The sequence below is a fragment of the Oryza sativa genome, chromosome 4 (assembly GCF_034140825.1).
Source record: "Oryza sativa Japonica Group chromosome 4, ASM3414082v1".
NCBI classification, from domain to species: domain Eukaryota; kingdom Viridiplantae; phylum Streptophyta; class Magnoliopsida; order Poales; family Poaceae; genus Oryza; species Oryza sativa.
In genome coordinates this window covers 11400449-11688806 of record NC_089038.1, presented here as the reverse complement: position 1 = coordinate 11688806, position 288358 = coordinate 11400449, and the positions used below count along the sequence as shown (strand labels likewise).

At 43.9% G+C, this 288358-nt stretch overlaps 13 protein-coding genes, 6 long non-coding RNA genes and 2 pseudogenes across 38 annotated transcripts in view; 8 read left to right on the top strand and 13 right to left on the bottom strand.

Moving 5' to 3' along the window:
• LOC4335348 (UDP-glycosyltransferase 92A1) overlaps positions 1-3627 on the bottom strand; it is a 5211-nt gene extending 1584 nt beyond the window's left edge. Inside the window, exons 1-4 of one of the 2 annotated variants that reach the window (XM_015781687.3) lie at positions 3158-3627; positions 2930-3060; positions 2597-2692; positions 1-2032 (exon numbers count right to left, since the gene is read on the bottom strand). The exon at positions 1-2032 is cut by the window's left edge and continues 1584 nt beyond it. In XM_015781687.3, coding sequence (XP_015637173.1) covers positions 1-21 — 21 coding nt within the window. In that variant the 5' untranslated portion in view covers positions 22-2032; positions 2597-2692; positions 2930-3060; positions 3158-3627. The remainder of the gene's footprint in view (positions 2033-2596; positions 2693-2929; positions 3061-3157) is intronic. The other variant, XR_010740858.1, reaches the window with a different exon arrangement.
• A 27548-nt stretch (positions 3628-31175) lies between these two features.
• On the top strand, positions 31176-32956 carry LOC4335346 (glycosyltransferase BC10-like). Its single transcript, XM_015778383.3, has one exon. It carries the CDS (start codon positions 31491-31493, stop codon positions 32727-32729), a length of 1239 nt encoding a protein of 412 aa, XP_015633869.1. The 5' UTR covers positions 31176-31490; the 3' UTR covers positions 32730-32956.
• Positions 32957-43888: 10932 nt separating this feature from the next.
• Positions 43889-45918, top strand: LOC9270382 (UDP-glycosyltransferase 92A1-like; annotated as a pseudogene).
• Positions 45919-76776: 30858 nt separating this feature from the next.
• LOC4335345 (UDP-glycosyltransferase 92A1) lies at positions 76777-78814 on the top strand. Of its 2 annotated transcripts, XM_015779537.3 has the most exons (2): positions 76777-78051; positions 78142-78814. In XM_015779537.3, the coding sequence occupies exons 1-2, from the start codon at positions 77204-77206 to the stop codon at positions 78680-78682; spliced, it is 1389 nt and encodes a 462-aa protein (XP_015635023.1). In that variant the 5' UTR covers positions 76777-77203; the 3' UTR covers positions 78683-78814. The 2 variants fall into 2 exon arrangements, with proteins under 2 accessions (XP_015635023.1, XP_015635022.1); XM_015779536.3 differs by having other exon boundaries at positions 77012-78814.
• A 24305-nt stretch (positions 78815-103119) lies between these two features.
• Positions 103120-105930, bottom strand: LOC9271938 (uncharacterized). 2 transcript variants are annotated; one of them, XR_010740551.1, is made up of 3 exons: positions 105486-105930; positions 104285-104373; positions 103120-103350 (listed from the first exon to the last, which is right to left on the bottom strand). It is a non-coding gene; the product is annotated as an uncharacterized lncRNA (long non-coding RNA). The 2 variants fall into 2 exon arrangements; XR_010740550.1 differs by having other exon boundaries at positions 104285-104376; positions 105486-105928.
• Positions 105931-115580: 9650 nt separating this feature from the next.
• Positions 115581-119009, bottom strand: LOC4335343 (very-long-chain (3R)-3-hydroxyacyl-CoA dehydratase PASTICCINO 2A-like). Of its 2 annotated transcripts, NM_001419177.1 has the most exons (10): positions 118939-119009; positions 118221-118342; positions 118024-118135; positions 117461-117479; positions 117114-117202; positions 116641-116694; positions 116420-116490; positions 116235-116316; positions 116039-116135; positions 115581-115918 (listed from the first exon to the last, which is right to left on the bottom strand). In NM_001419177.1, the coding sequence occupies exons 2-10, from the start codon at positions 118289-118291 to the stop codon at positions 115848-115850; spliced, it is 666 nt and encodes a 221-aa protein (NP_001406106.1). In that variant the 5' UTR covers positions 118292-118342; positions 118939-119009; the 3' UTR covers positions 115581-115847. The 2 variants fall into 2 exon arrangements, with proteins under 2 accessions (NP_001406106.1, NP_001406105.1); NM_001419176.1 differs by lacking the exon at positions 118939-119009 and having other exon boundaries at positions 118221-118599.
• Positions 119010-125811: 6802 nt separating this feature from the next.
• On the top strand, positions 125812-138172 carry LOC4335342 (NAD-dependent protein deacetylase SRT1-like). Of its 4 annotated transcripts, none has more exons than XM_066309702.1 (15): positions 125812-125883; positions 126147-126285; positions 127234-127263; positions 127596-127688; positions 128357-128469; positions 129963-130063; positions 130184-130292; positions 130743-130822; positions 132625-132703; positions 134483-134536; positions 134610-134703; positions 135095-135174; positions 136342-136409; positions 136493-136595; positions 137522-138172. In XM_066309702.1, exons 5-15 carry the CDS (start codon positions 128416-128418, stop codon positions 137861-137863), a joined length of 1164 nt encoding a protein of 387 aa, XP_066165799.1. In that variant the 5' UTR covers positions 125812-125883; positions 126147-126285; positions 127234-127263; positions 127596-127688; positions 128357-128415; the 3' UTR covers positions 137864-138172. The 4 variants fall into 4 exon arrangements, with proteins under 4 accessions (XP_066165799.1, XP_066165798.1, XP_015636505.1 ...); XM_066309701.1 differs by having other exon boundaries at positions 128350-128469; XM_015781019.3 differs by having other exon boundaries at positions 126110-126285.
• Positions 138173-143421: 5249 nt separating this feature from the next.
• LOC9272209 (UDP-glycosyltransferase 92A1) lies at positions 143422-145047 on the top strand. Its single transcript, XM_015779272.2, has one exon. The coding sequence runs from the start codon at positions 143451-143453 to the stop codon at positions 145005-145007; it is 1557 nt and encodes a 518-aa protein (XP_015634758.1). The 5' UTR covers positions 143422-143450; the 3' UTR covers positions 145008-145047.
• Positions 145048-160357: 15310 nt separating this feature from the next.
• Positions 160358-164570, top strand: LOC4335339 (ER membrane protein complex subunit 8/9 homolog). Its single transcript, XM_015778042.3, has 4 exons — positions 160358-160867; positions 160976-161035; positions 163033-163199; positions 164332-164570. Exons 1-4 carry the CDS (start codon positions 160496-160498, stop codon positions 164360-164362), a joined length of 630 nt encoding a protein of 209 aa, XP_015633528.1. The 5' UTR covers positions 160358-160495; the 3' UTR covers positions 164363-164570.
• A 3537-nt stretch (positions 164571-168107) lies between these two features.
• On the bottom strand, positions 168108-181966 carry LOC4335338 (uncharacterized). Its single transcript, XM_015781151.1, has 17 exons — positions 181584-181966; positions 180323-180373; positions 179890-179976; positions 177790-177901; positions 177053-177098; positions 176705-176776; positions 174018-174080; positions 173768-173922; positions 173593-173657; positions 172165-172315; positions 171625-171730; positions 171385-171520; positions 170586-170650; positions 169772-169957; positions 169590-169662; positions 168538-168624; positions 168108-168465 (listed from the first exon to the last, which is right to left on the bottom strand). Exons 1-16 carry the CDS (start codon positions 181789-181791, stop codon positions 168557-168559), a joined length of 1644 nt encoding a protein of 547 aa, XP_015636637.1. The 5' UTR covers positions 181792-181966; the 3' UTR covers positions 168108-168465; positions 168538-168556.
• A 993-nt stretch (positions 181967-182959) lies between these two features.
• Positions 182960-184274, top strand: LOC4335337 (uncharacterized). The gene is made up of 3 exons (XR_010741030.1): positions 182960-183397; positions 183568-183820; positions 183998-184274. It is a non-coding gene; the product is annotated as an uncharacterized lncRNA (long non-coding RNA).
• Positions 184275-185836: 1562 nt separating this feature from the next.
• Positions 185837-186572, bottom strand: LOC136356174 (transcription factor MYB51-like). The gene is made up of 2 exons (XM_066309756.1): positions 186336-186572; positions 185837-186232 (listed from the first exon to the last, which is right to left on the bottom strand). The coding sequence occupies exons 1-2, from the start codon at positions 186570-186572 to the stop codon at positions 185837-185839; spliced, it is 633 nt and encodes a 210-aa protein (XP_066165853.1).
• A 2369-nt stretch (positions 186573-188941) lies between these two features.
• On the top strand, positions 188942-190029 carry LOC136356314 (uncharacterized). The gene is made up of 2 exons (XR_010741029.1): positions 188942-189089; positions 189499-190029. It is a non-coding gene; the product is annotated as an uncharacterized lncRNA (long non-coding RNA).
• Positions 190030-195659: 5630 nt separating this feature from the next.
• Positions 195660-198797, bottom strand: LOC9269924 (uncharacterized). 2 transcript variants are annotated; one of them, XR_010741027.1, is made up of 6 exons: positions 198337-198797; positions 198041-198219; positions 197728-197828; positions 197034-197215; positions 196744-196939; positions 195660-196033 (listed from the first exon to the last, which is right to left on the bottom strand). It is a non-coding gene; the product is annotated as an uncharacterized lncRNA (long non-coding RNA). The 2 variants fall into 2 exon arrangements; XR_010741028.1 differs by lacking the exon at positions 198337-198797 and having other exon boundaries at positions 197969-198247.
• A 930-nt stretch (positions 198798-199727) lies between these two features.
• Positions 199728-204464, bottom strand: LOC9267669 (GDSL esterase/lipase At5g45920). 11 transcript variants are annotated; one of them, XM_066310048.1, is made up of 5 exons: positions 204006-204464; positions 203190-203937; positions 202497-202641; positions 201461-201666; positions 199728-200006 (listed from the first exon to the last, which is right to left on the bottom strand). In XM_066310048.1, the coding sequence occupies exons 1-2, from the start codon at positions 204258-204260 to the stop codon at positions 203866-203868; spliced, it is 327 nt and encodes a 108-aa protein (XP_066166145.1). In that variant the 5' UTR covers positions 204261-204464; the 3' UTR covers positions 199728-200006; positions 201461-201666; positions 202497-202641; positions 203190-203865. The 11 variants fall into 11 exon arrangements, with proteins under 11 accessions (XP_066166145.1, XP_066166148.1, XP_066166147.1 ...); XM_066310051.1 differs by having other exon boundaries at positions 202497-202748; positions 203190-203357; XM_066310050.1 differs by having other exon boundaries at positions 203190-203357.
• A 295-nt stretch (positions 204465-204759) lies between these two features.
• LOC136356313 (uncharacterized) lies at positions 204760-205781 on the bottom strand. Its single transcript, XR_010741026.1, has 2 exons — positions 205221-205781; positions 204760-205136 (listed from the first exon to the last, which is right to left on the bottom strand). It is a non-coding gene; the product is annotated as an uncharacterized lncRNA (long non-coding RNA).
• A 3561-nt stretch (positions 205782-209342) lies between these two features.
• Positions 209343-210010, bottom strand: LOC136355986 (uncharacterized). Its single transcript, XR_010740601.1, has 2 exons — positions 209798-210010; positions 209343-209601 (listed from the first exon to the last, which is right to left on the bottom strand). It is a non-coding gene; the product is annotated as an uncharacterized lncRNA (long non-coding RNA).
• Positions 210011-210463: 453 nt separating this feature from the next.
• Positions 210464-218136, bottom strand: LOC4335335 (amine oxidase [copper-containing] gamma 2-like). The gene is made up of 5 exons (XM_015780356.3): positions 216574-218136; positions 214852-214965; positions 211491-211940; positions 211017-211114; positions 210464-210904 (listed from the first exon to the last, which is right to left on the bottom strand). The coding sequence occupies exons 1-5, from the start codon at positions 217948-217950 to the stop codon at positions 210691-210693; spliced, it is 2253 nt and encodes a 750-aa protein (XP_015635842.2). The 5' UTR covers positions 217951-218136; the 3' UTR covers positions 210464-210690.
• A 37126-nt stretch (positions 218137-255262) lies between these two features.
• On the bottom strand, positions 255263-259208 carry LOC136356391 (uncharacterized). 2 transcript variants are annotated; one of them, XM_066310176.1, is made up of 6 exons: positions 256469-259208; positions 256186-256359; positions 255980-256089; positions 255823-255895; positions 255630-255728; positions 255263-255550 (listed from the first exon to the last, which is right to left on the bottom strand). In XM_066310176.1, exon 1 carries the CDS (start codon positions 259062-259064, stop codon positions 257586-257588), a length of 1479 nt encoding a protein of 492 aa, XP_066166273.1. In that variant the 5' UTR covers positions 259065-259208; the 3' UTR covers positions 255263-255550; positions 255630-255728; positions 255823-255895; positions 255980-256089; positions 256186-256359; positions 256469-257585. The 2 variants fall into 2 exon arrangements, with proteins under 2 accessions (XP_066166273.1, XP_066166274.1); XM_066310177.1 differs by having other exon boundaries at positions 256469-259105.
• A 6576-nt stretch (positions 259209-265784) lies between these two features.
• Positions 265785-269794, bottom strand: LOC112939037 (uncharacterized; annotated as a pseudogene).
• A 1091-nt stretch (positions 269795-270885) lies between these two features.
• Positions 270886-274572, bottom strand: LOC9269269 (tropinone reductase homolog At2g29360). Its single transcript, XM_015778651.3, has 4 exons — positions 274408-274572; positions 273673-273880; positions 273168-273390; positions 270886-271175 (listed from the first exon to the last, which is right to left on the bottom strand). The coding sequence occupies exons 1-4, from the start codon at positions 274497-274499 to the stop codon at positions 271141-271143; spliced, it is 558 nt and encodes a 185-aa protein (XP_015634137.1). The 5' UTR covers positions 274500-274572; the 3' UTR covers positions 270886-271140.
• Positions 274573-288358: the final 13786 nt, after the last annotated feature.

Genomic DNA, 288358 nt, shown 5'->3' with positions numbered 1-288358 from the left:
CTTGCTAGTTGCTGCCGTCATTACTGCTACTACTCACTCCAACAAGTCTCCATGTGACAACACGTACGTCTCAGGGTTGCTGGTGGCAGACATCACTCCGTGTTTCTTACTCCCTCGTTTAAAAAAAAAAAAAAAAGCAAATCCTAGGGTTGCGTGTCCAACTTTGACTGTCCGTCTTATATAAAAATTTTTTATAATTCGTATTTTCATTACTGTTAGATGATAAAACATGATTAATATTTTATGCGTAACTTGTCTTTTTAATTTTTTTCATAATTTTTTCAAATAAGACGAACGGCCAAACATTGAACACGAAAATTAGGGTTTATCTTTTTTTTTAGGACGAATGGAGTATATTTCTATTTTGTTAAATAATAGCGTCATTTCTCAGCGGTAGTTGGCGACTTAAATGTTACTAGGCACAGGACCTAACGCGTGTGGTTCACCCTTCTGAATTATTTCTGATCGCCATCGGATAATTACACACTAGTACAAGGTTTGTTGGGAGGGTGTTTGATTTTTCAACTTAAAAATTTGACATCTATTATCTTCTATTATATCATAAATAATACTAAAGTTCATAAAACTTCCTACAAATACTCATAAACAACCATGTGGAAGTCCTACAAATACTCCTAAACCACCGTGTGTCACCTTAACAAATAGTTAGACCCACCATTTTAATTACCATTAGAATTGTTTTTTTTCACCTCCCTCTCCTATCACCCATCAGCCCACGTCAGGGCATCCCCACCAGCCCATATGCACGCACGTGCAAACTTACGTAAGGAAAAACTACGCACTATTTGTGCTAAAGAAAAACAAAAAAAGACTATTTGTTTGAAAAAAATAAAAAAAGAACATATATGTATGCACGTTTTCACCTACGGTAAAGAAAGCAACCAATCCTACACCTTTATTTTATTTTCTCTAGTTGTTCCATGTTAAAATTTTATAAAGCATATGATGTATTTTATCTATAAAAATGTCACATCCATATCAACTATATTTTAATTAATTAAAAGAAGTTGTCACGTGAAACTATTGTCTTAATGATTACTTCGTTTGTGTTTCAATAACCGGGAACTAAATGAGCTCCTTAGCCGTCAATTAACACACTAATAAATTAGAGAAAATAACAGAAATTACGAAGAAAAAACAAAAAAAACATTGATTTCAACTTAAATATGGTAGACCAATTATTTTCTACCATTAATTTATCTTAGCAATATAAAAAAAAGAAAATACCCACCTCCCACCCCTTCACGTCATGTATGTATGAATGTGCACGTACGTACTTATGTATCTCTCTCTCTCCCCCCTTACTTTCTCTCCTTTATTAACAACATCTTAACTAATATAAATATTCGGATTTTTCCTTTAGTCACCAATTTTTTCGTCCGTGCGTAATTTTTTTCGCCCGTACATGCTTTTTTCACGGATCCGATTTTGTTCGGTTTTTCACTTTTCTCTAGCGCCAGCCCAGTAGGCCAGGCCAGAAGTCCAAGCCACAAGCCCATAAAGCTACAAGTCCAGGTGCGCCCACAAGTCCAGGTGTTCCACAAACCCACAAGTCCAGGTCCAAGCCACAAGCCCATAGAGCCACAAGTCCAGGTGCACCTCCACAAGTCCAGGTGTTCCACAAACCCACAAGTCCAGGTCCAAGCCACAAGCCCATAGAGCCACAAGTCCAGGTGTTCCACAAACCCACAAGTCCAGGTCCAAGCCACAAGCCCATAGAGCCACAAGTCCAGGTGCACCACAAGCCCACAAGCCCAGGTGCACCCCCACTCCTACTCCGGTTTGCCCCAACTGCGACCAGGAGTCCTGCTCTTGCTATTCCGTTTTCCTTTTCTTCTTTCTTCCACTATTTTTAGCGCTCACCCGATCACGATTTTACAGATTTCTCAGGCAAGACATACATATAGAAATAATAGAAGCACACAAAAAAAATACAAATCACAAGGTTTTTCCTCTAGGGTGCCAAGCCACCTCCAATCAATGTCGATTCCAGGTTATCATTGTACTCAACCTGAATGCAATTACAATTTCATTAGATTTATATAACTCAAAAAATTCTACTCCATGCATGCTTGCCTACTTTTTTAATGTTATCACTAAGTCATAACATGCATTGGCTCATAATAACTTGCTGATGCACTCACTGTTCATGGTACGTTATACTGTCTTTAATTATGCATGTGATGTATCTACCAAAATAGTACATTCGCTCATGCAAAAGCAAGCCGAGTTTAAACCAACAAAGAAAATATTTCTTTACCAATGTAAGAATGCAAGATCAATTTCATCTGAGAAGGCCAAAAAACTAGACAATTAATGCACTATGGTGATGGGAAAAAAAATCAAGAAATTTGTTTGTAACAGCTCTAATTTCCTAAGTCATATAAATCATTTAGATACCCCATTTAAACTATCTGAATATTCAGAACATTTATTTTGAAGGCAGACACAAACGATAGTAAAATAAGGCAAAAGAGAATGTTATCTCTAAAGAGGTACCTTAGAATTGTCTATTCTATCTATATATAAACATCTGGAGGTAAAAATCACTAAGAAGGATGGAAGAACAACAGACCTGTATGTGCGACAGCAATATTTGCTCACTTCAATTCAATAGCACACATAAAAAAACGCAACTCACTTAGCAAATATGAAGCCTTCCCTCAGGATACTGTGTGGTATAAAATTAATTAGATGAACAGGTACTATCATCAAAAGGAATAAGTTCATATTATCACTGCATGTACCAATAAAAGAATCAATTCAAAATTAAATATGTTTTTGTAAGCCGCATAACAAAATAAACCTTATCTAAATCATGTTTGCTCTACCTTCTCAGATTGCCTATCCTGATTGCAGAACTTATGATTGCATTGTGCATGATAAACCGATCGAACAGTGAGCATACCAGATTTAGTATGTTGCCATGCTACAACATCCTGAGTTCCTCGCTACCAGGAGTAAGTGCTATTTGTATGATTCGATTAGCATCAACGGACCAAAAAATGCTACAGACCAGCTCTTCAGCCGACTGACCAACTAAAGGATTAAACAAATCACTTACTTTTGACAAGAGAGTACTTTCAGGTTGTGACTAGAGGGAATTCTCAGATGTTGTCTTAAAAAAAAAGAATACCTGGGCGGCAGTGGCTGGGGTTGACGGCGAATCAAGGATGTCCGTCGCTGGCAGATGGAGCGATGGAGGTAGCGTCCACCCATCGTCGTCGTCACCGTAGGGGAGGCTACCGGATCCACCCCTCCCGTCGTCGCCGGCGCGACGGGATCCGTGCGAGAGGGGAAGAGGTCGCCGGATCAGCCCCTCCTATTGCCGCCGACGGCGGATCTGCGCGAGAGAAGGGTGGAGAGACGGTGGAATCCAGGCGCCGACGGCGGATCCGCGCGAGGGGGGCGGAGAGACGAAGGGATCCGTGCGGACTCGAGCTCCAAGGGGCCAGCGGAGCAGCAGAGGGGCGGCGCTGCCCCAATACGCTCATCACCGAACTGCAGCAGTAAGGGAAAGAGCCTGGAGCAGTGGTGGATATGGCCGGCGATAGAGAGAGACGGAGAAAGACGAGGAGAGAGCGAGAGAAATGATGGAAGCACTCCGACCGGCTACAGATATTTGCTCTCGGTAATGAACTACGAGCTTTCGTTTTTTTTAAAAAAAAAAAGAAAAGAAAACTACAACGGTCAAGTTCCTAGATAGTGCTAATCCACGGAATTGATTTCCACTAAAAAATGTTTAGATATACGTACAAACTTAAACTTCAGTATCACAGACGAGTGGTATTTTCTTTTATTATTGATTTTTATCATTGACATAAAACACACAGGAAACTTCCACTTTAATATTTGTTTGACGTAAAAAAATGTCGATTGTAAAAAAATAAAAAAAAATTCGTGAGACACGACATATTAAGATTATGCGCGCTATCGATCATCCAAATGTCACACGGTCGATCTCCACCCGAGTCCACATATGATTTTGGGAACTGGATCACACGCAAGAGCAAGTTTAATAGTATAGCCAACTACTAACTCTAATTCATCTATAGCCAATCTAATAGCTTATTCATACAATAGTTACATACTACACTATTAATACCTGAATACCTGATCCTACCTGTTATACTCACACTGTTTCCCGTGCTACAGCTGTCTATAAATCTGTAGCCCGCTGCTATTCTTTCTCTATTTAACTTCTTAAAATATGTTTGCAACCGACTTATAGCCTACTATTGTACATGCTCTAATAACATAATAATTGACAGTAAGAAAGCATAATTGACAGAGTAAGAAAGCACGCATGACCATTATAAAAGTATTATTTTATCCGTCCTGATTATTATTGGTCTAAAACTTACCTATTTAATCAAACAAACTTCCGTCCTCTTTTTGCGTGAAAGTGATCGGAACATTCACTGTTTATTCCTCCCGTGGTACAATCATTATGTTAACGCATTACATTCTTCGAACCATACACGTGTACAGTGCAATAATTATTCAAAATAAAAATACCTCTGCGATTATTATACAAGTCACCCATGCTTATCGCCACATTGGAGTGCTCCAAACAATAGTTGAGTTAAACTTTATCCAACATACCACGACCCGGTGCAACGCACGGACATATTACTAGTATATAAAAAAAATCAATAATTAGATACCTTGAAGATCGTAATTTCCACTAAACTTCCAACAAACATTTATAATCCATTACGTGGCACCCTATAAACACTCTCGAGTCGTCACGTGACACCCTATAAACAGAAAAATTTGGTCATCGATTTTCATTTAAATTAGTGAGCCTTTTATTTTAGATCATTAGATCTATCTTAAAAAAAATATCGCTCTGTCCACACCTCTGTACGGCGTTCTCACGCATGTACCTAACATACCCTCCCTCCGTTCCTTTCTTTTCTTATTTCCATAATAATTAAAATTATTTTTTTAGCCTAAAAAATCCATAGATAGACATCAACCTACTAGATGTAGCAAGCTCTATCTCTATCCTCTATTTTTAGTACGTTAAACATCGTACAAATATTTCTAAATAACTGCATGGCCCTCTTAAATTAGAGAAAATAAAACATTCGACCATCGGTTTCTATTTAAATCGATTTTATATTGTTAGATCTATCTTTTTTAAAAAGAAAAATCATCCGAACCTCACTCCACGCCCCTATGTGACGTCTTGACAAAGAATGATCAAATGTACCAAGATCGCACCAACATATGACAAATTATTTTGTTAATTACAGAAAAAAATTAAATGTGACAACGTTATATCTACAGTATGTACATTGTACATTATTATTGTAAATTCAATAGAGGGGAGGCAATATAGTTACACAAACACGCAACTTTATATAAAAGTCCATTAAACTTTCTACAAACACTTATAATCCATCACATGGCATCCTACATACACTCATAAGCCATCATATGATGCTATAATAAATTACAAAAATCATGTAAATTATGATAAAGATTTTCACTTAAATTGATGATCCGTTATTTGAGGCTATTGGATTTATATTTCATCAAAAGAGAACAACCTGGGCTTCAACCGTTAGATTAGTTTGATCTAATTAACCATAGCCTCATGCAGTCAAGCCCACGTCACCTCCCCCATGAATGCGATGCACGGTGGAAAAAAAATTCTACAACACCTCTCGCGGTTGTAGGAGATTGTCATCACCATGGCAAGTTTCTCTGATGAGCTACAACTTTATATTGTAAATAACACAACTCAAGTTTATGAAGATGGATCTGTCCCCATTTATATTGTACTGTGCTAAATTGTTCGTCGCTTAGAACAAAGCAACAATTGATATATACTAGAGCATACTCATAAAACATGCCACATAAGCAACAAAAGTCATATTAAGCATACCAAGAGGCAAAGGTCAACGATAAATCAACGAATTCAGTAAATTCCTACCCTTTAAAGTAGCTGCATGGGTTTCTCCACAACCTCCATGGGAATACAAAATCAGTAACCTTTTTTACAGTAATATGATTAAAAGTCATATTTTTCCTAATAAATTATTATTTTAAGATAGGGTCTCACATATTACAAAGAAATTCTATATAAGATATGTATATTTGATCAATTAAAAAGAGAGCTAGCATGATGTAAAAAAATAAATTTACGATCAATTCAAATTTTTGGAGACTTTTTAAATAAAAAGTAAACAATGAAAATTCAATTAAAACGAAAGAGACCTTACTTTAATTTAACCTTATTTTGTTAGAACTATTTATGAAACAAAATAATATACATACCCGCGCTAATGCGCGGGCTACCTTCCTAGTTTTTTAAATAATGCGAACAAGAAAATTGAAATTGATGGAAGCTCTTTTCCCAAAATTTCTTATATATTGGTCCATTATTGTACTATCGTCCCATGTGGGATAAAAGCAGGCTTAATAATGTAGCTCGTCACGGACGGTAAAAATAATCACGTTAGAGCAAGGTCAATGGTATAGCTAGTAGTAGCTAGTAATACCCATTGCCATGTCATTTTGCAGTTAATTGTAAGGCCAGCTAGCCCAATATGCTAGCTATTTGCTCGCTGCACCTTATTAATAAAATAATTAATTTTGCATGGACATTTTAACAACTACAATCAAAAGTGCACTCAGTTGTGGTTTCATCAATCAATAATGAAAAAAAAACTTATTATCGATTTCCCGATCATATTGGTTTGGAAAAAAAATAAATATATACATAGGTGGACCACATTGCTTAAGGCCCGCCACAGGCGAAGATCATTTTCGCTGGCAGCATTCATCAAAGGAGCTTCTAGTGAAGAGATATTTCATTGGCGTTTGCCTTATGAAATCCGCTAGCGGAAATGGAGTAAAGCTGGTGGTTGGCAACCACGTGGAAAATACTTCATCTTCACTAGCCTTTGGTCTCCAGCTGTTAGCCCCTGCGAAAACCCATTTTGGTCGTGATGAGCACCTGGCAGCAAAGTACCCTGAATTTTCCCTCTCAATCACGGTACCAACGATAATCGATAAATTAATTAGCTGATCTCAGAACTGAGTAACTCAATAGATATCTACCAGACTGACTTAATTATTGTATTCCAAACCCTAGATAAATGATACTTCTACCGGTGCTTAAGCAAACACGATCAGAAAGGAGAGAAACTTATAGAACCGAGTAGCACCACCAACAGAAAACCTCCCACAGCAGTTGCTCTTCTACCAACCAAACCGGTGACAAGATCTTTCAATGAAAGAAAGATGGGCGCCATCTTTTGTTCGCTCGGGGAGAAACCCTCGGCGAAACCAAACAAACCAATCTAATCCCTCTGCTAATTAATCGTGATCGACCAATTAAAAGATACGTAGGCTTTCAGGTCAGGCTCTGAGGCTCGCAGACCTACCACAGATGGACACCGACGACGCTAGCTAGTCCAAATTGGACCCAAGACTCAGGAACTATCAGAATACATGCATAAAAAAAACTGACTCAACCTGACCGCTACATGCAAGAGAAATAATATAATAATCCGGCTGCAGTGCTAATGACCTTGGTAATTAGGCTAATCAAACCCGCAATTGATATCTCGGGCAGACGCGCCACAAGCCAACTGCACATGCATGCATGCACCTTGGTCTTCATCTGTGCAGATGCATTACACACACATGCATACACTGGTGGAGAAACCCTCTGTAGTCCCGGTTCGTAACCCCCCTTTAATCCCGGTTTCCAAACCGGGAGTACTAATCCGGGACTAAAGATCGCTATCATTAGTCCCGGGTGAAATAACCGGGAGTAAAGATCGATCTTTAGTCCCGGTTGGTGTTACCAACCGGGACTAAAGATCGAGCTGACCTTTTTTTTTTGCATGGCCCTGTTGCTGCATGGTTTATATATATATATATATAAACCATGCATATATATGTTTCAATACATATATATGCATACATATATATATGTATATATATATATATTATATTATATTATATTATATGTATATACATGCATAATATATATGTATTTATACATATATATGTTATGCAAATGCATATGTATATAGATATATATATGACCAAAATATATTTACATTATAGAAAATGTGTACACATGCATATAGAAACATATGTAGTCATGTATTAATTACAATCCATTATATATCCTAGCTAGCTACGATTTCGACGTAGTAGTACTCGCTGCTAGCTCAGAAGCTAAGGACCGGTGAATTGTGTTTCCGTCGTAGTAGAATTCACCCTTGGGATCAAGGATTTCTTCGTTGATGAATCCCATGAGTTGTTCTTGAACCGCCGCGATAAATTCCTTGTGTGTGGTCAGGTTATCCCTCATGCGAATAAACTATATGAATGTATGAAATTGATTAGTAATTAAACAAGAAATCGCTACGTAATGAAAATTTGAATTTATTTGTACGTACATCGAGCTCTCTTGTGGTGATGATTTGGTCTGCAAGGCAGTGGCAATACTCGCACACGTAATAGCCGCACAAGTTAGTTCCCTGCTTTTGCTTTGCGCACTACAAATAAATGACAAACAACGAGAGATCTAATTAATATACACTTGTATGTATTTGAATCGGAGAAATATAAATGTAGAGCATGTGTACTCAAAGGAAATTTGAACTTCCGCCTAAGTCTTTCTCTCCATTTGCCGCGGACCAAATGACGGAACCGATACCAAGCCCTACATGGAGTTTAAAGCTATGATTCGTAGTAGCAATTAACATAACAAGATTTTCTTAATTAACAAAGGAACTTATGACGGTACCTGTCTATAAGTTCGAAAACCTTGTCAAACGTAGACTCTTTTTTATCCATTGAGTCATATACGTTGACGGTGCAGGCCTCCAGGTCGAAGAGTAAAAGCACCCAGTGGAATCTGCAATGTGCGTGGGATGCATTACATATGAGACACTTAGCAAGTTCGTACGGGAATGAAATTTGGTATGTAGGAAGACAGTAAAATTAAACTAACTCTGTGTTGTATGGCAACAGTATGAACGTCTTGTAATGCTGCGCCTTCAGGAGATGGACGAGATTGTCCTCTGTTTCTTGTGGATATTGGTCGAGCATTGCGACGTTTACTTTCCGAGGGTCGATGAATCCAGTATCGAAAACCCTCCGCCGTCGGGCCCTTTGAATCTCCATTCTACAACGATAAAAGGGAGTATATTATTTTCTATAGTCTACTTATATACAAGGACCTAATTAATTAAAGGAGACGTATAGTAAGAAATCTAACTGAACGATATACTTACAAAATCCAGCAACTCATAATAGAGACGTCGAGGGCGTCCAGCTGGTATAGTTCGTAGATTCCCCTGAAATTGATCCAGAGAATGTCATCTCCTTGCAAGAAGTTCGTGTCCCTGATCCTCGCTCCGATCATCTCTCTACCGGTGGCGCTCATCTCCATGTACAGCTGATGGAACTTGTACATTTGTGTGGGTAGGGACTGCAGCAGCTCAGGCTTGACAAGCGGTTTACCGAGTTCGTACATGTATTTCACTTCCGCCTTTTCGATTGGTGCGACTCCTAGCAATTGATCCGTAGTTAGACCGGTGTCAGTAATAAATTGTTCTATCGTCATTTCTTTACCGGTCACCAATGGCTCGATCTCCTGGTTTGGTTGCTCTCCAAGCTGAGGGACTGGTTTGGACTTTCCAGAAGATGCTCCTCTTGACAGATGCAGACATACCCCTAAAGAAGTTCCTGACACTGGGGTCTATAGGAATCTTCTTTTCTGGACTTCGAGGCTTGAATTGTCTCTTGACTTCTGATGCAACGTAAGCGTCAAGCTCCTCTTGCGTGCAATCGTACCCCGGGTCCTTGTTCTTGGCGGCGTCAACTTTCACCTTCTTCGTTGCCCTTGTGTGGGCAGGCAGTGGAGCTGGGGGGGGCCTTGACTTTGAAGGTGCCGGAAGAGGAGCTTGCGGGGGAGTAGGTGTAGGAGCACGACGAGGAGTCGGTGCAGGATCCTGAGGAGGAGTCGATGCTGGAGCCTGAGGTGGAGACGGTGCTGGCGGAGCATGAGGAGGAGACGGTGCAGGATCCTGAGGAGGAGATGGCGGAGCCGGAGGAGATGGTGCACGAGACGCCGCTTGTCGCCCAGGGAGGATGATGTACCACCTGCGCCATAGAATAATGGCATGGCATGTGTCTCGTAGATGCGTCTCACCGTCTCCTCCAGGGTAATCCAGCTCGAGGTCCTCGTACGCGCCTTCGACCAACTCAACTTCGACCTTCGAGTATCCTGCTGGAATCGGCCTGCAGTGGTAAGTACCTGAAGGGTCCGTTGGGATGGCCATGCCCGACGCCACCTTCATGTTGTGAGAGATTATTTATTAGTAATCAACATATATAAGCAGCAACTAGCGGAATGGCTAAATCTTACCTTTATTGATAAGTTCTTGAAAGGAATATGCAGCTCACATGGTGTCCGCTGAGTGATGTCATCAACGGGACAGGTCGATTCGTCCTGTGTTTGCATGGCGTCCATGCTCTGTGATCCTACCTGCCCCGTTGAGGCGCAGCTGCTACGGTTTCCTGACGGGCTCACCATTGCAGGAGGAATGGTCGGCTGGGGATCATGGGACCGATGTGTGGCCATGCGTTCATCAACCTTCCTTGCCACCTCCTCTTGCATGTTGAGTTCGTAGCTCGATACCCGGAACTCTAGGTCTGCAATCTTCGCCTCGATATCTCTCTTGCTTCTCATCCGACTCCTGTACGTGTGGATGTCCTCCTTGAAACCAATCTTCCAAGGAATCACCCCTTTCCCTCGTGTTCATCCTGGATGCTCTGGAGTCTGCAGGGCGAGTGTCAGCTCGTCCCTATCTCTGTCTGGTCGGAACGTGCCCTGAGAGGAGGCTTCCACTGCATCTGTTAGTCGTCGCGCAGCCTCTCGTATCTGATCACCGAAGACCAGTGAGCCATCAGCTGGGTTGAGCGTTCCACCGTGAGCATAGTACCAGAACTTCGATCGTTCCGGCCAATTGGCTGTTGCCGGTTCGATACCCCTCTCAATCAAGCTAGCCTCCATCTGCTCCCACTTCGGCATCGCGACGCTATAGCCTTCTGACCCCAAGTGGTGATGGTACTTCTTCTTGGCGGCATTTTCTTTGTTTCTTTCCATCATCGCCTGCCCTTGTTCACCTGTCTTATATGCAACGAACTCGTCCCAGTGATCCCTTAGCTTTGGGAATGTGTCGAAGTTCGGTGTCTGCCCCTTCAGTATATACTTCTGGTACAGATCTCCCTTGAAGCTCTGAAACTGTTCTGCCATTTTCTTCAGAGTCCACCTTTTCACTTTGTCCTCTGTACCCGCAGGAAGGGTGAATGTCTCGAGCATTGTGGTCCACAGCATCTCTTTCTCCGAATCTGGGACAAAGCTCTCATGATCTCCGCGTGCCCTTGTTCTTCGCCAGTACACCGTACTGACAGGCACGTTATCCCGCACAACCCAACTGCTGTGACGTACATAGTTCTTGGCGGCTTCGGCCGGGGCACTAGGACGTCCATCTTCTTCCACTTCCGTTATGATGTGCCGACCCTCAAGCTTCTTCGCTGCACCTCGTTGCCCGCGTGCCCTCTTCCGTCCAACGGAGGGTTGACTACCACTAGCCTCCTCCTCCTGGTTCCCCTCCACATCCCTTTCCACGTGCCCCTGCTGGTTCCCCTCCGCATCCCTCTCCACGTTCCCTTCCTCGTTCAAGTACTGGTTTGGATCCTCGTTCCCCTCTTCTTCATTCCAGTACTGGCTGCTTCCCTCCGCGATTGTATCGTACAATATCTGTTCCTCATCGCGGTCAGCCATCTGTTGATACAAGAAACATCTGCTAAGTCACGAGACATTTATGTTTTAACAATCTAAGTCATGTATGCTAAGTGTAAATGTCGTACATTAGAACCCTACACAACCTTACGTGCTAAGTCTAATTACAAATCGTGATATAAGCTAAGTCTAGGTGACGTATATTATACAACCCTAGCTAGTAAATAATTATATACTAAGTCTAATTACAAATAAAATAATCTTATATTAAAACTCAAATAATATTACATGCTAAGACTAAAATAGTCATGTATATGCTAAGTGTTTCGTGCGTATATGCTAAGTCTAATTAAGACTACAATAGTCAATTGCTACTTGTCGCACCAATTCCGTAGTCAATAATTACATACTAAGTCTAATTACAAATAAAGTAATCTTATATTAAAACTCAAATAATATTACATGCTAAGACTAAAATAGTCATGTATGCTAAGTGTTTCGTGCGTATATGCTAAGTCTAATTAAGACTACAATAGTCAATTGCTAGGAGTCGCACCAATTCCGTAGTCAATAATGTCATACTAAGTCTAATTTGCAATAAAATAATCTTATATTAAAACTCAAATAATATTAGAACACTACACAATCTTATATGATAAGTCTAATTACAGGTCTAATAATCTTAATTAATTGCATTACAAATATAACAATCATTTATATTATTACGTCACTTGCCTGCTCCAATTCCTTCTAGGGCTAGCTCTTCCACTCAGGCTTGACGGACGACTCCGACAACACGTCTTTTCTGCAAGATACAAAAAGATGTATTAGGATAAATGCGAAGTAATATATATATATATATATATATATATATATATATATATATATATATATATATATATATATATATTGCATTTCACGTTAACGTTCGTCCTCGTTCGTTCGCTCGTTCTCATTCACGTTCGTTCGCTTGTTCTCATTCACGTTCGTTCCCTCGTTCTCGCTTGTCTTCGTTCGATCATTCTCGTTCTCGCTCTCGTTCGTTCGATCGTTCTCGTTCTCGTTCTCGTTCACGTTCTCGCGGCAACGTACGTTGACGTGTTCGTTCTCGCTCTCGTTCGTTCGATCGTTCTCGTTCTCGTTCACGTTCTCGCGGCAACGTACATTGACGTGTTCGTTCTCGCTCTCGTTCGTTCGATCGTTCTCGTTCTCGTTCGTTAACGGCGGTGTGGCGGCATCGGGGCGGCGGTTGGCGCGGCGGCGTGGCGGCGGCGTGGCGACGGCGGCGGCGGCGTGGCGTTGCGGGGCCGTGGCGGCGGCGGCGTGGCGTGGCGGCGGCGGCATTGCGCGCGCGGCGGCGAAGGCGGCGGCGGCGTGGCGACGGCGGCGGCGGCGTGGCGTTGGCATGCGGCGGCGGCGTTGCGCGGCGGCGAAGGCGGCGGCGTGGCGCGTCGTCGTCGTGGCGCGTCGTTGTCGTGGCGTGGCGTCTCGTGGCGGGCGGCGCGACGGAGAGAGATCGAGATCGGAGAGATCGAGATGCATGAAGGGAGATCTGGCGGCGGCGGCTCTCACCCCAGAGATGCGGCGGCAGCGGAGGAGGCGGAGGCGGCGGCGAGGACGACGAGCTCGAGACGACGGCGAGATACGGCGGCGTCGGCGCGGGGATTTGCCCTAGGCAGTGGCGGCGAAGGAGAGAGGCCGAGAGAGATCGATCGGCCGAAAATGTCTAAGTGTTGGTGAAGAAGACGAGGGCGCACCGGGAATATATATACCCCCGGATCTTTACTCCAGGTTGTTCTCAACAACCGGGACTAAAGATATCTTTAGTCTCGGTTGTTGAGAACAACCAGGAGTAAAGAAAATATCTTTACTCCCGGTTGTTGAGAACAACCGGGACTAAAGATATCTTTAGTCCCGGTTGTTCTCAACAACCGGGAGTAAATATCTTTTCCCGCTATTTCAAAATTCTTTTTAAACCCGGTTAGGGTTAAGAACCGGGACTAAAGATTATAGCACTGCATATGATTTTCGCTTACATATGTGTTTATAAAATAGAAGTTAATGCATTAACATTATTTAAAGTACAAAGATTAATGACAATTACTTCGAAAAATTATTTTTGTCTGTAATAAATTAAGTGGATAAATCGTAATAAGCAAATATAATTAATAAAAATTCCAATAATCATATATACTTAGCATATATATGAATGATATTATTATATTGGTAAAAACTCTAATTAAGATATGTATGTACATACTGCATGATTTAAAATTAATAAAAATTGTAATCATCATATGTACTTAGCGTAGGAATTATATTAAATTAAATGCTAAAAACTCTAATTAACATATGTAAATGCCACATGCATGATTTAAACCTTTTAAAAATTCGAATAGTCATATATAAGTAGCATATAAAAGATAGTAAATTAAATTGTGAAAAACTCTAATATATGAATGATAGTTTTAAAAATATATTAAATTTAATACTTTTAAAAATTCTCCAGTCAATTATAATTAGCATATGAATGATAGTAAATTAAATGTTAAAAACTCTAATTAACATATGAAATTGCCACTTGCGTGATTTAAAACTTTTAAAAATCCTCTAGTCAATTATAATTAGCATATGAATGCTAGTAAATTAAATGTTAAAAACTCTAATTAACATACATATGAAATTGCCACCTGTGTGATTTAAAACTTTTAAAAATTGTAAGTATCACATATAACTACCATATACATGATTTAAACTTGTTGAAACCTCTAATAATCGTGCGTAATTAACATATGCCATACATCAATTGATTTATATGGATAATCAATACATCCAAAATAGTTTACATCGTGTACACAATAATTACGGCACGTACTTTCTCCTCACTATTGTTCCCTCCTTGTGATCGCTGCGTGAGTAAGGGGTGTCTTCATTTGATAGGAGGATGCTAGGGTCAATCGTCACCGTGAAAGGGGGTTGCCCATCCAACTGATCGTAATCCTCGTCAGTCTTGTCCTCAACTCCGACGATTTTTCTTTTGCCTGGGAGAACCACTTGACGCTTAGGCTCATCAGGCCCTCTGCCCTTCTTTCCTTTGCTAGACATGTCCTTCACGAAAAAGACTTGCGTTACATCATTGGCAAGGACAAAAGGTTCGTCCGAGTATCCAACCTTGTTAAGGTCAACAGTTGTCATCCCACTGTCATCAATCATTACGCCTCCACCAGTCAACCTAACCCATTGGCACCGGAACAGAGGAACCTTGAGAGGACCATAGTCAAGTTCCCATATGTCCTCGATGGCACCGTAATACGTGGCAGTTGTTCCATCGTGTCCCATGGCATCGACACGAACAGCGCTGTTTTGGTTCGTGCTCTTCATGTCTTGGGCCCTCGTGTAGAATGTGTACCCATTGATCTCATATCCCTGGAATGTCGCGATCGACCCAGACGGTCCCCTCGCCAGGAAGGCAAGTTGTTGGTTGATCGACTCGTTACCCATGAGATGTTGTCGTAGCCACGCGGGGAAAGTATCAATGTGATGCCGTGTAATCCATGCATCGGACTTACCGATGTTCCTGGCGCGAACTAGAGCCAAGTGCTCCTCGATGTAAGGAGCTACCAATGAAGAGTGTTGCAGAACAGTGAAATGGGCTTTACGGAATAAATTGTTGTCTACCGTCGTTATTGCTTTCCTTCCGAGAGTTCCCTTTCCCCGTAGTCTCCCTTCATGGCGTGATTCAGGTACCCCGATTGGGCGAAGGTCTTCGATAAATTCTACGCAAAATTCGATGACCTCCTCTATTCCATAACCCTTGGCGATGCTTGCCTCTAGACGAGCACGGTTACGAACATACTTCTTCAGAACGCCCATGTACCTCTCGAAAGGAAACATGTTGTGTAGGTACATAGGCCCGAGAATACGGATCTCTTTCACAAGGTGACAAAGCAGATGCGTCATTATATTGAAAAATGAAGGTGGAAATATCAACTTAAAACTGACGAGACATTGCACCACTTCATTCTGAAGGGCTTCTAATCTATCCGGATCGATGACCTTCTGCGAAATTGCGTTCATGAATGCACATAGCTTTGTTATTGTTGCCCGGACATTGTCTGGAAGGATACCCCTTATTACAACTGGTAGCAGTTGTGTCATCAACACGTGACAGTCATGAGACTTTAGGTTTGTGAACTTCTTCTCCTTCGTGCTTATTATTCGCTTGATATTCGTGGAGTATCCAGACGGTACCTTTATGCTCTCCAAGCATTCAAACATACTTTCCTTCTCTGCCTTGCTAAGAGTGTAGCTGGCTGGACTCAAGTAATGGCTTCCTTTCTCCTTTGGTTCCGGGTGAAGGTCGCCGCGTTGTTCCATATGCTTCAGATCATTACGTGCTTCCAGTGTATCTTTCGACTTTCCGTATACACCTAGGAAGCCAAGAAGGTTTACGCAAAGGTTCTTAGTGAGGTGCATCACGTCGATTGCGTGGCGTACGTCCAAGAATTCCCAATATGGTAACTCCCAAAATATAGAGTTCTTTTTCCACATCGCCGCGTGACCATCTTCGCTCTCTATATGCTGGCTTCTAGGCCCCTTTTCGAACACTACTTTAAGATCTTTAACCATAGCAAACACTGTTTTCCCGCTGCGATGTTTAGGCTTCGTACGGTGGTCGGCCTTATGTTCGAAGTGCTTGCCTTTCTTCCGTACCGGGTGGTTTGCTGCAAGGAATCGACGATGACCCATGTATACAACCTTCCTACAGTGCTTAAGATACGTACTTTCTGTTTCATCCATACAGTGAGTGCAAGCCTTGTATCCCTTGTTGGACTGTCCGGATAGGTTGCTAAGTGCAGGCCAATCGTTGATGGTTACGAACAGCAGCGCTCGTAGGTTAAACTCCTCCTGTTTGTCCTCGTCCCACACGGGGACACCTTCCTTCTTCCACAACTGTTTAAGATCTTCGACCAGTGGTCTTAGGTACACGTCGATGTCGTTACCAGGTTGCTTGGGGCCTTGAATAATAATCGGCATCATTATGTACTTCCTCTTCATGCATAGCCAGGGGGGGAGGTTGTAGATACACATCGTAACGGGCCAAGTGCTATGGCCGCTGCTCATCTCTCCAAAAGGATTCATGCCATCCGTACTCAAACCAAACCGTATGTTTCGTGCGTCCTTTCCAAATTCTTTAAATTTTCTATCGATGTTTCGCCACTGCGAACCATCGGCGGGGTGTCTCAGCATCCCGTCCTGTTGACGCTCTTCAGCGTGCCATCGCAACATTCTAGCATTCCCCTTGTTCCTGAACAAACGCCTTAGCCGTGGTATTATAGGGAAATACCACATCACCTTAGCAGGAATTCTCTTCTTTGTTAGCTGCCCGTCAACTTCTCCTGGATCGTCCCGTCTAATCTTGTATCGTAGTGCTTTGCAAACAGGGCATGCTTCTAGGTTCTCATACTCCTCACCGCGATATAGGATACAATCGTTCGGACATGCGTGAATCTTATGAACTTCCAGTCCTAACGGGCAGACTATCTTCTTAGCCTCGTACGTTGTCTCGGGCAATTTGTTTCCCCCCGGAAGAATGTTCTTGACGAGTTTCAATAAATCGCCAAATGCCTTGTCACTAACCCCATTTTTTGCCTTCCATTGCAACAACTCCAGAGTGGTATCCAACTTTTTGTGCCCCTACTCGCAACCTGGGTACAACGAAGTTCTGTGGTCCTCCAACATCTTGTCCAATTTATGGGCCTCCTTTTCACTTTCGCAGTCCTCCCTGGCGTCCTGCAACATCTGACCAAGATCATCCGCAACGTCGTTACCATCAGCAGCTATTTCCTCCTCGCCCGTTTGATTTCCTTCAAATCCAACATATTGAGCAAAGTCCGGAATATTGTCGTCTTCCACTTCATCTTCTTCCATTTCAACACCTTGCTCTCCGTGGGATGTCCAACAATTATAGCTTGGCATGAACCCCGACTCAAACAAGTGGAAATGAATAGTCCTGGATGCAGAATACTCCTTCTGATTCTTACACTTATTGCATGGACAATAAATAAAACCCCTTTGCCTGTTAGCTTCGGCCACTCTCAAAAAATAGTGCACGCCGTCAATAAACTCTTTGGACCGCCGGTCAGCGTACATCCATTGCCGATCCATCTACATGAGTCAAAAAAACCGTACACAAATAATTATTCTTACAATAATGACAGTCATACAATAATTATAAGATATCTTTATTCATACAAAAATCATAAAATATTACACCAAATAATTCTTAAAAACTATTTGTAAAGTTTTAAACTAATTTTAATGTGTTTTACTTCTTTTAATTTTCATTTTAGTTTGTTTTCTATTATTTAAGATTAACTTTCACTAGAGTTTTCCTTCTCAACTATTTTATAAAACCTTGTTTAGCAAATGAACTAAATTTCTATATATTCTTTCTTCCCCACACACATTTTCTCTCTCATCAACTTACAACTAAATTTTGGAGACAAAAAAAGTGTGCAAAACATAGGTGAAAATGTAGTATGACAAAAAAAAACATTGGAGGATGAAGTTGCAAACCTTTTAGGCACCTCCGATTTGTATGTAATCACCAAAATAAATTCAATAGAAATTTTGGCATGACCTCCCCTCTTTTTTGAAGAAATTTTGAAGCTTGCTCGGGCAGCTGGAGGAGGAAGAAGACATATATATATAGGGGTGGGACTTTAGTCCCGGTTGGTAGCACCAACCGGGGCTAAAGATCACCGGGATCTTTAGTCCCGGTTGGTAAGTTACGATCTTTAGCCCCGGTTGGTGCTACCAACCGGGATTAAAGATCCCGGGGGGGCCTGACAGGCCCTGACAGCATTCGAACCGGGACTAAAGATCCCGGTTGGTAACACAAACCGGGACTAAAGATCAAATATGCCCGTTACCCTTTTGAACCGGGACTAAAGATCATCTTTAGCCCCGGTTTTTATTGCATCCGGGACTATTGTGGAAATCGGCCGACCGGCGAAAGATGGTTTCTCCACCAGTGCGCACCTTGGTCCCACACATGCATGCATGTATCTATACGATCTTTCTTTTTTTATGTTTTTATCTTGATTAATTTAGGATGCAGTGAAAGTTATCAATTTTTTTATTATAAGATATTTTTAATAAAAAAATATTTTTTATAATTCAAATTTAAAAACTCGAGTTGAAAGTTTTCAAATCCGAGTTGAAATTGAAAGTTTTCAAATTTTATCTTGCAAATTTAAATTTCGAGTTAAAAATTTTTAAAATTATTGAGTTGAAAGATTTCAAAATTTGACTTCAAAGTTTAAATCATAAGTTGAAAGTTTTTAAATCTAACTTGAAAGTTTTCAATTTATTAGAAAAAAAAAGTTATTGTAGGTACTTAATTATGATTAGCACTAATCACTAATCACGTTATCATTAGTGCTAATCACATGGTTAGTGACTGGACAGCGTACGCGCGGGTTAGGAATCCCAAATCAAACCACCACACGTATTAACCCAACATATATGTACTCCTTTAGTTTTTTTCTGCATCAAACCAGTAGCAGGGTTAATTGATTTTCTCTCTTCAATTTGGTTGACACAAATTTGCAAAGAATCACCGGCAAAAGAGATAGGTGCCTTGGTCACATCAGCTCGCCTGAGAAAATTATTTTTTAGTAGTGTAATGAGGTGTTTGTACATCAACTCAACTATATTTGAGATCTGGTGTGCACATATACCTTCAAGTAGGTAAGGAAAAAAGTCATTTGACCATATAGATTATATTATCATTTTATATATTTGTAGCTAAATAAAATATAAAATTTCTTGAAAGAAATAATAACATTTACAATATTTATTATTACCTCCGTCCCAAAATATAACAATTTTTAGCTATGAAACTAGAAAATAGTCTGTCCAGATTCATAGCTAGAAATACTTATACTTTGGAATAGGGGAAGTATGTAAATATATGTAGATATAACTTTTGGACATACGTTGCTAGGGGCTAAATCTGATTGTGAGTAATCCTATATACTTATATAGTTCATCCCCACTAAGTTAACGCTATTTCTCTTTTCTCATTAAGCCACGTCACCCTAATTATTTCTAGCCTTTATACGATAGATCTATAGTTTAAATTGTCTCTTCTTTATTCTCTCATAACACCATGCAATTTCAATTATTTTTAGGCTCAAAATTCATAAGTATCAATTTGTTTTAGTTTTAATAATTATATTACATCTTATTTATACATATTATGTAACTTGATTTCCCGCATCAACGCGGCTGGATACTCATCTATTATTTACAACATTTACTCCCAATGCTTTTAAATAGTGAAGCCTCAAAATGATATTATCTGATCTATCTTGAGAGGCATGCCGCCTCCCAAGAAATTAGAGGAAACACATTAAAAGTCCATCAAACATCCTATAGTATTTTATATATGACAAATTTTGCTACAGGACACTTCGCCTGTCGGAACTCACTTTTAGAGGAAAACGCTCCATAAACGTGGTAATTTGCTAATAGACACCACACCGATTAAAATAATAATTTTCGGTTGAAGAAGAGAGAGAAATCGCGGGAAATGTCAAAAATATCCTTGGGCCCACATGACAGCACTGCTATCTCTCCTCTCTCACATGTCACGCCTTGGGAGATGAAGGAGAGGGTGCCCCTGTTCATGCCGCCGTGGCCCTGTTCGTCCTCGTTCCCGATGGCCACCTGAAGCTCCTCGTGCAGAAGAAGTAACCGCACCGCTCCTCCTCCTACTCCTCAGCTCCGTCCGCCGCCACACCTGCACACATCAACAACGACGGCACATCGATCAAAGCCAACGCACGCACGCAAGCAATGTCGTCGCAATCGATCTCAGGCCAGAGCATGCAAGATAATGGACTAACGCGGCGGCAGCGACGGCAGCAGGAGGTCCCAGGGCTCAGCGCGGTACAAGTCGACGTCGCGGATGAAGGCGGAGGTGAAGCCGGCGACGAGCACCATGGATACATTCCGCCGCGGGAGTGGCCGCAGTTGGCGACGACGACGCGACTCTCCTCCTCGCCTCCTCTGCCGCTCCCGCCATCCTCGCCATCTCCTCTGCCGCGACAAGCTCGAGCCCCGGTGACCGACGTCGCCCCGTGCCACTTCGCCACGTCCTCGCCGTCCTCCGCCGCTCCCACCGCGAGTGCCGCCGCAGTCGCTCCCGCTATCCTCGCCATCTCCTCCGCCACGATGAGCGAGACAGTGAGGTTGGCATGCGCCGCAACGCGGGGAAGCAGAGTAAGGAAGGGCGCACGTCGCCCACGGCGGAGCAGGTCTGAGAAGGTCGGGCGTGGGAAGAGAACGACAAGGGCGGCATTGCCGAAGCTGTGCCGATTAGATTTGGATCGGTGCTGCCACCGCCGTTCCCTGTCGTCGTCGTCCGCGTTGCCTGGGGATTGGGGCGTGGAGGAGAAGGAGGAGTTCCGAGGCCACGGCGAGCTCCGACGTGGGGCTCCAACACGGTGGCATGCGTTGCGGCGCTGGAAGGAGAGGATTGTGAGAGAAGAGATATAACTGACATGTGGGTCCAAGGACATTTTTGACATTTCACGCGATTTCTCTCCCCCCTTCGACCGAAAATTATTATTCTAATCGATACGGTGTCCATTGACAAATTACCACGTTTACGGAGTGTTTTCCCCCAAAAGTATGTTTGGGCGGTGTCCTACGGCCAAAACCACGAAACCAAAGTGTACTATAGCAAAATTTACCTTTATATATTGGACGAGGCCCAATAGTAATTTCAATAAAAAACATTCTTTAAAGTCCTCTATGACTTCTCTTCTCTTGATTATTCTAATAAATTATAAAATCCTATAAATTTTGAAAAGAATTAAAATATCTGGTTATTGGTTTTCACTTAAATTAGTAGATTCATTATTGTAGATGGTTTAGAAATACACCGACTATGGACTTCAATTATAGATGGTCATATGGGTCGAGGCCCGATGGCCCACCCAAACCCGGTAATTTTGGCCCAGCACAGCCCGACTTCGGTCATGCCCGTGTCGGCCGGGGCCCAATAGCCGTGCCGTGCCTGGGCTGCTACCTCGGCACGCTGGGCCGGCACGTCCCGGCCCGAAGTTTAGGGATACGAAACATACTTATTCTCAACCATATGTAAGGCACATAACAAAGAATAGGGAGGCAAAATAGATATATTATATGGCACGGCCCAAAGAGTCGGGACGTAAAATAGACTTATTTAGCTATATATATGTCACATCCCAAAGAGGATGGAAGGAAAATAGACTTATTTTAAAAAAGTCACGATGGGCTGCCTATGCCTTCGGGCCGGCACGGCACGACCCGACTACTGGTGGGATGTGTCTGGGCCTAAGGTGCAGCCCGTGGGCCGGCACGGCATGGCCCGAAGTGCCGACCGTGTCGTGCCGGCCAGATCGCCTTGGGCCGTGCCTCGCCCGTGCCTGGGCCAGGCCGTGCCGGGCAGGTCTTATGATGGCCATCTATAACTTCAATGGCCCAATGCCACATGCACCATGCGTACATGTAGGGTCCATTGGTTTTGGTATTTTTATAAATAAGCGAACTTTAGTTGATCATAGTGTATGTTACATTGGCTTTACAAGCGGTTTAAATGTTGTAGCATTTTAATTAAGTCAAAATAATGTTTGTTTTGTTTCAATACTAAATAAATTATGACATGTTACGCCACAGCGCACCATCTTAAATCAGAGAAAATCAGGCTATGATTTTTAGACTTGCATTATTAGTGGATCCTTGGTACGCATTATCTACTTAGAATTATAAGTATAAAATAAACTTAAAGAATATTTTATGTTAAAATTATCCAAAATCAAATATTCAGCAATCGTGGAATTTGTCGCCATAGTTTGCTGTACTAGAAAAATCATTACCACGAAAAAAATCGTGGCATCAATACTAAAATTGTGACAATAGATACATGTTGTCATAATTTTAAAATCGTTGCTAACCGTGGTAATAAATAGCGTAGTAATAGGTTATTGCAACGATTTTTATTTAGTGGTAATAAATTTCGATGTTGTCACGGAATGGATGTGGCAAAAAAATCATATTGCAACACTTCACATCGTTGTAATAAAAATGATTGCCACCACTCTATAATGTGGCATTAGTTCTATATACCAAATTAAAAGTTCAAATATTAGTCTATCATCCTATCTATTTTTTTTTTGATATTGTGTCTTGGCAAGGATTCGAGCCCAAGACCTATTCTTCACACATACTCTCATTTACCAACTCACCTACACATCAATTCTATTGGAAAAATACATATCGTTCCATTTGAGCGTGCCTAACTGAGATTTGAATCATAGTTTTGAATATCTAAAAGATTTCAAATGAAAATGTTATCACCTATAAAATTATAGATCTCGTCGAGAGCTATAATTTCCATATAAAATTTGTCTCAATCCGTGTCCATATGAAAAATTTAAGTTAAATTATGAGACGACAATTTTTTTATTGCAATGAATTTGCTGATCGTGGCAATGAAAAATAGTGAAAAGTACCATGTACTATGTAAATTACCAAAAAATTAAAATTGTGGCGATAGAACATGTTTTTTTTAGCAATAAGATTTTTTGTGGCGATATCTCATTTTCTATTGCAACAAAAGTACTAAATAAAACAACGATCGTAGATCGTTGCAATAAAATATAATTATTTGCCACAGAAAAATTATCATTGTAACATTACAATATATTGCTACGAATTATTTTTTATTGTAATAATTTAATGGCAATAGCTCAATTATAGAGTTTATGGTGTAGGAGGAATCATTTAATTCTACCCATATACTTCAACAAATTCTTTTAATCATTCATCATTCGTCGAATCACATATCCAATGGTCCAAAATCACCCTCTCAAATCCAATGAACCAGATCCCTCTCCTCCCTCCCGCACCCACCCGCGCCTCCTCTCCCCGCAACTCCCGTCCCCCACGGTCGCCCCAAATCTCGCGATTATCCCGGAAAAAAAAAACTCGCCATTCTCGCTCCTCCCGTCGCCAGGTCGCCACCGCCGCCGAAGCCGCGCCGCCCATTCTCGCTCCTCCCGTCGTCAGATCACCGCCAGGCCGCACCTCCACTCTTCCTCGCTTCGCCCCTCGTCTCCTCCGCCGCACCCTCCCCTCCTCTCCGGCTCCCTCCCCCTCGCCTCCTCCGTCACCGCCCTCCCCTCCTCCTCCCCCTCCGGCTCCCCTCCCCTTCCGGCCTCCTCCCCTCGCGCTCGTCGCCGGCGAGGCGGCCCAAATCCCTTCTCCCTTCGCGGGCGAGGTGTTCGACGGACTCCTCCTCCTCCTCCCTTCTGCGCGGCCTCCTCGCGTCACGCGCGCCCACGCACGGCCAGCGACGAGCAGGCTTGGAGGGCGCGACGCGGTGCCCGGCCTCCGCCCCTCCCGCCTCTGCCCTCCGTCTCAGTTCGAGTCGAATCGAAGGTACTCCTATTTCCCTCGTAGCAATCCCTCCTCTGCCGCATCTCTTGACTCGTGAGATTCGCTCAGGGCGAGGCTGATCGATTGATGCATGGGCGAGGCGGATCGGTGGAGGTGTGCTTCCAGGGACGAAGGTGCGTGCGCCCTTATGATCAAGGGATTTCTTCTTTTTTTTTCTAATTTGGTTTTTGTTTGTTCATGGTTTGTGCCGCTAGCGGCGGAGGTGCGGATTCATTTTTCTCTGATTTGGTTTCTGTTCATTCAGGGTGCGTGCCGCTAGCGACAGACGTCTGGACGCCCTGCCGATCGATCTGGAGGTGGGGTTCCCTGGTAGGCGAGGAGGGCTTCGTCTCGTAAGCGCGGGATGTTCATGAGGAGCAGCAGCTCATCAGATTGATGATTAGTGGTAAGTTTCTACTTCGTATGTATGGTGGGTTCGAGATTGTTGTGAGATGGTACAAGTTTCTGCTTCCTTGGAGTAAGTTTTTGCTTCTGATTGTGGTGAGATCACCGGGATGCTTCAGTTCCTATATTCCTTGAAGACGTTTTTTTTTTTAAAAAAAAATCCCTAACCCATAGATGCCGGTTGGGGGTAATAACCGGCATCTATAATCTCTGTAGCTGCCGATTCTAAAACCAGCATAGGTGCCCACCAATTGGTGCCGGCGGGGAAACCGTCATCTATAGCCGGTTCCTAACCGGCGCCTATACTGATTTCCGTAGTAGTGGTTCCTTGTCATGGAGTGCGAGGCGGCCCTCGAGCGGGCGACCGTCTGCTGTGGGTTGTGCCATGGCAGTGTCACTTCTGAACTTTATTCATTTATTTATCCCATATTTGCTATTTAAAGAAAATATAATGATCTCTCTCTTTTGTGTCACAATGTGAGATCCCAGCAGTCAAGGTAAGATGGTTTAGACAATTGTTAAGATCAGGAGTTAGGACATGACGTTGTTGAAATGCAGGGCCCCACTAGGAAGTGAGAACCACGGAGCCATTATGATCCTTGTATTGCATCAGTGGCTACTATTCAGCGAAAAAGAAAGCATTTTAAGACAGAAAATGCAGATGCAACACTTTGGTGTCTAGATTAGAGTAAAATCTACATGCATGCATGCACCTTTTGTAGTTATTTGTGAGTTATAAGTTGATGTAAAACCTAAAGTGTTGTCCTTGGTCTTGACTTTTGCTTTATGTATGCATTGCTTTGTGGATTCCTGTTTTCCTCATGAGGTAAATGTTAAAAATAGGTCAGCGTCACTGGGATTTAGGCTTTGAAGAAAGATCTCCTAAGGCATATCAAGGTGACTATATAAACTGCATCTGTTGATCCGCGATCTGTAACTGCATTTGCCGTCAAGACTCTGAAACTGCATCTGTTGCCAAGATACTCTGTGCCTTGCCCTGGCACGGGATAATCCTTCACGTGGCACAGACTACACCACCGGCAACCTCGTCCATGGCGCACTCACCTCCCTAAGACTATTTACTAAACAGGTAAAACACTGCCTACTCTATCTCCTGCTCTCTATTCCTCCTATTGATGTCAACAGCATGTGAGCACTACCATGTCAAGGTTTCCATTTTGCACGCAAGATAGCATGTGAATTGTGCTTGCGTCGGGGTCAGATTTTACCTACGATTTGAGTAAATGAATGTCAGTTCATCTTTAAGAAACATTAAACTGTACCTACAAAATCCTACAATTCCTGACTTTGTGTTTATGCAACTTGGACTGAAAGAACACTTTTTTTTAACTGAAATGTGACATGTATATTTTCATTTATGCAGCACCGTCAACCTCTTCTCAAGGTGATAGATGTTTCCTTGAGTTATGACGTTTCTAGATAATGTAGTTGTGCCATATGAAGCCGTGCACTGTGACCGTTTTGTTGGTTGATAGAAAAGTAAAATGATTGGATTTGGGGTGAAATGGATCTGGATGATTGAATAAAGTGTTTCCGTGTGATGCCAATTGTCAAATTCACTTCTATTTTCCAGTGCAAATTTTAGATTTTTCAACCATTAGTCCTCTTCTTTTCATGCCGTATCAGAGAAAGCATATGCTGTCCCGGGGAAAGATGAAATGGAAATATTGTGGTCTACTGTTCAGTTAGGATAAAAATATGGTGGTCTACTGTTTAGTTTGAAAAAAAATGTTATTCTCATAATTTATTATTGAAACCTAATGATATTATGTATTGTACAAAAAGTTGATTCTGAGATCTACTGTTTGAATTATTATTGGTCATTCTGAATATTGGAGTAGATCTTCTGAATTCCAAGAGGGATCTTTGTTCCTCTGATTTTCTTTGTACTTGTACTTTGCAAGAGCTAACCTATGATCTATTACTGGGTTCATACTGAATTTATATTTTCGTTTGTATCTTCAAAAATGTTCAGAAGTGTTGCTATACAGATTCTTCCTTTGTATCTATTGTGGGGTTCATACTGAATTTACATTTCCTGTTGCACACGCATGGCCATTTTCAATTGTTCAAATCCTATTAAGAGCCCTGCCAGAAAATAAAAACACTATCAGGAAGGTACAACCATGCATTTTTGGAACTAAGAGTTCGCATGATTTGGTTTTTCTCTTTCCAGGTGCTTTCTCACTTCCAATCTTTCATAGAATGACAGCCAAATTGTAGATTAGTATTATTGAGAAATGTCATAGGAAATAGACCATTTCACCCATCATATCATTTTATTCTTGGTTTCAATAGTAAGGCTGGCCCAATCATATCATTTTATTGTTGATTTCATGTTAACAAGCTAACCCAATTAACCACTGATCAATACTCCCTCCATACTCATAAAGGAAGTCATTTAGGACAATGTTTAAGTCAAACCTTGGGAATATAAATCATGAATAACTCTCAAGTTGTTGAGTTTGAAAATGTAAAAATTATATGTATAGATTTGTCTTGAAAAATACTTTCATAAAAGTATACATATATCACTTTTCAATAAATATTTTTATAGATTTAAGAAGTCAAAGTTGTGTTTTGGTGACCGTGTCGCTGTCCTAAACGACTTCCTTTACGAGTATGGAGGGAGTATTTTTTTTTTGGAAGATAAACTTCATTTAGTAATGCCATGAATTGGAGAAGGATGAGAAAACAAATTACTAGACAAGATTCAGTGGTGTATTTTGGGATGAAATGTTTTAGGCTCATATAGTTTTCTATTTGCATTGCTCTTCTCTACCCTCAAGTAAATAACTGAAAATAGATGTCTTAGCTTCTTTTCAATTCTCAGAAATTTCGCTAATTTGAACAAGTTTAGCAGATTGCCATGCGTAACCCTGCCAATCAGAGCTCTCCTGTGCCCATATCCTGTTGTTTCCAGTCGACATCCTTGGTTCATGCCTCAATTGAAGGTAAAAGCAGTTTCTTCTCTCTTTTTTTTCCTATTTTCCTTGATTGATTGATATTAGAAGATATTATTTTTCCTTTTTTTTGCATGTGCTGGAATTTAGAATAAAAACAATTGCTCTCGTTCATCACATATGTTTATCTGTTAAGATATCACAGTTCATAATTCATCATGGTTTGGTTGTTAGAGTAGTTTCAGACTGTTAATCCGTAAAATCATGTCCATGATTAGTTTAATTAGTCAGCTCTAACTACTTTCCATATCTTCAGTCTTTCATGATCAGATAATACTGTGTCCAGTAAATTTGATATTAGGTTTGGTATCCAAATATTGCATGGTTGTAGAACCCTTCATAAATTGGCAGAATTTAGATCCATACATATTCTCCATTGACATGAGTGATGTTTCAGCTTGGATCTATACCAGACGTTCAGTTGTGTCAATTTTGCTCTGATTGTGACATCGTCAGATGCTATCAAATTAGAAAAACTTAATGCTTTACTAAATTGTGGTGTATGTAGTGTTAGCACGCCATATTACATTTAAGCTCTTCTTGCTTTCCATATGTCGAATCTGACCTTTTTACAACCAATGATATAATTAAATAGTTTGTTCATGTGGTTCCTGATTTTCATGGGAAATAGACTAAAGATATGAACCTTGGAAGAAATGAATGAATTGAAAATTGCTGTGTCATTTTTTACAATCATGGTTTCTTTTATTGCAGGTTATGGAGACAGAAACGGGTGACTTTTGTTAACTAAATTTGCACGATCTCTTAACAATTTGTAGTACGGGGAAGAAAAATTTCTGAAGTGTGTCACAAGTGCTAAACACTAGGATGGTTATTTACCTACAGGGTAGTATATTATATATATGTATTAAATGCTCTATTTTGTGTCCGCAACAAATAATGGAACAACTCTATACTTTTTTAACATATTTTTTAAGCGTATATTGCCCTCGTATATTGTATACTGAAGTATATTGTATACTGAAATTATTATATATAACTAATTATTGTAAAGATTTATTCTGTCCACGTAATATGATCATAAAAATATTTGTTTTGCTAACATGAAATATTAAAAATTATTAAAGACAATTTGAATTGCACCGTAGCGTTTAGCACGGGCATATTACTAGTTTTAGAAAAGTTAATCCAACTTTCATTTCTTGGAAGTTTCATTTTAAGGAGGAATTTGCTCAACATGTGCATAGTCTCTCCTGCGGTTTTTGTCAATAAATAAATAAATAAATATTCACATCTTTAGAGTAACTACTGTTATATAGCATTTAGTAATATGTCCATGCATGTGTGTGGGCTTTCGTCCTAGTTATAGTAATAGTCGACAACCCCACGCGTTGCCATAAGAATAAAGTATAAGAACTTATATCAAAAATATATATTTAAAAAATATAATAGCCTTTTCAGCTTTAAAATATGACTTTTACAAAGTTATTCTCCACACCAAACCAATGTGGAGGCACAACTTCAAGAAAGCAACGACGGGGTCGCCGCCATGGACCTCGGTAGATACCTCTTTCGACGGTAAACACCGCCCAAAAAAAAAAAACTAACCTGATACAAAAGAAAAGGCCAATATATATGTATGTGGCACGTAGGCCAGCCCATGTATATGCGTCTAACGTACACAACGAGAACTCTGACTAAACTCATCTATATAAGCTATATGCAGAAATATTAAAAAATTGCAGCTAAGTTACCTTTTTAGATAATAGAAACTTTATTTAGACTCAGTTAATTACATAAAGATGATGCAATCAAATTGAATCACTGTGTACCCTGGCCTTTGCATAAAATGCATATAGCAAAAAAAAAAAATGAAAGAAAGAAACAACCAGAACACCTCTCAAGTACAAAATTTTAACATAAACATATCACGTAGCGGCTAAGTTACTAATGGTAGATGCTTAATTAAGTTATTAAGCATGGCCAAACTCTTGGCATGGAACAATCTCCACACATAATGAGCCCACCTAAATAATTTGATTTGGCCTTATCATTTCCCCGTGTTTTGCACCCAAATTAAAAGCAACAAATTTCGCATCATTATTTGAGCCAGACTGTTCAACAACGGCTGATGCATTAGCTAGAGCATCAGGCTCCTTAGACATATCACAAACAAACATGAAGTTTGTTGCGGGAGACTAATAATGAAGTAATCAATCATCCGTTTTAAAATACATCATATGTATTTTTTACGGAAATGCTATTACCGGTGTCCCGTCCAGACGGGACTAGCTATTTTTATGGTTCTAGTTGCGCAATCACTCGCGTCTATCTCATTTACGCTGGGACAAGTTGTCGGGATTTTTCTTTTTGGTTCAAACAAAACTCAAGACTGGCGTGGGGGAAGGAACTGGCATATCCAGCGCTGCGCCGGCATCGACGGCGATGGTCATCTTCCCACGGCGCACTCCAGGTTCTTCTTCTCGCTCTCATTCCCCATTACGCCCACTTTATTCCCTCTAGTCCAAATCCTAAATGCTCCCCATCTGTTCTAGGCTTCGTGTGAATGTTGGTGATTATTCAAGGGGGGTGCTAGCCCGAGCAGTGATAACCAACATTGGCTAGAATTGGCTTTGATTTATAGGGTTCAGAGTTAGTGGAGAAGGAACAGAGTTAACTCCTTGCCAACATGGGCTATATAGAGAGGAAGGTAGTAATTGTTTTACTTGTAGACTACGACGCCTAAACAATATTTATAACACTGGTAATATTTTTTTATAGCGATCTAGGAACAGTGCCAAACGATGTGGGGGCATTCATGCAAGTAAATTTGTTACTTTTAAATGATGCATTCATAGGAGTAAATTGTTACTTTTGAAGGTGCAGAGCTAGGAGGTTGGGAGCAAATGGAAAACTCCGTATAGTATTTTTTTTTTTACTTTTGAAATGTGGGGAGACAGTAGAAAAATAGAAAACTCGAAAAGAAAAACTAGATGGTAAATATTTTACGAGAAAACACAAAAATCTGAAGAGATGGAACGAGAAAATATAAAAATCTGGATGGTTAATATTTTATCGGACCCTTTGATGAAGCACGGATGAGATGGAAAGAAGAAAAAAAATACACAAGGTAAGGTGGTGAAAATTGAAAAAAACAGACAGGGAAAGATGGTGTACGGAGGAAAAGTGGGCTGGTAAAAAACGAAAAAAACCGGATGGAGGGAACGTTGTGCGGCGCTCGAACTACTGTTTCGAGCATTGCGCGCGTATTAGTGCCGCCATACTTTTTTAAGAAATTATAAATATTTTGAAAATACAATTTAATATTTTAACGTTTCTGAAATGTTTTGAAATTATTTGAAAAAGACGATTTGTCACTTATTCATAAATGGTGTATCTTATAACTTTGTTATGACCATTTGGATGCTAGTATGTAAGAGATGACATAGAGGTAAATTAAATGGCCTTTCCCAAGATAAAAATAAATAGAGGTGCAAATTAAATTAGAGGGAAGGGAAGGCAAGGCAGAGAGAGGGCCAATGAGCCGAGGAACGCGCGCAGACACATGCACGCACGCAGGGCCGTTCCCTCCCATCGCATTCGCATTCGCAATCGCTAGCAGCTGCCCGCCCAGAGTGTTCGTCCGCGCGTGCATGTCGTTGCATTGCCACCACCGGACGGAGCAACGACGACCGGGCACCATCTCCGGCCGGCCGGGCACGGGCAGACATCGCCAGCTATCATCTGGCCATCGCCTACGGTGAGCAGTCATCGTCGTCCATCCGATCGAATCGCCCCTACTCCACGCGGGTGTCGCCGGCCGCCGCGGTTCGTGGTCCGCCATGAAGCCGGGATTGCTGAAGTCTCGGCGGAGCAGCGCCGGGGACGAGGAGGAGGGATCTGGCGGCAGCGGCGGCCTCCCCACGGCGACACGGAAGGAGTGGTGCTGGTCGTTGGGGATTCTCCTCAAGGCCGTGGCGGCGCTGCTGATCCTGATGGCCGGCGTGCTGATCGGCCTGGCCACCAGCGCGAGCCTGTCCTGCTACTACGTCGAGGGCAGCGGCAAGCAGGCGGAGGCGCGGCGCGGAGATGGAGGCGGCGGGGAAGGGGGGTCACGGTGTCGCGACGACGGGTGTGGCGCGGCGCTGAGCTTCCAGCGGTTCGTGCAACCGCACCCGCCATGGGGGCACTCGATGAAGGACGAGGAGCTGTTCTGGCGCGCGTCCATGGCGCCGCGCGTGGAGGAGTACCCGTACCAGCGCGTGCCCAAGGTGGCGTTCCTGTTCCTGACGCGCGGGCCGCTGCCGTTCGCGCCGCTGTGGGAGCGGTTTTTCCACGGGCACGAGGGGCTCTACTCCGTGTACGTGCACGCCCTGCCAGAGTACAGGCTGAACGTGTCGTCGTCGTCGCCGTTCCACGGCCGGCAGATCCCGAGCGGCGACGTGTCGTGGGGCTCCATCACGCTGGTGGACGCCGAGAAGCGGCTGCTGGCGAACGCGCTGCTGGACTTCTCCAACGAGCGGTTCGTGCTCGCCTCCGAGAGCTGCGTGCCGGTGTTCAACTTCCCGACGGTGTACGAGTACCTGGTGAACTCGGCGCAGAGCTACGTGGAGTCGTACAACATCGACGTGCCGCAGTGCGCGGGGCGGTACAACCCGCGCATGGCGCCCGACGTGCTGGAGGAGCAGTGGCGGAAGGGGTCCGAGTGGTTCGAGATGAGCCGAGACCTCGCCGCCGACATCGTCGCCGACCGGAAGTACCATGCCATCTTCCGCAAGCACTGCACGCCGTCGTGCTACCCGGACGAGCACTACATCCCGACGTACCTGCACCTCCGCCACGGCGCGCGCAACGCCAACCGCACAGTCACCTGGGTGGACTGGTCGCGCGGCGGGCCGCACCCCGCGCGGTTCGGCAAGGCCACCGTCACGCCGGCGTTCGTGCAGGCCATCCGCAACAACGGGACGCGCTGCGCGTACAACGGCAAGCCCACCACCGTGTGCTACCTGTTCGCCCGCAAGTTCGCGCCCAGCGCGCTCGGGCCGCTGCTCAACATGTCCACCACGCTCCTCGAATTCTGACATTTTTTTTTTGTACTTCTCCGGTACTACTAGTAGTTTGTTAGCTGATCGATGGATGATTCCTTCCATGTAAATTTCTGTCTGTCATCCCGACTATCCTTAATTCTCCCAAATTTGCCTCAAAATGAATATACCTCAAAATGAATATATAGATAGATTTCTCCAAATCGAGTATATATACTAGGATACTTCCAACAACTATGGAGTGGAAATAATTGCTCCGATTCTAGCCAGTGTCACGCATAGTATAACTGTCTACACTGCAGCAATGCCATTTAAGACATTTTTTTTCCTTGTGGAGCGAATGGGAAGATGGGGCCGGCTCCAAAAGCCGAAAGATATATTCCCTCAGTTTTTTAATAAATGACATTGTTAATTATCGAACACATGTTTGACCATTCATTTTATTCAAAAATTTTACACAATATATAAAAAATAAATTATGCTTAAAGTACCTCGTGTGATAAAACAACTCACAAAAAAATAAATTATAATTATGTAATTTTTTAAATAAGATAAATAGTCAAACGTGTGATAAAAATCAACGGCGTCATCTATTAAAAAACAGAGGTAGTATAAAACAAATACAATAGCAATCAGCCCGAACCAACCCAGAATTGATAGTGTGATACTCCTAAGTATTTTTGATTGGATGGCTGACATGTGGGCCAAGTATTTATCTCACTACTATAGAAATGGTCTCTACAGACAGCCAAAATCTATTTTTCGCAAGAGGCTGAGCGACCCCGCCTCCTCCTAGGTGTTTGTGAAAATAGAGATTATCATAGGTGGGATGTCCAGTCGAGTGGAAAAATCGTTTTTTCACAAGTAGGTGGCTTAAGGCGGCCGTATGAGAAAAACGATTTTCACAAGTGGACGACATAAGAGGATTGTTTTTGAAAGTGAATTTTCACATTTTTGAATTTTTTTAGGCACCAAAACAAAATAAAAAAATATTTTTTTAATTTTAGTAACCATCCATAAACATTTGCACACCCGAATCACAATACACATCATTTTCTTTTACTAAATACAAGTATATAGGACTCAAACTCAAGACCTCACGGCATGTTTGGTTGGAGGGAGTTAGTGATAGGGAATGGGAGTTTATGATATTTGGGAGTTTAAGTCTATAGTTTGATTGGAAGACTTGGGAATTCAAGAGGGTTCGGGATGGGGAATTAAGGGGTCCAACTCCCACCAATCTCTTACCTGGGGGAGGCCTGTTAATTCGTGAGACTTGAAGGGAATTCAACGTGAAACCAAACAAGCGATGAGGACTAAAAATGTAACTCCCATGACCAATCCCACCCTCAACTCCCTCCTTCAAACTCCCATTCCTCTTCCCTTCTCTCGCCAAACAGGCCGTCATAGTCCACACGCATCCCTCCTAACCACCACACTATCTAGTTCTTACCGTTTGGAGTTGATGCTATTCTTTTGAACTTCACATCAGTGAAACTTAAAACGTTTATTTAGTACTCTAAATAATCTTAAATGAAAAAGTCTTCCATTACAAAGTTGTAAATCTGGTCAACCCTATAACTTTGATGTAGCGCATGTTTTCATCAGAGATCGTTCGAAGCATAGATATTAAATTTTGTAAAAATACATGTGAGATTTTTGTAACAAATGTTTCAGCCTCTAAAATAATCTCAAATAAAAAATTGTCAACTACAAAACTGTAGATATCATCAAGATAAAAAATTTTGATATAAACTTTATCTTCATCCAACTTTGTATGAAAAAGTTAGGTGTAGATACATGTTTTTTCTTAAAAAAATGATTTTTCAAAAGTGAGTGGCTTAAGCCGCATGTCTGCGAAAATCGATTTTCACATGTGCACACTCAAACCGCCCGTTTGCGGAAATGAGGTTGCAAGTGGCTTAAGTTTCCATACGTGAAAATAAATTTTTAAAGGTGCATGCTTAAGACGCTCGCCTATAAAAAATTTGTAGGTGAGCAATTTAAGCGTGTGCGTGTAAAATCGATTTTTATTTACGAGCCTTGACAAGGGACTCTCCTAATTTTCACAGATGGGTCTTCTTTTGACCCCACCTAAAAAATAAAGCGGATGTTTGCGAAAATAGTTTTTCTAGTAATGTATGTGTGGCCTATATATATATATGGTATAGTCACTCAAATTTAGAAGATAATATGTTAAAGAATCTTGTTCGAAATTGTGAAGGAGGGGAAGGGTCATAGTAAGACCCACTACCGTGATATAGCTATTTGTGCACAAATTTGGAGATGTCACTCACTGAGCTGAATGCCCAAACAACCGAAGTGTATAAGCTGAAGATGTCACCTTCATAGTCTCGTAGATTATAGATGGATTTAAAATCATACATTTATGAAGGGGTGAAAACGGATCAGATAAAATCGCTCCGAATCCATCCGAAACGAGGATATGGTATATGTTTCCAAATAGTATGGTGCGCTTTCGGATGTGGATGTGGTATCTCTAAAATCCGGCATATGCGGATTATTTAATATTTCTATTGGATTTTCTGATAGACCGTTTACACGGATAATCTGAAATTATCAACCCTGATGTACCACTCTGTCTGAATTATCAATCTAGACATACCAATGACCTAATTCATAAATTAATTAATCTAGACTCCTTATTCTGAGGCTCTCACCACCTCATCTCATACTTGCGTAATTATTTTTTATATAGCACTTAATTAAGCATACAGTTGTGATTATAGTTTTGGTGAACACGGCATGAACTCGTGCACGGATCCTGATTGCAGGCCCTGCCGTTCTTCATCTTCTGCCCCCTTGCAAAGGCGTTTGTCCTCACGTTCCCACTGCTCCCTTAATCGGCGAGCTTCCTCATCCTCAGCTCTTGAGGCCATAAAAATTTCTTGGATCGGCGTGTAGTCCTTATCTTGGGCCTCCCCAGCAAGTTCGGATCCGAGTCGGAGAGGGAAACTGTAACACCCTAAAAATCGTATATTAATAAAAACGTGTAAACTTGTTAACTTTTTTAAAACATGGTGCTTTTTTGAGTGCTTTGCTTGAATCGACCCAAGTAAGGAAGCAACTTACAATCACAAATTGAATTACAAGATAATTCGATAATCTCAAATAAATAAAAGACAACACAAAAAAGGGAAATTTTTAATTTCCGATACTTATAAATACAAACAATGAATCAATCATACATTCTCCGAATTAAAGATTATACAAGTAAAATAAGAATTAAGTACAACCCCCAATTCCGAATTCTCCTAATTGAAGTATAAAACTAAAGTAAAGATTATACAAGTAAAATAAGAATTAAGTACAACCCCCAATTCCGAATTCTCCTAATTGAAGTATAAAACTAAAGTAGGGCCACCTTAGTTTCTGGGTTCGACTCCCCATGGGAGCGAATTTTTCAGGATTTAATGACACTGTGCTTTCAATGGTAGGCGACGTACTCGTCGACAGCGAGACGCCTATGGTGACTTCGTCAATTTTAAGGATGATTTATCGGCCCAGTCTTCGAAGATGCTCATAGGGGTAGGGTTTGTGTGCGTGCATTCATAGGGGTGAGTGTGCGTGCGTTGTGAGTGTCTGCGTTATACTATGTAATTTTTTTTAAAAAAGAATGTCAATTATCACTTAATTCTATAAAACTACTACAGATGGAACCCACATATATTATGGGGAATATTAATATGTGACCTTTCCAGTAAATAACAAGCAATAAATCTAGGACTTACAATTAATAAAACTAATTAAAAGCCTAATTTCAAAAAGTCTAACTCCTTTTGGGCCAGAACCTCAGCTGGCCCAACACCCTTAGTTCCAAAGCGGAATAAGTTCACGTTAGGTCCCTCAATTTGTCACAAAGTTCGAAATTCATCCCTGGATGATAAAACCGGCTACAACGCATCCCCAACTTAAAAAACCGTGTAAACGAGGTCCCTTGTCAATATTGTCCCTGGTTTTGGCTAATGTGATGCCTACGTGGCTCTTGTGATTAGATCTTTGTTCTGCATGGCATTGACGTGACAAATATGTGGCAATCGATCTAGAAAAATAATAAAACCCGTGGGACCCACATGTAAGTATCACACATAAAACGATAAAAAAGGGTAGGGCCCATGTGACCCTATGTGCCATCCTCACTACCCCCTCTCCTCTCTATCCTCTCTCCTCTTCTTTCTATCCTTCTGTAGAGTCTCACTACGGAGCGGCAGCGGTTGGAGCATGCTAGCGGAGTGGGACGGGTGCAACGCGGTGACCGGTGCATGCCAGCGGAGCGGTGGCGGCGGTAGACCGTGGACGGAGCAGCGGCGAAGGCAGGCCACGGGCGGTGAAGGGGGCAACAACGGTGGAGATGGCCGGAGGAGGAGCTCGAGCAGTCGTCGGCGAGCGCGGCAACTATGGCAGGTGCTATAGCAGTTGATGACGACGGTCCGCTCCATTCCATCGGCCTGATCCAGCTACCGTGCTTCGCTCGCCCTGCCGCTCCGCCCACCCCACTTCATCCCTTTGCTCCGCTCCGCCTGAGGCTTGCCGCCGCTTCAGAGTGGGACTCTATAGATGATAGAGAGAAGAGGATAGAGAAGATAGATACAAGACGGGAGTAATGAGGATAAAATGTGGGGCCACATAGGCCCTGTCAGGGTTATGGATACCACATACCCAATAGTAATCGATTCAGCTCGGCGGGGCCCACCATATACCATGTCTTATACGGAATCAAACTTCGTATATAGAAGGAAATCCGGATAAGGAAGGACAAATAGAGTTCTATATGGAAATGACAAAGACTACCCAGATTGTATCCATATTGGTCTCCCTAGTTTTACTTGGACAATGGGTTATCCATGGGTATAAATACAAGCCCCCTAGGAGGAGAGGGGGCACAGCCAACATACACGGAAGCCACAAGACCAACACAACATACACACAAGCCAACACACGTCACCAGATATCAACATTAGAGATCAGATTAGCCTTGGCAAACCCCATCAGTGCCCACGGGGGCCGACAAGAGGGATCTAGCGGCATCTCTCATCTCGACGAGTTCATACTCGAGGAGGAAGACTACCCGTCGTCAACTACGAGTTGGTGTTCATGCCGCCAAGTCAACGATGACCAGATAGGTTATCCCAAATATTGTATTTGTGTGATCCAGATGAATAAAGAGCTACACCGGCTTCGGCCAATAGGATGTAGGGCTATTACCTGTCAGATAAGGGGCCCGAACCTGTATAAAAATCTCCGTCTCCATCTCTTTTACCTCAATCTCGCATATACCCTGGTACCAACGATCCCCATACCATCCAAATACCGTAGTCGTGATCTCAAACATCGATAGGCCCCCACCATTTTTATTATTTTGTGCGTGAAACTAACATGTGAGTCCCACGTGGTTTATTAATTTTTTCGGATCGAATTGCCACATAAGAGCCACGTCAATGCCACTTGGGATAAAGACCTAGCCAAAGGAGCCACGAAGGTGCCACGTTAGCCAAAACCCGGGAGAATACCGCCGAGGGGTGACTAGGTAGTGCACGGTAGTGGGTTAATCCTAACCAGAGATCACTCCATTCCATATATAAATCCCCCTTTAAAGATTTATATCTTATAAATCATATATTATTTTTAAGATCTATTTACATCATTGTACTCTACTCAAAATATGTGCTAAAATGAGATCCATGTGGAATATATTCAAACATTTTATCAATTTAAAAGCAATTTATTTAAATTGTAGAAATAACTTAGATATGCAATAGAAGTAATTCTCTACTATAAGATTAGAAGTAATTACACTATAACTGGATTGTAGTAAGAAACTATGTGGAGTAAATTCACAACCAAAGTGTAGAGAAGATTTTCAAGTAAATACATTTATGAAAGTAAGTTTAATAAAGTCTGAAAGCAATTTACATAAATCATAAAAAAAATAACTTAGTACGAAATGGAAGTAAGTTGTTACAACATTAGAAGTAAATCCGTTATAGGGATGAAAAACATGAGTTTATCAAAAAATTAAATTTAATCGGCACCAAATTGTGGAATTGACTAAAAACAATAATAAATGTAATCTACTCAGAGCACTATGAATGAAGTAACTTAATCAAATCTAAAAGTAATTTTTATATATGATAAAAGTAACTTACATATATAATAAAAGTAATTTACCAGTATAAATATTTTTTATCATAATATAATCATGTAAGATATTGTTATAATGATTTAATTACAACGAACACAATGGTGTAATCGAAATATAGATCGAATAAGTAATCTATCTATCTTCTATCTATCTATCTATTATATACTAAAAGTCCATTAAACTTCCTAGAAACCCTCCTAAGCCGCCACATAGGACCCCTGGAAATGCTCCTACGCCGCCATGTGGCGATCTAATAAATTATAGAAATTCTAAAAAAATATTAGCCATCGATTTTCATTTAATATATGGTGGGCCCATTATTTTCAACCATTAGATCTATTGTAAAAATACCAATTAAAGTTATCTCCAAAACTCAATATTGCCGATCTATATGTGCACATAAGTACGGACGTTTAGTAGGTATTCCCAAAAAAAAAAAGGTACGTACATATATTCCAAGGTAAAAAAGTACGTACATATGTACATAAGCAGGCCGGGCTAACGACATCTTTTTATTTTCTTTTTTTTTTCACTCGGATAAAAAACCAAACTGCCCATATTAACTATGCTCTACTTACGTTGTAAAAATGTAGGCAGATGTCATCGAAACACCAATGAGAAGCATAAATTAATTAAAGTATATATTATGTAATAGTTAAATTAGACTTGCATATTTTAAAATAAAAACAATTCTAATTGTGACTAGCAATTCTCAAAAGTTACCTACTCCTTATAAAAATAATGATATGTCAAAATGATATCACTAAATTTATCATGAATGTGTTTTCTCTATTCGTATAATATTTAAATATCAAAGATTGTATATATTCTTTTCACACCGTACTGATCTCCTTTATCTTCTACTTATGCTTCATTTGATCTAGCTGGATGGCTGAGCTTATTCAGGATACATGAAACGACACGTATCATTAGTGCAAGATTAATTAAATATTGAATATAATAAAGCCAAAATATATTTATTTAATTTTTAAACTTTTATATAAAATATATTTTAATTATACACAAGTTGCTTTTAAATATATACGATGTAGGTTATGGTTGTCAATTTAATTATAGTGCATAAAATGGTTCAGATGGATTTAGATATTATTATCAAAAGATATGTCTTTTGTAATAATTCCTATATCAATGGGTAGATAACTGGGAAAAGGAGCAACCAATCCGATAATTACTCTAGAACTTATTGCTTATTTACTAAAACGTTTAATGTGTAGTATATAATATACTTTATGAATAAAAAAATATCCTAATATATCAATCATATGCCACCACTGATCCATAAGTATATAAGTTCTATCCACTAATCGTCAAGTCATATTGCTTACGAGGTATTCATGCATAGTGCATCTAATAATTAGCTACCATCCAACGAGCACTTATGTCATGAAGCACCATATATAACGGACTATACTAAGTGGAGAACTATCAACAAATGATAGGTAAAGTAAAGCATGCCACCAAGCCACAATAAATAATAATCGACTACAAGTATATTATCAGTATAGGCAATAGAATTTCTACACTTCTACAAGAACTCTTAATATATCACGTAATAGATCTCATAAATTAGAAAAAAATTATAAGAAAAAATATAAAAAAGAAAATATATGGTCATCAATTTACACTTCAACTGGTAGATCCATTATTTTCAACCATTATATTGGATATATTCCAGCTAAAAACCAACTAATCTCTCCCTACATACGTACGTACCTACACAAGAGATGTCAAAACGGAAAAAAAAAGAATGTATATATGATCTGCTTAGTTTGGTTGTTTTTTGTTTCTTTCTTTGCAACACTAAACTTTTCCTCAAATTATGCATATATATATATATATATAATGAAACTCTTTAAGATGTTATCGAAAAAGTCATGCCACCGTGGCATCTCTTCATGCCATCCCACCAAACTTTTTTAAAATATGTTTTTAACTAATGATCTAAAACGAAATCGTAGACACTCATATAAATATGTGCACAACCATCCTACGAATATGTGCAGTACTATTCACAAAAAAAAACATACGTACAATAAAAAATGTCGCATGGAAACCTATTATATCCTTATATAAGTATGTCATTCTCATCTAAATAGTGTTGACAAAATTAGCACAAATAATTTTGACAATATGAATTATTCCTTCGAATATTACCCATGAATATACGTAGGTGACTTAGATGTATAGTAAAAGAAAAAAATCTAAACCCATATTAACCTGTATGTTTACGAAAGATGGTGATATGCGACTTTACGTATAGCCATAACAAAGTGAAATTTGTTTGAATATAATAGATATTATCAATTAGTATATCAAACTTTATAATTTATTTCGCATAATAAATATTTCTTCTTTTAGATTATAAGGTAATCTATGGTTCTTAAAATGAATACGGTAACATATGGTTTATTTTAGTATTCTTTCTATAAACAAAAAAAATAAATTGCCCGTGCATTTACGCGGGCTTACTTTCTAGTTTAAGAGAAAATTTTATAAGAAGGAAGAAATACATTTATGACATAATAATAAACAAGACATGCATGTGTAGATATGTAGCAGTACTCTCTTTTCTTGCTCATTGTGGCTCCGGCTACGTGCATGTGCCAAGCCTATGGTCGGATGGCTCTGAGACGCATCGCGCGATATGACTAAGCCCTTTTTTTCAGCTTAGGATTATTATAATTCAGATTATTAGGAGTAAGCTGAAAGAAACAGATAACTTATTAAAGTAGCTTATTATAATCTGGAGCCCAGCTTATTATAATCTAATAAGCTCATTTTGGTGAGCTTTTTCTAGATTATTGGGTGAAAAATTACCCACCATGCCACCCACTCCCTCTTTAGACTTGCAAACCCAATAATTTAGGCTTTAATAATTTAGGAAAGAAACAACTAACCGCTTATTTTACTATAAATTATAACAATCTAGCTTACAGTAATCTGACTCAATAATCTAGATTATAATAATCCCAAGCTGAAAGAAACAAGACCTAAAACGAGAGGCTTCTCGATTTAGATTTTACAAACTCGTTTGCTCGGTTTTGTAAGTTAGAGGATACATTGTATCTGGTTTTTTTGGTATAGGGGTGAATTTCGAGCTCGGTGACAAATGAAGAGACCTAAAGTGAACTTATTCCTTCTAAAGCAAACCAGTCGGGGCAACCACCAAACAGGCCAGGTCGCCACCTTCTGGCCAAGCCCAGCACAGCTAGCAGCCCAGTGCCAAGCCAGGCCGGCTAGGGCAAGCAGCCAGCCAGCCAAGCCGTGCACCCATGCCTGCCTTCGCCATCCGCCTCTGCTCGTAGCCGCACGAGCTGCCGCGGCAACACCGAGTGACGAACCAGCCTCGCTCTCAATCGTGTCGACTGTCGCGCCAGTGCCGTGCGCCGTGTCGACCGTGGTCGCCCGAAGCAGCTAGCCATCACGCTGCGCTGTACGCTCACATGTTCAGCAAAGCCGCGCCGCTTGTCACGCGAGCCCCGTGGCGACAACTTTGGCGTCCAAGCCGTGCCTGCTCTAGTCCAGCGAAGTCGCCTCCAATGTCTCGCGCCGACGCACGCCCGCGACCGCGAGCATATGATGCAGCGCCGCACCAGCTCTAGTCCAGTGTGCCGCTCCTGCGCACTCGCCGCCACAGCACGCCGGGCAAACGACTCCGTCCCGTCACGTCGCTTCCGGTCCCGCTCTTGACCACCGACCGCCCTCCAAGCCGGAGCCTGCCGTGCGCCGCAGCCGCACGCAAAGCACCACGTCGCACCTCATCACTCGCATTCGCATCAGCCCTGTGGCGCAAACAGGGCAAGGGCCCTTTTTCTGCTCGGAATCTCGCTGCGTCGTACCCCGGCCATCAAATCCAACGGCCCCACCGTCCCACCTCACGGCATGGACAAAGCCCACGACACCATTAATCGCAGGACCGGAAGCCTTACCGACTTTCGTCCACGCCCTTGCTTCCCTGCTCGGAAGCCTTACCAACTGCCCCACGCCTCGAGCTCGTCGTTCATCCCAAAGCTAGTCTGCCAAGCGCATCCTTCCCAGCCTCACTCCCCACTAGATATGGCAATGATGAATTCACCGTCGGGAATCACCACCGCGTCCCCGTCACTGCGGTGAAAAATTTTCACCGTCCCCGTCCCCGTCAACCACGACGGGGCTATAATTTCTCCAGCCCCGATCACCATGTGGTGAATTTATCCCCGTGGTTAGCCCGTCCCCGGTTAAACAACATATTCACAATCACATTATATCAATATATATCCAAAATGCTCCACTCAACAAATCAACAAATTATAGATGAAAATCACAGGAAGAATCATTCTCACAACGAGTGACGTCGGAGGGCGCTGGCGGACGTCGATGGCGGCTCCCAGCGGTGCGGCGACGGTGACTCCCGGCGGCTCCCAGTGACGACGGCTGCAGTCACCACGCCCGATGGCACGTTGACGGCGGCTCCCGGCGATGGCGTCTTCCGACGGCGCATCGAAGCAGGCTCCCGGCGACGGCGGCTTCAGTTGATGGGGGCTCCCGGCAGCACGACGACGCGAGAGAAAGACAGCGAGCGGCGGCGTGCCTAGTGGCTGGCGAACTGGCAGTGCACGGCGGCGCGCCTGGCTCCCGGCGGACAGGCGGATGGCGGTGGTGGCTGGCACGGGCGTGCGCGCCGTGCGGCAGTGCGGATTTGGAGGATTTGGGATTTTGGGTGGAGGATTTGGTGTTTGACCGGTTGACTTAGGGTTAGATTTTATATATGCTTGTTAAATGGACTTCAATATTATGGGCCAAAACAACTAAAAAGTCTAAAATTAGTCCTCCTACACAGTAAAGTCGGGTCACCGCAGGGGGCGGGGACGGAGAATGGTTCACCGTCCCCGCCCCCGTCATCCCTGATGGTGAGAGGTTTACAACCATTTTATTCTCCATGGTGAATATATATTAACCATCCCCATCACCTAATAGGTGAATTCACCGCGGGGAAGCGTGAACGGGGGCCATTGCCATCTCTACTCCCCACCCTCTCGTTCATCCTGTCCACCCAGAGCCATTGCCACACACACACACCGACAGGTGCCCTCGTGCTTCCTCTCCTTTCAGACAAAGCAAAAAATTAATTTCCTTCCAGTGGAGAACCTCGAAGTCAAAGAACAACGTGTTCACCATGCCCAGCGATGGCAACCTCCGCATCGTCCTCTTCCCGTTCCCGGCGCAGGGCCACTTCTCCGCCTTCCTCTCCCTCGCTGCCCACCTCCACGACGCCCAGCCCACGGCCGACATCTCCATCGTCTCCACCCCGCGCAACGTGGAAGGCCTCCGCCGCCGGTCCAGCTCCCAGACGCGGTACCTCCGGTTCCACGCCCTGCCGTTCGTGCCTGCTGAGCACGGCCTGCCCGGAGACGCCGAGTCGACCGATGCCGTGCCGCCCCTCCACTTCATCACGCTGTTCGAGGCCACCGAGTCGCGCTCGCTACAGGACAGCTTCGACGGCTTCGTCCGTGACTTGATCGCCGACGCCGGAGCAGACGCTGCCAGGGTCTGCGTCATCGCCGACCCCTTCCTCGCGTGGACGACCGACATCGCCCGCCGGCGTGGCGTCGCGCACGCCATCTTCGTGTCCTGCGGCGCGTTCGGCAGCGTGGTGTACCACTCGCTGTGGAACCACCTGCCGCACCTGCGTGCGCCCGGTGACGATGCGTTCTGCCTCCCGGACCACCCGGAGGTTACTGTCCACCGGTCGAAGCTTCCGCCGTACCTACTCCACGCCGACGGCACGGACCGGTGGTCGGCCCACCACCGCCGGCAGACATCAGCCGGGTACGACACCGACGCGATTCTCATCAGCATGATGGAGGAGTTGGAGACGACCGGGCTGCGCATGCTCCGGAGAACGATGGGCGTCCCGGTCTATCCCATCGGCCCTCTAGTGCGTCGCCGGACGGAGCACTCCGATCACACCGGTGACCATAACGACGATTACGTCAAGAGGTGGCTCGATACCCAAGAAGAGAGGTCAGTGCTGTACATCTCATTCGGGTCTTATAACTCGCTAAGGCTTGACCAGATGGTTGACCTCGCCGTGGCACTGGAGCTCACCGGCCGGCCGTTCATTTGGGCTATCTGTCCGCCGTTCGGGTTTGACATCGAGCCCACCAACGGTGGCCAGTTCAGCGCCGAGTGGTTGCCGGAAGGGTTCGAGGAGAGGATGCATGCCAAGAACATTGGGCTTCTCATCCACGGGTTGGCTCCGCAGGTGAGCATCCTCGCGCACGCGTCCACCGGCGTTCCTGAGCCACTGCGGCTGGAACTCTGTGCTGGAGAGCATGGCGCACGGCGTGCCAATCATCGCGTGGCCGCTCACGGCGGACCAGTTCTTCAACGCCCAGATGCTGGAGGAGTGGGGCGCGTGCGTGGAGGTGTCCCGCGGGAGCTGGCCGGACTCCCCGGCGCTGGAGCGTGAGAGGGTGGTCGAGGTCGTGGATATGGCGATGGGGATTACGGCGTAGGCGGACAAGATACGGCAGAGTGTGAAGGAGATTCAGGGGATGATTAGTCGAACTCTGGAGGACGGTGGTTCGTCCAAGACAGCATTGGAGGAATTCTTGAAGCTGCATGGTCGCATTATGCTCAAGAAAGGCTGACGCCGAGAGAAATAATTTTCTGTTTTATTTCCTCCGTTTTACTGTGTAAGTCATTCTAATATTTTCCACATTCATATGAATGTTAATGAATATATATATATATATATATATATATATATATATATATATATATATATATATATATATATATATATATATATATATGTAGATTCATTTACATCATTATGAATGTGAGAAATGCTACAATGACTTACATTGTGAAACGGAGGAAGTAGCAATTTGCCCAACCTTGAAACGTGGTGCCTGAAATAACCTATTATGTGTTCTTGAGTACACACGCATTTGGGTTTTGTATTGAAAAAGCTAATTTTTCAAGAAGGTTAATACACAAGAGCTATACCATTGAAAAATGGTATAGACTCGTACGCGTATCAGCCACGCTTCGCAAGGGAAGAAATTTTGGTAGTAGGAAGTCTCTTTGCTTATTGAAGGACGTTGCCACGTATATAGTGATACATGTCTATTTAGAATCCTTCGCTTGCCGTGGCGTGTGGCGGCGACACGGCCTGGAAAGGGAAGCGCGGCATGGCGGGCGGTGACCTCCCGCGCCGAACACGAGCCAAGCGCGGCGCTTTGTTGCTGTCGAAAATGTTCCGCCACCGCCGTCCCACACGGTATCGCCGGCACTCTGCTGTACTCGAACAACAATGTCCTCACGTAATTGCCGCTGGTGCCGCGACTAGCGCCCCGCTGGGAGAAAGTCCATATGCGCTGGAAGAACAAGTCCACGTCGAAGTCACTTTTGTTGCTAATGACATTAGTAATTAATACGATTTTTGAGGGGATGCTTCGAGCCTTTGAGATTATGACTGAGGCACGTGTCCTGCACGAGATTATGACTGAGACGGACTCATCTCTTATGTTTATGATTATTAACTAAAATTTGAATTTTCAATTTTAAATTTAGAGCTGATTTTAAGATTTTTTTCATCGAAGTTTATTTTTCAATCTTTGCTTTTAGATTGCAAAGAACACGTATATACAAATTTTGTTTATAACTTATTTTTCGTTTGTAAATATGCCGTTTCGCTTATTAAGGGTGTGTTTAGTTCACGCCAAAATTGAAAATTTGATTGAAATTGGAACGTTGTGACGAAAAAGTTCGAAGTTTATGTGTGTAGAAAAGTTTTGATGTGATGAAAAAGTTAAAAGTTTAAAGAAAAAGTTTAGAACTAACCTCGGCCTAAGCGAAACCATGGCTCCAATCCTACCGGATGGACTTTCGCCCTACCAGATTTTCTTCCCTTCGATAGAATAAATTGCTGACAGAAAGACACATGGCAAGTAGTACTCCTGCCTGGTAGCTGTAGCTTTATTGTGATGCCTGGTAGCTGTAGCATTATTGATGCTTTAATTACGAGCTTTTGGAAGAAGTCTCATGATGCTTCCTCTGCTTTCAAAGTGCAACGTAGAGCCGGATAGAACCTGATTCAGCCAAAGAAAACAAAAACAGTTTACAGTGGAGAACCTCGTGTAGCTCACGCTCTCATCTGTGACGGCTCATCACATGCCTGCACAACGTGGGCCGTCAGAACAAAATCATCTCAATCGGGTCTAAATTTTTGCCGTTGTAGATGTCCTATAGCCCGTCACCGATGACACTCATCTGTGACGGGCTCGAAGTTAGGCCCGATTGAGATGACCTCCACTATCTCAATCGGGCCCAAATACTGAGCCCGTCACAGATGAGTGTCATCGGTGACGGGCTCCAAAGAAGGCCCGATTGAGATGGCCTTAATGCCCGTTACCGATGACTTTTATAGGTGTCGGGTTTCTATTTGTGCCCGTTAGAGACTAGTGTGCGCCCGTTAGAGATGACATTTTTTTTGGCCCGATTGAGATATACTTTGCACACTATATATACTCCAGCAATCCGTTGTCTGTAGTTTATCCCACTGTTCACTATTTTGGTGGGAGGTTGAAGGGGGCGAGTTTTTGTAATTTTTTTGCAAACAAAAACAGGAAAATCATAAAAGTAAGTAAAAGGGTACTAAACATTTCCTATTAATTTAGTAGTACTTATGTTATGAGATGTTAACTAATATTTTGTTCATTGTTCAGCGATGGATCGGAGTTGGATGTACACGATTGGCTTGAGGCATCAGTACAAGGAGTATGGAGATGGCGTATTAAGTTTTATGAAAGCCGCAGAGGAGGATAGGATAAGAAGAAACGACAAGTACATGTGTTGTCCATCTAGCGATTGCAGGAATGAGATTTTGTGGGAAGATGAAAAGGAAGTACACGCTCACTTGATACGCTGGGGATTCATGGAGAGATACACATGTTGGGTGATGCATGGAGAGCAAGATCTGGGTACTGATGGTGCAGCTGCAGACGGAAGTGGTGCAGACAATCATGAAGAAGGAGATGAAGAAGAGCATGACATGTTTGTCCCATCTCCATTGGGCGATGAAATGGTTGATGTGGACCTTGATATGCTGCAAGACATGTTACGTGACATTGATGACCCAGCTATGAACGAGAGAGATTTCATGAAGTTTAGCAGGTTAGTCAGTGACTCGGAGACTCCTCTATACGCAGGATGCAAGCCAAAGCACACCAAATTATCAGCAACATTAGACCTAATGAAGTTGAAGGCTAGTAGTGGATGGTCAGACAAGAGTTTTACAAAACTTTTGGGAATACTGAAGGACATGCTTCCTCAGGAGAACACATTGCCCGAGACGACATATGAAGCAAAATAGGTTCTGTGTCCCCTAGGGTTAGAGGTCCGGAGAATTCACGCGTGTCCAAACGATTGCATATTGTACCACAAGCAATACGCGGACTTAGATGCTTGTCCTGTCTGCAAGGCTTCTCGATACAAGCGAAAGAAGAGCGCGGGCGAGGGAAAGAAGTCAAAGCGGGGTGGTCCGGCGAAGGTTGTGTGGTATCTACCAATCATTGATCGTTTCAAGAGAATATTTGCCAACCCCAATGAAGCAAAGTTAGTACGTTGGCATGCCACAGAGAGAAGGAATGACGGTTTGCTAAGACACCCTGCGGATTCGATTCAATGGAGGAATATCGATCGAAAGCACAAAGACTTTGCTGTCGACCCCAAAAACATGAGGATATATTTGTGTACGGATGGCATGAATCCTTTCGGAGACATGAGCAGTTCTCACAGCACTTGGCCAGTTCTCATTGCAAACTTTAACCTCCCGCCATGGTTGTGCTTCAAAAGGAAATATATTATATTGTGCTTGTTAATCCAAGGTCCGAGAGAACCCGGCAATGACATCGATGTGTTCTTGGAGCCTGTTATCGATGACCTTGAGATTCTGTGGAAAGAGGGTGTGGAAACTTGGGATGCATATGGTCAGGAGAACTTCACACTACGAGTTCTATTGTTCTGCACCATTAATGATTATCCCGCGCTGGGTTATCTTTCTGGACAAACCGTGAAAGGAAAGAAGGCATGCTTTGACTGTATGGAACCTACATGCAGTAGGTGGCTGAAGAAATCAAGAAAGATGATTTACATGGGTCATAGGAGATGGCTCCCCCTACGGCACGCCTTTAGAAGAAAGAAGAAAATTTTCAATGGTAAGAAAGAACTTGGGTCTGCCCCTGCGGATTTGTCCGGAGATCAAGTACACAACATGGTGAAGGACATTAATAATGAGTTTGGGAAGAAAAGAAAACGTAGCAAGGAGGACAAGAAGAGGATGTGGAAGAAAAAAAATCCATATTTTGGCGGCTACCTTATTGGGAAGATCTTGAGGTCCGTCATTGCATTGATCTGATGCACGTAGAGAAGAATGTGTGCGATAGCTTGCTGGGGCTATTGTTGAATATGCCTGGCAAGACAAAGGACGGGTTGAATGCGCGTCTCGATCTACAGGAGATGAACATTCGCAGTGAACTTCAGCCTGTTACAGATGAGAAGATGGGAAGAGTGTACCTCCCACCAGCTTGCCACACATTGTCGAAGGATGAGAAGATCGCAATGCTATCATGTCTGGCAGATATTAAAGTTCCTTCGGGCTATTGCTCGAGAATAAGTAAGTACGTTAAATTGGAGGATCTTAAGCTGGTTGGAATGAAGTCTCACGATTGCCACGTGCTAATCACACAGATCTTGCCAGTTGCTATAAGAGGCATTCTACTACCACAAGTCCGTCACACGATCCAACGGCTTTGTGCCTTCTTCAATGCAATCGGTCAGAAGATTATAGATCCAGAAGACCTAGATGGGTTGCAGACCGATATTGTCAGTACCCTGTGTCACTTGGAGATGTATTTTCCACTAGCTTTCTTCGATATCATGGTTCATCTCACTGTTCACCTAGTGAAGCAAACAAAAATATGTGGGCCAGCTTTTATGAGAGAAATGTGGCCATTCGAGAGGTACATGGGAATTCTGAAGTCCTACGTTCGGAACAGAGCAAAACCAGAGGGGAGCATCATTGAAGGTGACACGACCGAGGAAGCCATTGAGTTTTGTATCGATTACGTGGCCGAGACTGATCCTATCGGAGTTCCTACGTCTCGCCATGAAGGAAGGTTGGCAGGTGTCAGCACAACTGGCAGAAAAAGAATTGTTCCCGATCAAGCTTCCTACGCGCAAGCTCATTTCGCAGTGCTGCAACATATGGCTGAAGTAACCCCATACTTTGAGGAGCATTTAGCGAAGGTCCGACAGGACAATATTGGTCGATCAGATATTTGGATCAACAGAGAACATGGTGCTCGCTTCAACGAATGGTTCAAGGATCGTGTAGCACGGTCGACCGATGGCCCAAGTGAGATATTACAAAGGTTGGCAAGGGGTCCATCTTGGGATGTTGACACATGGCAAGGGTACGATATCAATGAATACACATTTTACACCGTCACACAAGATGAGAAAAGCACAGTGCAAAACAGTGGAATCCGTATAGATGCATATCAGGATCAGGTTGGATCGAGCACATACTACGGCCGCATAGAACAGCTATGGGAGCTAAACTATCTGAACTTCATAGTCCCTTTGTTTCGTTGCAGTTGGGTGAATATCTGCACAGGTGTCAAGGTTGACAAGGAAGGCTTCACATTAGTGGACCTGGCCAAGGTTGGATACGCAGATGAACCATTCGTACTAGCGAAGCAGGTCGAACAGATTTTCTACATAAAAGACCCTGTAAACAAGAAGATGTACGTTGTTAGGGATGGCAAGCGAAGAATTGTGGGGGTGGACAATGTTGCCGATGAAGAAGAATACAACAAGAATCTTCATGTCAGACCTCAGATTGACCTTGACGATGATCCCGAAGACGAAGTGGCTTACGTTCGTTCAGACCATTCGGAAGGCATATCACTGTGAATGATGTATTTAATTTGTATTGGAGCCTTAATGAATGAATTGCATATGTTTCATGCCATTCGAGTTAAAACTCTTTGAAGAAATGGATTTGTTAATTATGTGGTTTTAAAAAATTATACTTGTTATTTTAAACTATATGTGAGATAGCCAATTGTTAATTATATGAATTTAAAAAAAGTAATATGAATTTTAAACTATATGTGAAAAAGGCATTTGTCAATTAGATGATTTTAAAAAAAAATTAATAGGAATTTTAAACTATATGTGAGAAAGGCAATTGTCAATTATATGAATTTAAAAAATTAATAGGAATTTTAAACTATGTAAATAAGACATTTGTTAATTATATGTGATAGATCAAATGTAATAGCAATTTTAAATCGGGTAGAAGATAATTATAAATGATTTTTATAACTTCAAAATATTTTAATAAGTCATCTGTGACGGGCTTTAGTACTATGCCCGATAGAGATTATTCCATCTCTATCGGGCTTAGTTCTAATGCCCGTCACGGATAGGTATCATCCGTATCGGGCAGAGTACTAACGCCCGTCACGGATGAGTGTCATCTGCATCGGGTATAATAGTCTGCCCGATAGAGATGAGGATTGACTAGGGTTTACTTAGTCAATCCTCATCCACGGGTCCTTATCCACCGCCGACGCCGCCTCTCACTCTCTCACACTCTCACTCTCTCAGATCCACCGCCGTCGTCGCCTCCTCCTCCTCCGCCACCGCTGACGCCGCCTCCTCCTCCTCCAAGCCGTCGCCTCCCGACCGCCGCCGCCTCCTCCTCGACGCCGCCACCGCCTCCCGGTTCAATATCCATCGCTGCCTCCTCCATAGTCGTGGATCCGGCCTTACTGACCGCCGCCGCCGCCTCCAGGTTCAAGATCCGCCCTCCCCGACCGCCAGCGCCTCCTCCACGCCCAAGACCGCCGCCGCCAGCCTCCTCTCCAAGTTCGCCGCCGCCGGCTTCCTCTCCGCCAAGTCGTCAAGACCGACGCCACGGCCGCTTCAGCGATCGACGTCAAGCCCGCCGCCAAGACCGACGTCAAGCCCGACGCCAAGTCCGCCGCCGTCACTGGCCTCCTCTCCGCCGCTTCTTCTCCTCCTAGGTACGCTTCCTCTCCCTCGTTTTTTTTATGCATTGTGGATGCAGTGTATGGATGAATTAGATGTATGGATGCAGTGGATGCAGTGGATGTTTTTTGCATTGTATAGTTGGATGAATTAGATATTGCTATGCAGTGGATGAATTTTGCTTGATTTTTGGGGGAAATGCCATGTTGGGATGCAGTGGGCTGTGATGGAATTAATTTGTGATTTTTGGGGGAAATGCCATGTTGGGATGCAGTGGGCTGTGATGGAATTAATTTGTGATTTTTGGGGGAAATGCCATCTTGGGATGTTGTGGGATGTGATGGATGTATTTATGATGAATGGCCATTGATGATTGCTCAAGAACAGACCCTATAAACTTGTGATTTTTGGGGTTTTTTCAATAAGAATAGACCATCTACACTTGTTCATTTTATTTGGGGGGGAGTGGCAGTATGGGATGTTTTCCAAAATGGATGCATTTTTGGGCCGGCCTCACTCTTGTTCTTGTTTAGGTTTAAATGTGGGTTTTTAATGCATAAGAACAGACCATATACACTTGTGATTTTTGGGTTTTTTCAATAAGAACAGACCATCTACACTTGTTCATTTTATTTCGGGGGGAGTGGCAGTATGGGATGTTTTACAAAATGGATGCATTTTTGGGCCAGCCTCACTCTTGTTCTTGTTTAGGTTCAAATGTGGGTTTTTAATGCATAAGAACAGACCATATACACTTGTGATTTTTGGGTTTTTTAAATAAGAACAGACCATCTACACTTGTTCATTTTATTTGGGGGGAGTGGCAATATGGGATCATTTTATATGGCTGTTTTTTTTCATAAGGACAGACCCTCTAGACTTGTTCTTATATGGTTCTTTGCAAAATTTTTGGGATATTTTTGGTCCAATGGGATGGATGAATTGATGTGGGTTGTGATGGTTGAATTATTATGGCTGTTTTTATATGGCTGTTTCTTTTTTGCATAAGGATAGACCCTCTACACTTGTTCTTAATTTCTTTTGGGGGTGGGGGCAGTTGCAAATGATGATAATTGAAGCATAATTTCTGAGCAAAATTGAGGCCAAACTTATTATATGTCATGACTTGTGTTTTTTTAGGTACAAAAATAATATATATGTGACTTGTGTAGTATGGGCTGTTTTGGGTCATTTTGAGGGAAATGGGATGGATATGCATAGAAATATGTTATTAAATGAAGTTACTGAAATTATGGCATTTAGGAGAATACGAAGTGTCCTGGTTGCCAAATCTGGTTTGGTCGGGTTACTGCCTGCACGGTACCGACCAAGACAAATTGGTAAACAGAACATTTCATTCAAATACATCATTTCTAGAAATCTTTTATCGTTACCAACATCCTAGATTGTTTTCAACGTCATTTCTTTATGGAACCCCATTCCCATAAATTCAGTATCCAAAGATGGTTGCTGTATCTATGGGAATAAGGGTTCCATAACGAAATGATCTTGGATGCAATCTAGGAGTTTGCTGATGATAACGTTAGGGATCTTGGATAGGAAGGGTTTTGATTGCCTGTGTGTTCTATCTGCATCCGCCTCGTCAACAGATATGTAGCATCCATACTCCTTAGAGCCGGAGCAGACGGGATCTCGACCTCGACATCCATATCCCACTAGAACTTGCTACCGTTGCCACTATCTTATGTCAGTGACATTGATAGCAAGTTCGAGTGGTATACTGATGTCGAGGTCGAGTTCCCGGCTGCTCCAGCCCTATTGAGCATGGATGCTATGGTTTCGTCGACGAGGCGAATGTAGGTAGGATATAGAGGTATATCAAACCATAAGAGAATGTGTGTGGATGCAATTTTGTGTTTAAAAAGTACTTTCTCCCCGTACAACAGTGACATAGGACATGTCGCAGCAAGGCGAACCGATGTCAACGACCACTTCTGGGACTACATCGTGCCGGAATCCTAGGACCCAGAATAAGATTCCTAAAGAAGTCTACACCATAACAGAGGTGGACGATGTTGGATATCCGACGGCTCCGACGAAAGCTGTCAAAAAGTTCCCTACGATATGCGGAGTCCTAGGGAGGCGGAACTTCACTATTCTGAAGGACCACATCGATTTGGTCCCTCAAGAAGAAAAAGAAGAGGCCTAGAGGTAGTTCAAGGAAAGCTTCCGATATCCTACAGAGGCCGCGGTAGGACTGAAGCGGCAGGCTATCCGCAAGATGGGGAATTGTTGGAAAAATTTCAAGACAACGCTGGTCACGGAGTACGTCCTCAACCCTGCCCAGCCAGAACCATTTGGGAAATATCCATTCATCACCCAACCCGTGTGGGATGAGTTCCATGCCGCCAAATCATGGAAAGAGTCTCGGAAAAAAAGCCAGACCTACCGTGATCTGCAGGCAAGGAACCTTCACCCGCACTGGCTTGGCACCGGTGGCTACGCGGGGAAACAGGCAGAATGGGACAAGGAGGATGAAGCTGCAGCGGAATCTAACACCCCGCAAGTGCTTGCTAATATCCCGGTCCAGCGGGCAAGGAACTGGGCAAGGGCAAGGGTGAAGAAGAATAGTGACGGAACTCTTTCGTTCCCAAATCCCGAAGATCAAGTGGTGTACCAGAAAATCGTAAGTTGAACACATAGAATAAGTTTCATTATGTTGTATCTTGTTCTTCGTCTAAAGTGTCCTAAGTGTACCCCAGGTCGAACTGAATGCTGAGAGACAGGCCTCCTAAGAGGTATGCTCACAAAAACGCGAGGATGACATCCTCACGAAAGCGTTGGGAAACGAAGAACACCGTGGACGAACAAGGGGCATTGGCTCCAATGTTCCATGGAAGTTTGGGTTTCCCCAATACGTGTGGCAGTACAAGAAGCACAAGCTTTCCAAGGCGCAGAAAGCTGCACGCATTAAGGCCCAACTTCGGGAGGAGCTTAAAGAAGAGCTTAGAGAAGAGCTCACTGCCGAGCTGTTAGGTATGGAGGCTCGGATGGAGGCACGCATCAGGGATAGGTCGACCGATGCCACTCCTGGTCCCATAGTACAAGTGAGCCCCACGCAGAGGCGTAGCAGCTGCGCATCAATTGAGGCTCCGGCAGAACAGCCTGAAGGCCCCGCCACGGTGGACCACATAACGGTAAAAACAACTTAATAACGCATATATTATATTAGCACCACAATACATTGCAACATATACTAAGGACACTAATGAATCTATTGCAGGAACCCACATCGTGTACCCTAGTTGTTAGGGTGACACCAGGATTTGCAATTCCTGCCGCAGAGGGTCAAGCATTCAAGCCTACCCCGGAGACCCGAGTGCACGGGGCGCAGCTGCAAGCCGGCAATGCCAAAGTTCAAGTGGACTTACTGAAGCCCGATTGGGTTGGCTACACTATCCCACACCTACCTTGACGGTGCGTGGGGGCTCCTCACCGGGAGACCGCGCAGGCCCCCCTTTGCCGGTTCGGCCGGGGGCGCTAAGTGAGGTTCTTCGCCCTCGATCTGAGGAATGTCAGCGAGAAGAAACGCACAAGACACGGGCGACGTAGACAGGTTCGGGCCGCTGAGAAGCGTAATACCCTACTCCTGTGTTCTGGTGGATCTGTGTGTGAAGGTAAACAGAGAGCTCCAGAGCCAGAGAGCTCGAGAGCGAGAGAGAGTTCAGGCTCTCCGATCAAGTCGCCAGCGTCCGACCTCCCCTTCCTTCCCTCCTCTCTTCTTAGGCCTGGGCCTCCTTTTTTTATCTGGTTAGGGGTCACCACATGGGCCTCTCTCTGCCTCAGAAAAGAACATGCTTTTTACAATGAGGGCTAATCTACAGCCGGAAATGACCTCTGACAAGCAGTACGCACGCCTCCTGCTCCGCTCGTCAGCTCTCCCGGTGGACGCCCGTTTCAACCTTCATTCAATAGCCAGCGACTGTCTTGCCATGCTTGCACTGAAGCCTGGAATGGATCTGACCGGGACTGACATACCAACTCCAGGAGTCAGCACGCCAGCTCCGGCTAGAGACGAGAACCAGGAAGCTCTCATCATTCCGACGGGACGGGGCGAGGCGTGCGACAGGCCGCCTGTTGCCACCTAACCCGCGATCTGACCGGTCTGTGACCGGTCACATACCGCGACTGGTCACAGACCGGATAAGCATGCGCTGCGCCGCATTGAATGCGGCGTGACGCGCTCGTCTAACCCGCTATAAATGCGGTTAGGTGAGCGCCGCTGTACTCACCTAACCCACACACGTGGCGCCAATCACCACAGGGGGTCGGGGTGCCCCAGCCCTCGGGGCCGAAACGGGAGCGGCCCGACCCCTCGGAGAGACAGAGGGAGAGGTGGCCACGTCACCGTCGGGCCCGACCCCCCCGAGGGGGTCGGGCCACGTGAGTGATCGCGGCTACCCAAGCCTCTAGTCAAGATACCCCCGGCCCCATGTCACCGACACACCTAATGACGAGATTCTGACCCTTGGGGCTGCACGTGGGACCTTTATTCAATGGCCCAAGCACAGCATTGAGATCAATATAACTCCAAGGCCAGCGCCAAGTTCTCGTCCGCCGCCGACGCGTCCCCATCAAACTGTTGTATCTCTCCCTCCTGCCGTTGAACAAAGAGATGAAGATCTCCAATTACAGTATGATACTGATTTTGGGGACGACGGTATGGAGGTTGACAGCAGGCCGCACCTCCCCCCTCCTGCCAAAAGGAGCAAGAGGGCGAAATCTTCTCCACCCAAGCTTGACACACGCAGAAAAGCTGCTGGAACGGGGAGAGGAAAAATAAAGGTGCCATTTGCCCCAAAGAAGCTTGATCTTGGCAAGGCGCCAGTAGCTCCTCCAAAGCTTCCAGCCGAATTCACATTGGGCATGCCATTGGTCGGAGACGATGCCTTATTCAAGATGGGCCCTGCATGCAAGGTGTTGCACGGGTACTACATGGAGAAGTCCAACGCAAGGAGGAAGAATAGAGAGACCTCCATGTTGGGCCAGCACGATGGTCAGCCGTTCCTCGGGCCTACTGCCTTCATCGCCGTAGACTTCAAAGATCTATGGGACCTCTACAGGGTGCGAGCGATCGACACCAACCTCCTTAAGTGCTACTCCTTGTAAGTATTTCTTGGTACGCGATATGGTAGTGACTGTCCATAAATTACACTTACCCTGACTCTTGTCTTGCTCGTAGGTTAACCTGGAAGCATGTCCATCGTAAAGCACCCCATGTTGCCTTACTCGATCCAGCTGTCGTCAACGAGACAATGCTGAAAAACGATCGAGCAAACATGGTGGCCTATATCAAGGACTGCTTATTTGCCCGTCAAGACAAGGACTTCATTATGTGCGCCTACAATCAATAGTAAGCGTGTACCGTACTTATACTCAAATACTCAACGCGTACAACTGTAGTATGTAACTGGCAATTTAATAATTTCGCAGGCGACATTGGATTCTTCTGGTAATAACGCCGAAGTGGAGTTTGGTACACTACCTTAACTCCAATATCAAGCCAGAAATATACGATTGGTCGGCCATCGAATCTGCCTTGAACGAGGCATGGGACCAATACGTGGCAAGAGGCGGGAGGCATAAGGATGGGCATCCCAAACTCGGTCACAAGAAAGACTTCCCAATACGTCAACAAGTTAGCGACCAGTGTGGGTTCCATGTCTGCCATAACATGAGGAGCTTCGCAGACAAGGTGACATTGCTCGACCCTGAGGTGTGTAATTCAATTGTTTATACACACATAGGACGACAAATTTACAAGTATGTAGACTAACTTGGCGCCGAACATGCAGGAATTTATTTCAAGGATTCCGGAAATCAACTTCGAAATCATTAGAGAGGAGATAGCACAATTCATACTAGATGATATCTTGTCATCGAAAGGGATGTTTAGAGTGAAGTCCTAGGTAGCTCGTCTCGGAATGGCAGAACATTTGCAATGCATATGAGACAAACATTTGATTTTTGTAAATATTCTTTGTAATACAATTATATTCTTCAGAGTAAAGTCCTAGGTAGCTCGTCTCTGTATATACTTGCATTTCTAGTTACATATAAAATTGTTCCAATTTATAACTTATTTTTGCAGGTTTTGATGCATGTCGGCGGTTTGGAGAGAAAAATGGATGTGAATGACATATATGTGAATGGGTTGTGGATGTGAATGTATATGTGTTTGATTTTGTGAATTGGCTGTGCTGTGATAGAATATGAATGTGAATTGGCTGATATGATGCTGGGAATGGGTCTATATGAATTGGCTGTGATGGAATATGTGAATTGATGCTAGAAATGGGGTTGCTGGGAATGGGACTATGAATTTACAGAAGCAGCGGGGCTCCTCATCCACTAATGGTGACGATATCAGCGGGGCCACAGACGAGTGGTTCCCGGAAGGGTTCGAGGAAAGGATGCGAGCCAAGAACACGGGGCTCCTCATTCACGGGTTGGCTCCCGCAGGTGGCCATTCTCGCGCACGCGTCCATCGGCACGTTCCTGAGCCACTACGGCTGGAACTCGGTGCTGGAGAGCACGGCACACGGCGTGCCCGTCGTCGCGTGGCCACTCAACGCCCAAGTGCTGGAGGAGTGGGGCTCGTGTGTCGAGCTGTGCCGCGGGAACGCGCCGGACTCACCGGCGCTGGAGCGTGAAAGGGTGGCCGAGGTCGTGGAGATGGTGATAGGGAGCATGGAGATGGCGGCCAAGACACGACAGTGCGTGAAGAAGATTCAGGAAATGATTGCTCCAGCACTGGAGGACGGTGGTTCGTCCATGAACACATTGAAGGAATTCTTCGCCTTGCTGACGCTGCGGGATCGTACTATGCCCATGAAATTATGAAACCAAGAGGAATAATTTACTATTTTTAGCATTTTGTCCAACTTTGGACTACAGTGTCTATTTTATGGTTGTATATGGATGGACGGTCGATGCAAAGGTATTTAAGGCCTCTACACTTACTCTTAATTTTTAGTTTTAACCCTTCTGAGTTTTGATGTTAAATTATACTATTGTTGAAAATATTGTATCTTTTTTTCGGAAACATTCATGAAAGAAGAATGCTTCTGAGTTGCCTTCGTCCTCGTTTGTTGTATAGCAATCTCCTTCAAACTTCTCTAGGTATATAAGCTTCTCTAACTCAAAATTTTACTTAACTGTTAATTTTAAAATGTTTTTAAGATGTCTTATTAATATATCATGGTGTACTTGTAGTCTACTTCGTATATATTAGCATTATTATATTTACGGTGTTTATCTATTTTTTTTAGTCGGACCACCCATACCGTAAATCCTAGATACGCTGGTGGATCGTCCTCCTTCCACTTTTGCCCACCACACACAGCATGTTTGCTCCATTTGTGTAACCACCGGATCCAATATTCCTCAATTACGCTCCTAGTCCATCCCTAATTAGGCCTAATCTATTACAACTGACATGTCTTTAATATTGGAACAAGAATTAAGGGTCTGTTTGGTAGAGCTCTTGAAGCTAAAGCCCAACCAAACAGTTTCAACTCCATTCAAAATGGGAGTGAAATTGGCTACATTGCTCTCACAAAATAAACTAGAAAAATAGACCTAGTTTTTGGCTGCTCCACAACTATATTTTAGACCCAATTCATAAAGTTAATTTTATGAGTTGGAGCCCTGCCAAATAGATCCTAAATGTAATTATACACCAGATGACATACAATTATACAAATGATTGCATCTAAGATTATCTGTAAGTAAATAGGCATTTACTACCTTCATTCCAAATATAAGAAGTTCTAGGTTTGAACATGAGAACTATAAAAAGTATGTGAAATCGAATAGTGGTGGATTATGATTGGTTAACAAGAAGACGTAGGTAGAAAAATTAAATAGGAGAGAGTTGTGATCTCGGTTGAGAAAATAATGTAGGTGGTATTATATTTATGATAAATTTTAAATACTTAGATGTTACACTAGTACAGAAAGGCTTTTTGCATACGGGCAAAAGGCATCATGCGGTTGAGGCAACCTCATGGGAGAGAAGGTCTGCAAAAATCACCCTTTTCTCATGCGGCCGGCCCAACCGCATGCGAAAATCCTATTTTTGCATGCGGTTGCTTATACCAGCCACATGCGAAAATAAATTCAGCAAACAAAAAAAATAAAATCCAAAAATCCCAAACCCTAGCATGCCGCCGCACGGTGCCAGATTCGTCGCCACCGCCGCTCGCCGGCGTCGCCGGCACCAGATCCGTCGCCCACGCCGCCCGCTGTCGTTGCCGGCACCGGATCCATCGCTCACGCCGCCCGCCGTCGTCGCCGGCACCGGATCCGTCTCCCCCGCCGCCCGCCGTCATCACCGGCTCCGGATCCGTCGCCCCCGCCGCTCGCCGTCGTCATCGGCACCGGATCGGCCGCCACCGCCGCCCTTGGCGCCGGATCCGCGCAGGGCGGCGCCACTCGAGGTCGTCGTCGCCGCGGCAGTGAGGAGGGGATGGCGGTGGCGTCGCTGCCCGAGGTCGTCGTCGCCGCGGGGGTGGGCGCCGCCGTTGGAGGGCGGGGGAGTCGCCGGCGACGACGGAGGGAGGTAGAGTCGGCAGATCCACGCAGGCGGCCGCTCCCGCCCCCTGCCGCCGCGTGCCGCCCTCGGCCGCTGCCGCCGTGTGCCAGTGCGTGCCGCCCTCGGCCGCCGCCCCTGCGTACCTCCTCGGTGTCGCCGACGCCCGCCGCGACCTTGCTGTGTGTGAGGGGGAGAGAGAGATAGAGGGAGTTGAGGAGAAATAATGGTGGAGAGAAGATAAGGTTGGAGATAAGGTTGCTGGAATTCTGAAGCGGTGGAGAGGGAGAGGAGACAAATTAGACTTCTAGATAAAAATGAACATTAAATCTAATTTTGTGGTATTAAATGAACTCATGTGAAAAAGTTGTCAAAAACAAAGTTGTAGAGATCATTGAGATCTACCAATTTTCTTTTGGTCATTTCTCCATCCAAGTTTGATTGAGATATATAAAATTTGAATTTTAAAATATAAGAAATTCAAATAATATTTTGAAGCAATAAATGATTTCAAATGGAAAAGTTGTGAATAACAAAGTTGTATAACTTATCAAGATCTATAATTTTTGTTTTGGTCATTTTTCTATATGACTTTGTTTGAATAGTTTGAATTTGAATTTCAAATTATAACAACTTCAAATAGCATTTTCAAATACTAATTGATTTCAACTGAAAAAGTCATCAATAACAAAGTTGTATAAATCATCAAGATCTATAACTTTTATTTTGATCATTTTTTCATCCGACAAAGTGATTTATAAGATTATTCATAAAATGTACATATCTCTTATATTGTTTATAAAACTATAAGAGACATGTACATTTTGTAAACAATCTTACAAATATTTTTGTCGGATGAATAAATGACCAAAATAGAATTTATATATCTTGATGAGTTATACAACTTTGTTGTTGATGACTTTTTCAGCTGAAATCAATTACCGCTTCAAAATATTATTTGAAATTTTGAAATTCAAAATTTTAATTGATAAAATAAAGTCACAAGAAAAAAAGGCCAAAATAATAGCAGTAAGAACACAATAACATGATAGAGCATGATTTTAGAAACATTTAGAAAAAAGAATCATTTAATTTAGAATTTATATGAGTGAGATACACTAGTTTCAAATTTTTCAAATTTTATTTTTACATACGCCTCCTTAAGTGGCATACGGGCGCTTAATTGAGCCGCAAGCAAAAATGAGCTCATTTTTGCATGCGGCTGTCTTAAGAGGTCCGTATGGGAAAATCGATTTTTCCATACGGCCCACTTAAGGGGGCCGCATGCAAAAATGACCCTCAATTTTTGCAGACGCCACTAGTTATGGTCCGTTTGCAAAAATAAGGGTCCTCGTACAAAAAAATTACTTTTGTAGTAGTGTTACTATATATTTTATATATATATATATATCTATACAGATATATATATATATATATACATATATATATATATATAGAAATATATATATATATATAAATATATATATATATATATATTCATTAACATTCATATGAATGTGGAAAATATTAGAATGACTTACACAGTAAAACGGAGGAAATAAAACAGAAAATTGAGGGTCCGGGGGTATCTTGACTAGAGGTTTGGGGCAGCCGCGGTCACCCACGTGGCCTGACCCCCTCGGGGGGGTCGGGCCCGAGGGTGATGTGGCCGCCCCTCCCTCTGTCTCCCCGAGGTGTCGGGCCGCTCCCGTTTCGACCCCGAGGGCTGGGGCGTCCCGACCCCCTGTGGGTTTGGCGCCACGTGTGTGGGTTAGGTGAGCACAGCGGCGCTCACCTAACCGCGTTTATTGCGGGTTGGACGAGCGTCCCACACCGCATTTAATGCAGCGCAGCACACTCGTTCGGTCCGTGACAGGTCACAGTGTGTGACCGGTCACAGACCGGTCAGATCGCGGGTTAGGTGGCAACAGGCGGCCTTTCGCACGCCTCGCCCCGTCCCGTCGGAATGATGAGAGCCCCTAGACACTCGTCCCTAGCCAGAGCCGGCGTGGGAACTCCTGGAGTTAGCACGTCAGTCCCGGCTAGATTCATACCAGGCTTCATCGCAACCATTACAAGGAAGTCATTTTACGAAGAAGGGCTGACGGGTGGCATGCTAAACTGACGCGTGGTAGACAAGAATGACCGGTTTGTGACTGGTCTGACGCCGGTCACGTCATCAGCAAACAACCGTGCTCCCACGTTGCACCTGCTTCCGGCGGAGTGGAGGTTGGTATGACCCATCCCATCGGAGGGTCATTCGGAGAGCAGCCATTGCAAATCTCCGCCCATTAATGAAGGAAGGACAGGGTTATCCCGGTGTCAGGCGAAGGTACGAGCCAAGTTTTGGTCAAAGTAGGATGGGTCCCCACCCAAAAGAAGGGTAGGTAGAAATGGTATATGTGGTATCCCCTTGAGATATAAAAGGAGGACCATGCCTACCAAGAGAGGGGACTGACGGACTAACAGACTGGAGGGAGCTGAAAAAGAAGAAAGAGGAGAGCAGAGGTCGTAGAGAGAAAGAGTGAGAGGGTCTCTAGAGTTTGAACTCTTTTGATCTCCAGCTCCTTGTAGCTCCTTCGTACACAGATCCACCAGAACACAGGAGTAGGGTATTACGCTTCTCAGCGGCCCGAACCTGTCTACATCGCCCGTGTCTTGCGCATTTGCTCTCTCGCGAAACATTCCACAGATCGAGGGCTTAGAACCTCACCTAGCGCCCCCGGCCGAACCGGCAAAGGGGGGCCCGCGCGGTCTCCCGGTGAGGAGCCCCAACGGTCCGTCATCTGGCGCGCCAGGTAGGGGGCGCGTGTGTTTTTCTAAGCTCTCGTCCTCTTTCGTGTGCGCCAAGCTTCTCCCGTTCAGCCCAATGGCCGAACGGGCAGTGGCGCACAACCTCTCTCCGAGCGCTAGCGGTGACGACGGGGAGCAGAACCCGCGCCGTCGAGCTCGTACTCCACCGCCCCCCTCTCGCCGAAGTCTTAGGCGGGAGGAGGCGCTCGAGGGGGTTGAAAGATCCGCGACTTCGCCGCCCACGAGCGATGGAGAAGGACGGCGAGACGGGGAGCATCGCCTCCTCGTCTACGGCGATGGTAGCACGCCCCAGGGCGCGCTCCAAGCTGCGGGCGCGCTCTTGCGTCACCCGCCCGTCGTCCCCGATCCAGAGACTCCAGCCCGACGTTGGCTGGATGACGTGGCCGACTTGGTCATGACGGCGCAGCAGCGCCTAGGCGCCGGTGGGCGGTCCTCCGCCACCAAGGCCTCCGGCGCTGCTACCGCCGGCTCCGTGTCGTCGAGGCGGAGGGCGCGGCGAGCGGCGGCCGTTACCCGCCGTTCGTCAGCCATTCCCTCGTCAACGCCTCCGACCCAAGAAGATGTGCGTAGGGGGCCGGATGCCCGCCTCAGTATCGAGCGCCGGCGCAATGGTCGTCGTGCTGCCCACGCAACGGAAGGCGCTTCCTCGTCCGGAGCGCCACTTCGGTTCGGGCGCGGGGGCCAGCCCCACGTGCCCCCGGTTGGTGGTGTCGACTGTCGAGCCTTTGTGGCGAGCCTTCGGAACGTCCGTTGGCCCTCAAGGTTCCGGCCCACCATCACCGAAAAATATGACGGAAGCGTCAACCCCGCCGAGTTTCTCCAGGTCTACACGACCGGGATCGAGGCCGCCGGGGGTGACGACAGGGTCATGGCGAACTTCTTCCCCATGGCCCTGAAGGGACAGGCGCGGGGTTGGCTAATGAACTTGCCGCCCGCGTCGGTCCACTCTTGGGAGGATTTGTGCCAGCAGTTCACCATGAACTTCCAAGGCACATATCCGCGCCCAGGTGAAGAAGCGGACTTGCATGCGGTACAGTGAAGGGACGATGAGTCTCTTCGCTCGTACATTCAGCGGTTCTGTCAAGTCCGCAACACCATACCATGCATCCCCGCACACGCGGTAATCTACGCGTTCAGGGGGGGCGTGCGGCACAACCGCATGCTTGAAAAGATCGCCTCCAAGGAGCCCCAGACCACCGCGGAGCTTTTTCAGCTCGCGGACCGTGTGGCTCGTAAGGAGGAGGCCTGGACCTGGAACTCCACCGGTTCCGGTGTGGCAGCTTCGGCCGCCCCCGGATCCACCGCTCGGTCAGGGCGGCGGGACAGGAGGAGGAAGAAGAGGTCGGCCCATTCCGACGACGAGGGACACGTCCTCGCCGTCGAGGGCGCTTCGCGGGCCACCCGAAAGGGGAGGCCTGCGAGCGACAAAAAGAAGGAGGCCGGTGCTCCCAGCAGGGAGCGCCCGACCAGCAAGTGGTGCACCGTGCACAACACCTCCCTCCATGACCTCGCGGACTGCCGCGTGGTCAAAAGTTTGACTGAGCGGACGAGGAGGTGGGAGGAGGAGAGGAGGCAGGAGCGCCGTGAGGGCAAGGCCCCGGCGGCTCCCTTTGGCAACCGGCGAAATGAGGCCAAGCAGAAGGCCCCCGCCGAGGACATCGACGATGGCGACGATGACCTAGGGTTCCAGGAGCCTGGGGCCACCATCGCCACCGTCGATGGGGGAGCGTGCGCTCACGCTTCTCGTCGGAGCCTCAAGGCCATGAAGCGAGAGCTTCTGGCCGCGGCCCCTACCCATGAGGCGACTCGGCGGGCGCGGTGGTCGGAGGTTGCCCTCACCTTCGACCAGACCGACCACCCGCCGTGCGTTGCCCGGGGAGGACAGATCACAATGGTGGTTTCCCCCACCGTTTGCAACGTGAAGTTGGGGCGTGTCCTCATAGACGGGGGTGCAGCCCTCAACATCCTTTCCCCCGCAGCCTTTGACGCCATCAAGGCCCCGGGGATGGTGCTTCGGCCGTCCCAACCGATTATCGGTGTGACGCCGGGGTACACTTGGCCGCTAGGTCATATCGACCTCCCGGTCACCTTCGGTGGATCCGCCAACTTCCGCACGGAGCGGGTGAACTTTGATGTGGCGGACCTCAGTCTGCCCTACAACGCGGTCCTGGGGAGGCCCGCGTTGGTGAAGTTCATGGCGGCGGTCCACTACGCCTACCTCCAGATGAAGATGCCGGGCCCCGGTGGCCCCATCTCTGTCCATGGCGACCTCAAAGTCGCGCTTGCTTGTATGGAGCAGCGCGCGGACCACCTCGCCGCCGCGTCCAAGCCCGAGGGTGGCAACGAGAGGCTCAGCACCTCCGTTCCAGCCGCCCCGAGGCAGCGGATGATCACGTGCGACGAGGTCCCGGTCAAGGAGGTTGCCTTGGGCGACGGCCCGTCGAAGACCACACGAATCAGTGGTCTTCTGGACGGCAAATAGGAAGACGCGCTCGTCTCCTTCCTGCGGGCAAACGCCGACGTCTTCGCCTGGAGACCGGCGGACATGCCCGGGGTCCCCAGAGAGGTGATTGAGCACCATCTCACCGTGCGGCCGGGCGCAAGGCCGGTCCGGCAGAAAGTGCGGCGGCAGGCCCCGGAACGTCAAGCCTTCATCCGCGAGGAGGTGGCGCGACTTCTGGAGGCCGGATTCATCCGAGAGGTTATCCATCCGGAGTGGCTGGCGAACCCGGTCGTCGTTCCCAAGGCGAACGGTAAGCTTCGGATGTGCATCGACTACACCGACCTTAACAAGGCATGTCCTAAGGACCCTTACCCCCTGCCACGCATAGATCAGATTGTCGACTCCACCGCGGGGTGCGACCTTTTGTGTTTTCTAGATGCATACTCTGGTTATCATCAGATTCGCATGGCTAGGGAGGATGAGGAAAAAACTGCATTCATTACCCCCATAGGAACTTATTGTTATACGACAACGCCTTTCGGGTTAAAGAATGCAGGTCCTACTTTTCAGCGTACTACTCGAATTTCTTTGGGTAGTCAAATAGGACGTAATGTTGAGGCCTATGTTGATGACTTGGTTGTGAAGACGCGCAACCAAGAGACCTTACTCTCGGATCTAGCGGAAACTTTCGAAAGTCTCCACTCCGCCCGCATAAAACTGAACCCTGACAAGTGCGTGTTCGGTGTGCCTGCGGGCAAGCTTCTCGGGTTCTTGGTCTCTGCCCGAGGCATCGAGGCCAACCCCGAGAAGATACGAGCTATAGAGCGGATGCGCCCCCCCAGCAAGCTTAGGGATGTGCAATGCGTCACCGGCTGCATGGCTGCCCTAAGTCGGTTCATATCGAGGTTGGGAGAGAAGGCGCTACCCCTATTTAAGCTCCTCAAACGCTCCGGGCCGTTTATCTGGACGGAGGAGGCTGAGCGGGCCTTCACTCATTTGAAGGCGTACCTCAGTTCTCCCCCAGTCCTGGTCGCCCCGGAGCCAGATGAGCCGCTGCTACTTTACCTGGCGGCAACCCCGCAGGTGGTCAGCGCGGCGTTGGTTGTGGAGCGCGATGAGGACAACCCTCACCTCGCGCATCCCCACCCTGTGTCGACTCGACCCGGGAGAGAGCAGGGAGGAGAGGCCCCCGAGCCGAACGGCGGCCCGAGGCCCCCGACGGCCGGAGCTGGCCCTCCGCCTGCTTGTCCAACGGTGCCAAGTGCCCCCGACCCCCAGGATGGCCCCGGGGCCACTGCGGGAAGGCCGCGCCAGTCGCCCTCCGACCCCGAGGTCGTCGGCACAGAAGCCGAGTGCGCCCCGTGCGGCCTCTCGGACGAAGAGCGCCCTGGAGATGCGGCCCCTAGCGAAGAGGATCGGCCCCGCCGAAAGGTGCAGCGGCCCGTCTACTTCGTTAGCGAGGCCCTCCGGGACGCTAAGACCCGATACCCTCAGGCCCAGAAGATGCTTTACGCTATTCTGATGGCTTCGAGGAAATTGCGCCATTATTTTCAGGCGCATCGGGTCACGGTGGTTACGTCTTACCCCCTCGGCCAAATCTTGCATAACCGAGAGGGTACTGGACGGGTGGTGAAATGGGAAATCGAACTCTCTGAGTTCGATTTGCAATTTGAACCACGCCACGCGATCAAGAGCTAGGCCCTCGCCGACTTTGTGGCGAAGTGGACCCCAGCTCCCGAGCCCGTCTCCGCCCCCGAGGCCAGCTCGGGCCCCTCGCAGCTGCCTCACACCGCCTACTGGGTGATGCAGTTCGACGGCTCCTTGTCTCTTCAAGGCGCCGGTGCGGGGGTCACGTTGACCTCGTCGAGCTGTGACGTCCTCAGATACCTGGTCCGCCTCGATTTTCGGGCAACCAACAATATGGCAGAGTACGAGGGACTCCTTGCGGGACTCAGAGTGGCAGCTGGACTGGGGATCCGCCACCTCCTGGTGTTAGGCGACTCCCAGTTGGTCGTCAACCAGGTCTCCAAGGAGTACCAGTGCTCTGACCCGCAGATGGATGCTTATGTGCGCCAGGTGCGGCGTATGGAGCGCCATTTCGACGGGATAGAGCTTCGGCACGTGCCCAGACGGGATAACGCGGTCGCCGACGAACTCTCAAGGCTCGCTTCCTCGCGAGCCCAGACCCCACCGGGCGCCTTTGAAGAAAGGCTTGCTCAGCCGTCGGCGCGACCCGACCCCCTAGGGGAGACGGACGCGCCTGAACGGCCCCCGAGGCCCGTCGGAGTCCAGGCCTCGGGACCCGAGGGGAGCGTTCCCGGCTCTCCTAGATTGATTGCTTGGATCGCTGAGATCCAGGCATACCTCGTAGATAAGACTCTACCCGAGGACCGCGAAGGGAGTGAACGCGTCCAGCGCATCTCCAAGCGCTACGTGCTGATGGAAGAGACCCTCTATCGGCGCGCGGCTAACGGAGTCCTCCTGAAGTGCATTCCTCGGGAACAAGGCGTCGAGCTTCTTGCCGATATCCATGAAGGCGAGTGCGGAGCCCACTCCGCCTCACGCACCTTGGTTGGCAAGGCCTTTCGCCAGGGTTTCTATTGGCCAACGGCTCTCAACGATGCGGTTGACCTGGTCCGGCGGTGCAGGGCGTGCCAGTTCCACGCCAAGCAAACCCATCAGCCGGCCCAGGCCATGCAGACCATACCTCTTTCATGGCCGTTTGCTGTTTGGGGGCTCGATATCCTGGGTCCGTTTAGGTGGGCCCCGGGCGGTTTCGAGTATCTGTATGTCGCTGTCGACAAGTTCACTAAGTGGCCCGAGGCTTACCCGGTCATCAAGATCGATAAGCACTCCACGCTTAAATTCATCAAGGGCATCACTGCTCGGTTTGGGGTGCCTAACCGTATCATTACGGATAACGGCACCCAGTTCACTAGTGAGCTCTTCGGCGACTACTGCGAAGATATGGGCATCAAGCTCTGCTTCGCCTCTCCCGCCCACCCCAGAAGCAATGGCCAAGTGGAGCGCGCCAACGCAGAAATCCTCTAGGGCCTCAAAACCAAAACCTTCAACATCCTCAAGAAGCACGGCGACTCGTGGATCGAGGAGTTGCCAGCGGTGCTCTGGGCGAACCGAACCACGCCAAGCCGAGCAACCGGGGAAACGCCTTTCTTCCTCGTCTACGGCACGGAGGCGGTTCTCCCATCCGAGCTCACCCTGAGGTCCCCTCAGGCCGTCGCAGAGATGACCTCGACTACTTGGAAGAGCGAAGGCGGCGCGCGGCCCTCCGAGCCGCGCGCTTCCAGCAGAGCCTGCGGCGCTACCATCAGCGCCACGTCCGGGCCCGATCACTCTGCGTCGACGACCTCGTCCTACGCCGCGTCCAAACGCGTGCTGGACTGAGCAAGCTCTCACCAATGTGGGAGGGTCCGTATCGAGTGATCGGCGTCCCCCGGCCAGGCTCCGTTCGGCTGGCCACGGGCGACGGCACAGAGCTGCCTAACCCGTGGAACATCGAACACCTTCGTCGCTTCTACCCCTAGTGGGGGTCGGGTGTCAGGTCTCGGGCTCGGGCCAACCCCGCGCCCCCCCAAGGCGTGCAGGGTTGGCCGGGGGCTACCACATGCATATCCTTATCTTTTTTCTCTTCCGTATTTCAATAAAAGCATTTTCGATTTCCTGAGGACTGTGTCTGTGCCATCGTTTCCTTTTGAAGAATCTTGGCTTGAATTAGCACGCTCGTGCTCGACCCTACCCTCGGTGGCCCGGGCCGGCTAAAATCGCCAAACGGGGCCCAGAACCGAGCCGTGCCCTGGGGCGTGGTGAACTCCGGGGGGGAATCGGCAAAGGCCCACAATCGGGTCATCCATAACCCTCGGTCACCATGTTCCCGGCCTGGCCAGTCTCGACACGTGGATCTCCCCAGGCACTAGCCCCGACCCGCGCCATTTGAGGTTGGGACCTGGGCACGAGCCCTCGTTCAAGCCAAGACACAGAAGGACCGCGGCACAGACCACCCTCGTCTCATACACACAACAAACAGAGTTGACACAAAAATTTCCTCTTTATTTGATTGCAGATTGAATTAGTTTATACAAGAAGGGGGCCCGAAGGCCTCAGAAGAAGAAAGAAAAAGCTATTTAAGATTGGCGGGGGCCTGGGGGCTCACGCCGACGCGCCCGGGTCGCCGGCCTCGTCGTCGCTGTCGTCCGCACCACCGTCACCGCCCTCCTCGTCAGAGTCGAGGGCGAACGCGAGCCGAGGGGCCGTACCCTCGAAGCTGTGGACGATGTGGTCGGCGGCGTCCCGGACCTGCGCGCGCGCGCCATCCTCGGTTCCAGGAGGGAACTCGTCCAGCGCTGCCCATGGGGAGAAGTCAGGGTCCCTGGCCTGGTAGCTTGCCAGTACGAGCTCCATCGCCCCCCGGGCGAGGTCCCTCGAGGATGACTTGATCGTCTCCTCGAGCTCCTCGGGGAGCCGCTGGAGGGTCCCGGCCATCTCTGAGAGGCGCTGGGCGAGGCCCCCCTGGTTGGCAGCGTATTTCGCGGTCCGCCCGCCCCAGAGGCCCGCCTGCCGGCTGGCACGGTCTAGACGGGAGACGGCGTCCCGAAGCATGCCGGGCCCTACCTCGCCTGCCAAGCGGAGGGCTTCGACCTCCCCGGCGGACGAGTCCAGTGCACCCTGCAGCTCGGCGATGGTGTGTTCGGCGGCTGCGAGGCGGGCGGCTAGGTCGCCGTCGCCCGCGGCCGCCCCGCCGCTGCGCGCTCTCGCGTCCAGCTCCTTCGCCCGCGCCTCGAATTCAGCGGCCCGCTGGTCCAGTGCGGCCCTCTCGGCGCGGGCGCCTTCCAGATTCAGGCGCGCCTGCTCCTCCCGCCGCTGCGTCGCGGCCTCGGCCTCCTCGAGAGCTCGCTTCCGCTCAGTGAGCTCGTCCTCGCGGAGGCGGAGTGCGGACTCCTCTTCGGCGCAGGCGGCCTCGTGCGCCGCCAGCGTTGCCTCCTGGATGGCGACGGCGGCCTCGCGACCCGCCAGTTCCCTCTCCTTCGTGTCCAGGGCGCGGGCGCGCTCCTCCAGCACCGTGGCGCGAGCCTCAAGGGCCTCTTCGCGCTGCCGGGACGCGTCGAGCTTCTTCTCTAGCTCCGCCGCCCGGCTCCCGTATTGGAGGTAGAAGTCGTCTCGCGCCGCGTTGAACACGGCGGTGGCGATGAGGGCAGTCTCCCGCTCCTCCTCCACCTCCCTGGCGATCTCCGCCAGCTCCCTCCGATGGGCCTCGAGCTCTGAGGTGTGCCGGCGGTGTGCCTTGCGGCCCGTCTCCACCATGGCCTCCACCGAGCGTCGCCCCTCTTCGACACGCGCCCACGCCGCGTCGAGCTCCGCCCGCTCTGCCTGCAGGACCTCCATCTGGGCACTTAACCCGTCCAACACCGTGGTGTTCGTGGCGGCCAAGGCCTGCAGAAGGGGCTCCGCGCTCAGTGGGGCAGCGGAAGGCATGGGGGAGAGTCGCCTCGGTAAGGATGCCGCACGGCTCGGCCTGCCGATCGACGTGCCGGACTCGGGGACGTCCCCCGAAGTTGGCTCATCCTGAGCGTCGCCCGAGGGGTCGGGCCCGAGCGGTGCGCCCGCGGCCTCGTCGTGGGAGGACTCGGAAGTCGTCGTCGCCTCGGGCGGAGTCGGGTCGGGGGCTTGGCAGGCCGCCTGGCGTGCGCGCGCCGCCTCCGTCTCCCGGACGGACTCCTCGGCCCGGCGGAGTCTAGCCTCCTCCCGAACGGCTTCCTCAGCCTGGCGAGCCCGGACGGCCTCCTGGGCAGCTTCCTCGGCTTCCCGGAGGCGGTCTGCGGCTTCTCGCCGGTCAGCTTCCCGCCTCCGGGCCTCCGCGGTCGCCGTCTCCTCGGCCTCAGACCGGCCGGACTTGGAATGGCGGGAAGGGCGCGACGGGATCTCGCTGAGGCAGAAGAAAAACCAGAAGATGAAAAACGGGTGAGTAAAAACTTGCCTTGGGAGATGGGAGAATGAATACAGCCGCAGTTGGCGCGGGGACGAACCTGCGAGGAGGTCGGCTAAACGACCACCTTGGGGGGGAGATGAGGTTTCCCCGGCATGGTTCGGTCCCCCCTATCTTGCGGAGCCGCTTCTTTTTTCGCTCCCCCTCGGGCTGCGACGTCGGCACAGCACCCTCCGGGCGCCTGCTGCTGGCACGCACCGCCCCGCCCCCTCGGGGAGGAGATGGGGAGGGGGTATCCTCCTGTTTCCTCTTCCCCCGGGCGTCGGCAGGGCGGCTGCCCCCCGGGCCCCCGTCACGGGGCCCAGAAGCACGACCCCCTCCCGGGGTAGATTGCTCCCCCCTTCGGCTCCCGCCCGCGCCATCGTGGCCTCGAGGAGCCCGCTCCCCTGACGCCCCGACCGCCTGCATGATGGTCAGGATGTTGGCGCGCTCTGGATCGCTGCAGAGGGGGAGGACACCTTGGGGGATGAAGGATGCCTCCACGGAGCTGAGATTCAGCACCCGTTGGATCACCACCTTGAAGTCTTCAGGGACCCAGTCCCATTTGACCCCCTGGTGGGTCCTCATGTAGTCCTCGGACCCGGTGTACTCCCAGGCGCCCCGGGCGCGCCGCTGGAGCGGCGCGATCCGGCGACGAAGGTAATCGCCGTACACCATGGCCCTCGTGAGCCCCTGGGATCGCAGACTAGCCAGGCGGTCAAGAACGGCGTCGTAGCCGTCTCCCAGATCTACCGGCGCCCGCCAGCTGGAGGCCTGCGCCGGGGGCTGGCTCAGAAGTCGGAGGCGCGCTTCGTCGGCGAGAGGGGTGTAGAACTAGTCGCTCTTCCAGTCGTCCCACTTCTTGCGAAGGACGCAGGGAATGTAGCGGTTCAGCACCGGCCCCCGCGGCGGGAAGTAGCAGCCACCGACTACCGACGGTGGCGACACCGGCTGTACGGTGAAGAACCACCGGAATAGCCGGAGAGATGGGTGCACCCCGATGAACATCTCGCACAGGTGCGCGAAGATGGCCAACGTCATTACCGCGTTGGGGGTGAGGTGCGCCATCTGGAGATCATAAAGCTCCAGAACATCCATGAAGAAAGAAGAGAATGGCGGGACCAGCCCTGCCATTGCGAAGGAAAGGAAGAATACGGACCGCCCCGGGTAGTGTGGCGCCGGGCGTCCCTCACCCAGCGCAACCACCTCCCGGCCGGTGGCAGATTCCGGCATGAATCGGCGCGGCAGCCCGGCCTGCCTCTCGCTCACGATGCGAGAAGGCGGCAGCACGCTACCGTCGAGCGGTGCGGAGCCCCGTGCCATGACGCCGGCAGAGGAGGGGATTGAGAGCGAGTGAGTGCGGCGAGGGTAGGGCACAGGAAACGAGAAGTTAGAGCGCAAGCGGCGAAGGCAAGGGGAATAATGGCGAAGAGGAAGGAAACGAATCTCTTCCTTGGCGTCTTTATACCCTTGCCAACGCTATGCCCGGCTCCTCGCTTCCCGCGCCCACTATCTCGCCCCCTCGTTTCTCGCGCCCACTACTCCACTAATCCCGTTCGCCCGTTTGCGGCGCACGAGGCGGATGTGCGGCCGTGACAGTCGAGATGGGACATATCGTGCGCGCGTTAACTACGCTCGCCAACCGATGCACCATCATCACATCTCTAGGCGAAACGAACCGGCTCGTCCCGATTTGCGTGCTACTCAAGTAATGTAGCGGTCTTGAAGAAAGCCGCTCATTATTGTCGGTCGGTTTTCCCTTGCCGATGCGCGCGATTTGCGACCACTGGATTCCTGCTCGCCTGTAGAGACCGGCCCCACCTGTCACCGGGCCTAAGGAGTGGCGTCACGCCCGAGCGTTTTCCTCGTGGAGGGCGATCGCCCTGGCATAACGCCGGGGGCTACTGTCGGTGACATGGGACCGGGGTTATCTTGACTAGAGGTTTGGGGCAGCCGCGGTCACCCACGTGGCCTGACCCCCTCGGGGGGGTCGGGCCCGAGGGTGATGTGGCCGCCCCTCCCTCTGTCTCCCCGAGGGGTCGGGCCGCTCCCGTTTCGACCCCGAGGGCTGGGGCGCCCCGACCCCCTGTGGGTTTGGCGCCACGTGTGTGGGTTAGGTGAGCACAGCGGCGCTCACCTAACCGCGTTTATCGCGGGTTGGACGAGCGTCCCACACCGCATTTAATGCAGCGCAGCACACTCGTTCGGTCCGTGACAGGTCACAGTGTGTGACCGGTTACAGACCGGTCAGATCGCGGGTTAGGTGGCAACAGGCGGCCTTTCGCACGCCTCGCCCCGTCCCGTCGGAATGATGAGAGCCCCTAGGCACTCGTCCCTAGCCGGAGCCGGCGTGGGAACTCCTAGAGTTAGCACGTCAGTCCCGGCTAGATTCATACCAGGCTTCATCGCAACCATTACAAGGAAGTCATTTTACGAAGAAGGGCTGATGGGTGGCATGCTAAACTGACGCGTGGTAGACAAGAATGACCGGTTTGTGACTAGTCTGACGCCGGTCACGTCATTAGCAAACAACCGTGCTCCCACGTTGCACCTGCTTCCGGCGGAGTGGAGGTTGGTATGACCCATCCCATCGGAGGGTCATTCGGAGAGCAGCCATTGCAAATCTCCGCCCATTAATGAAGGAAGGACAGGGTTATCCCGGTGTCAGGCGAAGGTACGAGCCAAGTTTTGGTTAAAGTAGGATGAGTCCCCACCCAAAAGAAGGGTAGGTAGAAATGGTATATGTGGTATCCCCTTGAGATATAAAAGAAGGACCATGCCTACCAAGAGAGGGGACTGACGGACTAACGGACTGGAGGGAGCTGAAAAAGAAGAAAGAGGAGAGCAGAGCTCGTAGAGAGAAAGAGTGAGAGGGTCTCTAGAGTTTGAACTCTTTTGATCTCCAGCTCCTTGTAACTCCTTCGTACATAGATCCACCAGAACACAGGAGTAGGGTATTACGCTTCTCAGCGGCCCGAACCTGTCTACATCGCCCGTGTCTTGCGCATTTGCTCTCTCGCGAAACATTCCACAGATCGAGGGCTTAAAACCTCACCTAGCGCCCTCGGCCGAACCGGCAAAGGGGGGCCCGCGCGGTCTCCCGGTGAGGAGCCCCAACGCTCCGTCAATATATATATATATATATATATATATATATATATATATATATATATATATATATATATTATGGGACGTATGAGTATATTTTATACCAACTGGAATAAAACCACAGAGAAAAACTCACAACACTTCTTGAATTTCATCTGAGCGCTTGGTCCTAATAAGGATCGGTTAGCTCGAGCAAGTTCATCAAACACCACATCGATTATAATCACAGCCTTGCCACCAGATTTTATTCAATATAACACCTGAAAGCTAAGATGTTCAACCTCGGCTCGGCGCCATCAAGTATAGTGCTGAGGCACTGTTTATTTTTAAAATTTAATTTTACCACTATTTCTTCTTAAAATTTAGTTTTACCACTATTCTCTACTGTCAAAAAAAAAACGGGCAAAAAGAATCTGTCCGATCCAAAACAAAACGGCCGAAAAAACCGGGCGAAAAAAAAGAAAAGAGAAACCAAATCGCGAAAAAAAGAAAAGAAAAATGAATCCGATTCCGCAGTAAAAAAAAAAGGGCGAAAAGAAATAAAAAGGGAATCTTTCCGATTCTAAAAAACAAGCGCAAAAAAAAACAGGTGAAAAAAAGACCGGAAAAAAAGCGATAAAAGCAAAAGATCAGAAAAAAAAAAGTCCAACTCCTCCGGTGGAAAAAAAGAGAGAGAAAAAACAAAAAACGAAGAGAAAAAAAACTTCCATCGACAAAAAAAATGTCCGACTCTAAAAAAATCCGACTCCTCGGTGGAGAAAAATAAAGGTGAGAAAAAACAAAAAAAGAGAAAAAAAACTTGTACTATGAAAAAGAAAAAAAAACATCCTCCGCTCGCTCCGTCGTTCCGCTCGCTCGTCGCCGGAGAGGAAATGTGATCAAGAGAGAGGGATTTGGGAGCTAGGGTTTTGCCCCTCTCCCCGGTCGGCGCTTCATCCGGTGCGGGGACGATTGGAGCCGTCCATTAAATCGGACGACTCAGATTCGCCCAGCGTCAGGCCGTTGCTGCCGTTGATTACGCTGCGCCCAATGGACCGCGGAAGTGCATCGGACCGTCCCCGCATACGTCGGCCGCGCTCAGCTGCTCAGCTTGCGGGCCGTCGAATTGACTCTAACTCGCTGAAGATGGGCCAGCTCAAGTTTAGGCCGGCTTGGGAAGACCTAGGCCGAAAGCAAAATTGATCAAACAATGTGGCTCACATTTTTCAAATTAAAGTCCGTTGGATAAACTCTTAAGTAGTCTAGAAAAATAAATCTAGAACTAAATCCTAAATCCTATGCTAATTGATCAAATTAGACTCGGTTCTACCTATTTATTAATGTATCAAATTAGACTTGATTTTTACAGATTTAAGGTTTTCAAGGTGCAACACTATCAAACGGTGTTTTTGCCGTTGCAACGCAATGGCACTATTGCTAGTTATTCTTAAAATACCAGTCGGGGCAACCACAAAAAGGCCAGGTCGCCACCTTCTGGCCGAGCCCAGCACAGCTAGCAGCCCACAGCCAAGCCAGGCCGGCTAGGACGCCTGCTGGTCAAGCAGCCAGCCAAGCCAGCCAAGCCGTGCGCCCATGCGGGCCATGCCTGCCTTTGCCTTGCGCCGCTGCTCGTAGCAGCACGAGCTGCCGCCGCTACACCGTGACGAACCAGTCTCGCGCTCAATCGTGTGGACTGTAGCGCCAGTGCCGTGAGCCGTGTCGACCGTGGTCGCCCTCCAAAGTCTCGCGCCGACGCACGCCCACGACCGCGAGCATGATGCAGCGCCGCGCCTGCTATACTCCAGTGTGCTGCTCCTGCGCACTCGTCGCCACACCACGCCGGGCAAACGACTCCGTCCCATCACGTCGCCTCCGGTCCCGCTCTTGACCACCGCCCGCCCTCCAAGCCGGAGCCTGCCGTGCGCCGCTGCCGCACGCAAAGCACCACGTCGCACCCGAGCCGCGAGCGACGCCGACGCCTCCCTCGCATTCGCATCAGCCCTGTGGCGCAAACAGGGCAAGGGCCCTTTTTCTGCCCGGAATCGCGCTGCGTCGTACCCCGACCATCAAATCCAACGGCCCCACCTCACGTCACGATCTCACGGACAGGAAACCAAAGGACAAGTCCACGACACCATTGCTTCCCTGCCCCATCCCGCGTCGGAAGCCTTACCAACTGCCCCACGCCGCGAGATCGTCGTTCATCCCAAAGCCTGTCTGCCAACTGCCAAGCGCATCCTTCCCAGCCTCGCTCCCCACCCTATCGTTCATCCTGTCCACCCAGAGCCATTGCCACACACACACCGACCGGTGCTGTCGTGCTTCCTCTCCTTTCAGACAAAGCAAAAATTTAATTTCCTTCCAGTGGAGAACCTCGAAGTCAAAGAACAACGTGTTCACCATGCCCAGCGATGGCAGCTTCCGCATCGTCCTCTTCCCGTTCCCGGCGCAGGGCCACTTCTCCGCCTTCCTCTCCCTCGCCGCCCACCTCCACGACGCCCAGCCCACGGCCGACATCACCATCGTCTCCACCCCGCGCAACGTGGAAGACCTCCGCCGCCGGTCGAGCTCCCAGACGCGGTACCTCCGGTTCCACGCCCTGCCGTTCGCGCCAGCCGAGCACGGCCTGCCCGGAGACATCGAGTCGACCGACGCCGTGCCGCTCCTCCACTTCATCACGCTGTTCGAGGCCACCGAGTCGCGCTCGCTACAGGACAGCTTCGACAGCTTCGTCCGTGACTTGATCACCGACGCCGGAGCGGACGGTGCCAGGGTCTGCGTCATCGCCGACCCCTTCCTCGCGTGGACGACAGACGTCGCCCGCCGGCGTGGCGCCGCGCACGCCATCTTCGTCTCCTGCGGCGCGTTCGGCAGCGTGGTGTTCCACTCGCTGTGGAACCACTTGCCGCACCTGCGTGCGCCCGGTGACGACGCGTTCTGCCTCCCGGACCACCCGGAGGTTACTGTCCACCGGTCGCAGCTTCCGCCTTACCTACTCCACGCCGACGGCACGGACCGGTGGTCGGCCCACCACCGCCGGCAGACATCGGCCGGGTACGACACCGACGCGATTCTCATCAGCACGATGGAGGAGTTGGAGACGACCGGGCTGCGCATGCTCCGGAAAACGATGGGCGTCCCGGTCTATCCCATCGGCCCTCTAGTGCGTCGCCGGACGGAGCACTCCGATCACATCGGTGACCATAACGACGATGACGTCAAGCGGTGGCTCGACACCCGAGAAGAGAGGTCAGTGCTGTACATCTCATTCGGGTCTAATAACTCGCTAAGGCCTGACCAGATGGTTGACCTCGCCATGGCACTGGAGCTCACCGGCAGGCCGTTCATTTGGGCTATCCGTCCGCCGTTCGGGTTTGACATCGAGACCACCAACGGCCGCGAGTTCAGCGCCGAGTGGTTGCCGGAAGGGTTCGAGGAGAGGATGCGTGCCAAGAACATTGGGCTTCTCATCCACGGGTGGGCTCCGCAGGTGAGCATCCTCGCGCACGCGTCCACCGGCGCGTTCCTGAGCCACTGCGGCTGGAACTCTGTGCTGGAGAGCATGGCGCACGGCGTGCCAATCATCGCGTGGCCGCTCACGGCGGACCAGTTCTTCAACGCCCAGATGCTGGAGGAGTGGGGCGCGTGCGTGGAGGTGTCCCGCGGGAACTGGCCGGACTCCCCGGCGCTGGAGCGTGAGAGGGTGGTCGAGGTCGTGGAGATGGTGATGGGGATTACGGCGAAGGCGGACAAGATACGACAGAGTGTGAAGCAGATTCAGGGGATGATTGGTCGAACTCTGGAGGACGGTGGTTCGTCCAAGACAGCATTGGAGGAATTCTTGAAGCTGCATGGTCACATTATGCTCATGAAATGCTGACGCCGAGAGAAATAATTTTCTGTTTTAGCAATTTGCCCAACCTTGAAACGTGGTGCCTGAAATAACCTATTATGTGTTCTTGAATAACGCACGCATTTGGGTTTTGTATTGGAAAAGCTAATTTCGCAAGAAGGTTAATACACAACAGCTATAGCATTGAAAAATGGTAAAGCCTTGTCCGCGTATCAGCCACGCTTCGCAAGGGAAGAAAATTTGGTAGGAAGTCAGTCTCTCTGCTTATCGAAGGACGTTGCCACGTATACAGGGAAACTGTTTTAACAGCTTGAGTGGACATACACCCGTTTATTGCGCGTCATCTAAATAGTTATAAAAAAAATTAAAAAAATATGAATAAGATAGATCAATATGTAATATATCAATCCACAAAATGCAAGTTAAAATTCAACTTCTACAAGTTTATTATCTATTATCTATCTATTATATACTAAAAGTACATTAAACTTCCTACAAACTTTCCTAAACTGCCACGTGTTATTTCTATAAATACTCCTCAATCGCTACGTGGCATTTTAATAGATGGGTGGACCCATTATTTTTTATTATTAGATTATCTTTAAAAAAAGAAGCCCACAACCCAACTCCCTCCTATCCCCTCTCCCACCGGCCCACAGTACTACAACTACGTACGGACATACACGTAGTATGTACGCTTCCTCCTCTAGTACTACATCTCTCCTTCCTATATAATCCTATTCTATTCTATAGCTAATAATTTCTGAAGGTAGCTACTAATTTTAATGTAGAAAAAATATAAAAGAAATGAAACAACTTACTGTCCATTTCCATTTCCAGAAACCTACTATCTTAAACATTAGATTTGAAGTGTAGATAATTCAAACTAGTGGATCCATTAATTTGAACTCTCTCTCTCTCTCTCTCCCCGAGTCGCCACATGTCACTTTAATAAAATAGAAAAATCTGACCATCAATTTACATATAAATTGGTGGACCCAATAATTATGTTAGATTTTTCTTTCCACTAAAATAAAATCTCCCTTCGTCCACATACGCCTCCACAACGTACGCACTATTCATCTTCACAGCAATGTAGGTACGATCCCTCCGTTTCCTTTCTTTTCCTTTTTTATTTCCATGATAATTAAAATTAAAAAAAATAGAGGCCTAAAATGTGCATTAACCTACTAGATCTATTTAGCTCTTCGTCTAGCCTCTCCTAATAAGTTCATTACACATCATATAAAAAATCTGACCATCGATTTACATTTAAATTGGTGAACCCAATAATTTTAATGTTAGATTTTTCTTTCCATTAAAATAAAATCTCCCTCCGTCCACGTACGCCTAGGGATGAAAGTGGTTCGGATGCTTTCCGTCCGTCCGGACCAATTTTCGGATTCGGAAAAATTCGGTCGGAAATATCCGGAATTTCTCGGATTCAGAAATGAATTCGGATTTTTTTTCTCAGATATGAAAACGAATACAGTAAGGGTGATATCCGACGGAATTGGAAAACGGTCGGAAACTATCTGGCATTTTTCATCGGATATCCGGAGATATTTTTCAGCAAAAAAAAAAACCAGAAATCCTAGCCGGCTAGCCGGCCGTGCCAACTGCCCGCTGCCGCCGCCCGTTGCCGGCCGACGCCGTCGCCGGCCACGGCTCCCACCCGCCACCGTCGCCGCCTTGCGGCGCGTCGCTCGAGCCCTCCCGCCGCGCGAGCACGCCCGCCACAACCCGTCGCCGCCCGCCGACGCCGCCGCCGCACGGCGCGCCGCTCGAGTGTGGGGACACCCGATAAAGTCATGGTGCACCCACGAATACGTAACCGCCCAGGATGTTCAGTTACGCATGAAATGATATAAAAGCATAAACTTCCATCATACAATACTTAAGTCACTTAATTCACAACACAACATAAATACAAACCATTACATATATGGCCTATAAAGCCTTATTTCTACAAACAGATAAACTGCTAGACTCCACCACAGGAACTGTCTGAGCATAGGATGACCTAGAAACCATAGTTGTCCCACTCTAACAGATCAACAGGTTCTCCACATGCATCTTCCTCTTCATGATCTGAACCCATTTATGAGTACAAATGGTACTCAGCAAGACATGCTTATGATAATAAATACAATAATTGCAATATACAACATGCAGTATTGAGAGCTGGAAGGTTTAAACCCTAACCTTAACAGTTATTTCATAGAGCCTATCTTAATAAGCATTTGTTATAAACAACACTATTGAACATTTAATTTAAACAATAATAACGAGCATAAAAGTATGAATGTTACTTATAAATAACATGAATAGAACATTAAATAATAAATAAGTTAACCATATTAATTCATAGCCATTTAGTTTAACTTGTGCCCATAATCAGGAATCACCCATAGACACATCTCCATTAACCGGGAGCATGGCGTATTCGAATACTCAACGACTCTGCAGTGTCTGCCCAGCTTTACCCACACGATACCCACAGCTGGCCGGGCTGAAAAGTAACAAGGTGTAATATTGCTCCATATATCTCTCCCTTCTGCCTAGTAATTATAAGTTAAAGGATGCTCGGGATGTTGCTCGGAGTGATCTGGTCCGAGGTGTGTGCCAACCTACCTCCGCATCCACTTACCATTGTTCGTTACTCGATGGGCAGCCTAGAACTTCATGGACCCATAGGGTAATTCTGAACTCTCGGGGCCCATCGAGCCCACATATATAAATCATATAAACATGAACCATGTCACTTTGCTTCACATACTTGAAAGCTAATGGCCAGTGCACCGAAAGGCCTGCAGAAGTTCAATCAATTGGAGCAATATACGGCCAGGTTCGACAAATCGATCGTGTGGATGGGCGAAACTATGTCATTCTTATTGACACAAGGGGGTTGATTATTATATCAATTTTAAATAAGAAATAACCATAAATATATCCATATATCCATCATGACCATAAGCAGGTCCATAAAACCAAACACATGAACTCTATCATGTGTACCACCCGCTCACATGTGGTGTGATCAATTCTTAGCATATAGCCATAAATAGTTCCATAAGCATGTTTTCATATGCAGTAATAATATCCATATTAAATCAATATCATATTAAATAATTAACAGTTTGTTTAAGTGTTTCTCAAATTTTATCCTAAGTTAGTTAGACTCTAAGGCTCATTAAGGTGTTTATAACAACAACAGAAAATATAATGCAATAATAGTAATATACTTAATTTAAAATAATTCGTGCAGTCTATCATACTCCAAAGGACAAGTACGCTACCAAAATAACTCTCTAACTGCTGGGATTAAATTGTTCAAGGGAGGGTGCATGTCTTGCAACCTTCGGGCGCGATGTAGTCGTACAAATCGTCTCCTCCTGGTGCGGAGATTTCACTCGCTTCGACTACCGGACCAACGTCAGCGTTTTCTATTTACGCAACAATCATCACCACAATAAATAACAGAAAAACAAAGATAAACAAAAGAAAATAGTATCACAAAGTGCAACAATGGGTGGAAAGGATTTTAAATAATTAAATTTAGGGATTTTTGGAATTTCGGAGAATGGCGAACCCTAGGGCTAAAATTAGGGTCGCGACAACGGGTGCTCGGATTGCAACAAAACTGATACTGATGGATTCAGAATAATTCTAGGAGTTTGGAATAGGTCTCAGATTTCGATTTTAAGGTCAAACGGATGGTCAACCTGATAGAAAAATAAAAAGGATTTTTCTGATTTATTTTTCAATAGGAAAATTGGATTTCCTGTTCTTCTCGTTCTGCACATGAACTGGCCGGAATCCCACATTGCCGGCGGCAGAGGAGGCCGGTTTTGGACAAGGGGGCGCCGATTTTGTTATCTAGGGGTCGAGGCGATTCCGTTTTTGTGGTCGGCAGCGAGAGAAGCGCCGGTGGCGAGGCTGGCGGCGGCGGGCAGTAATAGGAGGCGGAGGCGGCCATGGTGGCGGCGACTCCGGCAAACTCCGGTGCGGGAGGCGGCCTGGTGAGGTTTAGTGAGGCGAGAGGAGTCCCAGGGTGGCGACGGCCAAAGCTAGGGCGCCCTGGAGCGGCGGCGCGCCATGCGGCTGGCTGCGGCCGAACAGAGCGGCGACGCCGGGAGGCAGCGCCGGCAGCATTCCGGCGATGGATTGGATGTGTAATGAGAGGGGAAATGGAGTACTCGGCATGGAGAATCCAATTTTACCTTCAATTTCAGAGGATTGGCGATGTATGCGATGAATTTTGGAGCTCAATCAATGGCGCCGGTATTAGAGTTTCGGGGAATTTTCCTCCGGTGACGACGATTGAGTTAGTGGGAGTAGGGGCGGATTTGAGGAGGTGAAATAGGTTGAAATTGCGCTTCTTTTGCCTCCAGTCTTGAGCCTTCTAGTTGAGAAACGAAGGAAATACGGAGGCGGGAAGCTGGAGGTGTCGTCCGTGCATTCGTTCGTCGTTCGTCCTCGTGCGTGCGCGTGCGAGCGTGTGGCATGCGTGGTGTTATAAAACCGGCCCCGAAATCACACCGGAAACCAAACCGCGGAAGAAAACACCATAGGAGATCCAAAACGATGACGACACCGAGACACGATATTTGGTAACGGAGTTCAGCCAAGGCCTACATCTCCGGGGTACTGATTACGGGCGCTCCTCCCCGATCCAGCATATACAGCGTATCAGAGTTACAACGACTAACGGCCGGTCGCCGCCGGCAGCCGCTCCCTCTCGCTATGCTAAGTCGCTATGCGGTTACAACAGGCACGCTCCTCTATTTATGAGAGAACCTAGGATAGAGTCCAACTCATACTCTAGTCCTAATACCTATTACAACTCCAAGTCCTAAACTGTAACCGACTACGTACACATATTCGACACAAACTCTAACAAACTCCACCTTGGCGAATATGCCACGCCAATCCGAATCTGTTACTAGCTCGAACCTTCGTGTACCAGGACTTGAGTTGGTTCTGCCGCAGCTCACGCCGAGCCGCCCGACGAGCCTACGCCAGGCTCGCCGCCTTCAGGATCGTGCACAGCAACACCAGCATACCCATCTTCCATGACTCCACCTGCAACAGCACTCCCTTGTAACTTGTACAAACATGAGCTTGTCCTCTCACCAATCATAACAGTCTTGCCGTCCTTCATGATATTCATGGTCTTCCTATCAGAATCCACCTGATACAACCAACCTATCTCATGTAGGCTCCCAAGCGAAATCAAACTCTTCCTTAGTCCCGGCACGTGTCTCACATCTTGAACTTGACATCGCCCATTCCAACAACACGATAACTCGTGTCATCGCCCAAGTAAACAACACCAAAATCACCAGATTTGTATGAAGAGAACTACTCCCGCTCCGATGTCACGTGATAGGAACTAGCTGAGTCCAACATCCACGCTTCTCCAGACTTCTCGTTAGACACTGTAAGAATCTCATGACTACTGCTATCTGAATCATCACCACGAGCTGCTAAACTTGCAATGCCATCTTTCCTCTTCTTCAGTAACGGACAATTCCTCCTTATATGTCCAAACTCATGACACTTATAGCACCGTGCCCCCTTCTCCTTGCTCTTCAACACCCCCGCTTCATGATCATGCTTTGCCTTGACCAGCAAACTCTCAGCCTGAGAAGCCTCCATTGCCTCGTTTTTCTTTGATCTTCTCAAGTCTCGTGCAAGCAACGACGAAATTATCTCCTCAGTTTTGATAGTATCCTTGCCGTGCATCAGGGTAGTCACCACATGTTCATACGACGGTGGAAGCGAGCACAGAAGAATTATGGCCTTGTCTTCATCATCCAGTTTCACATCTAACTTACTTAGATCCACAACCAACTGATTGAAGACGTCCACGTGCTTCCTAAGATCTGACTCCTCTTGCATCTGCAAACCATACAGCTATTGTTTGAGATACAACTTACTCGTCAGCGACTTGGACATATACAGGCTTGCCAACTTGTCCCAAATTTCCTTCGGCGTTTTTTCATCCATGACCTGATACATGACTGTTAACAGTGGAATTTGGAAAGCCCGAAGTAGTCATCGGCTTAGAGTCAGCATCGGCTTCGAAGTCCTGAGATTAGCCGATGAGAGTTGTCAAGTCGTCAGTTGTCGGATTCTTGCTATATTCGGTTAAGGAAATTGATCTACTAAAGGAAGCTTATCCAGAAGAGACCGAGTTCAAAGAGAATGCGGCATGGCAAGTTATCTATTAATTAGGAATAGTTTGTTAGTTTCCTTTTATCTTTAGGAAAGTGTGTTTAGTTATAAGGACTTTATCTTTTCCTTTTATCTTTAGGAAAGTTTCTTTCTTGTCCAACAAGGACTTGTATCAACCCATGGGTATAAATATGTACACCCGGGGTCTATGTAATCTATCTCGACGATCAATACAATTCGGCGCATCGCCACCCTTTTACCTTTTCTACTTTATTTTATCGTCCGGCGGGACTTGGCACCTGATGCGGGGCTGCATCGGTGTTCGATCTCCGGCGAAGGGGTAAGTTCAATATTCCGTCGGCCTAGGCAATTGTATCGTCTATGCCGGCGTTGTTCAAGGCTGCATCAGTACATTCGACCTCTTGGATTGCTCTGGTTTGGATGATATATTTGCCTACCTATTTATCATATGTCTCTGTTAATCTAGTCTTAGCATATCAATTTAGCTCTATCGGCTGCTTCTCGTTTTAGGGTTTATGCCGGTATTGGCTAAATCGCCTTGCTAGATTAGATTAGCTTAGACATCTACCACCCTGAAAACTCAGTCAACAGCTTGAGAATACTATTGTTTTGTTTTTGAAAACTAATGGCTACATCTCTTCCTCGTTTTAAGAAGCTTATTTTGAGGGGTCTTGATATTTTGATAATTATTCGTTACCGTATTCATTTCGATTCGTATTCGCTCCGTATCTGTATTCGATAATATTCGATTCCGTTTTCGTATCCGGGTTTCCGATTCCGATTTCGATTCCGAGAAAAAATATGAAAACAAATATGATAGAGCTAGTTTCCGACCGTATTCGATCGGTTTTCATCCCTACCGTACGCCTCCACAACGTACGCATTATTCATCTTCACAGCAATGTAGGTACGATCCCTCCATTTCCTTTCTTTTCCTTTTTTATTTCCATAATAATTAAAATTAAAAAAATTACAGGCCTTAAAAGCATTAACCTACTAGATCTATTTAGCTCTTCCTCTAGCCTCTCCTAATAAGTTCATTACACATCATATAAACTAGATGAAACCCCGCGCTTCGCTGCAGGCACATTTGAGAACGTATGTAAATATGCATATTAGTATGGACAATTAGATTGTATTGTTTGAACCTGAAAACAAAATACATACCGAGCAAGTTAAGCTGCTTCTCGCTATGTCAGGACAGCTATATTGTAATCCTCTATATCCTTCCCAACTACTCAAATAAATTAGTGATAGGACATATAAGTATTGGCTGCAAGTATGACGAATCTTTTCTTAAGAAACTAAAACAACAATAAATGCATAGGATAGGGATTCTTTCTTGAAGTTCAGAGAAACCAATGGACAAAACTTTCATAGTGCTCATGCTTGGTTCAAATCATAATGTGTACTCAAATAGAATCTGGTTAAAATAAATGTTAAATTCAGGCTTACCAAATAGAATCCAACATACGATGAAAAGATTCATGCAAAGGGGAAGAGACTTGGTTATAGTGGGGATTGTAAAGGGGCTTATTAAAAGGTTTGGAAGAGAATCGCAAGAGGCACATGAATCTTATTAACCATCGCACCTCCTGGCTCAATTGATTTGGCTGTTTCTACTGTAAATTAATGCATGTGATTAAGGGAGGGGAATGGGAAGGAGCAAGGTGATTACCATGCATGCTGGGCAAGAGGATAAGGGATCCAATGGTGTATATCTGATGTACATATTGATCGAACGGCTAATATAATGTTGATGACGTGGCGAATTGAAGAGGCAGCTTTGGGTCTTAACTTTATAGAAAGAAGGGATATTCCTAAACATCCATATAGGACTACTAAATTAGAGAAAATCTAAAAAAATAAAACATTCGAGTAACGTTTACATTATTTTAGGTTATTAGATATATCTTTTTCTTACAAAAAAAAAACATCCTAAACTCCCACCGCGATCCTATGCAGCATTAAAACCCATTAGCCATCCTTATAAATGTTTCTAAAACACTATGTGACACTTCTAAATTAGAGAAAAATCTTAAAAATTTCAGAACAAAACATCTAATCATTGGTTTCGACTTAAACCGATGGACGTACCATTTAGGTTGTTATTAGATTTTTATTTAAGACAATACCAAACCTTCTTTCCACGCTCCCCACCCAAACAATGTTAAAGACTTATACATTAAACATCCTATAAATATTTCTAAGCCACTATACAGGTCTCTCATAAGTTAAAAGAATCGTACAAAATTATGATAAAAAACAAAACACCTGACTATCGGTTTCGACTTAAACATGCAACGCATTATTTTAGGTCATCATATCAATTATTTTTTTAAGAAAAATATCCGGCCCTCCCTATCCCCATGTGGTGTGCGTCGTTCATCCTTTTCTCTTAGTTTTATCCTTATGATAATTGAAATTTAAATTATCTTTATGGGGAGAAAACCATTAATGGACCTCCACATATCAGGTCTAGCCAGCTCTTCCATGGTTCCTTTTCTTCTCTTTCTCCTCTTACTAGCATTTATAGGAACAATATAAATAAAATAATTATAACCTTTTAAATCACATATTCAACTTGTGATATGTTTGAACTACTATATTTTTTAGTGAAAACAATACTTTAATATCCATATTGACTATATTTAAATGCTAACATAAAAATTACATTCCAGACTATCGGGTCCCAGAACTAATGATTCGGAAACCGACATGTTTAACTGTATCAAGTCCTGAATCAGTAGATTGATATAGGTTCAACAATCTGGATCTTCATCGCATACATTTGATCAAGGCTCCAAAGGAGATTTCTTTATGTGATATAATAGGGTATTTACAAGGTTGTGGCTAACTATTACAACAGAAGCTATAGAATGACTTGACCCTAATGTTTGGCTATAGACTTAAACCATCTATCTAATCTATATTTGCGAATTAGGTTGAGAAGAGACTAACTTATATAAGACTAACTTATATAATTGAACTCCCGGCTTCGGCAAGAATTCCAAATTAACTCTGAAAGAAGGGGGTTAAAGCAAGGGTGAGTACAACGTACTCAGCAAGCTATTATATTAATCAACAATGAATGCATGAAATGGTAATGTATGTGTAGAGCTAGGTTTAATTGCAGAAAGCTGAGAATGTAGAAGTAGAAAGTCTATAATGTTTATAATGCAACAGTATTTAATAAAATCTGGAATTATGTTTCTAACCAAGATGCCATTGTGAGTCCCATTGCCCGATAACCACGAGCACGGCTATTCGAATAGTTTTAAGAAACAGTAGATGTACGCTTTACTCGCAATCCATGACGTGCCAAACACATTAGCCTTGTCATCGCAAAGCTTTTCGGTTACTAACATCATTGGTACCTGTTCCATGAACTCTAGTCCCCATGCGCTCTGAACGTAACGTTATCAGCAGCGAGAGGAGTTCTGGCATTCCCGAGGTCTTTAGAGAGAACTGATTTTATGACACCATGTCATCGCAATCAGGGTTCACAAACAATTTGTGCACAATTCATCTCATATATTTACCTGCGCCTCGGTAAATATCACAGTTGCCCTTCGCGGCATAAATTTGCCTCCTGCGCGAGGACTTAAGAAGAACCACTATACAGAGGTACCACCTTTGCTAGATAACTTAATCAGCTAGGTCTATGCCCATACAAGAATTGCGGTCGTACTCGTATGTTCTTCACATGTACTTAGCAGTTTTATGTCGGTTGGAACAGTACTAGCCACCTGGAAATCAACCATTTCTACCATACTGTTCCAATCTAAGTTCATTATATTTTATGCAGTCCAATTAGGCAGGGCTAAGCAAAGCTAGCATATCTGGTTTGCTATGTTCAGGTTACGCATTCGAAATCATGAATGACTAATGCATGAGATAATGGAGATATAGAATATAGGATAATTATGCTCAAAGGAGAGAGATAATAACTTGCCTTGCTCCAACGCAAATAAATTCAAGATAGGCAACCTGATTATCCGATTCTCGAAATACCACATGTTGCCATCCAAAAGATAATAGACTCTACTAAGAAAGACGAAGAACCAAATTCAATAAAAGTCATAAAATAACGAGAAAACGATAAACGGTAAAGAGGGCTTGGTTTTAGGATATAGCCTATCTCTTTTATAGGACATAGGGATTATTGAGCTAATATTATATGTGGAGGTTCTAAAGGGTTGTAGGCTAGAGGGGATTAAACAACTAATGTCGCTTATATTTCATGTGTGGGTTTTGGTTTCTTGGAGAGTAGGAGATATACTGAATAATCTAACTGGTTAAGTGGATATGTGGCTAGTATTTATCGAGGTTGGCTTTGGTAGAAGAATGGCTAGGATTTAGTTGTTCTCGAGTCGATGCTGAAATACGATAGCATATCGGCTCGTATTTCATGTATAGGCTATGGGTAGTTGGAGGGTAAATGGTTGAGATTATAGCTGGTGGGGGTCTGGCTTCAATTGTCTAAGCCGATATCGAGCTAAGATAAATATCAGCTAGGGTTTGGGTGTTCGCTAGTCGTCGCTAAAGCATGACGACTAGGTTTGGTATCTTCTCTAGCCGGTATTAATAGACAATCTAACGGCTAGAGGGATGGGAGGTTTGTGCAGGTTTAGCGAGGTGGAAGTGTTACTCCGACAACCGTGAGTGGCGGCAGAGCGGTTAGAATCACACAGGGCCCGAAAGCTAACTGTGCGGCGTGCTATGGTGGTCGAGGGAATAGTGAAGCTCCGACCGTTGTACGCGGCGAGGCGTAGGGTGCCAGGAGCAGCACTTCGACCTTTGGTTTGGGTTTTGCCAGGCTTTACAACCAACGGTTCGACGTCAGGGCCAATAGACCGCAAACGTCCCCATGGAAGGCGTAAAGTTCCAACCGGCCGCATTTTAGTGGCTAATAGGTATTTTGGGGTAAAAGAAAGTATTTGAAAAAGGCAAATATAAATTCAAATGATATTTGAATAAATTCAAATAAAATTATAAAATAGCAAATTAGGTATCAAAATATAGCTTTTGAATTTAGATGAATTTAGATCTAGGTTTCATTGCAATTGGATCTACGGTTTAGGAGATATGGGCTTCTAAAGAATTGGATTTGAATTAAATAGGGAAAATAGGAAGAGTTACTGTGCAGGGGCCCACCTGTCAGTGTTTGTTTTCTTTTCTTTTTCTTTCTCTTCTTCTTCCTCCCGTATCTTCCTTCTTCTTCTTCAGCCGAGTAAACGAGAGGAGAGGGAGAGAGGGACGCCGGTGCTCCAGTGGATGGGGGACGGTGACGTCGGTGGCGGAACGTGTTCCCGAGCAACGCACACCCGGGGAGGGTGGTGGTTGGGAGAGAGGAAGGGTGGGTTGGCCGGAACAGCGGCAACACTAGCTCACCTTCGGCCGGCTAAGGTGGTAATGGTGGTGGCTTAGTTTGGAGGGAGAGAGAAGGGGGAAATGGACAAAATGGATTCGCCGGAGTGAAGAGAGATTAGTGGTGCATGGATTCGAGAAGTGGACCTGTATGGGAGGAGATCGGCCGGGACTTAGTGGTGGCCGGTCATGGTGGAGAGAGAAGAGAGAGCTCGTAGAGCTCGGATGATGTGGGGAAAAGAGAGGGCTTCACCGGCTATTTATAGGATTCGGGAAGTCGGTTCACCGGAGGAGGACGAGGAAGGCACGGCGATGGTAGCGTGAGGAGGAGGATGACGGCGCCGGTCTCGTCCTCTGATTGGGCATCGATCTCAGTTCGGCTCGTGTTTGATGTCAGCGAAGTGACATGCGGCCGACGTCTGTTGGAAATTTGGTCATAATTCGGCATATTCTAATCCAAAATATTAAGACAATAAACATGACATTTTTAATATGAGTAGATCTAGTGATAATGCTTGATGTATACAACTTGAGCATGCTTAAAATGAAATACGCATCAACATTTACATAGTAACGCAATGCTGCCATTGCGAAGAACATCAACAAAGAAACATCTAATAGAATCAGGAGAATGAAACTATACCCTAAGAACGTCCCACCGCTGGATTTTGAGGCAGTATTGCCTCCGTTGATGTCGTTCACCTCCTTGTCTCCAATCTCCGTCGACATGTTGACGAAGGCGTCGATGCAGCAGTAGTAGTCGCGAAGAACAGGAGCAGTCGCGCTTGAAGCGCTATCTAAAAACTTGATCGCCCGTCTACCCGTGCAAGTTCTCAAGCGGACGGAGTTCCGGAGGCACCTGCTCGTCCTGTACACCTGTGCGTGCAGGTGAACAGAACCGGGGAAGGATTCTGCAGCTCAGGAACAGAGGAGGAGGAACTCGAAGTACAAGAGTCGTGAAGAACTTTGTCGTCGTTCTGGTCGCTGCGGAGTATATATATGCGAGCGCGAGAGTAACGTTCGGAGTCATCAACCGCGGTGTTTAATTTCGTAACCGACGCGCTCGTTAATACAGAATCAATTCACGGCGTTTAATTCCGTAACCAACGGAATCAAATCAATTCACGGCATTTAATTCCGTAACCGACGGAATCAATTCACGGCCTTTAATTCCGTAACCGACGGAATCAAATCAATTCACGGCGTTTAATTCCGTAACCGACGGAATCAAATCAATTCACGGCGTTTAATTCCGTAACCGACGCGTTCATTGATACGAAATCAATTCTCCGTGTTTATTACCGTCTGTTACAAAATGAGAGAGCGCAGCAGCAACTGTCTGCCTCGCCTCGCCTCGCCCCGCCTGGTTGTCCGCGCACCATCTCAACCGGTCAACAGAGACTCTCGACTAGCTCCGTATTTAAGTTGAGACCTCTTCACTTAGATTTCGAAGGTGGTATTATTACCCATAGCACTTTGACGGAGCGTGGGGCTCCTCACCGGGAGACCGCGCAGGCCCCCCTTTGCCGGTTCGGCCGGGGGCGCTAAGTGAGGTTCTTCGCCCTCGATCTAAGGAACGTCCGCGAGAGAGGAAGTGCACAAGACACGGGCGACGTAGACAGGTTCGGGCCGCTGAGAAGCGTAACACCCTACTCCTGTGTTCTGGTGGATCTGTGCGTGAAGGAATACAGAGAGCCGGAGAGCGAGCGAGAGTTCAGGGTCTAGAACCCATTCGCTAGAGTCCCAACCCCTCTTCCCTTTTTTCTCCCTCCCCCTCTCCTCTCCTAGCGAGCGAGAGTTCAGGGTCTAGAACCCATTCGCTAGAGTCCCAACCCCTCTTCCCTTTTTTCTCCCTCCCCCTCTCCTCTCCTAGGCCTGGGCCTCCTTTTTATCTGGTCAGGGGTCACCACAAGGGCCTCCAGCTGCCTAAGAAAGGAAACATGCTTTTTACAATGAGGGCTAGTCTACAGCCGGAAGTGACCTCTGACAAGCAGAGCACACGCCTCCTGCCCCCCTCGCCAGCTTTCCCGGTGGACGCCCATTTCAACCTTCATTCAATGGCCAGCGACTTCCTTGCCATGCTTGCGCTGAAGCCTGGAATGGATCTGACCGGGACTGACATACCAACTCCAAGAGTTAGCACGCCGGCTCCGGCTAGGGACGAGAGCCAGGAAGCTCTCATCATTCCGACGGGACGGGGCGAGGCGTGTGACAGGCCGCCTGTTGCCACCTAACCCGCGATCTGACCGGTCTGTGACCGGTCACACACCGTGACCGGTCACGGACCGGATAAGCGTGCGCCGCGCCGCATTAAATGCGGCGTGGCGCGCTCGTCCAACCTGTTATAAATGCGGTTAGGTGAGCCCCGCTGTGCTCACCTAACCCACACACGTGGCGCCAAAACCACAGGGGGTCGGGGCGCCCCAGCCCTCGGGGCCGAAACGGGAGCGGCCCGACCCCTCGGGGAGACAGAGGGAGGGGTGGCCACGTCACCCTCGGGCCCGACCCCCCCCCCCCCGAGGGGGTCAGGCCACGTGGGTGACCGCGGCTACCCAAGCCTCTAGTCACGATACCCCCGGCCCCATGTCACCGACACACTTAATGTGGGCCAATGGAATTTATTAGGATTTAATTGGGCCTAGCCCATTAATCTAACAATCCCCACCAAATTTCATGGCTCACAGGAAATGCTCTCGATTCTTATCCTGTTTGTTATACCAGTGTTTCGGTGGAGACTGTTAAGTTGAACTTCCACCTAGGAAAAGAACTACACCAGATCACAACTAAACAATGGACTATGCCTTGAATTGTCAGTCTTGTGTGATTCAGGTTTCACTCAAACCGTTAACTGGTACTAGGCTGCCGTTTGCATCCTCTCTGTTTGGAGCGTATAAGTCATACTCCTGGCATTTTCATGAGTATCTAGAGATCACCCAGATCTCATAGATTGTGACTAGCAATCAGACTCATATAGGTGTGTTCCTTCTAAGATGTTCTGTAGGCCAACATCTCTGCTTTATGGAAAGCCACTCGGATCACATTAAGGTGTATACCATCCTACCATACAGATTAGAAGAGAAGTGCATCATGAAGATAAGCCCATTTTAGGGTCTCTTCTCTCAGTTACACAATAGTTTGTTTCGCCATCCAAATTCACGGGATCTCCGATCACAATGGACAGGTTTCCACCATTGTGCAACTCTAAGTGGGTCTCAAACCCATCTTCCTTGATGCACAGTCTATCACATTACGTGGTAGCCCCTTGGTAAACTGATCTGCCAGATTTTTAGCCATCTGGACATAGTCTAATGCTATCACTCCGGAGTTTTTCTGCTTTCTGACAGACTTCAGTCTTCTTTTAACATGCCTGGATGACTTCATCTTGTCCTTCAAACTGTTCACTTTAATAATCACTGTTTGATTATCACAGCTCATCAGGATTGCTGGTACTGGTTTTTCAACCACCGGCAAGTCCATCAGGAGCTCACGAAGCCATTCGGCCTCAACTGTGGCAGTATCTAAAGCTGTGAGTTCTGCTTCCATTGTTGACCTCGTTAAGATGGTCTGCTTGCAAGACTTCTAGGAAACAACACCCCCTCTAAGTGTGAACACATACCCACCTGTGGCCTTTATCTCATCAGCATCAGATATCCAGTTTGAATCACTATAGCCCTCCAGTACTTTTGGGTACCCAGCGTAGTTAATTCCATAGCTCATTGTCCCTTTTAGATAGCGCATTACTCTTTCAAGAGCATGCCAATGATCATCTCCCGGATTTGAAACAAACCGGCTCAACTTGCTCACAGCAAATGAGATGTCAGGCCTCGTTGCACTAGCTAAGTACATCAATGAACCAATAATCTGGGAGTATCTCAATTGATCCCTTGCTATTCTTCGGTTTTTCCTTAATAGCACACTAGGATCATAAGGAGTAGGAGCTGCCTTGCAGTCACTATAACCAAAGCGACTCAAGACCTTGTCCACATAGTGAGATTACACAAGTGTAATCCCACCCTCATCTCCTCTCAGTAGTTTAATGTTAAGAATAACATCAGCCACTCCCAAATCCTTCATTTCAAAGCTTTTGGATAGAAAGTCCTTGACCTCCTCAATCACATTGAGGCTGGTCCCAAAGATCAATATGTCATCGACATATAAACACAAGATTACTCCCTCTCCCCCACCATAGCGATAGTACACACATTTGTCAGCTTCGTTCACAACAAAGCCAGCAGATGTAAGTGTATTGTCAAACTTCTCATGCCATTGCTTAGGCGCTTGTTTGAGACCATACAAGGACTTTAACAGCTTGCACATCATTCCCTCCTGACCTTCTAGTACATACCCATCTGATTGATCCATATAGATCTCCTCCTCCAACTCTCCATTGAGGAAAGCTGTCTTAACATCCATTTGATGGACGAGTAGACCATGAGAGGCTGCCAGAGCGAGTAGTACTCGAATCGTGGTCAAGCGAGCAACCGGTGAATAAGTGTCGAAAAAATCCTCACCTTCTTTTTGGGTATAACCCTTGGCCACAAGCATTGCCTTGTACTTTTCAATTGTACCATCAGGCCTAAGCTTTTTCTTGAAAACCCATTTGCATCCTACAAGCTTGCACCCATATATACGCTCGACGACTTCCCAAGTACCATTAGACATAATTGAGTTCATCTCACAGCGTATCGCTTCCTTCCAATAGTCAGCGTCAGGAGATGAATATGCCTCTTCAATGGTTCTTGAAGTATCATCCACAAGATATACAATGTAGTCATCTCCAAAAGACTTTGCAGTCCTTTGTCTCTTACTCTTTCGAGTTGCTACAATGTTATCCTCCTTAGGATTTTCCTCAAGCGTTTGATCAATGTGTTTTATCGGCACAAAGTGCTCAGGGGATAAAATAGGTTCTTGACTAGAAGTGCTAGGTGCATTTTTCATAGGAAATTCATTCTCAAAAAATGTGGCATCTCTAGACTCAGTAATTGTACCAACACGCATGTCGGGTACTCCAGAATTTACTATTAAGAACCTATCTCCCACATTGTGGATAGCATAACCAAAGAATACACAATCTACGGTCTTTGGTCCAAGTTTACGCTTTTTGGCTATAGGTACATTTATCTTGGCCAAACAGCCCCATGTGCGTAGGTGAGAGAGATTTAATTTCTTCCTTTCCCATTCCTCGAATGGTGTTACTTCCTTATGCTTAGTAGGAATTCTATTCAGGACATGACATGCAGTCAATATTGCCTCACCCCACCATTCCTTGGAAAGTTCTGCAGTGTCTAACATGGCATTCACCATCTCAGTTAGAGTGCGGTTCTTTCTTTCGGCTACCCTGTTTGACTAGGGTGAATAGGGAGACGTCCTCTCATGAATAATTCCATACTCTTCGCAGAAAGAAGTAAACTCATTGGAAAAATACTCTCCACCCCTATCAGACCTTAACCGTTTGATTTTCCTTTCCAGTTGGTTTTTTACCTCAGCCTTATAGATCTTAAAGTAATGTAATGCTTCATCCTTTGTTTTCAATATGTACACATAGCAGAATCTAGTGCAATCATCTATCAATGTCATGAAATATTTCTTTCCCCCTTTAGTCAACACGCCGTTCATTTCGCACATATCGGAATGAACAAGTTCTAGTGGTGCTAAATTTCTCGCCTCAGATGCCTTGTGAGGTTTGCGAGGTTGTTTTAATTGAACACAAGTATGGCACTTAGAGCCTTTGACTAAAGTGAATTTTGGAATTAAACTCATGTTGGCTAAGCCTGTCATACAACCAAAATTCACATGACAAAGTCGCGAATGCCACACATTGGACTCATCATTATCATCGCTTACATGGTTCACAACTTTATTACACATATCATTCAAGGAAAAGCGAAACAAACCTCCGCTGTCATAACCTTTTCCAATAAACGTTCCATATTTAGATATGACACATTTATTGTATTCAAACACAAGTCTAAAACCATCTCTACACAGTAGAGAGCCGCTAACTAGATTCTTCTTTATTGAAGGGACATGCTGCACGTTCTTCAGCTGCACGATCTTTCCCGAAGTAAACTTCAGATCGACCGTACCAACACCATGAACAGCCACAAGCGATCCGTTTCCCATCAACAAGGAGGAACCTCTCCCGACTTGATAAGAAGAAAACAGGGAAATATCCGCACACACATGAATATTAGCACCAGTATCAACCCACCAATCAGGTGAGTGACAGACAGAGAGAACTGTAGGTAAAAATTTACCATACCACAATGTTCCTCCGCCCTCACTAATAACCATGTTTGCAGACTTCTTGTCCTTGCGCTCAGGACAATCCATGGCCTAATGCCCAGGCTTGCCACACACAAAGCAATCTCCTTTTGCCTTTCCCTTGCCTTTCTTCTTAAAATTGGTTGTAGCCTTGGGTTTAACGTCAAGTTTGACTTTCTTGTTGTTGTTGTGGGATGTGTGAGGGTTCTTCTTCTGCACCAAATTGGCGCTAGAACCTCCCTCGATCTTTTTGCCCCGGTTGTCATTTGCCCTTGCCTTCTCCTCAACACCCAAAGAGCCAATAAGATCAGTAATACTGAACTCTTGCCTCTTGTGTTTTAGAGAAGTAGCAAAGTCTGACCAAGAAAGTGGCAATTTTGCAATAATGCCATCCGCCACAAACTTGTCCGGCAACTCGCAGTTGTTGTTCCCAAGTTCCTTTGCCAGCATCTGAATTTCATGAGCCTGTTCCACTACAGAACGGTCATCGACCATGTTGTAGTCATAGAACTGCTCCATGACATACCGCTCACTGCCGGCGTCGGAAACCCCGAACTTGGCCTCAAGAGCATCCCACATGTCCTTCCCTGAAGGCATGTGCATGTACACGTCCACTATATAGTCAACGAGTACACTGATCAATACTCCACGGAACAGGCAATCCGAAGCCTCGAACTTAGCCTCCTCCTCTGGAGAGAGAGGCGGTTCACTCGGTTTGCCCCGTGAGACAAAGAAACAATGCATCGCCGTCAACCATAAAAGTGTACGTGCTTTCCATTTTTTATAATTTGAACCATCGAAAGCATGTGGTTTTAGTGATGCAGCAAAGCCAACTACCGAAAAAGACCTATCAAGTTTTGGGATTGTTGGAAATTTGGTCATAATTCGGCATATTTTAAACCAAAATATTAAGACAATAAACATGACATTTGCAATATGAGTAGATCTAGCGATAGTGCTAGATGTATACAACTTGAGCATGCTTAAAATGAAATAAGCATCAACATTTACAGAGTAACGCAACGCTGCCATTGCAAAGAACATCAACATAGAAACATCTAATAGAATCAGGAGAATGAAACTATACCCTAAGAACGTCCCACCGCTGGATTTTGAGGCAGTATTGCCTCCGTTGATGTCGTTCACCTCCTTGTCTCCAATCTCCGTCGACATGTTGACAAAGGCGTCGATGTAGCAGTAGTAGTCGCGAAGAACAGGAGCAGTCGCGCTTGAAGCGCTACCTAAAAACTTGATCGCCCGCCTACCCGTGCAAGTTCTCAAGCGGACGGAGTTCCAGAAGCACCTGCTCGTCCTGTACACCTGTGAGTGCAGGTGAACAGAACCGGGGAAGGATTTTGCAGCTCAGGAACAGAGGAGGAGGAACTCGAAGTGCAAGAGTCGTGAAGAACTTCGTCGTCGTTCTGGTCGCTGCGGAGTATATATATGCGAGCGCGAGAGTAACGTTCGGAGTCATCAACCGCGGTGTTTAATTTCGTAACCGACGCGCTCGTTAATACGGAAACAATTCACGGCGTTTAATTCCGTAACCAACGGAATCAAATCAATTCACGGCATTTAATTCCGTAACCAACAGAATCAAATTAATTCACGGCGTTTAATTCCGTAACCGACGCGTTCATTGATACGAAATCAATTCTCCGTGTTTATTACCGTCCGTTACAAAATGAGAGAGCGCAGCAGCAGCAATTGTCTGCCTCGCCTCGCCTCGCCTCGCCCCTCCTGGTTGTCCGCGCACCATCTCAACCGGTCAACAGAGACTTTCCACTAGCTCCGTATTTAAGTTGAGAACTCTTCACTTAGATTTCAAAGCTGGTATTATTACCCATAGCACTTAATGTGGGCCAATGGAATTTATTAGGATTTAATTGGGCCTAGCCCATTAATCTAACAACGCCGACTTGATTTCTTAACGGCGACGGAAGGATGTTGGCGGCGGCAGAGGAAGGTACGGCACGGCGTCGGCGGCGGCGCAAATCACGGCGCACGACAACGGCGCCCAGGGCACCTGGCATTGGCGCCCACAGAGAGGAGAGGGGCGGCTCAGCTGGAAGGGTTGGCTGGGCCGTCCTGGGCCAAGAGGGAGATGGGCCGATAGAAGAAGAAAAGGGAATTTTGGCCCAAAAGCAAATAGAAGTTATTTTTGAATTTTGGAAGATATTTGAGGAAGGAAGTTTGAATCCAAATTAATATTTGGAAGGAATTTAGGTGGCTAACTTTTGAAATGAATCTATTTTTGGAGATAACTTTCAAAAGAGATATTTCCTAAATATTTGAGTGCAATAATGTGGTCTAAATATTAAAGACTCAAATGGGAGGGAATTAATATAATTCCTCAAAATATTTTTGGGAATGAGGTAAGAAAACAAAGAGAGGAAATAAATAGGATTTTTAGCCACAAACTGCCTGACATGGATTTAGAAAATTATTTGAGGCTAAAAGGAGATTAATTTGGAAGAGGGAAATAAAATAAAAATATATCCTTCTTAGCACAAGAGCAATTATTCAAAAAAATATTATTATTGTGCCAAAGAGGGTATCAAGCCACATGAATTAAATTAGTGGCTAGATCGAAAGGAAGGAATTTGGATTTGGAAGAAAGTTAAGGATAGGTTTCGAATCAAAGGATGGATCGACAATTAATTCCTATAAAATTGGAATCACTTGGTTTAGGTTCTAGGACAATGATGGAGAATTTCTTGGACCATAATTCATAAAAGTGGAAAGGGTTTTTAAACTAAATTTGAATAAAAGGAATTTTGTCAATAGAAGGTTTTAAATTAAAACCAAATCAAGAAATATCCCAAGATAATTTTAAATGAAAATCACAAAAGCTTTTAAATATCAAAGAGGGATTTTATGCAAGTTAGTTTTAGGAGGTCTCTCTCTAATTATATTTTCCTAGGTTTAGAAGGTTAATAAGAACATAAGAACCGGCATGATGCATAATTAGAAAATAGCTAATTTTCAGTATGTTACAAACCTGCCCCCTTAAATAAATCTCGTCCTCGAGATTTCTGAAGAGTACAAGTAGAAGTATAGGAACTTTATTCTTTCCTTATTCCTTTCAAAAGTTTCGGATACCCGATTGGTCAACTGCTGATAGATAACTTGTATTCTTGGATGTATACTTTGAATCTTTCTTGCACCTATGCAGTCATGATACCTATCGATGAGGTTTACTATGATCTTCTAGTTCTGCTCCTCATTGGGGTGGTCGGACTTCCGCTCGTATCCTCGAAATAGAGCTGATGAATGGTCTTCGTTTCATGGCTTCAATGTCTTCTTAGACAATATTTTCTTCCAACCTTTTGTAACTCCCTAACTTAGATTTCTGACTCATAGTTTTGTATTGTTTCTTAATTCTCTAATTATTCGTAGTCACCGATCCTCTTCTTATGCATTCCCTTGCGGCATTTCTTGCGGTAACTACATGCTGTATTTCTATGATTACAACTTGTTGAATAGTGTCGAGCATTGAAGTTATATTCTCTAACTATATCTAACCATTTCCTTTAGTACAAATCCATGTGTTAGCTCCTTATTGCGTGTCACATATAAGAAGGTATGTCATAGCAATCCGGGTGCATAATTCACTACCCGTACTTAGGAAATATCATGAAATATTTCAGAATCCATAGAGTTTAAATAGTAGTGAATTTATTCCAGAACTTCTCTTTCTCCAAGAAATTATATCACATGTTTGATTACTGCATAAAAGTAATCATTGCTTCCTAAAGTAAACCATTCCATTCAGTCGCACTTTTATTGGCCATCTCTATTTTTGCTATACATTGATAACCTTGCCTTCAACATGATTGGCATGGTGTATAGTTCTTTGGGTTGAAAATGTTTGTCGAGACACTTTCTTCTTTTTAATTCATGGTCTTCGTGGTGTCCAGAAAATTGTTGACTTGATTCTTCAAATGTGGGTAACAAAATTTGCTATAAACAATTTATGTTCTTTTTATCCAAATATACCACCGATATCCATTCAAAATCCTTGTGCTTGTCGGGAGTACAAATCTCTAGCTCTAGCCATGAATCTCCAAGTTTTTGTATGGTCACGAAAACCATGGAGAGATCTTGTTCAAGGTATATTTTCAACCAATAATTTTGTGTCCTCTAATTATTTTCCTCTTGTTGATTCTTGGTCTTCTATGCTGATTCTTCTCGAGTCGAGAAAATTATAACTCAATCTATGACTAAAAATAAGGAAATTTGTCGTAGATGGTTCATATCCTTTTTTTTAATCCAAATTTATTGTCAATATTTGTTCAGAATCTTGGTACTTGTCGAAATTGCAAATTTTCTTCCTCCAATCATACGTATCCGAGTAGTGAAATTATCTGTCATGCCTTGAGGGAATTTTATATGTCTCTAACCCGTATTTTTGTATCGTTTGATTTCTTCAGATATTTTCTCCTGGTCTGATATACCCATTTATATATTTAGGATAAATGAGTATAATAAGTTCCTTCAGTACTACCATCTTGAATAATTATTGGTTCATATCCATCTTTCCAGATCAGGGTCTTGAATAGAATACCTCTTTTATTCAGGCCTTCATAGTCGGTCGTCCTAGGTCTTCTTTGTGTCCACTTTATCATGTAATCTTCAAATTATGAATAGTCATGCTTATGTGTCGTAATTACTATGGCACATAAGTTACTATCCTATTTTCTTGTATAAACCTTTATTCCATTTTCTCTACACAATGTCGTTATGTTGCTTAGATTTATCTGTTCAGACTCCCTTTGTAGGTCTTGCTTTTTTTTATCCAGTCATAGTTTTAGCTTGGCAGAAAGAGCTATCTTCATTAATGTAAGTACTTGTATACTTGGAAAAAATATCTTCATTCAGCGCGGCAACAAATATTCCATGAATATTTTGTTCCTTCTGAAGCTTCATTTATTCTTCTTGATTGGTTGTGCCACTTAACCAATAGGAGCTCTTGTCTTCATGAAATTGTTACTCCATGCATTGCTCCATAATAGTATGATGTCTATAGGTATAACCGCTCTCATTATATACATATAACCTCATATTAGTGTATTCTTTGATAATTCGCTCTACCTATGATTTATGATAACATAGGGGTTTTTTTGTATATATGGATGGAAGAGATGATTCCCTTCTAAATTACATCAATAGTCTTCAGAACAAATGTTTTCTTGGTTGGTTAACTTTCTTCAGACCGCGTCCATTAATTTGCATGTTTATTGTCATCACCAGTCTGTTGATCTTCTACTCCCTGAAATTGAAGCTCTTGGAATCTTTCAAATTATTCTGAGTCTTGTATATTTGGAAGTTCTTCAACTAGATTTCTATAATCTCGGGAATCCTTCATTCTGAGTCACTTATTTGTTTGGAAATATCTGGATGCTTCTCAAGTACTTGAACTGTCACTTGGCTTCATATTGTATGTCTTCTTGATTGTATATATGTCAATGATAGATCTTGATAGATATCAACGGATCAAGACTATCCTTTCTTCGCATAAAATCAAAACATATAATATGACATCCCCTTTTCATCTTGCACATATTTCCCTAGTCCAATATATATATATATATATATATATATATATATATATATATATATATATATATATATATATATATATATATATATATATATATATATATATATATATATATATATATATATATATATACCTTTCTTCGCATAAAATCAAAACATATAATATGACATCCCCTTTTCATCTTGCACATATTTCCCTAGTCCAATATATATATATATATATATATATATATATATATATATATATATATATATATATATATATATATATATATATATATATATATATATATATATATATAATGTCTTGTAAACTGTTAGAATGTCTTCGATCATTTCTGCCTGAATAGACAATATTTTCATAAATACTACTCAAAGGATTCTTTTATCAAAATTCCAAAATTTCGTAATATGCATCCCTTCTTTCTTCTTCACGATATGAGCTTCAAGACTTTGTTCATGTTCAAATATAACGGCTCCTTGAATCCTGATAGTTCTTATATTGAACTACCCCCCCCCTTAAAGAAATCCACTTATATTCCAATATTCTTCTATTATATTGACAATATGGACACATATTTGCTTCACCAAATAATTCCTCAGAACTTGTATTCTTAGTTGCTTGGATTGCAATAAACTCAGCTCATGCTGGCATAATCAAAGGCTTGTACCCACTGACTTTCTTGAAATATCAAGGACAAGGGTCTTCGGAGGGGAATATACTTTTATTGTTAAAATAGTTATTCTTTTGAAAGAGAGATATGATGCATAAGTAAAAGCAAAAAAATAAAACCAACGGTGAAGGGGAGTTCATTCTAATAAAGGCCTTAGCAAAATTATTAGGCAAATTTTTAGTTTTTAACCAAATTATTCTATATAGGTGGGAAAGTTACTCATGAAGGGGGTTAGAAAACCTATGGGTTTAAGGCTCTAGTAAAACATATGCTCTGATATCAACGCTGTCGGGTCCCAGAACTAATGATTCGGAAACCGACATGTTTAACTGTATCAAGCCCTGGATCAGTAGATTGATACAGGTTCAACAATCTGGATCTTCATTGCATACATTTGATCAAGGCTCCAAAGGAGACTTCTTTATGTGATATAATAGGGTATTTACAAGGTTGTGGCTAACTATTACAACAGAAGCTATAGAATGACTTGACCCTAATGTTTGGCTATAGACTTAAACCATCTATCTAATCTATATTTGCGAATTAGGTTGAGATGAGACTAACTTATATAAGACTAACTTATATAATTGAACTCCCGGCTTCGGCAAGAATTCCAAATTAACTCTGAAAGAAGGGGGTTAAAGCAAGGGTGAGTACAACGTACTCAGCAAGCTATTATATTAATCAACAATGAATGCATGAAATGGTAATATATGTGTAGAGCTAGGTTTAATTGCAGAAAGTTGAGAATGTAGAAGTAGAAAGTCTATAATGTTTATAATGCAACAGTATTTAATAAAATCTAGAATTATGTTTCTAACCAAGATGCCATTGTGAGTCCCAATGCCCGATAACCGCGAGCACGGCTATTCGAATAGTTTTAAGAAACAGTAGATGTACGCTTTACCCACAATCCATGACGTGCCAAACACATTAGCCTTGTCATGGCAAAGCTTTTCGGTTACTAACATTAGTGGTACCTGTTCCATGAACTCTAGTCCCCATGCACTCTGAACGTAACGTTATCAGCAGCGAGAGGAGTTCTGGCGTTCCCGAGGTCTTTAGAGAGAACTGATTGTATGACACCATGTCATCGCAATCAGGGTTCACAAACAATTTGTGCACAATTCATCTCATATATTTACCTGCGCCTCGATAAATATCACAGTTGCCCTTCACGGCATAAATTTGCCTCCTGCGCGAGGACTTAAGAAAAACCACTATACAGAGGTACCACCTTTGCTAGATAACTTAATCAGCTAGGTCTATGCCCATACGAGAATTGCGGTCGTACTCGTATGTTCTTCACATGTACTTGGCAGTTTTATGTCGGTTGGAACAGTACTAGCCACCTGGAAATCAACCATTTCTACCATATTGTTCCAATCTAAGTTCATTATATTTTATGCAGTCTAATTAGGCAGGGCTAAGCAAAGCTAGCATATCTGGTTTGCTATGTTCAGGTTACGCATTCGAAATCATGAATGACTAATGCATGAGATAATGGAGATATAGAATAAAGGATAATTATGCTCAAAGGAGAGAGATAATAACTTGCCTTGCTCCAACGCAAATAAATTCAAGATAAGCAACCTGATTATCCGATCCTCGAAATACCACAGGTTGCCATCCAAAAGATAATAGACTCTACTAAGAAAGACGAAGAACCAAATTCAATAAAAGTCATAAAATAACGAGAAAACGATAAACGGTAAAGAGGGCTTGGTTTTAGGATATAGCCTATCTCTTTTATAGGACATAGGGATTATTGAGCTAATATTATATGTGGAGGTTCTAAAGGGTTGGAGGCTAGAGGGGATTAAGCAACTAATGTCGCTTATATTTCATGTGTGGGTTTTGGTTTCTTGGAGAGTAGGAGATATATTGAATAATCTAACTGGTTAAGTGGATATGTGGCTAGTATTGATCGAGGTTGGCTTTGGTAGAAGAATAGCTAGGATTTAGTTGTTCTCGAGTCGATGCTGAAATAGGATAGCATATCGGCTCGTATTTCATGTATATGCTATGGGTAGTTGGAGGGTAAATGGTTGAGATTATAGCTGGTGGGGGTCTGGCTTCAATTGTCTAAGCCGATATCAAGGTAAGATAAATATCGGCTAGGGTTTGGGTGTTCGCTAGTCATCGCTAAAGCATGACGACTAGGTTTGGTATCTTCTCTAGTCGGTGTCAATAGACAATATAACGGCTAGAGGGATGGGAGGTTTGTGCAGGTTTAGCGAGGCGGAAGTGTTACTCCGACAACCGTGAGTGGCGGCGGAGCGGCTAGGATCACACAGGGCCCGAAAGCTAACTGTGCAGTGTGCTATGGTGGTCGAGGGAATAGTGAAGCTCCGACCGTTGTACGCAGCGAGGCGTAAGATGCCAGGAGCAGCACTTCGACCTTTGGTTTGGGTTTTGTCAGGCTTTACAACCAACGGTTCGACGTCAGGGCCAATAGACCGCAAACGTCCCCATGGAAGACGTAAAGTTCCAATCGGCGGCATTTTAGTGGCTAATAGGTATTTTGGGGTAAAAGAAAGTATTTGAAAAAGGCAAATATAAATTCAAATGATATTTGAATAAATTCAAATAAAATTATAAAATAGCAAATTAGGTATCAAAATATAGCTTTGAATTTAGATGAATTTAGATCCAGGTTTCATTGGAATTGGATCTACGGTTTAGGAGATATGGGCTTCTAAAGAATTGGATTTGAATTAAATAGGGAAAATAGGAAGAGTTACTGTGCAGGGGCCCACCTGTCAGTGTTTGTTTTCTTTTCTTTTTCTTTCTCTTCTTCTTCCTCCCGTATCTTCCTTCTTCTTTTTCAGCCGAGTAAACGAGAGGAGAGGGAGAGAGGGACGCCGGTGCTCCAGTGGATGGGGGACGGCGACGTCGGTGGCGGAACGTGTTCCCGAGCAACGCGCACCCGGGGAGGGTGGTGGCTGGGAGAGAGGAAGGGTGAGTTAGCCGGAACAGCGGCAACACGAGCTCACCTTCGGCCGGCTAAGGTGGTAATGGTGGTGGCTTAGTTTGGAGGGAGAGAGAAGGGGGAAATGGACAAAATGGATTCGCCGGAGTGAAGAGAGACTAGTGGTGCAAGGATTCGAGAAGTGGAGCTGTAGGGGAGGAGATCGGCCGGGACTTAGTGGTGGCCGGTCATGGTGGAGAGAGAAGAGAGAGCTCGTAGAGCTCGGATGATGTGGGGAAAATAGAGGGTTTCACCGGCTATTTATAGGAGTCGGGAAGTCGGTTCACCGGAGGAGGACGAGGAAGGCACGGCGATGGTAGCGTGAGAAGGAGGATGACGGCGTCGGTCTCGTCCTCTGATTGGGCATCGATGTCGGTTCGGCTCGTGTTTGATGTCAGCGAAGTGACGTGCGGCTGACGTCTTTTTGATTTCTTAGCGGCGACGGAAGGACGTTGGCAGCGGCAGAGGAAGGTACGGCACGGCGTCAGCGGCGGCTCAAATCACGGCGCACGACAACGGCACCTAGGGGGAATAAGTTCACTCTGGGTCCCTCTATTTGTCGCCCAGTCCGATTTTCGTCCCTTGGTCGTAAAACCGGGTAAGATAGGTCCCCCAACTTGTGAAACCATGTAAGTGAGGTCTCTCGGCGGTATTATGCCCGGTTTTTGCTGAAGTGACGCCTACGTGGCTCCTTTGACTGGGTCTTTGTCTCACATGTCATTGAAGTGGCGTTTACGTGGCAATTAGATCCGAAAAAAAATAAAAACATCAAAATTCAAAATAAAAAAATTATACAAAATTTGTGGGACCCACATGCCAGTAAAAAAAATAAAAAAGGGACCCACATGTCAGCGGGTCCCACTTCTTCAACCTCATCTACCTCTGTGGCTCTGTATGCTTCAACGATGCCGGTGGGAGAGAAGCAGGGTGCGGCGGGTGGCTGACGGCGGGAGAGGAGGGGGAGTGCGGCGGGCGGCTGACAGCGGGAGAGGAGCGGGGTGCGGCGGGCGGTAGGCGGCGGGAGAGGAGCGGGGTGCGCCCGCCGACGGGCTTCGGCGGGAGAGGAGCGGGGTGCGGTGGGCGGTAGGCGGCGGGAGAGGAGCGGGGTGTGCCCGCCGAGGCCGCCGCCGACATCTCCCCTTCCGCGGCCACCGTTAGCGAGAGCGGCTCCCCGTCGAGGCCGCCGCCGATATCTCCCCGCCCGCGGCCGACAAGGAGGAGGAGAGTGGCTCCCGGCCCTTGGCGCCGCCTTTCTTGTCGCCAGCTTGCTCCGGTCGTCGGCGTCGTCCGCTCCGGCTCGGCCGCTTGTCCTTCTTCGCTGACCGGAAAGATTATGGATATGAAGCTGACATGTGGGTCCCACTGTTTTAATTATTTTTCAGGGATCAAATTACCACGTAAGCGCCACGTTAATGCCATGTATGACGAAGACCTAGTCAAAGAAGCCACGTCGACGCCACGTCAGCAAAAACCAGGTACAATACCGCTGAGGGACCTTATTTAAACGGTTTCGTAAGTTGGGGGACCAGTTGTACCCGGTTTTGCGACCAAGGGACGAAAATCGGACTGGGCGACAAATAGAGAGACCCAAAGTGAACTTATCCCGCCTAGGGCACCTGGCATCGGTGCCCACAGAAAGGAGAGGGGCGGCTCAGCTGGAAGGGTTGGCTGGGCCGTCCTGGGCCAAGAGGGAGATGGGCCGATAGAAGAAGAAAAGGGAATTTTGGCCCAAAAGCAAATAGAAGTTATTTTTGAATTTTGGAAGATATTTGAAGAAGGAAGTTTGAATCCAAATTAATATTTGGAAGGAATTTAGGTGGCTAACTTTTGAAATGAATCTATTTTTGGAGATAACTTTCAAAAGAGATATTTCCTAAATATTTGAGTGCAATAATGTGGTCTAAATATTAAAGCACTCAAATGGGAGGGAATTAATATAATTCCTCAAAATATTTTTGGGAATGAGGTAAGAAAACAAAGGAAATAAATAGGATTTTTAGCCACAAACTGCCTGACATGGATTTAGAAAATTATTTGAGGCTAAAAGGAGATTAATTTGGAAGAGGGAAATAAAATAAAAATATATCCTTCTTAGCACAAGAGCAATTATTCAAAAAAAATATTATTCTTGTGCCAAAGAGGGTATCAAGCCACATGAACTAAATTAGTGGCCAGATCGAAAGGAAAGAATTTGGATTTGGAAGAAAGTTAAGGATAGGTTTCGAATCAAAGGATGGATCGACAATTAATTCCAATAAAATTGGAATCACTTGGTTTAGGTTCTAGGACAATAGTAGAGAATTTCTTGGACCATAATTCATAAAAGTGCAAAGGGTTTTTAAACTAAATTTGAATAAAAGGAATTTTGTCAATATAAGGTTTTAAATTAAAACCAAATCAAGAAATATCCCAAGATAATTTTAAATGAAAATCACAAAAGCTTTTAAATATCAAAGAGGGATTTTATGCAAGTTAGTTTTAGGAGGTCTCTCTCTAATTATATTTTCCTAGGTTTAGAAGGTTAATAAGAACATAAGAACCGGCATGATGCATAATTAGAAAATAGCTAATTTTCAGTATGTTACACAGACCCACATCCATGTTGAGGCCTCCACTAAATAAAAAAAACTTAAATTCATCACTATAAATCAAAATATCTCATCTTAAGCCGGTACACCCATTACTTATATCCCATTAGACACTTATAAACTTTCTATCAACTTAATTAATTTCTCTCAACATGTATATGGGGGCTATTTACCTATACAAATTGATTTTGGTGCGTTTATCAATAACTGATCTTTTTAGGAGATAAAATTATATATATGATCTATGAAGTCACTAATAATTTAGAGAAAAATATTTAAATGATATCAATTTTTCTATCATATTGTGTACCCCATCTAGCGTTATTTTTTTTAAAGACGCCATTTTAAAAATTAAAATGTGCTCGGTTGAACATCGTACTGATCATTCCGAACAGGTGAGTTGTACCAAGAAATCTTAGCAGTGAAACAACTATGAGGTGGCTTTACCAATATAGTGAGTCAATTCCATATGGGAATTAAAGACCATGTTCATTTATTTCTTTTTGGTAAAACTTGCTACGCTACATAGTAAATTCCTAACATTTAGCGGAGAATAATCTAGAAATGTGTATGTATTATATGACCTCTATTTTAATATTTGTTACTCAATTGAAGAGAGATAATTTAGAACATATGACTTTACCCCATGTGAGGTTGTTGGTTCAACCCACATATATTTTTAGCCCAAATTGCAGAGATGAAATCATTTCAAAGATGCTTGATAGAGTGGAATTCTCCAAAAAATTTTAAAAATGGACATGAAATGAATTCAAAAATTATGTAAATGTTTTAAAAAAATTGTTGGGTTTAAACCCATTCTAAATAGAAATATTCAAATATTTTAGCAAGACAAACAGAATGAAAATATCTAAAATTTTGAATAGAATATAACAAAAAAAAATGGGACTTTTTAGGGATGTCTGGGTGATATATCCCTGTGGGGATTCAAAATACCCAAACTTTTCTCATAGGAACTACATCTATTGTTTCGACATAATATTATTTCATAAATTGAAAACTATACGGTTTCGATTAATTTTAGTTTAGAAATTATGTGCTGCATGGGTAATTAGAAGAAAATCATAACCAACATTCAAAGCACATTAAATAAGTTTAATTTTAATTTAGATATAGTAAAATAAAATTTTAATACAATATCACCAACATACATGGACATTCGTTATAAAATTTCACACATATTAAATTAGGTGCACGCGCATGTACGCGGGCTATCTTTCTAGTTGTAATAAAAATAACAAACAAAACTTAAATTACTATATGCATATTTACAATTAAATTTGTTATTTTTTTATAACTTGTAGAAGTTGAATTTAAACTTGTATGTTTGTGGAATTATATATTACATATTGATCTATCTTGTCAATTTTTTTGAAAATTTCTCATAATTATTCAGTTGGCATGCAATAAACAGGTTGACATCTTTGTTTAGAATCCTTCGCTTGCCGGGGCGTGTGGCGGCGACTCGGTCTGGAAAGGGGAGCGCGGGATGGCGGGCGGTGACCTCCCGTGCCGAACACGAGCCAAGCGCAGCGCCTTGCTGCTGTCGAAAATGTTCCGCCATCGCCATCCCACACGGTATCGCCGGCACTCTGCTGTACTCGAAAATGTCCTCACGCAATTGCTGCTGGTGCCGCGACTAGCGCCGCGCTGGGAGAAAGTCCATATGCGCTGGAAGAACAAGTCCACGTCAAAGTCACTTTTGTTGCTAATGACATTACTAATTAATACGATTTTGAGGGGATGCTTTGAGAGCCATTGAGATTATGACTGAGACACGTGTCCTGCACGAGATAACGACCGAGACGGCCTCATCTTTCTCTCATGCTTATATTTAGCAGCTAAAATTTAAATTTTCAATCTTAAATTTAGAGCGGATTTTCAATATATATATATATATAACATATTTAAACGTATAATCAGGTAGTAAGCAGCACAAGCAAAATAAAAAAAAATCTTTAGTTCTGGGTATTTTAACCGAGACTAAGGATAAAAATCTTCAGTCATGTATTTATAGTCCCAATTTACAACCTGAGACTAAAGAAAATTACAAACTAGTACTACAAAGGGTTTGCGGAGGTCCAGTTAACATCAAAAACCAATTCCAATCAGCCATCGTGGATAGCAAGAATATAGCTACGAGGAACAGAGAGAGAGATCAACAACTCTCCGAATTCCAATTGATAATACTGTTCAACAAGCTCACGTGTTGAGTTATGCCGTGTTTAGATTCAAAGTTTTTTTTCAAACTTCTAACTCTTCCATCACATCGAAACTTTCCTACACATAACTTTTCCGTCTCATCGTTCCAATTTCAACTAAATTTTTAATTTTAACGTTAGTGCCACAAATTGTTTCAACGAACTGGAAAACAAGGCAGCTGATGTAAGTGTAACAGGGGTAATCTGCCGCATGATCTGAATCTGAACACACCGGGAACCTACCGAGATGACCAACAGAATCCGCGCATGATTCATGCCATCAGCCGCATTTCGCACGCAGAATTTTGCGAGATTCGGCGGAGGGGACTTTACCCAGTTCCGCGTCGGCATCGCGTCCCCGATCCCGAACTGCCCCGCTTCCTCGCCACGCGCTGCGCCTGGGATCTCATCCGATGGATTCAAAGCCACAACGGCCACCGTGCAGCGACACGACCTGCTCGAGGACGACATGGCCACGGACTACAGAAGAGAAGCGTCGGATAGGACTCGGGAGGGAGATATTTAACACTCTGATGCACATAGTGTTTAACAATTTATCACCGGATCTATAGTCATGAGAATTCACGTGTCATAAATATAGATATATGGATGATAAATTATTAAACGCTAAATCTAAAAGTGATAAATTGGTATTGTATCTTTTGACCCACCATCTATTATATACTAAAGTCCATTAAACTTTCTACAAACGCTCTCATGCCGTCACATGGCGCTCTAAAAACGCTCTCAAACTGCCACGTGACACTCTAATAAAAATAGAAAAATATATAAATTCTGAGAAAAAAGAAAAACATCTCACCATTGATTTTTATTAAATTTGGTGGACCCATTATTTACCGCCATTAGATTAGATCTATTAAAATAATAATTCCTTCCTGTAATTAATCTCCCGTGTGTCAAAATACGTTCGTCTGGATTAGATCTATTACGAAAAAAATTCCTTCCTCTAATCTCCTGTGTAATTAAATACAATAGATCAAAATACGTTCTCAAAAAAAAAAAAGATCAAAATACGTTCGCCTCCGTGACTGATGAGGATGTACGTACGTTCCTGCCTGGTGGAAACGTACCGGCCCTCCCCTCACCTCCTCAACTCTTTTCCTCTCTTATTTGAAATAATATTTACTATTTATCATAATAAATTTTAAATAACTCTACCTTCTAAACTATACATACAATAATTATCTATTCACGTCATATATTTTTCTACAATTAAATCAATAACACGTTGGATCGCATTATCAAGTTATAACAATAAATATTATTTTGGGTCGTATTTTGACCCTTTATATCGTATCTAACCAAACAAAATGGCAAACAAAATGGCAATGTTCAAAAACAAAATTTACACCCATTGTATTATTTGCCATTAAATTAAAAAAAGTATTATCTATATTTTATATTGCAAAAGAAATTATATTTTAGGTCATATTTTGCATGTAATTCAAATAGACATGCGAATTATGAAAATGATGAAAATATAGATTATATCACTACATATCAGTTATCAGTTAACATATAACAGGTTATATGTTGGCGCTTTAGCATGGCATTCAATTATTATGACAAATCGTAAAAAAAATCAATGATATATCATCATATTTAATAACATGTAGGGTGCAGTCTATTGGGCCCATACATGAATAACGTAAACTATCAGTCCTATTTATCACCCTTTATAAGCTATTTTGGATACTATATTAATGCCCTATATATATTAAGTAAAAGAATAAAGGGAATAAATGTCATATTTTTTTCTCTAGTTTTCTATTAACACATGGTATATGGGTATTTCATACTAAGTTTAGTAAATTAGGGAACACACAGCTGTGTTTTCAGTGGTAGGCGACGTACCCGTCGACAGCGAAGCGCCTGTGGTGACTTCGTCAATCTTAAGAATTTGTCGGCCCAGTCTTCGAAGATGCTCATAGGGGTAGGATTTGCGAGCGTGCATTCATAGGGGTAAGTGCGCGTGCGTTGTGAGTATATATATTGTACTGTGTAATTCTAAAAAAAATAAGATATACTTTATAATAAGAATTGATCTACCAAAAGTGTAATTTTGTCTATCACGCTTAAACATTTATAGGTACTCTATACCTACTTATATTTATATAATATCACTATTATTTTAAATTAAATTTCAAACAAAATAAGAAAGCATATGAAGAAAAAAGAGAGTATAAGTAAATAGAAGTTAGTATTTGATTAGATGAAACTGTCCTATTAGCCATATTTTTAATAGAAAATATTTTCAAATTAATATATCCTAAAATCCATCAAAACATCTATAGTATATAAGAAAAAAAAATTAGGTTAATGTTTATAAACCCCAAAAATAATATATGCTAAATATTACCCAAAAAAAGAATTTTTAGTAATTTTCATATGAACCAACTTCATTTTGTGAGAATATTTTCTCATAAATTCAATACAGCATATTTTCAAGTAATTTTAGTTTCATTTATACGTTGCGAGGGTAATTAGAAAGAATTTATAACCATTGTTCAAAGCTATCCCAAGACAAATTATTCAAAACAAACAGATTTAGAATAGAGTAAATAAATATATTTAGAGAAAAATTTATCCACACGTAAACATTTATAACAAAAATCCAAGTAGTATTGAATAAGGTGCTTGCACATTTGCATGGGCTACCTTCCTAGGTAAATCAAAGACTTCCTAAAAATCCTGAGAAAAATGCAAAAAAAAAAAATCTAGCCATTGATTTTCATTAAATTTGATGAACCCATTAAAAAACTTTTATCTCTTGAAACCCGATCTTACCTGGGCCACGTACGTATGTATGTTACCTTTTTTCTTTTACGAAAATGCAATACGAAAATGCAAGTACGGGAAACGCGCCCCCCCTCCACCCCCACCCCCCCAGCCGCCGCCGCCGCCATCTTCCCTCAATCTCTTTCGCCTCTTTTCCACCTATTCATTTTCCTATTTTCATGCTTTGTTAGTTAGAAAAGAAAAATGCGTTAAACAATTTAAGCAACTATAATGTCTAAATCATACAACTAACCTTTATCCGCTAATTTTCACTATATTTTAACTTTGAAAAGAAATTTCATTTGGATTATATTTTCTAACTTTTGTATGCCATTCAAGCAATTGTAAACAATATGAACTATGATGATGATGATGATGATGATGATGATGATGATGATGATGATGATGATGATGATAATAATAAAGATTTTAGAGCTACAATCATAAAATAAAATAAATATAACTGTCAGTAATATTTCCAACATATATTAGTTTGAAAGCAAAAGTAATGCTAAAATATAGGTAACTATAACATGTAAATCATTCAACTAATATTTGATCCGCTTATATCTTTAGATTATTTTGCATTTAAGGACCCAAACCTACTATAATTCAACTTTGAAAAGAAATATATCACTTTGGGGCTATATTTTCTAACTTTTGCATGTCATTCAAACAATTATAAAATTATTAAAAAAATGATATTGATTTTATCATTGTATATATCTTCACAGTAGTTAAATTAGATGTACAATGATAAAGTGAAAATAACCTAAATCCCCCCATTCTAATATTATAATTAGTCAAAATGATATTATTAGACTTATAGTGTTCATATTTTTAACACCTACTGTGAATATACCGTAGAAAAAGACGTGTAAAAAAGATAGAGTTTAATTCTATTTTTAGTTAATAAAGTAAACAACTAAAATAGTATAACAAGTAATTATATGCAAGCATACTCTCTCCCCTTTCACTCTGTTCGTCTCCTCTCTCATTCAATTCATCCATCTTCTAATTTTTAACTAATTAGTAAAAATGATCAATAATTACAAACAACAGAATCAACTATATTAGATTTTTAACTAATTATTATTCTTAAGATTATAATTACTCCGTAGCATTATGAGTTTATTTGTATATAATTGCATATATAAGCCACACTAAGATAGCAGTATATAGTTGTTGAAAAGTTTTATTTGTTACTATTAAATTTAAGTTTTCAGATTCATGTTAACTAGGTATTATCTTTTAAAAAGGATAATATAGATCATGCATATCACAAGGAAATGAGGCCTATGATACATCTTTGTTAATTTATATGTAAGTATATAACATTTTGTGTAAATCTGAACCATCTAGAAGGAGGACTAATTTGGTGGGACAAATAAAGCATATTTATTAACAGTAATAGTTCTTTAGGATTTATTTTAAAAAATACTAAACATTCAATTAAACAAGACAAATCACCTTATTTTTATTTACACTTAATTTATTAGACATGTTTTTCAAACAAAGTAAATCTAACTTTACGATGAAGAAGAGATGATAGATAATTGTTTATAGGGATGTATTAAATATTACATATTTAAATTCTAACGAATAGTTTGGTAAAATTATGTAAGCAATGTCGATGAAAAGAAATAGAGAAATGATACTTTGAAAACATGGTAGGTGTCATCCGGTTGATATTTAATCTATATAATTAAGTATTTAATAAGCAATCTATAACACATGCCCGCGCATTCGCGCGGGCTATCTTTCTAGTTAATATAATGGTTACAAGGTAGAATCTCTCTACCTTTTACGTCAAAAAAAATGTGGCAAATAGTTAAATGCTGCACATAAACTTTTTTTGGGACTTCCCATAGCGTTTTGGACGGTTTTCGTAGGGTTTAAATTTGGCTCATTTTCCTTTCAAAACAAAGTTAGCTTAACTGCTTGAAATCATATTTTGTATTTAAGATACGAACTCATTATTTGGCTTTATGCTTATGCTTATTTGAATCAGTTATTAGCAATATAAACATAATATGGATAAAAAATTTTATATGTGTTCTTAGTGATTCAAAAGCAAATGTTGCTACGATGAGAAAACCACAAAATCAACTTCAAAATTAAGTTATAAAATTTAAAACTGCTTATAAGCATAAGTGAAACAATGGGACTCATAATTGCATACCAGTAATAAATATGCAAATGTGCCAATTCTCTATAGCCCGCAGTGCAAAGTGTGCAACATACAGCATAACAGGCTAACAGCAAACGCAGAAAGAGTGCAACTTGAAACAAGCCGGCAAATTTTGGATCAATCATTCAATAATTTAACCAGGTAAAATATCATACAATTCTTGGTAGAAGACTACAGTTACAACAAATGATGGGCAGTTACTACAGTTACAACAAATGCTGGGATTAAGATAGTAGTTCTTTCCAACATTTCCTCATCTACAGACTTGTACTAAAAGAGTAGCAAATATGAGCTATTTAGGCAGATCCTTAAGCCACACATGAAAAATTCAAGAAAGCTCTTGAGCATCACCATTATGCAGCCTTAGCCTTTGCCAATGCCTTCTTCCGTTGGGCAAGCATGTAGGTGAACATGTGAGGCGATCCTGCAACGCAGTGTTCTTGTCAGATCCTATCTTAATCCCAGCTACTAAAAAACAACATTGCAATTCTAGTTTTAATTTCAACCACTGAATAAAGGATGACTGCAAGGCAGGAGGGGATACCGGGCACGTAGATGGCGAGAGAAAGGATGGATGCATAGAAGAAATCAAAGGAGAAGTTCCATTTGTTGGGCATCCTAAGGCAGTATTTCTCTGATGCCTGCATAGTAGTCACAAGAAAGGAGCAGTTAAATTACGCATTATGCATTATGCAATGAACAACGTGGAGATCTTCATTTCTGAAGTTCATTCTTGTTACCTTCATGTAAGGCAAGGCAATGTAGATTAAACCGACCTCACTGCTGATACCAGTAGGATACAATACCATAAAGGTGCTATACCTGTACAAAATCAGCACCAGGTTTAAGAAAAAAAGTTATGAAAGAAAAAGAAAATCATTCCCTCTAAATTTGTCCTAAATAATGATATATCTTCTTTACTAACCTCAGCCATAAGAGCCAGGAAGGAGCAAATCCGAATGCCTCCTTCATGCCAAAGAAGGAATATCTAATGATCTGCAAGGAACCACAAATATTTCCATCACGTTATGCTATCAAATTCACAATATTTTAAATATTGGTGTGAATAAGCTTAGCACAGGAAAAATCAAAATTAGAATTTGGAAAATACAGTGTCTCTTTAAGAAGCAAGTCTTTAAAATATACCTCAGTGATGGACCAGCTTATGACCAAGGAAGTAACAAGGATATGTGAATGTGTCTGCAAGACAAATGTACAAAGGGGTCAATCAATATATATGTCAAGAAACCAGGTGTTAAGCTACACTACAAGTATGCAACTAACAGAAAACTAGGGATGCAAAAGTAAAGGCACTGCATTTGCATATCAGTACCAGTAGTTATGCCATTTAGTAACTTGTACAATCATCACCATTATTTACTTGATCCACAACCAGATATAAAACAGACAAACTACCTAGTGTCCTGTCCTCATATAAAAATCAAATCATATAATCCATATTTCCTATTTAGACAATGGTTTTAAACCCCAAAATTATGTCATGTTTCAATGTCTCGGAGAAACAGTAAGCGCTTAGGAGAAGTGTCTAACTAAAGAAGAAAATTTCCAAATCTCATGAACATAGCACATCAACACTTGTTAGTGATAGTCGATGATACCTCTGGAAAGCTCCACAGGATGCCCCAGGTAAGAAACAACCTCGATCCAATTTGTGGAAGAGTTGCAGAGACTGGAGACCTCACCAAACCTTTAAAACAAAGTCAGCATGTTATACAGGTGAAAAAAATGAAAGTGCCGTAAAAGTGAACTTATTAAGTACAATTATTTTCATAATCTAACAGGACACTTCCTGTAAATTGAAATGTGTCTTTGACGTGCTTTCTAACAAGAAAGTCTATTTCCATGCAGTTTGCAAGCGGCACGCTATAGACAGAAACCGTACGATTCCAAATGATGACAAGGATAGTGAAAATAACATAAGTAGAAGAGAAGAACAACTTCTTACCTACAAGCCCATGAAGAATCTGAGCCACCAGCAACGCCATCGCCAAACAAACACAAAAATGTTCAGTACCTCACAAAACACAATTTGCAAAGAAATGAAATAAACATGGAATACTCGTTCATTCTGTGTTCACCGCAGACTCGTTCAGCTGCTCCGTGCAAAGAATATAAATGCTTCCTTATCCAGGGAACTACAAGGAATTTAACACAAAGTATAGGGCAGCAGAAATTTTTCTTTTCTTTTTAGCAGAATTATCGGGGGAGAGGATCAGGCAGCAGAAACATAATAACATTGAAGTTGAATTAATTGCAGTATATTTTGCTATAACACTGGTAATATTTCTCTCAGGCTAAATGTTTGGTTGATTTTTAGAACGCAAAAGGGGATAAATTTTTTTCCTCTGTGCCATTGCTCAACACCAGCAACCCTAATTGGGTAGACGAAAAATTCAAAATTAAGTCAGAGCTGCCCAAATTATACAAGCTTGCGCTAAAATCTACAGTTTTACTGCGATTAAAATTCAAAAATAAGTCAGAGCGCACAGAATAGCAGAAAAACCAGACCTCCAAGAAGGCGGCGGTCTGCGCGAACTGCAGCGGCCGCTCGACGGCGGCGTAGACGGCCTCATGGCCGCTCTCCAGCAGCGTCGTGACCGCGTAGTACAGCACCTGCGCCCTGCAAGATCCAAGAAACCCCCAAATCAAGCCAAGAAAACAAGGATCCAAACGCCAGCAGGCGGTGGCGCGAGGCGGCAGAGTACCATCCGAAGAAGACGGCCCAGTTGTAAACGGAGAGGTAGAGCCGCCGCACCGCCGACCCGACGCCCGCCATCGCCGAGCACTCAGCAGTAGCTAACAAGGAGGCGGAGGAGGAACGCGAGGCCTGGACAAAGATACTGGCTTGGCTTTAATGGGCGCGTGGACTGAATCTACTATAGCTGTTGATTACTGCTCGCATCAGCATCAGATTAGAGGATGCAATCAGCAGCAGACTGCTTGCTCGGATTTGCGAATTCCGGTGGGTTGGAGGCTGGCCAACCAACGAACTACTGACGCAACTGAATTCGCAATGAATCGGGGTGGATGGATGGGGGGAAGAATGGCTGGCGGTGGCAGTTATTGCAGCTGCAGCTACCCTAATAACTGACTGAGCCGGCTCTCCCGCCAATATCATCCATGTGATCTGCTGCAAGTTCAGTACTGCAACCACTTCTCGTTCAATTTCGTCTTCAGAGTTCAGACACACCAATCAATCAGCGGATTCAGTAAAAATATACCATTTCCTACTACTTTTTTTTCATCACAAGTTCATCTGCATGACTAGGTGATTCAAGAAACATTTTATGCTGTTAAACTGATGGATTTATCAGAGAAAAGAATGTCTGTATGCACATCAACGTCTATCACTACAAGAATTAATCAGTCATAGGAAGCACATCAAGAAACAGAATAAAGATGTTAATTTTGTTCAGCTGTTACCTGAGTTGTTTTCAGTAGCTTTCCAAGTGATAGAACTGCTCAGCTCAGCCAAGTCAACTGTCTATCAGACTACCAGGTACTCGAAAATGAAATATCCTTGGGTCCTTTCTCACATGGTTTGCATGAGCGGCGGCGGTGTAGTGGGGGCGGTGGGACGGCGGTGGTGGGTAGGTGGGTGGGGGGGGGGCGGTGGGGGTGGGGGGAGAGAGAGGAGGGCCGGGGACGGGGCGGACGGGCGGCAGCAAGCCGGCAACAGCGGCCGGGCTGACCGCAGTGTTAGACTATTTGGCAAAGTTCCCATGATTGGCTCACCTTCCTAATCCTCCCGATCCTATTTCTATAAATCGGTTGAGTGTGATATGGAATGTTGATGCCTATTTGTACAGCTATTGTGTATCAACATTATTATCGCATTGTGTTGTATCATTCTAATATGGTATCAGAGCTTGGACGTTGAGGACACCTACCGCTGATGGGCAGAGCAGCAAAAGCGACCGGGCGGGGGCGCACAGACGGGCGACGACGACAGCGGATGGGCGCGGGAGCGACGGCAGACGGGTGGGGGAGCGGCGGACGGACGACGGCGGTGGCTGCGATGACAGTGGCGGACGGGCGGAGGAGCTGCGACGGACGGGCGAGGGAGCGGCGGCGGACGGGCGACGGCGGTGGCGGACGGGCGACGGGCGATGACCGAGAGGAAGTCGCGACAGAAAGAAATGCGTCTGGTGTAAGGGCATTTCGGTCATTTCACGAGCAAAGTCAAAACCTCAAAACAGCCCCAAGTGGCATTTTATTAAGGAGTCTGGATGTCATTTTTATAAAGACATTCTATACAGTGGCATTCTGTTAAAACCACTATATCAATTGGCATATTGTTAAATTTCTCATGATAGACGTAGTCTTCTTCTTCTATCTACCCTCTAGTCCACCAACTGCAGTCCTACAAACTTCATTTATCAAATCGAACGACCCGAAATCATGGAATCCAACGGCTCAGATCGTTCAATGGACCCCTCAACCTCGCCTCCCAGCATGCATCCCCCTAACCTATCCCCCTCCTCTCTCGCACACCCGAAAATCACTCACGCATCCCATGCCAACCGCAGTGCTACCGCCCACGCCCCACCATCCCGTCGTCGATTCCTGCCTCCTGATCAATGCAGCCAGTGCCCCCTCGATCTGGAAATTTATTCCTTCTGATTTCCCCATTCCAAAGATCATCCCATAACAAAACAGTAGTCCCAAACTGAATTATGCAATGTGATATGGCTCTGAATATATCAGTAAGCTGGATGATATCTCTCCACCAAAAGGAGCCTTTGTTAAAATTTAAATGGGGAACTTTTGCCCTATAATATGAATCCCAAATAAGTCTTACCCAGGGCATACCAACAGCAGTGTAAAATTTGTGAAGATGCTTTAAAAGCAAGGCCACATTCTGAATGTATAAGGTTATAACTCCCAAACCTCCTTTGTCTTTGACTCTACAAACCTTGTGCCAAGCAGCTAAAGATTTTCTTTTGACTAAAGCATTTGATCCTCTCCAAAGAAAGTTCCTTATAGCAGTGTATATTTCTTCCATAATAGTTTTAGGCAACTTTAGAGAACACATGTAATATGTTGGAATGGCTGATAGGACTAAATTTATCAAAGTTAATATGCCACCATAAGGGAGGAAAGAAGCACTTACTGTTAACCTCCTCTCAACTCTATCAATTAAGGTTGCAAAATCAACCACTCTCGATCTTGTGGTGCCCAAAGGCGGACCAAGATAGGTGAAAATATTCTCCCTCCAACTCCTCTTAAGCCTCTACCTGTCCACAACCATCATTAGATGGTGGTTTCCTACCTTGGGACCTGCACCACCGTCTTCAGGAGGTCGGTAACTGTCGCCATGTGGAAGGCTGGACCTGAGAGGAGCCAGTCATGGTTCGCCCAAGCCCTTTCGCGCCGCCTTTCGACTGGGTCACTGCCTGGTGTGCCCTGATGTCAGTTTGGAGTGTTTGGTCGGTGTTGAGGCGGTTTTCCTCCTGGTGTGGGCCCATTGATCCATGTAATATCCTCTCATTGGTTGCAGTTATACTTCTTACTTATGTTTTCTCTTGATTTGCACAAGTAATCACCTGCATACGTATATTCACCAACACTTTGGAAGTGGTTAGTAATAAACCCTTACCGTTAGATTTGGTGGTAGACATTGGTAAGTTTTATCTAGGAATTGACGGTCAAATTTGGTAGTTAAGGATCGTCAACAGTGCTCCGGAGGCCAAACGGCGGTGCGGCAGCAGGGGGTATCCCACATCACGGCGCTCCCACAGAAGGTGGCAGCATGCAGCGAAGATGATGAGGGCGGCCGGAACACCAGCACGAGCACTTCGACCTTGGAGGAGAGAGGAAGAGGGTTGTTGAGCGTGTCAAAACATGTTCCTAGCAATAGGAAACTCATTTTCTAGGAACTTGTTGATGGAAGTGGAGTGTAAGTGACTGGTGGCGGCGATGTAGATCGAGAGCAGACGAACAACCATGGTGGCCAGCTATAACAATAGAAAAGAGGGGGAAGAAGATCGGCCATGGTGACTAGCTGCAGCAACCTTTTCAAGGGGATTTCGTTTGTGGTGGCTTAGATGATGAGAATTCTCCCATGGCAGCGGAATTTGGTGTCGAAGCACATATGAATGCAAATACCTAGGGAATGTTGATATGTCCGCTCATTGCTCTCCAAGCTCCAATTCTTGGGGCTTTCTGTCAACAAGGCTTGGGAACATGCTGTGACACAAATAGATTCATCAGAGACTTCATGAGATGACAGATTGAAGAAGGTTCTAGTTGTCATTAATGGCAGCTTCATTTAGAACTTAGTGAAACCAAGGTGTTTGGTTGTTCTGGTGCTAGTTTGCTTCCTCTTATGGGGTTCCTCTTATGGGGGTGTCATGCTATGGGACGCACCTTGCCATTGTCACCGATGCTGACACCCAAACTCATACATCTATCACTTGGCATTAAGAGTGAAGGAAAAAGAGTAGTGCCCATAAGATATTCCTAGGACACATCCGTACTTTACACGATATTTCTTTCCATTTGCACCGGGTGTAATAAAATAATAGTTTTGGTGTCTTACCAAATTTTTATGATGACTTATAGCATATACATATTTTTGTCATGTTCTGCAAAACCAAACATTTGGGAAAAGAGTGTGTTTTTTTTTGTTAGTGTTGGCTTGAGTGTAATCGCTAATATGGAAGGGAACATCTTTAAAAATAGTTTCCCTTTAATTCGATACTAATGAAATTAATTAGGTGCGACTCATGTGTCTTAATTGATCCCATCTGTAGAAACATAAGAATGGCTATGAATTTGCCAAATACTCCTATAAGTTGTGAAGTGGGCCGGGTCCTTCCGTGTCCGCCCGGGCATGCATGTGCAGCTCACAGCCTAGGAACAACATGATCCGTTTGGCTGTGGGTCATGCTGGCACGACCCGTCTAGCCACATCGTTCTTGGGCTACTACCCAGCCCATCGTGCCAACACGACAAGTGCATGTAGTGAGCCAGCACGACATAGACCAGGAATAGCACACGCCCTGGCCCGCGCGGCACGATGGCGACCGACGATTGGTGAACAACCGCCAGTTAAGCAACTACCATCCGAGCAGAAGCCAGGAGGAAAGGAGAACGAAAGAATCGAGGAAGCCAGGGATCAGGGGAGAGGAAGCGATGGTGGACTCTCATCGACATAGGCATGCACGGTAGCATTGTGGCGTGTCCAACCCCATTCGCGAGCACAACCTAAGCATGTTAGTCATTGTGGACTCACCAGCTTGGGGCGAAAAAAGTAGGAAGCAAAGGGCCACGACGGTGCTTGACGAGGAGGAAGAGGAATGTGCTATCGGTGAGCGTAGGATCTTGCTAGAGCTTCACCGAAGTTTGTGCAACAGGATTCAACGGACTCTGTTCACATTTCTTTCTTATTATATATGTCAAATGTGGGCTAACCGGTCTCCACAAAACCCACATAACCTAATCATGCCAGGCCAACACGATATGACCTGACTGTTGACGGTCGTTAGCGATCAGTTTCAACTGTCAATATTACCAAAATAGAGGAGAACTAGTTATGCTTGCAATGCATATTTGTGTTAGAACAATAATATTCCACTAGTATTTGGTTCACTAACCTTTTGCAAAGAATAACTATAAAGTAGAGGAGAATCAACATCAAATCAGACGATAAATCAATTGGACGATGTTGAGAATCAGACTTAGGCATGAATGGGCCAAGAACTCAGAAATGACATAATGAATTGGGCCAAAATTCACAAGTCTGTGAAGAGAAGCAATAGAGGAGGCCGCCAGCCAAAACATGGGCTAGTTGGGCTGGTCCCAGGTTCGGCTGAACCCTCCTCAGCGCCATCCGATCCAGGGCTTTGCCTGGACGGTGTGGATTAGCCCCCAATGATGGTTGGAGGGTATTTCCGACCATTCCAACCGTCACAACCGTCATTGGGAGGCTATAAAAGGAGTTGCCATTCTCACTTCACTCACACACCTCAAGCAAAGCTCTCTCATATTCTCTCAAGTTTAGTTTAGTGTTCTTAAGCTAGTGGAGTAGGAATAGAGTAGAAATCGGAGTTTGGAAGCCTTCGGAAGAGTTCGGGTATGGCTCTAGTAGCTCTTCTCTTCTCTTTTGTAAGCTTTGTACTTTTATTAGAATACTCTTCTTTATACATTTATGGTATTGAAATACTTTCCGAGTATATGAATACCAACTTTACATTATGTTCATGTTATACGGAATATACTGCTAGCTTATCTGGGAGATGCATCAGTACGAGTATAGTGTTTGCTTATGCAATTACTCTATGTCATGACGATGATATTAGAGTAGTATCTGGTAGTTTAGGCATGATGTCTAGATTATGGGATATTATTATTTGGGGTTATATGCTGCGGATGAGAGGTGGGCCGTTGATGGTGACAGCTCAGTACAGATATTCCTCCGCGCATGCATATAGTCCTAAGTTAATTTCCTGGGGAGGGTACTCCTCCGTATTTAGCCCCGGTTGTATGGTCATGACGGGCTGTCGTAAGGAACTCGACAGTCAGGGGTGGCTTCTCGAAGTACCAGGAGGGCATTGGATAGAGGGTATTAGCTAGTATATTAGATAACTAGAATGTATGTATACTATGTATACTAGAAGTATAGGAATAGATTCTCTTTATATTTTCTTTCCACTTAGCTTAGATAATTTAGTATGAGAATGAGTAGCTTCGTGCTTGTGTGTCATTCTACCCTTGGATTATCTTAACCCCTGTTTAGACTATGATTATTACAAGTAACATATAAATTATTAGTCAGGTTCTGTCTACTATGATCTTCCCACGGGATTAAACAAATGCGATACCCTTGGAATACTTTCGGGTGAAATGCTACAATGGTATATTCTAGTAATGTCATTAAGAAATACCAACACTGACATCTCTCTGGGTCGTGCCTGTGCTCCAGCCTCAGCACGTGGGCCGACACGGCACGATCCATTCGGTGAGTCGTGCCTAATCGGGCAGTGTCCAAACATACCAATTATTTATCCACCATTTCAACCCTATAAAAAAATTAAAAAAAACCACCATCTCAAAAGTTCAACCCTAGGGGCTCCATTTGGAAAATGAGATTATGAGTGATAGATATTAGTTCTATTTTTAGATTTCCACCGTTTGGGTAGTGTGGGGATGTGATGTGCAAGCAATCCAGGTGGATTGATTGCTAGGAGAAATTACTAAATTACTCTCGCCATTTTGATGCCTATGTCATAAGTGAGTTATTCTCAGTAGGGGTGAAAACGGTAACGGAAATTCCCCGCCGACCGACATTTGTTTCCGACTTCTACCAGCCGAGCCATATAGAAATGGTAATCGACCGAAACAAAAATGGAAATGGTAAAAAAATATAGAAATGATTTTTCTATTATACCGATGGTTTTCGTATTCTTGTGAAAATTATTGTTTTTTCAGTAATATAGTAATTACCGTATTTCTAAATATATTATTATTTATAAGGTATGTCTTTACTTGGTCCACAGTTTAGAGACTGATTAACTCTTCAATCAAATCCCTAACTTGAGTGCATGGCTAAATGAAATTTATAATTTATGTAGTATAAGTTTGAATTTATTTATATGTACTACATAGTTATGCCAAGTTAAATATATGTTTTTATAATTTAAGGTTTTTTATTTGTACCGATTTCTGATTTGCACAGACATGTTTCCGTTTGTATTGTTCAGTTTTCACATATCGTTTAAATTTTCGACTTGACCGTTTTTCAATTTCGCTTCGGACAAAAATATGGTTATGAAAATGATTTTGGTTGTTTTCCGCTCGTTTTATCCGTAGCCCTAAGGCTGTGTTCGTTTCTGCCAGTTACCAACATCTCCACCACGTTTTCCGCACACATAATTTTCAAACTGCTAAACGGTTTAAAAAATTATATTGATCTATTTTTTTTAAAAAAATAGCTAATGCTTAATTAATCACGCGCTAATGGATCGTTCCTTTTTCTATGCAGACAGAATGATTCCCATCCCACACAAACGAATGAATGATTCCCATCCCACACAAACAAATGTATAGCAAGCCAGTGATCCTAACAAAAACAACACGCACGAAAACAGAGCGGTCCACTAGCGTATGATTAATTAAGTTCTAGCTATTTTTTTTAAAAAATGGATCATTATGAATTTTTGAAACAACTTTCGTAAATTTTTTTTTTAAAACACACAGTTTGAAAAACGTGTGGATGGAAAAGGAGAGTGGAAGTTGGGAACAGGCTCTCCCGAACACAGCAAGTTAAGAAATGAGGGACCCCTTTGCCCTGGCGCGCCGCCTCCGCCGATCCCCATCTATCCCGCGAGCGAGCACGGGGCGCCGTCGTTCGCCCTGCCGCATCAGGTGAGCACATCCTCCGCCACAGCCGAATCCCCATCCATCGCGCGAGCGAACGAGCAGGGTCGCCGTCGCTCGTCCTGCTGCTTCCGCCGCTTCCGTCCTCTTTCCCATCTCTCTCTCTCTCTCTCTACCCACGCCCTTTTTGTCGAATTTGCGTTAACCCTAGCTTCTGTTCTAGAAATTTGCCTTAAACTCAATACTAATAACTGTTTGATGGTTCCCCAAAAAGTTTGGGGGTTCAACTGAACCACCATGTCCTATGTTAGATCCGCCTGAATTTTCGGGAGAAGCTTACTTGATTGAGAGATGTCACTTGGCTATGCCGAGAAGCTATCCTACCGAGAGGATGTGGGAAATGTCGGCATGCCTGAGATCTTCGACTCTCCTGAACTCCTCCACAAGAAGGTTGGTTTCACATGCCATTAAACTTTTACCTCCAGTTTGTGGATTCTTTGCTTCAGGGTGGCAAGTTACGAGGGAATCATCCATGGGTTTTGTATTTTTTTTGAGCTAAATTATGTGGTCAAATTGATTCTTTTAATGGGTTTTAAGCATATTTTACTTTAGATTTTTGGACAAAGTGAGATTAGCTTGAAATGTAGTCACTCAATTCTTTTTTATTCATCAGTTTGGGCATTGACATGGTCCATAACCTTTTCCATTTTATGATTGTGAAAACTTTTAAAAGTATAATCATGTTGAAGTACTTTTGGTAAGAAATACGCTAATACCATTTTCATATGACAAATCTAAATAGCTTTACTGGTAAAAAATATCTTTGAATGTTGATTACATGCATTCTGGTATGATGAGTAGAACATAATGGAGAGTATACTAAACATGAGTGAACTTAGAAGAGAGAAAACATTTAGCCTTTGCTGTTTTTTACCCTTAGAGCTGTATGTGGGTATAATGCAGAGCATGTGTGTGATCTTTGAAAGAAGAGAGTTCTTTATTGTCTACTCAAAGTTGATCCCTTTAATGTCATTTCCTGGTGGCAAATAAGTTGACACCTACTGTCTTTGTTTGGTGCCTGAGTTCTATCCTCATCTTATAATTTGATCATGAACATGTTAGCATAAGTTATGCTCGGCTCCATGACAGTACTGAAGCAAAATTGATATCAATAATGGTTATGGCATGGCTCCAGCGCTCAAAATATCCTATCGCGCTGGAAAATATACTAAAATGAACTAATGGCTGTGAAATATCTGGCAGGCATTTGATCTATCCTCTTGTGGCTTTGTACACTCCATGTTGTAGTCAATATTTCTATATACTGATAGGGGTGCGCCAGTGAATTTATTTCACATTTTAGACATGTTTTAATTTTTTTACTGGGTTGTTGTCCAGATAGAAGAGCTTGCAGTCATGGTGCGAGAGGTTTGTTTTTCACTGTGAATCTCAATAAATTTTGTAATTATGATTTATATATATACTCCTCCGTTTTTTAAAATATGACACTGTTGACTTTTTGAGATACGTTTGACCAATCGTATTATTTAAAAAATTCATGTAATTCTCATTTATTTTATTGTGACATGATTTATCATCAAATGTTTTTTAAGCATGACTTAAATATTTTTATATTTGCACAAAAAAAATTGAATAAGACGAATGGCCAAACGTTTATAAAAAAGTCAACAACATCATATATTAAAAAAAAACGGAGGTAGTATATAGAAATTTCAATGAATTGGTCCTGATTGCTGCAGAGTAAGCATTTGGTGGTGTTTACTGGAGCAGGCATATCAACTTCATCAGGCATACCTGACTTCCGAGGGCCCAAAGGCGTGTGGACACTGCAGGTGGTACTGCTGTTTGTGCAGCTATATCTCACAATAGGTCAATAGCTCTCTTTTAATGGACTAGCAAAATGCCCATGCTTTGCTATGGGTAAAACAAAATATATGATATTGTCATAGATAATTTTTTTTAATCAAATATGGTACTATTACTTGCTTGCTTATTTGAATACTATTACTTTAGTATATTCACCTGATTCAAACAAATATTACTAGGCATAATATCAGAAAAAATCAGGGACTAATTTGTAAAAGGTGTAAAAGTAGTGGTGTTGGCAGAGCCACCACCACTACTAGTGTCTGTTACAGTAGTATAGATGAATTTATTCTTTTGAGATGGTTTTATGATGCTTGATTGCAAAGATGTGTCTGCACATACTGAAGTAGTTAAGTAAATGCAGTCTATTTTCAAGTGCATGATAGCTGAGTCTTCGCTTGGTTATCTTTTAATTTTGGTACCTTAAATTTATGCTTTATTATTATTTTTGGATTTTTTATATGCCACGGAACAGGTTTAGGAAAAAGGTTATTGAATGGTATTTGAATGTTATAATTAAATTTTAAATATTTGCAATTCCTATGGATTATAGTATATTTTGTGATCTTTTACATTTGAATTAATATTATGACACAGTCATTTACACATGTTGCATATGTTGTCTAGCGTTCAGGAAAAGGTGTTCCTGGTGCATCACTGCCGTTTCACCGAGCTGTTCCAACCTTGACTCATATGGCACTGGTTGAATTGGAAAAAACAGGACGATTAAAGTTTGTCATAAGCCAGGTTCATATACCTAACTCAAGTTGTATATACTGCACTTTGAATTGGTACCTATGTACAAAACCAGTCTCTACAACTACTAGTATAGTTAAATCAGTTCGTAGGAGTTGCAGATATTGACTGCTCACTTATTGTAGTGGTAAGGTGTTAGGATATTGAAATCAACACGCAATACAACTGTTACAGACTTGGGGCTGCGTGTCCCATGGGCATGCCACGCATCATGCCAGCAGTAGTGATTTGTAGGAAAGGCACCCCACAACTAGGAAGCCCTTACAATTAAAGGACATTCAGTCTTGTAAATATTGAGCGCAATCACAGCGGAGGAGGCCCTGCAGTTAAATTTTATTGAAAAAAATATTTGTAAATAGTACAAAGGAAAATTACAAGGATCTAAGCCAAGATTCTAAAAGATCTCTCTCTGGTCTTTTTAGTTTTAAAAGAAGATCCTCTTTAAAAAGACTTTGCCAACATGAAAAATGAGGGAACGCTGCTTCCAAAGATTAGATCATTTCACTGCTTCCATATATTCTATGCTGTATAAAGCACCTTTTCAATGAAGCACACTTGCTGGTGTTGTGCCTTAGCTGTGAATTGTGATCATTATGTTATTGAAACTCAGGGATGTATCCCAGGTTATCCCTATCTTGCCCCAACATTCTCAAAAAAAATGCAAACAAATTTCTCTTACTCCAATGTTGCACAAGACACAAAGAAACTCACTTTAATCTTGTAATTTGCCAAGTGAACGTGAAAACCCTTCCATCTATCTCATTCCCAGGCTTAGCCTTAGGGTGCATTCGTTTCTGAGGTTGGGGGGAGGTTTTCAGCTACATGCGAAACGAGAGCTCATTAGCAAATGATTAATTAAGTATTAACTATTATAAACTTGAAAAATTGATTTATTTGATTTATTTAAAGAAAATCCTATATAGAAACTTTTTGCTCAAAACACACCGTTTAGTAGTTCAGGAAGCATGCTAACGGAAAATGAGGAAGTTGTTTGCAGTTGCCGCTTAGGACTCAGCATTAGTTCTTTTCTGATTATTCACCTGATTATTGAAACAGATTATTTGCTCCACGCTTCGAAAAATACATTTTCTCAAAAAATTCTTTTACTGAATTTCTTAGACCACTTATTTTAAGCTATTTATTAAGTTAATTTATCAATATTTACTTTATCCCTAAAATTAATTAGATAATCGGCAGCAACAATCCACTCAATAATCTGTTTCAAACTAAGCCTTAGCCTTGTAATGACCATCGGCATGGAAGAGCAGCTAGCACCGAAGACCGAGTATGTTTCTATCTCTCCGGTCACTAATACCAATAACTCCATTTTCCATGTTTGACAAACTTCAGTACTAACTTTGTTGTGTTTTAAATTTAATTACAATGTTCTGTCGTGTGATGAACAAATTGATTTTATCACGATCAAGCTTATGGTATTTATGAAACTTAAGCTTTCACGGAGCTGATGGAGTTGTCTTTGCCAGAATGTTGATAGCTTACATCTCCGCTCTGGCCTCCCAAGGGAGAAGCTGGCTGAATTGCATGGAAATTCTTTCAAGGAGATCTGCCCAAGCTGTAAAAAGGAGTATGCTTTAGCCTGCTTTACTTGACTATACTTTATCTGGGACTATAAACACCAAAATATTTCCTTTTTTACTGTGGTGGTTTATTTAATTGGCTTATTCCAGATCCCACTTGTTTGAAGGTACCTTCGTGATTTTGAAATTGAGACGATAGGACTGAAGGATACTCCAAGGCGTTGTTCTGATAAGAACTGTGGAGCTAGATTAAAAGACACAGTTCTTGATTGGGAGGTACGTTTCAAATGTGCTGGACTTAAGTTATATTTATATTTCTTTGTTAGTGGGCCATACTTGCTTAGCCCTTTAGCCCATCTGCAACAGATTCTTGCTTTTGTGTTTTTTCCAAAAATTGCCAAGGTGGGTGGTTCATTTGTTGGCAATTTGGCCATAAAAGCTGGCTTTCTCCATTTCAACACAAATCAAATTTACAAACAATGCATGCTTAGGGTATTCACTGTGAAAAGCTTTAAGCTGTTTTACAGACTATTATGTTTTTCTTACGACTAGTATTCAACATGATATCCTCTGTACGTTCACTATAACAAGAAAATAAATAGAGAAGTTGGTTAGTGATGTGTTTGCCTTGTTATCAGTTAAGTAGTGGTGTTCTGAAATGCTATCTTGTTCTCATGTCTTCGCTCGCTGATAGACAATGAATAAGTGGGTAAGGACATTTTGCAGGATGCTTTACCCCCTGAGGAGATGGATGCTGCCAAGGAGCAGTGTCAAAAAGCTGATCTTGTCCTATGTTTAGGAACTAGGTATTGGCCATGGTACCTGTACACACTAGCTAGAATTGCTTTCACGTGGTTTTATTTCATTACTGAAATTAGTGTGTTTACACGCAAGTTCTGTGATTCTATCTCCTGCAAACTTAATTTTAAGAATTTGGTACTTCCGTACTTTTGCGAATGGCGGTATTCTGGTGTGATGTGATATCATTGTAAATAGTGGCAAACAAATAGCTGTCACATCATTGTGTAGAAAAAGTGGCAAACAAATAGCTGTAATTGCTTTTTTAGATGGCTTTTCTAATACTTTTAAATTAGGGAAATTTGCCATGTACAACTTGGTTCTAGCTGTTTAATAAACATACTATTATAGAAAAGATTGGACCCACAAATACCACAATAGAACCACATAGTGACCTTGTTCACCAGTATATGGATTTATGGATGTCAAGTTGGACTACCATAGCAGGGGAAATATGTACTGGAAACCACATATCAGGTGGGTGGACGACTGCCAGGTGAACGTCCATATTGTTCCTGCCACCGTTGCCTGATCCAATACATTACCTCCTTTCTCAACAACATTTTAACTTTTTAAGAAAGGATGACTGTTTGCTTTTATTATTATTTTTATTTTTGTAAAATAAATGGAAAGAACATGTTCGATACTTCTGTTAACTCCACAGCAGGGGCATAGTTATGTTGGGCAATTGGCTGTCTGGGTGAGGATAACTTTAGGATTACTATTCAAAACACACCTTAAATTTTGAATTCTATACTAAAATGTGGTACAGTTTTTCTATGTTTGAACTGGAAGATCAATGGCTAGACAAATATTTCTTTGTATTATCTTTATGTTAGAAAATTATTACCTGATCAAATATGCACTTGATGACATGTCATAAACTACCATGTAGTTCTTCAATAATTGGGATCCATTTACTCTAGATGCATGGAAGTGTGGGTTTTGCATACTGCTCCTTTTATGGAATGCTTGGCACTAGGAGTGAGCCCCATGATGCTGCAAAAGCAGTAAAAGCATGTGTATATTCTACTCTACAGTTGCACAAATATGGACATGTAACACAAGACTCAATATTTCCTCATAATGCCTATGTGACATCATGGACTCATTGCTGTAAGACAAGAAGTATTCCATTCACTAAATCATCTCAACTTTGAAAAACGGATCATTCCATGAGGAGTGGTAGGTCGGTGTTGTAGTGTCTCTTAAGGCTATTGTAAATTGGTTTGTGCATCCATAGCATAGTGAGTCATCTGGGAATGCTTTATAGGTGGGAGCTGTAATCTGGATTGGTCCATAGCCAGATTCAGGGCTCAGAAAACCAGGGTAACTTGCTGGTTAGCACCCTGCAAACCTTCAATCGGGCTGGTTCATTTTTTTTCCTAATCTGAGCAGTTCACGCTTTACTACTCACTCAAATTAACTTCAGTTGGAATAGGTACATATAGGCTTCTAATAGATTTTTCTCGAGAATCTTAAAAAAAAAACTTAAAATGGTTTTCGCCTAATACTTGCCAACCAGCCAAGTTCCAATTTCAGTACTGATTCTGTTATCTCAAACCCTGTTATTAATATGTTATGCAGCTGCTTGCTTTTGATTTGTTAAAAAATCAAAGGAGTGATCTTTGACTTGTCTTAATGAACTGATCAAAATCGCTTTGATATGAATTCATTAGTAATGCTCTTGATATACCGGTAACCATTCTTCAATGCCCTAACTATTTGACATTTTTGTTTAACAACTTTATGTTAATAACGGGTGATGTCTCTTTGTCCCTATCCTTTTCTGATTTCCACTACTGTGCAGTCTGCAGATTACTCCTGCTTGTAATATGCCTCTGTTGTCACTGAAGAATGGGGGGAGGGTGGCTATTGTAAATCTTCAGGTACGTGCAACTAAATAACAATATTAAGTCTTGAGAAGCACTAAATTGAATGCACGTTATGGTTCTTCCTTCGTAAGGTCTTTCTATGTAGCACTAAACTATGACTCAACTCATGGATGTTAGTATTTATGGCTACATATAAATTATTAAAATATCTTTTGGCATGTTTTGGAAATTTCAAGTTTGTTATATGGCTGTTTCTTTATGCTTCTGACAAAATTTGTAGTTTGTACTGCTTCAACTTGTATACTTAGACTTGGGGTTTATAATTGGATTCCTGATCCATTATAAAGTTAGAAATTGCAAATATGGTATTTACATGCACATGGTGTACAATTGATGCAACTTTTGCTCTCTCCATTTTTGAATATTTGCATTCTAGGTTAATATTTTGTTCCCAGATATAAATCATACTATCACCTCAAGACAACTTTTTACTTGTCTGTCCTATATACCCCTTCCTTCATAATGCAATGTTATTTGAATTTTACCTTCCCAAGCATAACCATCCAAAGGGCATTTACTAGTATAGACTTAATCAGGTTATGTACAATCCAAAGAACCATAAATACATGCTTTCCATCCATATTTCTCAAATATTCGATTACACATGCTCATGGGTTCATTCATGTGCTAGTTTTGAATGTGCAGCCAACTGTTCATTTCAAATAGGCATATGACTGAGCTAATGTCACAACCCAAGGCCATGGCGAGATAACCACCGCCGGGAGGATAACTGGGTGGCGTCGGCTCGTGGAGAAGGGATGTAGATTTAGGCTAGGGAGAAGAACATTACGGGAAGGGAGATATTAGACTAATTGATATTCATTGCTTAATTGATAATAGACATAATCCCATCCTTTTATAGATGGTACAACTTGACCCCTAAGTAAGATTCAATCTTATCTTATCTCTAACTTAACTGGTATGGGCTATCCATGGGCCTTGGCCTCATGACCTAATGCCCGTGACAGCTAATGAATGAATTAAATGATGTTTTGCCATGGCTGCATGGAGCCATATTAGACGGAGCTATATGAGACATGGTGCAGTAGGAGTTATCACACAGTAACCAGCAGAGGTGTTATGCCAGTTAAAGGCAGGAGAGAGGGCGAGTAAGTTAGAATTTAGAGACCAGTTATTGCTTTATTATATATTTTGGTTAGTTATTAGTTGCACTTGCACAAGTTGTTACCATTCTTCTTTGATTTGGAGATGCCTAGGACAGAAGGTTATTGTGACACACTTTTGGGTAACAAGGAATGATGGATTCTAGTTTTCCTCTATTCTCCAATACAGTCTAGTGCCTTTAGCTGGTGACTAGTGGTTTGGAAGAGCTCCTGGCTGGCTGAATGGTTGACCAAGGGCCAGAGCCCTAATTCTAATCTCGGTCTTCAGACCCTAACCCTATGATGCTCATAACAATGAAGACAATTTGGTCTTTTACACAGGTGTCTTGGCTGATGAGCAAAATTCTAATACATCATCTATTAAGGATTGGAGGGAGTAGTTTTTAAAATGTGAAATCTACTAAGTGGTTATACTTCCAGAATTTTCAAAATACAACATTGGTCATTTTGCTCATCTTAAAAAAATGAGCCTTTTAATGGTCAAGATTGTAATATAATAATTAATAAACATAGATTACATTGTCATATATGGATATATGTATATTTGTAATGTAGATAAATATTGAAAGTTTACAATGACATGTGATAAATCCCCAAAAGAGATGCAGACAGATATTTTTTTTTCATTTCTTGTCTCCTTCGTATTCAGGCAACTCCGAAGGATAAAAAGGCAAGCCTTGTCATTCATGGACTTGTGGATAAGGTAGGTATGTTAGTGAGTTTCATTTGTTTCTATTTCATCCCCTTGCGGTAGCTATTTAACCGTGTTAGTGCAGGTCATTGCTGGGGTTATGTATATGATGAATCTGCGTATCCCTCCATATATTCGTACTGACTTTGTTCAAATTAGTCTCCGGAACTCGGTCAAAAGTACGATCATCTCACCATCTCTCGCATTGTCATTCTTATCTAGTTTTGAACATTGCTTTTAGTTACGTACAACAAACTGAGGTTAGTTAATAAAGCTGAATACTGTTATCATTAAAGCTGTATCATTAGTTAGATGTTGAACAACAAGAATTATCAGGTTATTTCGAACTATAGTCTCAATATCATAGGCATACTACCAAATGTGATACACGGTTATTTTATGTTGTGTCCATCCATAAATAATAGTATTTTTTCATAGGATCTTCCTTAGCAATTCTCGGTATCATCTCAACAACTCGATGGACAAAATGATATTTTAGCCTGTTTTATCCTAGAAGATAGATTTGAATTGCTTATTAACTCAAACCGCACCACTGCTTTTGTTTTGCAGAAAAATGCGTGAGATGGACTCTCCGAGTAACAAGCATTCATGGCTTGCGAGCACCTTTGCCATTTCTTCGATCAGTTGAGGTTGTGCAATTATTTAACTGATAGTACATCAACATACTCTTTGATCAATCGAGAACAAATAGATTATGGATAGCTACTCCGTTCTCATTGTAGACTTATTCATAAGGATAAAAAGGGTAGATTAAATGAAATTTTGGCCATTCATTTATACCATGTTGGAGAAGAAAGATCATTTGTTTATGACTGAGAGCATTTGTTTAGCAATGGCAAGCAAAGTTCTAAATAGCATATAGCAGGGTCATAGCAGATTGGGGTTGATATAGAGGCTAGCGGGTAGAGGGTACTATATTCCAGTGGTGGAGTTAAAAAGAAAAACTCTAGATTAGATTTTGAGTTATTCATGAATATACTCATGACTTACCTTACCTCAACATAGTAAAATAGTGTACGCAAGTTTACAACACAAGGAAAAGATAAAAATGGACATGTATTATGCTAATTTATAACAAGCCAACAAGGTGTTCAAATGAACAATCAACACAACTCAGCAAGGTAACACAAATTCAAGTTTCAAATTTCATTCTAATATTGCAAACTTAGTAGACAAACAACTTTCGGAGAATGAACTCTCACATTAGTCTATTTTGCTGTAAGTTGTAGTTTCATGGTTGTTAAGGCGTTCGCCTTAGTGTTCCTAAGGCGGCAAGGCACTGCCAGGGTGTAAGGCGTCCGCTCCGCCTCACGTTGCCTCCGCCTTGCGGGAAAAACTAGAGGACAAAGGCAAAATCAAGGGGATAAACCGGTCCTGGAGAAGCAGGCGGTAGTAGGGGAAGGGGTAGGAATGAAAAGAGCTGACCTACATCGTCGTCGCTGACGTCCCCAACCACCGGCAAAGCCAGATCCACTCTTAGAATTGTGCATTACTCTAGGTTAGAGGCATAAATTATCTTCGAAATAGAAACTAGTCACTAAAAGTAGATTGAACAGCCATCTTGAAATTTCTAGACTGACATATTTGGGAAGAAAATAGCAAGAATGACATGTATCTAGTGATGGTAGAAGTATATTTTAGTAGCTGATACTAACAAAACCAGTCATTTTCTTCTGAAATAGCATGGATGTTAGAAGCTAATTCTCAAATTACCAAATATATATGTGTAAAATATTTCTCCATTATATTATATGGATATAGTGATATATGATTAAACTATTCTGACTTACCAACAGGTTTCCTTTCCTGAAAGACCTGACATGAAGCCTGTAGTACTAAAGGAGCAACCATTTTCTTTGCAGAGGTATGTTGGAGCATTCAAAGTTCCCGAGTAGACATTTGAGGTCTGTGGCATATTTCACAACAGGACACTTGTTACTTTTGTAGAGAAACATCAATGAATAGACCGTTTGTCATGCTATTGACATTCAACTTTAGTGATGGTTGCGGCTGTTCGAGCTCTTCCATTGAATGGCCTGTTGATTTTCTGGTAAGGAGATTCTGGCAAACCTTCATCTTCAAATTTCTGTTGCCTGCAGTTGGCAATATGTTAGAACCTCCAATTGAACTTTATTTTGTGTAGGGTGGGACCAATAGAATTTTGTTCAGGCATCTGTCTAGGTGGTGATGGTTGACGCTAGATAGTATTTGACTTTTCCTATATTTTCGAGTTTTGGTCTTATTATGAGAAATAGCTACATAGTACCCTGCTGTTCATATGGACTGGATCTGTATTGTTGTAACGTGCTAAGCATTGCATGCATTAGAAACTCGATTTCTTCCATTTCTGATAGCTTGCCAGGTGCTCAGAATTGGCCAATTTAGGGTGTCTCATCACTTTTTCCTGTTTCTGTGATTTTTCAGCAATACTTTGAGTCTTAGTCTTCTCCCATCCCATATGACTGTTAACATCATCTTAGGGTGTGATTGTTTTGAGGGTGATAGGATGGGGCGATCCATAGTTTTTGGGGCGATCTATGTTAGATGTTTTGGTTGGGTGGACGGGATGAGCCAGTACCTTCTGACTTGGATTGGGAAGGCCTGTAACTGGTTGTGAAGCAGGAACTGGCTGTTTTTTTTGCCTTTTGCTTTATTCCTGCATATGTGACAAATAGATAAATCATACAATGAACCAAGCTGTTATGATATTCAATACGTGCTAAAATATACTATACTGGTAACATGAAGAGGACACCTTTTTGTTCTTGTTCCTTCCGATGAACTTGAAGTGATGGATTAGCCATAGAAATAGAAGTTATTATGCATTTACTTCTGTCCTCAGTTAATTTGTACCTTCTGCATATTATCCTCTTAAGACATGCATAAAATCAGCTCAACGTGTTAATTAACATCATTGCATCAGATACACGTCTTTCCTTACCATATTTCTCACTTCTCAAAAATGTCATTATACAGAAGCAAAAAGACAGCTTTGTCAGGGATAGAAGTCTAGTCCTGCAAGAGTTGCAACATGCTGCAGAGCATCGATCACGTGCAGGGCAGCATGCAATTCTGGAGAGGGAGGGTGTGCCAAGAGCTGAAACGTCAATTCATGCACTTGTGACCAACATCGTCAGGTATGATACTGAAGATAGCAAGGCGGCAGTTCCCATGGCTACATGGATGAACAGCAACGGCAGCCTTTCGAAACGGCATATGGATGCCATTGGTTGCAACCCAGCATCGTCAAAAAAGCAGAAGTTGGTTGCTACTCGTCATCGGCGAAAGGGCTTGAACCCTGCTACTCAGAAAGTTTGATGGCTGTTTGTTCTAGTTGTCAGACTAGAGTTAGGATAGATGCATGAGATGTTCACAGTAGCTAGAGTAAGGTGTTAACAACTTCTAGTGCATGTGAAAGCTGGTAGAATTTTAACTTGACAAGCCCAACGTAATTCAGCAACCATCTCAAAAGAAACTGGTTGTGGGGCTTGATGGTATGTTTTGTAAAGCTCGGGAAGATGAACAAACCTCTAAATCATTAAGGATGATCTGAGGAACTGGAGGTAAAGTGAACCGTACAAAGAAAATAAATGGAAGGCGAGACAATTTTTTATTGCTGCAGAGAAAGTTACTTTCAAGTGGTTGATATCTCTATGGTTCGTGGTTGTATCTGTGGACGGTGAGTGCCTGATGTTCTTTTACCTGTGATGTTATTGTGGATGGCAGCATAACATTTTGTTAAGGGATTATCATCAAACTTACGTGCTCGGTATTACCGTGGATGATCTAGCAAAAACCTGCTTGCTACAAGCCTATATAATCTGTTAAATTTGCCTGATTACGGTGTGCCTGTTAGGTCTTCTGCCATTAACAGTCTTTTACTGCGTCTAACATCGTTTTCAACGCGAATTGGTCTGACCGTTAGGAATGAAAGGATCATGGCGAAATTCTGTACACGGCATTATCTTTGTAAAATTCTATTCACAGGTCCGTTTTGATGCATTCAACAATAATCAACATAGGTGTGAATTCAAGTGAGCACGTATAAACCTCTCTGCTGTCAGTCTACCATAGCGAAAAAGTCCTACTGAAAAAGAAATTCTGTAAAAAAAAAGGAGGGGCCAATAAAGGAGGAGATTTTCTTCAATTCTTGGAGAAGTAATATACCGCCCACTATTTGAGAGTTTTTAACTAAGGCCTCCTTTGGAATTGAGAGCTTTTGGAGGAATTCAACTGAAAAAGTAATTCATGTTAAAATTCTATAAAATTCAAGCGTTCCAGAAGAGCCCAAAACTTGTTTGATTTGTTGCTCTTATGTAAGACGAACTAGCAAGCATATATTATATTAAGTGATGATGTGGTGACGACGCAACTTGTTCTGTTCTCAAATGAACGTTCCGGTGGTCACAAGTCACAACATGAAGTTTTGGACATGTAACAAGTCGAACTTACAAAAATTTCACTCATAAAAAATGTTTCGACTGGATATATATAAAAAGTATATGTATACATTTGTCTCATTATTTTCGTAACACCATAATTTATCCGCTTTTTACATATTTTGAAATAGACAATAAGTGATCAGACCAACATTTTGAAGAGCACGCTGATAGCCAAAACGACACGTCATACGTTACCATGAATGGAGGGAATAGACGTATAGTCAAAACTGTGCTGCCAGCCAGAATTTGATTCCCACTGATCACAACTCACCGTTATTCTTGTGCGTAATGCACAAGATATCAACATATCCAGGAAAGGGAGCTGGCCATCAACTGGATAACGATCGAGACATTCAATTTGCGAAAGAACACTTCAAAAAACCGGCTGAAAAAATTATTTAACTGTGGGAAACTTGGTAATTCTAAGTGATAATTTACAGATTGCTTGTTAAATTTGTTTCTACGAATTAAAAATGATACAATTTGAACATATAATATCATTTATGATGAAATGGGATTATTGAAAGGTTGACTTTTCAAGTTTAAAGATAATACAAAGGCGTCACAATACAGTATGAAAAAAATTAACGAGGACAATAGTAACTTAATGGTGGATCGAAGAATATAAAGGAATATTTGCAAACCTTGTCATTGGCATTTTTTTTCCAACTCAAGCTGTCGTTACTATATACATCATCTCGACATGTAAAAGTTGCGTGCTAAAATTATGTTCAACAAAAAATGTATTTAACTCTTGTAACAAATTAGTAATTGATATGAAGATAGAAGTTCAACTTTGAGATATATCAACGGACTGGTAAGGTCAATTTTGATTGATAACATATTTTTGAATGGACCTATCAGGTCAATTTCGAGAACATATGTAAGATAGTAGTTTCTTCAATACAAGTTCCAAAGAGGCTAATAATTAAATACTTCCTCCGTTTCATATTATAAGTCGTTTTGATTTTTATCTATTCAAACTTTTTTAAATTTGATCAAGTTTATAGAAAGATATATCAATATTTTTAACACAAAACAAACATATCATCAAAATTTATTAAATGTTAGTTTTAATGAAGCTAATTCGATGCTGTAGATGTGGTTATTTTTTTATAAACTGGTCAAACTTAAGTAAGTTTGATTAGGAAAAAGTCAAAACGACTCTATTGTAGAACGAAGGGAAGTAGACAATATTTATACTGTTGCAAATGACAATCACTTGCGTTTTTCGATCTTGATGCGATTGCATTATTGGAATGAAAACAAAATGATATTGCAGCGAAAAAGGAGTAAATGGAGAACATCAGCTTTCAAATGGTCTGAAATCAAAATTTCATTAGGGACATGAAAATTGAATTCACACAGTTGCAAAAACGAAAGAAATTAATTTGAAGGTAGGAAAGCAAGGTCATAAACTGCCTTGCCATTAGGGTAAAGAGATAGTAGTTCCCTGAAAATCCATTGGCAGGTAGAAGGTTGCTCCTAGCAGTTCTATGTACGTAGACGCGTAGTATGCTAAATTGTTGAATCTTTGTGATCACCTGTTGCATGGCTATCTATTCAGGGAAAAAAAAGAGAGAGAGAAAAGCTTGACATTATGTTGAAAAAACTGAAGGATGATATGCTAAAGTCTAATTCTGGACAGCCCAATGCGGACAATCATCTTCAACCATGACCTTTGAATGTTGGGATTATGCTAGTGTGTGGCAAAAGGTCCTGTAGGCTCCAGCATTAATTCTTCGTTGCCAGCTCTTCCACGGTGGATCGTGAGGTGGATGCCTTCGTGTCTGACATGTTTTTGGCTAGTCGGTAAGCTAGGATGCTAGCTCTGGTTTCTTTTGGGTTCGGATGTGTGTTTTTCTTGTGGAGAACGTCATGTGCCCTTCACGCTCTTTTATTTTCTTCCTTGTGTTTTCTCCTATTTGTAATCCTTATTGTAAACTTGTTATCCTTCTATTTATCCTCGAGGGCATTTAAACGTTTTCGCAGTTAATGTTTGCATGTGGAAATCTCTCCCCTGACGACTTTTCAAAATAAAATAAAAATTGAAGAGTAAATTTCATAAAACTGTAACTTTAGTGACAAAACTATCAGTTTGCTGCAACATTAGCGACATGTTTCAGTTTGCTGCAACAATAGCGTGGGAAATTATCATAAAGCTGCAACTTTTACGTTATATGATGATACAGTTGTCATCTATATGTATTGTAGCAGCATATAACATAAAAGTTGCAGTTTTGTGATAATTTCCCACGCTATTGTTGCAGCAAACTAAAACATGTCGCTAATATTGCAGCAAACTGATAGTTTTGTGACTAAAGTTGTAGTTTTCTAAAATTTACTCAAAATTGGATGATGACAGAAATTGGTTACCTATGGTGACGGTGACTCTACATTGATTCACTATAAATACTATGTTTGTCCCAATCAAGGATGAGTTTATTACGAGGAAAAAGCACTTATAACTATATATAGCTAAGCTGTTGAATAGACTTGACATCCATTAGAGTGACAGAGCGTGTGTTAATTTCAACCTAGTAGTCGCAAACCTTAACTCCAGGGACAGTGAGACGCTGAGTGCACGTTTCAGATTATAAGTCGTTTTGACGTTAGTCATAGTTAAACTGTTTCAAATTTAACTAAGTTTATAAACAAATATAATAATATTTATAATACTAAATTACTTTCATAAAATCAATAATTGAATATATATCCATAATAAATTTATCTTTGATTGAAAATGTTACTACTTTTCAAACTTAAAATAGTATATTCATAATAAATTTATCTTTGATTGAAAATGTTACTACTTTTTAAACTTAAAATAGTTTAACTTTGGCCAAAGTCAAAACGACTTATAACCTAAAATGGAACCTAAAATGGATGGAGTAGCAATTCCTCGGCATGCCTGGGTGGACTGGGCCACAATACGTTTGATGGCTTGCATGCCTGTGAAACGACTTGCATGGTTTTCCGACGGTTGTAAGGTGTTGATAACGTGACTTAACATAGGCTGTTTTATAGAGGTTTTATTTATGTGCTTATAGTGGGTAAATATCAACTATAAAGAAGAAATAAATTTCAACTTGTGTAATAATTTATATATATATAGATATATATATATATATATATATATATATATATATATATATATATATATATATATATATATATATATATATATATATATATATATATATATATATATATATATATATATATATATATATATATATGTATGTATGTATGTATGTATGTATGTATGTATGTATGTATGTATGTATGTATGTATGTATGTATGTATGTATGTATGTATGTATGTATGTATGTATGTATGTATGTATGTATGTATAGACACACACACATAGGCGCTCGCTCACCAAATATGAGTGTCCGTGCTAAGTTTAGAACTTCATCCCTGGTAAATTGGTTCTAGAAAAAGAGTCGTAACCAATTAAGATACGCTCGCATCGCTAAATTATATGTATTAGGTGAAATCCTGCATGCTGTTTTGGAGTTTAGTATGATAACAATCAGTAGAAATAATGCGTAGGATAGCTAGATGACATAAGCTTATATAGTTGATGTGATTTATGATAATTTAAATAGTATATAAAATAATGATATAAATTTAAAAGTAAGATGATGTGACATTATGAGAGAAGAAAAAGAAATAAGATAATTTGGACCATAGATTAATCATCTAAGGGCTAAAAATTATTAAGGTGATTATGGCTTAATGAGAGAAAAAAAGAAGAGAGATAATTTGGACCATAGATTAATCATCTAAAGGGTTATTAAAACAATTAATGTGATATGGCTTAATGAGAGAAGAGATAAATAACATTGTAAGTGAGAATAAACTATATAGGACCTATATAGGATACTATAAAAAATAATGGAGAGATATATTAAAATATTACATGGGATAAAGATTTAACATGCTTTTATTTTAAAGCTCTAAAATTTCATAAATTATAGATAATACATATAGCTTGCTTGCATAATGTTTAAGATATAATAATTGTTAGTAGACGATAATGCGATATTTTTGCATATTAAACTTTAGTGGGTTGCAACGTAGAATTAAATTTGCTTCACAACACTTCAAAAACCGGCTATCACTTATTAAATTTCAACTTGTGCAATAAATTATATTCAATTTGCTAAAAGAAAACACACTGCAAAAACCGGCTAAAATTTGTTAACTTTCTACTTATGCCATAAATAAATAAATCACATATAATCACAGCCAACTGACGCATCCTTGTCTCCGAAACACGGAGCGGTTATCGAAATCGGACTCCGTGTCCATACGTTGGCGCGCCTTCAAATTCCAAGTGGAAGAGAAACCATCCCCATGAAGCGACGCCACGTCGAGCGCGCGTCGCATGCAAAGCCCTAGGCTACACCCCTACACGACGCAATCTTAGGCCTCGCCACTGCCGCTTCGCTTCGCCATGGCTGACACCGACCATCGCCGCCGCGGCGGCGCCACCCGCGCGCACGTCGTCCTGTTCCCGTTCATGGCGCAGGGCCACGTCGCGCCGTTCCGGTGCATCGCCGCGCTAGTCCGCCGGTGCCGCCCGGACGCGCGCCTCACCGTCGTCGCTACCCCCGGCATGGCAGAGGCCTTCCGAGCCCACCTCGTCGCGGATGGCGTCGGTGATGGGCGTCTGGCCGGCGTCCACGAGCTCCCGTTCCTCCCCGCGGAGCACGGCCTCCCCGCCGGCGCCGATACCTCGGCCAGCATCGGGTTCCAGCAGCTCATCACCCTCTTCCTCGCCTCCGAGTCACTCCGCCCGGCGTTCCGGCGCTTCGTCGACGATCTCAGGGCGGCCAACCCCGGCGACGACATACACGTCATGGCGGACATGTTCTTGGGATGGGCGGTGGACGTCGCCCGCGACGCCGGCGCGTCAAGCTCCATCGTGCTCACCTGCGGCGGCTACGGCTCGGCGCTCTACTTCTCGCTGTGGGACAGTGTCCCTCTTCCGGCGACAGCTTCCCCCGACGACGGCTTCCCGCTGCCGCGTTTCCCGGATGTCCGCGTGCAGCGCTCGCAACTCACCAACCACCTCGCGGCGGCCGACGGCAAGGACGCCTGGTCCACGTTCATCCAGAGGCAGATCGCTGCCTTCTCCCGCGCCGACGCGCTGCTCGTCAACACGGCGGAGAACTTGGAACCCAAGGGGCTAAGCATGCTCCGTCAATGGCTTAACGTCCCGACCTATCCCGTCGGCCCGCTGCTCCGCGCGCCGGCGCCCTCGCCGGAAGCCAAGAAGACGAGCCCCATCCTGGAGTGGCTCGATGAGCAACCACCTGGCTCCGTGCTGTACATATCGTTCGGATCGCTGTACAGGATCACTGCGCCGCAGATGATGGAGCTCGCGAGAGGGCTCGAGCAGAGCAGCCATAGGTTCGTCTGGGTGATCCGGCCGCCGGCGGGGAACGACGCGAACGGCGAGTTCTCGCCGGAGTGGCTGCCTGAGGGGTTCAGGGAGCGCGCGGAGGCGGAGGGGCGCGGGCTGGTGGTGCGGTGCTGGGCGCCGCAGGTGGAGATCCTGGCGCACACCGCCACCGGCGCGTTCCTGACGCACTGCGGCTGGAACTCCGTGCAGGAGGCGCTCGGCCACGGCGTGCCGCTGCTCGGGTGGCCGCTCTCGGCGGAGCAATTCTACAACTCCAAGCTGCTCGCGGAGGAGATGGTGTGCGTGGAGGTGGCGCGCGGGAGCGCCGCCGTGGACGCGGCCAAGGTGGCAGCTGCCGTGGAGGCGGTGCTCGGCGAGACGTCGATGGAGCGCGCCGCGATGAAGCGGAGAGCGGCAGAGATGAAGGAGGCAATCGACGCGGCGAGGGACGGCGACAAATCGTCGGTGACGGTGATGCGGAGGTTCTTGGACGAGGTGTTGCCGCCGCGCGGCGCTCAGTTCATGGCCTCATGGGCGCTCCAATCAGCATGCTTTCGGGACGGCGCGATGAGTCATCAACTCCGGTCATCTCACCCAATGATGTAAAATACGGAATAATATGATTGTTAGATGAATTAAGGTATTGTAAAACGGCTAGTTGAAATAAATTAGAATTGCGTGGATTAACTGGTGTTTCTAGTAATTTAGGAAAAAAAATTGGTGGAGACCGGATGTAAACCGGCTCCCGTGCAGTCCTGACCCCGATGGTTGCCGCGTGGACATTCTCAGAATCGGACGTCTAGCTCGTTGCGGCTTCAAGCACAACGCAAATACGGCAGATGAGCCTCGCTCGACTCGGCTCCCGGGCCGTCGGCTTTCAGGCTCAGATCCCTCTCCTACCGGTTCCTCCACAGCCGCCGCCGCCGTTGGCGGCCAGCGGCGCCTTTCTCATCTACTGTCTCTCGTCCGTCACCACTCCCTTTCTCGAACGTCGTCCACTCGGCGGTGATGACGAGGGCAACCGACTCGCTAGCCACAACACCACAATCGACCCACTGCAGCAACAACTCCATGCATGGTTGGTCGTTTCGGCAAGAAACTTAATTACCGGTAAGGAGATTGAGGTTAAGGATGATGACGTGGAGGCTGTACACATCGGTCTTGTGATTTTCAGTTTATATATATGAAACCCAAGAAATGTAGCGTGAATCTGGAGCAAATTTGTTCAGAGACAACAAGGTAGTAGATAGTGTTAGTAAAGCACTGTTGTTAAACAAATTAAAGTCTGCCATTTACTTTATCCACTGTTCACATATTGGCCAGAAAACCGTATGATATGTTAATTTGTTCAACTGAACTTGACACTCTTTTACTGAAATATATGCACTGGCCAAGTGACCATGAAGAAATGAAATGCTCAAATCTCCAAAATCTTTAGTATGTATCAAATCTACATGGTAAAGGACCAAAATCAATATTAGCACTTTATCAAATCTAATTAGAATCTGCAAAAATTCAGACTACGTACATCCATTGAAATGTAGCAGTTAACAACTATACTAAAGTTTGAATGCAGAAGCCCAGATCAAACTAACTAATCAAATCAATCCTGCACCATGGTGAGAAAGAAGCCCGTGAGCCTGTGATTGGGAAGAGATAGCATAGCAGCTACTGCCCATAGGAAGATGGAGTACATCTCTGCGCTAGCCGCCGGCAAACAGGGCGACCTCATCGTTAACGTTGCCCGAGGCAGCACATCGTCTTCGTCCTCAGCCAGGGCGGTCACCCTTGGCCACTCGCTATCGCCGCCATGCGGACGACGGACGAGAGAGGCTGCATCGGCGACAGTGGCTGCTACGTACACTGAGAAGAGATGCCGATGTGGGAAACTATTCTAATCCCTCGAGGGGATGTTCCCTCGTTTGCTCAAAAACCATCTAAATGATTATGAAAAATTCTGGAAAAATTTGACAACATTCATACAACATATATATACAACTTCACAAAATTTTAAGTCCAAACTCAACTCACACGTCGAGATATAAAAAAGACAAATTCAGCGTATGAATAGTAGCGTACTGTTTATATCTAAATTTGTCTTTTTTGTTTCTCGATGTGTAGATCGAATTTGAACATGAATTTTTGTGGACTAGTAGGTATCATTATAATCTACATTGTCAATTTTTTTTCAGATTTTTTCACAACTATTTACATCGAATTTGGAAGAAAAAGTTATACGAGAGGATATCCTCTCGAGGGATTAGAATCCACTCCCATGTCGATGTGATCTGAGCCGGTGAGCCGACGGGCCCAGAGCCATCAAGCGAGTCGCGATTCCTCCGTCCTGTTTGCGCTGCGCTTGGAGCTATGCACAGCGAGACGTTCGATCCTAAGGTTGTCCACGCGGCAACCATCGGAGTCGGGGCTGCACGGGAGCCGATTTACACCTGGTCTCCACCAAATTTTTTTCCGTAATTGTAACTACTGGCAAAATACCGTGCTTTGCAACTTGCAACAGGATATTCAAATTATGGATGAAGTGTGTGATTACTCTGGTGTTCAACCTCTCTCAGAATCGTGCAGGCGAGTTCTGTTGGATTGTATAGAACGATGTTGGCGTTGGGATCTTGGGGACGACATCTTGCGAGTTGACTTTCGACGGTTGCGTGGTGGACGAACTCGGAGCTGGGGATGCCTGTTTTCGTTGCTTGCAGGCTTGCAGTATTCTCATTAGCAGCAGCATCATGATCATCCTCATCTTGCATCAGCTCCTCAACAATATCAAAAGAGAAAAAAAACATCATGGATCGGATATCGTCTTCAGACAACTGGAATCATCTTCCGTCGGCGGGATCAGACGGGATACGCCGCAGGGGCGGAGCCGGGATTTTGAGCCACCGGGGTCATGATTTTTAATACTTACGTCTTGTTTGAAACTCTAATTATTCTCGAAGCTAGATATTTTTATAGATATTTTTAGCTCAAAATTCTTTTGGAGCTAAAGCTATGAGTAAGTTGGTATTGTTTCATTTTGCGAAAAATAAATGTTTAAAGTCTATTCTATAAGAATTTATGAGGTTTTTAAGGTCCAAAAAATTAAAAGTTGAGGCTATATACAACCAGGCATAACAACCATGTGTTTTTTCAGACATAAAAGTATGTTCTATTACTCCCTCTGTCTCAAAATACAACTACCTACGTCTCTTTAAGAGATTAATGTTAGGGTGTGAAATAATTATGATTGGTTAAAAAAAGAGTAGGTGAAAAAATTAAATCGGGGAATATTGTGATTCGTTGAGATGGGATGGTTCATTGAAAATAGCTATACTTTAAAGCAAATTTAAATCTTAGAAGTAACATGTTTCGAGACGGAGTGAGTAGCTTAAAAAACACAACTAACATCTAGTAGTTAATTAGCAAAACTACAGGCCTATATACACAGCACATAGCTAAAATAAATAGTTGGTTAATAGATCAAATATGTCTAATTGCAGCATTAGTAGTGGATTGACAGTAGCATAACACAGCTAACAAATTGTGCTTTCAAAGAAAGAAGCTGTATTCTTTTAAGCTTTCATGAGCTCCAGCAGTTTAGCCGGCTGGTCGGGGTCATTAAGCTTTTGCTACTGGGGTCATTAGCTATAAAATACTGAATAATTCACTTGATTGATCGAATGCCATCGGGGTCATCTGACCCCGATGATAGTACTGCAGCTCCGCCGCTGATACGCCGGCGGGGCAGCACCAGGAGACACATTGTTCTCGATAGCAGCAGTTCTCGCAGTAGTGCATACATTGAGCTGTGAACTGAGCCGACCCACAGGCCGGACGTACGTTCTCACGTACGCGTTTGGAACGGCGTGGAATGGAACTGCACATGCACGGTGTTTGCGAGCTCCGTCATCGGATGATCGGACGTATAGATGTCCATATGGCCCACGGCCCGACGGTGCGGCCCATGGCACGGTCCTTCGGGCCATGCCTGGGCCGTTGCCTTGGCACGGTGGGCTAGCATGACATTGACGGAGATTGAAGATTTCAGGGAGGCACAATAGACTTATTTTTAGCCATATGTATAGCACGGCCCCCAGAAAGAGCGAGAGGAAATAGACTTATTTCAGCCATATATAAGACACCGCCTAAATTGGAGGGACACAAAAATAGACTTATTTTAGCCATATATATTGCCTTGGCACGGTGGGCCAGCATCGCACGGCACGAAGATTTCTAAAAGGCGAAATAGACTTATTTTCAGCCATATGTATGGCACAACCCCAAGAAAGAGTGAGGAAAAATAGACTTATTTTAGCCATATATAAGACATGGCGCAAAAAGGAGGGACACAAATTTGACTTATTTTAGCCATATATATATCACAGCCCAAAGAGGGAGACGTTTATATACTTCTATCAAATAAAGCACGATAAGTTGCCGTGCCTTCGGGCGTAGGTGGAGCACGTGGCCTGGCAAGGCCCGGCCTGACCGATCTCGGGCTGTGCCGGGCCGAGCGGCCCATTTGGCCATCTATAATCGGAAGAGCGTGGTTGGCTAGTCCTTTCTCTATCCTATATAGGCAAAGCATGAGTAAGTAGGAAAAGGCGTGAAAGGTATGAAGTGCATGTACGTACTATTTTCTTTTCGGTTATATAATTCTTAATATTTTGGATAATATTAAGGTCAAAACTTTTATAACCTTGACTATCCATAAGTTTAAAATATTTGGTTCAGAGGTACATGAACAACATATATAGATTTATATTACAAAGTGAAAATGTATTTATTTGTTGTATATATTATAATAGAATACATTCAATATGCATATTTCGAATATTGTTTAAAACGTCAAAAACTATAGAATTAGAGAGAGTATTTATATAAGTAGTTTAATTCACATTAGGAATCAGAGGATGTTGGTGGTTCCCGCGGACAGACGCAGCTTCGGTTTGTGCGGGAATTGGACGCAGGCGAGTCATGACATGGATGCTTGACTAGTTCATGCTGGTTCGAGCAGATCGCACTTACAACGCGATGGGCTGGTTCATGCTGGTTCGTGTGGGAAGCCAGGAATCAGATCAGGTGGACGCGTGGATGTCGTGAGGTGTCCATCAATCATAGTCAGATGACATACTACAATCCCGACATAAACACTATTCATTTTTATAATAGTACCGAAGAGATTTGGTCATTGTTGCTTTAACACATTTTATTATGATTTTTCTTCTGCAAGACCTTTTCTTCGATAATCAAACCTAATAATTAAACCCCTCTTGATCCATTATTGTTGTCAAGTTAATTAATTAGGTTGAGGGCTTAGACCAAATTGTAGATCAACTCAAGTACTTTCTTGGTCATAAAGATCTGATGTTGAGATTTAACTTTTAGACTAACTAGGAAGCCCGTGCATCTGCGCGGGTAATTTATTTTGTTGTTTGTAAGAAGAATACTAAAAAAAAGTTATATCACACTATATTTAATATAAAAGAATCATAGATTATCTTATAACCGTAAAAACGAAATATGTATAACATGAAATAGACCAAAGACTTTGGTATACTGAATGACAATGTCTTATCATATTAAAAAACACTTTATCCTGATTATATGTAAACTTGCCTATTATTCCTTCCCAAACATTCGAGTTAATACGGGTTTTTTTTCCTTTATTATACAACGATTCACTTATGCATGTTCATGAGGCAACATACAATGGAATAATCTATGTTGTTAAAATTATTTTTGCTAATTATTTACACTATTTTTAAGATAATGACATTTACTATTGTATATACGCATGTATGTTTTTTCTAGCGATTACGTACGTTTTTCTTAGGTTTTCTCCGGACAAATAATTTTTCTTTCTTAGGGTAGGGTGTGTGTATTCATTGCGTGGGTGTGCACGTGTTTATATTAGTGTCTGCAATTGCCTTTTATTTCATCGTTAGTAAAAAAATACTTTCAAGTAAATAGACGGGATGGCATACAGAGGTGCTATGGCGGTGTGACTTCTTCGATAACATTACCAGGATTGGTCACTACATATATATATGCACAATGTGAGGAAAATCTTAGAGCTACAAGGAAAGAAAGAGAAAACTACCAAACAGGGAGAACATATACGCACTCTTTTTATTTTCTTTTTGATATTTCCTGTGTACGTATGTACATATGGAGGGATTAACTGGTTTTTAAGAGCGAGCAATTACAATATGCCACCGGTTTAAGTGTAAATCGATGGCTAGATGCTTTATTTTCTTTTTTGTTATTCTTTTAGATTTTTTTAATTTATTAAGCGTCACATGGCATTTTAGAAGTGATTGTTGGAGTGTAGGAATATTATTACTCATAGTCACAATGTATTTGTAGTCAACTATTGTTGTTGTCACTTAACGGCATCATCCACTTACTTATCATTTTTTATGATTTTCTAGTTAATAGGACCTTTATCCTCGATACTTAGATGATACACATGCTCATTGGATATGAGCTAATTATTAGGTGCACTGTGTAGGGTATGACTCGAAGATTGATGGATAGTGATTTCTATACAGAACTTATATATACGATGATTAGTAAGGACATACAATTGATATATTAGGCTATTACAGATTAACAACGTATATTACATACTATATATTAACCATTTTAGTACCTAAATAATAAAAGTGCTTATCGAATTGGCCACCCCTTATTTATTTATTGTAAGCAAACTTACCGAACTGCTAAATTGTGTATGTTTTGCAAATAGTTTCTATATAAAAGCATTTTAAAAATTAGATAAATCTAATTTTAAGGTTTGTAATATTTAATACTTAATTAATCATATGCCAATGACCTAAGTTGTTTTGCGTGTCCTGATATAAAGGACATCGATACTATCAAAAGAAAAACACATAATACATGAAAATACATTAATGGTAAATTTAGTAATGCTATTTAATTATATCAGTATTTTTTTATAGTAGGGGTGAGTAGCTTTTGGGAATGTTACTGTGTGTTTTTTTATTTTTGAAATGCAAGTCTAATTTCTTAAGTGATATCTATAACTAATATAAATATTCGTATTTTCCCTTTCATCACATCTAATTTTCGTCCGCGTTTTCGTCCGTACGCAATCTGATTTGGTTAGCAATAGCCATGGAAATTAATTGCAAAAAAAAAAATAGACGACCAGCTGTGCCTGTGGGGGGAAGAGACGGCGCCGGTGGCGGGGGAGGCGACCAGCTGGGGGTAGTGGGAGAGGCGGGAAAGGGGGAGAGGGAGAATAGGTGGCGAAGGCCCTTGGCGGAGTGGCGCCGCCGGAGGGTAGGGGAGGGGAAGTGGCGCTGGTGGGGAGGGGGGGAGGGGGAGAGGCGGCGTCGGGGGCAGGGGAGATATCTGCAAAAATGGGGATTTTCTTTGTGCACGAAATTTTCTTTGTGAACCAAAGAACTGAAATCATATAATCCTTTATGCCAAAATTAACTCTGAACTAAAAAATCATAATAACTATAAAAATGCCCATCTAGCAGGGCATCAGCCTCCCCAGATTCAACATAGACATTCCACCGTGACAAGTTCAATTATAAGAAAAAATGAAGATCTAGCTACCAATATCTAAGTTAGTTACAAGAAAAAATAATAATAATTACATATGTAACTAAGGTATATTTCCACTGTAACTAGACTGTAAGTGGTGATGAGTTGAACTGTAAGTATGATCTAAGTTATACTAGTGTGAATGGTGCTGCATGAAACACAAGGCAACACAGATAATAGAAAATAACGGTACAAAACTTTGCCTACATTACTAACTAGCAAAAACAAGTTCGTGCCTAGGGTTCCTCAAACTACAAGTTTGTGCCTATGAAAATGAAGATGCCTAGGGTTCCTCAAACTACAAGTCCCTCAGTTTTCACACAATTCATTGATAAAACCAATATAAAAAAAGTTACAATCTAATTACCAACAGTTAGTTACAGTGAGAGATAACATAAATTACAACTGTAAGTGAGGTATATTTCCACTGTAACTGCACTATAAGTGATGATGAGCTGTACTGTAAGTGTGTTTTAAGACTACTTGAAACCTAAAGTATTGACTTCATCTGATAAACAAAATTCATAACTAAAAATACCATTTGAAAACTTAACTAAATCACCAGATGTAAGAAGAGGGCATCAAATACAGATTTAGATCAGCCATTCAAATGCCTCAAGAGATATTTTTTTCTGGGGTATTTTCCTAAGAGAAAACATCTAAACGTTGCAACAGAAATAAAAAAAAACATTGATAAACCATAAAAGGCACAAGTTCTCCTTTTTTGTTTGAATGAAAGGAATTAATAGACACATAAGAGTTATGTCCAGGCAACACTTGTTATGCAAAAATCAAGCAGAATCTACGCAAAGACAAAGAAAAGAAAGTTAATGTTGGTTGCATACACTAACAGGCAACATAAATGAAGTGGCCTCACACTTGCAATGACGCAAGAAGCCTAGCTAATTTCAGTAAAAACATATAACTAATTCAAAAATGGATGATGACCCTACACAGCATTGATTGGAAAAAAACCTACAACACAAGGGGAAGCAGTGCAAACTCACACATATTCTAACTTTTGGATGCACAACTGACAAAAGGAGTCCCTAGGGTTCCCAAACAACAAGTGTCCTAGTTTTCACACAAATCAGTAATAAACCAATGTCAATCAATTACAAAATCTAACTACCAACAGTCAGTTACAATGAGGTATAACAGAAATTACAACTGTAAGTGAGGTATATTTCGACTGTAACTGCACTGTAAATGGTGATGAGTTGCACTGTAAGTATGTTTTAAGTTAGAATTACTGTAATTTCATACTGCATAAAACACAAAATATTTAAGTTAGGTAGTCTACAACATGATTCTAATGCTTTCAATTACATACACCAACCATACTTGTGTTAAATTACATGCAGGGGCTGATAGAACAAAGGCTCAAGTACAAAGGACAGTTGAAGGTTAGAATATCATGCTTACCTATTATTATGCATCATATCTGATCTTCGTAGAAAATTTCATCTAGCACAAATTTATATATAAAAAAATTAGTCATGACACATGTAGTAAATAAAAATAATCTAACTACCTACATTCAGTTACAGTGAGAAACTACAAAAGTTACAACTGTAACTATAGTGCATATGGACTGTAACTGGACTATAACTGGAATCATGCTTAACTTTCTCCAAAAATTCATTACTCATGCAACAGCATCAGCAAAAAATCAAGTATAAAGAATAAAAAATACTGAAAAAGGACAAAAATAACATCTAATTGCTGAAAAACTTAAATCACTTTTGCTGTATTAATTTTCCAGGAGAAAGTATATGGGTGTGGGGCTAGCAAAATGGCAAGCTTCAGGTAACTAGTGTATACAACTATCAATCTTTACCAAGTAAGTACAATATTGCAATGGTTCATTCATAATAAAGAATAAAAAATATGCAAGCATGCATGCTGCTGATTTTCTGAATGATGAAGGAAAGTACATCTGAACTTTATATAGAACAATAACAGAAGGGAATTGTAACAGAAGCACATGGAAATCATACATCATCTTGTTTTGCAAATTGAACACAACATATATCTTTAATCAACGCACAGTTTAGATGTAAGCTTGCTGCAGCCTGCACAGGGTTGCTCAATCAAGATTGTACTGTAGAAGGGATCTTCATTGGTTCTATCGTATAAGACACAATGAATGGAGCTCTAAAGGTGCTTGCAACTTAACCAGGTGATCCATTCAAACAAGATTTAGGTGTATAATTGACACTGCTTTGTTTCATAAAACAAAGAATATGATAAAAGCTTTTGTTATTCTAAGGTGGACACATTTACAATTTATTGTTAACAAACACAGAAGGAGACGTGCATGTTAAGAACAGAGGGAAAAAACAAAATCCCCTGTACAGGACAGAACAAAACAGAGGGGGAAAAAGATGCTAGCAAACCTGTAAATCTGCCAAAAGCATGTCCAATTTACTCCGAAAAATGCAAATCACACACAAAAAAATCCCCATCTACCAGACACAAAATCGAGCTCAGTGACAAGACCAAAAAAAAAAAATCCAGCCATCGTTTCCACCGATGGCTAGTTCGGTGGTTACAATTTATTCTATTCCCAAATCACACAAAGCAGATGTACTTCTGGCCAGAGTAAAACTATTCGAATAGCCGTGCCCGCGGTTATGGGCGATCAACCAGATTCACTGTGATTAGTCTCACCCCTAGTTTAGCTTAATGAACTGGTGTAGTTCAGGTGGTTGGTTGGGCCTGTTGCAACGTGGTGTAGCGTTGGACAGTGATTGGTTAATATTGATTAATTACTACAGCTGTTTTACTGTTTTCAACTACTGCCTGCTTTATGCAAAAGAACCCCTAGCTTCCTTTGGTTATATCTTGCATCATACCTCCTCTTCCGGTATGACTTGCTGAGTACAGTGGGTAGTACTCAGTCTTGCTCTCTTTTCCCCCACACCAGAGTTGAAGTTCTTCTCAGTTGGAGCCGTCTCAGAGAGGTTGGTTTCGTCGCTGCCGTCAAGGTTTGCCTGTGGAGTGGAGTCGCCCGCTGCTGAAGTCAAGCTTCCCGGTTTAGCTCGCTTTTATCTTTCCCGCTGCATTTGTAATCTTTTATATTTTTGTAAGACGTGGGTCTGTATGTCAACAATTGTCGTTTGTGTACCCTGGCTGGTCCTGGACAGGGATTTAATGCACATTCAGCTTAGAAATTTTGGTTCGAGAATTTCTGGGTGTGACATTTCACCCCCACCCCTAAACCGGAAGTGGGTAGTCCCCCCGTGCGCTGCAGTGAATTTGAAAGCTGGACAATTAGACACCCCGGCCGACCCAACTCCATCACGCCCACCCTCACCACTGGTGCCTAGGAAAGGGTTGAGCTATACTACAAGTCAAGAAGTTACCCATTCCCACTTATGATAAGCGATGCAAGTCTTTCAGGGTTCCCACGAACCAGTCCTTAATTGCCATGGGTGCGACTAGCAAAACCATGCACCCACATCCCACCGTTCAGTCGCAGTTTAATTGGATAATTACGACCAATGAAACAAGGCCGGATGTCTCGAGCACGCAGCTCGTCATGATACTAAGTGTCTAATAATGTAATTATCCCATTATGTGAGCTAGTGGTAAATAAGCATGGCTAAGCATAAATAATTCTAGCTAGGTCAACATAAGTAGTACAAGCTAGTCAAATTATCACCCAGGTTTAACAAAGGACGGATGTCAAGTAAACATGGCACAAGCGAGCAGATAGGTAATCTCATAATCCCATGTAATTAGCAAGACATGCAATTTTATTTGCAAACAATAAAACATTTATAAAGTAGGCTCAATATGCTAAAGGAGAATGTATGACTTGCCTTGCTTCTTCAAACAATCTTCCGAACTCTTTCCTCGCGACCGCAATCTTCCAAAACGACGAAATCTACATGCTAGCTCGCAAAATGAGGAAAAACTTTAATAAAAACCAAGTAAACAGTATATGAAAAGTAAACAAACACGTAGAGCTCAGTTTTAGATGAATTTTGCAAGTTGAATGGCTCAATTTGGAGTTCGTATGAATTAGTTATGAATTTTAGAAGTTTTGAGCCATTTAAAAGAGTTTCTAGAATTATTACTTGATTTATTGCGCAATTAATATGTTATGACGTCAGCCGAGCGGATAGGTGGCACCGGCAAATGGAACCCACCTGTCGGTGACTCAAAGGCTTCGGTCTACCATGGACCGAGTCCACGGAGGCACGGGCTGGTGCACCACGTGTTGCATACGTGGCGCCAACGCGGCACCAACATGACGATCACGTCGGCGGAGGCACGGACGGCCCAGATCCGTGCCGGGGCAGATCGGACGGTCGAGGTGAGAGGGAGGTTGCTCACCGGCCGGCCAAGCATGCGGCAGCACAGGGGCGATGCGTCGGGCCTGAAGGCCACCGGCGGTGAGCGGTAGCGGTGCAGGATGCGGCGATGCACACGGGACGCGGCAGGGAAGGGAGAGGGGTGCTCGCCAAAGGGCACGGCGGCGAGACAACAACGGGGAGGGAGGCGGCGGTGCTCCAGCGATGGGCACCGCTCGGGAAGAGGCAGACGGGCTCGGCCACAACCTGGGGAAGAGGTGGCTCGAGATGGTGAGAAGTGGATCGAGACGGTGGGAATCGCTGGCCGGAGAAGGGGAGATGGTGGAGCTCACCTCACGTGGAGGGGATGGGGTTAGGAGGGTGCGAGGTGAAGGGAGAGATGGTGGAGCTCACCTGTAACATCCCGGCCTAGGGCTTAATAGGATTAATAGAATACTCATATCAACAAGTTGCAACTTCTTTTCCGGAAGCCGATTTCCAAAGAACTCCAAGGTTAAGCGTGCTTGGCCTGGAGCAATTTGGGATGGGTGACCGACCCGGAAATTCTTCCTGGGTGTGCATGAGTGAGGACAAAGTGTCTAGAAAGAGAGATGTACCGTTACAAAATGGTATCAGAGCCGACTGGTATCAGAGCCGACTCTCGCGGTTTCACAGGTGCGCATGGCTGGTGTGGACCCGGAGTGGTCACATGGCATGGCACATGCACTGGCACTGGACACACGGGCGTGGCCAAGAGGGGACGTTCCTGGCCTGGGGTTGATTGACGGGGGCGTCGATCTCTCTTAAGGGGGTGAGGAATTTCCCGGGTGCGCACGAGTGAGGACAAAGTGTGTAGAAAAGACTTGTGTTGGTCTGTGAGGATAGTCTATGACCTATGAAAGCTGCCAGATGTAAGCGGGCCCGGCCTGCGGGCCTAGCCTGGAAGAGACGGGTCGTTACAAAATGGTATCAGCGGCCTGCGGGCCTAGCCTGGAAGAGACGGGTCGTTACAAAATGGTATCAGAGTCGACTCTCGCGGTTTCACGGTTGCGCAGGTATGGTGCGCATGGCTGGTGTGGACCCGGAGTGGTTACACAGCATGGCACATGCGCTGGCACTGGACACACGGACGTGGCCAAGAGGGGACGTTCCTGGCCTGGGGTTGATCGACGCCGGTTACGCAGGCATGGTGCGCATGGCTGGTGTGGACCCGGAGTGGTCACACAGCATGGCACATGCGCTGGCACTGGACACACGGACGTGGCCAAGAGGGGACGTTCCTGGCCTGGGGTTGATCGACGCCGGTTGCGCAGGCATGGTGCGCATGGCTGGTGTGGACCCGGAGTGGTCACACAGCATGGCACATGCGCTGGCACTGGACACACGGACGTGGCCAAGAGGGGACGTTCCTGGCCTGGGGTTGATCGACGCCTCACGGGCGCGTATGTCGTAGTTGCGCAGGCATGGTGCGCATGGCTGGTGTGGACCCAGAGTGGTCACACAGCATGGCACGTGCGCTGCCACTGGACACACGGACGTGGCCAAGAGGGGACGTTCCTGGCACTGGACACACGGACGTGGCCAAGATGGGGGCGTCGATCTCTCTTAAGGGTGTGAGGGTGTAACATCCCGGCCTAATGCTTAATAGGATTAATAGAATACTCATATCAACAAATTGCAACTTCTTTTCTCGAAGCCGATTTCCAAAGAACTCCAGGGTTAAGCGTGCTTGGCCTGGAGCAATTTGGGATGGGTGACCGACCGGGAAATTCTTCCCGGGTGCGCACGAGTAAGGACAAAGTGTGAAGAAAAGACTTGTGTTGGTCTGTGAGGGCAGTCTATGACCTATGAAAGCTGCCAGATGTAAGCGGGCCCGACCTGGGAGACGCGGGTCGTTACATCACCTCACGTGGAGAGGACGGGGTTTGGGTGGCGATTTGTGGATGAGAAGTGGGGGCCGAGCTTGCCCTTGTGGCAGAGTGGGAGCGGCTTTCAGGCGGTGGCTCTAGCGGCAGTGGCGTGCGACCGGAGCATGTCGGCAAGCGGCGGCGAGAGGGAGTAGCGCGGGGGTGAGCGGGCGGGGCGCGGGAGCTCGGGGAAAAGAGGGGAAAAGAGGGAGGAGGCTATGGGAAGGGTTTTTATAGCTCGGCGAGGTTGGAGATCATGGCCGTGGTGGGCAGAATCGGCCGGCAACGTGGGGTGGCGACGTGGCAGCGGGAGAGCTCCATCCAGTGGCGAAATTTGGGGAAAAGTGGAGGAAGAGGTGGAGTAGTGGGCAGCGAGTAGAAGCGAGGGCGTGGGGTGGAAGGCACGGATTTGGCGGCGGAGTGGGCGGCAATGGCGGTTGCCGGCGGGTGGCTGGAGGTTAGGGATGACAGGTGCAGCCGAGGGTCCCACTTGTCGGAGAGAGGGAGAGAGGAGATGTATGGAGGGAAAATAGACTTTGCGGGGGAAGAGGGGAAGCGAGCATAAATAGAACCGTACTCCTTCCGTGCGCTGTGGAGGAGTCAGTACACATGCATGCATTTTTTCCCCTTCTTACAGAGTTTTCTTTCAAATTAATTATTCGATCTATCATCCGATTACACCATTATATTCATTGCAATTAAATCTTTGAAACAAGATCTTACATGATTATACTACGATGAAAAAAATATTTATATTAGTAAATTACTTTTATTATATACGTAAGTTACTTTTATCATATATATATATATATATTACTTTTAGATTTGACTAAATTACTTCTTATATATTCATAATGCTCTAAGTCGATTATTTTTTTATTATAGTGTTTAGTCAATTCTATAATTTATGGACTTTAAATTCATCAAAGGTTTTATCTTCTTTTCTCATACTACATGAAAAAACAAAAGTGAAAGGGAAAAAAAACATGTGCATAAAACAGATTTATATAAAGTTACTTCTGAACCATGCAAAAATTACATCCAATTAACATTGAAGTTACTTTTAAAAATTATTAAACATACTTATGCTGATATGTACTGATTAAATTTAATTTCTAGATAGAGTCATATTTTTATCCCTACAACAAATTTACTTCTAATGTTGTACCTTTTGTTTTAAGTTACTTTTATAATATATGTAAATTACTTTTAGACTTTATTGATACGTCTAATAAGTAATTTAGTGAAATCTAAAAATAATTTAGATATATTAAAAAGTAATTTGTAATTTTTTTATCAAAATATAATCATGTAAGATCTTGTTATAAAGATTTAATTGTTTACGAACATAATGGTGTAATCGGATCGTATAATCGGATCATAGATCGGATAAGTAGATCGGATAAGTAGTTTAAAAGAAATTTTTATTTGAAGCATACGTGGTTCCTATTTGCTTGATGGGCTAGTAGTATATTTTCAATAGAGTAATGACTCAGTAGGCCTCACTGATTAGTTAACATGGAGCAGTGTGTCAAGCGACAATGCTATCGTGAGAGGTTTCTCTGATTAGATTTTAGGTATTTTTAAACATAATAGGATGGTTGCAGATAAAAATTGAATGACTTGTTAGGCGTGGTTTGGCATAAGATGGACTTCTTTTTGGAAAGAGCAATGCTACACGTACTAAATTTTTCTTACTAAACTTTTACTAACAATCATCTCAACCGTTTGATTTAAGTAGATGAAAGTTAAAACAAATCTAGATGTACTCATAACATGACACATCAGTGTTAGTAAGAATTTAGTAAGAAAAAGTTAGTACGTATAGCCTTTTCCTTTTGGAAAAATGCAGTTACGAACAATATTTTACCACAGATCTGAACTATGGACTGTGAATCGGACGACTTGGTTGATGGACGAAAGACAGATGTGACAAACAAAAAAAATACTAATATTTTTAAGTAGTTATTATTATTAGTAGTAGTTATATGTAGTATATTATTTTTAAGTAAACGGAGTAAGTAGTCTGTTTTTGAAAAAGAAAAAAAAATCTACCCCTTAACACAGCGAGGTACTGTATATATATTAACGTGACCACGATCTCCAATCGGACGGCCAGAAGCAACCTACACAACCTTCCAATCCAAGACCGATCAGATACCCCGATCCTCCCGAACCCCAAATCAGATCTCACACGCTTTGGAGCGAACAGTCCAAGGAGCAGAGCAGCCTTCCTCTTCCTCTCTTCTCCGATCGGAAGCAGGCGCGGCGGCGGTAGCGGAAGCGGCAGTCGCCGTAGGAGCGGATCGCGATGGGAGCGGAGTGCAAGTACGAGGTGGCGCAGGTGGCGTACGTCAAGCTCGCGCTGCACGCCCTCAAGCACCCCGCCGCCGCCGTCAACGGCCTCCTCGTCGGCCGCCTCCTCGACGGGGCCGCCTCCCCCGCCGCCGTCGTCTCCATCGCCGACGCCGTGCCGCTCTCCCACCACCCGCACCACCTCCCGCTGCTCCCCACCCTCGAGCTCGCGCTCACGCTCGTCGAGGACCACTTCGCCGCGCAGGGCCTCGCGGTCGTCGGCTACTACCACGCCAACGCGCGCCGCGACGACGCCGACCTCCCGCCCGTCGCCAAGCGCGTCGGGGACCACGTCTTCCGCAACTTCCCCCGCGCCGCCGTACTCCTGGTCAGTGCGTTGCCGCCTCCCCGATCTGGGCGCGGTTTGGGTCGGAGATCTCTCGCCTGCTGCTCAACTGCTGACTAGTTTTCTTCTGTATTTGATTAATTGAATTAGCTTGATAACAAGAAGCTGGAGGAGGCAGTCAAGGGGAAGAGTCGCGAGCCAGTCGTTCAGGTAATCGTCCCAATCTTTGTTCACTCCAAGCAGAGAACTTAGTTTGTTGTGTGGTAATCTTTATACATCTATGTGTTAATAATTAAAAGTTGTCAATTGTCAAATTGACGCAAACATTCACTATCTACACGGTTTTGTTCTAGAGCTCATTGTTAAAGTTAAATACTTAAATTCTTTGTAAGTTTGTGTTGTTTAGATTAGTAGAGGTCTAAAAGAATTTTAAACCTGGAAAGCTCCCCTTGTTACTTTATATATTGGACTATTGCATGGCGCAGCTTAGATCAATTGACTATTTTCAAATTGAACCTAGTTGAATCCAGCTTGACTACCTCGTAGCTCATTACAATAAAAGATTAAGGACAGGATTTGGCTGGCTTGGAGGGAGCAGTATGTCAGGCACTCCACCTGCATCATAGTAGAACACATCCCTTGGAAAATCAGCTTATGCAACAAAAGTAGCATTTAATTTGAATAAATCATGAAAATCCTCTTGATCTTTTGAGAAAATTCAACTGCCAAACATTAGTTTGCACAGTGATATCTGCAAAAAGTAAGACAAACAAATCCACTCTGAAAACAAGGCAATGTTATGAAAGGATATTGGTCGAGAACATCAGAGAAACTGATCACAACAGAAGTGACGGAACATACAAAGGACCATCTTGCAGTACAGAAAATCATCTGGTTCAACCATTCGACAAACACAATCTGTTTCTCTAAAATATTTGATAAAGACCACTGAAAAAATGATAGCTTTTGCTCATCCAATAAATTTTGTGGGGCAAATTCGAGGTAGCATCTACAATACACCTAACTGGAAAAGCACGGTCATTGTTGGAGGATGATACGGTAGGACTGTACCATCGGCATAAGCGCAAGGCGGCCTTGCTGGCCTCGATGTCCAGTGCGGCCACCGCATCCAGCACAGAGTATCGAGATGCCAAGCCAAGTTCAGATAAGAATCAAGACTTCCCCAGGAGAAGTAGAATAGCATATGATCTATTTTCTATTAGTCCTTGTTATTTTCAACTCACTGGTTTGGTTTGTTATGACACATGTTAATTGGAGATCAAGAAAGAAAATAGTCCATGGCATCCAGGCCCTTGTTCCTTTCCTCTCTTCGTTCAGGGCACACCCTCCTGGCCCTTGTTCCACACCATGGCATCCAGGCGATGAGGTCCAGGGCCTTGTCCAGCCATCCAACACTGAACTTTTAATTGGCAGGCCATATTTAGTACTTATCTCAGCAATGGAGTTCTCAAGCTTTAGACAGATAGAGGAGAGGAGGAGGTTCATTTAGATGGTTTTGAATTTACAGGCAGGTAGACTCGGCCAATCCCATAGTTCACGGGCTGATCATGTCATCATTTTTCCCGTACCACTTTATATAGCATAGACATATTGTCTTAACTAATACGATATGTCTGGTCACATTTGCAAAATATTTGATCCTTTTTGTCGTGCTTACCAAGCACTGACATTGTTATTGGAACTATGGTAAAAGTAAACTTGTTGATTGTGTAACCTTGGATAGAATAGAGAAAATGGATTAAAATTATTTATGCCAATGTATAAATTGAAATTTAGTTCAGTTTGCTTAAAATGTGCTACAGCACAAAAACAACACAGAGTCTCGAACAAGGGAGATTACAGCGAGGGCACAGTGGTGGCCCTTATCAGAACATTAGAGTAGATCAAACAAGATAAGCAAGCCATTATGTGTGATTTGCAGAATGACTATTTATGAGTCTCATAATCAATAAGACAACACATGGAGCTTTAAAGATGAAAGACACTGTTACCACAGTATTATCATACATATAGCATCTTGTGTTATGTGCTATTGAAAGAATGAAACTTGTTGTCCTTAGATCTTTCCTGAAACTTGTTATACATATCATCTTGTCATACACAGCTCTGACAATATTAGATCTTTCATGGTAAAATTGCATTTTGGGGCGTTTAGATTGCATAACATGCTTTAATTGAACTTGCAGCTATACACTAGGGATTCATCAAAAAGCTGGCGTCAGGCTGGATCAGATGGAAGTAGTCAGCTGACTTTAAAAGAACCATCAACCAATATGGTCTTAGCCGATCATGTTACAACGAAGAAATGGCAGCAAGTTGTTGATTTCGATGACCACCTCGATGATATTAGCAAGTAAGTTGAAAACTCAACACCTTAAACACATACCATGATCTATGTTACCCAGATACGGGGATACGGACACGTATACGCGATACGGCGACACGGGGATACGGCATTTTCTAAAAAATGAGGATACGGGGATACGTTAATATATATGAAAAATAAAGAATACAGAAAATTAATAAACTGAAAAATAGTATTGATATAGCTGATTGGTGATTCTAATGTAGCGAATCTTCTCTAATTCTCTGGTAAGTAAAGTTTTTGGAGTGGTTAGACTTATATTGCTTCTAGCTGTCAATAATATTTAAGAAGAAATAAGCGTATATAACTAAAAGACTAGTAAATTGATACATCATGCTTGTAATTGTAGATTTGTAGTAGCATCAACCACTAAAGTTACAAACAACAGAGGGAAAACATAGATTATAAATAAGTGCAAGTTTTTACCAAAAAAAAAGTGCAAGTTTTCATGTTGCTGCACCATCAGACAATTCAAAGCTACCTGGCCGTGAGCCAATGATGACAGCGCTGGAGCTCGTGACTCGCGTGAGGCGCGTCGGGAACAGATGGAGGCGACAAACCAGATGGGCTGGGTCGATACCCCACACGGCCCCACGCGGTTTGAGGGTTCGAACGTATCGGGCAAGTGTCAAGATCGTATCGAAGACATATCCAGAATTAATTTATTTATCTGAAAGTCATGGAAATGCCTGATACGTACTTGACACGTATCCGGGCGTGTCAGACACGTATCCGTGTCCATTCGCGTGTCCGACACAAATACGCGACTAAGATGGCCGTATCCGTGTATCGTAGACCATGATATTACAATATCTATAAAAAGTGTTACTAGTGGTGATATCCATTCCCATACCCCTTACCACTGACATATGGGCCCCACAATCTATATTATTCCCCTATTTCATTATCGTCTCCCCTAAATTTCAAAATCACCTACTTGTTCAATAAGAAAAATCATAGTATTACTTGAACTAAATAAGTTCTTGTTAATTGATTTAATAAGCTAGAAACTCAATTTGTTTTCCGTTGCAACGCATGGGATCTAGGCTAGTTTATTTATTAAATGTTTTCCTTTCTATTCTCTGGTTTGCTTACATTATTCCACACTTTATTTTTGCAGAGATTGGTTGAACCCAGGGCTACTTGCTTGAAATAATTATGTGCTTTGATATTTTTATACTTGTTGGTACCAATATGTTGAGGCTCGTCTCACCAGATTATTGCGGTTCTCTCTATAGCTAGACGAGTTATTTGACAGGGTTTGTACTTAAATATGGACAAGTAATTTTTGTAACAAACTGTAGCATGTGAAAATGCTTAGATCTGCATTAAGATTACTGGCGTTCATGCCATTTCTTCCCTCTTATCTCTCTTGGAAAATTGGTATCGGAACATTCTGGTTCTACAACAGGTAAGACGTGCATTATTTCTCCATGTATAATTCAGATTATAAATATTACTGCCTGAACACGTTAGGATTCACGCGTTGTATTTGTCTAATGCGTATCGGAAATATTGCAAGCTGCTAGTGTCGCATTCCTTAGCCGCGTTAGCTTATTTGCTTATGATCTGAAGTTCTTACTACATTATTGAGTAAAGTGTCCTACCGGTCCCTAAACTTCATCTATTTTTAGGTTTCCTAACTTTGTGTAATTCCAATCTTAAATTACCCCTTTTGAGATCTTACGTGGTGGCACTGACTCATTTTCTTTATCTCTTTTTCTCCAATTTTCTTCTATTCCTCTTTCTTGTTCGTGAGAAAAAAAAAGAGCTCTTTCTTGTTCGTGAGAAAAAAAAAGAGATGGAAAAGTGTTAGTGAAATAGGAACCAGGGTACCCTTTTTCCGGGAAGCCAAGGTTATATTCTCGTTAAATAGAAAAAAAACATTGATTAAGTAGTGATTGAAAATGTCCACATGGCAGGGCAGGGGACTCGAGTTACCAACCTTGTACTTTTCCTGATCCAAGTAACATCGAGAAAAAGAAAACCACACAAAAGTAGGGTGTTACATCTACGGGTGGCCTAAACTCGTATAATTTGCATGTTCCTTGTGTCTTGGGATAATTTTTGGTTGATTTCATCAGGTAACCGCACTTCCCTTAGTCGAATCTTCACTAGGGGAGGGGTTTGCACTTCCCCGCTATTGGAGGACTGCTCCTCCAACAAAAAGGTAAGAAGAAAAGGAAAAAAAGAAAAAAGAAAATTTAAGAGTAAATTTCACAAAACTACAGGTATTTTACATAATTTATCACAAAACTACAGATTTAAGAGCTTGTTTTATAGAACTACAGATTTTTTGTCTCTGTTTATCACAAAACTATAGATACTTACAATCTATCACAAAACTACATATTTAAGTACTTGTTTCATAAAACTATAGATTTAGTGTATTCATTTATCACAGAACTACACATTTGGTATATTCGTTTATCATAGAACTATACATTTAGTGTCTTCATTTATCACAAAACTGCATATTTTAACAATGGTAAAACTTGTAGTTTTATGATAAAGAAAACACTAAACCTGTAGTTTTGTGACAAAGGAAGACACTAAATCCGTAGTTGTGTGAAACAAGTTCTTAAATATGTAGTTTTGTGATATATTGTGCAAAGTACTTGTAGTTTTGTGATAAACGAAGACACTAAATCCGTAGTTTTGTGAAACAAGTTCTTAAATCTGTAGTTTTGTGATAGATTATGCAAAGTAAATGTAGTTTTATGAAATTTACTCAAAATTTAAGGATCGGAATATACATGTGGTATATCACTTTTATTGTTCATGTGGCATGGCATGTTAAGAGCCATATGTAGGATCCCGGTCCCGGGGGGGGAGGGTCATGGTAATTTGGAATAGGAATGATACACTTAACAAGTTCGAAACCTGAAAATGTATTTTAAAAGTTTAGGAACCTAGATGACAAAGGCGGGTAAGTTTAGACACCAACGATGCACTTTACTGTAACATTATTTATAGGAAAAAAGAGGTTCATGAAGGGCAATCGTTACCAATGTTAATACAACCCAACAACATTAAACATGGAAATTGATGTCAATAACTGGATCTTAGGTTCGATTGAATCGGAGTGAACATTTTGAGGCTTTCCTATCAACTGATCATTTCCTTCGAAAAGATGTGTCCGACATCATGCCACTATCAACCACATTTCCGCATAATCGACGAAGTCTTACGGCCTCATCGTTTGGCTTTTTCCCTAATAAGTCAAAACAACTTATTAGGGAATAAAAATTAATAGTAAAACTTTTATATATATGTTCTTAATAACTTAAAAGCCAATGCTGAAAAAGAAACTACGTTAAAAATATCTCAAAATTAAGTTTGAAAATTTAAAATTTGGCTTTTTCTTTGGCTGATTAGGCCATCCGATGGGAGCCTTATTGTTATTGCAAAGCAATTAAATACACAATCTCGATTTCACAAACCAATCTAGAGGCAAAACTACAAAGTAGCAAGCTAATAAAAAAAACTAAACACTAAACGCGACAACGGTTGTCTATTTATTAGCTACAATGCGTGAGAGACATGGATCAGCCGAATATGACTCAATTGCAAGACCTACGGCTTAAAGTTGACTTGACTGAAAAATGTACTTATTTTGCATAGTCGACTGCAAGGGAAAGATCATTTCTACTAATAGTCACAAGATCCTTTTTATCAAGTAGTGGGAAGACTATAAGTATATTCCTTCAGTTACCTAGCGGCGCTCTAACAAAAATACCAGTATACACCAAAAACCTTAGGTTACACGGGGTAAATCCATTAAAAAAGGACAAATTTTAGCGAAGGGGTCTACTTTAGGAAAAAAAACGTATTAGCAACTTATATGCCATGGGAAGGTTACAATTTCGAAGACGCAATATTAATTAGCGAATGTTTGGTATATGAGGATATTTATACTTCTTTTCACATCCGAAAATATAAAATTCAGACAGATACGACAAGCCAAGGCTCTGCCGAAAAAATCAGCAAAGAAATACCACATTTAAAAGAACATAAGTAGCTCATATACTACCTCCAACCCTACCCTACCTCCAACCCTACCCATATTATAGCTGCCTCTGTTAGTTCTGCCATTAAAATTTGAATAGCAGATACAACTAAAATTTGGAATGGAGTTGTTAGAAGTCTCAAGTGAAACCAAAACCATCTATAAGGAGTCAACTGAGCATCTTAGCGGTGGGATTGAATACAGGGATCATTCGGTTAATCTCCATGAAAAATGGTTCGGGGGTGATTTACTTCTACACCTATTCCCTTAATTTCTTCTAAATCTCCTCAATTCCCTTGAAGGAGGGATTAACCAAACAGATCATTGGTTCATCTTGTCAAACTATGAAACCAAGTTGCATGGGCGTAGCAGAGGAAGAGATGTCCTCATCAGATTTGCATCTTCAAAGGTAAGCATCAACGAAAATCATCTTCAAAGGTAAGCATCAACGAAAATGATACTACCTCCGTCCTAAAATATAAAAAAAATTCTTGGCCTAAGCACATGTATTAAGAGCAGGTACAATAGGTAGACTATAAACAATCTATAAACATATTTCGAGAAGATAAAAGATGAGAGGGAAGAGCAGCGGGCTACAATGCATGTATGACTGATGAGACCAGATATTAATAGCATAGTATATGTTTATAGATAACTATTATATGAGAAAGGAATGTAGGTGGATAATTTATTATATTTTAGGATAAATGTTAATTGTTTGGCAAGCTACTAGTGCCAAGCTCGGTGTAATTAAAAAAAAAAGAAAGGTAAAATATATTAGATCGGCTCCAAGGACTAATGTCAAAACCTATACCGTTTCGAGAAAAGATTTGACAGTCACCAGTCACTACCTATGTGCTTCCAGTTGACAACCATGTTCATACAAATTAGTGATAAACAGTGCTGCGTATAATAAAATACCACCAGGTGGCACCTCGAAAACATACAAGAACCAAAATGGTTCAGGTGGGCATATCAAAATTTTGTTTGTTCGGATGCCCGGGAGGGGCAAAGGATTGTGCACACGAAAAACCTTTGCAACACTGGTATTCAAATTGGAAGGTTAGGGCAGGGATATACCCATACTGATTTTACAACCTCACAAACATGTAACAAGAGCTATAAATTATGCAACCCATCTTAATAATAACAGCTATGCCTAAATGATTGATGATTTTCAAGCCGGGCCGGAAAAAATGTATGCTCAAGCAATGTCATTGCTTCCAGAAGCTCTCAAGAGACATCCTGTCATGAAAGACAGTTAAAAAGTATGTACTTTCCATTTTGCAAACAACTCAGGATTAGAAAACTACTCACCATCCTGTTCAAAATTGACTTAAGCTGAAAATGTTGGGCTGCCAGCTGGTGGAATAGCAACAACCTTCCCTACAGCCACCGTCTTACCTGAAATGATCAGTAATCAATGGTCAGCATATGATTTGATAAGTCTAATTACTAGAAATAGAAAACAAATTACTTCCTCCATTTCATATTATAAGACTTTCTAGCATTGCCCACATTCATATAGATATTAATAAATCTAGACATATACATATGTATAGATTCATTAATATATATATGAATAAGACTTTCTAGCATTGTCCACATTCATATATATGTTAATGATTCTATACATATATGAATGTGGACAATGCTAGAAAGTCTTATAATATGAAACGGAGGGAGTACTAAGAAAAATAACAACAGAGCCAGTCAGCGACATTTTGAACATAGTTTCCAAAATGCAACTTTTACCGATAGTTAACATAATACATTATGATGAAAGCACTTTTTTCAAGTCAAGTTAACAACATTTTCAAAAATCTAATGTAAATACTTCCAAAATCCAAAGTGGTTCAGGTTCAGAGTGCTCCGATATTTTGCTGACTGGACTGCTGTCAACAAGTTTTGTTGAGCTAAAAGCCACACACAACATTGAAACATGTCTAATTGCATTCCACATCAGTGGAAAGAACCATGGGAACAAAAACAGACCATTGAAATGGGTAGGGGGTGCTTTTCCAGATTAGGAAGTTGTGGGTGAAAATTAATTGGTTTTCATTTCCAGGAAACATGGACTTCAAGCAGAGTTAGCAGAGACAAAAAGGGACTTCACCAAAACATTTATAGGGATATTTGCAGTCAAAACATAAGTCTGACTACACGCAAACCTAAACCTCTTTTTTTTTTTACTGGAGGGAGTACATGGTAGTGGACACATTCCTTAAGAAATGGAAGCAAATGGAATATATGCAACAATAAACAAAAGGACAGCAGTAGCTGACTTGGTTCATTTTGATGCATAGCACACTATTCTTTATTCATAAAAAAATCGGAAACCTAATGTATTTCAATGCATGTATACTTGCCTTCTGTTCGAAGTGTAAACCTTCCAAGCTGAGGAAAATCAGAGAAGTTCTCTATACAAATCAAATTATTCACCTAATTGCAGAACACTTTAGAATTAGTTGAATCCTCAATAACTAGTTACAAACGTGTATTAGTGCTTTTGCAAAAAAATAACTTGTACCAGTGAAATTTATGAGAATACCTGAATGCGGCAAACTACAACCGCACCATTCTTCACAAAAAGAGGCTTCCGCTTTGGTTTTTTCTTCTTTGGATCAGCTTCTTTCTTTTTCTTCATATCAATTTCCTCTATAAGATCAACAATCTCACACTCTTCAACAACAGAGTGGATATGCAACACTGCCTTGTAGCCAGCTGTGAAAATAGCCTAGCACCAGCAAAATAAGTAAATTATTATGAACATAGAGAGAAATAATGATGCTAATTAAATGCAATCAACAGTGGGAGAAAAAAGAGCTGCCATGAATCTACAAAGTTGTAGTACTCCATCCCAAAATATATCTACTTCCAGCATTCAAAATTTGTACCAAAATATATCTTCTCAATCTACACTCTTTTCAACCAATCACAACCTTCCCCCATTTAATTACACATTTCTTAATACCCGTGTCCAACCCCAAATGTTCTTATATTTTCTGATAGAGGTAGTAGAGCTCAAATATTGGTGAAAAGCTAAAATATGACATGAATAGAAGGAGATATCACACGTATAATAAAATACGTTCCGAGTATTAGTACTTGAAACAAGCAAGATTCAAATTGAACAGAGATTGCCAGGTTAAATTTTACTTTAAAAGATCTGTTTTCAGATCAAATAAAGAGCATATGATTTGCGATACATTAAATTCCAACAGAAGTACCAGTCAGGTACATTAAATTTGTATGCATATTCCAGTTTACAGTGCAAACCAGAAACTGCGTACTGTTCTAGCAACCACGATAAGCATTAAGTAGTTTACTATATGCATGTAACAGAACAATCAAAAGACACTTACATTGTCAAGCAACTCTAGAATCTGCAACTGAGCATTAAATTCAGTGACAGCACCAACAGGATTACCTGAATGGATATACATTATTAGAATCAGAACAAAATGCAAATTAGGAAAGTATCCACAACTAAACATCTTCCACAAATGTATGCAAAAGCAAATTATAACAGCGTAACAGATGTATTGAGATGGACAGCATACAATAGATTATAACAAATATCCACACTTCAAAATATTGTGCCGGTAGTTAATCATATTATTATCCCCTTAATAATGTTAATTATCAATCACAAAGCTCATCATCTCAATTACTCCTAGCCTTTGGTTGATTGATCTGGCAAATTGTCTGTCCTCTACAATGAAACAACAATCATCTCAATCGTTTCTAGCCATTGGATGATTGATCAAAGGTACAAATTGTCTATATCCTCTCATTAAGCCATACTCAATTTAATTAGTTCTAGCCAGTCTAGCTATGGCAAATCCACCTTTCTGCTCATGTGCACCATTTTCTCATGCAACTGTCACATAGCACCATGGGGTTTCTATATAATTGTAATATAAATCTAACCAGATACACTACCCTTTCAATTCCATTATTGCGCAACATAAAAACAGTCAAAATCAATTTTAGGTTTGAACCTATCCAAACCTGGCTTAAATTACTATATTGTTTAATATAAGAACTAAGCAAACATTAAAACGAAAACAGAATGTCATATTTAAATGTTCTAGAGGATACCTAGTAGAAAAACCTGATAGGAAAATACTCTACATTACTTCTCTAGAAGAAAATACTTACCAATGCTTGAGAGCACAAAACCAGCCATAATATCCTCGTCTTCAATCCCAGACAATTTGACACGGACATTCTCAGCGGGTCCAGCACGGCGTACCTTGTGCTCATCCAAACTTATGCCAATGACTTTCACGTTAGTCTGTTAAAACAAGACATTGCACCAGAAGTGAATTTAGACTCTAAAGGGCACCCAAGTACACCATGAGTGTTACATTAGAGAAAAAAAAACAAAAAACGAAATACCTTGTTTGGCATGACCAACAAACTGTCACCCTCTCTGATGGTCCCAGATTCTATTTTTCCCATCACTACAGTGCCCATATCTTTATACTTATCAATTATTGGCATCCTGCATTATTAATGCATATACTGTAAAGGTTCCATCTAGCATCTGAGTTAGTGCACAGAAATACGAACAGAAAATAATAGGAAAATATAGTGTGTGAAATAGTTCATTCAAGCAATGTGAAAAACAAAATCTATACATTGTCAAGTAATTAATGCTACAATGTGAAAAACAAAATCTATACATTGTCAAGTAATTAATGCTACAATGTGAAAAACAAAATCTATACATATTAGTATTTAAATTTATCATTATGAGTAAATTTCACAAAGCTTCATGTACTTGGACAAAACTATCAGAAAAGACCAGAGTTAAGCTATATAACGCAAACTGCACGTTTAACATTAAATATAATATTGGAGAACTTGTCATATTCAAAATTTTATTGACTGTTGAAAAAAGAGAACATAATGTACAGTTTAAAATGCATAGTGTACCTGACTGGACCTTTGGGGTCACGCAAAGGAACTTCAATACAATCCAGGACTTCAAAAAGACATGGACCATCCCACCAACTACAAATGCTTTTATCCATCCTGGTCTTCATATTGCTTCCCAAAAGACCAGATATTGGCAAAAAGTGAACATCTGATAACAAAAAGGGAACAGTAAGAAATACCATACAGGCTCAGTTTTTGCAGTTGCTATGATGCGCTGCATTGTACTTATCTTTTAGTTAACGTACATACTAATTATTATATTCCCTCTGTCCCTCCGTTTCAGGTTATAAGACGTTTTGACTTTGGTCAAAGTCAAACTGTTCTAAGTTTGACTAAGTTTATGGACAAATATAGTAATATTTATAATACTAAATTAGTTTTATCAAATCAATAATTGAATATATTTTCATAATAAATTTGCCTTGGGTTGAAAATGTTACTACTTTTTCTCTACAAACTTGGTCAAAGTTAAAGCAGTTTGACTTTGACTAAAGTCAAAACTTCTTATAACCTGAAACGGAGGGAGTACATAGCCAAACCTATATCCAGATATATAGCCAAAAGTTGCTATATTTTGGGACGGAGGGAGTAGTTTTTTCACACATCAAATTAAGGTTAGATAAAATATGTTATGCCACTGGCATATCACCCACAGTTGTTCCATCCTTTATTATTATTGTTTGCAACTTAAATTAGAAGAGAAGTAGTTTGCCAAATGACAAAAACCTCTGTGGCGCCGTTTGATCCTAGGTTTTGGGCATGTCAGGTTCTAGTATTTAGGGTAGTTGGCCAAGTATGGAATTTGGAACACATGATTCTAAGAGGGTGGACTATTAGAGACAGTTCTTCAGGATAAAACAGAAATCAGACAGAATCTCTGGCTCTTCAGGCTGGTCTTGTTTTCCTCACAGCCCCTGTTCTCCTCCCTGATGCTTCCCCCTTGCTCTTGGATCAACACCATTGCCAAGCACCATGCCAGCCTGTGGTCATTGTCAATGCACTACCCTTGTTCTTGGAATCCTGGCAGTCAGGGTGCGGATGGTGGGAGGCTCCTCGCTGAGATCCTCTGCAAGCTCTGCAGGTATTGGAGCTGCTCTCTGAACTGACTCTTCACTTCCAATTTCTTGCTTATGTGATCTCCTTTGATTTGGCTTTGGGTTGTACTCAGCTACTTCTTTGATTCGAATGCTATATATTTTTTATGGTACTTCTCTTCATATTGACTAAAACGATGGCTATATATCTCCACTCAGATCTTATTGTTTGCTATACAACAAGTATTATCAACCTAGAGGGAGTAAAACGATTGCTATATATCTCCACCCAAATTTCAGTTTTCAATTGTCACATCAAAACAATGGCTTCAACTTGAAATGAGTGTTTATAGTAATCAGTTTATGAAGTAACATCTAATAAGAACAATACCTTTTTTGACATTGTACCCTGAAGATCTGAGAAAAGGAACCATCTTTGACTCAATTTCATCATACCTATACCAAATAGTAAATTTGATTATTTTCTTCCAGGATACCCAGTATTTAGTATTAAAATCCTCTGAATTGTTGAATACAATGAAATGAGAATGTCTTATCAAGCATACCTTTCTTTAGACCATTTTACAGTTGGTTCATCCATCTTATTGATGACAACTATCAACTTAGCAACACCTAAAGTTTTTGCAAGCAGTACATGTTCACGAGTCTGTCCTCCTTTTTCGTAACCAGTTTCAAATTCACCTTTTCGGGCAGATATAACCTATAAAAAGAAAAGGAAATGTAATCATTACCAGAGGAATAAAAGGAAAGCAGAAGTTTAGCAGAAAGAACAGAAGCCCCAGGTCATATAGCTACCAGAACACCGATGTCTGCTTGAGATGCACCACTTATCATATTTGGAACATAACTTTTATGACCCTGCAAATTTAAACCACGAAAGTAAACAAATAGCATAAAAGATACAAAAGTACAGTTCATCAAAAAGAAAGAAGCATCATCACAAGAGATGACAAGACAGCAAGACACTTGATCAAAAACAATAATTTCACATTATTGGAATTGATGGAATTTGGATGTGTCATTTGACAACTTCTAAAAGCTTTTTACTGATCTTAGTTAGGAATTTGGATGGTTAGATTTTGGTCTAAACGGGGGCATACTTGGATATTTTGTCTAGAACATGGTATCATCACATGAGTCTATTGCATCAATTAAAGCCCATGAAATGACAAGATATTATGTGGCAAATTACTTATTACTGGTGTGAGACCAAGGGAGGTCCAGTTCATTATGCAGGGGCTGCATCAGAATAGGTAAAGAGACAAGAGACTTCAGTTCTATTTAAGCTAAATCTGTTTATTGTTTATTTCTTAGCTGAGAACCTGAGATTGTCTTTCCAGATTTGGTTTATTTCATTATTTGGCCGGCTATATATGCCTCATGCCCTCATACTTCTTTCTTTAGTGATTAAGCAAAACTAAAGCAGGATATAACCTTCATCTTCACCTGTACGCCAAACAGCAAAGTTACCAACATGGCATCTGGGTATCAGGTACAGGGGACATCTCGTGGTCCACAACTACAATCCCCAGAGTATTGCAAGTTTGAGCACAAGACAATCCTATTTAATAATTATTTTTATCAGGTATAATAGCATCTAGCAAAATTATTCAAGGAGAACCACGAGCACTTAGGAAGTTTCCTTAAGCAATTTAGTCATAACTAGAAAAAATGCCCGTGCGTTGCAACGGGAAAAAAACTAATGTAATGATAATGATTAGAGTTATTTTCTAGTTCCATGGGAGTTATATGAGATAGTTCTTGACATAAACAATGAATTGAATCTATACCTAACCCTAAATTTATTCCCCTTCTCTACCACCATGAGCATTTCCCCACCCGCTCAGTGAAATAATATGATATAGTTAGATTTATTTTTTTATTAAATTAACCATGATTAATAACACTATTTGAAATTTTGTTGGAATTTTCGGAGCTTAATTGCTAATTTTGATAATACAAACATCATTTCAACATTTATTTAAATAAAAATGTAAATAAAAATCCCAATTGTTAGAACTTCAATGGTTACTCTCATTGAGAATAGGATGGCACTCAGAGTGGGGCAATTTTCTGGTTTTCTTCATTCACAAACTCAAAAGCCATACCTTCCCGAGGGAGGTTGGATACATATATATAGCCATAGCTGGCTGGATGGCTGCAAGCTAATTGCTGCCCACACTAGTCTAAAAATTTGAACGCAATGCTGTCCTAGAGAGCATCCAAACTGAATAAAGCATAAAGGTGATGGTCCTAGATGCTGTCCTAGAGATGCTAAAAGCAAAACTGAAAGGATGCTGTCCTAAAAGGGAAAAACAACCTAAAAACAAGAGAGGGACCACAAGGACCAAAGACCACAAGGCTTATTCCATCACCAATTTCTCTATGGGCCATTTTCAGTCAATTACTATGTCAGCCCGCAAAATAAGTCTAATTTGCCTCCCCCAACTCATCCTCTTATTGTGTTGTGTTGGACCAGCCGGCCTGCCCTCGGCATTAAGTGTTGGCGGCCCGGCAATGGAGGCGGCCCGACGCGCAGGCGATCTGACCCGTCCGATCTGATGGACGGCTTGGATCGCCTCCGCACCGTTGAAGACGCGGACGGCCGGGGAAGCCCTAACCCTAACCCTCGATTCTCCCGTTCTCTATCCCGATCCTCTCTCCCGGCGACGAGCAGCAGCGGCGGCGGCGGCGGCGGCGGCGCGCGAGTCGAGGCGGCGGCCTTCCCCCGCCGCGAGCGACGGCGTCGGCTTCCTCCAGGAGGATCCGATGGCATTGGCGCCCGCGAGCGGCGGCGGCGTCCTCCCCCCTCCGCGACCGACGGCGTGAACAGCTTCCCACGGGATTAAGATAAGATTTTTGCACTTATTATTATTTTCCCCGTTCCTTTTCTCTTTCTTTGGATTGTCCGATTGGATTTCAATCGGATTTACGGATGAAAATTTTCACGGACAACAGACCCGATTTGGTGCAGACTTGGATGACGTGAGAGCGACGGACACTTTTTTTTTTACGACGGACGAAAAATTTTACCGGAATACATAAATAGCTAAGTGTTTGTACAGTCCAAACTAGAGTTCCAGACAAGTACACAACAATTCTCTTATACACTATATCAGGAAAAGCATAACACAATATGAAAAAGAATAAACAACCTAACAACTACAAGGAAACCCATGCCCTTGATGGATATCAAATAAATATAACATAAGTTTTGAATTAAAAAAATGTAAAACATATTATGATCGTATCTAAAACATTGGATAAACAAGTCACATTAGATCAGTAACCTGCATATACACAAGGAGAGGATGCAAATCCAAATCCTTTAAAAATAACCGACGTCTACATAGTACAATCTACATAAGATTTTTGGCGAGTATGAAGGGTAAATAGAACACACAAACTCTTTGTTTTAAGTATTCAAAGACAATCTGAAAGAAAAGTACCACTATAACAGTAATACAGTGAAAGAGAAATACCGGTGCATCCAAAATAGTGAATCTTGTAGTTTCTGTCTCAAAGTGGGCTCTACCAACTTCAACAGTTTTCCCCTAAAAAAACACAGAAACAAGATCAAAGTACAGTAAAAATCAGCATCATCATAAATTCATAATACAAAAGCACCTTCAAAAGATCTGTCACCTAGGAGAATGAAATATTATTTTGTTGTCTAGAGTGTACAGATTGAAGTATGCATCAGGTTATTCTAGACTAACAAAGTCATATAAACGAATTATCCCTTGATGAGGTATTTCAAGAGCATGCCACTAATTTTGTACAACTAAACACAATATAGATGAAGCATGCCACCTATATGGAAGCGATACCTTTAGCCGCTCTTCCTCATTTGTGTCCATAATGTAAGCCATGTACCTGCAAGTATTTCAGATCAGGTTATAATGTCAAGCAGTATCGAAAAAAAAAAAAACTTTACAAAAAGTACAGGAAAAGACAGTGTTTCAGGTGTCTAAGCTTGTTGATAGTTTTTAGGAGTTCAACTTATAAAACAGGTGCGAATTTAATACTAAACTCTTAACTCGGTAACATCCTTTAGTCACTCAATCATATCATATAGTGTGTCCTAACCAACAAACAAATTAAAGCCCTTGTATTTGAGATATCCTTCAACAATAATATAGCAAAAAGAAGATATACTACCTCCATCCCAAAATGTAGCAACCTATGGACATATGGTATGTCCATCCTAGGACACATCCTAGGTTGCTAGATTTTGGGACGGAGGGAGTAGTTCGTAGATATTTCCTCTACCGCCAGTCTGACACTATGAATCTTCTGTACTAGACAGTTATTGCTCAAACACTTGTAAGTTTGTAGCTACTTTCTAATAGCAGTTCCAATGTAAACTTTTTCTTTCCCTTTAATCAAAGCAAGAACAATGACAGAATTAATTGCAACTATAGCAAACGCTAGACTAGTTAATGCAGGGTCAACTCAAACTTTGCTTTATTCATATGGAAAATCAAGCAAAAGAATATAAGCCGTGAGTTCGAAAAAAGGCATCTGGTTTATCCGTCTGGAAGAAGGAAACGATAGAAGTACCCACCAGCTTTCTCGGCTTTTATCTTTTGCTTCTTTTTCATACTTCTGGATGGTCCTGTCATCGACTTGACCACTCAAGAAAAGTATTTGCCCTCCGGCAGTTGATTTTCCAGCATCTGGGAATATGAAACAACAAAAATAAAATAGGAGAAGCAACAGATCTAGAGAATCAACACATTGTTAGCAATAAGCTTCTGTAACTGTACTATATGACTATTCAACAAGCAACAAAAATATGTAAAAAAGAAAAACATGCAACATATTTTGAAGCCACAAGCTAAGTAAGCAGATTTAACAAGCTCAATCAATTGTTTTCTAATAGACAAACAACATATGGCACACGAAAGTTGTCTAAAATGGATGTCCAATAGTAAACTGATTTTAATTAAAATAACAAAGTAGTTTTTAGAAGAAAAAATTACTGCAAACAAAAGAATTCATACACAATGTCATCAAATATCCCACAAAAAAACAAGTAGAACAGTGGTTGGTATAGTTAGTATGAGTATGGTACAACCACAAACACCTTTTTAACTGTAAATCTTTTGAAATTCTTCTCTTCTATAAATTCCATAGTAAAGTCTACTTTATGCACCCCCACCCCACCACCCCCCCCCCAGTGCGAAAAATTACTATCTAAATACACATATGCCCAACTCAAACTATTGTTCATCATAATCAAAACCTGGTCTCAACTCTGGTCTCAACTCTGCCTTTTGCAAATGTTGGTATCCTAATCATCGTAATCAAAACCCTAGTAGCTGTCAACCGCAATAATCTGGCCAACCAAATTCATCACCTGGCCAAATTACACAGTAAACAGTACCCAGCTAGCCAAACATGTTACGTATGAGTAAAAAAACATATTATCTCAATGCCAAAATCATGAAAAACACATTACCAGGCTGCATTGCTTTTTGGTGGTGGTGATGGGGTGTGTGTGTGTCTGTGCGTGTGTGGTGGTGGTGGTGGTGGTGTTTTTATAGTTGGTTGTAATCATCACCCACACGTATTAATGAAATGTATTAGCCTAATAGGATATAAGCAAAGGCATTTCTTGTGTATTCTCTCCAGAAATACAGTTCAAAAAGCCTTGACATTTACAGAATCATTCCAAAAAGAATTAATTCTAAATTCTTAATGAACTTCAGTACAATACCTTAACCTTTCCTCTTTCTATAGTTCCATTTCAGCAGGGTTCGCCTATTATGTTTTTCACTATGTAGAACAAATTTAGATTTGAATACTACGACATGAGACATCTATTTTGCGCCAACATTTTTTGTTTTATTACTTGAAACTTACTCCCTCCGTTTCACAATGTAAGTCATTCTAGCATTTCCCACATTCATATTGATGTTAATGAATCTAGACATATATATCTATTTAGATTCATTAACATCAATATGAATGTGAGAAATGCTAGAATGACTTACATTGTGAAACAGAGGAAGTATATGGCAATTCACATGTTATGGGAATGGTTGGGGATATGGGCCTTTTAGGCCTATTCGAGGGGTCCCTAGACCCAAGTAATGCGACGGTGCCATTGAGGCAGCCGCGCCACGACGCAAGAGAAAAGAGGAAGACTAAAGACTCTTGTTTATTTCTTGCTTAATGAATACAATACAATCCCAATTCTTGTAGTATAGATGGACTAACTTGACTATTAAGAAACCTATCCCTGACATGAAGGAAAGAGCTAACTAATAAATCTCTCTACTCCAAATATGTTAACAGCAACCATGTGAGTAATGTTCACGCAGTACCACCAGCCAAACAGAGGTTGACTGCTCTTTGGGCCCTAATGGGGTGCACATGACATCACACCATATTTTGAAGACAATACATCAGAGATAAACCTGAAGGTGGAAATTGGCATAGCCAAATAATTTCCTGGGTCTAAGCATAGTAACATTACAATCAATATCATGGATGTTGTATGACCCTGAGATAATAGATCCTCAATGTTATGTCAAAACATGCTCTGATAGACACACTTGACACAGATAAATAAGACAACAATTAATAAATTTTCTATGAACATATCTGTCTAACACTGACAAAGAAAATTGAATACAAGGCACGTAAGTAAATAACCTACCAACATGACCAATGAAAACCACATTCAAATGCCGCTTTGTTTCCTTTTCCTCCTCTACTACCTCTTGAGCATCCTCATGTGCAGCAGCTGGACCAATAGAAAAGTTGTATTTCATGCCAAGAGGAAGAAATAAAAAAAAATCAAACAGGAAACTATCTGGGCCATTAGGGTCCAGAGGAAGTTTTGTTCATTAAACTTAGTACTACCTTTACATGAAGACCATAATCTAGATTAACACAATAGTGAGATGGGGAATTGAATCCGCTAACTACTTACAGGTAGAATGTTTTTATTACATGGAGAAAACAGATAGCCCTTTGCCAATTTGAAACAAACTGAGCAAAAAAAAATTAACCAAAGGATGCAAATTTCTTATTCAAGTGCTAGGTAACAGTAACTACAACAACAGCTTGAACAAGGATATCACACATACCATTCGTCTTCAACTCCAAGGACTGTAGTGATGATTGAATTTCTGTAACATCTGACAGGACAGTTCAAACCACAGGTTAGTCCATAGTGACCAAGAACTTCAATGGGGCAAATAAACAATAGCCTCTTCCAAAATAAAGAGATACTCCCTCCGTCCCAAAATATAGCAACCTTAGTAATAGATTAGAGACCACCTAGTACTACAGATTCCTAGTACTAGGTTACTGTATTTTGGGACAGAGGGAGTAACTATGAAAAGAAAAAGGTAGAAAAATTCCAAAGAAAATAAACTCACATGGACGTCATCCTAACTACTAGTTACAAAACAAATACATAAATATGAACATTCTAGATTTTCTCAGCTCATGCCATAATTCAGAGAGAGAAACAAAATATGGTCAGTTGGATATATTGTTGGGTTCATTGAAATGGGCATAGCAGTTTAACCAAGCCAGACATTGGGCTGGCACAGGAAGAAAAATTTGAGAAAGGTCAGTTGGATATATTGTTGGGCTCCTTGAAATGAGCATAATAGAAGTTCTTATACATTTTCTGTTCTTTTTTAGAAATGTTTTTCTACAAGAAACTATATAACAAAGGCCGACATACGCTTGGATTCCAATACCATAAAACTCCATTCTATGGAAAGCTAGAAGGCCATGAAAGGTACCAAACTCATCATATGTGCAGATATGCCCCTATTTGCCATCCAGGTAATCTAATTAACAAGGGATTACCCATTTAATAATGTCATGAAACATCAAAGCCATACGTGTAGACTAACCAAGCACATGGTAAAGTAATTTATGTGTTTCAGGTGCAGGACATGGAATCTGGACAATGACAAAACCCACAAAAGTACAATCAGCTCCATAACACTTCTCTTAGGCCTCAGATAATCATCTAACTGGCAGAGGACCAAAACATTGCATATTCTAGTTATGCACGTAACTGTCAGCTGGAGTGGCTAGCACGAAGCACGATAGATCTAGTGACTCAATTTCTTGTTGCTCTTCTTCTAAACCCCAGCTGAATCTGCAGAAACCGCCACTATATCGTCCTAAACGCCCTTATCCGCCACATAAACGTTGCTGACCCTCCTAAACCTACACGAGGACGCAATCAAAGGCGTCCATGCCACAGATCGGCGAGGAACGAGCTCAGATCTAAGTGCAGAAGCCACATAACAGCCAGCACAGCGGGACACGCACAAAGTGGGGAAAGGGGGGGGAGAGAGAAGAGGAGGAAGGATGAGGAGGAACCTTCAGCCGGGGCCGCGGGAGGAGCGGCATCCGCCACGCCCTCGCCGTCCTCAGTGGCGGTGGCGGCGGCGGCGGCGGCGTGGTGGGGATCCACGGCCATCGGCTCGGTGTCCTCGTCGCGCGCCCAGTCGTCGACGACGGAGGCGGAGGCGGAGGCGTCGCCGAGCTCCTGCGCGGCAGGCGGCGGGGCGTGCGCGTCGTGCTCCATCCCCGGCGTCTCGCGAGCTGGAGCAAAGGCAAAGGCAAGCGCGTGGCGTGGAGGCGCTGGTGGTGCTTGGGGACAGCGTGCGTGCTGTTCCTAGGGTTTTCGCGGAGCGTCCAGGATTTGGACTTCTCTCGGTGGAGAGTGGGCGACGATGCTGTGGCTGGATGGCTGGGATGATGGGGGAGGAGAGAGAAGGCGGCGGCTGCTTTAAGCTGCAAGGACTCCTTGCTTTCGGCTCCAGTAGTCCAGTGGCTCAGTTCCGCCTGGGCCCGTGGTATCGTCACTGGGCCATGTCAGCCCATGAAGCTCACTACTCCATTCTCAACGGTACATTTATTTCGACACATCCTTCTTTCTATCAAGTCAGTCAATTTTTCAGCTGTAAGAAGTTTCTTCAGATTCGTGCTATGCTTTTTTTTATACTCGGTGAAAACACATTTTCATGGCTCCTTGTGTACAAAGTACTATATACTATTCCTGTGTTAAAATGTAGAGCATTCATCTTATTAAAGAAATACTCTTCTAATTTTTAATAGATGACGCCGTTAATCTTTAATATCACGTTTGACCATTTGTTCTATTCAAAAATTTATACAAATAATATTTTTATCGTGATGTTTTAGAATTAACGAAACTTTAAGAGTGACTTATTCTAAAAGTCAGTGGTGGCATCTATTTAAAAAGTAGAGGTAGCATGTAAATATCATTACTTTTTGTTGTTGTGACATTTTTATCAACAGCGTTTTAATTACTTGTATTTTTTCATATTTGCACTATTCTTAATAAATCAAATGGTCAAATGTTATGTCTAAACATTAATATTTAAAAATAGAGAGTGGCATATAGGTTTACTTAAAAGCCATGGGATCGCTGGAAGATTAGGAGCGCCACGTTAGCAATTTTTGCAAAAAAAAAAAACCTGCGCTTTCAGTTAATTATGTGCCGGTCCCCGCTGTTGTCCACCATCCGATCTCACCGTAGGGTCGATCTGGGTGTTGACGTGTCCCGAGTGGCGGCCCTTCCGCACCCGTGGAATCGTCGGATCGGGAACGGACGGCTTAGATTTCATTAGCCCACACCCAACCCTAGCTGCTTCGCCCCTTCAGGTGCCTCTCGCGTGCGTCGTCCCGTCCCCTCTACACCGCCGCCGCCTCGCTCTCCCGCTCCCCATATCGTTGCCGTCTCGCTATCCTCTCCAGCGGATCCAGGTACCCAGAGGAGAGGGACGCAAGCCGCTGCCGCGACACTTCTCCCCCTTCATCTCCATGCCACCACCGCCTCCCTCTTCCTCGCCCTCCACTCCTCTTGGTGAGGTGCCAGATCTTGTTCGAGGGTCGTTGGAATCGATGGTATCGGTCTCCCCAACGGTGGATCCGGTCACCCGGAGCGACGGACCCAAGCGGTTGCCACCGCCCTCTTCTCCTCTCCCGCTCTGCCCTCTTCCTCTTGCCCTCTGCACCTCTAAGTGCCAGGACTAGCTCAAGGGCTGCCGGCGTTGGGAGTGTAGGGTGGGCAAGGCTGAGAAAAAGAAGGATGGATAGCGGTGGTTGCTGGCTTCATGGATGTGCCCGGTTGGTTCCAATCTCCTCTTCCCCCCTAGGTTTCTTCGGTAAGTTCTCTCACCTTCCTCCCCTTTGCATTTTCATCTTTCTTCCATTGATTGGTTTCCTTTCTTTATTTGTTACCAGTGTTGTCGCCTATATCTTGCTTCTTCCTAGAGTTCAATCGATCTGGTGTGGTGGTTGCTCTATTGTATATTTGTATTGTCTAACTCAACAGATTTGGAGGGCCTCTTTTGAGCTCAAAATAATGTTCATGCGGTCTAATCAATTTGTCAAGGGGTATATATGTTTACTCTAGAAGATCATGAGAGGTTGCAAAGACCGGACAAGATTATCAAGCCGACGATGGGGTATGCCATCTGCAATGCTATGGATAATTTCTCCGTGCTCTTATCCTGAGAAGATCCTCTCATCCTGTGTGGGACAAGAACAACATGTTCTTCAAATTTATGAACATGGCATTTTTTAGGGTATGCATAACATGCACATCACAACTAAATTATTTTTCCCTATTTCTTTCAAACAGTATTCACGGATTGATGGTTAGTTTAAACAGGTGCATCATTCTTTGCTTTTCCCAGTGTTGTAATCAGGCAAATAAGGAAGAAGAGTTAGTTTTCCTAATTTTCTTTTGGTTATGTCTGCAGAGACAAGTTCAGATCACATAATACACATAATGGAGCTATGTTTCAGGTCAGAACTTCCAATCTACATCCTTTATTGTTATGTTCAGCCTCAAATTTGCATGATGTTCAAATGTGCTTAGAAATCAAGAACCATAAATGGAATACATTATTAAGCTAGAAACAAATTACAGCCTTACAGAGTTATAGACTTAAAGTAGTTGACCATGTCTCAAGACCCAACACTTTTATCTTAGAAATGTTAATTCAAAACTTTCTCAATGACACTATTTTCCATATATCAATTACTCCAACTCATCTGCTACTAGCTACTGTATATGCATAGTGAACAGTTAGTATTGCTTAAATAATGTCTGGGACTGCCACGTGTACGCCACGTAGACTAAAACCACCGCGGATTGGGTCGAGAGGGGTAATTCGTCCGGTATTCATAGTTGGGGATGAAAAATGTCGGTTTTGTGGTTCGGGGGGTAATTCGGACGACTGCGATAGTTCGAGGGTGTAATTCGTACTTTTTCCTTTCTTAAAACAAAGGGGAAAAAATAAATATGCACCAGCGGGGTATTGAACCTAAGACGTTAAGCATTCCCTCCTAAAATGCTCACCGTGACCTCACCTAACCATCCGAACATATGCTACTTAATGATCATGGTTTGCAAAACTACATTATTATTATTATCGTTGTTATCTAATGACAACAAAAACCGTATTTTTAGCACTATCGTTGAACCATCAGCCCACTGGGCTCAACCTGCAAGTCCCAAAGCCGTCGATAATTTTGGACTGAACGAATAGGCCTTGTGCTTAGTGTGAACAGTTCCCATTAAATTAAAAATTAAAAATGGAATAAGTTCACTGGCCGTCCCTCAACTTTACATCTAGTCTATATGACATCCCTAATCCATAATATCAAGAAATCTTTACCCCTAAACTATGCAAAACCGTATAATTTGGGTCCTATAGCGCTGAATCTCTGGTTACGCTGATGTGACATCCTAGTCAGAAAAAAATAGAAAAATTATGGGACCCACATATAAGTGAGTAGGAAAAAAATTATAGTGTCCGCATATCTTCTTTCTTCTCTTTTCTTTTTTCTCTTCTCTTCTCTTCTTTAGCGAGCGCGGCAATTGGCAGCAAAAGGGGTAGACGCCGGGTGGGGTGGCGGGCGAAGCAGGCAGGCGATATAAGCTATAGCACTTCAGGGAGGTCAAGCTTTGTAGCGACGACGGTGTGGCATTGGCGTTTCTCCGATAAGATGAGCTTCGACGGCTCAACAGAGCCGAGGTTCTGTGCAATGATGATGGGGGCGGCGACGAGCCCGTTCGTGTTGTGGAGGCAATGTATGTCATGCTATATGGCAACGAGGACGGAGCAGCGATGACTTTCAGCAAGCTAATTCCTGCAACAATAGCATGGTGGGTTGGTGGCGATGGACCCATTCACGTTGCGGGAGCGTAGGTTGTCCAGACGACATGCGAACTGTGCTGGGTGATAACAAAGATGAATATGCAGAAATGATTGGTTAAGATTGTTAATTATGAAATGTGGAACTTCGAATAAATCTAAAATTATTTTAGTTTTGTATTACTTAAAAATAAATTTTACTACTGCATTTATAAAATTGTAAAACTAGTTTTAAGGCAAATTTTGCTACAGGACACTGCGACTTTGCGGTTTTAGCTATAGGACACCGCACGAAGTGACTTTTGGGGAAAAACACTCTCAAAAGTTGGATATTTGCTGGTGGACACCGCACCCATTAAAATAATAATTTCTGTATGAGAAGGAGAGAGAAATCACGTGAAATGTCAAAAGTGCCCTTAGGCCCACATGTCAGCTCGGCTATTCCCCTCTCTCCAGCCACAGGAACGGGCGGCGGCGGGACGACCCCGTCGCGCTACACCAGTCCAACGAGTTCGTCGTCGTTGTCACGTCGAAGAGATCGGCGAGCAGCGGCAGGGAGCCACCGTGGCATGCGAACGCGTCGGCGCCGACGCCGCAGCCGAGGAGCCTCAAGTTGGCCTCGACGTCGTCGCTTGTAATCACCGGCGCCTCGGAAAACGCGCACAGCGCCTGGGTCTGGCCACCGGAATGGTCTATGGCCGTCGCCGTGATTGGGACAGAGCTGCCTGCAGACGACGATGAGCAAGTCGCCACGGCGAGAGCCGCGTCGTCGTCGTACGCGGACATGGCGCCGCCGCCGCCCGACCCGGCCGAGGCGATGGTGGAGGCGGCGGACTAGAGGAGGCACTGTAGGTACTGCATCTTGGCGCCCTGGATGGCAATGTCGGCGCCACCACCACCGGCGCCCTGCATGATCTGCGCCGCCGCCGCCGCATGCCATCCCGGCGAGGTGGTCCCGGAGGGTGGCGAGCGCGATGAGCTGCGGCAGCGCGGCGAAGAAGTCGGTACGTGGCCGGTGCGTCATGGGGTCGAATCCCATCTGTATGAGACGCTTCTTGAGGTGCGTGTTCTCGTTGTCCGTCCTTTCCGAAAGGTGCGTCGCGATCGCCGCCGCTGTTCCCTGGTGCTGCTGCCTAGCAGAGCTGACATGTGGGCCCAAGGGCACTTTTGACATTTCACACGATTTCTCTCTCCTCCTCACCCGTAAATTATTATTTTAATGGGTGCGGTGTCCACCAGCAAATATCCAACTTTTGAGAGTGTCTTTCCCCAAAAGTCACTTCGCGTGGTATTTTACAGCTAAAACCGCAAAGTCACGAGGTACTATAGCAAAATTTGCCTAGTTTTAACTGTTTCTCACGAAAATAAAATAATTCCAACAAAAATAAAATGTGTAGAACCAGACAAATCGACATTAAATAACTGTCCCTCAATTCTTCCCCTCTTGTTTTTTAATCTCACAATTTTTCTCAATAATCTTTCGCTAGAGAAAATCAAGCTTAAATATAGTTGATCTAAATTTAACATTTCGTTTTTCTCCAAAAATTATTTTGCTCTCCCTCCATTATTTCCCTCTTTTTTTCACTCTTAGCAATTCTTTTCACGTCTTTTGTGATCGCGCCATTTATTCCCTCCATTTTACCCCCTCTAAGAAAACAAACGATAGCTAACCGCCCATGAAAATCTCTCCCCTCTCTCTCATGAGCAAATAGATCCTGGATTTCCTCTTTTCCCATTATCATCTCTTCCTCTCTCTCCTGCCATTCTGCACTTCTTCTCCTCCCCTCAGCCGGCGTCAATCTGGAGGTAAGGTTCTAGGCACTCTGCTGATTTGCTGGCCAACTGCACCGAGCAGGCGAGCTCGATCCCCACGGCTGCTGAGGCCCATGCGGTGAAGCCCCATGCCAGTGGCCGTGTGCTGCACTGCTGGTGAGGTTTTGCCTCCGCGGCGCCGGCCGTCTACTCCGTGCCGCGCAGCCCGTGCCCTGAGGCCTTGCTGCCATGCCCCTGCATCTCCATCTCCCTTCCTAGTTCCTGCATATTTTACTGCCTCGCAGAGTTGTCAAATCGCACTCAAGCCTTATTCCCCTTCAGCATTAAAATATATTACGGATTTGATATATTCAGTATTCAGGTTCTGGAAGAGATGCACCCTTACTTGCTGGACCCTGGTCTACAAACGATTAGGCTTGAACAGCACAGTAAGCAATCCAATACGTAATCTTGTTTTATTCCTCTCTCCTAGATGCTGCAATCTAGCCTTAACCACTTTTGCTTTAAATCGTTCACTGTCCATCTATGTTTGTTTATCTCCGTTGCAGCCAATTAAATAATGTTCTTTCCATCAATTACTTATTCAAATTGTTGGTCTATTAAAATGGACAAAGGAATTAGTGATTGGCAAATAAATCCAAATTGAACTCAATAAATTTATTGTTAAGTTTTTAATGTTTTCACACCTCTATTTGAAAATTATTCACTAGCTAACAGAAGAATTTAGTAAGCTCCGTAGTGGTACTTTTAGGATAGCATCACAGCAGTAGAGTAAAATGCCTAAAATTGTAGTCAATTCTGAAATTATTCTTCTGTAGGATCACTCTGTTGTTCCTCTTTCCATATCCAACTATACAGAAGAAGGTAAGTATTCACTTTACTCTTTGGTAGTCAAAGCCAACGTCAAGCATCAAAGTTATTTGATACCAATGTTTGAAAATAGCTTTCTGAACATATAGAATTAGCAATGTTTTGTTTTTTATTAGCAAAATGACACTAACAAATAGTTACCAAAAGAACCCACCTAATAAGTACATTAGCTGTAGAATTCTCTGTTTGGTCTATCTGTTTCTATTTCATAGTTAAATTGCAGAATCAGGATCCAAAAACTATGTTTGCATAGAAACAGGCAGTGCAGCGCAATGGACTTTATCACTGACAAAGTGACAATTCGATGGAGGTAAAACATGTTAAAGTTCTTACTGTGATGTTCTTTTCGATTCTTAAATTACTTGAATGCTGATCGATATGTATTTATGCACTAGATTGGAAATAGAATATTCTTAAAAAGCTGGAAAACCTTAAACACAAATGTGGCTCTTCCTACAGTTGTAAGCTGTGATCCAACTTGCAAAGTTGGATGTTTTGAGCTAGGAAGTGAATTCTTGATGGTCCATGTGGATGTTCCATAGGTGAGATTTAAAGAATTGATTAGGCCATACAAAAACTACAAAATCGTTGGTTATGTCATAGGACTTGAATTGCGTGGCCTTCAATTATGGTAAGCTGTTATTTCTTTAGTTCTTACTTTAGAGATGTGATCTTTTTTTTCCTCCTGACGGTGCATCAGTGGTTCTGTTTTTTTTTTCTTTTATAGTTTGATAGATAAGTGGGGTAAGATGATGACTTCAAGGTAGAGAATGGTGGCAACTGTAGATGTTGTATGTATATAGTTTAGATCCTATTTTCTTTGCGTATGATGTTCTGAACAACGTTTTTAGTACATGAATTATGAGGATGATTATCTATGTAATAAAAAAATTCTTTGTACAATTGGTTATTATGATTGATTGGTCTTTTCTAATTTGTGCATGCTTTGATTTTGTGGGTCCCTAACAAAACATAATATTGGGCAAAAGCCAGCTGGAGCATGTCAAGACCATCCCGGCCCTCGGCTGCCTTCATCTCAGACTGACTGGTATGTTCATTTCTTGTTTTCGCTGTTTGTGGGTTGATTTCCATTGAGAAAAATGATAACTTAGTATGATTTCCCTTCATCTGGACATGCTTGGAGATTTGCTTCACTATGTTCTTCATGCCATGCCTGTAAAGCAGAGGATCTAAATAAATGATGATTGATCTGTGTGGTTGTTGATGCCTTGATCCTAGCTACTGCTTCTTTTATTAGTTGTACCCAAATGACCTATGCTTTCAGGTCAGTATATATCTGCAGTCAAATGGAATATATGACTAGCGCATAACTCTTGTTTTGTTAATTCACAAGAAGAGCTCATGTAACTTGTTCTGTTGTTGCTTTACTAATCTGTTTGTACCAATTATTCCATATCAGCATTTGCTGAACTTTGCTTATTTATATCCTTGTGTAGAAAGCACGAATTGTTTCCATAAGTGAAAGGAAAGAATTTGATCTAGACACAAGCTCTTGTTGCTGAATGACAAATTGGGACCTACTGACAATCCTTTTGTCAAGTACTTATGTTACTCATGTATCTGGACATGGTTGGTTCTTCAGTTTCTGGAAACTTGATCCTCACCTTTCCACCTCTAGCCCTTTCTTTCTATCTCCATCATTTTCATTTGTTAGATCAACTGGATTAAGGTAGACAGTTGAAATAGTGAAGCAGTGGTGGTTCACGAAAACTGAAAAGTTGTGGGTGATGGAGGAAGCACAGCATGCCACACAGGGATCTCTATCTCTCTCTAGAGTTTAATTGATTCATCTTTATTCTAGACTTCAATTTTCTTAAAGATTAAAGAGTGGTGCTACCATTTATCTATAAACTAGGTGTTTTCTGATTTTGTTTGTTTATTTTTGAGTTGAATATATTGATTGGTCTGCTGTCCTTTAGGTACATATATAAATGAAGGCTTTCTGAAGATATACTTGACTTTCTGCAGTAGTGCTTATGTCAGTTTTCATAATGATTTGAGCCATTATCGAATTTGATCTTTTGATAATTTGGTTGGTTCAGCGCTAGCACCAATTGCTGCTGAAGGGTGATGCTGATTTAAGAGGCAAGGCAAAAATATCAGTCATTTGCATCATACTGAAGCTTTCCGTCAAATATAGGAAGCTTTAAACCTTGAAAAACTTAAATCACATGCTTATATTCAATGCAATTTAGATTGGTCAAAACCAAATAAATTTACTAAAATTTCCCCTGCTTTTGTTGAGGAGAATGTACCTTGATTCATGTGACGCTGCTGACAAGCTTCAATTAGCTACTGGTGAACTCAAGATCACAAGCTACAATGTGGTCTCAAGATGTGGTCGATAGGAGAAAATTCAAACCCAATCCATCTGATTCTTGTTTTGTATAATTCAACTCAGTATCCCAGATGATATGTTAGATTGACAATGGATAGGCATTTTGTAAGATTATACTGCACATGCAAAAATATATCATCCCTATTTATGGATGAAATCTATTATTGATATTCGTTTTCCAATAATGTGATTCAAGCTTCCGATATTATATATCTGGTTGATTCCAATTATTATTAAAATTGAAAATTACATAATATGCATAGGAAAAATAATAGTGATGATTTATTGATAGTAGCAACGCATAATAATACTATACGAATAGAGCTATATGATGCTATCCGTTGCAAGCTTGCAACAAATATTTCTATTTTCACCAACACATAAGCATGTATTGCTACCCAGCCTACCCTTGCAACGCCAGCATAGGCAATGCATACTAAATGTGTTGCTGTCGACACTTGCAACGCTTATACGGGCTTCTAGCAATACATAAATTCGTTGCTAGAAGGGGTTCCTGTTGTAGTGGCATATATTTCAATTGTTTTCCCATATGCTTTGTCAAAACCAGATAATGAAAAAAAACCCTGCTCTCTATTGGTTATTTGATTTTCAGGCTTTCAAGATATTAGACTACTAGCCCTGCATAATTTGAAATGCTATTTAATAAACTACATATGTATTTAAATGTTCAGAAATTTAGTTCCAGTTTAAAATTTCAGGTGTATGCAATGCTGATGAACCACCAAATCTGGGCATTTCCTTCCAAACAACTTCTTTTAGATGAAATAGATTCCGGTCGGTTATTTCTTCCACCGTCCGTCCTTCATTATGTTTGTACTCTTTACACAAGAATGTAGTACTACCATGTCATTGGTATCATGAAATAATACGTAAGTTAGTTCTCACATCTAAATTATCCTATGTCAAATGTGTATATGATTTAGTTCACAACTAAATACATCTAAAGGCCCAACACCAGATCTTCTGCAGTAGCTGTGGCCTAACATCTAAAGCAATTAGGTGAAACCCCGCGCATTGCTGCAGGAATTTAGTATGATAACAATAAAAAAAATAATGTGTAAGATAGCTAGATAACATCAGATTAACTAAATTAATGTGGTTTATGATAATTTAAATTTAAATAGTATGTAGAATGGTGATTCAAACGTAAAAAGTAAGGTGGTATGACTTTATGGAAGAAAAAAAGTAGGGAGATAGTTTGGACCGTAGATTATTCATCTCAAGGCTAAAAACAATTGATGTAATATGACTTAATTAGAGAAAAAAGGAGAAAGATAATTTAGACCATAGATTAATCATTTAAGCTCTAACTAAGTAAGGATGAACCATATAAGTATATATGATATCAAAAAACTTAATAAAGATATACATTGAAACATTATGTGAATTATGTTGGATGATAATTTAACATGTTTGTATTTGAAAAGCTCTTAAATTATAAAAACTATAAAGATATAGCATGTTTGCATGATGTTTAAATGTGATTATTGTTAGTGGATGATGATGTGGCATCTTGTTAATTAATGGATGATGATGTGACATCTTGTTAGTGCATGATGATGTGACATCTTTACATGTTAAGCTTAAGAAGTTAGTGGGAGATAACTTTATAGTAAGATAGGATTAGTAGTACCCATGTTTTTTAGTCCATATGTTCTGGTATTGATGTGGTGATGCTATAACTAGAAAGGTTTATGTGTGATACAATTACTAAAATGTTAACCATAGAAGCAATACAAAGGTTGTGCACTATGCATTAATTGGTACTTTGTATTTTGTTGTTTGCGGATGCAGCAAAAATATATTAGAGTACAAAGGGTAATTTGTCTTGCCATAAGAATAGAATTGATTTCCCTATCTTAACAGGAGAGAATTGAAGTACATAGTCTCTTCTAGTTAATTGCTTTCAGTGTCGTCTGGGATTACAAGCAGTCGATGCCCGATGCCACAAGTGTTAGCATTATATTATGTAAGTGAGAAACTTACGAATACACAAAATCAAATGCTACTGCTGAACCTGCAAATCTGTTCTGAATTCTGATGGGTTTGATGTTTTTGCCTAAAAGTGCAGAAAAAACAAGGTTGGTATGCTGCACGTCTTCAAGATGTTTCGTCGATTCTCACTTTCTACCACAGATCTATTGCGCCATTTATAAACATGGTGAAAGAGATGTATCTCTGAAAGATAATCAATTTATTAGCAATTTCAGTGTTAGGATAATAAATTCATTAGCAATTTCAGCGTTAGGATGTTTTTCTTTTGCCAGCAGCGCAAGAGAAAACAACAAAACAATTTCAATGTTATGCATTTGTGTATTCGACAGAAGGCTCAGTTATGTGCTCCGTGGAGATATTCTTATTCTCTTCTCAAATTGTTGATTGGAGTATTTGGTCGTCCATGTGCATGGTTTAAAATCTTCAACAATATTGTATCGAAGTGGTTATTTTCTCATGTTAGACATAAGAATTCCTTATAGCATGTAATTGTTAATTTAAAATTATCAATAGCTTTGATTTTTTTCTATAAATGTTGCATCTTGCAGCCTTATTTGGTAGAGTGACACACTGCGTAGCGCGTGCCTCTTGCTAGTTTATTTGTTGATCTCAAAGTCTTTTTTACCATGAATACTTCAAATCTTTTAGGCAAATTTTGCTACGGGACACTTCGACTTCGTGGTTTGTCATGGGACATCGCCCGAACTCACTTTTAGGGGAAAACACTCCATAAACGTTGTAATTTGCTAATGGACACCGCGCCGATTAGAATAATAATTTCCGGTTGAAGAGGAGAGAGAAATCGTGTGAAATGTCAAAAATGCCCTTGGGCCCACATGTCAGCTCTATCTCCTATCTTCTCCTCTCTCTCTCTATCTTCTCTCCCAGAGGGGCATGGGGCGACGTCAGTCGCCGGGGCTCGAGCTCGTCGTGGAGGAGGTGAGGACGGCAGGAGCAGCCGCCGTGGCGCTTGCGGCGGGAGCGGCGGAGGACGGCGAGGAGGGCCGCGTCGTCGTCGCCAACTGCGGCCACTCCCGCGGCGGAGGATGGCAAGGACAGCGGGAGCGGCCGCCGCGGCGGGAGCAACGGAGGATGGCGAGGCCGTGGCGAAGCGGCACGGGGGCGGCACGATCCGGCGCCGCATCCCCCTCAAGGAGGGGGCCGACCTTGTTGCTCGACGTCACATGCTCCTTCGTCGTCAGGGACAGCGCGGGCGCCAACATTGCCCACCATGTCGCCCGTCGCTACGCCCTCGCCTCCACTACCTTCGCCAACCTCCGCCTCGCCGGCCTCATCGCCATCCAGCCATTCTTCAGCGGCGAGGAGCGCACCCCCGCCGAGCTCCGCCTCGTCGGCGCACTCATCATCTCCGTCCCGCGCACTGACTGGCTCTGGTACGCATTCCTTCCGCCCGGCGCTGCCCCGTGCCGCATCGCCACGGCCTTGCCGTCGTCCGCCGCTCCCGCCGTGAGCGCTGCAGCAGCCGCTCCGACCGTCCTCGTCGTCCTCCACTGTGGGAGTGGCCGCAATTGGCGACGACAACGCGACTCTCCTCCTCGCCGTCCTCCGCCGCGAGAGCCGCGGTGGCTGCTCCCGCCGTCCTCGCCATCTCCTCTGCCGCGACGAACTCGAGCCTTGGTGACCGACACCACCCCATGCCCCTCTGAGAGAGAAGAGAGAGAGAGAGAGGAGAAGACAGATAGGAGATAGAGTTGACATGTGGGCCTATGGGCTTTTTTGATATTTCACGTGATTTCTCTCTCCTCTTCAAACGGAAATTATTATTCTAATTGGCGCGGTGTCCATTGACAAATTACCACGTTTATAGAATCTTTTCCCCCAAAAGTGAGTTTGGGCGGTGTCCCGCAGCTAAAACCACGAAGTCGAAGTGTCTGTAGCAAAATTTGCCTACCTTTTAAGGTTCTCTTGTAATTATCTTCCATACCATTTTTAGAGCCTACATTTATTTATTATATTTATATACCTTGCTAATGAATGATATACCAGGTCCCAACAGTTTTATCTAGGCCTGGTTTAGTTCCCAAAAAATTTCCAAAAATATCACATTGAATCTTTGGACACATGCATGGAGCATTAAATATAGATTAAAAAAATTAATTGCACAATTAGGCTCAACAGATTAGTCCATGAATAGCCATAAATATTACAGTAACCCACATGTGCTAATGACGGATTAATTAGGCTCAAAAGATTCGTCTCGCGATTTTTATGAAATTAGTTTTTTCATTCGTGTTCGAAAACCCCTTCCGACATTTGGTCAAACATCTAATGTGACACAAAAAAATTTTCTTTTCGCGAACTAAACAGGCCTCTAGTGACCTAAAAAGACAGTACACTCCATAAAAATCTTGAGGTAAAAATAGAGTTTCATACACCATAGTAAAATGACAATTTGGATGATTACTATAAAATCCTTTGTGTTGAATCACACTACTTTCTAGCCAACAAAGGTACATGTATATTCATAATGTACAAAGTAGCCATTCCTATATTCCACACCAGATTACAGCATAACAATGAAATCCATGGCAAAAAAGAAAAGGATGGTGGCATTCTTGTCAAGATTGACTGCATGAAAACATCAAGATTTGAACACAAAATACAGGCTAAAAACTCGTAAGATAGTCTTGGTAAAAAAAGATATGAAATCCTTACATGATATAATCTAATTTTCAAAACATTGCTCACAAACCCCTATTGATATATTTGTTGTATAACAAAGTTGCAAATGCATGACATTTACTTTCTAGTAAGTAAAAGGAATTGCAATTTCATGTACTACAAGATACTGAAAAATTAGGGAAAGCTAAAGAATGTAAAGATGAATGTTCCCCCACAACCATCTATTTCTTGTTTAAGTAAACAGGTTTGGTCTATCTTCAGCAAACAACGAAGGCCTTCCAAATATTTAGCAATCAGCGAAGGCCTTCCAAATTCGTCAAACACCTTTTGGACAGGAGTATCAATGTTACCTAGAAGGCCATCCAATCTTTTCTAGAGTGTCAATAGTACCTAGAAAAGATGTGGGAACCTATATGAAATGAAATGCTTATATAAAAGTTTTTCCTCTTCCTTTGGCTTAAGCAGCAACACTTGAGGTGATCACAAATAATCAAACCCGGTTAGCTCCGACATTGCCATAGGGTCGAATATAAATGAAGCCATATGACAGTTATTAGTAATCAGAAAACTCACCATTACATGCAGAAACAAATCAAGAAAGAGAATCTTAAATTGTTTGAGGAAGTATATATAAAGTCATAAATGTTTTCCAGCATCAAGTACACAAAGCCTGTGATATAAACATCACATTGTAAACCACAAAACAAATATGTATGCTTTGTTCAGGAATGTAGTGTTCTGAAACAAATGGCTGAATTTGTGTTCTGAAATGTAGTGGCATGCGTCAAATGTAATGGCATTATTAGCCCATTTGTTGAATGAAACGATATGGCCTTTGTGTTGAATAAGGAAACTCTATATGTTGTGCTCTCAAACTGTGCCAGTGCCTACAGTAGTGCAGTATGTATTGCAAAACTCCTATCAAGCCATCTTACAGTAGCGTAATACAAAATTAAATTGATCAACAGCATTTCCTGCAAGGAAAATAAAATAAGGCTCTCAACTATTGAGAGATGCATAATGCATAAGGAGTATAGATGTGTAAAAAATAGGCATATTGAAAAACATTGGAAAAATCACATACTGAAAAATAGAAACAATCACCATACCTTTTTTCTAATGTCATAGATTGCAAACTTCATCACCAAAGAATGTAAAAAGCAAAAAAAAACATTCATTTATGGGCCTAATATCAGTATACCAGCAAAATAACCAGTGGTTTTGCTGGATGGCATCACAAGCACCTATCATAAGATTTGAAAAGAGATGCATAATGCAGCTGGAGAAGAACAATCACCAGCACATGCACACACCATGGTGCATCACCAGCACACGCACACACCATGGTGCCCCATATGGCTGTCCTATATATATGGCAAAAATAAGGCCACAATTGAATAGCCTCATAAATTTGATCTTAAATAAAAAGGCCAATGTCTCATCATAAGATAATTTATGAGAAGAATAAAGGGGGAATACAGATTGGACGTGAAACATTCCAAAAATTACTCTGCAATGTTTTTTATATGGAATTTTTTCAGATTCATTAGTATGTTTACTGGCTTACTGCTGAGATGATCCTGCCATTGACCAACTAAACTTTTCTCCTATAAAAGGACATCATAATTTACCCCTATAACAAAATACAAACCGTAGCTCAATATAGATTAATATAGACCATTACCTCTTACCAATGTCGCCAGCTTCATGATTTGGTTCCTAGATTATATAATCAAACTGGGAACTTCAGATTATTGGAGGTTAGAATCATGAAAAGTTGTTGTTCATAATACTGTATTTGCTAGAAGAAATTGAGTTGCCATGGACCAACTTCAGATGGTGTCTAGCGCATCCAGCTTTGTTTTGGGAATTCACAACAGCTGGTTTATTGAATGATGATAAGAAATTCAAAGCAATTAGATAACCAGAGCTTGCAGATGAAAATTATAAGTTCAACAAAGTTCAGTGGATTACTCTAGCAGACCCCTCTTGCTCATAGCCATGTGATGGTGAGGTGCTCCTATGATGTTTCTTGATGTCCGCATGACTATGGGTTGGTAGTTGCCATCTCCATGGCAAACTTGATGCACTTTATTTTTCAAATTTCACGATTGTAGTTTTCAGATATCATAATCTCCTTTTTTGATGTTGTACTGCTGAAAGGAACCAAAACAGAGTTAATCATTTGTTCCGTTATCTATATAACATAACATATTTGATATTCACATAAGTATTTTGGCTATGTTGGAAAATAGTATAAACAATATTCCTTGATGTATGTCTATAGCAAGTACAACCACTAATGACCAATTCAAGAATGGAATTTGTGAACTATCAAAGTATAAACGGTCCACATTACAGATTTTATGTAGAATCCAAAAAAGTAGTATCAATAGCATTATTCATGAAGTAAATATTGCTTTCAACTATTTAGGTTTATGATTTTCGCAGGTTATGAACATCTAGCAACATAGTCTCTTACCATCAGTAACATGCAAAAAAGGAAAAGAAACCCAAAATTAAATGAATTTTCATTTGAAATGAAAGAAAGTTTCTACGTAATGATGTTCCATACTTTTTTTTTGGTGGGGGAGGAGAGGTGTGGAAAGTAGAGCAGAACAGAACATGACTGAAGAAGGAAAAGATCAGCTATAGTAAAGCATATTACCAGTGACATAGTTGTAGGAGGCTAGACTTGACCAGCCTCCTTATCCGCCTCCACCATTTGTTATTTATATGCATTCTTTTATCAGCAAGCACCCATTGATCCTACAATGCATGAATTAGAAAACAAATTAAGTACTACTCAAAAACAAATCAGCTAGCTGCATATTATATTTTCTAGCTCTTCGGCTCCTGACCATTATGCATGAATCATGCTTGTGCCCTTGCGCAGAATAAAGGCTTACATTTTTGCGTAGAAGAAAGGCATGATTCTTTGCCTCAATTATTTCTGGATTGGTATTCAGATGAAAAATCACCTGTTAGTCCTAACTTAGCAGCAAGCAACTTGACTGCAGCTTCTCCATACTTTTCACCATCTCTACAACTTGACTGCCTGGTGCTGTTTGACAGCTTCCCGTCCTCTTGGAGAATCCCTCGTGATTCAGCATCAGACAGGACATAACAGGAATCGTATCAGCAGTCACTATCTAGGTTTCTTGAATATTTATCCAACATAGCCAAGGCTCAAGAACAAAGATCATCAGACATAGAGATCAAAATTTCCACACGTACGGAGAAGATTAAGAAAAGAAACAGGATTTGAGGGACTTACTCGTACTATAGGCTTTCAACAATGGGGCAAACATTGGTGATCTGATGATGAAGTGGCAGATGGGGAAGAGGGCCGACCTCGGTGCTGGCCAGCGGTGGAGTGCACGGCGGTGTCGGTGGCGGCGGAAGGGGCCGAGATCGGCTCCGGCCACGGCGGTGATGAAGAAGTAGGATTCGGCGGCGGCTGCTCCGGTTAGGATGCGGCGGAGCGGCGGCAGCGTGGAGGAGCTCCGGCGAGGATGCGGCTTAAATCACACGGGGAGGAGGAGGAGCGAGCGAGGAGGACGGCTGCGGCGATGGGGGAAGAAGCAGGATCCGACGGAGGTAGTGGCAGTGGCGGCGGCTTCGGCGAGTTTTCAGTGGAGCGGCGGCAGCGGGGAGGAGCTCCTGCGAGGATGCGGCTTCAGTACATGCGGGGAGGAGGATGAGCGTGCGAGGAGGAGAAGCGATGTCTTCGCGGCCGCGGGTGGAGGAGGAGGAGCGAAGTCTTCACGCGTGGAATCCTCGGCGGTGAAATCGTGCGGTGGAGAAATCTTGCGCACGGATGGACGGTATAGATTAATCCGGATGATTTGGCCCGTAGGATTGGAGGGGCCAACTCCTCCTTTTTATATTAGTATAGATTAGTTTTTTCATTTGTGTTCGAAAACTCCTTCCGACATTTGGTCAAACATCCAATGTGACACCTAAAAATTTTCTTTTCGCGAACTAAACAGGCCTCTAGTTAGCTCTGAAGCCGCGTTTTGACTCGAATCAACAACACCCTATGCCTTGGAGTAGCGGCTACCCAAACCCAACAAGACTAGAGTACACATTATTTTCCGATGATTTTTAAGTTTCCGTAAGGCCCAAGGACGGCATAAATGGTCACACACAAACGATGCATATGCCCCGGTTGACTCCTTCAAGGTCCTGCATATTATACTGCGTACTACACAAACAAGACAAGTCACATAAGCCATGTTTTGGGTTGGTCACACCGCAGACATATTGTGCCATGTTGGCTTGACTTAATTGTCCAGAGATGTTGGTATGACAGGAACGGAGTTAACTTAATTACTAGTATTATGAGCTCGTTATGAACATCATATTCAGTAAGTGCGATGACCGTATCTAGATCATGCAAGGAATAATGCTAACCAAATGGCCGGTCGGCCCGATCGATCGATCCCTTTTACTCGCTGTTGGCGCCACCGCTTGGATTTTCTAATGTCCTCGTCGTAATGGTTGAAAATGGTATATATAAATGAAACGTATCATTTTATTATTATTTTTCAGAAACAGTCGAAAAATTTCCATGCTTATGAATTTACATTTACTTAGACGGTGTTTGAAACTCATGTAGACTAGTAATATGCGCGTGCTAAACACTACAGTGCAATTCTATTTGTCTTTATAGCTGAATTAAGCAGTGGTTTTATTTTTTTCAGTCACATCACTTTTTTTTCTTACAAGTGGCATAGTAATACTTATAGATTACACAGAAAATGATTATAGACACATATGGAGTGAATTACAACTTCAGCTGAACTAATTGTACAAGCCAGTCATGGGTCAACAATAGAAACATGTAATGCATATTTGGAAGTCCGTCATCACATATATAGTGATTCCTTCCATCATATAGACAAGCCGCTCTCAATATAGCATCTCGGAGTCTTTTCTGTTCAGCTGTGAGTAAGGAATCAACAAGGAAATACTTCAATCTTAAACATATCGAGAAATCAAATCGCAAACAAAGAATGCACCATTTCATCATAAAAGAAATATATGATGCCTAGATAAATTAGCTTGTACTTAAAAAATGAAAATTGACATTTCTTCTAACATTTTGGTCCAATTGAGGATAAATCAAGAAGAGAAAGGAGCTCCCTGTACCAAAAGTACTACCTAACCAAAAGTAGCATAATGAGAATATATGATGCCTAGATAAATTAGTATGTAATTAAAAATTGAAAATTGACATTCTTCTAACATTTTCGTCCAATCGAAGATAAATCAAGAAGAGAAAGGAGCTCCCTGTACTAAAAGTAGTACCTAACCAGAATTAGCATAATGAGATGGTTTTAATGTTTCACAAAATGAGACCTGGTAATATGCACATGAGTAGTATATTTTTCCCAAAAGGCAGAACCAGACCTGGTCATCGATAATAAAAAAAAATATTCCTTCATTGGATTGACTGGCACATACAAATAGAAAGGTTAGGCCTTGAGATTTAGTAGCATTGAATTGTTGATCCTAGAAAGCAATGGGGAAAAATAGGTACAAAAGGGTCAGGGTTGACATGGAGGTGATGCCATGGTGCCCAATTATGCTTGTTCAAGTTTTGAACAGGAGATCTAGTTTTGCCAAATCGATTTTAAACCTAATAACAAAATACAGCCATGTCATATCGGATCAACTCCATACAGTAATTTTCATTACACAAAAATTAAACTTGTCCCTTATTTTTTTTAAACAGGAATTGGAAATTGATCCCATCCAGACTATTGAACGGAGGGAGTAGTAATTAGTATCAAACCAGCATCCCGAGCCTAGTAACATTGTTCACTGTCTTATCGCATAGAAATAAATGGCATGGTTCCGAAAGTCCATTGTTCACAATTTCATGGCACAAAAAGAAGCTAGTTCAAACTAACATATATGCCACTGTAAACGAGTTCCATCGTCTGCACACTCATAGTTCAATTTTATAAAAAACATGACCAAAAATGGTATAGCCAGGTGAATACATTCTCCAACTTGAAGCACATAATATAAATTTCTCACATATAATCAGTTGAATGCGGCTACAACTTCATCTTAGGATCAGACGTAATATTGGTGCTCCATCTTAGGGTTACCTACAAGCGTAATATTTGTGCTCCATCTTAGGGTTTTTTTTGTAACAATAGAAGAAAAGACAACAGTTCATACATGATTTTGCTGTTTTTTTTACTTAATACATGATTTTGCTGTTTACGATTATGATTTGCAAAGCCCAGCAAGCATGCATAATGCATTTGCTATGAATCAAAACAAACCAAAACTGAACTAATACAATGTACTACGTCACAATGAGATGAGTTTTGTCCAGGTTGAATCTCAGAATATATGTGAAAAAAAAGAGAAATTGACTTAACCTTGTTTGTAGGGGAGGGGGCTCGGAGGATGGAGAGCACGATGTAGGCCGGCATCTTTAGGATCAGATGACTCTGTGCACTGTAGGGTATGTCTGTGTTATAGACGGTGACGTGTACAGAGAAGATAGGCCTATTCATTGTGCATTCCCACACAATCGCTGGGACACGATCACCTCCACACCGTCGGTTTCGCCTCCAGGCCCCTACTGTAAAGAGGAAATATGAACAATTGATCTCATCTTGCTTATGGCACATAACAAGTAATAAATAGAAATATTTCCAGATTCAAGCAATATTGCTGGTTCAAAACTATATTGGGGGATATGCATCATTTATACTCCAAATAAAGCCAGCACCAAATCTTAATACAGGAAATATATGATCAAACCCAAGAGTAAAAATGCACCATTTCTAATTTGGATGAATGACAATCAAGTCCATTGCCTCTACATATAATGAGGCATGTTCTGTACACTCGGTCATCAATTTTATTCAGAAAATGACGATCTATCTCACAAGTATATGGACTCGATTATTACATAAATGCTACACATAATTTTCACTGTAAATTGATTGATTAGACAAGTACTTAATCATGCATGGGTGGTACAGTGGCAAATAGGGAAACAAATCAATAATAATATAATTTTGACCCATATTCCTATAAACTATTCAATTATGATATATATATAAGGCTTTACTTGATTCGGCGGCAATTCCAGCCAAGAAATTTGATGTCAAATTGAGCAGTGAACTGAAATCTGTGTATTGGTTGTAGCTGGAAACATTTTAACTTGTAATGATCGTTTCTCAAAACTATCTCTTCTCACAAACATAGATGAAGTGAAAAATTGAGCACTACATAAATCTTTATAAGAATTTGTATGCAAGAAAAGACTCCCATATTGAACACAGTTGTAAATATGAGTAGGTTCCAAGAAGTTGAGTAGCTATACAAGAAATCATGGTATAGAAAAAAACCGAGGAATTGTAGGAAACCTTACTTTCCTCCCATATCACAGAAATAAGCACTCACCTTCAGTAGCATACAAGGAATTGTAGTGCACCTCACTCAGAAGCTTAACCAAAGCTATACAAAAGGAACCAAGGGAATGATCAAACACCACTATTTTTCATTGGGATTTACCAAACCCATGCACTAAATGGCCAATGCCATGAACCTGTTGCCATAATTGGAGGTGAAAATATGAGAAATAACTGCACTATATGCTGTTTAGTAGGAAACATGGTAGCATATGCTTCTCAAGTGTAACAGCAACATATACTCCTGTATAAAAATTCAGCATACTTTAGGTTCCACGTGTAGTATTCATTTGAAAAGGGAACTTCATGGCATTAATACAACATAATCTTTTGATCTAAGCACAATTCAGAAGCAAGAAAACTGAATGACTGTTATGGAGAGTGTCAAGTTCGTCTTGTTCGGTTAAATATCTTAACTATAGAGTCTTCAGAAAGAGTGACAACAGGAAGGTGATTCCCCATCTTAGTAAGCAGCAAGAATCTTTAGGCAGAACAGTCAACCATGAAGCTACATTTTTTATAGAACTTCTACTCTCAACAGAAGTACAAAACTATTATGTTTGATCAGATTGTTTGCACAATCTGCAAAGTAGGCTACTGGTAGCATAAATGGCAGCCCTTAACAGTTATTAAGCCCATCCATACATCAAGTTTAGGTATAAGGTCACTTGAAATAGATCCATACCATAATGCAGATGTTTGCCAGTCAGGAAATTGCTGCATCTTTGTCCAGATGTCTATGACTGGATGGTTCAATTCTTTAGCAACTGTCAGGCATGCCTGTGCATAAGTGCCAGTAGCCTCATTGGTTCTTTCAGGTAGTTTTGAAGGGTCATCTTCTCCATACATGTCCCTGCAAGGAAAGACAGGGACAGTCAGTAAGGTTCGCAAATCCTCTTTACAAAAAAAAAAAAAGAAACATTGTTTACTTTGTAACTTGAAAAAAGAATCTTCAGATCAAGCTAAGGGCCACCAAGTGGTGACTGGATATATACCCGATAAACCAAATATGAAATAATCCCATAATGTAGAATACACATACTTTTACATGAGAAATACATACAACATGGTGGTCAAATTGCATACGCTGTACTGTACTGGTGCATTATGAACTCAGTTTTAAATTCTTGAGCAAAGTAATTTTTATCGGAGTAATTCAATGAACAGAGAGCACAAGCAATTTCCTGGCTGACCCCTTTATTGTCGTCTGTTCATGACAATTAACAGGAATTAATGCCATGGATGAAATAAACAGAGGATGGCAAATACACCGTCATGCCATCAACAGGGAAATGCAACAAGAATGCCATATAGCAACATAAAACCGATTAAAACCATCTTGTTGTTATTCCTTTCCATCCTTATCGGATTCTCAATGGTTCATAGATTGGTGGAGGCGTGATGAATATAATTTTAGTGGAGGGCCATTGCTCCTGCGAAAGATCCAAACCAAACCAGAGTTAAAGCAACCATAAAGCAGCAGCATCAATCCAAGCAGAACCTTGAAGTAGGCGCAGATGGCGCGGAGGTTGCTCTGGTACTCGTCGAGCGGCACGTGCTGGTGCACCTGCTTCCAATCCGGCAGCGACGTGTCGTTGGCGCCCAAGAACACCGTGACAGCCACCGGGTCTGCCGCCCCCACGGCGGCGGCACCCTCCATCGCCCTCGCCAGCACCCGCAGCGCCCACCGCGTGTTGTAGCCGCTGAACCCGCGCAGCACCACGTCGGCCTTTCCAAGAAACGATGACGTACGCATGTCGGGATGGGACGGCGGCCGGAGAGGAGGGGGTAAGGAGGGAGGGTATCAGATCCACGCAGATCGGATGCACTTCGCGGGGAATCGATCGGGAGGAAGCAGAAGGATCGGACCCGGGACGGGGGAAGCACGGATTTGGAAGGGCTGCGGGAGAGAAGGGTGAGCGCCGATCTGGGCGCTGTGGGGCGATGTGCGAAGGAAGGCGTGCGACGGATCGCGTGCGTGATTTTTCTGGCAGTGATCCCGCGTGCGTGTTCTGTCGTTGGATGCGATGCGATGGATGATTTTTGGTTCTTAGATTTGATGAATTAAGTATGAAAGATGTAGGACAGTGTTGGTGAATTATAATGTAGATGAAGATTAATAAGTGTGTTATGCAAAAACGAGGTGGTATTAACGTATGATTTATTGATATTTAATTATTACAAACTTGAAAAATATATTTATATGATATTTTAGAGTAACTTCCATATAGAAAGTTTTCGCACGAAACGTACCGTTTAACAGTTTGAAAAGCGTGTCATAAATATCCAAATTTTCATCCAACTTTTGTTGGAGAAAAGAACGGGGCCTTAGTGTCAACTTCAATGTGACTCTAATATAAATTAGAAAAACTTGCGAAAGGGCCTGTACCCTAGTAGTTACAAGAGCCTCAGTGGTACATGAGGTCCTGAGGTCCTGCGTTCGACTCCCCATGGGAGCGAATTTTCTAGGATTAAACAGCGTTGTGCTTTCAGTGGTAGGCGATGTATCCGTCGACAGCGAGGCGTCTGTAGTAACTTCGTCAATCTTGAGAATTTGCCGGCCCAGTCTCCGAAGAAGCTCATAGGGGTGAGTGCGCGTGCGTTGTGAGTCTCTGCATTGTACTGTGTAATTCTAAAAAAAAAAGAAAAACTTAATTTTACAAACGGTAATAGTTGATAAACATATTATTATTATATTAACTTTGTGGAAATGTACCCGTCGACAGCGAGGCGTAGTGACTTCGTCAATCTTGAGAATTTGTCGGCCTAGTCTCCGAAGAATCTCATAGGGGTGAGTGCGCGTGCGTTGTGAGTCTCTGCATTGTAATGTGTAATTCTAAAAAAAACAAAAACTTAATTTTACAAACGGTAATAGTTGATAAACATATTATTATTATATTAACTTTGTGGAAACGATATCGCTATGTCAAAAACTTTTGTACCATTGATTAGCCAGAAACGAGACTCTTTTTTTCTCCTTCTTTAGTGAGATTTAGTTTTTCTTTTCCCTCCAAAGTCTTTGGAGGGGACTATATTATTAACTAAAAACACATGTTTCATTGTGTCACATCCAAAAATTTAGCAAAATTTTTAGACTATTTTGTTTATAAATCTATGTCCAGAAATCAAGCTAGGGTACACAAGATAACAAATTAGTATAAAGATTCAAACTAAATAAAACGTAAATACTTATGAAAGAGACACTATCCTCACACTGAAGAGAAAACAGCAGCAACAGCGGAAAATGGGACGATCCTAGCGGGGCTTCATCTTCACTCTGCATGCAAAAACTCAACTGGGATATAAGTCTTGGTCCTCTAACACTGTCTTCAGCTCAGAAGTAAGACTTATGAAAAGGGGGAATAATAACAATACAACCACAATACTCAGCAAGTCACACCAACGATGCATTCGTGCAAGGGGAAGCAAAGGGAGGTTTGCGGCTATCTTTGTAATCTAAAGTTTAATTATTTGTATGCCTTATTACTCTATGCCAATGCTGTGATGAAAGTGTTTAGTTAGTCTCTTGCTTTAGGACTATCTTGACATGAGTATGAATTTTGGGCAATTGAAATGTTTGTGGATTTCTAGTAATTTGAGTCAAGTCTCCTTATGTGTGTAATGCATATGGTCGTCACCATCAAGTGGTTGACGGGTACACCTTAGATTGAAGTTGACTGGCAAGTTAAATCCGATGACTATATCATGTCACGCCCCGATTTTCGTTCGGGATTAAAAATCATTAAATAATGCATTTTCTAGAAATTATATTAAAAGTTAAAGCAATTTAATCAGGTGAAATATTGAGGGAATTAAAATTTCCTTTGAAAATCATAGCCGGAAATATTTTTGTAATATTCTCTGTGTCTTAATATACTCTCCGGATTTTCCCGTGAATTTTCGGTGCTCAAGAAGTAATTTTAATAGCACAAAGTTCATTAAACCAATTATAATAAAAAGAAAACCAAATATAATTCCCCTTCCTCCCTTTGGGCTCGGACCAAGTCATCCCTCCTTCCTCCCGGGCCGCCCGTCGGGGTCATCCCCTTCCTCCATCCATCCCTAACCCCCCAGCCATCCCGAGCTGGCAACCACCGCCCCACCCATGACGCCACACATCCTGCGCCACTCCGCCGCTCCCTTCTCCACCCCGCGCACGTGCGCTCGTGCTTGGGACCTCGTCGCCCCACATCCCCGGCCTCCTCCCCCACTCCTTCCAAGAAAACCGGCGCCGGTTTGACCTACCATCCGCCCACATCGTCGCCGGTTTCCGCCTCTCCTGGCCACGATCTCCATCTCCGCGCCCATAAAAAGCATCCCCGAGGCTCTCTCTCCCATTCCCCCCTCCACCCCGAGCCCGCCGCGCCTTCTCCCACGCTCTCCACGCCGATCCCCACCTCCGCCGCTAACCGATGAGCTCTGGCCGCACGCTGTCGTCGCCTTATTCGTCGACGCGCCGTGCCGTCACCGCCGTTTGCTTTGCCGCGCCACGCCGCACCCCGGTCTCCACTCTATTTTCCCCCTCCACCGCCGGAACCACCATTCTACCTCTAACCCAAGCAACCGCCACCTTCGGCCGCTGCTCAGCGCCATTTCCAGCCACCTCACGCTGCGCCACCGCCTCCATCGCGTGCGCCGCAGCGAGCACAACTCTGGCCACCTCTTCTCCGCCGCAGGAGCACAGTCCCACCTCCGTCCCGAGGAGCCCACCGCCGCCGGCCGTCGCCATGCCCCCTTGGCCGCCGCCCCTCGTCGGCGCCACCTCAGTGAGCACCCCTCTCCCTCCCCCGCCACCTCTACTCCCTTCCGCCACTTACCGCGCCGCCGCTCGCCGCCGATGGCCATCTAGCCGACCAGTCGGGTCGGCTGGCGAGCCAACCCGCCGCTCTGTCTTTCACCACCACCATGGACTCAGTCCACGGTGGACTAACTCCTTTGGCACCACTGACGTGTGTGGCCCGCCCTTGGTGGACGCGTCCACGCCGGCCTCTTTGCTGACGCTAGCCATAACATTTTCCTTGGAAAAATAATTAATAATTGCGCAATAAATCAATAATAATTCCAGAAATTCATTTAATGGCTCAAAACTTCTAAAATTCGTATCTAATTCATACGAACTCCGAATTGAGCCATTCAACTTGCAAAATTCATCTAAAATTGAGCTCTTCATGTTTGTTTACTTTTCATGTACTGTTTACTTGGTTTTTGTTAGAGTTTTTTCTCATTTTGTGTGCCTATGCGTAGTTTCCGCCGTTTCGGAAGTCCGCGGTCGTGAGGAAAAGAGTTCAGAAGACGTTTTGAAGAAGCAAGGCAAGTCATACATTCCCCTTGAGCATGTTGAACCTAATTTACAAATGTTTTATTGTTTGCAAATAAAATTGCATGTCTTGCTAATTACATGGGATTATGGGTTTACCTATCTGCTCGCTTGTATCATGTTTACTTGACTTCTGTCCTTTGCTAACCTTAGGTGATAATTTGCCTAGCTCATGTTACTTATGTGACCTAGCTTGAATTATATATGTTTAGCCATGCTTAATTACCACTAGCTCAGAAAATGGGATAATTTAGTATCATGACGACCTGCGAGCTCGAGACATTCGGCCATGTTTCATTGGTCGTAATTATCCAACTAAAATGCGACTGAATGGTGGGCTGTGGGTGCATGGTTTTGCTAGTTGCACCCATAGCAATTAAGGATCGGTTCACAGGAAACTCTGGAAGACTTACTGTGCTTAACACAAGCGGGAGCGGGTAACTGCTTGACTTGTAGTATAGCTCGACCCTTTCCTAGGCACCGGTGGCGAGGGTAGGCGTGATGGAGTTGGGTCGGCCGGGGTGTCCGGTTGTCCAACTGCCAGATTCACCGTGGCGCACCGGGGGACTGCTCACCTCTGGGGTAGGGGGTGGGGGTGAAACCTTAGCGTGGTGTGGATGGTTAAGGGAGAGTTATGCGAATGGTCTTGTCACAATCACTCGACATGGTGACATGTTCATCATGGGCACATGATGACATGGTAACATGCTGGTGATTGTGTCTTGTGGGTACAGTTGTGCACTTCTGGCCAGAGTAAAACTATTCGAATAGCAGTGCCCGCGGTTATGGGCGATCAACTAGATTCACCATGATTAGTCCCATCCTTAATAATTTGTTAATGAACTGGTGTAGTTCAGGTGGTTTGGTTGGGCCTGTTCAACATGGTGTAGCGTTGATCAATGGAGATATAATCTTGCCTTAATTAATCAATTGGTTAACTGTTTTGCTCAATAAAATGCTTTGCAACCGCCTTTATGCAAATAGCCACAAACCATCCTTGTGTCCCCTTACACGCTTGCATCATTGGTGTGGCTTGCTGAGTACGGTGGTTGTACTCAGCCTTGCTATTATTCCCTCTTTCAAAAGTGTAGTGCTTCTGAGTTAAAGACGAAGTTAGAGGACCAAGGCTCAGATCCCAGTTGAGTTTTGTCTGTGGAGTGGAGCTGAAGCCCCGCTAGGATCGCCTTTTTTCCGTTGCTGCTGGTTTTGTTTCGGTGTGAGGACTAAGTGCCTCTTCTGTAAGTATTTTATGCTTTATTTACGTTTGGATCTGTATATTAATTTGTCGTTTTGTGTACCCTGACTGGTCCTGGACAGGGATTTAATACACAAAATAGTCTGGAAGTTTGGGCTAAATTTCTGGGCGTGACATCTCCTTTCGTCATTATTCGACACTGCGGCTTTTATATCAAATGGTGTCATGTTATTTATGCATATATGGATCCCAGTCATCCAAAATCATGTGTTGGTCGCAAATGGCACTGGACGATATAATTCTGGAGTGTCCCTACAATGGTGGACTTGTTGGGCTCGGGCCAAAATTGCAAACACGGACTTTCCCCCCAAAATAATAAAGAGTAACTAGATGGATTACATCCCATGTATCTCCATACACTGTTACAGAAATGCACTTATGTTTCGGTTGGGAAATCCGGCACAGGTGGCACCTTTGAGTCTCCCGGGATGAGAAAAGAAGTCATCTCGATGCATTGGCTCAAATTGAGCCCATGCACCGAGCGCATCCACCCCATGTTGCCCCGAAATCAAACACGCGTTGCCCCTTGAAATCAATGCACAACAAACTCCCAACAATCAACATCGCCGTCACAGAATTGACATCGCAAAACAACAGCAATCTCACATAATCAACATCTAAAAATAAAGTCGATATCATAGTCATCGTCGAAGAACATCTAAGAATAAAACTCAAAGGAGGATGCCTAGAGGGAGAGAAGGCTGCTGCCGCCGCTGCTCACCATCGCCGTCCGCCAGATACGCTTGTGGGAGCCACCGTCGTCGCCGTATCCGTGAGTCATGGATGGGAATGCTACCGGTGAGGGAGGAGAGAGGGTAGACAACGACGACGAGGAGGAAGTGGTGGGGAAAGCTGAAGGACCTCTTTGTCCCGCGCAAGAAGGAGGAGAAGGAGGAGGATGAGGAGGAAGTAGTCGGGAGGGAGTTGGCGGTGGAGGGAGAGGGGGAGGGGGAGGAGGACCACCGCCAGCGAGGGAGGTGAGATGGTGGGTGGGAGAGAGAGAGAGAGAGAGAGAGAGAGAGATGGGGGGTTGACGTGGGTAGGGATAAGGACGTCGGCCATGTGGGCGAATGGATAAGTATAGCGAGTGGATATGGGTGTCGAACTGTCGAATGATTGGCTCGGCTCGGTTTTTTTTGTCGATTTAAATAAAACCGGCACCTATGATATATTATAGGTGCCCGTTCTTTTAGAAAACCGACTCTTATAGCATCGATGCTGGTTTTTCTTTAGAGCCGGCACCTATAGTTGCTGAAAGAGGTATTGGTTCTATATTTTCCCACCCCGCATGGGTGGGAAAAAGTCTGTAGCTGCCGGTTTTAGCTTCTTCCCTTTTGTGGGTTTGTATTGTAATGGTCCGCCATAGTAGTTCCAAGGGAAACTTGAGTGCAGCCTTGAAGCCTGCTCCTTTCAGGTTCTCAATTATGTTCATACCACTGCAGTGCACATACATCCGCTCATACATATATAGAGCAACATAGATAGCCAGCCATGGCTAGCTCCAAATCCGTAGATGTACCGATACATTCTTTCACTATGAACAATCCATATCAGTAGATCGATACACCGAAGCATCGACCATGCACGCACACATGTCGGTGATCCGCTGTCGTCTCAAGAGGTCGTGGCAGCGGCGGCACACACCGGCAGGTCGTTCTCCTGGGTCGGACGCTGCCCTAGGATGGGGTTGCTCTCAAAGAAGTTCACTGGCTTAAGGTCGAAGCTGGACGACACCGTGGGCATGATGGGGAAGTCCTCCTGGCACGGGACATGGTGAAACCCCAGCGTGTACCACAGCACCAGGTCCTTGTTCTCGATCGGACGGTCCCTGTTAGGTCACGTACGTAATTGCGTGACAGGTCAACGATGACCACTCGATTAGTTACAACTCCTGTTGAATTGGTTGACAAAAGTGTAAGTGATTGTTAGTATGTTGTTACCTTTCGGACCAAGTTGCAAGTGTGTCCTCCCCTTTGCTCTGGTAGACAAATAGACCACCAGCCCATTCCTCTGTTTTGTTGTAGGGTGTCACCCAAATCTGTAGTACAAAAGTGAACCAGATTTATAGCCAAATATATCTTCTTTTATGTATGATTGACAGACTGTGCACTTTTCCCTTATTAGCCCTCTAATAGTTCTAATTTTATTATGTATATGGTGCTTTTTGTTTGGAATGTATAGAGTTCACATAATTCTCTCATAACTTTTACACCATATTACCAAAATTCTATGAAATTTCTTCATGTATTATATCTTCCTTTCAAATCGAGGTCCCAAATGATCCATACCCTATGTCTATCTAAAAACATTTATGTGTGTATGGTAATTTGCAATAATTAGTTGGTTTAATTTCTACCTTGGTATTAATACACTATACCACCCGAATTCGATACTATTGAAAAGTTGTATCTCACCTGATTATTTGTGAATGCACCCCTCTTCTGAGGTGGGTCCTCTGGATCCAACAGGCTAGCTGCAGTACCGGCTGGGACAACCTTATAACCAACAGGGTTCCCAACTCGTGTCTTCTTCATGGGGTTGACAATGTGGAACTCGGATGGCTCATATAGCTTCAGGCGGACCTGGGCATCTTTCTCCGTCCTTGCGACATGTCGGGTAGCCTTCAGGTAGCTCTTACGAGGGGATTCGCCGGCGCCGGTGTTCTGTCGTGCCATCGCCACCTTGACGAAGGAGTTGTCGGCGCCGTCAATGTCCATGTCGAGCCGGAAAGTGACAAAGTGGTCATGGATGACGCCAATAACGTTCTCAGACAGAAGGGTGCCGTACATATTGTCATTTTGATGGACCTGGTTCATGTGGGAGTACTGGGTGCCCTTCACCATGAGGATCCCACTTAGCCCAACCTGCAGTCACAGTCATTGCACCCGGAGTTAGCTATGATGCTACTCTTCTATCTTAAAATAAACAAACTACGTTTATGATGTGACACATTCTAGTACTATGAATAGGAATATGCTATGAATCTATGGTACTATGATGTGTCACATCCCGTATTACATTTGTTTATTTTGAGATCAAGGGAGTAGTTTAGTAGTATTATTAAAAACACAGCTAGTTTAGTACATAAGCCAAAATTTACTCACTCAGAATTAGGTTTGGATTGTTGTTAATGTGCTGTACTTGATTTACTGTGTTATGCTTATTTTTAAGAAGTTGTCAAAATGAAAATTTATATCCATTATTGCTTGTTTTATAGATTATATCAAGGTTAGAAAAAATATGTTATTTAACTGTCAGGCTTTCTCAAAACGAAATCAGTTTGCCAAACACTGAAATATCATAAAAAATTCTTTAGATCAAACAAGATTTCCATAGTCCATCTCATCACCGTCCCAGGAGGAGTGTTAATAAATACTCCTATCAACTATCCCACAAATAAGAACACAACTAGGTCCAACAAAAGAAAAAGAGTATGAATATTCCAAAATTGTCGTATATAAAATTGTTTGTCATTCGCAACAAAAAGAAGAACAGTGATGTGCAATCATGCAGGGAAGAGGGATATATATATTAAAGATTCGTGCTACCATACTGTCCTAAAAGATGTGGACTGATGCAACATGCACCAATTGGATGACTTCTTCTGCCGATCAAAGCGATGAAAACGACACCCATTTTCTAGACAAATTGTTCACTCGAGCTGTTGGCTTATCAAAAACTTATAAGACTGAGATATCAAACTGACGTGTGCATCGTACGATGTGAAAGATCCAACTAGCACAAATCTCGGGGGGTGTTTGGATCGAGGGATTAAACTTTACACTATGTCACATCGGATGTTTGGGTATTAATTTAGAGTATTAAACATAGACTACTTACAAAACTAATTACATAAATAAGAGCTAATTCGCGTTACAAATTTTTTAAGCCTAATTAATCTATAATTAGCACATGTTTACTGTAGCATCATACATGCTAATTATGGATTAATTAGGCTCAATAGATTCGTCTCGCGAATTAGTCCAGAGTTATGGAATGAGTTTTGTCAGTAGTCTATGTTTAATACTTTTAATTAGTGTCCAAACATCCAATGTGATAGGGACTGAAAAGTTTTAATCCGATCCACCGAGAGAATCTCTTTTGGCTCCTACGGAGAATCTGCTTGCATCTAGCTACTATATAAACACTAGCAAACGGACATCAACAAGTGGATACGGGGACATGGGGTGGATAGACGACGATGCTCCATCGCTGTACTTTCTTTGAATAATTAACAGTAATGCTGGTGTTTGGTGATTATTGTTCATCAGATTTTAGCTGGCTGATTATTGTTCAGATTGTTTTGACACGGTGATCTCTCCCTGCCTTTATCCGATGCTGTCCTTTTGGAGATATGGGTTTTAGAAATAAGAACACGAGGACACGTGCCTTGTTTCTTTATGTCAAATAATCATAAAATATACTCCGTATTAGAGAAGTCTGATAACATGGAGCAAGTGCTATTCAATTAGTTGGCGTAAGATCAAATTAAATGCACACGTGAAAAAGATCTGACGTGTACACTATTTTTCTCAGCTGATTTTCATCATATGTATTAAATATTTTTTCCCAGTTTGTCGAGTGATTTTTGACACCATAATTTCTGGTGTGGAAAAAAATATTTTTTTTAACTATTTGAATGACGTGTTAAAAAAGCAAATCCTGAAGTATTTTCACTGTCCTTGTCATCACCACCTCTACAAGTAGCTTAACAATCTCCAATACAGCCAGTTAGAGGGATGCTTCTGCAAACTAACCTTTTTATCTCGTGATGTAGCATGTAGGATAGATAAGAAGGATGCTAGTCTCAAAACAACAATGATCGATGAAGGACCTATGCTTAACACTTCTTTTATACTCTCTTCTTTCTCCGATAATTCTTCCAGATTAATAATACTTGTCAAAATGACAACAACATGGTCTCTAGGAAACAACTTTGGGCACTATTTTCTTTATAATATATATATATATATATAAATATCAATAAATATATGATTTTTATTGAAGTATTTTTTTAACATAATCTATATGTCTGGACAATATATTTGTAAAATAAATATTTAAAAAATATTTATAGTCAAAGATTTAAAAATTTGACATTAAGCTTGTCCAAAACAACAAGTATCATCAACCCAGAGGGAGTAACTAACATGGTTGACTACAACTATCATACTTTAACCACAGATTATTTTGAAATAATTGTACTATGATGAAAAAATTATATGGTTATATTTATAGCACTACATACTTCGATTATATAACCTATCAGCTTTTAACCATTTACAAAGTTTTTTTTTAAAAAAGATAAGTGGCTAAAGTTTAAACTTGAATTGTCCTAGTGTTAATTATCATAGAATGGAGGGAGTATTTAAAACTGTTCCCAGTACATTGATTGATATGAGCCTAGGAGAAGATACTTCGAGTGCTTGTTGGTTTATCAGCCTCAGGCAAAATTGAATTTCAAAACGCCCTTAGCCCTCGAGCAAGTAACCAATGAGAACATCTGGGTTAATTAACTAATTATAAAGTTGATTTTAAGTATTTTTTTTCATCCGTGTTTAGTTTCTATCATTGGCTTTTAGACCATGCACAATACATATACAACTTTTTTCCTATATATTGTTTTAGTCGTTTTGTTCATTTTTCCTATATGTTGTGCTGGCGACTTATGTGGCACCTACACGGGTGTGTACGAGTGTGGTGGTGGATGCATGGATGCGTGGTGAGGAAGAGGATGTAGACAGAGCAGAGAGCAGCGCGCGGTGGCTAGCTTACCTTGATGCGAACGAGGCCGTCCATCTGGAACTCCCAGTCGACGATATAGTCGTAGTTGGCCACCGACGCCGCCATGCGCGCCACCAGCGTCACCTTCGGCCGCGACTCCCTTATCTGCATTTTGCAAAGTTATGCACCGCACCGCAGCGACACAAAATCAATCATCCATTCGTATCAGACATACAGACACAAAGGCAAAGTGTTATACGTACCAGTGTCTAGCTGGTTAGTAGCTAGCTGCATATCCAAACAAACAGAGCAGAGCAGAGCAGATTGTGCCATGGTTGGACTGATCGATCGATAGCTACGTCCACTTCTCGTTTATATGTGAGGTGTTCTCTCACACCTACCGCTTTTGTATCATTATTTGTGGTGCACGAACTTTGTGTGGGAAATGGTTCAGTTTCCACAGGAACGGTAGATACATTGTATTTTGGGATTATCTATTTCTCAAGTGATCGAGTTTTCTTTCTAATTATAAATTATTAGATCAACATCAACAACTAACATGCCAATTTTTTTTCGCTCAAAGAGTTTAAACAACTTAAACTTAACACCTATACTTTGATGTGCATACTTGACAATATAACAAAATAAAACTGCGTAGGAGCTAAGGGTAAAAAGGCATATTTGAGAAATCAATTTCAAAAAATAAATACAGCAAACTTTAAGTTAGAGTGAGTTTACAATAAATTTACAGATTTCTATGGATAAACTATTTTGATCCCTAAAGGTGATGTTCCCTTGTTTGTCTAAAAAGCATCCAAACAGTTACGAAAAATTATCAAAGAATTTGACAACACTCATACAATGTATATATATCACTCCACAAAATCTTAGGTCCGAATTCAACTCACACACCGAGATAAAAAAAGATAAATTAATAGTAACGAATTATTCATACCCAGATTTATCTTTTTTTACTTAACGTGTAGGCCACTTTTTCTTTGATTTTTGTGGACCAATAAATATCACTATACTCTAAATAATTTTTCATAACTATTTTTATTGAATTTGAAGAAAACAAAGATACATGAGGGGACGTCATCTCGAGGGATTAGAATCCACTTTCCTTTTTATGTTGTGAGGTTGTTATGCTTTATATGTATTTCATTGAAAAACCAATAAGAAAAAAACCAGCAACTTATAAAAAATATAGGTCACATAGGTAAATTCCTAATATGAGGTATTCCTAGGCCTATACATAAACATATCCCACATTGATGGAACGATGGTGATATGTCTTTTCTAGTTTGAAATATATATAAAGCTTGCATCGGAATTGATTGGAATCTTGTCGACTCCTTGTTGACGGTATATGCGAACGATATTCTTTAGTGTCCTAAAGTTGAAAATATCCATCACCAATCTCTGTCAAAACCGTCAACTTCTGCAAGTAGCCAAATCATATGAGCAACATTTACAGTTCCGCTTACGTAGGTGATGACTAATGACCACAGGATATTGTTTCATATTTAAATTTAACCACTCATATTTAAGCTACAAGTCTATAAATTTTTTTAAAAATACTTATATTGTGAAAGTATGTTGTACGCTTAATAATATGATAATTTTAAAACTACTTATGGTTAAAATTAAAAATTACTCATCGGTGACAAGTACAGGGAAATGGAGTAGCATGACTCGCATCGTTGGCGCCAAGCAGCAAGGAAAGAAATCAAGAAAGCGAGAAGCAGAGGAGTCGTATGGGTTTGCACTTACGTCCATGCCGGTGATGGGGCTCTCGGAGTGTCGCCACGCGATGTCGCCGGCGTAGCGCTCGAAGACGCAGATCATGTTCTCGCGCACGTAGGGGCGGCCGTCGGCGGCGACGAAGACGGCGTCGAGGTAGCGGGCGTGGCGCGGGCAGTCGTTGAGCGGGACGAGCGGCATGGCCTGCAGCCCGAAGCCGTACTCGCCGGCGTCCATGTACGTCTTGAAGTACCACGCCTCCGTCGGGTCCATGTACGGCACGAACAGCTCCGACGCCATGCCCTTGTACATCACGTCGCGGTGCTCGCCGGTCGCCGGGTCCTGCACCCGCGCCCGCGACACCACCATGCCGGCGCGCGCGTCGGGCTTCAGGTGGAACTCCCACCCGCCCCACCGCACCGTGTGCCCGTCGACCAGCTCGAACCCCGGCCCGCCCGCCGGCGGCTCCATCGACGGCACGCGGACGGTCTGGTACCCGTGCCGCCCCTGCGCTTGCGCCTCCGCCGGAGTCGGCGCCGAGTGTCCGTGCCGGTAGTCGGTGTTCGCGGCGGCGGGGATGGGGATGCCGGCGCCGCGGTCGGAGACGTGGAGGACCTCCGCCGTGTCCATGTCGACCAGCACGGTGAGGCCCTCGATGGGGCGCATGTAGAAGTTGGCCGTGCCCTCGGTGGAGAAGCACTGGCTCTTGATGAGTCGCCGGTTCTCCTCCGCTGGGCCGTACCAGCCGAGGGAGATGGGCAGGCAGGCGACGTCGGAGGCCCTGACGCCACGGCGGAGGAGGCTGGCGTTGAACGCCTCGTCCTTGAACGGCGCGAAGCAGAGGCTGGTCTGCTCGTCCATGTTCATCATCGGGTAACCGGAGGCAGGGACAGGCAGAGGAGTCACCGCGCCGTCGCCCTCGCTGAGGTCGACGCCGAGGACGTGGGACTCGCCGCGGAACCGGACGACGGCCACGGCGCGGCGAGGCGGGAGCGGGTCGGCGCCCTTCCGCCAGCTCTTGACGACGGACTTTTCCGGCTCGTCGAGCTCCAGCGAGTGCACGAACAGGGACGACGGCGCCGACGCAAACAGCGGGTGCGCGCGGAGGAGCTCGCGGACGCGGTTCACCTCCCTCACCGTGAGTGGGTCGAGCGGGTGCCGCGGCACGTCGGACTCGTGCGACGGTCGCCGCGGCTTGGACGGCTTCGACCTCGGGTCGCCCCGCCCTTGCCGGCACGCCCACGGCGAGAACCTGGTGCAGCTGCCGCCGTTGCCATCATCGAACAGAGAGGTCGTAGTCGTGTCGATGTCGCCGGGAAGGCGGAACGCGGAGCGAACGACAAGGACGACGAGGGCTGCGCCGAGGGCGAGGAAGATGAGCCGGAGCAGGGAGGTGGAGTGATCCATTGGAGTGGCCTTCGCTCTGGCCTTTGTGCTTTGTAGTGAGCTAACTGAGAAATGGTCCACTATATATGCTGATTCGTAAACTTGGGAAGCTAGCTCGTGGTGGAATGCTCGTTGTCCGATTTTCTTATTTAATTTCTCACACTAACATTTCCCTTTTTTTATATGGGCATTCTGATCTGCTAGTCAATTCGAATTTCTGCGCATCAGAGCCCAACCAGTTCTGCAGGTCATGAGCACAATAATTTCTTCGCATGGAGCGAAAGCTGACATATTTGCAAATCTAGGTAGCACTAAAGAATGTAAATTTTTTTCTACATGTAAAAAATCTAAAAATTTAAACAACCTCCAATTTGCAAAGTGCCAACGGGCTATATCCGAAGACATTATCTGGATGGTATGGGGATTGATGAAACCAGGAACCAGGGTATACGCGAGATCGCGGTAAAAGAGATGGGAGACAACGATTATTATACAAGTACGGGCTTCTTAACTTACAGGGAATAACCCTATATATCAATATCACATGAGTACAATATATTGGATGGCCTAATCTAGTCGTTGTCGGCCTAGCGGCATGGAGCTCTCACACGTAGTCGACGGCTAGCGTAATATTCTTCCTCGAATATGAACCCGGCGATATTAGAGATAGTTCTGGATCCCTTATGTTGGCTTTTGTGGCTTCTACATTGGGTTTGTCTAATCTGTATTGGCTTGTATTCTCATATGGTCTGTGCCACGTTCTGATTTTTGTTCAGGATTAAAAATCATTAAATAATGAATATCTAGAATTTATATTAAAAGTCAAATCAATTTAATCAAGTGAAATTAATGAGGGAATAAAAATTTCCTTTCAAAATCATGGCGGGAAATATTTTTGTTATGTTCTCCGTGCACTAAAATACGCTCTGAAATTTCCCGTGAATTTTCGAAGCTCAATATATAATTATAACATTACATAGTTCATTTAACCAATTAAAAATCCCCTCCTTTACTTTGGGCCGCTTTCGGCCCAAAGTCTTCTTTTTCATCCCTTCGGCCCGACTAGCTTGCCTCCTCCCTTTGCGAAGTCCAACATGCCTCCCTCCTCTCCCTTGGTGTCACGCCCCGAACTAGTACCGGCCGGAACTAGCCCGTGACGCTCCAAATTAACCTGTTAATCGATACCAGTCCCAGGAAACAGTGCTGGTATCACAGGAAGACAGATTATCACAGCAACAGAGGTCTCTTTATTATAGAGTAGAGGTACAGTCATGTTGGGCTGCGGACAGATCCCGAGCTCACAACTGTATTACAAAAGGGAAGCGGAAGCCAGGACTTGGACCAAACAACACAGGCGCGACTTGGGAACTAGGCCGAAAACCCTAAAACTCATCGTAGCCGGCTTGCTCCTGGAAGAACCCCTCATCAGCAGGATCCGCTTCATCTTCTTCAGCAACTGGGGGGGATTATTTATATAGAGCAAGGGTGAGTACGAGAGTACTCCGCAAGCCATGGGAAATAAGTGTTTAATGCAGGCTTCAAGGAAGGCTGTTGTTTTTGCAATTGATTTTATTTGAACTCTTTTCTGAAAACAACTAAGTGAGTGCTTCTCAAACGACACGGATGGGACAGTGCGTCTCGTCCGGTCGGAGTATGTGCAATGTATCAGTCTTTAGAATTGATCAAGATTGGCACCCGGCCAACAACTTTCAAACGGCCACCCGGGCCAACAACTTTCAAACGGCCACCCGGGCCTAGCTGATCCCATCAGCTGCAGATTTTTTTTCCAAACAACGATCCCATTCCATAACAGCAAATTCACAAGCCAGTAGTCAAACAAAACTACGCTAGGAATCACCTCATATCCGCCCATGACCGTGGGCACGGCTGTTCGAACAGTTTGTTAACCTCTGCAGAGGGGGGTACACTTTACCCACACGACATTACTAACCCGGATCACCCAGCCCGTGGGGATCAGCCACGTCGGGAGACCTCCAAGCTTTCATGACAAGGCATTTCCAAAGCCGACACAGGTTTACCATACGCCGACGAGAGGGGTCCCAGACCAACAACAGGTTAGGTCCCAGACCATATTGTGCCAGGAAGCCCAGGGGTCCTCCCCGACACCACCCCGGCGAATCCACATGTCTCTCGGCATCAAGGCTCCCCTGATAAGCTAGTTACTCAGCCAGGGGTGTCCCATTTCACCCATGTGGTCGTACTTGTCTTATGTTTGGATGAAATTCCAAGGAAACGGTCCTTAAGTGCAAGAGCGGAAAACCGTACACCCGGTACGTTCCCCGGTCCGCGGTTTTGGGAATTTCATTTAGTTCGCAAGCACCGACCCAGGTGTCGGGTTTTCCAAGTCTTTTGTAAAACCCAAGTTTTACCCAAGTTGTTTTTCAGATTTTTAAGTTTGAAGGCGACCGTCGATACTCGCACAGGGTGCACGAATATCGAGGCGCAACTAGATGGTTACAAGGGGACATGATATATCAATTAACAAAGGAAGGATCAAATGCAACAAACTAGGTAGGTCCGCCAATCTGCCTTGCAGACGGGACAAACAGATTAAGTGCGATCCTATCAATGCATAATATTTTTCAAGCAACATAATTAAATTTCAAATATAGGCTCAAGATGTTCAAAGGTGGCTTGCCTTGCTCGAGATCTTGAGCTTGATCCTGGAAATCCTCGCACTGCGGGTCTTCGGGCTCCGAAACTATACGCAAAACGGGACAACTCAACAAACGGCGAAAAAAATAAAGCCCTATTAATGACCTCTAAGCGTGCCATTAGATAGATCTCGAGATTTGAGGAATTTTGGAAGTTGAACGGAGTCAAACGGATTTACGGTCGGGAAGATATTGAATTTCTAAGATTATTGGATTTTTGGTCTAAAGGAAAAGGATTTAATTAAATCCTTTTTGGAAAAGAAAAGAAAAGAAAAGAAAAGAGGGAGGGAAATCAGACTTTCCTCGGGCGGCTAGGGCGCGGCCCGAGAGAAAAGGGGCGGCTCGGCCGAGCTAAATGGGCCGGCCGGCCCAAGGCGGCCCAAGGCACGCGCGCGCGGGAGGGGAGGAGAGAGAGAGAGCCGGTGGACCGGGCTCACCTCGCGTGGTCCCGAGTGGGACCCGCTTGTCAGCGGCTCGGCTCTCCGTGCGGAGGGAGCACGCGGCGCGGCGCTAGGATGGGGGAGGGACGCGGTGCACGCGCGCGGTTCGCGGTGGATGCGGATGCGGTGGGCCCACGTGCAGCCTCACGGCTCGCGGTGGAACGCACGCACGGGGAGGGGCTGACCGGGGTCGGCTCGACCCGGCCTTGGCCGAGCTGGCGCCGACGTGGCGCCTACGTGGCTGCCACGCGGGCCGGCGGAAGGTAGACGACGACGCCGGCCGGAACGGACGGCAGACGACAGCGGCGAGCGACGGAGCGAACCACGGCGATACAGGCGAAAGCGAGCACACCGGGTGGCTGCACAGGACAAGGGGAGACGAGCCAACGGCTCGGATTCGCCGGAGGGAGTGCGTCGGCGGCGGATTTCGGCGGCGGCAACCGGCGGCGAGGGAAGGGGGAAATGGCGATGAGGTCACAAGGGGCCGATTCCCGGCGGCGAGAGCATCTACGCGGCTATGGGAATCCGATGCTAGCGTCGGATTGGGCGGAGCTGTGCCGAGCGAGGCCGGCGACGAGCGGCGCTTCCGAGCTCGGGCGGCGACGGCGGCGAGCACACGGCGAGCGGCGGCTAGCTACGGGGAGGCTACTCGTGCTACTACCCGAGTCTAAGGGGAGGAGATGGAACGAGGAGGAAGAACGGAGGGAGATGCACTACCGTGCGGGCGGGCGCAGTGACGAGAGGCCGACGGCGCGGGAGTAATCTCTCCGGCCTCGGGCCGGGGAAGAGGAAGGAGAGGGCGCGTCCGGAGTCCCATTCCGCGTCCACGAACGCACCGGTTCCTCCGACACGCGCAACGACGAACGACGACGGCGAACAGAGCACGGGAGGCGGCGGCAATGGCGTGGAGGCGAATGGGAGAGGAAGGGAAAGGGGGAAGCTTGGGTTTATAGGGGCGACAATGTCGGTTTGGGAACCGACCTAAGGCGGTCAAAGGAGAGGGCTAGCGCTCGGCGGTCGCGGCCAAAGCGGCGACAGGGAGGAGGGAGGAGGATGACGCCGGCGGGAGGAAAAAGGGGAAAAGAGGGAGAGAAAAGGGGGGCTTGCCCCTTGCCTCTTTGGGAAAAGGAAGAGGGGAGCGGGGGCGACGCGACAGAGGGAGGAGGGGGCTCTGCCTCCGCCCCTTGGAGGCTAGCGCGCGGAGTGGCGGGGGCCGGGCGATGACGACAGCGATGACGGCAGGGCAGTGTGGAGCGGAGCGGCGACACGAGCGACAGGCGCGGGCAGGCACGGCAGAGGGTGACGGCGGCGGCGACCAGGCGGTCGGCCACCACGGCACGCGCACGGGCGGGTTGCAACGGGAGGCGCGGCGGTTTGAGCGGCGCGGCTCGGGCACGCGCGCTGGCTTGCGGGGCCGAGCGGCTGCGCGGCTGCAGGCGCGGCAGGGCAGCGGGGCCAGTTTCGCGGGTGGGGAGGTCGCCAGGGGTGGAGGCGGGGAGAAGGAGAGCGAGGGGAAGGGAGGGCGCTCGGCGCTAGCGGCTCACGCGCACGCGCGTGGGCAGAGCGGAGGAGGGGCGCTCGGCGCGGCTCCCGCGCACGCGCGCGCGGCGCACGGGCGGAGCGGAGGGGGAGGGAGAGAGGGAGAGAGAGAGCGTCGGGGAGGGAGGGGGAGATGGGCCGAGAGAGATTCGGCCCATCGAACCCGGGAGAGGCAAAATAGACTTTTGCGGAGGAATTGATTTGGGAAGGATTGGATTCGGGATTGAACTCGACGATATATCGGGGATTGAGATCCGAGATGGCACGGACACTGGACAACAAACAAAGAAACAAATTTCGCAATTAGGGTTTGTAAGAGATAATTTTCCCGCTAGGCGCCACGACGGAACGGGCGCTACACTTGGGCCGCCAACAGGTAGGGCCCACTTGTCGGGGTCATCCCCTACCTCCGGCCGAGCCGGCAACCGCCGACCCCGCCCACGTCGCTGCCCATCCCACCGTCTCCCGCTCGCCCCCCTCGTCCAAAACGCATGGGCGTGCTCCTCTCCACATCCTCCAACTCCTCCCCAACTTTCCCCGCAAAATACGGCGCCGGTTCGAGCCCTACTCCCCCATGTTGCCTCTCCCCACTCCGGCCAGCGAATCTGCCACGGCCCGCCACTATTCTCCCTCCCTACGCCTATAAAAATGCTCCTCGAGCTCTCTCTCCCATTTCCCCATCTTTCCTGAGCTCCCCATGCCCTCTCTCGTGCTCCTCACGCCGCTCGCCGCATCAGCCGCTCACTGCCAATTTCCAGCCGCACACAACCACTGCTAGCGCCACCACCGCGCCACGCCACCACCACCACTGGCTTCACCGGCGTGAGGGCAATCCCGGCCGCTGCTCCTTTCTCCCTCACCACTACCGGACCACGGGTTCCACCACCTCTACCACCTCCGGCCGCCGCTCCTGGCCACTTCCGACCTCGCGCTCTCCTCCACCGGCTTCGCATCGGCGCTAGGAAGCCCTGCATAGACCTCCTTCAATCCCCTCCTTCAAGCTCATCGCCACCAGAACCCCGTCTTCCCCGTGAGAGGTGAGCTCGGCCTCTCTCTCCATCCTCTCCGGCCATCGATTCTCAGCGCCTCATGCCCCTCACCTGCAGCTAACACCTCCTCCTCCCTTGCAAGGCCCCGCCGACCCTCGCCCGCGTCTCCACTATGGTCGAGAGTCGCCGGAGCGCCGTGCCTGCCACCTCCCGCGTCGTGCGTCACTGTCATCTCCTTACTGCCGAGCTCCACGCGCCGCCTTCCCCACCGTTGCGCCGCTCGGTGAGCTTCCCTCTCCCTTCCTGTCTCCTTCCACCGCCTCCCACGCCGTCGTTGCTCGCCGCCAGTGCCACTTGAGCCCGGGCGTCGCCGCCCCGCTCGCCGACCGGCCATTGTCACGTGTCACTCGCTGGGTCTCGCCGCCCAGCAAGGAATTTAACTATTTGCCACATTTACTTTTGGCAATTAACCAAATACTCTTCTTAGGTTTGAACTTACTATTTTGCCATTGGAGAGAGAAGATTTTCTAACTATTTGCCACTTTTGACACTGTAGACCGCCACATGTGCATGCCAACATGGACTAGGCGTATGAAATGACCAATATACCCTTGCCTTCACAAATCTGTTCATATTAGAGAGTGAGGAGAAAATACAACTTGCATGATATGAGAAAAAAAGAACATCTTTGAGCACCTTTCAACATAAAATAAAATGTGAGAGCCAAGTGCCGAAGTTAAAGGGCTGAGACAAAAAAAAAAGACGACGTGAGGAGTGAGCCACTCCATAACCTAAACCACCGGCTGCAAAAACATTTAAAAGAAGTTCAAACAATACTAGCAATTATGATTTTTGACACCTTACAGTGATATGATGGAGAAACGCTCACACCGACACTACTGTAGAAACCATTTGTAATCCCGGTTGGGAACCCCCTGTCGCCCCGGTTTTTCCAACCAGGCCATCTTTAGTCCCGGGTGAAATAAGCGGGAGTAAAGTTGAATCTTTAGTCCCGGTTGGTGTTACCAACCGGACTAAAGAGAGGGTAGTGGCAGTCCCGGTTGGTCACCTTTTCTTTTTTTTTTTCATTGTTTCTTTGCTAATTGCCAGGGATTGGTTAATCCCTGTCTTTTTCTCCCAAATCGAGTGACATGCATATCCCCAAATCATACCGCAAATCCCCAAATCAAAGTAATATCCCAAATCATTCACATCACAAATCCTAAGTTACTTATACACATAAATCAAATACATGACAAATCCTAAAAAAATTACACACAAATCAAATACATCACAGATTATACATCTTAGATCCATGCAATGAATGACAAATTCTAAAAAGAAATTATACATATCAGTGAATCACAAATTATCAAAAAAAAAAAGAAAGGACGCCGGCAGAGGAGAGGGCGCCCGGCTTCCATGCATGCGCGCCCCCCGCTTCCCCTCCCACCGGCTGCCGCTGCCGCCGCCTGCCAAGGCCGGTGCGCTACTGCCCGCCACGGCCAACGCCTACCGCTGCTCGCCACGGCCGGCACCTGCCACCTGCGGTCCTATACCCGCAGGGCGCAGCCCCGCCGGCCGCTGGCTGCCTGCCCGCTGCTAGATGGGAGGGGATGAAGGGAGGGGAGGGGAGGAGCCTGCCCGCCGTCGCCGGATGGGAGGGGAGGAGGGGGAGGAGAGGGGAGGAGGGGGAGGAGGAGAGGGGAGGGGAGGAGGAGGAAGGGGATTTGAGGGGTAGGAGGAGAGGGGATGATCTGATATCGGAGAGGAGGAAAGTCTCGTCTGGGACTTAACCTATCAGAGATGAGTGGGAAATATTTACTCCCTGTTGGTAACTAAAGATAGATTTTTAGTCCCGGTTGGTAATACCAACCGAGATTAAAGATTATTTAGATCTTTAATCCCGGTTGGTATTAGCAACCAGGACTAAAGTGGTAATCTTTAGTCCGGTTGGTAGTAACAACTAGGACTAAAGATCCTCGCCTCCTTGACAGGCCTCTGACAGGGGATGAACCGGGACTAAAGATGATCTTTACACTCGGTTGGTAACACCAACTGGGACTAAAGATAAAATTTTTTTAACCGGCACTAAAAGTAATCTTTTTAGTCCCGGTTTTTATTAGAACCGGGACTATTGTGAAAATTAGCCGACCCAGCAAAGATCACTTCTCCAGTAGTGCGACTAATAAGCAAATGCACATTATGAATTTAGAATATTCAGTGGGTAAATACAGTAGAACCTTTTGTTTTAATTATTTATAGTTTTGAATTAGAAGATGGAGATAACTGGATATGCTTGCTTGGCTTTATTCTATACTTCATTTACAAACTCTGAACTGCATTTTTTTGCTGAGTTCTTGAAGATGTTAAATATTACACAGAAATCTTGCCACAGTGTAATTTTTTTATATAGTATATTAAATAAAAAATAGCACAGAAAGGTCCAAGATGGCCTATATATGTACTGCAAAGGCTAACATTTACAGTGAGAATGATGATATCGTTTTAGGGTTGTGAAGGTAGGGGTAGATTGGTCATTCAACGCGTCCAATTCATGTTAGCATGCTCATGTGGCAGTCTACAGTGTTAAAAGTGGCAAATAGTTAGAAAAGCTTCTCTCTCCCATGGCAAAATAGTAAGTGTAAACCTAAGAAAGGGTATTTGACTAATTGACAAACGTAAAAGTGGCAAATAGTTAATTCCCCCCGCCCAGCTGCTCCCGGCCATTGGATCGGCCCACTGTCGGTCTCCCGTGGACCGCTTGTGGTCCAGGTTCATGGTGCTCCCTCCCCTTAACTCGCTAATGTGTGGGGCCCACATATTGGTGCCGGCCCCTTTGATGATGTCTGCGTTGCCCCCTTTTTTTTGTTAAAATAAATAATAATTACGCAATAATTTGGTTTAATTCCAGAAATCCATTTAAATGTCTCAAAACTTCTAAAATTCATAACTAATTCATACGAACTCCAAATTTAGCCATTCAACTTGCAAAATTTATCTAAAATTGAGCTCTACATGATTGTTTACTTTTTAATGTAATTTTTATTTGGGGTTTATACTGGTTCAGGCCTTCAATGTGAGGTAATACCCTAATCCAGTTGTGAGTAGATTGGATCTTTGTAGGTATGCGCAGGTCAGCAATGGAGTGGCCGATGGCTTGTATGAATGATAGAGTAACCCCTTAGGGTTTCCATCGGCGCCCTTTATATAGAGCCAGGATCGCTGATGGCTGAATGGTAAGACAACACTTTATGATCTGGGTGCCTGCCATCTATTTACAAAGGATTGGATTGATTTCCTTATCTTGTATGTCTTCCTTATACTATAAATGCACGGCATGGGCCTAGGGCACTCAATGTTGGTATTTGATACGGTTACTGATAAAATCCGCAAGCGCATGGATATACCGATGCAACACTTCCCCTACAGAGTATTCCAAGGGTATCGAATCCAAGGGAACGTGTGTGATCAAAGCTTCCTCCGGTTCATCCAAGAACACCAAGCATATGATAGGCCAAGATAGAGAGGATTCACTAGTGAGAAACAATGTCTAGGGAAAGCTTAATTTTAGTCCTAACGCTATACTTCAGGCACTAGCAACCCGCTGTTCCCAGATGTCGCTCTACTACGTACCCGGACAGGGAGGACTTCAGTGATCTTGAGGGCTGTCACCACCTCTACACCCACCTCAACGTACTGTGGGATACGCAGCAATTACTGGATAATAATTACCTAAACACCACATCTAAGCAATTAATATCTACTTTAGTGTTTATAACTCACCAAAGCAATCACTATATTTTAGTTGATTATAGTGAACAATAATCCCGTATGCTATTTAGGAACTAACCAAGACATAATTCTTACAAGATAAATCTAAATTACTCAAGAAGAATATTATATTGAATTCAGAGTAATAAACAGAATAAAAGAAATAGGAGAGGATTACCGACAACTCCGGAATTCTTCCGACTCCTTCTACTCTACTCTCTTCCTATTCTAGTATACAATATAGTACAATAGAGCCTCTTATATTTCAGCTCAAGCTTGGAAGTGTGTGTATGAAGTGAGGAAGTGAAGTCTTTATATAGAGGTAGGTATGACAGTTGGCGAAGGGGAAATGTGTGAAGTGCCCTCCAACCGTCATCAGGGATGCATCTGGGACGTCTACGCCAAACCCCACATCCAACGGTGGAAGTGGTGATTCGGCCGAACCAGGGGGTTCGGCCGAACCTGGGCTGGGCCCATCTGGCCTGGCCTTCGGTCGGTGGACTCCCTGGATCTTCCTCCATCTATTTCTCGGAGTTTTGGGTTGATTTACTGATGTTCCGATGAAGTTCACAACCCCTCCTTGGATGGATACATGATTTTCCTCACTTTAGTCTGATTTGCCTCCCAACTTCAGGGTTTATCATCTGCATACAACTATACACCAACACTTGTGGAATATGTGAGATTAAGCACCTATCACTATGTTGGATGTTTTATTATCTAAACTTTATGCAGATGTTGGCGGTATAGAATCGGCATTTAACAGCCGCCAACAAAAACCCCCCACACTTAGCCCTTTGCTCGTCTCTGAGTAAAGGTTAGTGTAGAATGAATTTCTTCAAGAGATGAATCAAGCATATAAATCATTCACAACCATACCTGTACCTGTGAACTTTGTCGGTGGCTATCTTACCATCTTAAGTAATTGATAAATGGAACGATCCTTATTTCAGTCCTTCTTGCTTCTCTGTCACACTCATGGGATTTTTATGAATTTTCGCAAACTAGCTCTGTTCCTCATATTTGACTTTCTCCCTTTTCTCTCAAAGATGTATATTTTCTTTTGGATCCTCACCAAGGCAAAGTGTGCCAGAATTTACCCCTATTCTAAGGCTGATATGTGGAGCTTGGTAGGGATAAGCTGGTGACATACCTGCATCATATATATATTGCAAAGCCAAAAATATGGACTCAAGAAGATCATCAATCATACTCCTAGATCAAGGGTCTTTATTTATGGTGGAAAATGAGAAAGTAAAATATTTTGTGGAATTATGGAATAAAGAAATGATCCTCCTTTTTCCTACACCTTTTCTCCAAATTGGTTCTCTTGGCATGATTGTGGAGGGGGCATGGCTATTTTCTTTGCTCAATGTTTTGAGAGCAATCTTTATTTCCATGAGTCTCTTTCTTCTTTTTTTTTTCTCATAGCCACGCCTTTCCCTCCTTTTCTCATTTTCTTTTTGCTAAGAACTTTTCCAGGAGAAGAAAACATAGTTCATTGTAGGAGTTTATTTGAATGGATATTTTTGTGGAAAGCCAACTTCTAGTGTAGAAGTTTAGCTTAATTTTATATTGTGGAAATTGAAAGTGGAAATGAAAATGACCCCTTGATCATGAGAGTATGAAAAATATCTAACACAAGTCACACAAATTTGACAAAGCTCAATATAATGTCAAGCAGTCATATGCATGTTAAGGTTGATCAATGATATTGACTTGGTAGGTATAAGGTAAAGTCAATTGGAGGATAGAGCCTTTAAAACAATTTTTATTTTGAAAACAAATTCCCAAGAGTCATAACAAGAGTTGCAAGAATTCCTTTCATCTTAATCATCTCACATAAAAGAATTACCTAGATACATAAGGTTCCCCAAACATGGATGGTTGTTCACAAGCACAAGTTCAGTTGAGAATAATGAATATACAAGATTAATCATATGAACAATTTCATTAGTTGGACATTTTATCTCTTACTTATGCTTGAACCAATTGTTCCTCAATTTGCAGCTCTAGTACTATACCATGGTGGAGATATACAGATAAAGGACGTGCTCACCTGCTTACCTGTGAAAGTTGAGAGGGGTCGGGGCCAACACTGGTTCGGCCAAACCACTCTGGCGCCTGATCCCTCTGCAACTTTCTGCAGAGTTCAGTGCCTTCCAGGGGTTTAGATATTCAGCAATTTTCAGAGTATATGCACGTCAGAAGCTAGGATATCTCCCCCACACTTATTCAAAACCTGAATTTTATTAAGCATGAAACAAAACAAACTTTGGCAAACATTGGGGTTAACACCAATATGCCACATTATTCATAGCAAGTGCTTACATGATTGGAAAAATAAAATCAAGCACCTACTACTATTTTATTCATGGGAAAGGAAACATCTAATTAGCATAATACTTATTTTCCTTTCCCATCTCTATGAATGCACGCTTGATCTTAGCGCACAAACCATGACTAAGGGTATGAAAATTATTCCTAAGTTCTGCGAGTTCTACCCCTAGCTCCGCATTGCGATCGCTAAGCTCTATGTTCTCCTTGCGGAGTTTCTTCACTTGAGCGGCGAGCTTGTGGATCGAGGGCTCCGGCTATTTTACCTTGTCTTCTTGGAATTGGCCGGGAGCCCTCACAATTGGACGGGGCATCAAATGACGCTTCACCTTCATAGGTGGAGGGCTACGGGATTCCGCTGCCCCCTCCTTCTCCGATGCCATTAAAGGCCGGAGTAGACCCTTACCATACCCACCACCGGGAGTTCGCACTCCCTGAATGCGGAAAAGCTCACCTTTTGGGGTGGAGTTCGCACTCCCTGAATGCGGAAAAGCTCACCTTTTGGGGTGGATGGAGTATCGGTGGGCGTGGTATACTTGTGGAGCACCTCATCCCCTACCTTGGTGAAGAGGGTGCCCACATAGCGCTCGGCGGGAGGCGGTGCGGCCTTCCCGTCATCTTGGAAAAGACATCATGCCTTTAACAAGCCAAGCTCTCCCGTAGTCGGCCGTCGTGCAGGCGAATCCCCCGGATTTTTGTTCTTGTAAGATGGCTAGGGGAGAGGGATCGCGCTGCCAAACGGGGGGCCGATTGGGGCCAAGAGGGGTTCGGCCGAACCCCTACCAAGGAGCTCGTCGATCGGCTCCAGAATTGCAGGGGAGCCTGGTACAGCTGCAAGGGGTTGAGCCCATACATCGTTCACCCCTTCCATGGTGTAGTGTTCCACCGGGATCAATTGATTCGCCGGTGTCGGCTCTCCATCAAGATTGTAGGTGGAATTGGAGGAGCCGATGAATGGGATTAGGGATTTGCCAGCCATTGGTGGATATGAGTGGAAATTCGAGGAATTGGGTTGAATTGGAGATGAGAGTGTGCAAAGGTGGAGGAAAGGAGGAAGAAGAATTGTTCTGGTGTGATCTGAACGTTCTACCTTCAAACGCGCATCTGAACGGACTAAAGACGAGCGGGGGAGACCATCATTCAAAATTGGGGCCGATCGGGCGCCGCGCTGGTTCGGCCGAACCTTGGTGGGTCCAACTGACTGCCAACTTTTTTCCTAGGCCCACTAAAGCCTATTCTAAGCACAATAATGACAACTATAAAGGGTTTTAAGCATGCAATAGATGAGATCATCATGATTCATAGTCAATTAATTCAATAACACCCACTTCTTCATCTAATGATTCGTTTGGCTCAAGGAAAATTTTCAGACGTTGACCGTTTACCTTAAATATGTTACCTGATTCGTCGCGGAGTGTGATTGCCCCGTGCGAAGAGGTGTCGATGACGTCGAACAGTCCTTCCCATTTGCTGCGCAGTTTTCCGTGGCCGAAAAGCTTAACCCTGGAGTTGAACATCAGCACTTTGTCTCCTGGCTTTGTCCTTTCCTTGTATATCTTTGCGTTGTGGTAAACTTTTTCTCTCCATTCCTCAAGCTCAGCGATCTGCATTTTTCTCTACTCTCCTGCTCCCTCAAAATCCATATTCCAATCCCTGATGGACCAGTATGCTCTGTGCTCAAGTTCTACGGGTAGTCGACATGGCTTCCCGTAGACTATCTGATATGGGGACATCCTAATGGGTGTCTTGTACGCTGTCCGGTATGCCCACAGTGCGTCCGGCAATCTATCCTTCCATCCTGTTCCCATTTTGTTGACCGTCTTTTGCAGAATATTCTTGATTTGTTTGTTTGATGTTTCTGCTTGACCACTGGTCTGTGGATGGTAAGGAGTGGCCACATTGTGTTTGGCTCCCATTTCTCGTAGGAGGTCTCGGAAGGTTTTGTCAATGAAATGAGAACCTCTGTCACTTATGACCATTCTGGGGGTACCAAATCTAGGGAAAATGATTTCTGTGAACATCTTCCTAGCATGCCTCGCATCCGCGGCGCTGCATGGCATAGCCTCAACTCACTTGGAGACATAGTCAACTGCCACCAGAATGTACTCGCAGCTGTGAGACTTAGGGAAAGGTCCCATGAAGTCTATACCCCAAACATCGAATATTTCGACTTGCAAATTGTATGTGAGGTGCATTGCATCGCGAGCAGTGATTCCTCCTTGCCTCTGGCAGCTGGTGCATCTTCTGACGAATTCTCTTGAGTCTTCATACATTGTTGGCTAGAAGAAACCACTTTGCCAAATCATGGCTTGGGTGCGGAATGCACCGTAATGGCCACCATAAGGTGAGGCATGGCATCATTCTATGATCTTTTGTCCTTCTTCAGTTGGCACACATCTTCGTAGTAGGCCATCGGAGCAGACCCGATACAAGTATGGCTCATCCCATATGTGACGGAGACTTTCATACTTCAATTTTTGTTGATTTTTCCCTGGTGGTATGTACTTGGATACCATATAGTTCACTATGTTGGCATAGCACGGGTTGGAGTCGCGAACAGTCATCAGCATGTCATCTCTTAAGAAATCATTGATCGGTTGTTCCTGCTTGTTAGTGATTTGCAGCCTGGACAAATGATCTGCTACATAATTTTCTACTCCTTTTTTATCTTTAATTTCTAAGTAAAATTCTTGGAGCAGCAAAATCCATCTTAACAAACGAGGCTTAGCATCTTTCTAAGTGAGCAGGTATTTCAAAGCAGCATGATCAGTATAAAGTATCACCTTGGCTCCTACTAAGTAAGATTTAAACTTGTCGATAGCAAAAACAACCGCGAGCAGCTCTTTTTCAGTAGTTGCATAATTCAACTAGGCTCCGGTTAGAGTTTTGCTAGCGTAACAGATTGCATGATGCTTTTTATCCTTGGTTTGGCCCAAGACCGCACCAACAGCGAAGTCACTTGCATCACACATAATCTCGAAGGGCAGAGTCCAATCAGGAGGTTGAATGATTGGAGCAGAAACGAGTGCCTTTTTGAGAATTTCAAAAGATTTTAGGCACACGTCATCGAACTCAATGGGCGCATCTTTGGCTAGCAAATTGGTCAGGGGTCTGGCAATTGTAGAGAAGTCCTTGATGAACCTTCTATAAAAGCCAGCGTGACCAAAGAAGCTGTGGATTCCTTTGATGTTCATGGGTGGAGGAAGCTGATCTATCACATCAATTTTAGCACGATCAACTTCGACTCCTCGTTCGGACACTCGATGCCCAAGAACTATCCCTTCACGGACCATGAAATGGCACTTTTCCCTGTTAAGCACTAGGTCCTTTTCTTGGCATCGTTGTAAGACTTTGTCTAGATTCTGCAGACAATGACCCAAAGTCTTTCCATAGACTGAGAAGTCATCCATGAAGACTTCCATGATATCCTCGATCATGTCCGAGAAAATAGACATCATACACCTTTGGAAAGATGCAGGAGTGTTGCACAGTCCAAAGGACATTCTACGATACGCATAGGTGCCATATGGACATGTGAACGTAGTCTTACTCTGGTCCTCCGGATGGATGGGAATTTGATGATATCCAGAATACCCATCAAGGAAACAGAAGAAGGAATGATTTGCCAGCCGTTCCAACATTTCATCAATGAAGGGTAGCGGGAAATGATCCTTTTTTGTAGCCTTGTTGAGTTTCCTGTAATCGATACACATCCTCCATCGATACACGACCGTCATTCCTCCCTTCTTTGGCACAACCTGGACTGGGCTAACCCACTCACTGTATGGTATGGGATAGATAATCCCGGCATGCAGGAGTTTCAAGACCTCTTTCTTTACGACCTCTCGCATTGCATTATTGAGCCATCGTTGAGGTTCCCTAGAGGGAGTACTCTCGGGATCAATAAGAATACGATGGGTGCACAGCGCGGGATTAATCCCCCTAAGGTCCTGAAGCGAGTAGCCAAGAATAGAACGATGCTTCTCTAACACGGTGAGAAGATGTTGAGTCTCGTCTTCAGAAAGCTTGTCACTGATTATGACAGGGGCTTCTCTGTCATTGTGTAGGAAGTCATATCGTAGGCCTGGAGGTAAAGGTTTAAGCTCGAGCGGGGTCGAGGTGGTGGTTCCATGATTGGCAGGTCGAGAGTCTCACCGGGATCTGCTTCTTCCTTGATGAAGTCGGGGACCTCATCTTCTAGAAGGGCCTCGGGAGACTCATGAGGAGGAACTGCGGTAACCTCTTCCGCTGACTCAATTTCTTGGAGAGGATCGGTCAAGGTGATCCTTGCCCGCGAGAATGGAATAGAGAATTCATTCTCTCCCAGTGTTATTTTGAGGCTACCTAATCGGGGTATGTTGATGAGAAGTTGCTCAATGGGCAGCCCGATTAGCCCAGTGTTCGGATGCTTGAAGAATTTGTTTGTCGGGGTCACTGCCTTATCACTCAAATAAGCGAATGCAAAAGACTCAGAGACTAGATTGGCCTCGACAGTTGGACTGTAGATAATACCGACATCGTTCCCTTCCAGATGGCAAGGAATGATTTGGGGAGCGGTATTTATCCGAATTACTTCGGAAGAAAGCTCTGCCTCCCTTAGCCATTCATCGCTCATTATGGATGTCAGCTCCCAGACGGTTTCGCGCAGGAACCCTAGTTCCATAGGATCGGGAGGTGACAAAGGAATGGGTGGTTTCCTCTTGCTAAAGTAGTTCAGGGTATTACCGTAGTCTTTGTCAAAACCTTCCCTGAACATTATTGCGGCACAATCTAGAGTCTGAATTTCTTCATTCTCGACGGATGGCTGCTCAGGAATCTTCTCATCAATCGAGCTAGCAGAAATAGATGGCTCAGCAAGTGGCTCGATCGTTAGAGGTTCCTCTATCTTGGACACGGATGCCTCCGGTTGGGGTTAATTGGACTGCGTCATGAAGGAAGTGTTTTCTAGGATGCGATCCAAAATCATTTTTCCTTCTGGCGGTGTTTTATGTATGAACGATCCTCTAGCGGTTATGTCCAGATAGAATGCAGACTCCTTATCCAAACCCGTATGGAAATGTTGGAGAAGCACATACTCGGGTAAGGACAGGGTTGGTCCGGACTGCACTAAATTAGTGAATCTGGACCAAGCTGCACCGATTGATTCGTTTTCGATCTGCTTGAAATTGAGAATTTCTACTCGAAGGGCAGTAATACGAGTAACTGGGAAGAAGGTAAGACAAAATCTGTCTCGCAGCTTTTCCCAGCTACCGTTTACACATCCAACGGTAGAGGTGTACCATTGCTTTGCTCTCTCTTGAAGAGAGAACGGAAACAATTTCCACCACACAGTTTCTTGTCTCATGCCACGAATCTTAAGGCATGAGCAGACTTGTTCAAAGTCTCGCAGATGATGGTAGGGATTTTCTAGATCAAAGCCAGAAAAAGGATTTTCCCTAAACATACTAATTAGTTCGGGACGAATTTCATAGCCAGTTGTATAAATGGGCTCCGATGAAGGAGGTGGCTCATAGAATTCGCCCCGAGGAGCAGACAGCACAAACAGAGGTTGCTTCATGGTCGAGAAGAGTTGACAGGAATACTTCTCTAAGATAGCAGGGGAGAAGGTAGAATAAAAAAAAATGAAAAATGATACGAGGATGAACTGGGTTCGGAAATGATCACCAAACCGTTCCCCGGCATCGGCGCCAGAAATGCTTGTTGGTATTTGATACGGTTACAGATAAAATCTGCAAGCGCACGGATATACCGATGCAGCACCTCCCCTACGGAGTATTCCAAGGGTATCGAATCCAAGGGAACGTGTGTGATCAGAGCTTCCTCCGGTTCATCCAAGGACACCAAGCATATGATAGGCCAGGATATAGAGGATTCACTAGTGAGAAACAGTGACTAGGGAAAGCTTAATTTTAATCCTAATGCAATACTTCACGCACTGGCAACCCGCTGTTCCCAAATGTTGCTCTACTACGTACCCGGACAGGGAGGACTTAAGTGATCTTGAGGACTGTCACCACCTCTACACCCACCTCAACATACTGTGGGATACGCAGCAATTACTAGATAATTACTACCTAAACACCACGTCTAAGCAATTAATATCTACTTTAGTGTTTATAACTCACCAAAGCAATCACTATATTTTAGTTGATTATAGTCAACAATAATCCCGTATGCTATTTAGGAACTAACCAAGAGATAATTCTCACAAGATAAATCTAAATTACTCAAGAAGAATATTATATTGAATTCGGAGTAATAAACAAAATAAAAGAAATAGGAGAAGATTATCGACAACTCCGGAATTCTTCCGACTCCTTCTACTCTACTCTCTTCCTATTCTAGTATACAATATAGTTCTACTCTACTCTCTTCCTATTCTAGTATACAATATAGTTCAATAGAGCCTCTTATAATTCAGCTCAAGCTTGGAAGTGTGTGTATGAAGTGAGGAAGTGAAGTCTTTATACAGAGGTAGGTATGACGGTTGGTGAAGGGAAATGTCCGAAGTGCCCTCCAACCGTCATCAGGGATGCATCTGGGACGTCTACGCCAATCCCCACATCCAACGGTGGAAGTGGTGGTTCGGCCCATCTGGCCTGGCCTTCGGTCGGTGGACTCCCTGGATCTTCCTCCATCTATTTCTCGGAGTTTTGGGTTGATTTACTGATGTTCCAATGAAGTTCACAACCCCTCTTTGTGTGGATACATGATTTTCTTCACTTTAGTCTGATTTGCCTCCCAACTTCAGGGTTTATCATCTGCATACAACTATACACCAACACTTGTGGAATATGTGAGATTAAGCACCTATCACTATGTTGGATGTTTTATTATCTAAACTTTATGCATATGTTGTCGGTATAGAATCGGCATTTAACAGCCGCCAACACTCGACCCATCCCTCACGGCCCAAAAGCCTCTTCTTAGGTACCCGGGTACTATGTCCCCCATAATAACCCAGGCTTTATCTTTACTCGAGGTTTAGCTAACGTTTAGCTTGGGGGAGTTGTTGATGGTCGTTAAGTATTGATTTCGATCATCAATTACCTCAACAAATAAAGAGAGAACTAACATTATGTATATTAGTTACAAGCAATGTACTTCCACTTGTCTTGGAGAATTACTATGGATGCAAGAATTATACCATGAGTTGTTCTTGCGTTATGTGTTGCTCATCAGCAAGCCGATCATCTTCCACAGTGGAACCAGAATAGAACCGTCGGTACGTTTCGTCCCTTTTTTTAATATTCGATCTATTCATGTGTTGTTGTCTCATCTACGTACCTAGATCGCGAGATATGGTTATGCTAGTTTATATATTTATTGTTATGATTTATTAATTGAATAAATTAAATATATATGTGATGTGGACATCACTTCGTCGGATACGCTCATAACTTCACACGTTCCAATGATAATTCCAAGTTCATGTCTAGTTCGGCCTCCGGAGACAGCACTGACATCAAACGGACCTAGCACCTTCATGCCAACTCCGATTTGGGTGATCTTGGACTTTGTGGAAATCTTATCTCACTACCTTTCAAACGTATCCGGTCTCATGTCCAAATTCATCTCGAGTCAACAGGAATCGCCAAAACAAGACAGTGTTGTTGCTGAAACCGAACTTGGGCCTTGGGCCTTGTAATAGACTAGACCCATCTCGGAAGTGTCTCCCTTCACCTCCACGAATTAGTACTTAACTCTAGCTTTGTTTTCCTCTATAAATAGCTTTGTACATTCTCAAAAACAATTGGGTTTTGTTTAGTTGAATTTTGCCAAGTGCCATTCACCTTGTCTCTAGTCCTCGCTCGATTAGTTGGCGACTATTGATTCAGAACCCGCAATAGTTGGTGTGTTGATTTGCCGGATCAATTAGATCTACCACTTCAATCGCAACTATTCCTTTATGCTTAATTACCTATTCGCAATATTTAGATTACATCTTATCTTGTTCTTGCAGTGTTCTCTCGTTTGTATTGCAGGGATCATCGACCGCGCGTCACGGTTGGTACGACATCGTTTGTGGTGTAGTGATTGCATGGCGTCCTAGACTTGTTCTGGTTGGTAGCCACGTCACAAACGTCGCACTCGATCAAAGCGAGAGTTATCTCCTCACCAGAAGATCGGGCCACGAGAGAGAGCGTAATCAGTTGGTATCAGAGCTTCAGTTACCTCGTGAGGAATTTAGTTTTGTAATTTTTTTTCCCATCATCCACTATACAGCCACACCACTTTTCCATCGCCAAACCATAGATTTGTGCCTTGCAATTATCATTCAGTTTGCGTTATTGAATTTTCGTCCCTCGTGTCGAAAGTGCTGGTTTTAGTTTAGATTTGTCTTAGTTTGAGTTTGCATCTGGATAGTCGTCGTCTCGGACTCCCGGTTGAATTGCAGTGTCTATCGTAGTTGTCCTCATGTTGGATCTGTTTTATTCTCAACGACACTAGAAGCCATCGTCACGCCGTGATCAGTTTTGGCTGTAGTTTAACAGATCGATTAGCTTCCTGATTTTTGGGGACAAGAAAACGTAACCGAGAACAAGATTTCCTGCGCATGCCCTTTATTCTTCCTGTGAGCTACTGCATGCCTGCCATTAATCTGATCTGCATGCCCAAGTAATCAGGGAGAGAGAAGGAAAGTCTGTTAGCTTCGTAATATATTTTTTTTTGCGCCACAAGAAAAGGATCGGAGACCGCGATTTGACCAGCGCATCCTTGTTTTCACGTGTGTAACATCTGTTGGTCATCATTTTAGTTAATTGTCTTTCCAGTGCTTGAGTCCTTTTGTAATTTAATTATCCGGCTATTTGCTTTGGTAGCCGCCGTCTGAAAAAAAAAGAAAAAAAAAGCAGCAAGGTGTTAAAAAAAAAGCCACACCAAAAAAAAAATCAGAAAAACAAGAGAAGAGAAAAAAAAATCAGAAAAAGAAAGTGTGGAGATTTGTTTTGTTGAAATCTTGGAGAGAGTTGCTTGCTATGTGATAAAGTCGAGTTGTTTCTAGTCCAAGTGTTGATCATTTGCTTGCTTGAGATAGGATTAAGTCTAGGCTAGACCAGCAATTTTGACTAGTACTTTGAACTAGATGAGCCAGATTCTTGTTGCTCTATTTTGCAAAGATCCTATACTCACATTGGCTACTGTTCCTAGTACTTTATATTCTTTGCCACCCGCTGTTACTAACCTTTTGTAGGAATATGAGGATGTTTTTCACGATGTGATACCTCCAAGGATGGCCACTGGACGAGAGAGTGCACACAATCAAGAAGATGGGATTGAGTCGTGGACGACTCCAATTCAAGAAGGGGAGGATGATGAGGACATCACTTCATCGGATATGCTCATAACTTCACACGTTCCAATGATAATTCCAAGTCCAAGTCCAGTTCGGCCTCCGGAGACAGCATTGACTTCAAACTGATCTAGCGCCTTCATGCCAACTCCGATTTGGGTGATCTTGGACTTCATGGAAAGCTTATCTCGCTACCTTTCAAACGCATCTAGTCTCATGTCCAAATTCATCTCGAGTCAACAGGAATCGCCAAAACAAGACAGTACTTTTGCTGAAACCGAACTTGGGCCTTGGGCCTTATAATAGACTAGGCCCATCTCGGAAGTGTCTCCCTCCACCTCCACGAATTAGCACTTAACCCTAGCTTTGTTTTCCTCTATAAATAGCTTTGTACATCCTCAAAAATAATTGGGTTTTGTTTAGTTAAATTTTGCCAAGTGACATTCACTTTGTGTCTAGTCCTCGCTCGATTAGTCGACGACTATTGATTCAGAGCCCCCAATAGTTGGTGTGTTGATTTGCCGGATCAATTAGATCTACCACTTCAATCGCAACTATTCCTTTGTGCTTAATTACCTATTCGCAATATTTAGATTGCATCTTATCTTGTTCTTGCAGTGTTCTCTCGTTTGCATTGCAGGGATCATCAACCGCGTGTCACGGTTGGTACGACATCGTTTATGGTGTAGCGATTGCATGCGTCCTGGACTTGTTCTGGTTGGTAGCCACGTCGCAAACGTCGCACTCGATCAAAGCGAGAGTATCCCCTCACTAGAAGATCGGGCCACGAGAGAGAGCGTCATCAGTTTATATTTCCAACAACGTACTACACGGCACCATATTAGCATAACATAGACTATATATATCGAGAGGAAGGTGGTAATTTCTTTTACTCATCTTTATGAAATCTAAACAGTATTAACAAAGAGTTGGTGAAAAATTACTAGCGTTATAAGCTCCGTTGTAAGCTTGCAGTATCTCTTTTATGGCCTTCCAGCAATGCTAGCGGCCAAACCAAAAAACAAGGTACTACATATATTACTATCGACAGAAAATCACACAAAATCCTTCAAATGTACTTCCTCCATTTCACAATGTAAGTCATTCTAACATTTCACACATTCATATTCATGTTGATGAATCTAGATAGATATATATGTTTACATTCATTAAGATCAATATGAATGTGGGAAATGCTAGAATGACTTACATTGTGAAACGGAGGGAGTAACTAAAACATAATTATAGAGTAACTACATTATAACTACAAACTTCTACGTAACTTGTCTATATAAGTGAAAGGAGTTCGATTCCCACCTCATGTGCACACGGAAGAAAAAAATCTCCTCTACCACGAATCTTAATGCACATTCAACGGCTAAAAAACTAAAAGTTTACTCTCCTTTTCACTATCCACAGTAATATAGCAATTCCAAAAAAAAAAAGCAGATTCATGTGTGAGGCACTCATACAAATAAATTTATCACTTTTTAAGTTGGGAGCATAGGGCAGCGCATGACAAACGGAAAACCCGTAGAATAAATTTGTTACTTTTTGAGGTATATAGGTGGCCGGGTACCTGCGGAGACACTAGAAAAATGGAAAACTCTGGAGGGGCATGTTCAGTGGTTCGCTAGCTAGCGCACAGTTTAGCTCCACCATAAATCCGATTTATTTGAAACCACATGCAAACAATTGTATTTTTTTTCAATATAGGTTATGCTATCATGAGTGGTTATATAAAAGGTTTAACTTCAAATTTCTACAACTTACACCAAGAGATATGGAACATATGTATGAGATTGAGTGATTTCAATTTACTTAGTCCAAAAGCCAAAAAGTAGGGAAAAAATAATAGTGCATCTGTGCATGTGATGAAGGAACGATGAGGGGAGAAAATTAATGAGTACTACAAAACTAAATATTGTTAAGTTCAAAAGGTGGCATCCAACTAAGAATAGAGGAGTGTTTTAATAAACCTAACTAAAAAACTTAACTTATTGTCTGTTATGAAACCTATCTTCTTGTGGACGAATTAAATTATGAGTGAGAAGCTTACTACAGAAGAAAGCTTACGCCAGAAGCCAGCTTATAGAGGAAGCCAGCTTACGGCGCAAGCCAGCTTACAGAGGAAGCCAGCCTACAGGAGAAGCCAGCTTATGATGTAAACCGGCTTACGATGCAAGCTAGAAGGTTCAAGGCTTACGATGCAAGTCTCTACCCTCCTCTGCCTATAAATAGGGCCCAGAAGGTCCAAGGACAACCGATCTTCGGTCTCCTGCTTCTCCTCTTGTAGCTTGTACTCAAATCTAGAAGAAATAAAGCTTCCACTCACTCATTCTTTATATGTTCCATAACTCTGTGTTTGGTTTGCTTGTGTGCTGATCAGTAGAATCGACTGGTTTCTCAACACGTTATCAGCACGAGACTCTACCGAGCTAAAAAGGTAAAAAGAACATGTCGGACATAGCAAAGAAGGAATTCGTCGAGCTTGCCTTGGATGGTAGTAACTACCTCACTTGGGCATTGGACGTTGAGATTAAACTCGACTACATGGGTCTCGATCATACTATTGTGCTGCCCGAAGTTGGCACGGTGGAGTCTACGAAGGCCGAGAAAGCAAAGGCATTTCATTTCTTGCGCCACCATCTCCACCCAGACCTGAAGTTTGAATATATGACCGAGAAAGATCCACTGGTATTATGGCAATCCCTGAAGGATCGCTTTGACCAGCAAGGGTCAATTGTGCTCCCACAGGCACAACATGACTGGATCACCCTACGCTTCCAAGACAACAAGTCTGTGGCGGCGTATAACTCTGCTCTCCATAGGATCATTTCTCAGTTGCGTTTATGTGGCCTGAAGATCACTGACGCTGAGATGATCGAGAAAACCTTATCTACCTTTCATCCCAACAATATAATGCTGCAACAGCAATACAGGAACTCAAAGTACCCGAAGTCCTCTGATCTTATCTCAGTCCTGTTAGTTGCAGAAAGGCAGAATGAGGTTCTTCTAAAGAATCATTCTGCTCGACCCACTGGGTCTATGGCAGTGCCTGAAGCACATGCCAATGTTGTTGGAAACTCGCGTGGCCATAAAAGAGGCCACGGTGAGAAGAAAGGGAAAGGTAAGGGAAGTATCATATTCAAGGGCAAGAGCAAGGGTAAACCCTGAGGTAAAGGCGAACTCAAGAAGGTTACAGGTGAATCATCTGGGGTAAAGCAGGATAACTGCTATAGATGTGGAGGCAGAGGGCATTGGTCTCGTAACTGCCGTGTCCCCAAGCACCTGGTTGAGCTCTACCAACAAAGCATGAATGAGAAAAAGAGCCAACATGAGTCCCACTTCACCATTGAGCCTGAAGCTCAGATTGAAAAGCATGATGACATGCTTATCAATGTTGAGGATGGTGGGGACGTCCGTATGGACGATGATTGGGACAACCTTCTTGAAAAAGATGATGACATATTTGGAGACCTGAAGTAATCTCCTATATGTCAGTCATATGCAGTGTTCTGCATGAGTAGCACATGTAGAACTTTGGTCATGAATAATGCTCCTGAAGAGCATGCTTAGTCTTTTACTGGGCCTGAAGTCCTTGTAATGTTTCCCTTAATAGAATCAACTTACTCCATGTTTAATTTCATTTATGTTTATGTTCTATAAACAGACTTTGTGGGAATCCCATGGCAGAAGAGGATATATGTCTAGTAGATAGTGCCACCACTAACACAATCTTAAGGGAAACTAGATATTTCCACACCTTAACTAAGAAAACTGGAAATATTATGACCATTGCCGGAAACAATGCTCATATAGTAGGCCCTAGAAGTGCTACTCTTGTTCTCCCTATAGGGACCCATAACTTTGTAAAGGATGCTCTATTGTATCCTGATTGAAAGCGTACCCTCTTAAGCTTTAAAGATATCCGTGCAAACGGTTTCCATATAGAAACCGAGATTGAGCAAGATGCTGAATATCTGCTCATAACAAAAATAGATGGATATCAAAAGCAAGTGGTGGAAAGGCTCCCTTCATCACCATCAGGTTTGTACTACACGTACATAAAGCCCACTGAGGAATATGTTGCGATGAAAACCATATTTAGAAACCCAGAGTCATTTAGAGTTTGGCATGACAGGCTGGGTCATCTTGGGTTTGGTATGATGAGGAGAATCATCAACAATTCTGCTAGCCACAATGTTGAAACTAATGACTTCCCTAATCCTGAAGATTTTATTTGCCCTGCTTGTGCAAAAGGGAAGTACTAGGCCATCCCTCCTGAAGATTAGGGATGAGTCACCTGTTTTCCTGGCAAGGATACAGGGTGACATATATGGACCTATCCAGCCCTTGTCGGGCCCGTTTAGATATTTCATGGTACTGATTGATGCTTCTACCAGGTGGAGCCATGTGGATCTGTTGTCCACAAGGAACCATGCTTTTTCAAAGCTAATTGCCCAAATCATCAGGCTAAAAGCTAGCTTCCCTGATAGCCGCGTACAATCCATTCGAATGGATAATGCTGGTGAGTTCAGGTCGAAGGCTTTTGATGATTATTGTTTAGCCATGGGCATTAAGGTAGAATATTCAGTACCACATGTCCACACTCAAAATGGCCTAGCTGAGTCCTTGATCAAGAGGATCAAGTTGATTGCACGGCCACTGTTGCAGGATTGTAGGCTACCAACCAGTTGTTGGGGCCATACTGTGTTGCATGCGGCAACACTAATCCAACTCAAGCCAACTGCATATCATAGTACATCCCCCCTTCAGCTAGTGCGTGGAAAAGAACCAAGTATTTCCCATCTGCGTAATCCCACCACCACAGCGTACTTCTATGGGACCCCACCGGAAGTTGGGGATATACGTTGGTTATGAGACTTTGTCCATAATCAAGTATCTTGAGCCTATGACTAGGGATCTTCATACGGCTCGGTACGCTGTTTGTATCTTTGATGAGGACTATTTTCCCAGCATTAGGGGGAGAAAGGCATCCAGAAGAATGCCGAGATATAATATGGAATGCAACTGGGATGCAGTCCTTAGATCCACGCAATAGTGAAGCTGAACTGGAAGTTCAGAGAATCATAAATTTGCAAAATCTTGCAAATAAGTTGCTAGATGCCTTCACTGATTACAAGGGAATGACAAGGTCGCATATACCTGCAGTAAATGCGCCGGAAAGAGTAGAAGTAACCCAGAAGGTTACTGACTCTGCTCTTACCCCCCATCCTAGGAAGAGGGGGAGATCTCCGGGTGTTCAGGACAAGGTTCCGCGGAGACGTCCGCGGAGACAAGGACCTGAGCCACTTGTTCCACTCAAAGAATCAGTTGAAGAAGCTCAACCTGAAGTTGAGAAAGCCCCAGAAGAGGCAACTCAACCTGAAGTTGAGATGGTCCCAGAAGGACACCATCCTGAAGATGGAGAACCCAGTGCTTTACGCGCGAACCTTGGCACTGGAAGATCGGAACACCCCAACTCAGTCGTTATGGCAAATCACGACGAGCTGGAGGAAATAAATGAGGAGATTTCCACTAACTATGCTGATATAGGAGAGTAACATCATAGAAAGACCACTATTGTCGACATTCACTTTGCCTCAAAGATTGCTGTTATAATGGATCCAGATCCAGAACCAATGTCCATGATTGAGTGCCAGAAGCACTCAGATTGGGACAAATGGAAAGCAGCAATAGAGGCAGAGTTGCGCTCGCTTTATAAAAGAGAGGTTTTTGGGCCTACAGTCCCAACACCTCAAAGAGTCATCCCTGTAGGATGCAAATGGGTTGTCCTCCGGAAGAGGAATGGCCAGGTGGTGAGGTATAAAGCGAGGCTAGTGGCACAAGGGTTCACACAGAGACCCGGTATTGACTAAGATGAAACTCACTCTCCTGTGATGAGTGGAATCATGTTTCGATACTTAATCTCAATGGCAACTAATATGAACTTGGATATGTAGTTGATGGATGTAGTGACCGCATACTTGTATGGGTCACTAGATTCGGAAATTTATATGAGGGTCCCTGAAGGACTCAAGATTCCGAATCTGAAAGGAAATCGCAACATGTATAGTGTTCGCCTGCAGTGATCATTATACGGATTGAAACAATCCGGAAGGATGTGGTTCAATCGATTAAGTAACTATCTCCTGAAGAGAGGTTACTTAAACCATGATGATTGTCCCTGTGTGTTCATAAAGAAATCCCTGAATGGATCTTGTATCATCTTGGTCTATGTCGATGATCTTGATATCATTGGCACCACAGAGGACATTAAAGAAGCAATGGCTTATTTTAAGACCGAGTTTGAGATGAAGGACTTGTGGAAAACTAAGTTCTGTTTGGACCTACAGCTCGAGCACCTCCCTGAAGGAGTGTTCATGCACCAGTCTACCTATACCAAGAGGGTCCTTGGTAAGTTCAATATGAATAAATGTCATCCGTTGAAAACCCCCATGGTGGTCCAATCCCTGGAAGCGGATAAGGACCCATTTAAACCCAAGGAAGATGATGAGGAAGTGTTGGGACCTGAAGTTCCCTACTTAAGCGCCATTGGAGCACTAATGTATCTAGCCAATTGCACGAGACCTGATATTGTTTTTGCAGTTAATCTATTGGCTAGATATAGTGCAACCCCAACCAGAAGACATTGGGTTGGCGTCAAAACTATCCTCACGTACCTTCGAGGTACTCAAGATCTTGGGTTGTGGTTCCCGAAGAACCAAGATCCATCCATGGTGGGATATGTTAATGCTGGCCATATGTCTGATCCTCATAATGCCAGATCCTAGACTGGGTTTGTATTTCTTTGTGGTAATACTGCCATTTCCTAGCGATCTGTAAAGCATACCCTGGTTGCAACGTCAACCAACCACTTAGAAGTAATTGCTCTATATGAGGCCACACGAGAATGTGTGTGGCTTAGTCGGATGATCGGTCACATCCAGAAGTCATGTGGCCTAAACATTGATAACACCCCCACCATTATCTATGAGGATAATGCTGCTTGTGTTGCACAAATACATATGGGCTATGTGAAAAGCAATTTCACAAAGCATATTGCTCCCAAATTCTTTTATCCTCACAAGCTCCAGAAGAGCGGGGAAATAAATGTCTTGCAAACTAAGTCATGCGAAAATCTCGTAGATTTATTTATAAAGTCTCTGCCAGCATGTCACGCCCGGAAATTCACTAGTAATTTCCGAACTAATTTGTGCATAAAATCCTCGTCCAGGAATCAGCCGAGGTACACAAACTGACAATTTAATATACAAATCCATCTTAATAATAACGTTACATACTTACAAAAGAAAAGAAAACAGCAGCGGAATAACGATCTAGCGATGGCTTCAGCTCCACTCCCACAGGCAGCTCAACTGGGGTATAAGCCAAACGTCTTCTCCTTCTGGATCCTTTATCTTCAACTGAGGTTTGATGATTATTGCAAGAATGAGCATATGACATACTCAACAAGCCACACAGCAAATATGCAAGTGCACAAGGATTCCAAAGGATGGCATAATATAGGCTCATTTGCAAAAGCAGCATTTAGCAAAACATTTAAGAGAAGTAAAACAGTGGAGTAATTAATCAGAAATTTTAATCAACACTCAGCAACACACCCATGCTGCACAGGCCCAACCATCCTGAACAACCATACCCGGCTGTACAGATCTAACTCCAAACCAGGAGCTAAGCAGATTATTACCAGTTATAACATCCATAATTATTGTGAGAGGTGTGAGACTAATCACGAAAAACATTGCTCAACTCGCCCATAACCGCGGGCACGGCTATTCGAATAGTTTTACTCTGGCCAGAGGTGTACCACTGTACCCACAAGACACGATTCCACACATGTTGCCATGCCCCGAAATACCACCACGGCATTGCAAAGGGGGAAATCGTGACAGTACCCTTTGCACAACACAACTCAAAACAGTGCACCGTTCCTGGATCATAATCTCCCCCTCAAAACCAGAGGCAATGGACTCCCCAGCGACCCCCACGGACTTCTCGCCGCTTCACAGTCTAGCACACTATGATGAATCATGCTATACAAAAGATAAAGCCGTTGCCCACGCTGGCTTGTGGTTGGCACGATAAATGTTTCACAACAGTAGCTCGCGAACCGGTCCTTAATTGTCATGAGCACAACCATCAAAACCATATGCTCACAACCCACCTTAACCAGATTTTATTTATCAATTAATTAACATCACACGATTAACCATCGTGAGCGACCATTAAATATAACCATAATTAAAATAATATAATATAGTTTATAATTATCCCCTTTAGTTAGCTAATGTTTCTAAGCATAGCTAAGCACACATACATATAGCATTTAGCTGAACCAATCCAATATATAAGGTTCATGCTACTCAAATTATAACCCATAGGAAAATAAAGTCATCTTAGGCCATTAATTAACGGGGAAAGGTTCACCACCCAATGACATTCGAAAATAATGCATAGTTGAAATAAAATAATAGCTTTAAACGGGTTCAACATGCTCAAAGGGTTATTTGGGATCTGTGTGACTTGCCTTGCAATAATCGGTCTTCAATTAATCTTCTTGAATACTTCCGGCGCATTCACGAACCTTCGCAACGATGGAAACGACAAGCTAACACGCAAAACGAAGAAAAAGACTAATAAAAACCAAATAAACAATACAAAAACAAGCATAAACAGTACATGTGGATATTTTTAACATGTAGATCTTGATTTTAGAAAAATTTAGCAACTTGAACCACCTGAAACGGATCTACGGTTATTTAGTTATGATTTTCCGAAGATTTAATCTATTAGAAAAAAAAACTGGAAAAGGGGAAGATGATAATGTCATGATGACGTCATCAATGGCGGCCGGCTCGGATGGCGACCTCGCCGGAGCTAGAGTGATCGGCCGGGATTTTGGAGGACATGTACACGTAGAGGACGACGAGACGAACCCAACGATACTCACCCTCGTGCCAAACGACGACCGACGACGGCCGGCGACGAGGAGGCGACGGCGGCGGCTCGGGTTGGCCGGTGGGGACGGGCTACGGCGGCCGGCGGCGAAGGAGAGGCGGCGGCCGAGCTTCTCCACCTCTTGGCGAAACCAACGGCGGCGACGGCAAGCGACGGCGACGACGGAGGCGGCGTGGCGGCGCAACCGGAGTTCGGCCGGCGGCGGCAGCGGATGGTTTCACGCGGCGACGGCTCTACGGGTCACGGGAGAGGACGGGAGAGGGGGCAAACGAAAAAGAAGGACTAGGGGGTCCTATTTATAGCCTTGGATTGAAGAGATCGGACTCCTCCCGCAAGAAAATCGACTCGGGAAATCAAAAACTCGGTTTTGGAGATAAACTCGGAAACGAGTTCGATTCGGGCAAGATACTCAACGATTTGCTCCGATTTTTGGGGGTAAAGATAGAGGAGGATGAGAGGATAAAAACTCCTCAAACAATCGGAAGAAAAAGGGCCGGATTGGGTGCGGATTTGGAGGGGAAAAGGGGCGGCTCGAGCTAGCAAGGCCGGCCGGCCGGAGGTAGGAGAAGGGCCCGACATGTGGGCCCCACATGTCGGTGTCCCATGAGAGGAGGGGCGGCCGGCTCGGCTTGAGCCGACTCGGGCGGCCTTGGGCCGGCTCCGGCGTGCGGAAGAGAGAGGAATGTTGGGCCGAATTCGGCCCAACGGCTTAGGGAGGGGTTTTTGAACTTTTTAATTAAAATAATTTGTGAAATGTTGTTTCAATTATTAAAAATACTTCCCTTGCTCAAATAATTCCCAGAAAAATCTAGAAAATAGAGGAACAAGCAAAGTATTTAATAAAATTTTATCTAGCTCATTTTTATGTTGAAAATTTTCCTAGATTATTAGAGTTTAACTTGTAGGCTTTTAAAATAAATTCTAATAATTCCAATTAAACAACAATTTATATATTTAGGATTTTTAGGGCGTGACACATCATCAAGCTTTTACAAATGTGTTCATGACATCGGCATGAGACGACTTTGTGAATTGCAAGGATTAGAGGGAGCAAACAATTAGCCCATGATTGTGATCCTGAAGAATCACAAACAAGTCCTGAAGACTTGATCAACTGTTGTACTCTTTTTCCCTTGGTGAGTTTTTTTTTCCCATTAGGTTTTTCTCACACAAGGTTTTTAACGAGGCAACAGGTGCAACACAATATCTAGAGTGCCATGTACTCTTTTCTCCTACCATTTTTTCCCACTGGGTTTTTGGGAGGAGTTTTTAATGAGGCATGCGCATAATTCAAATTCGTCCAAGGGGGAGTGTTATGAAACCTATCTTATTATAGACAAATTAAATTATGATTGGGAAGCTTACTACAAAAGAAAGCTTACGCCAGAAGCCAGCTTACAGAGGAAGCCAGCTTATGGCGCAAGCCAGCTTACACGAGAAGCCAGCTTACGCTGTAAGCCGGCTTATGATGCAAGCCAGAAGGTTCAAGGCTTACGATGCAAGCCTCTACCCTCCTCCGCCTATAAATAGGGCCCAGAAGGTCCAAGGCGGGGATAACCGATCTTCGGTCTACTGCTTCTTCTTTTGTAGCTTGTACTCAAATCCAGAAGAAATAAAGCTTCCGCTCGCTTATTATTTCTGTGTTCCATAACTCTGCGTTTGGTTTGCTTGTGTGCTGATCAGTAGAATCGACTGGTTTCTCAACATTGTCAAATCTGAACCTTCCGATAATATTTCCAATTTTAATACTTCAATTGGTAAAGTCCTTTATAATTTTATTTTCCTTAACCATCAGACAAACGGATGATCTCTACATTCGTGGGCACCGTCCTGGTTCTGGGTTTTACGGAAGTAAACAATCGCGTAGGCCGCACGACACTTCAAGATAGGGTGCGGCGCACTGCGGCCACCGTCGATGCAGATGATTTGGCCGGTGATGTATGCCGCTGCTGGCATACACAGGAACGCCACCAGCGACCAGACCTCCTCCGGCTTGCCTGCACGCCGCATCGGTGTTCGTGCGATTTCCTCCTGTACGAAATCCGGCGAAGTCACGCCTTGAATATGAGGATTGTTGCCGCTCTTGCACTGTAGTAGAGAGCATTTATATTCAATGGGAGATGAAACAAAAACGAAATAATTAGGCTCGATTGCATATATAGTTCCGATAATTCCAATGGTAAAAAACTGGTTCAATTCATTGCCACCCGGGTAAAAAAGTGTGTAAATTACTGGAGCGTGTTTCATATATATACATATATGGCTATCAATTGTGCATTATTCTTTAGGATATATAGTTCGGATAAACTATTCTTCTTGAGTGAAAAAATAACTTCTATCTATCTATCTATTTCCATCTATCTATCTATCTATCTATCTATTATTCTTCTTGAGTGAAAAAATAACTTCTAAAAGCACTCCGAAACAGCCATGTGGCACTCTAATTAATCAGTGGACCCACTATTTTAGGTTTTCATCTATTAGATTTACACTTATATGATCGACCCGACATTATATGTCATTAGATCTATTTTTCAAAAAAAAAAAAAGAAAATCACATCCCCTCCCGTGTCGCTTATGTACGTGTCCGTGTACGCCCTCCCCCTTTTTATTTTTGACCGGGTGTACGCCCTCCCCTTTGTTCCTTTTCTCTCCTATTTTTATGCTATTTTAGTTAGATGGAAATCACAATTATTTATAATATGTTTTTAGAAAATAAAACTAAATCATTGTCCTATACATGTATGTCGACGTTTGATGTCGTGATTCCGGTATTTGCATAGTATGGAGATCGTTGATACTAGTATATACGCGAGACTTAGGTAAAAGACACAGAGACGAGGATTTTTATACAGGTTCGGGCCCTTGAATTGTCAGGTAATAACCCTACATCCTGTTGGCCGAAGCCGGTCGTTGCTCTTATTTATCATAATCACACCAGTACAATATTTGGGGTAGCCTATCTAACTGTTGTCGACATGGCGGTCTGAAGGTCTAACTCGTAGTCGATAACAGGGTAGCCTTCCTCCTCGAATCCACATCCGGCGAGATCAGAGACAACGCTATATCTCTCCTGACGGTATCCATAGGCACCGTAGGGGACTAGCCATGCCTATCTCTGAAGTCGATATCCGGCGTCTTGTCTTGGCGTATGTTGGCTTGTATGTTGATCTATTGTTTCGTGTCCCCTCTCCTCCTAGGGGGTCTTGTATTTATACCCATAGGTGTTCCCTTGTCCAAGTAGAACTATGGAAACCAATATGGATACAATCCGAGTAGTCCTTGTCGTTTCCATGTAGAACTCTATTCATCCTTTCTTATGCGGAACTCCTCCTATATCCGAAAGTTGTTTCCGTATAAGACATGATATGTGGTGGGTTCTGCCGAGATTTAGCCCATAACCCTGACAACGTACTTATAGTACGCCCTCCTCCCCATGTTCCTTGGCAGGTGTCCACCCTCCTTTTTTTAATTATATTATTTAAATTCAAATTAGACCAAACATTTTTGACCATTAAATTATTAGTTTTCACTATTAGATCTTATCTTCGAGAAAAGAAATATGTATGTTTCTCTCTCCCTGTGCACGTATTTAAGTTTCAAAAAGACAAAAAAAAATCATCACTTCCATCTCAGGAGGGATCCCATCTCCCTGCTGTCTCTCCTTTTTCTCTTCTATTCTTTAGCTATCAACCAAATATATAAAAAAAAATACTCCCACCATATTATGACGCCGTTGTCTTTTTATCAATGTTTGACTATTCGTCTTATTCAAAATTTTTGTACAAATATAAAATTATTTATGTCATGCTTAAAGAACATTTGATGATAAATCAAATCACAATAAAATAAATGATAATTACATAATTTTTGAATAAGAGGAATAGTTAAACGTTGGTCAAAGAGTTAATGGCTTTATACATTAAAATACGGAGGGAGTAATAATTAGATAGATAAACAATCATAACTCTCGAGTACATATCCAATTTTTAATTTGTTTAAACTATTATTTATTTAAATGTTATCATATGTTTCTCTACAAAAATTATAATACGTCACCTGGATATGGCGAACCCAAGAAAAGAATTATCAGGGCATCGCATGGATATATGCCCTTTCTTTCAGTGGCGAGGCTAGCAAAAAATTATCAGGGTACTACACATATAAATTATGCAATTGTTGATTGCTATATATTGATTAATATGAAATGAATATAGCTAGAATCGAATAATCTACCCAGGAAGGTGAATGTAGTTAGGCCAATGTATCTTTTGCATATCAATCAAACAAAAAAAAGCTATTATAAAAAAATGTACATATATTTTGTCATCTTAAACCATTTAACGAACATACTCCGTGAATAAATTTTCATATAAAAGAAACATTAAAAATAAAATAAACATGTATTATGTGATCTTAAGTTATTCCACAAAATTGCATAGCTATATCAGATTGACGGCGTTAAAATAAAAATTATAATTGCAACCATGAAAATAAATTTATGCATAAATTTAATTTATCTAGGGACCACACTCCTACACTTTGAATGTAATCCAAATTGTCATACAAAATTGTAAAATAATTTAACAACATATAAATTACTTTGCAAGCATGCATAGAAAAAATAGATATATAATATGTAAGTGAAAAGAAAAAAATTAACTATGAATAACATAAAAATTATAAAAAAAATTGTACCTTTAGTTGGATGCAACAATATCTAATTAATTATGTCTTTTGAAATATGCTCAACCGACGAGATAAATTAAATCGGTTGATTTGTACGTAAGCGTTCTAAAATATAGTATACATTACCATTTAATGGACTTAGAGGTAAAAAAACAAAAGAATATTACTATGGCTTCCATATCTTTTAGATATAAAGATAAATTAGTCTATTTTATATGCGTAGACCGTTAAAAATGTGAATACTCCTATATATGAATATTAATAGGCTACGAGCATGTCCGTTGTTCGTACGCATGCATAACCAACTTTAAAATCCATTTCGATTTTCTGATATAATTTACTATGTATGAATATTAATATTATTTAGATTGACTATAGTTTTTCTTTAAACTATTGTATGGGTCTCACGTATCATAGAGAAACAATGTTTATGGTAAGTATATTTCTTCCATATTTACTAATTCACATAAAAGCATATAACAAACTATATGCATATGAACCAATTAAAGTGATGACGATGGTACAAATCATATACATTTGTCAGTAGTAAAAGTTTGGCGAGGTTTCTTAAGAAAATAGAAACAATGGATCGAACGTATGTTATTATATATTAAAAGCACGTTAAACTTCCTACAAACGCTCTTAAACCGCCACGTGTGACTCCTACAAACGTTCCTAAGTCACCACGTGGCGCTCTAATAAATTAGAGGAATTTCTAATAATTCTTAGAAAAAGAAAAACATCTAACAATTGATTTTACTTTAAACTCAGTTGTTGGTGATATGGGTGCGGGGGTATTACGTTTAGAGGGAGGAGGCCGCCCCCAAACCCACGTGGCACCCCCCGAGGGGGGTCGAGCCCCGGGTGCAGCGGCGGCTACCTCCTCATAGCTTGGGGTCGGGCTGCCCCGAACCCACGTGGCTCCCTAGGAGGGGGGTCGAGCCCGGGGTGGAGCGGCGGCTGCCCCCTCCCAGCTTGGGGTCGGGCCGCCCCGAACCCCATGTGGCTCCCTCCGAGGGGGGTCGAGCCTGGGCCGCAGCGGCAGCTGCCCCCTCACAGCTTGGGGTCGGGCCGTCCCCAAACCCACGTGGCTCCCCCCGAGGGGGGTCGAGCCCGGGGTGGAGCGGCGGCCGCCCCCTCCCAGCTTGGGGTCGGGCTGCCCCGACTCCCTCCACGTATCAGCCCACGTGTACAGGGTTCGGTGGGTGTGCCTAACGCCCACCTTACTGCATTTAAAGCGGTCCATGCAGCCGCGCCATGCCGCATTTAATGCGGCGTGCTGCGCATCTGACTGGTCTGTGATCGGTCGAATGACCGATGGGACGGCGACTGTGTACCCCCGCCCTGTCAGTGTGTCAAGTGGTGTGCGTCGTGCTCCGTCCCATCCCATCATAATGATGAGGGGCTTCACAGCCTCTTATTGCGGTCAGAGCTGGTCCAACCACTCTGAACTGACCCGGGTTCCCGTTTCCTGGTGCAAACGGGAACCCGGAAGTCCTCATCCATTAAACGGTGAATGACAAGGGTGCCCCGCATGATTTGATGGGCCCCGCACAGCAGCCGACGTGTAGATAGCTTCTGGGCTAAGGCACAAGACATGTAATTAATATAGAGAATATTTTCCCTTCTCCCTAGGTAGCACTCACAGCACATGTGGTATCCCCTTAGAAAATAAAAGGAGGACCATGCCTAGCGGGAAAGGGGGATCGAACTCTGGATCCTAAGCCAAAGCTTGTCTAGCCCTAGCTTGTACACCAGGGATTCAGAGACTTTCTAAGCACAGAAGAATCATCATACACACAGGAGTAGAGTGTTACGCTTCATAGCAGCTCGAACCTGTATAATCCCTCTCTCCCTTCCTCTCTGATCTACATCTCGTGGGCCTAGCTCCCGCAAATTCACCGCGGTTGCGTCGAAAGAGACTCCTCAGGATTTCATCCGCTCCCCCGGCCGAACTCACAAAGGGGGGCCTCACAGCCTCCCGCTAGAGAGCATCACCCCTCGACATCAGTGGACCCACTATTTTCGACCATTAGATTTGCTAACAAAAAGTAAAAGCCCCTAAGGCCCATAGGGGCTGTCCATATCGTTTACGCGTATGGTGCATGTACATACGCTACATCCTCCCCTCTTATTCAAGCTCCCCTCCACTGTATAGAAAATATATTTTGTGATAATCTAAATCATAGAGCTAATATTTTACGTACATCATTAGATTATTTATTACAAAATTTATAATTCAAGACCCAAACCATTGGATTTATCTCAAAGGAAACAGACACTGGTGGAGAAACCCTTTGTAGTCCCGGTTCGTAACCCCCCTTTAGTCCCGGTTTCCAAACCGGGAGTACCAATCCGGGACTAAAGATCGCTATCTTTAGTCCCGGGTGAAATAACCGGGAGTAAAGATCGATCTTTAGTCCCGGTTGGTAACACCAACCGGGACTAAAGATCGAGCTGACCTTTTTTTTTTTTGCATGCCCCTGTTGCTGCATGGTTTATATATATATATATAAACCATGCATATATATGTTTCAATACATATATATGCATACATATATATATGTATTTATACATATATATGTTATGCAAATGCATATGTATATAGATATATATATGAACAAAATATATTTACATTATAGAAAATGTGTACACATGCATATAGAAACATATGTAGTCATGTATTAATTACAATCCATTATATGTCCTAGCTAGCTACGATTTCGACGTAGTAGTACTCGCTGCTAGCTCAGAAGCTAAGGACCGGTGAATTGTGTTTCCGTCGTAGTAGAATTCACCCTTGGGATCAAGGATTTCTTCGTTGATGAATCCCATGAGTTGTTCTTGAACCGCCGTGATAAATTCCTTGTGTGTGGTCAGGTTATCCCTCATGCGAATAAACTATATGAATGTATGAAATTGATTAGTAATTAAACAAGAAATCGCTACGTAATGAAATTTTGAATTTATTTGTACGTACATCGAGCTCTCTTGTGGTGATGATTTGGTCTGCAAGGCAGTGGCAATACTCGCACACGTAATAGCCGCACAAGTTAGTTCCCTGCTTTTGCTTTGCGCACTACAAATAAATGACAAACAACGAGAGATCTAATTAATATACACTTGTATGTATTTGAATCGGAGAAATATAAATATAGAGCATGTGTACTCACAGGAAATTTGAACTTCCGCCTAAGTCTTTCTCTCCATTTGCCGCGGACCAAATGACGGAACCGATACCAAGCCCTACATGGAGTTTAAAGCTATGATTCGTAGTAGCAATTAACATAACAAGATTTTCTTAATTAACAAAGGAACTTATGACGGTACCTGTCTATAAGTTCGAAAACCTTTCAAACGTAGACTCTTTTTTATCCATTGAGTCATATACGTTGACGGTGCAGGCCTCCAGGTCGAAGAGTAAAAGCACCCAGTGGAATCTGCAATGTGCGTGGGATGCATTACATATGAAACACTTAGCAAGTTCGTACGGGAATGAAATTTGGTATGTAGGAAGACAGTAAAATTAAACTAACTCTATGTTGTATGGCAACAGTATGAACGTCTTGTAATGCTGCGCCTTCAGGAGATGGACGAGATTGTCCTCTGTTTCTTGTGGATATTGGTCGAGCATTGCGACGTTTACTTTCCGAGGGTCGATGAATCCAGTATCGAAAACCCTCCGCCGTCGGGCCCTTTGAATCTCCATTCTACAACGATAAAAGGGAGTATATTATTTTCTATGGTCTACTTATATACAAGGACCTAATTAATTAAAGGAGACATATAGTAAGAAATCTAACTGAACGATATACTTACAAAATCCAGCAACTCATAATAGAGACGTCGAGGGCGTCCAGCTGGTATAGTTCGTAGATTCCCCTAAAATTGATCCAGAGAATGTCATCTCCTTGCAAGAAGTCCGTGTCCCTGATCCTCGCTCCGATCATCTCTCTACCGGTGGCGCTCATCTCCATGTACAGCTGATGGAACTTGTACATTTGTGTGGGTAGGGACTGCAGCAGCTCAGGCTTGACAAGCGGTTTACCGAGTTCGTACATGTATTTCACTTCCGCCTTTTCGATTGGTGCGACTCCTAGCAATTGATCCGTAGTTAGACCGGTGTCAGTAATAAATTGTTCTATCGTCATTTCTTTACCGGTCACCAACGGCTCGATCTCCTGGTTTGGTTGCTCTCCAAGCTGAGGGACTGGTTTGGACTTTCCAGAAGATGCTTTCTTCAGCGTTCGCTCATAGTCCGATAGCTTGATGGCCTCCTTGACAGATGCAGACATACCCCTGAAGAAGTTCCTGACACTGGGGTCTATAGGAATCTTCTTTTCTGGACTTCGAGGCTTGAATTGTTTCTTGACTTCTGATGCAACGTAAGCGTCAAGCTCCTCTTGCGTGCAATCGTACCCCGGGTCCTTGTTCTTGGCGGCGTCAACTTTCGCCTTCTTTGTTGCCCTTGTGTGGGCAAGCGGTGGAGCTGGGGGGGCCCTTGACTTTGAAGGTGCCGGAAGAGGAGCTTGCGGGGGAGTAGGTGTAGGAGCACGAGGAGGAGTCGGTGCAGGATCCTGAGGAGGAGTCGATGCTGGAGCCTGCGGTGGAGACGGTGCTGGCGGAGCATGAGGAGGAGACGGTGCAGGATCCTGAGGAGGAGATGGCGGAGCCGGAGGAGATGGTGCACGAGACGCCGCTTGTCGCCCAGGGAGGATGATGTACCGCCTGCGCCATAGAATAATGGCATGGCATGTGTCTCGTAGATGCGTCTCACCGTCTCCTCCAGGGTAATCCAGCTCGAGGTCCTCGTACGCGCCTTCGACCAACTCAACTTCGACCTTGGAGTATCCTGCTAGAATCGGCCTGCAGTGGTAAGTACCTGAAGGGTCCGTTGGGATGGCCATGCCCGACGCCACCTTCATGTTGTGAGAGATTATTTGTTAGTAATCAACATATATAAGCAGCAACTAGCGGAATGGCTAAATCTTACCTTTATTGATAAGTTCTTGAAGGGAATATGCAGCTCACATGGTGTCCGCTGAGTGATGTCATCAACGGGACAGGTCGATTCGTCCTGTGTTTGCATGGCGTCCATGCTCTGTGATCCTACCTGCCCCGTTGAGGCGCAGCTGCTACGGTTTCCTGACGGGCTCACCATTGCAGGAGGAATGGTCGGCTGGGGATCATGGGACCGATGTGCGGCCATGCGTTCATCAACCTTCCTTGCCACCTCCTCTTGCATGTTGAGTTCGTAGCTCGATACCCGGAACTCTAGGTCTGCAATCTTCGCCTCGGTATCTCTCTTGCTCCTCATCCGACTCCTGTACGTGTGGATGTCCTCCTTGAAACCAATCTTCCAAGGAATCACCCCTTTCCCTCGAGTTCGTCCTGGATGCTCTGGAGTCTGCAGGGCGAGTGTCAGCTCGTCCCTATCTCTGTCTGGTCGGAACGTGCCCTGAGAGGAGGCTTCCACTGCATCTGTTAGTCGTCGCGCAGCCTCTTGTATCTGATAGCCGAAGACCAGTGAGCCATCAGCTGGGTTGAGCGTTCCACCGTGAGCATAGTACCAGAACTTCGATCGTTCCGGCCAATTGGCTGTTGCCGGTTCGATACCCCTCTCAATCAAGCTAGCCTCCATCTGCTCCCACTTCGGCATCGCGACGCTATAGCCTCCTGACCCCAAGTGGTGATGGTACTTCTTCTTGGCGGCATTTTCTTTGTTTCTTTCCATCATCGCCTGCCCTTGTTCACCTGTCTTATATGCAACGAACTCGTCCCAGTGATCCCTTAGCTTTGGGAATGTGTCGAAGTTCGGTGTCTGCCCCTTCAGTATATACTTCTGGTACAGATCTCCCTTGAAGCTCTGAAACTGTTCTGCCATTTTCTTCAGAGTCCACCTTTTCACTTTGTCCTCTGTACCCGCAGGAAGGGTGAATGTCTCGAGCATTGTGGTCCACAGCATCTCTTTCTCCGAATCTGGGACAAAGCTCTCATGATCTCCGCGTGCCCTTGTTCTTCGCCAGTACACCGTACTGACAGGCACGTTATCCCGCACAACCCAACCGCTGTGACGTACATAGTTCTTGGCGGCTTCGGCCGGGGCACTAGGACGTCCATCTTCTTCCACTTCCGTTATGATGTGCCGACCCTCAAGCTTCTTCGCTGCACCTCGTTGCCCGCGTGCCCTCTTCTGTCCAACGGAGGGTTGACTACCACTACCCTCTTCCTCCTGGTTCCCCTCCACATCCCTTTCCACGTGCCCCTGCTGGTTCCCCTCCGCATCCCTCTCCACGTTCCCTTCCTCGTTCAAGTACTGGTTTGGATCCTCGTTCCCCTCTTCTTCATTCCAGTACTGGCTGCTTCCCTCCGCGATTGTATCGTACAATATCTGTTCCTCATCGCGGTCAGCCATCTGTTGATACAAGAAACATCTGCTAAGTCACGAGACATTTATGTTTTAACAATCTAAGTCATGTATGCTAAGTGTAAATGTCGTACATTAGAACCCTACACAACCTTACGTGCTAAGTCTAATTACAAATCGTGATATAAGCTAAGTCTAGGTGACGTATATTATACAACCCTAGCTAGTAAATAATTATATACTAAATCTAATTACAAATAAAATAATCTTATATTAAAACTCAAATAATATTACATGCTAAGACTAAAATAGTCATGTACATGCTAAGTGTTTCGTGCGTATATGCTAAGTCACGAGACATTTATGTTTTAACAATCTAAGTCATGTATGCTAAGTGTAAATGTCGTACATTAGAACCCTACACAACCTTACGTGCTAAGTCTAATTACAAATCGTGATATAAGCTAAGTCTAGGTGACGTATATTATACAACCCTAGCTAGTAAATAATTATATACTAAATCTAATTACAAATAAAATAATCTTATATTAAAACTCAAATAATATTACATGCTAAGACTAAAATAGTCATGTATATGCTAAGTGTTTCGTGCGTATATGCTAAGTCACGAGACATTTATGTTTTAACAATCTAAGTCATGTATGCTAAGTGTAAATGTCGTACATTAGAACCCTACACAACCTTACGTGCTAAGTCTAATTACAAATCGTGATATAAGCTAAGTATAGGTGACGTATATTATACAACCCTAGCTAGTAAATAATTATATACTAAATCTAATTACAAATAAAATAATCTTATATTAAAACTCAAATAATATTACATGCTAAGACTAAAATAGTCATGTATATGCTAAGTGTTTCGTGCGTATATGCTAAGTCTAATTAAGACTACAATAGTCAATTGCTACTTGTCGCACCAATTCCGTAGTCAATAATTACATACCAAGTCTAATTACAAATAAAGTAATATTATATTAAAACTCAAATAATATTACATGCTAAGACTAAAATAGTAATGTATGCTAAGTGTTTCGTGCGTATATGCTAAGTCTAATTAAGACTACAATAGTCAATTGCTAGGAGTCGCACCAATTCCGTAGTCAATAATGTCATACTAAGTCTAATTTGCAATAAAATAATCTTATATTAAAACTCAAATAATATTAGAACACTACACAACCTTATATGATAAGTCTAATTACAGGTCTAATAATCTTAATTAATTGCATTACAAATATAACAATCATTTATATTATTACGTCACTTGCCTGCTCCAATTCCTTCTAGGGCTAGCTCTTCCACTCAGGCTTGACGGACGACTCCGACAACACGTCTTTTCTGCAAGATACAAAAAAATGTATTAGGATAAATGCGAAGTAACATATATACATATATATACATATATATACATATATATATACATATATATATATATATATACATATATATATATTGCATTTCACGTTAACGTTCGTCCTCGTTCGTTCGCTCGTTCACGTTCCCTAGCTCGTTCACGTTCGTTCGCTCGTTCTCATTCACGTTCGTTCCCTCGTTCTCGCTTGTCTTCGTTCGATCGTTCTCGTTCTCGCTCTCGTTCGTTCGATCGTTCTCGTTCTCGTTCACGTTGTCGCGGCAACGTACGTTGACGTGTTCGTTCTCGCTCTCGTTCGTTCGATCGTTCTCGTTCTCGTTCGTTAACAGCGGTGTGGCGGCATCGGGGCGGCGGTTGGCGCGGCGGCGTGGCGACGGCGGCGGCGGCGTGGCGTTGTGGGGCCGTGGCGGCGGCGGCGTGGCGTGGCGGCGGTGGCGTGGCGTGGCGTGGCGGCGGCGGCGTGGCGTGGCGGCGGCGGCATTGCGCGCGCGGCGGTGAAGGCGGCGGCGGCGTGGCGACGGCGGCGGCGGCGTGGCGTTGGCATGCGGCGGCGGCGTTGCGCGGCGTCGAAGGCGGCGGCGTGGCGCGTCGTCGTCGTGGCGCGGCGTCTCGTGGCGGGCGGCGCGACGGAGAGAGATCGAGATCGGAGAGATCGAGATGCATGAAGGGAGATCTGGCGGCGGCGGCTCTCACCCCAGAGATGCGGCGGCAGCGGAGGAGGCGGCGAGGACGACGAGCTCGAGACGACGGCGAGATACGGCGGCGTCGGCGCGGGGATTTGCCCTAGGCAGTGGCGGCGAAGGAGAGAGGCCGAGAGAGATCGATCGGCCGAAAACGTCTAAGTGTTGGTGAAGAAGACGAGGGCGCACCGGGAATATATATACCCCCGGATCTTTAGTCCCGGTTGTTGAGAACAACCGGGACTAAAGATATCTTTAGTCCCGGTTGTTGAGAACAACCGGGAGTAAAGAAAAGATATTTACTCCCGGTTGTTGAGAACAACCGGGACTAAAGATATTAGTCCCGGTTGTTCTCAACAACCGGGAGTAAATATCTTTTCCCGCTATTTCGAAATTCTTTTTAAACCCGGTTAGGGTTAAGAACCGGGACTAAAGTGGCTCTATTGGGAAAAAGTGGCTCTATTCCAGCCACTGCCCCTTCACGCCAGCCATCCCTATCCATTTCCTCGCCTCATCTCTTCCTCGCGTCGTCTCTCTCTCGCTCCTCACAACCCCGCGCCCTCGCCGCCGCCCTGCGTTAGCCCCCACCGCAGCTACGCGCTAGCTAGTCCTCTGCCCGCCGCTTGGTTCGCCGGTGTCGTGCAAGCCGACGCCGCTCGCGCAAGCCTCACGAATCGCGCATCAGCAATGGCGGGTGGAAATCCTCACGATTTCTTCTCCAGTCGTTCAATGAAGCTCCAACGGGCCACATGGACGGCTCCGACTACGGCTTCTCGCAGGGGTCTTCAGGATATGGTGGATCTGGCACCGGCATCCATTTTGGGGGAGGGGGATCGGGGGGCCTCGATCTGAACTCCCAGGCCGACGCCTTCCCCGATTTCGCCTCCTACCAACAGATCCTTGAACCGGGTAGCCTTGTGTTACCTCCGATTCGGGCAGGGAGCAGATCCACAGTCCCCCCGTCACGTCCTCCTCCAGCGGCGGGAGGGGGACGTGGCAGAAGTCGTGGAGGGAGAGGAGGAGGACGAGGCCGTGGCATGTCGTTGACCAATGGCGCTGGATCTGGCAGGGGAATGCGAGGATTTGTTCCTCCTGGCTCATCGTCTGGCCAAGGAGGCGTCCGAGGTCATGGGGCATCCATGTCGCACAGCGGGCCACCCGCCTTCAACTTTGGAGTCTTCGGAGGAGGACGGCGAGCCGGTGCCTCGTCGTCCCAAGGGACAAATGTGTCCGAGGACGACGGCAACGAAGAAGACGAAGAGGACTTTGGTCCTGATGGTCAGCACATGGTAAACCCCCCATGGTTACTTTCTGTTATGTTTGATTTGTGCTATTGCGAAATATGCCAATTGTTGCTCATGATATTGATACTGCTATGCATGCCGTGATCTAAGCATGTATATGTTGTTTTACAGTATATGTTGTTCATTGGTTAATTTAGGGTTAAATCATGTTTTTCTTTCCTAGAATACGTATGACAAGGCAAATTGGACAGAAGAAAAAACTTACACATTGTGTGAAATAGCATGTGAGGAAATAAGGGATGGGCATTGTCCTAATGGAGCATGGACAACTAGAGGGTACCAGAATTTGAAGGCCAAATATTTCCAAAGGGCTAACCTAAGGCATTCAACCAAACAGATAAAGAATAGATTCACCCATCTAAAGAATTATTACATTGCTTGGGTGTGGCTGAACCAACAAACTGGAGCTGGTAGAAGTGCTAGTGGAGAAATAATTGCATCAAATGCTTGGTGGGAAAAAAAAATTAAGGTATGCAGTTGTCAAAAATTTAGCTAGTTTACATGATTTTAGAGTTTTCTGTGATATTGATTTAGTGTCAATACAGGAGAAGGGGGACGCCAAGAAATTTCGCCATGGCAACCCTGAGTACTTAGATTTTCTTATAGAGATATTTCAAGGAGTTGCAGTTGATGGTTCCACAGCATACATCCCTGGTTTTGAAGATGAAGATGAAGAGGAAGGAGAAGAAGAAGCAGGGGATGCAGGGGAGGCAGCTAGAGGGGAAAGAGCTGTAGGGGATGGTTATGAGAACAGCCCCATGAGCACTAACAGCAGGAAGAGAGGGAGTAGCAGCTGTGATGTGTCCACAGCTTCTAGTCCTGGGAAAAAAAGCAAGAGCCCAGTGGTGAAGCTCATGCAGGGGCTGCTCAATTCTTTCAACTCTGATTGTGATAAGTCAAATACCCTAATTACTGAACTTGTTAACAGCAAGAAGTTAAAGGAGCAGAAGAAAGAAGAAATTGCTGAGTCATTGACAAACTGTCAGAGGTTGGCAGTAGAGTGTGGTGCAACAGAAGACAGTGTGGAATACTTTTGTGCCACACAGTTGTTTGCTTCCAAACATAACAGAGTTATGTTTAAGAACATTAGCACTAAAGAAGCAAGATTTATGTGGCTGAGGAGATGGTGCCAGCAGAAGAATTTGTATTAGATGATCCCTTTCTTTAGCTGCATATCATGGGTCTGGTCTGCATTAGTTGTGTCTTAGCTGCATTAGTTATGATCTACTTTTGTGTTGAACTATCAACTTGTTTGATGTGATGTGACGTAATGAACATGTGATGTGTGGACCTATTTAAACCTTCCCTTCTTTTCTTCTTGAAGTTTGTTCATATTATATTTATGATGTGCTTTCTTTCTATGCATATGTCACTCCTGCAGGATGGTGAAGGCAGTGGTGATGAAGATATCTCTGATGAAGATAGCAGTGATGATGAAATTGATCTTATCATTTATATTTTGAAGAAAAGAGAAATGGACAGGAGAAGAGCATGTATGCTTGCCGCCATGATTGGTACGTATTACTTGGAACTTTACTCTAATAAGGCTCCAAGAAGGGTAGCACCTGAGTCTGGACATGATTGGGTTATGAGAACATTAGCTAATAGAACTGTTTGTTACAACATGTTTAGGATGCACAGGCCAGTTTTTGAGAGGTTACATTCTGTGCTTGTGGAATCATATGAGTTGAAGTCCACAAACAACATGGATTCCATGGAGTGTTTGGGTCTTTTTTTATGGATAGTAGGTGCTCCCCAATCAGTTAGGCAAGCCCAAGACAGATTTGTTAGGTCTCTTAAAACAGTACATAGTAAGTTCAAAGCAGTTTTGACCGCTCTACTGAAACTTGCACAAGATATCATTAGGCCAAAAGATCCCTTATTCACAACAGTCCATAAGAAATTGCTTTCTCCTCAGTACACACCATATTTGGATAATTGCATTGGAGCAATAGATGGTACTCACATCCAAGTTGTGGTGCCAAATTCAGCTGCTGTTCAACATAGGAATAGACATGAGGAGAAGAGTCAGAATGTTATGTGTGTCTGTGACTTCGATATGAGATTTACTTTCGTGCTTGCTGGGTGGCCTGGTTCGGTTCATGACATGAGGGTATTCAATGATGCACAAACTAGATTTAGTGCCAAGTTTCCAAAGCTACCTCTAGGAAAGTTTTATCTCGTAGACTCGGGATACCCAAATAGGCCGGGTTATTTAGCACCATACAAGGGTATAACATATCATTTCCAAGAGTACAACGAAAGCACATTGCCAAGGGGAAGAAGGGAGCACTTTAATTACTGCCATTCTTCGTGTCGGAATGTCATTGAGAGGTCATTTGGGGTCTTGAAGAACAAGTGGAGGATTTTGTTTAGTTTACCAAGCTACTCGCAGGAAAAGCAAAGCAGAATTATCCATGCATGAGCACTTCATAATTTCATTAGAGACAGTTAAATGGCTGATACAGAGTTCGACAATTGTGACCATGATGAAAATTATGATCCATTGGGTGGAACCTCTTCTCCATCTAGCGAACCAACAAACGAATTGGACTCGCGTGTCATGAACCAATTTCGGGACTGGATTGCCGATGGATTGTGGTATTTGAAAGGAATGTAATGAATGGTTCAATTTTTCTTGTGAATTGTATTTGGTTTAACTTGTCAATTGAACCATGAGTGCTTGTAATTTGTAACATTGAAACTTCTGTGATGTATTTCAACAACTTGAGATGTATATGAGCTTCTTTGAATTTCTGTGATTGGGCTGTGATATTGATGATGAAATTGAGCGTCTCGTGGCGGGCGGCGTCTCGTGGCGGCGAAGGGGAGAGGCCGAGAGAGATCGATCGGCCGAAAACGTCTAAGTGTTGGTGAAGAAGACGAGGGCGCACCGGGAATATATATACCCCCGGATCTTTACTCCCGGTTGTTCTCAACAACCGGGACTAAAGATATCATTAGTCCCGGTTGTTGAGAACAACCGGGAGTAAAGAAAATATCTTTACTCCCGGTTGTTGACAACAACCGGGACTAAGGATTATAGCACTGCATATGATTTTCGCTTACATATGTGTTTATAAAATAGAAGTTAATGCATTAACATTATTTAAAGTACAAAGATTAATGACAATTACTTCGAAAAATTATTTTTGTCTGTAATAAATTAAGTGGATAAATCGTAATAAGCAAATATATGACTTATAATTAATAAAAATTCCAATATATATATATACTTAGCATATATATGAATGATATTATTATATTGGTAAAAACTCTAGTCAATTATAATTAGCATATGAATGCTAGTAAATTAAATGTTAAAAACTCTAATTAACATACATATGAAATTGCCACCTGTGTGATTTAAAACTTTTAAAAATTGTAAGTATCACATATAACTAGCATATACATGATGGATAATCAATACATCCAAAATAGTTTACATCGTGTACACAATAATTACGGCATTACATCGGCGGTGACGGTTGACCGCACGTACTTTCTCCTCACTATTGTTCCCTCCTTGTGATCGCTGCGTGAGTAAGGGGTGTCTTCATTTGATAGGAGGATGCTAGGGTCAATCGTCACCGTGAAAGGGGGTTGCCCATCCAACTGATCGTAATCCTCGTCAGTCTTGTCCTCAACTCCGACGATTTTTCTTTTGCCTGGGAGAACCACTTGACGCTTAGGCTCATCAGGCCCTCTGCCCTTCTTTCCTTTGCTAGACATGTCCTTCACGAAAAAGACTTGCGTTACATCATTGGCAAGGACAAAAGGTTCGTCCGAGTATCCAACCTTGTTAAGGTCAACAGTTGTCATCCCACTGTCATCAATCATTACGCCTCCACCAGTCAACCTAACCCATTGGCACCGGAACAGAGGAACCTTGAGAGGACCATAGTCAAGTTCCCATATGTCCTCGATGGCACCGTAATACGTGGCAGTTGTTCCATCGTGTCCCATGGCATCGACACGAACAGCGCTGTTTTGGTTCGTGCTCTTCATGTCTTGGGCTCTCGTGTAGAATGTGTACCCATTGATCTCATATCCCTGGAATGTCGCGATCGACCCAGACGGTCCCCTCGCCAGGAAGGCAAGTTGTTGGTTGATCGACTCGTTACCCATGAGATGTTGTCGTAGCCACGCGGGGAAAGTATCAATGTGATGCCGTGTAATCCATGCATCGGACTTACCGATGTTCCTGGCGCGAACTAGAGCCAAGTGCTCCTCGATGTAAGGAGCTACCAATGAAGAGTGTTGCAGAACAGTGAAATTGGCTTTACGGAATAAATTGTTGTCTACCGTCATTATTGCTTTCCTTCCGAGAGTTCCCTTTCCCCGTAGTCTCCCTTCATGGCGTGATTCAGGTACCCCGATTGGGCGAAGGTCTTCGATAAATTCTACGCAAAATTCGATGACCTCCTCTGTTCCATAACCCTTGGCGATGCTTGCCTCTGGACGAGCACGGTTACGAACATACTTCTTCAGAACGCCCATGTACCTCTCGAAAGGAAACATGTTGTGTAGGTACATAGGCCCGAGAATACGGATCTCTTTCACAAGGTGACAAAGCAGATGCGTCATTATATTGAAAAATGAAGGTGGAAATATCAACTCAAAACTGACGAGACATTGCACCACTTTATTCTGAAGGGTTTCTAATCTATCCGGATCGATGACCTTCTGCGAAATTGCGTTCATGAATGCACATAGCTTTGTTATTGTTGCCCGGACATTGTCTGGAAGGATACCCCTTATTACAACTGGTAGCAGTTGTGTCATCAACACGTGACAGTCATGAGACTTTAGGTTTGTGAACTTCTTCTCCTTCGTGCTTATTATTCGCTTGATATTCGTGGAGTATCCAGACGGTACCTTTATGCTCTCCAAGCATTCAAACATACTTTCCTTCTCTGCCTTGCTAAGAGTGTAGCTGGCTGGACTCAAGTAATTGCTTCCTTTCTCCTTTGGTTCCGGGTGAAGGTCGCCGCGTTGTTCCATATGCTTCAGATCATTACGTGCTTCCAGTGTATCTTTCGACTTTCCGTATACACCTAGGAAGCCAAGAAGGTTTACGCAAAGGTTTTTAGTGAGGTGCATCACGTCGATTGCGTGGCGTACGTCCAAGAATTCCCAATATGGTAACTCCCAAAATATAGAGTTCTTTTTCCACATCGCCGCGTGACCATCTTCGCTCTCTATATGCTGGCTTCCAGGCCCCTTTCCGAACACTACTTTAAGATCTTTAACCATAGCAAACACTGTTTTCCCGCTGCGATGTTTAGGCTTCGTACGGTGGTCGGCCTTATGTTCGAAGTGCTTGCCTTTCTTCCGTACCGGGTGGTTTGCTGCAAGGAATCGACGATGACCCATGTATACAACCTTCCTACAGTGCTTAAGATACGTACTTTCTGTTTCATCCATACAGTGAGTGCAAGCCTTGTACCCCTTGTTGGACTGTCCGGATAGGTTGCTAAGTGCAGGCCAATCGTTGATGGTTACGAACAGCAGCACTCGTAGGTTAAACTCCTCCTGTTTGTCCTCGTCCGACACGGGGACACCTTCCTTCTTCCACAACTGTTTAAGATCTTCGACCAGTGGTCTTAGGTACACGTCGATGTCGTTACCAGGTTGCTTGGGGCCTTGAATAATAATCGGCATCATTATGTACTTCCTCTTCATGCATAGCCAGGGGGGGAGGTTGTAGATACACATCGTAACGGGCCAAGTGCTATGGCCGCTGCTCATCTCTCCAAAAGGATTCATGCCATCCGTACTCAAACCAAACCGTATGTTTCGTGCATCCTTTCCAAATTCTTTAAATTTTCTGTCGATGTTTCGCCACTGCGAACCATCGGCGGGGTGTCTCAGCATCCCGTCCTGTTGACGCTCTTCAGCGTGCCATCGCAACATTCTAGCATTCTCCTTGTTCCTGAACAAACGCCTTAGCCGTGGTATTATAGGGAAATACCACATCACCTTAGCAGGAATTCTCTTCTTTGTTAGCTGCCCGTCAACTTCTCCTGGATCGTCCCGTCTAATCTTGTATCGTAGTGCTTTGCAAACAGGGCATGCTTCTAGGTTCTCATACTCCTCACCGCGATATAGGATACAATCGTTCGGACATGCGTGAATCTTATGAACTTCCAGTCCTAACGGGCAGACTATCTTCTTAGCCTCGTACGTTGTCTCGGGCAATTTGTTTCCCCCCCGGAAGAATGTTCTTGACGAGTTTCAATAAATCGCCAAATGCCTTGTCACTAACCCCATTTTTTGCCTTCCATTGCAACAACTCCAGAGTGGTATCCAACTTTTTGTGCCCCTACTCGCAACCTGGGTACAACGAAGTTCTGTGGTCCTCCAACATCTTGTCCAATTTATGGGCCTCCTTTTCACTTTCGCAGTCCTCCCTGGCGTCCTGCAACATCTGACCAAGATCATCCGCAACGTCGTTACCATCAGCAGCTATTTCCTCCTCGCCCATTTGATTTCCTTCAAATCCAACATACTGAGCAAAGTCCGGAATATTGTCGTCTTCCACTTCATCTTCTTCCATTTCAACACCTTGCTCTCCGTGGGATGTCCAACAATTATAGCTTGGCATGAACCCCGACTCAAACAAGTGGAAATGAATAGTCCTGGATGCAGAATACTCCTTCTGATTCTTACACTTATTGCATGGACAACAAATAAAACCCCTTTGCCTGTTAGCTTCGGCCACTCTCAAAAAATAGTGCACGCCGTCAATAAACTCTTTGGACCGCCGGTCAGCGTACATCCATTGCCGATCCATCTACATGAGTCAAATAAACCGCACACAAATAATTATTCTTACAATAATGACAGTCATACAATAATTATAAGATATCTTTATTCATACAAAAATCATAAAATATTACACCAAATAATTCTTAAAAACTATTTGTAAAGTTTTAAACTAATTTTAATGTGTTTTACTTCTTTTAATTTTCATTTTAGTTTGTTTTCTATTATTTAAGATTAACTTTCACTAGAGTTTTCCATCTCAACTATTTTATAAAACCTTGTTTAGCAAATGAACTAAATTTCTATATATTCTTTCTTCCCCACACACATTTTCTCTCTCATCAACTTACAACTAAATTTTGGAGACAAAAAAAAGTGTGCAAAACATAGGTGCAAATGTAGTATGACAAAAAAAACATTGGAGGATGAAGTTGCAAACCTTTTAGGCACCTCCGATTTGTATATAATCACCAAAATAAATTCAATAGAAATTTTGGCATGACCTCCCCTCTTTTTTGAAGTAATTTTGAAGCTTGCTCGGGCAGCTGGAGGAGGAAGAAGACATATATATATATAGGGGTGGGACTTTAGTCCCGGTTGGTAGCACCAACCGGGGCTAAAGATCACCGGGATCTTTAGTCCCGGTTGGTATTACCAACCGGGGCTAAAGATCCTGGTGATCTTTAGTCCCGGTTGGTAATACCAACCGGGACTAAAGTTAAGATCTTTAGTCCCGGTTGGTGTTACCAACCGGGACTAAAGATCCCGGGGGGGCCTGACAGGTCCTGACAGCATTCGAACCGGGACTAAAGATGATGTTTAGTCCCGGTTGGTAACACAAACCGGGACTAAAGATCAAATATGCCCGTTTCCCTTTTGAACCGGGACTAAAGATCATCTTTACCCCGGTTTTTATTGCATCCGGGACTATTGTGGAAATCGGCCGACCGACGAAAGATGGTTTCTCCACCAGTGAGAATTCCTCCCCTCCTCATGTCGTACGTACATGTGCATGTCTCCCGAAAGAAAAATCAGGATATATCTACTCTATATTCATTGATGCATATGTAAATATGTATAACAAATTACGTTAATATGAACCAATTAAAAGGAGGGCTAGCTTGATGGTACATTATTAACAATAATAATTTTTCGAGATTTATTAAAAAAATTGCCCCAAAACATTCAATTAAAAAAGAAAAACACATTACCTTTTAATTTGAACTTAATTTGTTACACATGTTTTCTAAACGAACTAAGTCTATCTCCATTTTAAATGGTGAAGAAGAAAATGATAATTACGTATACTGATGCATTAAATATTACATAGTAGAAAGGTAACAGATACCTAACAAAATTTATTTAAGCAAAGTCGGCAGATAAATTTATGAAGAAAACATATTTCTGAAGTTTGGCAAGTATGGTTGACATTCATTCCTGGTAAGTTTTTCAAATATAGCCTACGATATACATGCCCGCACAAATGTGCGGGCTACCATCCTAGTTATATATAAAAGTAGAAGGACCATTATCTTAGAATTTCGATGTGGAAATGAAGAATATAAAACTGGGAAATAAATATATATAGTAATTGAACAGCTTATTTGGCATAGCTCTAGATCTCACATTCACGGTACACTTTTAGTTTGTATGTTAAAATATTTAGGTTTGAAATTTTAAATTTTTATTAATTAAAATGAGAATAAATTGATTATCCAAATATTATCAAAATAATCGTAGATCTGGATTTATAAATTAGATTTATAGAATTAGAAATAACCAAGTTAAGAAAATCTTGAATGCAGAGCTGTGCCAAAACTAACCTAATTGTGACGGAAAAAAGACACCCGCCTTTGTAACAGAATTGGTGTACATATGTGGGAGTATTAATTCAACGTACATCATCAACAAGGTGTGTAGCGATGACGCCTGGCGCGATGCAGTTCACACGCATCCTGTCGCTCGCCCATTCAACAGCTAGGCTCTTGGTAATTTAATTTGATTCATCGCTCCTGAGATTAGTAAGGGTATTATCTTGCGATTAATTCTAACTAACATTAGTGGAGAATCGATCTTTACTCGATCGACCAAAATCGGTACTAAAACCTTTATAACCAGACAATAAGACCAATGTACTAATTAAGTACAAACCAAAATCACAAACGAGAATAATTATTTTCTAATTACACTCAAGGAATTTATGAATGGCAAAATATCCAGTGCACACAAATTTCTCGTGCTGCCTCTAACTAACAAAATTGACCAAAAGACGTCATAACAAGCCATATCTTCGTATGTCTACTACTGTGTCTTAATTAATTAGTTATATCGAACCTATTTGTATTTACTGAGCTTTTTTGTATAATATATATAGTCAATTTTATTTGTTGTTTTTTTATTGTTTGTATGGGTCTGGATATGTCTAGTGTAATTCTGTATAAGCCAAAATATAGTTAATATGGTTAACTTGTTAATTTAATCAACAATGAATACATATATCATGGTAAAATCTAAACCGAGAAGCCTCTCGGTTTAGTGCTAACCAGCGACGATCCAATTGTGAGAAGAATTACTGCTACACGTGCTGATGTGCGTGTTGTTTTTCCTCTTAGACATGTGTGTCTTTTTCTTCCTTCTTATAAAGTTTTCTCTTAAATTACTTATCCGATTTACAATCCAATTACACCATTGTGTTCGTTACAATTAAATCTTCACAACAAGATCTTACATGATTATATTACGATGAAAAAATATTTATATTTGTAAATTACTTTTATTATATACTAAGTTACTTTTATAATATATATAAGTTACTTTTAGATTTGACTAAATTACTTATATACATTTATAATGCTCTAAGTTAATTATTCTTATTATTGTTTTTAGTTAATTCTATATTTTGTGGACTTTATAAATCTTCTCTACACTTTACTTGCAAATTCACTCTACATAGTTTCTTATTTCAGCTCACTCACAATATAATTATTTCTACTACAGAGAGTTACTCCCCCCGTTTCATAATGTAAGTCATTTTAGTGTTGCCCACATTTATATAGATGTTAATGAATCTAGATATAGTTCTAAATTAAAGTTACTTTCTTTTTGTTATAAGTTACTTCTATAATATATGTAAATTAGTTTTAAGCTTTACTGAATTTACTTTTATATGTCTAAGAAGTAACTTAGTGAAATCTAAAAGTAATTTAGACATATCATAAAAGTAATTTGTGATTCTTCATGAAAATATAATCATGTGAGATCTTGTTGTAAAGATTTAATTGTTACGAACACAACGGTGTAATCGGATTATAAATCGGATGAGTAATTTAAGAGAAACTTCTCTAAGAGGAAAAAAAATACATAAATATTGAGTGAACTAGTAGCTTTTTTTTTTTTGGAAAGAATGGTGTCTCTTTTTAGCACTATCCAGCTAGCACTCTCGGTGTAGTTGTGTCCATATATCATTTAGAAGGTATAATAGTTTTGAAAATATGTTAGGCAATAATGGTTACATTTCAGAATCTAAACAGCATCAGCTAAACAAAAGGAAGGAAAGAGCTTATAGTAGAAGAGAGAAGTAGAGTGACTATACGTAATAGGGAAACGTAACTATACGTAAGTACGTCAAGTATGTGCAAGGAAATGAGACTGGTACATACGTTAGGTAGGTGGGATGGGAGGTGGTGCTGTGGGTTTTGTTTTTTCCATTGCAAGATTAATCCTATGGCCTACAATTGCAGATGTTCTATTTTATTTTTTCAAAATTTCTCGAATTTATCTAATCTATTAGATCGCCAGATGACGACCTATGAGCATCTGTAAGATGTTTAATCTATTTTGCTATAGATAGAAGATGACGGGAGCTGATGCTTTATCCTCCCTTGCACACGCACTTCTAATATTACCAGAGTTTCAACTTCCTTGAAAAAAATAAAAAAAAAATCTAAACTATTAATTGGTGCGCACAGTGAATACGTTCTAAATTTTGTGCTCTTTTTAGTTACCTTTTGCTGCACAGAAAGCACAAATGGGAAGAGATGGGAACCCGGTAACAGTTGATATGCCGGAGATGTTGACGACGTTGCCCTTGCCGGAGGTCTTGAGGAGAGGGTGCATCAGCTGGCTTAGGTGGAAGCATGACTCTAGGTTGCCCGCCATCACTCTGGAGAGCTCCTCCGGCGTCACGTTCACGGCTGGTTTTAGGAAGAGGAAGCCAACATTGTTCACCTGCAGGTAAGTTAACAAATTATAAGTCATCTAATAACCATTTTCTGTATCTCTACCCAACTTCTACACCTCTTTATAGCATTGAGAGAAATAGATTAAGAAAATGTTCAAGAGATGGATCTGCAACCAAGAACCAAGTGTACTAGCTCCTTGTCGCGATCTGGCAGACACGCCGCCACAAGCTAGCACATGCACACATGTGAAGGTTCTTGCATTTTGTAAGGGAAAAAAATGGAGATCAAGGCTAGGTCGTCAGTTTGTCGTGGTTTGGTGTATGCGTACAAGGATGTCGAGCTTGCCGTCGAACATGGCGGTGACCCTGCCGGCGAGCGCCTCCCTGTCGGCGCGGGCTGACACGTCGCAGACGGAGGAGGTGATGGAGAGCTTCTTGGCGCTCCACTCCTCCAGGCAGCTGTTCAGGGTAGCCTCGTTCCGGGCGCACGTGTGCACCGTCGCGCCGAAGCTCGCCAACTCCTCCACGATGGCTCGCCTGGATGATGCATATATAAATGCTTAATTTCTGCCACTAAGCTAGTAGTAATGTGCCGAAGCAACGATATGATCAAACTGACGATGAACAGACAGGAGGTCAGAAATTAAGGCACACAAGCTAGTACTGATTCTTTTTTTTTTGAGGGAAACTACGGCGGGTGTTTAACACCAGCCTGAAGCTAGTACTGATTCTAGAGAGGCTATATAGTCTATTGGTGCCGATTTCGGTGCGATTAGAACTAATGACCGGATAGACACTAATCAGAAAAGTCATTGGTGTTGTTTCTAGCTAGGGTAGCGCTGGTAGCCTCATAGACGTCCATGCTAGGCCAGAACATGGTGATGACCGGGTTGCGCATATAATTAAGAACGTAATCTAAAGAGCTTGAATTGGTTGGAGAGCTAGCTGTATTTGGGATTTTGGGATGAGGTCCTCGAGCGCCTTAATTTGTTTCCTCTTCTCAAACAGATGTGAAAACTACGTGGACCTTGGATTCGATGAAGGGATGAATATTATTTAGTTACCCGATTCCTTTGCTGCCGCCGGTGACGAGAGCTGTGGCGCCGGCGAGGCTCCACCGCCCGGTCTCCTGCGCGCTGCTGCTGGATGCCATCATCTCTTGGGGTTGGTGTGTGAGGGAGACAATAGAGTGGAGTACTTGAGTACTACTTGTATGGGCATAAAGCGTTTGACGCCATATATCTGCACAATATTTTGGGTGCTTGTTTAGCCGCAAGCCCGCAAGGCCCGCAACCGCTTGCCAAGCCCCCTTCCTTGTGTCCACCTCATGTCTCTTCTCGTCATCTCTATCTCTTCTTGTCATCTAATTAGACTCGTTTAGCAAGGACATACTTTCTATTATTTATACAAGGATTTCCAAAAAAAAAAGTCTTATCTCATCGTATCCACGGTAGAGACGTAGATTACCTTCTAATTGTAAAATGACTAGAAAAAAAATAAATGTGCGTTATAATAGGTGAAGATATTTTTCACGATTGATAAAAACTTTGCCAATAGAAACGCTAAACTGAAATAAGACAAACAAAACAATGGGAAAAAAAGTTAGAAATCACATATAACATTGTACCCGGTTGCGAAGTGAGCATAGCTCAACTGGTTAGGTTCCTTGTGGTGGAACCAGCCCACCCGGGTTCAAATCCTAGATTTGACACGGGTGCTCGCATTTACGGCTAATTATTCTTTCAGTGGTAGGCGATGTACCCGTCGACAGCGAGGCGCCTGTGGTGACTTCGTCAATCTCAAAATATGCCGACCCAGTCTTCCGGAGGTGCTCATAGTGATAGGGTGTGCGTGTGTGCGTTCATAGGGGTGAGTGTGCTCGAGGCGCCTGTGGTGACTTCGTCAATCTCAAGATATGCCGGCCCAGTCTTCCGGAGGTGCTCATAGTGATAGGGTGTGCGTGTGTGCGTTCATAGGGGTGAGTGTGCTGCCGGCCCAGTCTTCCGGAGGTGCTCATAGGGGTAGGGTGTGCGTGTGTGCCTTCATAGGGGTGAGCGTGCGCACGTTGTGAGCGCCTGTGTTTGATAGGGTGTGCGTGTGTGCGTTCATAGGGGTGAGTGTGCTCGAGGCGCCTGTGGTGACTTCGTCAATCTCAAGATATGCCGGCCCAGTCTTCCGGAGGTGCTCATAGTGATAGGGTGTGCGTGTGTGCGTTCATAGGGGTGAGTGTGCTGCCGGCCCAGTCTTCCGGAGGTGCTCATAGGGGTAGGGTGTGCGTGTGTGCCTTCATAGGGGTGAGCGTGCGCACGTTGTGAGCGCCTGTGTTTGTACTGTGTTTCTCAAAAAAACATTGTACCCGGTTGCACTCGCTTCATGCGTCATCCCACACGAATAATCTCTTATATACACCATTCCATAGCCTCATAAATCGATCGGGTGGCTATGCCATAGGTTAATGCATATGGATTTTGCTATACCTCACCGACTAATGATTGAACTTTTTAATTATTCAATTAGTGAAAGGTTTTTTTACCATAGATAGAAAACTTCTACATGGTAACAAACTTGCCGCATATCAATTGTAATTTCAAAAGGAAAATATTTATGAGAGAAATTTGGAAAAATAAAAGAAAAGGAAAGGAGAGGGAAAGTGAGGTAATTGGAAGGAGAGGGAGAGGATTAGGATGATCGGAAGAAAAGGAATGAACAAAAAGAAAACAGATCGCGCAACACCGAGTGGAGGTGCATAGGATGGGGAGGCAGGATGGTGTGGGCCGGTTGGGATTGGGTTTGGAGATGGAGGGGCCGGGCTGGAATGCTGGAAGTGAGTGTATATTAGTTATTTTAGGCTTATGGTGAATTGGATATAGGCGACGTAGACTTATGGTGAATTGGATATTGGCGACGTACAACTAACTCAAAGACAGATGACGTACTAAAATTTTCGTGTAAATATCTTTTAATTTTTATAATAGTAGAGAAAAGGAAAAAAATATATGTCATTAAGTTAGACCACAAAATTTGATATACAAATGGCGTCTCCCAGTTCAAACAGAAATCACTTTGTCCCGCTTAATTACATGTAAACTCTCATAACACAACTACTTATTATCATTGTCTGGCAATGATGGGTCCATTTTTAATTGATGAAATTGTATATGTACCACAAAAATGATCCCGTTTCAAAGTCGAACTACCATTTTAAGCCCGCTTTTTCAAGTTTGCTCATTGGACCATTCTTTTTAAAAATGAAGGTTGGGCCTGACCTATTACGTGAAAGTAACCTAATGGTGTTAACTCACTAAGAAAAGATGTTCATACCCTTTGCCATTTGACCCTACTTTCCCAATTTTTTTATTCAATCCAACTTTTTTGCACCGCCATCTGAGAGCTCAAAAAAGTGATTAGGCTTTACATGATTACTGTCAATCAAATGTTAACAGAAAGACATAAATCTCACCTCTGGGTGCCACTGTGTGTCACACACAACTTGCTTAAGGTGTGGCTGCGTGATTTGTTGCCAACAATGTATCCTGAAAATAATGGCTACTTGAAACAAATATTGAACTTGCACTTTAGCATAGGTAGACTTCACTACCTGAATAGGTCAGCCTCGTTCCCATTTCTCTGGTCCTTCACGTTTTTTTGCTAGTACCATTCCTGATGTACGTGAGAGTGTCCCGATCTTTCGATGAGAGGATAAGTCGTTGGATGGAGCAACGTTGGTAATCCAACTATAACTATCCAGGGACGTTGCGCCTTAGCAATCGTTACACCAACTGTAGAGGTAGTCGTGAATGTCAACGGATGCACGGTCAGCCTAACCACGAGGATATTTGTTCCTGCAAGCAATCGAGAACTAGCAATTACAAGATGAACAGGCAACTCAATTTGCGGAATAAAGTTTTAAGATTGAATCAACAAAAGTATCACAGGTGGGGTTTCGTAATGAGCAAACCAGCGATCTAACCGATCACGGGATTACATGGTAAAGTAGCAAGCTAAACTTTGATCTAAACAAAGCCCGGATTGATCTACGGCAGCTAAGGGAAATAAATAGGTGGGAGGACAAGTTAGGGTCGCCCTCTAACCCTAAGATGCATCCCTAATGGACCCAACTTGATACACACCCAAATAAGGTGACGCAACACCATGGATAGAAAAAGGTCTCTATGGTAAAACGATGATTGTGGCCTCTCCAGAACAGATATGGACATTGTAGATTATGTGATCTACTAAACATAATTTGCTAAACCGATACATGATCACCCTAATGCGGAATTTTAGGATTACACTGACCGTTATTTGAAGCCATGGATGCGATTCTCCCTTTGTTGTCAACCGGAGTGGAAGTAGGGGATCGAGAACCTCGAACCACCTCCTCGCTTGTCGGTGTAGGTGAAGTAGATTGTCACACCCTGAAGTTCTTCTCCCAAGCCTAAATTTAATTTATAAATGGTCTTGAGAAATTACCGGTGTAAAAGCAAGAGTGAAACCCTAATCAAATTAATGCAAATAATAATCGGAAATGGCATGTGGAATTTTTCTTGAGTTCTACATTTCGAAATATGCTAACAAGATTTTTAGTGGAATTTTCAGAGCTCTAGAAATAATTTTAACCAATTAAAAATGAGCATAAGTGACGGAGCGTGGGGCTCCTCACCGGGAGACCGCGCAGGCCCCCCTTTGCCGGTTCGGCCGGGGGCGCTAAGTGAGGTTCTTCGCCCTCGATCTGAGGAACGTCAGCGAGAGAGGAAGTGCACAAGACACGGGCGACGTAGACAGGTTCGGGCCGCTGAGAAGCGTAACACCCTACTCCTATGTTCTGGTGGATCTGTGTGTGAAGGAATCCAGCGAGCCGGAGAGCGAGAGAGAGTTCAGGCTCTAGAACCCCTTTTTCTTCTCTTCTCTTCTCCCCTTCTAGGCCTGGGCCTCCTTTTTATCTGGTCAGGGGTCACCACATGGGCCTCTAGCTGCCTAAGAAAGGAAACATGCTTTTTACAATGAGGGCTAGTCTACAGCCGGAAGTGACCTCTGACAAGCAGAGCACACGCCTCCTGCCCCCCTCGCCAGCTTTCCCGGTGGACGCCCATTTCAACCTTCATTCAATGGCCAGCGACTTCCTTGCCATGCTTGCGCTGAAGCCTGGACTGGATCTGACCGGGACTGACATACCAACTCCAGGAGTTAGCACGCCGGCTCCGGCTAGGGACGAGAGCCAGGAAGCTCTCATCATTCCGACGGGACGGGGCGAGGCGTGTGACAGGCCGCCTGTTGCCACCTAACCCGCGATCTGACCGGTCTGTGACCGGTCACACGCCGCGACCGGTCACGGACCGGATAAGCGTGCGCTGCGCCGCATTAAATGCGGCGTGGCGCGCTCGTCCAACCCGCTATAAATGCGGTTAGGTGAGCCCCGCTGTGCTCACCTAACCCACACACGTGGCGCCAAAACCACAGGGGGTCAGGGCGCCCCAGCCCTCGGGGCCGAAACGGGGGCGGCCCGACCTCTCGGGGAGACAGAGGGAGGGGTGGCCACGTCACCCTCGGGCCCGACCCCCCCGAGGGGGTCAGGCCACGTGGGTGACCGCGGCTACCCAAGCCTCTAGTCACGATACCCCCGACCCCATGTCACCGACAGTAGCCCCCGGCGTTACGCCAAGGCGATCACCTCCCTCGAGGGAAGCGCTCGGGCGTGACGCCACTCCTTAGGCCCGGTGACAGGTGGGGCCGGTCCCTACAGGCGGGCAGAAACCCAGCGGTCGCAAATCGCGCGCATCGGCAAGGGAAAACCGACCGACAATAATGAGCGGCCTCTTTAAGACCGCTACATTACTCGAGCAGCGCGCGATTCGGGACGAGCCGGTTCGTTTCGCCTGGAGACATGATGATGGCGCTTTTCGCGGTTGGCGAGCGTAGTTAATGCGCGCACGATCTGCCCCATCTCAACCGCCACGGCCACACATCTGCCGCGTGCGCCGCAAACGGGTGAGTGGGGTTAGTGGAGGCGTGGGCGCGAGAAACGAGGGGGCGAGGTAGTGGGCGCGGGAAGCGAGGAGCCGGGCATAGCGTTGGCAAGGGTGTAAAGACGCTGAGGAAGGGATTCGTTTCCTTCCTCTCGCCACTCTTCCCCTTGCCTTCGCCACTCGCGCTCCAACTCTTCGTTTCCCGTGCCCTACCCTTGCCGCACTCGCTCGCTCTCAAGCTCCTCCTCCGCCGGCGTCATGGCACGGGGCTCCGCACCGCTCGACGGTAGCATGCTGCCGCCTTCCCGCATCGTGAGCGAGAGGCAGGCCGGGCTGCCGCGCCGATTCATGCCGGAATCTGCCACCGGCCGGGAGGTGGTCGCGCTAGGCGAGGGACTCCCGGCGCCACACTACCCGGGGCGGTCCGTCTTCTTCCTCTCTTTCGCAATGGCGGGGCTGGTCCCGCCATTCTCTATTTTTTTCATGGATATTCTGGAGTTTTATGATCTCCAGATGGCGCACCTCACCCCTAACGCGATAATGACGTTGGCCATCTTCGCGCACCTGTGCGAGATGTTTATCGGGGTGCGCCCATCTCTCCGGCTGTTCCGGTGGTTCTTCACCGTACAGCCGGTGTCGCCGCCGACGGTAGTCGGTGGCTGCTACTTCCAGCCGCGGGGGCAGGTGCTGAACCGCTACATTCCCTGCGTCCTCCGCAAAAAGTGGGACGACTGGAAGAGCGATTGGTTCTACACCCCCCTCGCCGATGAAGCGCGCCTCCGACTTCCGAGCCAGCCGTAGATCTGGGAGATGGCTACGACGCCGTTCTTGACCGCCTCGCGGGTCTGCGATCCCAGGGGCTCACGGGAGCCATGGTGTTCGGCGACTACCTTCGTCGCCGGATCGCGCCGCTCCAGCGGCGCGCCCGGGGCGCCTGGGAGTACACCGGGCCCGAGGACTACATGAGGACCCACCAGGGGCGCAAATGGGACTGGGACCCTGAGGACTTCAGGATGGTGGTCCAACGGGTGCTGAATCTCAGCTCCGTGGAGGCATCCCTCATCCCCCAAGGGGTCCTCCCCCTTTGCTGCGATCCAGAGCGCGCCAACATCCTGACCATCATGCAGGAGGTCGGGGCGTCGGGGGAGCGGGCCCCCCGAGGCCACGATGGCGCGGGCGGGAGCCGCAGGGGGGAACAATCTACCCCGGGAGGGGGTCGTGCTTCTGGGCCCCGCGACGGGGGCCCGGAGGGCAGCCGTCCTGCCGACGCCCGGGAGAAGAGGAAGCAGGAGGGTACCCCTCCCCCATCTCCTCCCCGAGGGGGCGGGGTGGTGCGTGCCAGCAGCAGGCGCCCGGAGGGTGCCGTGCTGACGCCGCAGCCCGAGGGGGAGCGAAAGAAGAAACGGCTCCGCAAGATGGGGGGGACCGAGCCATGCCGGGGGAACCTCATCTCGCCCCCGAGGTGGTCGTTTAGCCGACCTCCCCGCAGGTTCGTCCCCGCGCCCACCGCGGCCGTATTCATTCTCCTATCTCCCAAGGCGAGTTTTCACTCACCCGTTTCTTTTTGTCTTCTGGTTTTTCTTCTGCCTCAGCGAGATCCTGTCGCGCCCCCCCCCCCCCCGCCCGCCATCCCAAGTCCGGCGGGTCTGAGGTCGAGGAGACGGCGACCGCGGAGGCCCGGAGGCGGGAAGCTGACCAGCGAGAAGCCGCGGACCGCCTCCGGGAAGCCGAGGAGGCTGCCCAGGAGGCCGTCCGGGTTCGCCAGGCTGAGGAGGCCGCTCGAGAGGAGGCCAGACTCCGCCGGGCCGGGGAGTCCGTCCGGGAGGCAGAGGCGGCGCGCGCACGCCAGGCGGCCTGCCAAGCCCCCGACCCGACTCCGCCCGAGGCGACGACGACTTCCGAGGCCACCCACGACGAGGCCGCGGGCGCGCCGCTCGGGCCCGACCCCTCGGGCGACGCTTGGGACGAGCCAGCTTCGGGGGACGCCCCCGAGTCTGGCACGTCGATCGGCGGGCCGAGCCGCGCGGCACCCACACCGAGACGGCTCTCCCCTCTGCCTTCCGCTGCCCCACTGAGCGCGGAGTCCCTCCTGCAGGCCTTGGCCGCCGCGAACAGCACGGTGCTGGACGGGTTAAGTGCCCAGATGGAGGCCCTGCAGGCGGAGCGGGCGGAGCTCGACGCGGCGTGGGCGCGCGTCGAGGAGGGGCGGCGCTCGGTGGAGGCCATGGTGGAGGCGGGCCGCAAGGCACACCGCCGGCACGCCTCACAGCTCGAGGCCCGTCGTAGGGACCTGGCGGAGATCGCCAGGGAGGTGGAGGAGGAGCGGGAGACTGCCCTCATCGCCACCGCCGTGCTCGACGAGGCGCGGGACGACCTCCGCCTCCAATACGGGAGCCGGGCGGCGGAGCTAGAGGAGAAGCTCGACGCCGCCCGGGGAGTCCTTGACGCCGCCGCTGCCCGGGAACGGCGGGCGGCGGAGAACGAGGCGGCGTCCCGGCAGCGCGAAGAGGCCCTTGAGGCTCGCGCCACGGCGCTGGAGGAGCGCGCCCGCGCCCTGGACGCGAAGGAGAGAGACCTGGCGGACCGCGAGGCCGCCGTCGCCGCCCGGGAGGCAACACTGGCGGCGCACGAGGCCGCCTGCGCCGAAGAGGAGTCCGCACTCCGCCTCCGCGAGGACGAGCTCACCGAGCGGGGGCGAGCTCTCGAGGAGGCCGAGGCCGTGGCGCAGCGGCTGGCGGACAGCCTGTTCCTCCGCGAGGTAGCGCGGGAGGAGCAGGCGCGCCGCAATCTGGAAGGCGCCCGCGCCGAGAGGGCCGCGCTGGATCAGTGGGCCGCAGAGCTCGAGGCGCGGGCGAAGGAGCTGGACGCGAGAGCGCACAGCGGCGGGGCGGCCGCGGGCCAGGGCGACCTAGCCGCCCGCCTTGCAGCCGCCGAACACACCATCGCCGAGCTGCAGGGCGCGCTGGACTTGTCCGCCGGGGAGGTCGAGGCCCTCCGCTTGGCGAGCGAGGTAGGGCCCGGCATGCTTCGGGACGCCGTCTCCCGTCTAGACCGCGCCGGGCGGCAGGCGGGCCTCTGGGGCAGGCGGTACGCGAAGTACGCCGCCAACCAGGGGGGCCTCGCCCAGCGCCTCTCAGAGATGGCCGGGACCCTCAAGCGGCTCCCCGAGGAGCTCGAGGAGACGATCAAGTCATCCTCGAGGGACCTCGCCCGGGGGGCGGTGGAGCTCGTACTGGCAAGGTACCAGGCCAGGGACCCTGACTTCTCCCCGTGGGCAGCGCTGGAAGAGTTCCCTCCCGGAACCGAGGACGGCGCGCGCGCGCAGGTCCGGGACGCCGCCGACCACATCATCCACAGCTTCGAGGGTACGGCCCCTCGGCTCGCGTTCGCCCTCGACTCCGACGAGGAGGGCGGTGACGACGGTGCGGACGACAGCGACGACAAGGAGGGCGGTAACTTTTCCTTCTTCTTCCGAGGCCTTCGGCCCCCTTCTTGTATAGACTGATTTAATCTGCAATCAAGTAAAGAGGAAATTTCTGCGTCAGTTCTGTTTGTTGTGTGTATAAGACGAGGATGGTCTGTGCCGCGGTCATTCTGTGTCTTAGCTTGAACAAGGGCTCGTGCCCAGGTCCCAGCCTCAAACGGCGCGGGTCGGGGCTAGTGCCTGGGGAGATCCTCGTGTCGAGACTGGCCAGGCTGGGAGCGCGGTGACCGAGGGTTATGGATGACCCGATTGTGGGCCTTTGCCGATTCCCCCCCGAAGTTCACCACGCCCCGGGGCACGGCTCGGTTCTGGGCCCCGTTTGGCGATTTTAGCCGGCCCGGGCCACCGAGGGCAGGGTCAAGCACGAGCGTGCTAATTCAAGCCAAGATTCTTCAAAAGGAAACGATGGCACAGACACAGTCCTCAGGAAATCGAAAATGCTTTTATTGAAATACGGAAGAGAAAAAAGGTAAGTATATGCATGTGGTAGCCCAGGCCAACCCTGCACGCCCGGGGGGGTGCGGGGTTGGCCCGAGCCCGAGACATGACACCCGACCCCCACTAGGGGTAGAAGCGACGAAGGTGTTCGATGTTCCACGGGTTAGGCAGCTCTGTGCCGTCGCCCGTGGCCAGCCGAACGGAGCCCGGCCGGGGGACGCCGATCACTCGATACGGACCCTCCCACATTGGTGAGAGCTTGCTCAGTTCAGCACGCGTTTGGACGCGGCGTAGGACGAGGTCGTCGACGCAGAGTGATCGGGCCCGGACGTGGCACTGATGGTAGCGCCGCAGGCTCTGCTGGTAGCGCGCGGCTCGGAGGGCCGCGCGCCGTCTTCACTCTTCCAAATAGTCGAGGTCGTCTCGGCGAAGCTGATCTTGATCAGCCTCGGAATACATGGTGACCCGAGGGGACCTCAGGGTGAGCTCAGATGGGAGGACCGCCTCCGCGCCGTAGACGAGGAAGAAAGGCGTTTCCCCGGTTGCTCGGCTTGGCGTGGTTCAGTTCGCCCAGAGCACCGCTGGCAGCTCCTCGATCCACGAGTCGCCGTGCTTCTTGAGGATGTTGTAGGTCTTGGTTTTGAGGCCCTTGAGGATTTCCGCGTTGGCGCGCTCCACTTGGCCGTTGCTTCTGGGGTGGGCGGGGGAGGCGAAGCAGAGCTTGATGCCCATGTCTTCGCAGTAGTCACCGAAGAGTTCACTAGTTGTCACGACCGAAAATAACCCAACGGGCGTTCCTTACGTGCGTGCATTATTCCTTGTCCCAGGAGGCAAGGTACACCAAAAGTTGATACAGTTCAGAGTTCAACAAGCGGAAGCGTAAATAGTTAATTTATTACATGGGCAGCGAAGGCCCAGCACACACAAAGACAAACGAGAAACAGCGGAAGACTAGGGCGACGACCACAGGCGCTTGACGGCAGGCACGAGCTAGACACCAAAATCTTCATCTTCCGGAGACTCCTCTTCTGGGTTTGGGAAAAATTGAGCAAGACTGAGTACAACCACCGTACTCAACAAGACACACCGACAAGTGCATAATAAATGCAAGGGAGTACAAGGGAGTTATAATATAAAGGGTTAGGGTTGCAGTAAACAGCATTAAAAGACACTTAGTTGCTCAAAGCTATTTTGTAAACACGATTCTAGAACTATACAATATTATTTATCAAGGCCGTGAACCCACACGAACCTGCCTTAACTCAAGGCCTACGATGATTCAGACCGAACCGGCAACCCGACCCTGGGTCCCAGCTCGTCCCAAGCCAACCCAGGCCAACCATTCCTCCTTTTAGTTGTTAAGCAGGTTTTAAGAATTAAAACACTAACTTGGGTACATTGCTCGGCTTGCCCATAACCGAGGGCGCGGCTATTCGAATAGATTATACTCTGATCAGAGGTGTACATCTTTACCCACAAGACACATCTTCCTCACGTGCAACCACGTGCCACATACCACCACGGTATACAGACGGAAGACGTGACATAGTTTCCAACCCATCCTAGCCATAGACAAGAGTACCGACCCAATCCCACCTACGGCCGGAACCCCCGGGACAGGTAGGCAGGACTGAGCCCCTAGCAGCAGGACACCGGCCCTGTGCCATGACATCTCGACTACCGGGCCGCAGCTCGTGTAGCCTTTATTTATCCTAGAGATGTCCATCGACCCCCGACTTCGTCCATCTCCATCCGTGTACTTTTGTTTATAACCAGACTGAGCCACAAACTAAGCCTTACCCACTAGACATGTGGAAGTACGGTAGTGCTTTGCAACAGAGGCCCGAAGACCGGTCCTTATATGGCCAAGGTGCTACTATCAAAACCATGCACCCCGAGCCCAGCCTAAAACCATTTTGAGGGTTTTGAATAGAGGGGGAGGTGTGAATCCAATTCCACAATAATCAAACCATTCCATAGTGTCCAGGTGATACGAATATCCCAAAGTCTAGAGTTGAAAAACCACCTAATGTTACCTAATTAAATAGCGAAGCATCTACCTAAAATCATACTAGTGGTACCATGAGTAGAGTGTCCACTAGTTGGGGTTTTGTTTATTCTAGGGTGAACAAGGAAGTAATAACAATAACAATAATAAGGTCATAACAAAGGTAAATAGGCATGGCTAGATAAAACAGTGATAACGCGGGAATTTAAATAAAGCGATAATGCAATAATTTAAAGCAACATAATTTTATAAACTAGGATTCAATATGTTCAAAGATGATGTGACTTGCCTTGCTCGCTTTCCCAAACGTCGGCTTCAACCTCCACGAAGAGCGGATCTTCCGAAGCTGCAGCGTCTACACGACCAACGGAAAAGAAAAGGCTTTTACTCTAATAAACTCCATATAACAAGCAGAAACAAAGCACAAAAATGGGTTCTTGACTTCTTAAGGAAAAATTAGAGACTTGAACGGTCTAATTCCGAGTTCAAATGGCCAAGTTATGGCCATTTGAAGTTTATATGCTCTTTAAATGAATATTTGCGAATTTCTTCATTTAAATTTTAATTTAAAATGGATTTATTGCGTCAGCCGAGGGGAGGGGCGCGCGGACTGGGTCCACGGGAGTGGGGCCCACGTGGCAGCCCCACGGCCCACGGTGGACCGGGCGCACCCGGGGTCGCACCGGCCGGCGCCGTGGGTCCCACGCGTCAGCCGCACCTAAGGGCGCGGGCGGCTGACAGCCGGGCCCCACACGGCAGCCGCGGGGCGTGCCCAAAGGCGGCCACGCCGGCACAGCCGACGGGAGGCGGCGCGCCCGCGCCCCTATGGTCGCCGGTGGCGGCCATAGGTACGGCGGAGCGGCGGCCGAGAGAGGGGAGGGAAGGGGGAAACGAATCGGCGGTCCACGGCTCACCCCGGGTCGATGGCGACGACGGGAACGGCGACCGGAGCTGAGGAAGGCGGCGGCGCGGCTCGGGTGGACGGGGTCGACGGTGCTCCGGCGGTCGGCGTGCGAAACGGAGGGGTGGACGAGGTCGGCGAGGATGCGGCGAAGCCGAAGGAGGCGGCGCCGAGGGGAGAGGTGGTCCGGGGCGACAACGGCGGCGGACCGGAGCTCGGCGGCGACGGCGGAGAGAGAGAGCGACGGCGCGAGCTCGATTCCGGCGGGGAGAGAGAGCGGCGAGTGGCGGAAACGGTGGAGGGAGGCACGGGGAGGGTTTATATAGGGTTAAGAGAGGGAAGGGGTGGCCGGAGGAGGGGGAAACGGGCGCGGGAGTCCCGGCCGCCATTAATGGCGCCGGCGAGGTTAGGGGGAAAGTTTCCAAACGAATCCGAGGGAGAGAGAGAGGGAAAAATGGGGGGAAAGGGGGAGGGGATCCCGGGGAATATTTCCCCCCTCTTGATTGCACGCTGGGTGGACGGGGGCGGCGGGATTCGCGGCGGCGGCGGCGGCGCTAGGGCGCGGGCGGGGCGGCGGGAGAGGCGGGAGGAAGGGGATGACGGGTGGGCCCCACCCGTCAGCGAGGGTGGCGGGCGGGCCGGCCCGTCAGCGGCGCGCGCGCGGGGAGGAGGCCGAATGGGCCGCGGGGAAGAGGAGAGAGAGGGAAAGAGATGGGCCGAGCCGGCCCAAGAGGGGGAGGGGGGGGGAAAAAGGACTTTTTAGAGCTTTTCTTTTTATAAAACCATTTTAACTTCGTTTATTTCTTAATAATTATTATTTGTGCTCTGAAAATTCCACTAAAATTTATTTACGCATTTTAGGCTTTTAGGAAATATACAAAAATCCTCCAAGCCTTATTTGACTTTTAACTTTGCACATTTTAATTGTTGGAGGCTTTCACATGGATTTTAATTATTCTAGGCATAATTTCGAGGATGTATTTTAGAGTCGTTTTGAGACGCGACAAACCTACCCCCCTTAAACGGAATCTCGACCCCGAGATTCGGAAGAACTGGCGAAGAGATCGGGATGGGCTGCCTTCAGCTCGTCTTCACGCTCCCAGGTAGCTTCTTCCTCGGCGTGGTTGCTCCATTGGACCTTGCAAAAACGGATTACCCGGTTCCTGGTCCTGCGCTCCATGGTGTCCAGGATTTTCACTGGCCTCTCCACGTAGGTCAAGTCTTCGCGAACTTCAATTTGCTCTGAGTCGGTCTGCTCGGACGGCACCCGAAGACATTTCTTGAGTTGCGACACATGGAACACATCATGCACGTTGCCCAAGGAGGCGGGCAGCTCCAACTGGTAAGCGACTTCTCCGCGTCGGGCAATGATACGGAAAGGACCCACAAACCGAGGTGCGAGCTTCCCTTTTGTCTGAAACCTGTGTACACCTCGCAATGGCGTGACCCGAAGGTACACAAAATCGTCCACTGCGAATTCCAGGTTACGGCGACGGTTATCTGCATAACTTTTCTGCCGGGACTGTGCCACCTTTAGATTATCCCGAATGGTTCTGACCTTCGCTTCAGCTTCTCTCAGGATATCAGTCCCGAACACTTGACTTTCCCCAACTTGGTCCCACAAGAGCGGTGTCCGGCATTTGCGCCCATACAACGCTTCATAAGGTGCCATTTGTATACTGGCTTGGTAGCTGTTATTGTAGGAGAACTCGGCATAGGGGAGACTCTTATCCCAGGTCTTCCCGAAATCTAGGACACATGCGCGAAGCATATCTTCTAGGATCTGATTTAGACACTCGGTCTGTCCATCCGTCTGCGGGTGATACGCGGTGCTGAAATTTAATCGGGTATCCAGCTCTTCTTGGAGCTTCTTCCAAAAGTGAGAGGTGAATTGGCTTCCCCTATCAGATACGATTTTCTTGGGAACGCCATGGAGACTCACGATCCTAGCGAAGTAGAGCTCGGCTAGTTTGTTCCCTCCATAGGTGGTCTTCACAAGAATAAATCGAGCTACCTTGGTTAATCGATCCACAACTACCCATATAGAATCATATCCACCTTGGGTTTTTGGAAGTCCGGTGATGAAATCCATCCCAATTTCATCCCATTTCCATTCTGGTACTTGGAGAGGTTGGAGAAGTCCGGCCGGTCGTTGGTGCTCTGCCTTGACACGCTGGCACACATCACAAAGGGCCACGAACTCTGCAATTTCCCGCTT

What these genes read in the sequence shown, in the direction of transcription:
- LOC4335346 (XM_015778383.3), top strand. Translation starts at nt 31,491, where the DNA reads ATGAAGCCGGGATTGCTGAAGTCTCGGCGGAGCAGCGCCGGGGACGAG.
- LOC4335345 (XM_015779536.3), top strand. Translation starts at nt 77,204, where the DNA reads ATGCCCAGCGATGGCAGCTTCCGCATCGTCCTCTTCCCGTTCCCGGCG.
- LOC4335343 (NM_001419177.1), bottom strand. Translation starts at nt 118,291, where the DNA reads ATGGCGGGCGTCGGGTCGGCGGTGCGGCGGCTCTACCTCTCCGTTTAC. An exon ending in TGGGCCGTCTTCTTCGGATG is followed by an intron (nt 118,136 to 118,220) that starts GTACTCTGCCGC and finishes TGGATCTTGCAG; the next exon opens with GGCGCAGGTGCTGTACTACG. An exon ending in TTGCCTTGCCTTACATGAAG is followed by an intron (nt 116,136 to 116,234) that starts GTAACAAGAATG and finishes ACTACTATGCAG; the next exon opens with GCATCAGAGAAATACTGCCT.
- LOC4335342 (XM_066309701.1), top strand. Translation starts at nt 126,187, where the DNA reads ATGTCACTTGGCTATGCCGAGAAGCTATCCTACCGAGAGGATGTGGGA. An exon ending in TCTCCGGAACTCGGTCAAAA is followed by an intron (nt 134,704 to 135,094) that starts GTACGATCATCT and finishes TTTGTTTTGCAG; the next exon opens with AAAAATGCGTGAGATGGACT. An exon ending in CATTTCTTCGATCAGTTGAG is followed by an intron (nt 135,175 to 136,341) that starts GTTGTGCAATTA and finishes ACTTACCAACAG; the next exon opens with GTTTCCTTTCCTGAAAGACC.
- LOC9272209 (XM_015779272.2), top strand. Translation starts at nt 143,451, where the DNA reads ATGGCTGACACCGACCATCGCCGCCGCGGCGGCGCCACCCGCGCGCAC.
- LOC4335339 (XM_015778042.3), top strand. Translation starts at nt 160,496, where the DNA reads ATGGGAGCGGAGTGCAAGTACGAGGTGGCGCAGGTGGCGTACGTCAAG. An exon ending in GTCGCGAGCCAGTCGTTCAG is followed by an intron (nt 161,036 to 163,032) that starts GTAATCGTCCCA and finishes TTGAACTTGCAG; the next exon opens with CTATACACTAGGGATTCATC. An exon ending in CACCTCGATGATATTAGCAA is followed by an intron (nt 163,200 to 164,331) that starts GTAAGTTGAAAA and finishes TTATTTTTGCAG; the next exon opens with AGATTGGTTGAACCCAGGGC.
- LOC4335338 (XM_015781151.1), bottom strand. Translation starts at nt 181,791, where the DNA reads ATGGAGCACGACGCGCACGCCCCGCCGCCTGCCGCGCAGGAGCTCGGC. An exon ending in TCCCGCGGCCCCGGCTGAAG is followed by an intron (nt 180,374 to 181,583) that starts GTTCCTCCTCAT and finishes CTGTCCTGTCAG; the next exon opens with ATGTTACAGAAATTCAATCA. An exon ending in GATAAAAGCCGAGAAAGCTG is followed by an intron (nt 177,099 to 177,789) that starts GTGGGTACTTCT and finishes AAATACTTGCAG; the next exon opens with GTACATGGCTTACATTATGG.
- LOC136356174 (XM_066309756.1), bottom strand. Translation starts at nt 186,572, where the DNA reads ATGTCAAAAGTGCCCTTGGGCCCACATGTCAGCTCTGCTAGGCAGCAG. An exon ending in GGGACCACCTCGCCGGGATG is followed by an intron (nt 186,233 to 186,335) that starts GCATGCGGCGGC and finishes TGCCTCCTCTAG; the next exon opens with TCCGCCGCCTCCACCATCGC.
- LOC9267669 (XM_066310048.1), bottom strand. Translation starts at nt 204,260, where the DNA reads ATGCGTACGTCATCGTTTCTTGGAAAGGCCGACGTGGTGCTGCGCGGG. An exon ending in CCATCTGCGCCTACTTCAAG is followed by an intron (nt 203,938 to 204,005) that starts GTTCTGCTTGGA and finishes GATCTTTCGCAG; the next exon opens with GAGCAATGGCCCTCCACTAA.
- LOC4335335 (XM_015780356.3), bottom strand. Translation starts at nt 217,950, where the DNA reads ATGGATCACTCCACCTCCCTGCTCCGGCTCATCTTCCTCGCCCTCGGC. An exon ending in GCCCCATCACCGGCATGGAC is followed by an intron (nt 214,966 to 216,573) that starts GTAAGTGCAAAC and finishes TGCAAAATGCAG; the next exon opens with ATAAGGGAGTCGCGGCCGAA. An exon ending in CTTGCAACTTGGTCCGAAAG is followed by an intron (nt 210,905 to 211,016) that starts GTAACAACATAC and finishes GTGACCTAACAG; the next exon opens with GGACCGTCCGATCGAGAACA.
- LOC136356391 (XM_066310176.1), bottom strand. Translation starts at nt 259,064, where the DNA reads ATGGCTGACCGCGATGAGGAACAGATATTGTACGATACAATCGCGGAG.
- LOC9269269 (XM_015778651.3), bottom strand. Translation starts at nt 274,499, where the DNA reads ATGATGGCATCCAGCAGCAGCGCGCAGGAGACCGGGCGGTGGAGCCTC. An exon ending in GGCGGCAGCAAAGGAATCGG is followed by an intron (nt 273,881 to 274,407) that starts GTAACTAAATAA and finishes TGCATCATCCAG; the next exon opens with GCGAGCCATCGTGGAGGAGT. An exon ending in ACGGCAAGCTCGACATCCTT is followed by an intron (nt 273,391 to 273,672) that starts GTACGCATACAC and finishes ACTTACCTGCAG; the next exon opens with GTGAACAATGTTGGCTTCCT.